This window comes from Sarcophilus harrisii, chromosome 5, assembly GCF_902635505.1.
Source record: "Sarcophilus harrisii chromosome 5, mSarHar1.11, whole genome shotgun sequence".
In the NCBI taxonomy this organism is placed as follows: domain Eukaryota; kingdom Metazoa; phylum Chordata; class Mammalia; order Dasyuromorphia; family Dasyuridae; genus Sarcophilus; species Sarcophilus harrisii.
The window spans coordinates 178,621,221-178,865,013 of record NC_045430.1 but is presented as its reverse complement, the minus strand read 5'-3'; the positions used below and the strand labels follow the sequence as shown (position 1 = coordinate 178,865,013).

At 39.4% G+C, this 243,793-nt stretch overlaps 6 protein-coding genes and 1 pseudogene across 15 annotated transcripts; 3 read left to right on the top strand and 4 right to left on the bottom strand.

Annotated features, from left to right (window-relative positions):
• Positions 1-236: 236 nt before the first annotated feature.
• Positions 237-1,129, bottom strand: LOC100917876 (annotated as a pseudogene).
• A 7,838-nt stretch (positions 1,130-8,967) lies between these two features.
• TSGA13 (testis specific 13) lies at positions 8,968-23,911 on the top strand. 2 transcript variants are annotated; one of them, XM_031939063.1, is made up of 6 exons: positions 8,968-10,028; positions 14,084-14,148; positions 16,877-17,083; positions 19,980-20,113; positions 20,813-20,925; positions 23,441-23,911. In XM_031939063.1, exons 1-6 carry the CDS (start codon positions 9,236-9,238, stop codon positions 23,620-23,622), a joined length of 1,494 nt encoding a protein of 497 aa, XP_031794923.1. In that variant the 5' UTR covers positions 8,968-9,235; the 3' UTR covers positions 23,623-23,911. The 2 variants fall into 2 exon arrangements, with proteins under 2 accessions (XP_031794923.1, XP_031794924.1); XM_031939064.1 differs by lacking the exon at positions 8,968-10,028 and adding an exon at positions 11,800-11,895.
• An 89-nt stretch (positions 23,912-24,000) lies between these two features.
• COPG2 (COPI coat complex subunit gamma 2) lies at positions 24,001-62,034 on the top strand. 2 transcript variants are annotated; one of them, XM_031939062.1, is made up of 24 exons: positions 24,001-24,128; positions 26,050-26,102; positions 26,662-26,742; positions 29,182-29,253; positions 32,162-32,241; positions 36,714-36,789; positions 39,928-40,020; positions 41,481-41,567; positions 43,592-43,749; positions 45,063-45,196; positions 46,533-46,600; positions 49,150-49,338; positions 50,090-50,185; positions 50,481-50,724; positions 51,499-51,574; positions 53,165-53,268; positions 53,915-54,040; positions 54,985-55,047; positions 56,225-56,364; positions 57,020-57,191; positions 59,028-59,125; positions 60,364-60,502; positions 60,799-60,897; positions 61,558-62,034. In XM_031939062.1, the coding sequence occupies exons 1-24, from the start codon at positions 24,092-24,094 to the stop codon at positions 61,686-61,688; spliced, it is 2,616 nt and encodes an 871-aa protein (XP_031794922.1). In that variant the 5' UTR covers positions 24,001-24,091; the 3' UTR covers positions 61,689-62,034. The 2 variants fall into 2 exon arrangements, with proteins under 2 accessions (XP_031794922.1, XP_012406499.2); XM_012551045.3 differs by lacking the exon at positions 24,001-24,128 and adding an exon at positions 24,476-24,584.
• On the bottom strand, positions 61,752-87,901 carry MEST. Of its 2 annotated transcripts, none has more exons than XM_031939071.1 (12): positions 87,834-87,901; positions 81,192-81,346; positions 73,916-73,995; positions 72,449-72,526; positions 72,227-72,363; positions 71,494-71,552; positions 69,669-69,709; positions 66,785-66,855; positions 66,269-66,370; positions 64,843-64,989; positions 63,818-63,881; positions 61,752-63,131 (listed from the first exon to the last, which is right to left on the bottom strand). In XM_031939071.1, exons 2-12 carry the CDS (start codon positions 81,343-81,345, stop codon positions 63,093-63,095), a joined length of 972 nt encoding a protein of 323 aa, XP_031794931.1. In that variant the 5' UTR covers position 81,346; positions 87,834-87,901; the 3' UTR covers positions 61,752-63,092. The 2 variants fall into 2 exon arrangements, with proteins under 2 accessions (XP_031794931.1, XP_031794930.1); XM_031939070.1 differs by having other exon boundaries at positions 64,843-64,919.
• Positions 87,902-88,170: 269 nt separating this feature from the next.
• On the top strand, positions 88,171-154,928 carry CEP41 (centrosomal protein 41). Of its 7 annotated transcripts, XR_004229677.1 has the most exons (14): positions 91,117-91,354; positions 94,108-94,171; positions 95,833-95,949; positions 102,216-102,263; positions 107,037-107,098; positions 108,747-108,816; positions 110,378-110,516; positions 113,332-113,483; positions 113,887-113,954; positions 115,002-115,116; positions 115,631-115,846; positions 116,423-117,649; positions 117,798-117,827; positions 153,827-154,928. XR_004229677.1 is itself a non-coding variant. In XM_003771607.3 (12 exons), the coding sequence occupies exons 1-12, from the start codon at positions 91,322-91,324 to the stop codon at positions 116,605-116,607; spliced, it is 1,269 nt and encodes a 422-aa protein (XP_003771655.1). In that variant the 5' UTR covers positions 91,117-91,321; the 3' UTR covers positions 116,608-119,216. The 7 variants fall into 7 exon arrangements, 5 of the variants coding, with proteins under 5 accessions (XP_031794926.1, XP_003771655.1, XP_012406498.1 ...); XR_004229676.1 differs by lacking the exon at positions 153,827-154,928 and having other exon boundaries at positions 117,798-119,216; XM_003771607.3 differs by lacking the exon at positions 153,827-154,928 and having other exon boundaries at positions 116,423-119,216.
• Positions 127,434-141,060, bottom strand: LOC100917098 (carboxypeptidase A1). The gene is made up of 11 exons (XM_031939069.1): positions 140,940-141,060; positions 139,746-139,827; positions 137,729-137,863; positions 136,956-137,054; positions 135,896-135,997; positions 135,237-135,338; positions 134,761-134,871; positions 134,083-134,173; positions 131,092-131,291; positions 130,385-130,469; positions 127,434-127,683 (listed from the first exon to the last, which is right to left on the bottom strand). Exons 1-11 carry the CDS (start codon positions 141,002-141,004, stop codon positions 127,496-127,498), a joined length of 1,260 nt encoding a protein of 419 aa, XP_031794929.1. The 5' UTR covers positions 141,005-141,060; the 3' UTR covers positions 127,434-127,495.
• A 2,042-nt stretch (positions 154,929-156,970) lies between the features above and the next one.
• LOC100916834 (carboxypeptidase A5) lies at positions 156,971-184,384 on the bottom strand. Its single transcript, XM_031939061.1, has 12 exons — positions 184,109-184,384; positions 176,486-176,646; positions 175,858-175,939; positions 173,262-173,396; positions 170,438-170,536; positions 169,312-169,413; positions 166,734-166,835; positions 165,616-165,726; positions 164,533-164,623; positions 161,657-161,856; positions 158,429-158,513; positions 156,971-157,344 (listed from the first exon to the last, which is right to left on the bottom strand). The coding sequence occupies exons 2-12, from the start codon at positions 176,590-176,592 to the stop codon at positions 157,157-157,159; spliced, it is 1,302 nt and encodes a 433-aa protein (XP_031794921.1). The 5' UTR covers positions 176,593-176,646; positions 184,109-184,384; the 3' UTR covers positions 156,971-157,156.
• Positions 184,385-243,793: the final 59,409 nt, after the last annotated feature.

Below are 243,793 nucleotides of genomic sequence, written 5' to 3'. Positions count from 1 at the left end.
TATTAATTAAGTTAGTTAATAACTAATAATCAATAAATTGATGGTCAGTGGTTTCAATAACCAAAGACAAAGGTATGAGGATCACTGAATGGTTAAATACCTTTGAAAAAGGGTTGCTCCTGACAAGATCAAAATCAACCATAATTGGTTAACATTTAATTAGTGGGTGGAATGTGTAAATTTTAGAATAAGGTAGACAAAAGCTAGAAGTCTGGTTAATTGTCAACTCCTTCTCCTTAGGTTCCATCTCCTTGGGTTGTTCAAAATCCACAAAGTCAAGTTCTCTCTTAGGAACTGCATTTTAATGTGATTCTTCACCTAATATATTAAGTTCAGCAATGGCCTCATCAAAAATGGGCTTTACAACAGAACAAGTTTTCTCTAAAGAGTTCAGTATTTCATTAAAAAAAAACCTCAAAGAAATTTAGAGTCAGAGCCAGTCTTAGAGGATACAATGACTGCATCTTCTCTCTGCTGCTTTTAAAATGCTTCTTGATATGGTTGTTGTCATGTCATCATCACCAGCAGCAAACTCAACTAAATAATGATAGAAGTTTCCTTTCATTTTCAAATAGAAAACTTTGCTTTCTGTTTTGAAGCATTAGGAATCAAAAACTTCTCCAAGAGAGACAATACATCATTGCAGATATCTCTTAATTCTGTCTCAGTTTTCTCTCTGTATTCTTAGGCCATCTGTTGTTTTTTCTTAGCATTTCCTGCCTTTTGCTCAAATTTGAAACAACCTTCCAAAATGATTTCTGAGTTCTTGTGATATTTTTGAACAGAGAAAAAATTCTTGTCCTCATTGAACAACTCAACTCCTTGCTCTGTTATAGACTTTATTCAAGCTGCCCTGTCATCATATCTCTCAGCATGCTCAACTAATTTGGCCTTCTGCACTACCCCATTTTTAACTATGACAGAGTATTTTGAGCCTGCAATGCTAGGAGCAGACAAATGGAGTTTCAGTGATCTCTGGGCATCAGCAATGACTTACTATGCTGTTAGCTAATTTAAATAAAATTTGCCCAACTATGATTTTGTCTGGGAATGACTAAGAAAAAAACATCTTATAAAGGAAAAACCACGGCCAGTAAGAATGGGGAGAAGAGGAGCAGCTATACGACATAACATATCATTCTAATATAACTATAGCATACCTAAATAAGAGCCTAGGACATGGTTGTAAAGATAGAGTAACGATGTGGATCCCTGAATAATTGACAGCTATGCAGAAGGGTTAAATATGGGAAATAGTTAGATATGGGAAATAAATATGGGAAAGACAAAGCAGATTTCAAACTAGGAATCACAAATAAGTCCAAGAGGGCAGGAAAACATAGGTGAAAATCAGGGTTCCAGCTACAAGATTCAGTGCTAGGCAAAACAACAAATGGTCTAAAATTTTCATGATATCTGGTCTTAAAAGTCCATTCAAATTTTAAATCCAGCCATTGTTTCATGAACCCTACCTTTCAGCCTCACTAAAATTCTCATTAACTGGAGAGTTACCATCACAGCCACCACATATACTAGCTTTCAGGAATCTCTGAAGTAAATAAACTATTCTTACCCTTGAAATCAGGGGGAATAACTCTAGACTTGATGGATTATATTAATGAAAGGCTTCCACCAACCTCCAGATAGTTCTTAAGCTTTCTTGTGTCATGGATCCTTTTGGCAATCTGGTAAAACCTATGGATGTTTCAGAAAAAAAGTCTTTAAATGAAAAAATTAAAATATGTAAGATTACAAAGGAGATCAATTTCACTAAAATATAGCTATCAAAAAAATTTAAATTAATAAACTTATCAATGAAGAACCCCTGTTCTGGAACATAAAGGTTATAGACTGACAATAGACTGATATTCTTATTCCCTTGTCACCAAGTACTTATATCAGGGAGACTTCAGAATTTTCTTTAGTAATAATTCATCCCGTCCTTCTGCCATTACTGGACATAGGTACACAACACACATACAAAACTATATTCTCAAGAACTACAAATAATGTTTTCCCACATAAAAAATAATTTGACTTTGTTAAATCCCTTATAATTGGTTTTAAATGTTTATCTCCTATTTCTCCTGAATCTTTTAAATTAAACTTTCTGTTTAGTTCTGGTATCTTCATCATAAATACCTAAACTTAATTCATTAAATATCCAATTTTTTTCAATACAGTATTATATTCAGCCTTTCTGGGTAAGTTATTCTTGCTTACAAACCCAGCTCCTTTGTTCTTTGGAACATAATGTTCTATGTCCCTTTTAAGGTAAAAGTTGCTAAATCTCGTGTTATCCTGACTGTAGCTCCACAGTATTTAAATTGTGGGTTTTTTAGTTGCTTGTAGGACTTTCTCCTTTTCAGAGAGCTCTGAAACTTGGCTATAATGTTCTCGTGAATATTCAGCTTGCAATCTCTTTCAGATGGTTATTGTGGATTTTCTTCTATTTTACTCTCTTGTTCTAAAGCCTCAAGTCAATTTTCCTTAAAAATTTCTTGAAGAATAGTGTCTATATTCTTTTTTAAAAAAATTCATAACTTTCAAGTACAATTTTACATTTGACCTGTACTCAAGGTCAATTATTTTTCTAATAAGATGTTTCACATTCTCTTCTATTTGTTTATTAAAACTTTTTTTTGTTTATTATTTCTTTGTGTCTTGTGATATCATTAACTTTCCCTCACCAATTCTAATTTTTAAAGAATGATTTTCTTCCATAAGTTTTTGGATCGCTTTTTCCAGATGTTCCACAGAAATCAAATCATTTGCCAAATTTTTTTCTTATCTTCATAATGTCTTTTACATGAGTATTCTCTCTACTCACACTACTATCACTCACTGTTTCTCATTTAGACTACTGCAGTAGTTTTTTAATTGATATCCTAGGCACCAAACTATACTTCAAAAAGTTGCCAAATTGATATGTCTAAAAAACAGATTTGGCAATCTTGTTTAAAAATCTCCAGGTACCAATTAGTATGAATAATGAATCCCTTGAAGTGATCAACCAACCACTCAGTCAGGAAACATTTATTAAGTGCCTATTACATACCAGGTACTGTGCTAAGTGTTGGAGATATAAAAAGAGATAAAATATGGTAACTGCCCTCAGAAAGCTTACAATCTAATGGAGGAGATAATATGTAAGCAAATATGTACAAAGCAAACTATATTTTACAGGATAAATAAAAAAAATAACTAACAAAAGGAAAGGCACTAGAATTGAGAAGGATTGAGGAAACATCCTGAAGAAGATTTAAAGGAAACCAGGCAAGTCAGTAGTCAGAGGGAAGGAGGAAGGGTGGGAAACAACCAGAGCAAATGCCTAAAACCAAAGCAGAGAGATGAAGTGCCTTGTTTATGGAACAACAAGGAGGTTCATGTTACTGAATCAAAGAATACTTGTGAGGAACTAAGATATAAGGTATGAGAAATTTTGTTATAAAGTTATGAAGGGCTTTGAATGCCAAATAGAACATTTAGTATTTTAAGTTAGAAACAATAGGGAACCAGTAGATTTTATTGAATGAGTGTGATGGGTAGTGACATACTCAGACATGCACTTTAGGAATATCACGTTAGTGACTGAAAGAAAGATAGATTGGAATAGGGAGCAACTTGAGGCAGGCAGACCCACCAGCAGGTTATTGCAATAATCCAGGTGTGTAGTGATGAGGACCTGTAGAGTGGTGCAGTGGCAGAAGAGAGAAGGGGACTCACAACAGAGTGGGTTTGGTAGGGAGTAAGAGAAAATGAGCAATCCAAGATGTCTCCTACATTACAAATCTGAAGGATTAGGAATATGGTGCTATCCTCTATAATAAAAGAGAACATGGTGGGAGAGTGAAATTAAATGGGTCATTCGTTTTGAGCTGCCTGATAGGCAGTTGGAGATGTGAGATTGGAGGCCTGCAAAGTCTAGAGCACAATAGGCAAATCCCAAGAATCAGCAGCATTGAGATGGCAATTACAATTTTGGGAGCTGATGAAATCACCAAGTAAAGCATTTAGAGCAAAAGAGAAGAGGTTCTACAACACAATCTCTGGGACACCTCTGATTGGAGGATGAAATCTGGAAGAGGGTCCAGGAAAAGACATAAAGAATGGTTAGATGATTAGAAGAACCAGAATAAAGTAACTTTCAAAGGCTGCAGAGAGATCCAAGCAGAATAAAAATTGAGAAAAGTTCATTGGATCTGGCAACTAAGAGATCATTAGTAACTTTGGAAAGAGCACCTTTAGTGTAAGGATAAGGTTGGGAACCAGATTGTAAAGGGTTAAGAAGAGAGTGAGAAGAGAGAAAGAGGAAACATTTATTACAGACAGCTTTTTCAAGATGTTTATCTATAACGTGCAGAGACATAAGATATAGTTACATATCTGTTTTAAAAAATATAGCATATGTCACATGTATTTGAATGTATACTATTTGAAATTATAATATGACAATTGGTTCTAACCCAGTGAAAATATATAGTGTGAATTTTAATAATGTATCTAATTCAGAAGGGGATTCATTATTTGTGCTAATTGGACTTAGCCATTCAAATTTATATTGATTTCTAAAAGCTCTGAAAATCTGGTTCCAGTATACATTTCCATGTTATTGCGCATAACCCCACCCATTCCATTCTAGTTTAACTGAACTATTTTCTGGCTAACTTACATGATGCCATTTGCCTAAGCCTGATTCAGACTAGTCTCTGGATAATTTCAATCCAAAATTGGAAGGAAATGAGATGTTCATAATTCATCTCACAGTTAACCAAAGATTTACTTAGCTAGAGCAGAGGGAAGATATTCAGTGCAGAGAAAGAATGTCTATCCAGGATATAATCTGGGTTCAACTAAGTGTACTTTCCAGTGTAGGTGTTGGTTATTCCACTATTATGTGATAAGAGGCCTGAGAAAGACCTCCATCTCTTTATGTGTTCGCAGTTTTGTACCCAAGTAACCAGAAAAATATATATATATATAATAACCCCAGCCTTAGTGATCAATTAAATAGTGAGGATAGTGACAATAATTTTTAAGGAAAAATCAATCTGACTTAGGGGGAAAGGAGCTTAGGTGCCATATTGCTTGGTGGGAGTCTTCATGTCCTTGGGATAGACATCCCCTTAATTCACTGACAGGTTTAAGGCTCACTACCCTCAATCCAGTTTGATCAGCCAAGACAGTTTACCAGAGTGTGGCCACTGTGCATGCTCTTAGAGCTACAATTGGATGAGAGGGGTGAATACCAAAGGCAAATGAGCAGCACTGAAAAGGTCTCAGTAAGCCCTCACAACATAGGTGCTAGTCCTCTCTAAACACTTTGGGGTATTAGTCCTATTGTAAATCTTGCTGGGTTCAAGGGTACATGTAATTTAATAGCTTTTGGTGTATAGTTGCATATTGCTTTCTAGAATGGGTGGACCAGCTCCTTGATTTAGCTTTTTTGTAAAACCATAAAAATTTTAAATTGGAAAGGATATTAATTATCTATGATCCACAAAAGAAAAGAATCTCTATTATGCCATTCCAAACATAGCCCTGCAACCTATGCTTGAAGATCTCCTAGGAGTCTTTTCTCTTGAGGCATCCCCAGCACTGGAGGCCACCCATTCTGCTTTAAAATACGTCCAATTGTTAGGAAACATTTTCGTGATATGAAAATTTTCCAAAGCAGAATGGGCGAATGAAAACAATTTGTTCCAGGAGCCAAGGTGACTGAAGCAAATGTGCTTAGAACTTGGCCATACATGGTAAATGCCAAGGTCAACCACTGCTTCCTGGGCCATTACCAGTGATTTTGACTTTTGTTGTGCCATTGGATTTTGGTGACTCAGAAAGAGAGAAAGAGACTGGTAACTTTGTGCAACTCTGCCTCACTTAAAAATCCAATTCATGCTCAAGTCAAAATCCATAATGTCATTGGTCTCCCAAAAATGAAAAATGAACAGCAGAGAGCTAGGGATTTGAAGTTTCAAAAATGAGATCTGAGAGCATTCCAGGCATGGAGATTTGCAAAAATATGAAGGTAGCAGATGGAATATTGCATACAGGGAATAATAGCAAGCTGGACAGTTTGGCCAGAATATTGATTATGTGAGGAGTAATAAAATCAGTCTAGAAAATATATTCTGTATTGGAGCCAAATGCCAAACTGAAAAATTTGTAAAGTTTCTTGTGCAGAGGAGTGATTTGGTCAAGTGTACCAATTTGACAATTGTGTGGAAGATGAGTTACAGAGAGGAAAGACTGAAGATAGGGAAATCAGTGAGGAGGCTATTGAAGCTTTACAGGTAAGAAGCGAAAAGGTCCTCATCAAAGTTTTGCCTTAATGAATGGGAAGAAGTAAATGTATTTAAGAGCTATTATAGAGATAAAATCAATAAAACTTGGAAGCTGATTGGGTTAAAAAAATATGAAGGATGATATTATCGTTGAGAATGACACTGAAGCTATAAATTTATATGACTGGAAGTTTACCTATTCCCTCAAAAGAACAGGAAGTTAAAAAGAGAGATGATTTTTAAGAGAAAATATGAGCTCCAACTCAGACATGTTGAGTTTTAAGCTGCCTTTTGGACTTGAAAGTGTCTTTTGGGAAGTTGGGAATTCAAGATTTGAATTCAGAAAAGAGAAGAAGGCTGAATATGTAATTTTGGAATCACTGAACCTGTGACAGCTGATGAGCTCAACAAGAGAGAAGGTGCAGAGAGAAAGGGAAGAGAAAGCCTAGCACAGAGCCCCGAGATATACCCACATGGGCCATGGTTGAAGATTCAGTAAAGGAGACTGAGGAACAATCAAGCAATTAGGAAGAAAACTAAGAGCATAATATCATAAAATCCCACATAGGAAAGAATATGCAAGAGGAACAGAAAATCAACAGCATCAAAAGTAACAAAGAGAATAAAAAAAAAAACAATCATCAGATTTAGCAATTAAGAAATTATCCATAATCTTGAAAAGAGCAGCTTTAGTCCAGTGGTGTGATTGGAAATCAAACTATAAGAGAATAAGAAGGTGAAGAAGTGGAGACAATGGGTGTAGATGCCTTTTTGCTAGGAGTTTGGCTATGGAAAACAGATGCGAGATAAGAGTATGATAGAATAAAGTGATGTGAGATTATCAGGATATGTTTGTAGACAAAAGGGAAATCAGTGTATAAAAAAAAATTAGAGAAAAAAAGGATCAAAAGGAGGCAGAAGTTCCTGACAAGAAGATTCCACTTGGGATAAGATCTATCTTTGTGGCAAAGAATTTTGGGAAGTATGGTAATATCACAGAGGCTCTGTTAAATCACACAGTGATGAGTTAAGTACTTATTTTGTGTCAGGCATTTTACTAAGCAATGAGGAAACTGAGAAATTAAAGAGATAATTCCTGCCTTCAAGGAGTTCACAATGTAATGGGGAAGGCAACATGCAAACAAACACATACAAACAAGCTGGATACAGTTCAACAGGAATAATCATCAGAGGGAAGCACTAGAATTAAGAAAGATTGGGAAAGTCAGAGGTAAAGATGAGGAGGGACAGTATTTCATGCATGAGAAACAGCTGATAAAAATGTCCGGAGCAGAAAGATAAAGTCTTGTTCAAAGAATACTGAAATACCCAGCATCATTTGATCAGAAAGTACATGAAAATGGGAGGAAAAAACATATGGTATAGGAGAACTAGAAAGATGGGGGGGGGGGAGAGATGGGGGATTCTAATATAATGGACTTTAAAAAATAAAATAAAAACGAAAGATTATAATGGACTTTGTACTTAAACAAAGTGTTTTATATTTGATCTTGGAGGTGATAAGGGGCCATAAGAATTTACCGAGTTCATGGTGGTGTTATTAGACCTATCCTTTAGAAAAAAAATTTTAACTCCCTCAAAGCATTTTCAGCATCAGTGGTCCATGTGGAACCATAATGGATTTGGGACTAAAATCACAATCATCCAGTAATTTACTGTATGACTTTAAACAAATAATTTATCATCTGTGGGCCTCAGCTTCCTCATTTATGAAATGGAAAGTTTGGATTATGGAGTCATTACAATTCTTCCTTGTTCTGATTTTCTATGACATTTCTTTAAGTCTTTGGATACCAAAGAAGATTGAACATTTATTAAGCACCTACTACACACTAGGCACTGTGCTACACTCTGGAGACTGAAACAAAATCTAATGGAGGAAAACACATGAAACCAACCATATACCCTTCCCCACAAAAAATAGGATGAATTAAAGATATTTAACAAAAGGAAGATACTAATAGTAAGGGGGACAAGAAAAGACAAGGAAGAAACATGTAGAACAAAATGATGGTAATAGCCCAGATATCTCAGAAACTGATGGATATTCCTTATTCATAATTTCTCTTCATTATACCTCCACCTTTCAGAGGTTTATTCATCTTATATCCCACCCTCTCCAATATACGGACCACAATCTATTAATCACATATTCCCAAAACTATAGTTTCTCTTGCCAAAATTTACATTTCTCTAACTTTGTGAATAGTTTGTCCTGGTGTAGATACCTAAGGGCAGTAATGGTTTTAAAGTTTTTTCTGTTTTGAAGTATTATTTGGAATATTTCCCAAAATGAACACCTACCCCCCCCAAAGCAGAACCACAAGTAGGATTATATGTAAAATTATAAATCTCTTTTAGGTACTGCCTGTCTTAAGCATGTGACAAATTTAACATATTACTTTCAAAGCTGTCCTGCTTGTTGAAGAACAATACTGACCAAAACAGGAATTCCAGGAGTTCCAGGAATAAACCAGAATGTAATAAAACAGACTCCTTTAACTTGCTGAGGTGAAACTTAATGGCACTATGCTGTCATCAAAGAAGAATGTAGTGTGGTCTTTGCTTCTGGAATGGTTGCTTGGCTTACTGTTACCTCGTACAATTCTATTTACAGTCAGAATAGAACCTAATTGTCCTTGTGTTCTAAGACATTCCCTAGTTAAGTCAGATAAAGGATCTCAATTCTTAGGTCCACTGGAAATATCTTGGGTGAAATACTCCCTGCATTTCCTAAACTGGGCCCACAAGGATTTAGTTTCTTGGTTCTGTTTGCAAGGACTGTGGACTGGTCAATCCAGCCCTGCCCCTGGGTTGGGATTGGGGTTGGGATCTGACAAAGACCGTGGCTGGACAGGGTCCATGGTGCTGATTGAACTGTCCCCTGTTTGGGGAGCAAGGAAAAAAGTAGCAGAGAGGTCCGTACAAAGATGGAGGGTAAACATGGTTGGCAAAAAGCCAATATTAAGACGCGGGGCAGGTTCACAACCTGGAAAAAATCAGCGGCAGCAAAGAGTGTCCAAAAACCTGGAGCTCCTGCTGGTTTGGAAAGTAGAAAGGTGGATACTAGAAATGGTAGAAGAAAAGCCAATATTAAGATGCGGGTCCCCACAACCTGGAAAAAACCAAGGCCAAGAGAAGGTGGCAAAGAAATTGAAGCAAGTCCTGGTTTGGGGAATCTCAAAGAGGTCCCCAAGAAGACAGACACTAGAAGTGGTAGACGAAAAGCCAATATTAAGTCACGGGTCACCACAACCCGGAAAAAACCAAAGTCAAAAGCCATTACCCAAAAAAAGGAAATTCCTCTTATGTTGGAGAATGTTGCAGAAGTTCCCAAAAAGATGGAGGGCAAAGAAGAATGGCAGAAAGCCAATATTAAGATGCATCTCCTCAGGGCCGCATACTGGAAAAAAAAGTCAACGGACAGTGTCCAAGAAACTGAATCTGCTTCTGGTTTGGAGACTGGTGATGAGATCCCTGAAGGGGAGGGCAGAAAAGGGTGGCAAAGAGCCAGTCTTAAGCTACGTGCCATCAGGTCCAAAACCTGGAAAAAAGCAAAGCCACCAGACAGTGCCCACGAAACTGACTCTTCTTCTGATTTGGAGACTGGCAGTGAGCTCCCAGAAAAGAAGGAGCACAAAAAAGGATGGAGAGGAGCCGATGTCAAGATTCGGGCCATTAGGGCTGCAAAAACCGGAGCCACGCCATCTATTATAAAGGGAGGTAAGATACAGTTTTTTAGTCTCCCTGGAGTCCCTGAAGTGTAATGCTATAAGCAACAGGACCTGGAGCTAGGAAAAACCTGGGCCCAAAACCTCAATTCCTAACACAAGAACTTTTTGAAAATGATCAGCTCACTTAACCTCACTGAATCTCAGTTTGCTTATGTAAAATTAAGTTAATGATATCTACGTTTCCTAACTCATTATTATGATTATAAATCAGAAGCAACGGAGGGCAAAGTCAGTTTAGAGAAAACTTGATAAGAGATCAAACTAAGCAAAGTTCTCTAGAGGACATTTAAGGTTGAAAATAAAAGTAGAAGAAATGGTGAAGACCTTAAAAAAGTTTTTAGAACTCCCTGTTTTCATGATTAAGTACCATACCCCAGAAAGTTCCAGATGTGCTTTTAGAGGAGGTAGAAATGGTACAAAAGGGAACAAAGACAAGAAAATTAGTCACATTAGATTGATTAAATGTACATAGAGAAAATCCAAACTGGAGACAACACCATAGAGAAGGTGTCCAGGAATCAAATAACAAGGTATCTGGAGAAAAGGAAGACATGGGGCAAAGGTTGACCTTTATTAGAACTGAGAAAAAGATGACCAAGAGAACATCCACAACTACCGATCTGAATACCTACTTTTTTCTACTTTCTTCTTTATAATTTGTAAACATGAAATATTTGTGAGACTCATCTACACATACATTGAAAGCATCCTCAATGAAGGTATTACTAGGGAACAGGCAGACTTTCCCAGTGGTCTATAATGGGTTGTTAGCTTCTTTACCATCTTGCAATTGATTAAAAATGTAGAGAATATAACATTGTTTTCAGAATAAGAAAAAGTATTTGATTCAGTAGAGCAAAAACACTGCCTACAAAGTTTTCTTACAAAAATGTTTCTTCCACTCATACATAAAAATCATTCCTTGAGAGATGTAGCAATAGAATAACCTTGTTGAAAACCTTCTAATCAAAAAAAAAAAAAAAAGAAAGAAAGAAAGAAAGAAAACCTTCTAATCAGAAACATTAGGCAGATAATAGGAAATTGGGAAACTTACTGGGAAATAATTGGGATGTGCATTTTGATCAAATATGTCTGTTATGGTAATGGAGATGATCCAATGGAGCCATCATATGCAGGCCATTCAACTTACTACTTGCAAATGAGTAGGGATTTTATCACTTGACATGTCACCATCTTTGAAGATCTGTCAGTCTGAGTATAAAGTGTCTTATCACTTGACTGCTTCCCTTTCTCCTAGGCAATCCTTTATTCTACTCCCACTCCCAAATAAGAAGATACAAATCATAATTTGACCAAAAAAAAAAAGAAAGAAAGAAAGAGAAACGCCATGGAGGATTGATCAAGATGTTATACTGAATTTTATAACTGTTGTTCTGTTGGTAGGGGATGTGAGAATGGATGTATTCAATTGTCCTATTGATTCTTTCAATCTTTTCTATTATATTTGGAATAAGATACCTGGTAGCTATTGAATAAGATAGACCAAAAATTGTGACACAAATTGGGGAGGGGAGATTTATCTTAATTTGATGGTGAAATAGAATAGAAAACCACATTGATGGAGGTTTTCCTGAATAAATCATAGGTACTTTAGGAAAACCAGTAAAAGGAATTAGGGACACTATTTTTGTGAAAGTTGTCTACCACTACCACTGTGAAGGCTGACAGATAACTCTATAACAATAGTCCATTGTTACAGTTTTTTCAAGGTCACTGAAGTGATTTATCTATAGGATCATTTACTTTTACTCACACTCCACAAGTACACTGCCATCAGGTTGAGATAAGGCTTGGAAATCTGATATGGGTCTAGGAGAGAGAGATGAATCAATCAGGTGGGCCAAAGGGGTCTAACAGTCTGTCATGGTATTCTTCATACTATATACTGGATTTTTCAAAGCACAGTTATAACCTTGATCAAAGAAAAACCATCCTATTGGCTATGATTCCTCCCCATTTTAGGGGATAAGAATGTCTCTCCTGCTTAGATAGCAGACATCTAAATCTGAAAGCAGGAGTCCCATTGTCTAGTGTTGAATTAACTTGAGATTTAATTTGGTTTGCTTGATTATAAGAGTCTTCAGACATACTATTAGATGCACAGGTGGCGGAGGGATGGGGTAGAAACTATCCCTCTCTCCCAGATACTAATGGTATCTGCTTGGTAATTGAGGTGACTTGGAATGTAATAATACTACGGAGAAATTAAAATAGCTTGGGAAGTAGGGAAAACAGTTACCTATAATGAAGGCTAGACCCTCCATGATGTTAACCATGACTGATGTACAAATCATCTTATCTATTGCTACTTGAGTTTTCCAGCCTCTTAGAGATGCTCCCTATTTTTTTAATCTAGCTAAATTACTAGCAATGGAAATGATCCTTAGAGGTTCCTTTTCCCAAATATTTTTGCTGGTTATAAATTACTCACAATTAATAAATAGAAAAGAGAATTGAAGAATCTCAGAGAGGAGACCTGCTTGGGAGAAGAAAAAGTACAAAAATGTAAAGAATAAAGAGAGTAGTTACATAGAACCTCCTTTATAGGAGTGTTGTGATAATCAAATTAGCTCAAATGAATAGAGTGCTTTGCAAATGTTAAGATGTTCTGTAAGTATCATCTCTTGTTTTTACTGGTAGGTTGAAGGTATCTGTGGAACGATGGGCCTGGGTCTGGATATGTTAGCATCAGGTTACAGGGATAGAAAAGGGATGGATAAAATCATTTTGCAGATTTCCTTCTAGAATTTCCTGGAGGACTTTTTTTTTTGTTCTATTCAAGTAGTAGATAACAACTTGAGGGAATAGAGACAACAGGGTTCAAATGAACCAGTCATAGAGTCCCATGTTCGGTAAGGGAGTCACATCTCCGCCTCATTGGCATTTACCACTGAAGATGTACTAATTCTGAAGTGTTCGCATGGTCTCTAATTTTAAGAAGGTAACTTTGTATAAGAATTTTATTTCATCCAACTCACCTGCATTTCTATTAGCAGCAGGTAAAGTGAGTGCCTCTTTTTCCCAAGAAATACTTTGGTAATAGTAGGTTAAATACATAGTGACAAGGACTACAGTAAACATGGGGAATTGGATGATTATCTAGAGTGAAATTCCCATGCTTGTCCAATTTTAGACTAAAAAAATTTCATTTCTTGTTTCTACAATCCTCATCACAAAAGCCAGTCATCAATGGTCTCCAGTTATTACCAGTCTCCTTCAGTATCATAGCAATGCTTACTCCTTTCAGAGCAGTTGATAATTCTGGAATAAGCTCCTGAGTCATCAGATGTTTTACTCAAGAGTTCAAATTCTGTTTAGTTTTAAGTGATGGAGCAAGATTCAATGGGAAGGCTTTCAGGATGGATGGAGTGCAAATTGATTTGGTTCTTTCAAAAGCTCTTTTGCCACTGAACTCTGCTGTTTCCTATTTCAAACTCTGCAGTCCAATCTGGGGCATCTTTAAGAGGCTGGAAAACTCAACTAGCAACAGATAAGATGATTTGTACATTAGTCATGGTTAACACCATAGAGGGTCTAGCCCTCATTATAGATAACTCTTTTCCCTACTTCCCAAGCTAGTTTAATTTCTCCATAGTATTATTATATTCCAAGTCACCTCAATTACCAAGCAGATTGCTTGAGAGGGCCTGAGCAGATTGTATCATAAATATGTCCTCTCCACAATGCATTAAGTTCATTTCTTGGTTTTAGCTTGGTCCAGGAATCATCTTTGTGCAAGGTGACCACTCTGCCAAAAAGCATCACACTGTTGGATTATGGCCCAGGTCTCACTGTAGGGAAGTATTCTGAATTGGTAGTTCTGACAACTAGTGTTGGAATATGCTCACCCCAGACGCCAGTTCCTCTGGAGAATAGATGGGGCTGGGGTGACTTACCTGAGGTCCATCTTGTGTTTGGGAAGTAGGGAAAAGAATTACCTGTAATGATGGCTCATCCCTGCATGGTGTTAACCATGGTCAATATAAAAATCACTAACTCTTGTTTTTATTCCCTTTATTGCAGTTGATGACAAGAAGTCAAAGTTTGTTTTAGTAAACCTTGAACACTACACAGTCCATCCAAATTTGGTAGGTGGAAAGACCTCTTTCCCAAACTTCACCTCCTCTCCTCTCTTAGGAGCCAAGTTGATGTTGACCTGGACCTTTCCCAATACCTAGCTATTATATAGCTGACTTTTATCTTTTTTCATTATTTTGCATGAATGATTTATTTCTGTCTTTAAAAAAATAAACTAAGCATTTTCAAAGCCCAAGCTAATAATTAAGTACATACTAAGGCCTTTCATTCAAAAGGATTTTGCTTTATTTATATACAAACAAATATAGGTTTTTTTTAATATATCCTGTATTTTTTTATTGCATCAATGTTGATAAATCTTCTGATAGTTGATAGGATTCCAAAAACTGATCACTGAAAAGGAGAACAAAAATCTTTCCAACACGTCCTCCTCCCTCCCCTTTTTCTCTGAGAATGAGATTATTTCTAGTCTAAAAGCAAAGTCATAATGTATTGAAAAAAACATTGGAATCAGAGGCTCTGGTTTCATATCACAAATTAGCTATTCTCAGTGTGACCTTGGGCAGAGATTGAGCTAAATCAACCCTGAGATTCTTTGCTCCTTCAAATTTTGATTCTGAACATGCCTGTCTTACAATTCCTCCGTGCCACAATTTCTCTCTCTCTTTTTTTTTTAATGTTAAATGTAGTTTAAAGTATACTTTTCACTTATCCTCTCTAGTCCTCAATTATCTCATTTTGTATTCATGCTAGATATTCTTATAAACATTCAAGTCTAAATTCTAGACTGTCTTTCTGGTGTGGCCATCAGCTTCTGCCCTGTTGCAATTCAGTAATAATTAAGGAAGCAGAGCTTAATTTTTTTTAAAGTTGAGATTTATACTGAATTTATTTATCCAATATTTATTGAGCACCAACTATTTGCAGAACTTTGCATTATTTGGTTATCTCTACCTGTCAAGCAAGTAGCTCCTCTCTGTTTCTAGAAATATCATATTTATGGGCTTTTTGTTACCCTTTTATGACTTATTTCCAAACCCTAGTTGTCTTTTCAGATCATAGACTAGAACTGGAAGGGACCTTACAATTCAACTAATCTAATCCCCTCATTTTTACAGATGAGGAAACTGAGGCAAAGAAATTTGACTTGTCCAAAATCAAACAAATAGCATCAGAAATGGGATTTCAATCCATGCCCTTTGATTCCAGAGCCAAGGTTCTTTCTATTGTACTATGGTACTTCGAATATTTATTTTATCCTGATTTCACCAGGCCAAAAATAATTATGGGGAAGGGGAGGGCAGTGAGAAGAGTGTGCTTTACAGTGTGGCTCAGAGATACCTCTTTGGATGAATCTGTCAATTAATAGTTCTTGAGGATTTTATATATATATATATATATATATATATATATATATATATATATATCCCTTTTTCAGTCCTGCCATAAGTGAAAAGATTTGCCTTGAAGTTCTTACGGCAAGAAACCTGAAAGAACACCTCTGAACTACCAAATGAAAGATGCTTCAGAATGCATTGGAGACTCAAAATTGCTCTTTAAACAAGAGCCGTAATTCCACCTTTTTATTTAGGACTCATTTCTCTAAAAGGTTGGCACATAGACTCATTAATACCATATATGTTCTAGGTCCCCAGGGATTTTTGTTGTTTTAGTGGAGACCCTTTTCAGACTTTAAATGAGGAAACTATTTGGTAACAGGATGTGGCTAATGGGAGGAGATTTCCAAAAGCCAAGGCCAGTGGGCTGAAGTCTTTCAACTTCCCAATGATAAAAATCTGTTGTTGTTGTTTTTTTTCCTGTACTGAGAAATTGGCTTTTTTTTCTGTCATGCAGTGTGGTATTAATGGAAATGAAGTCTGCCTTTGTTGGAAATATTCTTTCAAAAAAGATTATATGTCTCATTTTTATTACTATTTCAGAGATAATTGTTCTGTATTTAATCTCACATTGGAAATGGAGCAGCAGTTAGCAAAAAGTTCCAGGGAAAACAGGAGATATGGGGAGTAAAGAAGGGAAAGACTAGGGAAATCTACTCTATAGCTTAGAATTAAGGCCTCTAGAATAAGTATTGCAGTCAGTCAGAGGACCAAGGTTTGAATCCTTAGTTTGCCACCTATTATCTGTGGATCCTGTGTGGGCACAAAACATTCATTTAATTTCTCAGAGATTGTTTCCTCATCCAGAAAATGAAGGGTTAGGCTTAAATCATCTCTGAGCTCCTCTCCTGCTTCAAATCTATGATTCTAAACATGTCTGCTTACAATACCTCTATGCTACAATTTCTCTTTTATATTTACTCGATGCTAAATGTAGCTTTAAAGTAGATTTTATTTTTTTGGCTATGGAAAAAAGGATATGAGAAAGAAACTTAAATTCTCCTCCCAAGCAGCCATATGCTTCATGGAAGTCAAGTTGTCTCGTTTCTTTTTTCTAGAACTTCTTAGCATTTTTGATATGCCTTACCATCATAAACTCAGGCTTAGAGAGTATCTCTTCCAACTTCTTTATTTTTTTTGTTGAGGAAATTAGATAAAGGTAAAATGTTTTGTCCAAGGTATTACATGTCCTAGGATCTGAAACCAAGCCTCTGATTTTAATCTAGCATTCTTCCCACTATATCTTATATTCCTTCATGCTTTTACTTGGTATATATCCTTTTCCCCAAAGATCCAGGGAATGTAGTTCCAATGATAGTCAATCTTGTTCTCCTCCTCTTCTAATACCTTCTTCCCTCTGGATACCTTTCCCTCTACTCAGATCCAGTATTATGAACCTCTCAAGGTCACAGAACAGCAAAAGTTACTTGCTAGTAGACAAAAAATTAAAAGATTCATGTTCCGAGTGACAAACTTTGATGAGAATAAGACCTTACTGATTATGACCAACAACCCACCTCCTGGCCCAGTCAATTGGCAAGAAAAGGACAGCCCACCAAGCTACTTTTCCCAGACGATGCTCGCCAAGGTAATTAATTGCAGTTGTGGAGGCTCCAGGTCTCCTTTATGATAAGTGCAACATGAAAGTACTAGGTAAAGAAATTAGCTTGTGTGAAAATTAAATTATTAGACGAAGTTTTTAAATATATATATACTTTAACATTCGTTTTTAACGTTTTGAATTCCAAATTTTCTCCCATCCTTCCTCCAGCTTCTCTTCTACCCATTGAAAAGATAAGCAATATTATTACTGAGATGTGTGAGGTTATGCAAAATATATTTCCATATTAGTCATGTTTTTTTTTTTTTTTAAAGGAAGCAACAGTAATAAAAAGTAACGGGGAAAAAAGCTTCAATTTGCACTCAAGAGTTTATCAGTTCTCTCTCTGTGGTGGATGGCATTTGTCACCATGAGTCCTTTGGAATTACTATATTGTAGTTTTCAATTATCATTCCCCAAAATTAAGATGGAAATGACTCCCCTGAGCCAGAACAATTACTAGCAGGGGTGTTGATACTGCTCACTCACTTACATGGGAATGGAGAGGCTCCAGAGAACATGCCCTAATCCTATCAGAAAACCTTAGTTTGTAATTCATGAAAGGCAAAAAATCAGTGTCTGTAGTGTTTAGCAGAATGAGGTAGAAAAGTATTCTGAAGGGGAAGAAGTAAAGGATGGAAGTTGTTTATCTTTGTTGTATCTTTGAACTGACAGTAAGAGTCCTTTTAATCATCTCTTGTCTTCCCAAATTTGGGGACTGACTTCATTCTCTAAAATTTCTAGTTTTATTCCAGTATACTCTAGACTCTTAGTATCTTGTTGCTAGGAATGAGAGATGACTAGCACTAGTATCCCATCAATTGCAGTTTCCTTAAAGAGTCCACCAAATGGAGGCAGTATCAGCATGCCAGCTGGACCAACTTGTGAGAGAGCAGTTAATATTTATTAAATACCTGCAATGTGCCAAACACTGTGCTAAGTGCTAGATATACCTCCTCCTTTTTCTACCAAATTTTTCTCTTTTTAAGGCAAATAACTGCCTGAGTACTACTGTTTTTTAAACAAATGACCTTGTCTATACTTACCTCAGAGAGTCAATGGGATGCTCAGTCAGTTACTGAATACCCACCCAGTAAGGCTTTCAGCATTGGGCAACAGAAACTAATAGATGGGTAACTTTGAAAAATCATATTAGTCCAACAGAGAAATGTCCTAATTTAAAAAAAAAAGGTAGGAATCTAAGAATTAGAGATCAGTGAGTTTTATTTGATTCTGATTCCAATAATAGAGTGTGTTATTAAAAGGATTTCACAAACATCTGGAAAAGGAAATGGTGCTGGCTAGCACAATTTCATCAAGAACATGCCACACTAGTACTATTTTTTTTTCTTGGACACAGTTGATTGATTGGTCAAATCAGAGGAACAAACTAAATGTAAACTAAATATAGTTTACCTAGATTTTCTAAAAACTTTAACAAAATTCCTCACATTGTTCATATGGAGAAAATAGAGGGGTGTGCTCAATAAATTAGGTAGTTTTACTGCTTAAACAACCTGACCTAAAAAGCTTTCATAAATGAGTCAAGGTTACCTGAAAAGGAGGTTTGTAGAGGATTGCCTTGGGGATCTGTACTTGATCCTGTACCACTAAAAACAATTTTATCCATAGCTTGGTTCAAGGCATGCTTATCAAATTTATAAAGCTTGGCAGGACAGTCAAGATGTTGCATGATAATCAGTTTCCAAAATATATTTTTGAAAGGTTAAAACATTAGGTTGGATCAAATATAATTAAATTTAATAAGGATAAATGTTACATCTTATCCTTGGATTAAAAAACTCAATATATTAAGTACAAGAGACTAGATATAGTTTACCTTAAAAACATTGAGGATTAAGGAATTCTTAAGTTGCCCTTAAGGAATGCAAATATATATATTTTAAAAAATATATATTTGGTTACCTATATTTCAATATAATTAGCCTTTTGGTAATGCTATATATTTTGTTTAAAAATTTAATTTTGAAAAGGGGTCCATAAACTTCACCAGACTACCAAAGGTATTCTTGACCCCCAAAAAGGTAAAGTTCCTCAATGTAAGGTATTTAGTGGATTGCAAGTTTTTTGTGAATCAAATATGTTACAAGAGCAAAAACACCCCCAAACTTTTAATATACCATTAGGCCATATGAATAGAGGAATAGTATCCAGAGCTAAGGAGATAAAGATCCTGTTGCAGTTTGTCTTAAATAAACAAATAAGGATTATTGTGTGGTCAATTCTGGCAACCACACTGTAGGATTTGCCTTGATAAAGCTACAAAGCATCTAGAAGAAAGAAAACAAAGATTATGAAAGATCTTTAAGTCATATGACCTAAAGGAACTAGAGATGTTTAGTTTGGAAAAAACTTGCTCTGGGCTTCCATGATTGTCAGCAAGTATTCAAAGGATTGTCACATAGAAGAGGTTAGATTTTTTTTTTTTTCACTTCAGAGGGCAAAATTAGGTGCGATGGAAGCTGTAGAAGCAGATTTGGGTTTGATTTAAGGAAAAATTTCTAGCAATTAGTCTAGAAATAAGTGATTGGTTCCTCCCTTACCAGAAGTCTTCAAGCAAAGGTTGGATAACTACTATTTGGATATGATTTAAGGGAGTTCTTATTCAAGTATGTGTTAAACTCGATGGAGTCTGATAGCTCTTCCAACTCTAAGGTTCTATGAGTCTGAGGTTTTGCCAGCCTTTTTGGGAACAGCCCTACTTTGTTTGGACGCTGAAGTTACACTTTTTCAAGTGCTACTTTCTGTCAACTTCTTTGTATGAAACTGGAATCCAAACCAGGTTCCAGTTCTACAACTTTAAAAGCCCAAGGGGCTCATCTTGCCTCTTTGTATACTATGATTTTCCCTTCTTTGGCCATAGGAGCAACAGAAAGCCATCAGTCGTACTGGTCTCCCCCTGATGAAGAAGAAGAAGAAATTAAAATACGAATCCAGGACTCCGTTTCCTGTAGTAGCGTTGGAGGATGCCAAGCCTAAGAGGGAGCAGTGGTACAGGTGAAGCCCAGGCCCTTTCCCTTGGCCAACTTCCCTCCTCTCTCTCTGAGCCCTCCCCTTGTTCATATATTTAAGCATCATGTTGGATTTGGAGCCTGATATAGAGGCCACCCAGAGGGAAAGATGATTCTGGAATAACTAACTCATCACACAGTAGAGTGCTGAACTTGGAATCAGGAAGATTCCCTAGGAAGTCTATCTTAGTCTTTTCAGCTGAAAAATAGGAATAAAAGTACCTACCTTCCAGGATTGTTGTAAGGATCTATTGAAATTTTTAAAGTACTTAGCACAGGCCTGGAACATAATAGGTGTTTAATAAATACTTGTTACCTTCTTTCAAACTCCTTCCCTACTTCCTTCTTTTTCTCCCTACTTCCTTCTTTTTCTCCTTCCTCCCTTCTTTCTTTCCTTCCTATATTCCCTCCTTCTTTCCTATGCTCCTTTATGTGTTAAAAGTTTCTGTAGGACCAATTCCCAGCATCATAGAACTTCTATTAACAGCTTTTATGCCACCCTTATCTTGTTCCTTTTATTCAGAACACTAAGATTGCATAATAAAATGCTCTCCTTCTCAACCCTTCTTAATCATGATCTCTTTTCCCCTCTAAAACACAGACAATGCAATTAACTCTTAACTGGCAAATCCCTTCTAGCATGAATCTGTCCTGAAGTTCCACTAAATGAATTTTCCCTGTTAAGGTTTTCCACCAAGGCTGATTTCAAGGGTGAAGCCAAATTTTCAAAGCTCCATGCCCTAAAGAAACAACAGGAAACATATCCTAACCTTACCTTTGTTCCAGACTGCAGGTCAGGTAAGAAGAAAGTAAATTCCCCTCTTTCTTTACTACATCATTGTTTCTTGGGCTGGGATGTGAGTAGACATGAGAACTCATTTGAAAAACTAGTTTAAAAAAAAAAGATAGAGATTTCATGAATGTCCAAAGTAAGCCTGTCTTTTCACTTTTTATACACCTTGGAAATCAAAGCAGCAAAGAATCTGGTTCAAATCCCAGGTCCAATTACTACCTGAATGACCTAGAACAGGCAAGTCAGTTAACCCCAGTTTCCTCATATGTAAAATTAAAGAGTTGGACTAGATGGCTTCTGAGGGCCCTTATAAAAAGTGTGAGGTTGATATAGCATTGGACTTGAAGTCAGAAAGTCCTTGGGTTCAAATCCCATGTCAGACATTTGGGGAAGCTTTTTAATCTTTCTATGCCTTAGTTTCTAGGTGTGTAAAATGAAATTAGATTTCTTGAATTGTAAAGTCCAAAGCTCTAAATCTATGATTTTATAATCTTTCTATTTCTAATTCTCCTTCAGTCTTTAGATAGCCAGATCCCAATGGAAAATTAAATAAAATCTGAGATTTTCTCCTCTGCTCACTGAAGAATTATGAATGACTTAGTCACACAGTATACTGGCTGTCATACAACTGGCAATTCATCTAGTTATGGTTGGTCTCAGGGAGCTGAACTTGGATTAAAGCTAGAGAAAACTGATTTAGGTGTGATGGAAGGAAAATTTTCCTTACAATTAAAATTGTTCAAAAGTGAAATAGGAGTTTTCCTCCTCACTAGAAGTCTTCAAACAAAGGCTGGATGACTACATTCTTAGGGCATGTTGTAAAGAAGATTCTTTTTCAGATAGGAGTGGGACTAGCTCATCACTGAAATATATCCTTTCTGACTCTTAAGATGCTGTGGTTATGAATAGAGAGGTATATAAGCAGAGAACAGCAAGAAAGTTGCTCCTCCACCCCCCAATTAGATTGTAAGCTCCTTGAGGGCAGGGACTGCCTTTTTTACTATGCTTTGGCTTCAAAGCTTGACTGTCCCCCATGTCTAAAACACTCTCATCTCTTCCTCCTACTAGCTTTTTTCAAGTCTCAGCTACATTCCCTTCTGCAAGAAGCCGTTTCCAAGTGCCTTTCTTCTGAGACTGCCACAAAATTTATTTTGTCTCTATCTTATATGTATTTATTTGCATGTTTTCTTCTACATTAGACAGGAAGCTTCTTGAAGTCAGGGACTGTTTTTTGCTTTTCTTTGTCTCCCCAGCACATGACTGGGCATACACAAGTGCAGAGTATCTTGACACAATAGGCTCCTAATCAGTGATTTATTTTTTTGACTAAGGTACAAAGAAACAGAGGGAGGATAATATGATCTTAAGAATGAAATTTGATATTGACTAGTCATGGAAAAGATGAGTATTAGGAATGGATTTGGGAATAAAGAGTACCTGCTTCTTCCCAGTACAATGCCCGACACGTTCTAAGAGATTAATTTTCTTTCTTTTTTTTTTATTTAATAGCCTTTTATTTACAGATTATATGCATGGGCAAGTTAACAATTGGCAAACCTCTTGTTCCAATTTTTCACCTCCTACCCCCCGCCCCCTCCCCTAGATGGCAGGATGACCAGTAGATGTTAAATACATTAAAATATAAATTAGATACACAATAAGTATACATGACCAAAACATTATTTCGCTGTATAAAAAGAATCAGACTCTGAAATATTGTACAATTAGCTTGTGAAGGAAATAAAAAATGCAGGTGGGCATGAATATAGGGATTGGGAATTCAATGTAATGGTTTTTAGTCATCTCCCAGAGTTTTTTCTCTGGGCGTAGCTGGTTCAGTTCATTACTGCTCCATTGGAAATGATTTGGTTGATCTCGTTGCTGAGGATGGCCTGGTCCATCAGAACTGGTCATCATCTAGTATTGTTGTTGAAGTATATAATGATCTCCTGGTCCTGCTCATTTCACTCAGCATCAGTTCGTGTAAGTCTCTCCAGGCCTTTCTGAAATCATCCTGTTGGTCATTTCTTACAGAACAGTAATATTCCATAATATTCATATACCACAATTTATTCAGCCATTCTCCAACTGATGGGCATCCATTCAGTTTCCAGTTTTTAGCCACTACAAAAAGGGGTGCCACAAACATTCGTGCACATACAGGTCCCTTTCCCTTCTTTATGATCTAAGAGATTAATTTTCAATTCGATCCAATAAACATTGTGTCTAATGGGCCAAGCATAGTAAAAGAGGCAGTCCCTGCCCTCAAGGAGCTCACAGTCTAATTGGGGGTGGAGGAGCAACATGCAAACAAATATATACACGGCAAACCGTACACGAGATAAATAGGAAATAACTAACAGAAGGCTCAGAACCTCAGAGGGCCGGGGAGGGCTTCTAGCAGCCTGGGATCTGAGTAGACTGCGGGAAGTCAGGGTTAACGCCTGCAGACGGGCTGAAGGTGCAGAGACCTTGCTAGGGACCGCCGCCAGGTCCCTTCTCACGCCTTTCTCCGCTTAGTTGCAGCTGCGAGGGCGCAGGCGGCCCGACGGAGGGTCTCCATCGCCACGTGGGAGCCGCTGACCCTCGCCACCCTCTTGGAGGAGAAGCCCACGCTGACCGTGCCCTTGCCCGCAGAGAGCCCTTTCCGATACGGCAGGGCCCCGCAGTGGTTCCCCGACGCGCCCACGGTTTCTAACTGAGCCCGCGCACAGCCGCCACGGAGCAGCCACTGCCAGAGAGCGGCCGGCGCCTCCCCGGCCTCCCGGCGCCCGGAAGAGCCGGCCCCCCGCCGGGGAAGGATGCAGCCCAAGGAACTGGGGTCTCTGTCACATAGCGATTCTGCCGGGCCCCGTCCCCGCTCCGTAATTAGGAGCCGTCAGTACAGACTTTTGCATTATCCAACTGCATGTGGTGTGTGTGTGTGTAAGCGCATGCGTGTGTAAGGCTGGGAACGGAATGTTAGCACAGAGGGGAAGGCGTGACTATGAGGCACAAAGGGGCGGGGATAACAGGGCGCAGCAGGGAAAGGGGCGGGGTTTCCACTAGAGTGACGGGTGAACTGCCCAGCCAGCTTGAGGGCTGGGGGCTGGGCTTCCGGTAGAGCCTGTTCCTCTCCGCTGTGTCGGCTCGGACGGTTCCGGTTGGCCTAGAGATCAGTTGTCGCGGGAGATGATTAAAAAATTCGACAAGAAGGACGAAGAGTCTGGTACACGCAGGGGCCTAGGGGACGCCTCCCAAACCCGCTCTCCCAACCCTTCCTCCTCTTAGTGCGGGGGTGGAAAGGAGGGGGCGGCGCGCCTTCCTCCCCCTGAGGGCTGGCCGGAGGGAAGGTGGGAGGACCGGGCGGGGCCGAGTGCGGCGGAGAGCTGGAGCCCCTCCTCCTCCACTAGCGCGAGCCCCGAGTGTGGCCCCTCCTCCAGCTCGAGACCCTCCCTTGCCGGGCACGAGTAGCGCTCTCCCCTCCCGCGCCCTGCTCCGGCCGCGCGCTCCCGCCGGGGCTGCCCCACACGCTCGCCCCGCCCCTCGCTCCCACGCGCGCGAGGTCTCCCCTGGTTGGCCCTCGAGCGCATGCTCCCGCTGCGCTGCCCCTCGCCGCCCTTCCCCTCTTGCCCCGGGGGTTGGTGGCGGAGAGGAGGCGGGGCCATGGCTGGAGGCGGTCGAAGTGAGCCGGGGAGGGGGCCGAAGGGGGAGGGTGTCCCACCGAGGGCCTTCGGAACGCGGCGTGGGGGGCGAGGAGGGCGGGGGTGAGAAATGAGAGGACCTTGTGGCCCTCTGATACTCGGAAGGGCTGTTGCTGCTTCGTTCAAACTCCCAGGGGGGAAGCGAGAACTCCCAACCTTCCCAGAGCCCGTATCTCCCTCGTGGGCCGTCCAGCCAGCGCGGGGTTGGGGGCCGGGGAGGCTGCGGGTAGCACGTTGAAGATTTGGGGAGGAGGGACAGGATTGCGGTTTTATTTAAGGGACCCTCTGGTAGAAGGCGGACTAAATTCGCCCCGCTGGGCCCCAGACCCAAAACACGCCGATTGTCCGGAGTGATTTAAGGCGGGGTCGGCCCTGGGTCCGCGGCTGAAGCCTCTTAAAGGAGGCCTTCAGGGCAAGTGAGGCGTGCAGGAAGGGGTCCGCGGGAAGCCGTCCTCTCCCCCTCCCCCAGCGCCGAAATGCCCCGACTCTGGCCCCGCGGAGGGGGGCTTGTCCCGGGGCCGGGCGCTACTCCCTCCTCTCCTCCACCTGTTGCAAGGGTCAAACGCCTTTGAACCAGGGTCGGATTGACCCGTTTGAGGCTCACCGAGGTTAGGAACCTAGGCCTTGCTTGCTTTTAGCTAAAGTGGGGGCGGTGCCTCAGGACCTACTGGTCTAAGTGGAGCTTGTTACAAAGTTACTGAAATAACTTCTCAAGAGCTCCAGAAACGGGAGCTCCCGTAGGCTGACTGCAGTGCCCAAGGCTGTATCTTAGAGCAAAGGAGCCTCACAGCCCAGGTCCTTCATTCTACTGAGGGAACGAGATAGAAATAGCATCTGTGTGACGGGAAACTCTCGGATCTCACATGTTATACTTTTGGAGACCTCCAAATGTCAGGAACTGTTTCCCATCAGTCTATACCTAACGCTTTCTGCTTATTTAATAATTCTTAGAATTTGTTCGGCCTGGGCTGAACCTGCCCCTGGGATTATAGAAGCATAGATTTTAAAATGGAAGGGATATTAGGCGCTATCAAGTTCAGCCCCCTCTTCCTCCCTACACCCTTTTTACAGAAGCAGAAACTGAAGCACAAAGACATCAAGTGACTCAGCAAGTAAGAATCAAGCTAGGTTTTGAAATTTTGTGTTCCTATTTCAAAGCCCAGCACTCTACAAAGTAATGCAATTCCTATTTCAGTCAGAGTATTGGTGAGTGTTCCAAAGTCACAAGGTGTGTCAGCAGAGATAGGAATAGAACCAAGGTCACTTCATTCTATCTACAAGCAACTTAGTAATGCCTGACATAGTGACATCCACATGCTCAGGCTCTTAAAAAGGTTTTCCCGACTTTGTTTTCCCATACTTTTATTTCCAATGTTGCTTAATTATTGGTAAATGAATTTGCCTGTGGCTAGTTATCAACGCTGTTTTATTTGTTTTCTTATTTAGGCAGTGGCTCTAACCCTTTTCAGCATTTAGAGAAGAGTGCTGTTTTGCAGGAGGTATGATTTAGAATTATATTGTCTTTTTTTGTTTCCCTCAGAGTAGGATCAGAACGACATTCACAGTTCATGTTTTAGCTCTCATGGCAGGGGAAAAAAGTTTTCTCAAAATTGAATTAAGGCATATGGTAAATGAGATAAAATCACATAGCCTAAAGGAAAAAGGAACTGTGGTGGTTTTTGTCATGGGATATTAGAAGATAAATATGCAATGATGCAGTGAAACTTCTGGTATAAAAGATGTCAGACCAGGTACTTTTATAAAACTGCTCACAAAATTTATGTCAGATTTCATACCAGCTTTCTGAGGTGTCTTAGTTTTACGATTCTTATTGTGATTCATTTTGACAAATGAAACCTTGAGATTACACCAAAAGGGAAGAGTAGAAAAGCATAATATAGAAACATATTTCCTAGTTTATTTTTCTAATATTATAATTGCTTCATCTAACTAATGTCATAGATTTTATGCTAGAAAAGTTTAACATTTTATTGAATTCAGTATATTGGGATTTGTGATTGAGAAAGAAAAGATACCATATTTATTGTGCGCCCACAGGCTCGTATCTTCAATGAAACTCCTATCAATCCAAGACGATGCCTACATATTCTGACCAAGATACTTTATTTATTGAACCAGGTAAATGAAGTATAGGGAAGCAGTTCTCCTCTGGGTTTCAGTTTTCCTAATCCATAAAATGAAGAGGTTTGATTAGATGAGCTCTACAGGTCTCTACTAAAATCCTATTTTTTTTTTTTTTTTATATTTCAAAAGTTGTTTTATTGTATAGAAATGTCTAGCATTCTTAATTACTTTCAGGGGGAAAATATTTTATATTCTTGAAAACTTGTTTTTAAAAATCAGCTTTCAAAAAAATTAATTTTAATGCATATTACTGGTCTTTTTAGTATTCCCACAAATCACTTTATCAAATATTTATTAAACATTACTCTGTATGAAACTTGATACTGTTTGCTGGGGACATAGAAATCAAAACAGTCTCTGACCTCAGTTCTCTTTAATATACTGCTAGCCATATATGATGGATACTTGAATATATTTTGGTTTGAAATGAATAAAAAGTAATGTATTGTGAAAATATTTTGACTGTATTTGTTCTGAGGTTTTCATGTTCTTTTCAAAATATTAAAAAAATAAAAAGGCCAAATTTCTGATAACATTTATCAGCCTTCCTGTAAGTTAGATAATGTATGATGCCTTCCAAAGTTTAATTTTTCAAATACTGGGAAATTTCTATCTCAGAAAGATCTACAAGGGGTCTAGAACTTTAGTAAATGTCACTTTGAATCATTATCAAAAGGTGACCATTGTAATGGTTAGATTCACTTGTTAGTAAGCCTGAGGTTACCAATTTAATTTTGTAGGAGTATTTTTTACATCATTCTATCCAGACCAAGCATTGTACTACTCATTCTAGTCAGCTATTTCACAAATTCATGTCATTGGTTGGAGGAAAGCATAAATAATTACCTATTACCAACATTGGAAAAAAAACAAAAACCCATACTCTATTTATGGTAGGTCAATAATATGATATATAGAAAGCATTTTTAAAAATTTAAATAGAAGGCAAAGTTACTTTAATTTGCCTTTTAAAAAATTCACAATTTGTGAATCTCTGCTCATAATGGAGATAGAATTTTGTGTAGGTCAGTTTTGATCAGAAGGTGTTTTTCTTTGCTGTCTGTATACTGCAATGCATATTGTACTCACATACATAGAGAATAATTAAAATGAGAAACAAGAATCATAAAGCAAATTTTTTATCTGTTTGCATAGTTTCAGATTTATGGAGAAATGTTTTACAACATTGTACCAAAATTTGCTTTTCCATATTTTCAAAGATTAGTAAGAAAATAAGGTTTATAAATTTTGTCTAAAATGCATAGTTTCTGAGGGTATTCAATAATTATTTGATAAAAAATTGAGCAAACTTACAATATTGGAAAGCAATTTATTATTACATTTCATTTAATGCCTTTCATCTTAGGCATTCAGGGCATTTTGTTTATTATTATACTAGTGAGATGCAATTTGAGTAGTAGTTAGATTTTTACAAGAAGCAAGAATTCTGAAAGGTCCTGTATTGTTTTGGGTCAATTAATTCAACACCGAGAATAATGATAGTTCCTTTTAACCCAAAATCTGTTGTGTTTTTAGTCTTAGTAAATATGTCTATTAAGTAAGATAATATATTCTGGAACAGAGGTCCTCTCAGTTTTGGGATCTCTTGATCCGTCTTCCAAGTTGGATTGTTCCCACTATGTTCTCTTCTTTTTGGTTTATAAGGATCCCTAGTAAGGAAGGGAATACAATCAGTTGAATGTCCTTCCTCTCTACTTTGCTAAGATGCTTTACATTCAGTTTTTTAAAAAAAAGATTTTATTTTCTAAACTCCAGCTTCTTAGACTGAGAGTCATGACTACATATGGCATCTTATACCTGAATGTGCGAGTTGCAAAATTTTGATTATTTGTTACCAGTATTTATTTTGTATACCTATTTTGTAAATATTTCTCAGGCAGGGACAGCTACATGGCACATTGGATAGGGTACTGGCTCTAAAATTAAGAGGACCTGAGTTCAAATGCAGCCTCAAACACATAAACTTCACATTTGTGTAACCCTGGGCAAGTCACTTAACCCCATTTTGCCTCCAAAAAAAGAGAAAAAAAAATTTTCTCTGAAAAAAAGGGGTCCCTAGTAGAAAAAGTTTAAGAAATCTTAATCTAAACCTCATTCATCCAGATAAATAAGTTCAAGGCTTTCGAAAAATGAAGAATAGATCTTTTGCACAATGGAGTTGGGACTGCTCTCCTAAAATTGAAGGCCATAGTAAACAATACTAATTTTTCAAATAAATGTGGGAAGTTGCTATGCTGTTAAATACTCCGAAAAGGAGAAAATTGACATTTTGGAAATTGGAGTGTAGAGGAAGAATTTACATAAATGTTGGCTTTCCAGAGTTCTGAAAGGCATATAAAATATTATAAGCTTCAGGGGAAAATTCCCAATTAATTTAACAGATTTTTAAAATTGACTCTTTATTTTGGTTAGGGTGAACACTTTGGAACTACTGAAGCTACCGAAGCCTTCTTTGCAATGACTCGCTTATTCCAGTCTAATGATGTAAGTCTTAACTTTGTAAGCCAAATTAGTTTTTTGTGTTTGCATTGATAAGAAATGAGTTTGTGATTTTCACAGATATAATTAGCCCTTGTCCAGGACTTGGGTGTTTCATGTGTAAGTGAGCTTTAAAATGCTTTTTAAATAACTAAAGATTGAGTTCAACTTGGAAAACATTTTCCATATAACCATATCATAGGTTTTAATAGTGTATATTATGTGATTGATATTTCAAGAGAAAAATCCACTCTTTGTTTGATAGCTTTTTTCATGACAGTTGAGTTTAGGAATCATTATAAAACATTTCTTAATTCTGAATATTTTGAGGACAATTTAGTCAATTATCCAGAAGTGTTCACTATAATTAGGAAAAAAGGAAACTTTTTAATAACGTTTAACATAGTAATAAAACAAGTGAAATTATTTTGTTCAACATAATTTTTCAACAGAATGTTTCCACATATATTAGTGGATGATTTTATTTACATTCCAGAGTGCCAGGATTAATTCAAATATATAATTCTGGTAAGGGAATAGGTTAGGTTGGACAATTTTATACTACCTTTTCTCCTACCCTTGCCTCCTCTTCTGACATTCTCTCACTTAGCCCTTGATTTGCCTTCTTGCCCATGTTGATTCTGCTTTCCTCACTGGTTACCATCAGCTTTACTTGCCATTCTGACTTGACAGTAATACAGTTAGATAAATTTAGAATTGGTTGAATGGCTAGACTTAAAGAATGGTTGCTAATTATTCAGTAGCAGGTAGTAAGAGTTCTCCAATGGAATTCCCCAGGAATCTATTCTTGGCAATGTATTCTTGAATGTTTTTAATCAGTTACTTGGATAAAGACATGGAGAACATGCTTATAAAAATTGCAAATGATCCTAAGCCAGTAGGGATAGCAACAGAGGTACGATCCAAAAAGTTCTTCAGCTAAATCTAATAAGACGAAATTCAATATGGTTGAAAGAAATGTTGGGTTAAGAAATCAGCTTTACAAGTACAGGATGGTGGAGGCATGGTTAGACAACATTTTGTCTGAAAGATATGTAGGGAACAGTGTATTACCTGTTCAATATAAATCATCATTGTGATATGGCAGCCCCTACAGCCAATAAGTTCATGTGATCTTGTACTGCATTAAGAGCTTTTAGGAATAAAGAGGTGATCATCTCTCTATAATCCTGTCCTTATTAGACTTCATGTGGTATATACTGTGGTGTTCTGGAGGCTACTGTTTAAGAAGGACATTGATAAACCTAGGGAGCAAGCTGAGTGGTGAAGGGTCCTGCATTCATGTCATCTGAGGTTCAGTTGAAGAAACTTGGTAGGTTGAGCCTGGAAAAGATTCAGGGTGAATCATTCCACTTGGGTCCAGCTCTAGTTGTTAGGAAGTATTCACTTACACATGAAAAACATCAAGCACACATTTGCCTCTTTGCAACATCTACCATATTGTTCTTGATTCTGCCATCTGGGAACAGAATAAATCTCTCTCTTTTATGCTACAATCTTTGAACACAGGGTGGACATGGGCTGCATTAGGAGGTGAAAAGTATCCCCTCCTTAGTATCAAATCCTGTCTAGTGGCAATGGGAGTGCTAAAACAGTCAAGAACGGTTGTGCTACCCAGTGAAAGAACTATGGGAAATGAATGTGGACCAAAACATAGCATTTCCACTCCTTCTGTTTTTGTCTACTTGTATTTTTGTTTTCCTTCTCAGGTTATTTTTACCTTATTTCTAAATCCAATTTTTCTTATGCAGCAAGATAACTGTACAAATATGTACACATGTATTGTATTTAACATGTACTTTAACATATTTAACAAAATTGGTCTACCTGCCATCTAGGAGAGGGGGTGAGGGAAAGGAAGGAAAAAGCTGGAACAGAAGATTTTGCAAGGGTCAATGATTAAAAATTACCCATGCATATATCTTGTAAATAAAAAGTTATAAAAATAAAAACAATGAGATGAAAAAAAAAAAAAAAAAGAATGGTTGTGCTAGAGCCAAAGAGAGTGAACAGGGTTAGGGCTTGAGATCCAAGTAGTAAAGATTAAGTACAGTTGACCAAAAAAGTGAAGCCTGCATGGTTCTTAAGAATGGCCAGGATATAGGAATTTAGGCTTTTGTGTTTTGCCCACAGCAGTAGACATAAAGTGAGGACTCAGTACTAGTTAAGAAAATTTTTCTTGTAGTTTTCTTATATTTACATTGTAAGATTAATTTGAATGTGTTGAGAAATTCTGATTAAAAAATTTTTTTTAAAGCATAGGTGTCTAAAAGTAATGCCATTGTTTCAGTGAAATGAAGAATAGAAGGGGAAAATTGGCTTTTGATTGGTTAGCTGTGACATGTCTAGTATATTGTTTATATTCTTTTAGTATAAATTTGAGTTAAATCTATGTCATCTTAATCTCAAAGGCTGGCCTCTGCACTTTAGGTTTCATTTACCTTTTTAATCACTCTGGGCCTCTGTGTTATGTGTAACAATTATTTTAATTCCTTTCTGTGGGAGGGAATGAATCTTTGCAATTCATTATGCTTATGAAACCATTGGAATGATTCTAAGTTGATTTTCTTTAAAGTCAAACATCCTGCTATTTGGAAATATCTAGAAAAATGTTTGAATTTTCAGCATTCTTCCAGATGATAAGTGCTATGTTGGCACAGAATTTGTTTGCTTTTCAGAGGTGACATCAGATATTTAGGATTGTTCTTATTTAGATGTTTTGTTTTCCTTCATACAAGCACCCAGAGGCTTTTGTCATGAGATCCAGACTAAAAATCACTTATACAAATTAAAGTTCTGTTGGGGATTTATTTAGCTTATATCCTTAGCATAAAGTTTGTACAGCTATATCCTTAGCAATTACATGTTTCCTTTTACAAATGATTTTTCCCAGCAAACATTGAGAAGAATGTGCTACCTCACTATCAAAGAAATGGCCAACATCTCAGAGGATGTGATTATTGTCACAAGCAGGTATGTGAAGGTGAAGAAATTTAAGTGGGAATTGTTGCATACTAATAGAAGTATAATTAGTCTTATATTTTGACTGGTAGAGAAATAATGCCTAAGGAGGGAAGCTGTTTAAATAAATAAATAAATAGATTTCATGTGGTCATAAGAAAAAACAAATAATTAGAGCTATCCAAAAATGGAATGTGCTGCCTCAAGAGATTAATAGTGGGGTTTCCCATGATTGAAAGTTTTCAAGCAAAAGCTGGATGACCACTTTTGAAATGGATCTTAGAAGAATTCTTATTCAAGTATGGGTTGGTCTAAGTAGCCTCTGAAATCCATTCCAATGCTAGATCCTTCTTTTACTGTTGGTAGCCTTTGCAGCTTATGCTTTTTTCTGACCTTCTACAAATAAATAGAATAAAGTGGCGTCATGGTGAAGAAGTAAGGAAAGGCAAGGACAACTCAGTAGAATAAAGTGGCGTCATGGTGAAGAAGTAAGGAAAGGCAAGGACAACTCAGTTCCCAAAAGCCAAAACTATGGTTTGGTGGAACTTATCAAGGCTAGTGGAGAACTGCTTTTCCAGGGATGGGGCATTCAATTTTGTGCCAAGGGGATGGTTCCTATTTTGTCCTGAAGAGTGACCTGGGACCGATAGATGGAGCCAAGATTATCCTGTAAATCTGCCCTTATCTAGGAAGGATTAGGAGAGTGTTTATGGCATCAGTTGGCATCAAGGAGAAGAAAAATTGATGGGGTAGCAGATTGCTAAGGTGTCTTTAAATACCTAATTTGTAGCCAAGGGGATCCAGGTAGTGGGACTTATCTAGTTCTTTGCCAGGAGATAGCTTGAGAATTTTGGAAATCCTGTTTCCTAGGTAATGAGGGTACTTTTTATAGGGAATTGGCTGGCAGTATGTATAATTCCCAAGGCTTAAGACACAGAGGGAAGAAGAGGAGCAAGCAATAGCTAGTTCCTTTTCTAATATTACTCTTTTTTTAAATTCTGAATTTAAATACCAAAAAAAAAAGAGAACATTTCCATATACATACAAAAGACCCCAAAAGAGTACTCTTTATGAAAACATGAATCTGTATTTCATACCACTAACTTTAAAAAAAAAAAAAAAAAAAGCTACGTTTTCAAAACTGCCCTGCTTACCTTCCTTTTATTCTTCCTTATGAATATCTTCTCTTGTGTCCATTTTTAAAAAATGTTTGGACAGCTCTCTTTCTTTTGCATCACTGTTGCTTATTCTCCTTTCCCCTTCCCACTATCAACAAAGAGTAAGAAAGGAGGAGGAAAAAAAAATCTTTGTAACAAATAAACAAGGTCACATAAAACAAATCCCCACAGTGGCTATATCCAAAAATGTCTATCTCTACACCCTGTGTCTATTTTGTCAACTCAAGATCATGTTTCATCATAGGCCTTTTGAAGACATGTTTGGTCATTGCTTTGATCAGAGTTGTTAAGTCTTTCAGAATTGTTTTTATTTACAATATTGTTGTGCTTTTACAAGTTGTTCTCTTGGCTTTGCTTCTGTTTTTCTGCATCACCTTATACTGTCAAGGATTCTCTGAGATTATCTTTAATCTTTTCCTGGAGAACAATATTCCATTATATTCATATGCCAAAATTTGTTCAGCTATTTCTCAATATAGCAGAAACATTTACAGTACTTCCCCCTTTTCCTTTCTCCTTTGGGACCAAGAAGTTTGTTTTGCTTAGGTCTAGTTTCTCCCTAGTATTATCTTCATCTTAACTATCCCCTTTCATCTCCTTTGCTGAGTCTGATGGAATTATACACAAAACACGATGTTTTCTTTATTTTTTTAAAAAATAGAATGTGTGTGTCTTAAATTAAAACAAATTTTGAAGAGGTGAGAGAGAATTGTGATTTTTGGACATGGAACACAGAAGGAAAGGAATACTTGACTAGATACTTATCGTTGGGAGATAAGATAGATCAACAAGGACTATAGAAGAATGAATATTGGCAGATAGAATAGGGGGCAGAAAAAGAAAGTGAGAAGAAGGCACTCACACACTTGACCAGCTTGAAATTTTGCTTAAGGTTGGTCATGTCCCCTCCCTTTCAAAATTCCTTTGTCTTAAAAGAACTTTCCAGGATTATACCAGGGCCATAGGCTTCCCTCTAGAAAATGGTGCCTGAATATGTGTTTAATATGATTGTATTTGTACAATCTTTATCAGATTGCTTGCCATCTTGAGGAAAGGAGGGAAGAGAGGGAAGGAGGAAAAAAAAAAAAGGAAATCCTTAAAAAAAAAAAACAACACCCCCCCCCAAAATAAAAAAAAAAAAAAATTGGGACCTGAAAGGAAGAGAAGCTCTTTGGTCCTACCCCTGCCCTCATAAATATTCTTGTTTGAACCATCACAGTAACAAAGGAGAGATGTAGGGTACTTTAGCTTCCATAGTCTTGAGATCTGAATTTGCTGGAGTTAAGAAAATAATCAATAAAAGTGAGAAAAAATTTCTTTATCTCCCTGGTGTCTACCTTGAGGCTTCTCTTCTTTTTTTTTTTTCTTCTTCCCCATTCTGCTATATTAAATTGGCTCTGTGGTGAAGGTAGATAGTTATATACAACAAGTAATAGATGTGCTTGAAAATATTTTAGTTGAAACAGCACACTACTTAAAAGAGAACCTTCTTTACAAACAGATTAGGAAATAAACTTGTGCCAACAAGAATGTTGAGCATCCTACATTCCTTTGTATTTGTGCCAGTTCTTTCTGTGTCATTGAAACATGGGATCTAGTATCAGGAATATAGCTGGTTCTTTATACTTTTTGACTGATTGCTAGTAGATAATTAACATTTGCTATGTAGCAGATACTTTTTTGGTGCCTAGGCCCTGAGGATGAAAGATGAAAGAAATTTTAAGAGTCCCTACCCTTAAATAAGAGTTTATGGTCTAATGAAAGGATATAGCATGTAGGAAGCAGCTAGATAACACAGTGAATAGAGCATCAGCCCTGAAGTCAGGAAGACTTCAGACACTTAATACTTACTAGCTGTGTGATCCTGGGCAAATCACTTAACCCCAATTGTCTCACCAAAAAAAAAAAAAAAAAATATGATGTGTACATGAAGAATATGATATACTCTTGAATGTGGCAGGGGCAAAGAAGAGATTCAGGCAGAGTTACAAGAAAATGGAACTGGTGGAAAGATGGTTAGGAAAGGTTTCACTGAGAGGAAGTAGCACCTAAGCTATATGTAGAGATGGTATATAAAAAAAGGTTAATCAATGTATAGTTGGCTAAACCACAATAATGTGAAATCAGGTTGTAAAGATAGATTAGTAGTTCTGAGAAGAGATTATTGAGGTCCTTTAAAAGACAGGCTAAAAAAAATGAATAAATTTGATGCTAAATGCAATAGGTAGTCATTGAAGGTTTTTGATCAGAGGTGTGACATGATCAGACTTGTGCTTTAAGAAGATTTTTTAGCAGTTGGATAAAGGATAAATAGAAAAGACAGGAAGCAAAGGAGATAGTCAGAAAGATGCTGTAAAAGTCCAGATTAGGTGTGATGAGAATCTGAACTAAAGTGGTTGCAGCAGGAGTATAGAGGGGGGAGCAGATGAGAAAGAAAGATCATGGAGGTAAAATTGCCAGGGCTCAGTAACTAATAGACAAAAAAAGAAAAGGGAAGATTCACGGTTAACATTAAATCTTTGGCCTTGGATGACTGAGAAGGAGAGGCAGGAAGGAAGATGATGATTCAGTTTTGGACATACTTCATTTGAGGTATCAACAGGATGTCTAGAAGATAATATCCAGCAGGTTGTTAAAGACTTAGGAGTAGTGTACTGGTGGAGATTAGGGATGAACATCTATAGAGCTAGCTGTTAGAGGCAGTAATTGAAGTCATGGAATTGATGAGATTAAGGACAAAATAGAAATGAGCGAAGTGGGCCAATGATAAAGTCCTAGAGCATTAACCATACCTGGAGAGCTGCAGGAGGAGAGGGAGGATGCCTCAGTGAAGAAAATCAGGAGGGAATAGGAGAATCAGGAGAGAGCAATAGCACAGAAATCCGGGAAGAAAAAATAACAGTATCCTGCTATAGAAAGCTCAAGAAGAGTAAGGATTGAGAAAAGGCACTGTCATTTGATCAGAGTAGTGGATAGAAGCCCCAGATTACAGGGTAGGATGCTAGAAAGACTGGAAGTTTTGTAATAGAAACTGTGGATGTTATCTTAAGGGAAATAGCAGAGTTGACAGAAGATTTTTATTAGCTTGGGAACCCTAAAGAAATGTTAGCTTTTTGTCCTCAGCTTTTATTAGGAATCCTGCTTTCCGTGGCCTAATTTTTTTAATGTTCTAACTTCTTTTTAATATTAGACTGAAAGGGGTGGGGGGGGGGGGGGGGGGGGTGTTACTGCAAGCTAGCCAAGCAAGAGTCTGGGAAATGCATATTAACATGATTAATGGCTTATTACTCATTTCAATTTCTTTAGTCTGACCAAAGACATGACTGGGAAGGAGGATGTGTACCGAGGCCCAGCTATCAGGGCCCTCTGCAGAATCACTGATGTAAGTTCTATTTGTGTGCTACCATAGGAAATGCTATGTCTCTAAATGTTTCCTTGAGGACAACAAGTTTAGTTTTTACATATCTCTACTGTGATGAGATATGTTTCCTTAAAGAAGAAATAGATTTGGTTTTAACAGTTGACAGGATATGCTTATAGATTTGTAATACATTTTATACATATACACATTTGTATACATAGCACAAATGCGTGTGATGTCACTTGTTTGTCTCTTTATCCTCTTTATTTACCTTGGCTTTTGTAGTTGCAGACAGGTATACATTGAAAATAACATTTGTCACTAACTGCACTCAATTCATACGTATCAAATTTGTAAAGACACATGGTGTGGAGGAGACTGAGGAAGAGCTGGGTCATCAAAGTTGGCTGGTATGGCCTGTATTTGAATCAGTATGGCATTTGCTTGTCATCTCAGAGTGTTCAAGTTGGAATGAAATAACATCACTGAATTGGTCTGAAGTACAGTTGGAATAAGAATCAGATAAATATAGATATAGGCAGCGAGGTGGCACAATGGATAGAGTGCCTGGCCTGGATTTAGGAAGACTCGTCTTCCTGAGTTCAAATCTGGCTTCAGAGACTTATCTGCGTGACCTTAGGCAAGCCATTGCCTGAGTTTACTCATCTGTAAAATGAGCCAGAGAAGGAAATGACAAGCCACTCTAGTGTCTCTGCCAAGAAAACTCCAAATGGGATCTGAGAGAGTCAGATATGATTGAAAAGATTGGACAATAATAACAACAAAAAAGTTAAGTCCTTTCTTCCCCTCTCCCTCCAAATTAAGTCCTGGAAAAATAAACTTATTTTTATTGCTGCTATTATTAAATAAAAATTTTAACTATTAGCTTTTCTTTTTATAGAAAGGATAGAACTAGAACTTTCACACTGAATATACTGATTAAAGAATACTTATCTTTAAGAAGTACTATTATCCAGAGCAAACTCCTATTTAGCTTTGGGGCTGTGTCTTTCCCATCTTTTCTAAAGTCCATCCTCCTACGAGATAACAAGGTTCCCTGACATGGAATGTGGCACTGATAACCAGATAGTTTCTCTTTGATAATATGTTTCTCCCTGTACTAAAATATTGTGCAATTTGTATTCAGCATATTTTTGTTCAGAATATACTGTACTTGACTTGCAGTATCTAGAAAAAAAATCCAGTCTATAAGTAGAAAATGTAATCCCTTGCAAGTCATTGGAGAACTTCATAAAGACCAGAAAAAAAGTTGTATATGAGGATTTTTTGTCAAGGCAACATTATGTTTGGATAATCTGTGGTAACTCATTTATCTACCAATTGAAAGAATGAGATATTTTATGTAAATTAATTTTCTACATAATTAAAACTTCAGGTATAAAACATTTTTAAAAAATCATTTTGGATTTAAATCTTTCCAAACTTTATTATAAATTCCATTGTCTTAAACAGGATACTGAGCATAATTTAGTCTTTTCAACTTGTGGGTTTTGTTATAAATACTACTCATTGTAAGGTCATAATCTGCAGCTGTACAGAAATTTGCTGTTTTGTTTTTTCTGACTTTTCCCATATGTCAGACTATCAAATATTATTTCTCCTGTCTTCGTGTCAACCCCTCAAATCCCACTGCCTCATTGTAGAAAACTGAGAAATACATATCGGAATATAAATAATTATAAATTATATGTGGTGCTGAGGGAGAGCCTGAGACATAAAATTAATGACTTGTGAAACACAAGACTTTGGAGATAGCTATTGTACTAATAGGTCCTCTTTTCCCCCCCTCTTTCACTTTCTACTTTGAGTCTATTTCAGATCCTCTGAGGTAAATAAAAATTATATAACTAAATTTGAACTTCTAAGAAATCTTTTAGAACTAGATAAAAATAGGAAGTTCTTAAAGAAGGAGCCTTAGAGCCCATCTTCTTATCCAATTCAGGCATCTTTTCTACATAATGTATTTGAACATTTGCAATGACAGAGCTTACTGCTCCAAGCTAACTCATTCCATTTTAGCTTCAATTTTTAGAATTATTCCTTACATTAAACTGAAGCATGACAACATTATTACTTGGGTGTTGTGTGTTTGTATGTGTAAGTAATCGCGAATAAGGAATTTTGCTTCCACAATTGCAGAAATTAAAAGATATGTAGTCACATGAAAAGGTGCTCCAAATCACTATTGATCAGAGAAATGCAAATTAAAAGATATCACTACACACCGGTCAGATTGACTAAGATGACAGGAAAAGATAATGATGAATGTTGGAGGGGATGTGGGAAAACTGGGACACTGATAGATTGTTAGTGGAGTTGTGAATAGATTCAAAATTCTGGAGAGCAATTTGGAGCTATGCTCAAGAAGTTATCAAACTGTGCGTTACTCTTTGACCCAGCAGTGTTTCTATTGGGATTATATCCCAAAAAGACCTTAAAGGAGGGAAAAGGGACCTGTATGTGCCAAAATGTTTGTGGCAGGCCTTTTTGTAGTGGCAAAAAACTAGAAACTGAGTGGATGCCCATCAATTGGAGAATGGCTGAATAAATTGTTGTATATGAGTATTATGGAATATTATTCTATAAGAAATGATCAGCAGGATGATTTCAGAGAGACATGTAGAGACTTACATAAACTTATGCTGAGTGAAATGAGCAGAACCAAAAGATCATTATACACGGCAACAACAAGACTAGATGATGATCAACTCTGAATGTGGCTCTCTTCAACAATGAGAGGATTCAAACCAGTTCCACTTGTTCAGTGATGAAAAGAGCCAGCCCTTCTACACCCAGAGAGAGAACCATGGGAACAGAATGTGGAATACAGCATAGGATTCTCACTCTTTCTGTTGTTATTTGCTTGCATTTTGTTTTCTTTCTCAGTTTTTCTTTTCCTTCCTTCTTGATCTGATTTTTCTTGTGCAGCAAGATAACTGTATAAATACGTATACATATATTGGATTTAACATGTATTGGACTACCTGCCAGCTAGAGGAGGAAATAGGAGGAAAGTGGGGAAAATTTGGAACAAAAGGTTTTGTAAGGATCAATGTTGAAAAGTTACCCATGCATATATATGCTTTGTAAAAGAAATAATTTAAAAAAAAACTGTTTACTTTTTTAAAATTGCATTAGGGAACAATGTTGCAAGCCATTGAAAGATACATGAAGCAAGCCATTGTGGATAAAGTCCCGAGTGTGTCCAGTTCAGCACTGGTGTCTTCATTAGTAAGTAGAGGAATAGCCACAAATTTACTATTTATAACACAGTGTGCAGTTACTGAAACAAAGTATACTTATGATCTTTTTTGCAATATTTACTTTTAATAAGTACCCAAAAAACCTGTATTATCTTTTATTATCACTTTTTGTTGTACCATAAAAGAATTGAACAATTAATATTCTGTTGCTTTAAGTCTCTATAAGCAGCAAATCTATACTAAAGATGGAAAGGGAAGAAGTGAGGGTCATTTGAGAGCTAAGAGTCTGACCTATTTTTACACTCTCCTTATCTCCTCATAAGGAGCACTTCATTTTCCCTCTCCCTCTCTGTATGTATATGGGTTATCTCCCACCTCCTTATGTCCCTCAAGTACCTGATACCCTCATGCTGTCCTTGTACCATCCAAAATCTTTTACCTATCTAGGCAGACGTGTACTCCATGAAAATAACTTGTGTTCCCAAATCACTCTATTCTTTCCCCACTTCAAACTCTTACTCACTGGGAATGTACAATTTAGTTTATCAAGACACTTGACACTGGGCTTAAAAGCTTAATGCTTTCGTGTCTGTTTTATTGAATGTACCTTCACCTGCTGGGATATATGGAGCAAATAATTTTGAGCAAAAGGATTTGTGTTTTTGCCCAAGTAGCTGTACTTGTCCCCCATATCACAGATTAATTTACCAGGAAGTAAAACATGAAATCATCCTATGGCCAAATGTCTTATCCCCAGACTTACTTTTGTAAACATCTCTGTTCTCTGGACCACTGTTAGAAAAGAGATTAAGTGGGGAGGAGGGAAAGAAAGGTCTGCATTTAGCTATCAGGGGTGATGTTGATAGTCAGAGAAGTCCTGAATCCTTCAGTGTAGAAAATCTGCAAGTTGGTTAAGGATTGGACACCTGAAGCTGATTCATAAATTGTTGAATTTTTTCTTTTTTAGAGTAAAATTTCCAAATAAATTTCCAAGACAAATAATGCTTCTCAAAACCAGTGATTATGATTTTTTTAATTATTGAGAACTTTTATTTATATATTAATTCCATTTCCCAATATATTCCTCCCTCCAAAAAACCTAGGAAATAAAAGCAATTCAGTGAAACCAACCAGTAGATCAATTCAGTCTGATCATTTATGTGATCTTTCATATCCATATTCCCCTTTGAGCTCTCTTCTCTGAGTCATCTTTGTCATTCTAACCACACCTGTTTTCAGGGGGGTGTATATTATTCTCCTGGTTCTGCTTACTTGGCCATAATGGTTCTTAAAAGTCTTCTCAAACTTCTCTGTATTTTTCATAGTCATAATTTAATATGGTGAAGTACATTAGGCTTTTATACTACAAGTTGCTTAGCCATTGCCAGATCATCTACTATATGCGTGCTTTTATATTACACAAAAAAGCCTTGCTTTGTCTATGATTTTTTTTTTAATTCCTCAGTAATTCTTAATTTTTGTATACAGCACATGATGAAGATAAGCTATGATGTGGTCAAACGATGGATTAATGAAGCTCAAGAGGCTGCTTCAAGTGATAATATCATGGTGCAGGTACTTGTCATTCAGTCTTTTCAGGGTATATCCTGGGAGTAATTGTACATTCACCATGTAATTTTTATGATTTTGTTTGTTCCCAGTAAGGCTAGACAACTAAGGACATAATTGCTTGGTGTAGAGAACTCTTTAAGTAAGCATTACCACAGTTTTTCATTTAGTGTTATGATTTATGCTATGCTACCCTGAACTCTTTATCCTTTAAGCAGAGACTGCATGATTTTCTTTCAGAGATGTCATACAAAGACTTTCTGTATTTGTTGGGAGATCAAATTAGATGCACTCATATCTTTTCCACTTCTAAGATTCTGTACCAACTATTTTTTTTTTCTGAAGAATTTAGCATTGGTGTTGTGAGGGAGCCATATTCGGACTTCTTAGACTCTGATCATGACCTTTATAGAGATTCTAAAGAAAACTACTTAATTCTCTACCATTTTGAAATTTTCTTGGAAGAATCAGAATAATTACAAGTTGCTGTTTCATCAAAATTCAGATATTTTTCTCTATAAAGTTGAGTTATAATTGGCTCACAATTATTTCTTTTGAAACTTATTATCTTTTACTAAAAGAAGCAATACTAAGCTACTGAAGGCTAAAGAACCCCACTTATTTGGAAAATCTCTTAATTCTCCTTAAATACTTGGGATTTTGGAATTGTAGGAAGATGATTGATGTTTTAAGGCCTAGAAGAACTCAGATCTCACACAGAACATTTCAGTAAATCTCTAAAAAATACACCAGAAGGAGTAATGGTAAAAGCAAAGAGAAGTGACTCTAAGTTCCTCCATCCAGTTCATGACTGGACAGAAAAGACCACTAGGGTCTTGCAGAGGCTTTGAGCTAAACTAAACCAGTAAAGTTGGGGTGGAGTGAAGGGGGGAGAGTAAAGGCAGAGTGCATAACTGAACTCACAGCAGAGGATATGGAGAGGCACGTGGCTTAGTACTCAGTACTCAGAAAGCCTGTACCCACGCCAGTGCCCAGATAGTACAGCACATTTGAGATGCAAAGCCTAGTAGTATTGTAAGAAATCTGTTCACAGCACAACTGACATCTTATTGGATATCCAGGTCAGGGTCATGGCAAGGATAGAACCAATTCCAAATTCAGATTGATGCACATGGAAGGAGACAGAGTAGGATCCAAAACCTATATCAATCCTCAAGGGATTAAGCCAAAATCCAGAAATTCTATAGCACGCGTCAACTAACCTTAACCAAGTCCTCCATCTTGACAAAATCAACAAAATCCCAAATCAGAAACTGAGGCTCCAAAGATAAGAGTAAACAGAAGGAATGCCAGCCCAGATAGAGCCTCAGAAAAAAAGGACTATAAAAGTACCTAGAAGAAATAAAGCAAGAGATATATAATGTTAAATATTTAGACCTTTTATATTTTGTTGGTTTAAGAAAGCTGTTTGAGAGAAATTAGTCATTTTTTTCAGGTACAATTTCCTTTGTTCCCTTTGTAGCTGTAAATGAAATAGAATATAGGCAACCAAATAATTCTATTTTTGCAAGCCTGTTCTAAGAAATCACCTTTCAGGGGAAGCCAGATTGTTTAAACTAGCCCTAGAGAAGACTTTTTCTTCCTTGATTTAGCCTTAACTTTCTAAGATACTTGCTTCTGGACCTATGCTAGGTCATGTGGAACCCAAAGGTCTTCTTCAATTTGGACAACACTTTAAAAACTGTCATTGTGGACTTGCAGGCCAAATTTGAAGTAGAAATAGATTGAACGGGGTGGGTAGGACAAGGGAAATGATTTTTCCCATTTAATTCTTTCTCATGTTGTTCCATGTAGTCATACTTCCATCTCAAGGATTTGAATGTGATTGAAAAAAAGGAAGTCTATCTTGAAAGTAACTATTACTTTTTTTGTCAGGAAATCATTAATCCAGATCCATGCGACCATATAAAAAGCATCAACATGTTTTTGGTATGATTTTGGCAGTGCTTTGTCCTGCTTTTTGGTTAGCTTTCTATATGTTATATTTTCTTCCTTGTTGTTCTTCCTAGTATCATGCCTTGGGCGTCCTGTACCATCTCAGGAAGAATGATCGCCTTGCTGTTTCTAAGATGTTGAATAAATTCACCAAATCTGGGCTGAAGTCCCAGTTTGCTTACTGCATGCTAATCCGAATCGCTAGTCGCCTCCTGAAAGAAACTGAGGAGAGGTAAATTGCTGCCTCTACTTAAACCAGAAGTGATTTCAACTCTTAAGTGCAATATACAATGACTTAGTTTTCTATCTTGAGTACCATGCAATATAAACATAATTTTGTCTGATCTGAAAAAACATAATAGGTTTCTTACTTGATAAATATTGGTAAGTGGAAGTTGATTATCCTCACAACATAGAGGTGATTGTGAGTTCTTAAAAGTTACATCAGTTGCGTTTCATTGCTAATAAATCCTATCCGGCTGTAATAATGTCAAGTATCAGTCCCACTATATTTTTGTTCTCTGAAGATACATAACTAAGATCAAAGAGGTTCAGCAACAAAGGGTTGGCTCTTGGGCAGTGAATTTTGACCCATGAAAATTGTGTATTTTCATTTGTGGAGAGTACTTCAATGTATATTGAACTCTGAGTCCCCATATTAATAGAATCACTTGTAATATTAAAGCTAGTAATAGTAAACAAACCTGTTACTAATAGAGATGTTTACAGATCACAAACTACATAAATCATAGGACTTGGAAGTTTTAAGAGAAATTAGATAGGATCTAGCCCATCTGTCTCATCTTTGCCCTAGACAAGAGAACTGAAGCACAGAAAGTTGAAGTGAGAAGCCCAGAGTTGCACTGCCATCTACTGGGAGAAGATAACTTGAAGATCCCAGACTTTCTGATTTATCAGTTCACCTACTTTGAGAAAGTTAGGGTTTTATTTTTCCAGGTCCTGTTTGAACTGCAGAACTGCAATTTTTTTTTTTTTTTTTTTTTTTTTGCTTTTTCCTTGTTAAAAAAAAAAAAAAAAACATACTTTTGTAGCAACAGTTTCCAGTTGAGTTTTAGAAAGTGTTGCAAAAGTATGCTGAAGTTGGAATGTTTTTATTATTGCTTTAAAGTCGTATTCTTTTCTCATTTATATTAGAACTTATAGTGTAGAGTTAGTGATGAATTATAAACTACACCACAAGAATGGAGAGATTTCACAATAAAACTATGGCAGAATTAGTAGCAAATTTTAATGATCAAAATGTTGGAAGTTGGCTTAGAAGACAAAGATTTTTTGACTCTGTTGTCGATAATCCTATTTACATACACCACCAGGATGAAATTATGTTTTCAAAGTAAATGATCCTCTGCAGTAGATAGGATAAGAATTTTTAAAAGTTGTTTATTTTAGTTATTAACTTTTTAGTAAATTAAAACTATAATTCCTCAAATGAGGGTCCACCCTTTATTTCATGGTGTAGATTGTGTGATTAAACATTTTGTTGCTAAATCCAACTTTTTAATTATTAGTCTGTTTTCCTTCTAGCCATGAAAGTCCACTGTTTGACTTCATTGAGAGTTGCTTACGAAACAAACATGAAATGGTTATCTATGAAGCTGCTTCAGCTATTATCCATCTCCCCAATTGTACTGCGAGGGAGCTGGCACCTGCTGTTTCAGGTTTGTTGAATATTTGGAAAGCAGTATAACATATAAGCTGTTGGATTTTTATGTCCATGGCTGTTATTAGTTGACCTAGATTGATAGCATCCTCATTCCTTAGATATATGCACAGCCTTCAGGTTGGAAGTTTATGTTCTATACTGAACCTATTGCATTTTATTCAAAAATAGTTCTTTCTCTATTTAGCATTGTGAAGATCGCGTATTTTATAATCAGCAGGAGTCCGGAGTTCAGGTTAGGGGAAAATCGTCAGTCTTTATTCTCAGTGAAGAAGGATTGGAGGTGGAAGAGAATTGGCGATAGCAATGTGTGCAGCTGAGTCAAGAAGCTAGCTAGATCACCAGCCACATGACCAGCAGCCAGGAGAGAATGGACCCAGGCCCAATCTCTCCCAGCTTCTCTTCCTGTTCCTCTCTCTGCCTCCACCCACCAAAATAGTCATTTCCTGTACAACACATCAGGACTTGTACAGAGAGTGGGCAGGGACCATTCTTTATCCAATCATGTATATTAATAGAGTATAGTCCAATTACTATTTAGCCTCATATACTTGGGACCTCAGTGCATCAACTCAATCCTCAGCCCATTACATCTCCCGCTTTCTTTTATTTTAGAACACAGGTGGTCATGCCATCCCTGACTCCTCAGGGAGGTCAGAGCCCCCAAGGTGAGGTGATCACAGCCTCCCTAACTTCTCAGGGAAGGAGGTGAAAGCACCGAAAAGGAGGTGATCACAGCCTCCCTGACTTCTCAGGAAAGGCGGTGAAAGCACTAAAAAAAGGAGATGATCATGCCCTCCCTGACATCTCAGGAAGGGAGATAAAAAGCACCAAAGGGAAGTGGGGGTTGCTAGCGGGTTTCTGGGCTGAAGGGTCTTATTATGCACAAACCCATCAGCATGGGAGGTATTACACAAGCACATAGCAATAACGCAGAGGCTATTAGGGATGACTCTCCCCACAGTCAGTGCAGGCTCGATGTGGTGTAACATAGCATTCCTCCTATTTTTAAAAGATTAGAGAGCAACCAAGAAACATTACTGTCATACCTTGGTATACCTTCTCAATTCAAAATTTTCTTATATTTTCAGTTTTTTTTTTAAAAACCATACAAATAAAACTATTAGAATAAATTGACTCACTTGTTGCTATGTAGGTTTCTTAATTTAGCAAGAATGCATTTGATAATTTTGTATCTATACTAAGATCTGGTTTGGAGTTGATAATTTCAGATTTTCCTCTAGATGTGTTCTGAGTAAAAAATATTTTTGTTGTTTTTTTGAGCTGCCACTATTAAGGTAAAGACCCTCATATTAACAATTTTTCGTTTTTAGTTCTTCAGCTTTTTTGCAGTTCTCCCAAGCCAGCCTTGAGATATGCAGCTGTGAGGACCTTAAACAAGGTAACTTATATTATCCAGTAGTCTATTCCATGTGTGTGGTATCTTTGATGAGTAAGACTTTTAGACTTAAGTATCATATCTGCTTGTAGTTTATTCTGTGACCTTGTATAAATCTTTTGGTCACCAGTTTACCCTCTGTTAAATAGGGATAATGACATTGTCTTACACTTAACCTAAGATAGTTATTCTATTGGAGGACATCCTTGTATTGATATTCTTGGGTATGCTTGCACAACACGAACACAATTATTATCCCTTCCAGTGGACTTTATAAAGCAAGATACAGGCGAATGAAGAAAGGATGTTGGTAGAAAGAGAAGAGAGTCTCATTTTAAAAGTGTTATAATATAGATGAGTAAGAATAACTGGTTTATCTTTATATTGCCTTAAATCAGTAATTCAGTTCAATAAACATTTAAGTGCCTACTTTATGCCTGGAACTATGAGAAGTGCTGGAGATAAAATAAGAAAGACTGTCTCTGCCCTCAAGGAGTTTAGCATCTAAAGTAGGGAAGACTACATACCACGGTACATACTTACTAGGTAGGCAGAGCAGGATGGTGTACTTCCCCCTCATGTTTGTTCTGTGGACTTGAAATCAAAACTGCTGAAGTAAAGTGGAATGGGCTGTAAAGCTCAGGTCCAGCTCACTATGAAGGAAGGTTTGGGGAGAGCGGGAGGGAGGGGAAGGAGGAAAAAAAGGGGAAGGGGGGGGGAAGTGTTGAGGATATGTAGGTTGAGTTAAACAGCCTGGGGAGGAGACTGATGTGAGAGGCACTTAAGACCAAGCAGACCAGGCTTCACAACCAAGCTTCTCCCTCTGGAGGTAGAATAAACTCAATCCTCTAGCCTAGTAACTCTGGCACATGACTAGAACCTGGAATGAAATGAAACATTCTTGATACATTTAGGAGTAAATAAAAGCCAGTCAGTTAACAAGTAACACTTGTGTTCCAGGCACTGGCTAAGTGCTAGAGATCCAAAGAAAAGCAAAACCAGTACCTGCTATCAAGGAATTCACATTCTAATGAGGAAGATAATTAGGTAAACAGCTAGCTTCATCTGAGATACAGATACATATTAGAGGAAAGGTGATCTCTGATAAGAAGGTACTAGGTTCTGGGGAACCAGGAAAAACTTTTGAGCATTTATTAAGAGTTTAGCTCTGAAAAAAAAGATAAAATTTTAGCTGTTTATAATAAAACCAGAAAATTAAGAGGTAAAGATGAGGAGAATGTCCTACACGTAGGAGAAGGCCAATGCAAAGGCATGGAGATGGGAAATTTTGTATTGTGTAATAGAAATAGCAAGTAGGCCATTGTAAACTAGGTCATTGTGGAGGGAGTGAAAAGGAAAAGAAAGGGAGTAAAATGTAAGAAAATGGAATGTGTAGTAAAGGGGCTAGGTTGAAAAGAGCTTTAAATGTAAAACAAAGGACTTTATTTTTTATTTTGAAGGTAAAAGCCACTGAAGTTTGAATATAAAGGAAATGACATGGTCACTATACTTTCAGAAAATTCCTTGGGAAACTATGGGAAGGATGGATTAGAATTGGGAGATACTTGAGGCAGACCATGTAGACGACCATTGTAGTAGTCAAGGGGGAGGCAAAGAGGGCCTGAACTTGAGTGCTGGCTATGTGAGCAGAGTGTGGAAGAAATGATGGCAGAATGGCAGGATTCTGCAGTGGATTGACTGTGTGCAGTGTGAGAATAAGTATTCTGGGATGACCCCAGCGTGGTGAACCTGTGGGCCTGGGAAGGAGGGTGATGCCTTAAGAAATTTGTCTTGGCAGAAAAAGAGGTTTCCTTAGCTTTCATAGGGAATGGAAATTCAGCAAGAATATATTCTTGTTCATAGCATTGCAGCTTTCCCCATCTGTGTTTCCCTGGAAGGTCCATTAGACAGAAGCCTGAGGAAGCAGCTGGAATTCTTTATGTCTTAGGCCTTGTGTGTACTCAAGTGAATCTTTAGACTCCTGAGACAATTGAATTTGAAGGATCATTTTAGGACCTTTTAAGGAGAAGAACAAGTTTCATCCACGTGGTAGGGGACCTTGGTGCAGATATTCCTTCTACCACAATTATAATATTCTAGGAACTCTGCTGATTACAGAGAAGTACAAAATGGGGCCTTCATCCATAAAGAGCTAACAATTTAGTTGACATGATAAACATATGAAAAGTTAAATATTGATAAAAGATCTGAATACTTCAAGACCTTGACAAAAGATGTTATAAATCTGTATTTTAACCAAATAAATTTTAAAATAATACCTGAACATCCTTTGTAAAGTTGCCGTGACTGTGGCTTCTCAATAAACTGAATACTTTACAACAAATCTTACCTTGCCTACCAGAGTTTTCCCCCATAACTCATTCAGAATAGCAAAAGGGGATGAGGTTACCCTTTAGAGAATGGTTGCCATGTGAACCAAGGTAGGGTGTATCCTGTTGTTCCATGCAGGTTTAAACATGAGTCTTACCTTTTCTTTAAAATAGGTTTTTTTTTTTCTTTTAGCTGATTTTTTTTTTCTTCTCTCCTTCCAGGTGGCCATGAAGCACCCTTCTGCAGTGACAGCCTGTAACCTGGACCTAGAAAACTTGATCACAGACTCAAACCGCAGCATTGCTACCCTGGCCATTACCACACTCCTAAAAACAGGAAGTGAGAGCAGTGTAGATAGGCTCATGAAGCAGATTTCATCTTTTGTGTCTGAGATCTCTGATGAGTTCAAGGTAATATGAGTTAGGTTTGGTGCTATTTTTAAAAGATATATATTTACAAAAATGATTCTTGTGTCTTCAAGGATTTTGTGTTATTTCAAACCAGGCTTTTTGGTGGACTTAACTGTTAGAAACATATTTCTTGCTTATTGAATCTTTTTTCTTCCCATATAAGATGTATTAGATTTAATTAATCTGCAGTTAGATTTAGGTTTTTAGAGCTAAAATATTCTCTAAGGGAATTCTTTTTGGTTTTGAAACTGGAATTTCAGCTATAACAAAAATTTGAATTTTTTTTATAACAAAGACTGGATTCAGAATTAAAATGGCGAGTTTATGCTTCTGATTATTTTGAAATTCATTAAATTCAGGTATGTCATATGTTTACTGTGTTTTTTTCTTTTACTAGCATTGATGCTTCCCTTAAAATTTTAGGAAAAAAATTTTTATTCCTCAGCATAAATTTTACAAAAATTTATCTTTTAAGATGTCATTAAATATCATTTTGATATTTATGTTAATAAGCAGATCAGTCTTTTTATGTCATTCAGACTTCAATGACCAACTTTGTAAATTCAATGATTGGCGTATAACTTTTTTATTAAGGCATTAAGCTAATATATCTGACATTATGAGACTTCACATTTACAAGGCTTTGTTAGCTTAGACAACCATAGCGTCATCCCAACTTGTATTCAGAAGGAAAAGTGTACATTGGTTCAAGTGATGGAAATGTCTTTTCATCGCTGTTTGTTTTTTCCAGGTTGTAGTGGTCCAGGCTATCAGTGCTCTGTGTCAGAAGTACCCTCGAAAGCACAGCGTAATGATGACTTTTCTCTCCAATATGCTACGAGATGATGTAAGTGTATTTTTTGTTAAGAAATTTAAAACAACTGACTTTTGTTAACTCCCTTTGGGCACTGTGATATTTTAGACAAAGAGAAGATTCTTCTACCTCTAGCCTTTTTGCTGAATTATTTTGCCTCGTTCTGAGGCTCGTCATTGTGATCATACTTGTCATTAGAGTGATGCATATTTAGTCCTTTTCTAAATGGAAAAGAAAGTGAGAATGGCATATTGTAAGCATGAACTTGGGGATACATGTAATTCCTCAGGGACTAACAGGCTAACCATTTCCTTTTCTCATTTGCCAGGGAGGCTTTAAATATAAGCGAGCCATCGTAGACTGCATAATCAACATTGTAGAAGAGAATCCTGAGAGTAAAGAGTCGGGTCTAGCTCACCTCTGTGAGTTCATTGAAGACTGTGAACACACTGTGCTGGCCACCAAGATCCTCCACTTGTTGGGGAAAGAGGGTCCCCGGACACCTGTTCCCTCAAAGTACATTCGTTTCATTTTCAACAGGGTAGTGCTGGAGAATGAGGCTGTCAGGGCTGGTGAGTCACATGAAAACTGACTTCAATTTGTTACTACTTTTATTCTTTTGATTGCTTTTTGTGGTGGGGTGGAGAAGGAGTTGTGAAATGGAGGGGGCTAGCATGTCCACACAAGGGGTTCTCAGAGCACAAGTTAGGCTCTGATTGCGCAGATCTTTACCTCTCCTGTTTCCATTCTAGTTTCTACCAACTTCCATAAATGAAGGATGTGAACTATCTTTAGTTCCCTGGGTTCTAAAGAATTGACTACCTCAAGTAACCAAATGAATAGCATGTGAGCCAGTGACAAATGAAAGGACTTTGCCATTGTTTTGAGAAATATGCACAGTTATAAAACATGGGTTCTAGACTTTTGTCCTATACCCAGGATTAGTATTTTAGAACAGGGTTTAAGTCTGACTAGTGTTTGTAAGAAAAGAGGAAGGAAAAGCAACCAAAAGATGATATTTGTAATTTTTATGTTCCTATTTACACACATTTCCCTTACCTCCGAGGATGATTGGGGGGAAAAATGGTTGGCAAACCTTAAAGTGCTATATAAATAGGACTTAATCTTTTTATATTATATGAGTTCATGGTAGCCTCTTGACCCTACTGTATTCTCTTAAAGCATTATAGTGTAACAAATAAGATGAATAATCCTTTAGCAAAACAAACAAGTCTCTATACTAGGATGAATCAGGAAATGTGAGCCACTGAACAGGAGAAGCAGCTATGATTATTTTTGCAGTACTTAACTCTGGAAACTAATGGCTGATTTTTGTATTGCTTCAGCTGCTGTCAGTGCTTTGGCCAAATTTGGAGCTCAGAATGAAAACCTTCTCCCAAGCATCCTTGTACTCCTACAGAGGTAAATAGGTAAATTGTGATCCTCCTGTAGGAGGAATCTCTGTTGCTGAATGGATGGGTTGTGGTATACAGACTCTGAGTAAGATTGATGTGTTGTCAGCAGCAGGGACATTCCGTTCTCTTTCAATTTATACATGTTCAAATATTAATGAATGGATGTTTAATTTCATCAGGATCCCTTCCCTAGACAGGATAGATAATCCATCATTAGGTCCATTCTTGAAACCATTTCAACTAGAGCTTAAGTTCTTTTGACATAACCTTTAGAATCCAAGTTCCCCTCTACACTATACCACTATTACTTGAATTCTACACAAAGTTTCTACAAATATTATTTATGAGAAGAGTTGAATTAAAATGTATATAGTAGTTGAACTTCTAAACACAGCCACACTGCTGTTCTCTTATGTAACTTTTTTTCCTCCTGAGGCAGTTGGGATTAAGTGACTTGCCCAGACTCACACAGCCAGGAAGTGTTAAGTATCTGAGGTCAGATTTTAACTCAGGTCCTCTTGACTTCAGGGCTGGTGTTCTATCTACTGCACCAACTAGTTCCCCTCTTTTATGTAACTTTTAAGAATGTGAGCAAAACTTATATTTTTTAGTCTTTATAATTGGGCCTACCATTTGAAAAAGGAGGAAGGCCTAAGACTGCCTGGCTAGTTCAGTTAGTAGAGCATAAAACTCTTAATCTCAGGATGTAGGTTTGCCTCCTCTCCTTGCATTGCGTGAATTGTTTGGTCATCTAGGTGGTTCAGTGATTAAAATGCCAGAACTGGAATCAGAAAGCTCTGAATTCAAATCTGCCCTCAGATACTTATTGGATGTGTGATCCTTAGCATGTCTCTTAACCCTGTTCTCAGTTTCCTCTTCTCTAAAAGGAGCTGAAGAAAGAAATGGAAAACCACTCCATGGTTTTGGTCTCCATGACCAATTGGAGTCATGAAGAGTCAGATATGACTGAACAACAACAAGGTCTGAGACAATACATTGATCAGAGTAGATTTTTGAAAACATATTTCTGGATACCATTAATTCACTATAGCCATAGATGAGAAAGAATAGAACTATTGCAACATAACCCTTTCTGAATTTGGTATTTACTCTACTGACTTATTCTTTCATTTGAAGAAAGTGAGTTTATCAGATTCAATTCAGCTGTGAAGGCTGGTTTGAAACAAAACAGATTTTTAAAAATCAAATTAATAATCACACCTTGTAGCTAACATTTCTTCAAGGATAGTCGAAAATTTTTCCGATTCATCCTCATAATTTGGCTAAATATTGTGGGAAACATCCATGATTTTTAACTGCAATGTACATGATCCCATTAGTGGCTCAATGGTAGAGGCAGCATTTCCTATACAAGTATTTAGTGCTCTCTTCTTTCATCCTTATACTTTGTGTGATGATTTTATTCCTCTGTATAATGAAACTGCCCTATAATTCAGAATAGCGTGTAAGTTTTATGGTGGCTTTGAAATTAATTTGCAATTATTAAACAAATGGTCTGAACATTCAAATTGTTTGAGTAAGAAAAAGTTTGGAGGCTCCTGAGACACTGTGACATAGCTACTCTTCCCCTGGGCAGGTGTATGATGGACACTGATGATGAGGTACGGGACCGAGCTACCTTCTATCTGAATGTGTTGCAGCAGAAGCAGATGGCACTGAATGCTGCATATATCTTCAATGGTCAGTAAGGGTCCAGAACATGGCCAGATACATATCTCTGTTTCCCAGATGCTATTTTGGAGAGGTATAAGGTCTCATGACAATCCAGCAAGAGCCTGAATTGTCATCTCAAAGTTACAGAAAACTGAATTTCTTGGGAGAAACACTTAATGTACTTCTTTTAATATGAGTTTCTGATGGTTATTATCTTAACTGCATTTTACAATATGGAGTCTTAATAGGCCTTTGAATCTCGTCTTTTGAATATGTCCATTTAGCCCTACTCCTTCCTTGAAATGAAGCAGTCTATGTGAAGTTCTTAAGAGAGGACACAAGACTCTCTCATTATCTTCTCACTGTTTTCCTTGAGTAGTGCCCTCAATCTCCCTAGTTTAAAATCCTCATACCTTCTTTCCCTTTGCTCATATTTGTCATGTTAAATGGACTTCCTTACCCTAGAGATTTCCCCTTCATAAAAATTCTGCATATTCTGCTCACATATTTGAGGTTGTTTTGTAGAACCGTTTTTATTTTTCTCGTTATCTGGGCTATATAAAGTCTCTGATACAGACATGCCTGACCCTGAAGGCTGCTTCAGGTGACAGTCATGGACCTGTGGCCAGCCTGGTTTGTAGGGCTTTCTTTGCTGAATTGTTATCTTTTGCAGGTCTGACAGTCTCAATACCAGGGATGGAAAAAGCCTTGCACCAATACACATTGTCGCCCTCGGAGAAGCCCTTTGACCTGAAGTCTGTTCCTCTTGCTACTGCCCCTGTCTTTGAACAGAAAGCAGGTAATGTGGCAGCTGCTTTGTTGCCTATTTGCTGGGCAGGACAGCGTCAGCTCTGTGGCAGTTGTGTAAAATAGCACATTGTTCCAAACACCAGATTCACTTGTTTCTTCCTGTCACTCCACATTCCTCATTCTTTTGAGATCTAGGTTGGTAGATAATGATTTTTTGTCTTGGATTAGTTACATCCCCCAGTCTCTGCTATAAAAGGCAAAACTGTGAAACAAACAGAACCCAGGAAAATAAGAGGTAGTAACCTACAGGAGGATCTCTAAAACCAAGTGGTGCGGCATCTGAAATAGACTGTTGCATTATCTCCTGGAACAGGAAGAAGTAGATCAAAGATCTCTGTCTTGTTATCCTATATTTTTCTGGTTTTAAGTTTTGCTTGCAAGAGGCTCATATTACAGGAAAAAGTGAGAGAATCAGAAAATAAACCCAGTGAATATGCAACTTGAAAATTCAGATTAAAAAAATATTTTGAGTAGAGAACCACCTGGGAACCCAAGGTCTTGGATTTAGTTTCTAGCCCTGTCACAGTTTACCTGGTGATGGGCACACCACTTTTCCCTCTATTCCCACTTCTAGTTCTCTGGCTTGGATAAGCAGTCTCTACCAGGATCTCCCAAATCTATCTTTTTTCCCTCTTTAGTCCATCTTTCTTGTTCCTATGAAACTAGCTTATATATGTATATATCCTTTGACTGTTTTTGCTTGTCACACTTCACCCTTGGTTGTTATGGTACCAGATCTTTTAATTGGTTTTGTCTGTCCCCACCCCTACGCCCCCACCCAAGTATAAGAACCATATCCTCTCCAAATTTTGTAGCCATCCACTGCCTAACAATATACTTTACACAGTAAGTACTCAGTAGATGTTGGTTTTTTAGTAAGGAAATTGTAAGACTTGTAATTGATACTGATAAGATTTCTTCTTATCTTTGTAGAAATCACACTTGTGGCCAATAAGCCAGAGAAGTTGGCTCCATCCAGACAGGATATATTTCAAGGTATGAGGCAAAGGGGTCTGATAGATGAAAGTGATAGAAAGAATGAGTTTTGGGTCCTAGGCATTCAAATACAGTGAATCTCTACTATCTATACTATAAATCAGGGGTCCTCAAACTTTTTAAATAGGGGGCCAGTTCACTGTCCCTCAGACTATTGGAGGGCCGGACTATAGTAAAAACAAAAATTTTGTTTTGTGGGCCTTTAAATAAACTTCATAGCCCTGAGTGAGGGGGATAATTGTCCTCAGCTGCCGCATCTGGCCTGCAGGCTGTAGTTTGAGGACCCCTGCTATAAATTGTATAACTCCTAAAGGAAATCTGCATGTGACTGAATGGGGGCTACAAGTTCCTGCCATGAAAATTAGTCAGTAAACATGTACCTGTTAGGTGCTGGGTTAAAATGAAAAAGTTGTGATTCTCCAGAGGAAGAATTATTCTTGTTGCTCAGTAGTTTTTCTAAACAATGTTACCAAGCTTGACTAGGACATGCTACTTTGATACTGGAGCTTACTTGCTGAAGGAAGAATTAAATTGTTTCATTTGATTTTTGTATTCTAAAAGGATATACTAAAACCTTAGTTCAGGAAATTCATATAGTTATAATTTATTGATATCAAACCACAGGATAAGAAGGATTAAAGGTCATTTCTGTCAGGAAGACCTGGGTAGACAGTCCACTGTCTCTCCCCGAGAGTGTATTTCTTTATTATCAAGATTAAACAGACTATTCAGGCATTTTTGTTTTTTTAACAGATGTTCCAATTTAGACTAAAAGAAGCCCTGACCCGTATTAATTCCTGTCAGAAGAAAGCCTGAAAGTAGGCATGTCTTAGCTGGCATAACTTCTTTAATAATATTTGCTGGTTGTACTGGCTCTATGTATACCCTTCTCCCTTGGTTTAGAAGGAGGATTGGGAATCCTTTAGAAAGGATAGACCCAGCTGCTTCTCTGATTGCTATGTACTATATGGTATATATAGTATATACTATAGTATAGAGAACTGAGCTCCTAAAAATAATGATTTGGGAAACACAGAGATAAGCTTTGGTTGGTCACCTCTGAGAAAGGCTGTAGTAACGAATTATAGTATTTTGGTTATCAAGAATGATCTCTTCTTCAGTTCTCTCCCTATATCTTATTACCCTTCCCCATTCTGTTTTCTTTGTTCCTGGACAGAACAATTGGCTGCCATTCCTGAATTTAAGAACCTAGGGCCTTTATTCAAATCATCTGAACCTGTGCAGCTCACAGAAGCAGAAACAGAATATTTTGTCCGCTGTGTCAAGCACATGTTCAACAATCACATTGTATTCCAGGTAAGAAAAGTTCCAGGCCAGACTGTTCTAGGGATTAAAATTAAATGGATAAATTTGGAAGCAGATAACAGTTCCCTATTTATGGAAAGGAATTGACCCATTGAAGGCCCTGTATGCCAATTTCTAGCTTTACAAATAGCCTCAATCACTTCTATTCCTTGTTTTAAGCCTTCTTTGCTGCAGTGACATTCCTGATTATATAAAAGAGGAATGTCCAGAAAGAGGTACAAAGAGGCTTGATTAAGAATAAACTTCTTGGTATGTGCTTCTCAAGATGAGACCAATGACTCTTGTAACTTCTGAAGTGGAAGGTCTTCAGCAGAAGCAAAATAGGTATAGCTTCCTACATAAAGGACTTTATATAGTGCAAATATTTATTATTTTTATTTTAATTATCTTGGAGAGAATTGCCTTAAGCTAAGATGTGACATAAACGATTTCTAGGGCAATAGTGAACCTTCTAGGGCAAGGGTACACCCAGAGGAGAAAGTTACAATGTGATTTAAAGAGGAAAGGTATTGGTGTCAAGTCAGGAAATGTGTAGGGGATTGTTTCTGGGAAGCAATGCCTTATCCAAGGGAGATTCTTATCTTGTTACTTTATAGTCAAAGAAAACTTTGACCTCTTTACACATGCTTGTTTATTGTTTTCTCAGTTTGACTGTACAAATACTCTCAATGACCAGTTCCTAGAGAAGGTGACAGTGCAGATGGAGCCTTCAGATGCCTATGACGTGCTCTGCTGCATCCCTGCCCCCAGCCTCACCTATAACCAGCCAGGAATATGTTACACTCTTGTTCGTCTACCTGATGATGACCCTACTGCAGGTACAACCCTCCTCTTTTGAGCTCTTAGGGGAGAACTAGGAAATGTTCAGGATTTAACCTGGCACTTGTTCAGGGTCACACTCTTAGATCCCAGTGGCATAGATCTTTCTAACTTGAAATGCTGGAACTCCGTGCTGGGCTATTACTGATAAGGTATTTTAGAGAAGCAAGACGGGCCTTCTTCAAGTCACAACTGGAGCCTTGTGGCCAAAGCTAGTTCATTTAAATAAGTTCTTTGGCATAACTTGCCACAGGGTATACATGGTACATCTTCTTAACCTTCTAATTGTAGTTAGAAAGTCCATTCTTCGCAAGACTGTGGCTAAAACTTTGTATGAGAAATTGGAAGTCTTAACTTTGAATTGCATTGCACAAGATGAAAGACAGAAATATCTCATTGTCCGTGTCTTCCTTAGCGCTCATCTTTTCCTCTCCTGAATTAGTTCTTTCCTCGCTATTTCTATCCTGCTCCTTTCACCCAGTTTGTCCCTCTTAGGACTCAGGCACATTTATGTCAATTATATCTTTAGTCACTTTTGTAATAAGTTTCTCTCAGTAAGCCAACTTCTGAATCTTTCTAAAGCAGTTCTTCTAATTTCTGTGAGCTTATTTTTATGTATTTTGCTACCTTTAAAATATCCTTACTGAGAAGGAAACTAATACAAAAAAGGTTAAGTTTCTCCTTCCAGGCAACTTCTGAAATCTCTTTTTTAAGGAATATTTCTGATTCACAGGAGAGGGTGAATTACCCCAAGTTCTAGGTTTCAAGACATGTTATTCTATTTTATTCCTTCCCTTAAAAAGAATACAAAATAGTTTGTATGTCATAAAACACCACTTAACTTTGGAAAGGAAATTGGGATTATACTTATTGTGCTTATAGAGGGAAGAATTACAGAGAGAATTGTAAGGGGAAGGTGCAAAGAGGCAAATTTAAGTTTACCATCAGGTTTGCAAGGGTGAATGTTGAAAACCATCTTTGCATATATTTTGAAAATAAAAAGCTATTACTAAAAAAAAAAAAAAAAAAAAAGTTTGCCATCAGGAAAAACGTCCCAACAGAGCTGTATAAAATGGTGCAGGAATGGTCTGCTTTAAGAGGTGATGAGATCCCCCTCATTGGAAATCTTCAAGCTGTGGCTGACTGACCATTTGTCTGATATATTATAATGGAAATCCTTCAGGCATGAGTTGGAATAAATGGCTGCTAGGGTCCCTTCCAACTCTCAAATTCTGTCATGTTTGGAGAGATCTGAGCTAAAATTGAAGGGAGGAGAGGAACTTACCAGAGGTGCCAAAAATAGGTTACTTGCTTTGGGATATAACATGTTCCCCACCATGAAAGTCTTTGAGCAGAGGCTGGATGACTATTTGTCAAGAATGTAGAGTGGATTGCTGCTCAAGTTTGAATGAAGTAGATGGCCTTTCCTAACCCTGAGTTTCTGTGATGTAAACTGTAACCTTTTTTTTTAATGAAGCTATTAAGAGTGGGATTTGGTATGTTTTAAATCCTACTGTAAGGATGCATTTTTCATGAAGTTTTTTGTTGTCTTGTGTACTTTAATCTGGATTACTTTTTTATACCATTATTGTGACCAATTTTGCCTGATTGTATACTTCTTAATATAGACTTAGATCTTTATTAACAAGTTAATATTTTTATTCTTTTGTGGTGTGATTTACATGTTTGACAAGCCTGCAGACCACTTCTTGAGAAACTCCATCCAAGTTAAGAGACTGCATCTAACCTGCTTTTTGGAACATAGCATACTGCACAATGTTAGTGTAGCAAGATCCTTGACACGGGTAAACTTGCTTTTTTTTCTTCGTCCCTAGTTGCTTGCACTTTTAGCTGCACGATGAAGTTTACAGTTCGGGATTGTGACCCTAATACTGGCATTCCAGATGAGGATGGATATGATGATGAGTATGTGGTAAGTTTCCCTTGAATATATGGTCTTTTGCCTTTCATGGTACCAAGTTGTTTTTGTTTTTGTTAGAAATACGTGATGATGACATTGTGTAGGGATGGCTTGCTTACACTGTAATTAAGGGAGATAGTCCAGATTTTAACATATTGCACAGTGAATGTAGTTTTGCTACATTGCTACCCAAAAATTCAGTATGACCCTATGCTTCATTGAGAAATGTGATGCCCAAAACAAAAAAAGTCTAGGACTTTGCCCTGAGCAGACTTCATCTGAAGTACTTCATTCATTTTATGGTATCATATGTTAGAAGAGGTATTGACAAACTGGAGACCATCAAAGAAGAGTAGTAACCAGCATGGATGATAAAGAAACTAACCCCTCCATCCTAGGATCAGTGAAGGAACTAGGGAAGTTTTATAGCATGGAAAAGGGGCGGGGAGATGTATCCAAATAGAAAGGCTGTTATATGGAAGTTAATTTATCAGAGGAAGAGAACAGAAATCATACAAGAGGACAGGACATGAATGAATTGCAGTTTTCATCAACAGAAAGAGTACAACACACAGATGAAATCGGTTTCATGCAAGGAAATCATATTGGGCTTCATTTGTTCTCTGCCCATGAGAAAGGAGGGAGCACTGAGGAGGTTGGAGGGTAAATTTCAGAAATGCAGATTTAGGTTTGGTGTAAGGATAAACTTCCTAACAATTAGAACCATCCAAAAGGGAAATGGGCTGCTATAAGAAGGTAGTGGCTCCACACACTGTCTCTGTGTGTGTGTCTGTCTGTCTCATATTCACACTCACACATTAGAGGACTTCAGTCCAGACTGAATGCTTTTTTAACTTTTGCAGACTTTCTCCCCTTGAATTATTAGTGGTCTTTTGCCAGTTTTCTTATTATGTGCTTGTGAACATGAGATAGAAACTGTTTTTACCTTATACACTACATGTTTATAAATGTTGAGTTTTGGAGGACAAATTTCCTGTTCAAGTATGAGTTGAAGTAGACAGTTTCTTAGGTTTCTTCCAAGATTCTGTGCTATTCTGCTGGGAGTTTTTTTTTTTTAATCATCATCCATAGAGGAGTGTTTTATTGTGCAGTAGAATTGCTGTCATTAAGTACTAAGGCCTAATAAATAGAATTTGGAATGGAATGGGTTATTTACTAACTAATAGGCTTAGTTTCCTTTTCTACTAGAGAAATTTTATGCACTGACACCAGTCTTATTTGACCATCAGCTGGAAGATCTTGAGGTCTCTATGTCTGATCACATCCAGAAGGTGCTCAAACCTAACTTTGCTGTAGCCTGGGAAGAGGTTGGAGATAACTTTGAAAAGGAGGAGACTTTTGCCCTCAGCACAACCAAAACCCTTGAAGGTGAGACTAGTGTCTGTCTGTCTCTGTCTCTCTGTCTCTCTCTCTTTCTCTCTAGTTAATGAGTTCAGCCCATATCAAATCCAGCTGACATAATCCCCATGGATTTGAAAAGTATTGTCAATCAATGTATAGCCTATTTAGTGGGCCATGTTACTTTTTTCTCCATACAGTTTATTTTTTACAGCACTAATTTTTCCACCTCTTATTTTCAGTATAGTTCCAGCAGTGCAGATTTCATGAAGTAGATGTCTAAATATAACATTTCTAATGCTCTGCCTTATGTCTTTCAAACACAGAAGCGGTCAACAACATCGTCACATTTCTGGGCATGCAACCATGTGAGAGGTCAGACAAAGTACCTGAAAACAAAAACTCTCATACACTCTATTTGTCAGGTAAGAACGCTCATTCCTTTTCACTTATGCTTACTTGCCTATAAAATTTAAAATCCAACTCAAATGCCATCTTCTGTGAAGTTTTACATATGCTTTTCCCTAGAAAGCAATAATTTCCCCCACTCAGACCTCAAATGGTATCTTTTGCACTCCTCGTGCATTTTTGTATTGTTTTATAGCTTTGCATCCCTCTGACTAGACTAAGTTCATTAAAAGTCATCTATCTCAGTTTTTTGTGTTAACTAGCACACAGTACATTCTTAAATGTTTGTTGAATTGAAAGAGACATATTCTGCTAATGGAAGGACTTTGGCTATGCCACTTCATTCCATGAATTAGAATTGAAGCTTCATTAACAGGACATTTTAACTGATCCTGTTCCTTTATTCTGAAATCAGTAAGTTCACCCAAATGTTTAGCTCAAGAAATTTGCATTGGTTTCACCCTGATAATCCTGACTAATTTTTCCCCGTTTTTGCTCCTAATTAAGCAGTAAGTGTTGATTGCCTGCCCATTTCTATAAGCTAGAAGGAGCCTTAAAAAGCATTTGAACCATGTAGATAACATTTAGTTTCCCTGCATAAAAAAATTTATACTTGTCTTTATAAAAGCAGTCAGTTTGTTCTGACTACCCCATCTGGTTTTCTTGATTTTTCTCAGGTGTATACAGAGGCGGCTACGACTTACTGGTGAGGTCTAGATTGGCCTTAGGAGATGGAGTGACCATGCAGGTGACTGTGAGAAGCAAAGAGGAAACACCTGTTGATGTTATCTTAGCTTCAGTTGGATAAATTTTTATCTAAGCTTTGTAATTAATGCACTCTCCAGTCAGTTGGCTTTTTTCATGATTTTGGAAAGTAAATGTCTAGGCAGATCTACTAAGCAAACGTCTGTCCTTGTGTCTGTTCTTATGCACGTTGTTTTTACTCCAACTGCTCAACTTCTTTACATTCCTTGCTCTAACTTATTGTGTCCAAAAGCGCCTGGTGGAGTTGAGAACTTGTGTAACCGAAGTGGTGGGGAGGAATCCAGAGTCCACTTTTGTCAAAATTCATTTTTATTAATAGAAAATAAACAATTATTCCAGTTTCAAAATTTGTTATACTTGAAGTTGCTAATAAAAAGACTTTAAAATAACGAATGTTCCTGCTTCACTGAGACATTGCAACTGTAGCTAACAACAAGATTCAGCACCATTTGCTTTGAAAGGCCTTTCAGAACTTTCTACAAATTCTTTCTGTTAAACAGGAAAAACCAGGCTAAGAGGGAAGGCCACTTGAGCATTCTTCATAAAAGGAATTCAACAGAGCAGATTGGCTTGGGTGAAAATCCCTTTGCAGGATAAGGACACATCTTTTGAAATATCCTTCTAAACACTGAGGTATAAACAGACAGCAATCAGCTGAGAATCTCGCCTACATATCAGCCGATAGAAGTAGTTCTTTTCACAGACATTATTGATCCTTCATGCCTCAAAATTTTAGGTAACTCTGAAAACAGGATTTAATTTGACATACAAAAATTAATCATATTTAATAATTCATTAGATTCACTACTCAGCCACAGAACATAACTTGCTGGTTTAGTATCTTTATAAAAAAAAAATACTTACAAATGAAATATAAGTCTGTAAGATGTACTTCAACTATAAATTACACTTTAACAAGATGGTAAAAGAAATCCAAAAGCATGACCAAAACAGAGAATCTGGCTTGCTGTGATGCTACATGTTGGTTATAGAACTTGCAAGCATATAGTTTAAGAGAAGTTGCATATTGCAGGATTATGTAATTGGGATTGAAAGTGGCATCTTCAAATTCTAAGAGTCCATAACTTTAAAACCTTTTGTATAAAAGAATGTTGCTGGCTTTTTGTTTGAAAGATTTGGGAGGGTCGATTAGAATCTCTAACATGAAGACATTACCAAGTCTTTTTGATCGACAGCCTGAACAGGAAGTGGATGGGACACGAGATAAAACCCGTTGAAGCTCATGGTGTTACTTCAGGGTATTGTTTAGTGATGGGATATAGTTATGATCCCTCTTTGAGGCATCAGTTCCTAATTTGAAACTAAGACTGAAAAGGAAATAAAGCAAGGAAAACAATTCTTCCTCCTTCAGAAAGAGTTGATGAAGTTCAAATATGCATTCAGAAAACCCATAGGATCCTCAAGCTGTGGATAGTGGCTAATGTGGTCATCCAGAATCGACACTGTGGACTGGGGTAACATTTTCCTATTGAAAAAGAATGTAGAGGTGAAATGTTCAAGCTGAGCTTGGATGTTCCAATAAGCAACAGCTTAAAAAAAATTAAACCTACAACAAATTTCCACACAGGAATAAAACCCATTTCTTCAACGTAGGATAGCTTTGAGCTGGGGATGAGGTAAGGAAGGCATCAGTTACTTTCCTGGGTTATATAGCAGGAGTAACAATTAAAAGAATTATTTGTTTTAAACTTTAAAACTTGATCTGATCACAAATACATTGTTTCTTATAACTGGACTAACCCGAGTCACAAAACAGTCCCACCCACTCCAAATAACTTGGAGAAGGAGTACATTAATCAGAGGAAAATTATCCTCCGTTTCCCCTTGCAGCCTGATAGGCTCAAGTTACTAGCATGTTGCACTTGACTACAAACAAACTTTACCTGCCAATATTCCACAGCTAACCCACAACAGTTTTCCTATTTAAGCAAGATGTGTTCATGGAGACATGCGATATCAGCCAAGGGAATTCTATTTTGTTTTTTCCAAGCACCGTTGGATTTAATGTGAGGAGTATCACTATTCAAGCCCTAACTTACTTCTCCTTCATGAACCAACCAGGGAATGTAAGACACATCTGATGGAACATCAGCTTTGTTCTCTCTGCACCCGAACCTGGCTGGCACACAGCTTTTCCCAAGAGCCGCTTACCTGTACAGATTCATAAATTCTGGATGAGGATTCACTGGATCTAATGGCCCATAGATGAAATGAACTGGAAAGGAACAGGTAAAGGGTTAGAAGCATTCTCTTGACCCCCCATTTCAAAAACCCAAACCAGAACAAAAACTGCCCTCAGTACAGTATGTCATTCTTGGCCTATTCTTCTTGCCCTCCAGAAAAGAAAGGTAACTCACTATCTTTTATTAAATAGATTGCAAAGAAGCTTCTAGCAATGAGGCAGCTAACCATGTGGCTCATTCATAATACTTCTCCCCTCCAGTAGTCTATTCTGTATCTGAATATCTCCTCTTTGTAGAGTTCTGATTCTTTTCAAAAATTCAACATTAATATTATTTAATATTTAATTTAATATTTAAACATTTTAACATATCACTAGAATAGTTGGACATGTAAATCATTGTTGAATGCTACTATGTATTTAATAAGGCAACCCTAGAGAGGCTGGGTTTGCTTGATTTAATTAATTTTTAAGTATGTATATATATATATAGCTGAAGAGACTAATCCTTGCCCCAGCTAAGTCTGTATCCCATGGCTGCCACTCAAAATAATTATCTATTTTAATAACCCTAATGAGTAAATAAATAAAAAAGCATTTATGAGCACATATTTGTGCCAAGCACTGTGCTAAATCCTGGGAATACAAATAGAAAATTGAGATTGTCCCTGCTTTAAAGAAGCTCATACTCAAATTAGAGGAGACACAATATATGATTCAGTGACAGGAGGATAGCAAAATCCAGACATATTCTAATAACCCTAATTATCAGTGATCAGCAGTGGAGAGACTCTTCCACTTTTTGGTTTCTTAATTCCCAACAGTACTTTGCTGTTGTATCTTCTTAGTTTCAGTTTACAAAAGAGTATATTTGTTTCCTGGTATTGGGTTACCATCTCATTTTGAACTCTTGAGGACCTGTCTGATTTCCCTGCAGGTGGGATGCTTCACTTTAAGACCTAAAATTTAACAGAGACAATGAGGGAACACTTACGAGGAACTGCCATGGAGGCGAGAGCCCCTACCCAGCGGTCTCGATGCTTCTTCCTCTGGTTGATGTACTCTAAGAGACTTCAGGGACAGATTAGTGAGAGTTGGTGTGTGAGCCAAGGAAACCCACACTCTAGTGAGACCACAAGGCCTAACATAGACAACAAGGCATTTTAGATTGTTAGATCTTAGGGAAAGTTGGCATTTGCCCCCATCTGCCACATTTATTCCTGTTAAACTTCAGAACCAAACAGTTACTTAATAATATCAAAATTCAGTGGTTCCAGAAAGATATCAAGGCACAGATCTGATTGAACTCAACGTGATAAATATGAAAAGTGACAACTATTACTCATCAGGGATGCAATGAAAAACATACTGTCTCATCCCATGCTCTTTGGAAAACAGATCCTTCCCATTTTTTTTCAGTTGGGTCAATACAGACACTCAGAAGATGATCATCTATGCCCATGACCATTTAGAGTCATAGGCTTTTAAGGAAAAAGATACTATTTGAAGGGAACTTAATAGTCTTAGACACCCCTAACCTCCTCCTTCCATTTTATTATGAGCACAATTCTGTATGACTCAACTCATATCTAGAAAACAGGGAAAAGAAACCTTTCCAGTATTAGCAAAAGAGACTAATTTCTAGTGTGGATCCCTTTTCTTCTCAGCTCCAAGATGGCATATAGGTGAACATGGATCATCAGTTCTTAGTATAAATACTTTCTCTTTCCCACTTAGAAAAAAATTATACTATCTCATGTTAAAAACAACCTTCACACTTATAGATCCCATGTGGAAAATAGCCTGTACCTTGTAATTTCCAACATAGACATCAGTTAGAACTTGGAGATAACAAGACAAGGTAGAAGCCACATTGAACTCACTAGCAGAAAACGAAGCCTAGTCTCTGGAATGTCCAGATTTTCAACATCCTCTCTGAACCCTGCCAAATTCTGATCTGTATCCAGACATAGGGTCTGGACAGACCCCCATAGGCTAGCTGTGGCAATATCCTCAGCCCCAGTGGTTGAAGAAATTACAATGTGATAACACTTGAGCAGGGACAGCAAGTTCTCAAGGATATAAAACCTTTTTAAGTGGTTAATATTAGCAATTATGTAGAGAGGAACAAGACTTTGCTAAAGGTTAGGTGCAAAGTTCCAGACCATACTGAAATTAGAATTGGCAACTGCTTAGTTAAATTGTCTTTGGCCACGAAGGCCTCCAGATCAAGAGTCCTTCTGTTCCCATTTTCTCTCTTTTCTAGCAGCTTCTCAAATGAATGTAAAATCAAACTAATAAGTGGTATTCCTCCTGTGACAAGATATAAGCCATCCAGGGAACAGAGTGGAGGTGGAAGAGGAGAAGCCATTTTCCCTTTAGTAAAACGTCTGATACTAAAGTGAAAGTGCATCTTTTACCTGTCAATGACCAGATTGCCATCATTGGTTCGAATCCCAGCCCACATGTCCCACATCTCAGCTTCTGAGGGTCGTGTGTATGGTCCAAAGACCACCGCAAGGCTGAAAGATCCCCCAAAATTGAGAGGGTGGGTAAGTAGGTATGAGTAAAACTTCCAATATTAGTTTCAAGACCATTGCACAGTGCACACACTATCTAGTTACCACTTTGGGTCACTCCCTGCATTGGGGGGGAGAGATTTGGGAGCATCTTTACTCTCCTGAAAATGCAAACCAGTCCAAAGCAGCCTCCCCACAAGTGTCTCAGCTCTCTGCTCCTCAAAGCAGTGGATGAGTCCTTGGAAGCAGCTGCTGAGCTGAGGGAAGAAGGAACTAGATCTGGCCATTTATACCCGACCCCTTACCTCCCAGATTATGAACTTTCCAGCCCTACCACTAAGGCCCAAGATTGAGATTGGCAGTATTTTTGACTCTAATGCTTCCCAAAAAGCAGTGTTCAGGCACCGAGCAACTCACCCCCTAGCAAAGAAGAAGAAATTCATCAGGCGAGTGAGAATGGGAGATATCAGGCCTCCATCTTTAAGCAGCTGTAGGTTTAAAAAAAAGAGAGAATAATATGAAATGAAACAAAACAGGACAAGGGGACTTTTTATCAGGGCATTGGGAACCTCAGCCTCTTTGCCAGGGACAAAAAGGATTTGAGCTAAGCCTCTCTATATCTGAAAAATGACATTTCTTTCCTTCTTCCCTTGGAGAAAGAACAGCCTATTTCAAACTCACTCTAAGAGGGTTCATGGCAGTCTGATGAAGCCCATGGACCCTTTCACAGAATCAGGTTTGTTAAATGCATAAAATATACAGGATTACAAAAGAAACCAATTACACTGAAATAAAGATATAATTTTTCTTTTCCATTTAAGTTCACACCTCTCTGAAATCTATCCATGGATCCCAGTTCCAGAATCCCTGCTCTCGGACTTGGCTCTTGGACACTCAAATTCCAAGTTGAACCTGAATTTGGATGAGGAGTCCATTGGGCTCAAGTATAGGGCTTTCTTACATAAGCCACAGACATTCATCTACACATTCATCCCCCCAAAAAAATCTCACTCTCAAACAAAGGATATTTTATCAGGGTAAAGACAAATGAACTCATCCACATGAAAAAATGTTCAAAAACTTGAGACATTAAGACCACTCTGAGGTTCCAGCTGGCACTCGTCAAATTGGCAAAGATAATAAGAAAACCAACTCACATTAGCATCACTGGTGAAAAAACCCTAAGCCACAAGCCCATTCACTTGATGCAGCAGTTGCAAATTGGTCCAACTTTTTTGGAGATAATATAAAATTATAAAGAAAATTACAAAAATGGGCATACTCTCTTCGACCAAGCAGTCCTACTTCTGTAGCCAACAGACATTATTAAAAAGATGATAAAGGTACACGTATGTACAAAAATATTCACAGCAACATTATTTGTAAGATCAAAAAAAACCCCAAAAAACTAGAAATGATCTAAAGTACCCAACAACTGAAAAAGGGCTGAACAAATGCAATGGAATAATACCCCCTTATAAGAGAGTTAGACTCTAAAGAGAGGTGAAAGTGGAACTTTGGCAAAGTTAACCTTAAAATCCCTCATAAAGTAGACTATCAGCTAAATGTCACAGTAGATAAAGAATCCTGAATTTGAGAGACCCGAGTTCAAAGTCTTTCTAGAACACATAGTAGCTATATGACTCACCCATGTGCCTCAATTTTTTCATCTGTAAAATAGGGATATTAATAGCACCTACTTCCCAGGGTTGTTAGGAGAATCAATGAGATCACATACATAAAAGTGCTTTGCAAATCTTCAGATGCTATGTAAATGATAATTATTACTACAGTATCTTTAAATAGGTGTACTGAATATAGGAGTTCTTTGAAGAAGGCAGTCTCAGGGAACAATTGGATCTGAGGTGGTTGTCATGGAAACAATGGAATATAAATTTCACTTTTCACTATACTCTGCCCCCTCCCAACTTAGCTACTGATCAGTAAAAGACTGGGGCCAGAACTTCTCAAATAGGGAATGAGGGGAAAACTGGTAAAGATTTAGTTGGCAGGAAAACTGATTGTTAGGGAAAATATATTCTCAAAGGAGCCTGACACCTAAGTATGATGATTTTAGAAGATGATCCCCTTAACCCCACATAACTGTTTCTTCTCATATGATTTATCAGGAAGCTAGAGTCCCTGGAGCAATTAGCAGGGGACCTCCAAGATGACCAGGAAGGATAGGAAGGACAATTAAGTCTCTCTCTTTCATCACTCTACCAGTCTAAGCAGAATGAATATGTCTTTGCTTTATTATATGTCACCCTAAGGAAAGTCTGGTGATGAAGTGGGAAACTGCAGGATCTCACTCGGCAGCTGGCTCCCATTCTGAAACACACCCAGGGTCTGAGACTGCTTGTGAGGGACCAGCTGATTCCTCTCTCATCTCGTGCTCTTTTGGGGCAAAAACTGAGTAGAATAATGCATCTATAAGCAAAATGGCAGACCATGGGGATTTTTAGAGTCTGTTTTTTTCCTACAGTGATTCTGTATAGGTTAATAGCATATGATCTGCAATGTTCCATCATAACAAGCAATTATGAAGAACTCAAACAAATATGAAAAGACTTCTATGAAGGAATAGAGACGAAAGCGAACTCCAATGAACAAAATACACATCATGTAGTTAAAACAGGAGTTCTTTTTTTGAAGTCATAGACTCCTTTGGCAATCTGATGAAGCCTATGGATTCACTTTCAGAATCATGTTTTTAAATGTACAGCAGGATTAACAAATAAAATCGATCATACTCATGTTTCTGAACCTCAAGTTAAGAACCTCTTAAAAACTAACAGCAAAAAATCCATGCTAGAGAGACAGAAAAGGCCAAGGAGAGATTACAAAAATTTGGGATGTGAACACTTTTGTCAATATTAGTTCCTTTTAACTAAAAGTTAGGAATTAATAGGAGAAACTTGATACATGCAACTATTTACAATCTCTTGTCTTCATTTTGCATTTCATTTGTCTTTTAAATTTTCCAATGCTCTTGCCCAAATATAGAAATATTAAAATAAAATGTTTATGATAAAAGCAAAATCTACGCAGGTCTTCATACAAGCCATTTCCAGAAGAAAAAGAAGAAAGGAAATGGAATACAGTGTTTGTCCAAAAGTGCCTGCCTAAGGTGAAAGATGAGCATCATGGAAGCTGCCCTTCCTTCTCAAGGGAAGGAAGTAATCTCACTAACATCTATCCATCATGAGAGAGACCACAGGCCTTTACAAAGGACCCCACAAGACTCAACTCTGTAAAAACAGAGTCTCAGATTAAAGATTCACCCAGTGGACTGGCCAACCTTCTGGAGTAAGGTGGGATGGTGAGTCTCAGGAAAGATACCTGCAAGAGAGGCAGAAAACTTTCTCTTAGTCACTCACCAACAACTTCAGCTCAAATGAAAGTCCACACTTCTCTTGGCACCACCCACCCATTTTCCCCTGATTCCTCCCCTTAGAGCATTTCACTGAGAAACAAAAATTTTAAAAATAAATAAAAACTAGGGTTACCTTCAGAGATCTCCTAAATATTTTACAATCAATTATGTCACTCTCATTAGAGATGACATTTTAACTTCCTCTGGTCTCTTTAGCAAGACAGAGAGAGCAGGTTACTTTCCTCTGTTTTGGATGAAGAGACTCCCAAGGAGCAAAAGGAGTTCACTGAAGACTCCTCAGCCTGCTTCGGAGACCAGCGCTGCGTTCTATGTTTCATTCTTTTCTAGGGACTGCTGTCCCTCCAAGTGGACGCCCATCTCCCACTGTGTCCGTAAGATTAACAGCACTAGGCCTTTAGTCGGGAAGACCCGAGCTCAAATGTGGCCTTGGACACTTACTGGTGAGTCATTTAATCCTTGTTGGCTTCAGTTTTCCCATCTGTGAAATGGGGATATTAGCAGTATCCCAGAGTTGTTGTGGGGGTAAAATAGTACTTTAGCACAGTGCCTAGTACATAATAGGCAGTCGTCATCATTTCTGTTGTAAAACATATGTTTTCTAGTATATACAAAACCTAGGAGGAAGAGGTGCTTTCTATTTCCCCGTTTCTCCTTGAGATGATGAAGAACCTGCTGTCCCCAGACACCAAACACTGGTGCAAAAGCCATCCCCCATCAGATTCCCCCCATGTACCCCAGTTCTGGCACCTGCCTCAGCTGTAAAACAAAGGCTTCAGACGGACCCTCCCAACTCTACCACAAACTACTTGTCAAAGGCCATGTAGCTTAAAGAAAAGACCCCAGGCATGGAAGGGAAACAACAGGCGTGAATCTCTGCTCCCACTCATCAGGTCGGTGGCCCTAGGCAAGTCACTTGGTGCTGTAGGTCTCAGCTTTCTCATCTATGAACTCAAAGGGTTGGGTTGGAGGAGCCCATCCCCCAAGATCTACCCTCAAGATCCAAATCAGGTGACCAAGGTGCTACCTTCTGAAGAAGTCCATACCTCCTCTGCAAATGGTTTTCCCTATTCCAACCACAAAGTAACCTGTATTGCGAAGATGGGCATCTTATCCATCCACCATACTGTGAGATCTGGGATGACAAGAACAATTCCCTTTTACATCTTTGCATTTCCACCACACTACACACGGTAGGTATTTGTGTTTGTTGAAACATATTGAAAATTGTTCTCTAACTGATAGATTGCTTGCCTCCTTGGTGAGTAAGGGGTGGGAAAGAATTTGGAACTCAAAAAAAAATGTTTAACATGAAAAATAAACAATAAATCTTAAAACAAATTGTAAGTAAGTAGCAAGTACTTTACTCCTAAAGAAGCAAAAATGAATTCTCAAGTCAATGGAACTCCTTTCCCTTTCAATTCCCAACAATCATCTCCTGGTCAAAAGAATGCATCAAACAGGGACGTTGTTATCCCTTCTACTGTTCCTTTTCTATGTCTTGTACATAGTAGGCTGTTTAATAAATGGTTATTAAATTGAACTGAACATGTCTGGCAGAGAGTATTCTGGGAACATTGAACTTTCAATCATGAAACTGATTTTGATTTCACCTAAGGAAGATCTAAGTTCTTGCATCTTCTGCATCTTGAGACATCCAGCTTTCTAGGCCACAACCTGGCCAAGCTAGGCCATCCCCCAGTTTTCATCCTTGCTAACTCCAGGCAGTTACCTCCATTTGACAGACAAAGGCTGTTGATGAGAACCCGACCAGTCCGATTATGCTTGTACCTAGGGATAAGGAAAGGGAAAACCATTCAATTCCATTCCTTCTGCAAGCACTTTGTGTCCTACTATGTGCACAACACTGTGCTAGGTATCCAGGGAGCAGCATACAAAACAAGGCACTGATCCCAGCCTTGAGTGTTTACTACAATGCAAGGAAAAGCACATGATCCAATAACCATGATTCAAAGTAGAAATGATTAGCTATAAAAGAGAAGAAATTATATGTTCCATGTGCTAGACTCTAGCAGCGGGGATTCTACCATCTCTCTCCCTGCCCTCCAAGCACAAGTGCATTGTACTTTGTTAAGTCCCTTCAGTCATGTTCAGTTCCATTTGGGGTTTTCTTGGCAGAGATACTGGAGTGGTTTGCCATTTCTTTCTCCAGCTCATTTACAGATGAGGAAATTGAGGCAAACAGAGTTAAGTGATTTGCCCAGGGTCACACAGAGTCTGTAGTCAGATTTGAACCTCAAAATGTGAGGCTTCCTCACTGCAGGTCTGACACCCTATCCACCGCACCCAGCATTGCTTACTGAATGAAAGAATGAGCAAAGCAGGAGCAGAAGGCTCAGGTCAGTAGAGCAGCCAAGGCAAACTGTCCAGTAGTGTGAAGGGTTCTACTTTTCTCTGAAAGCACACAGAAAGGAGAGGGTGAGGAGGCTGATCACTTCACTGACCTGTAAAGCAGCTCCTGAGCCACGGTATCCCCATAGTCATGAGAGAGAAGGTTAATTCTCTGGTTCTGAAGTCCCAGATGTCCCAGCAGCCCCTCCACAATGCTGGCCTGCTCAAAGATGGAGTAATTATGGGGTCTCTGCAAAGAGGGGGAAAAAAAGCATGAGTGTGAGTCTTCCACTGGGAACCATACTTGGTAAATGTCCTCCACAGATCCCACTTACTGGTTTGTCACTGAAGCCAAAACCTAGGAAATCAAGGGCAATCACCCGGTGAAACCTCTGGGTCAGGCCTTCCCAGATCTGTGAGAGAGACAGAGGCATGAGCAGCCCAAAAGCGATATCCCCATCTTACAGACCTACCAGGCCCTCCCATAATTCAGGTGACCAAGCAGAGCCCCTTCCTGGGAGCAGCTTAATTCCTAAGGTTTCCCTCTGTAGGAAATAGAGTCCACCATTTTCCCATTAAGTAATTCCCAACCCTCTTGGTCTGGGCAGTAGCTTTTGGGACCATCTGAATGACGGGACTATTAATACTTCTCTTATAACCATTCCATAGAAGGGAAGAACAATTTGCCCTGAGTTTTAAAAGGAGCTGATGACAGAGCTGGGCTTAAAACTCAAGACCTCTGAGTTTTCTAGTCTTCTGTTGAACAACAGAGCTAAAGGAAAGAATGAGTAAATGAAACTGGAATCTAGTCATGCAAATTCACTGTCTCCCTCTTCCCACTGAAGGCGGCTTCCCCAACTGCCCCTCTATGTTCATGGACTGATGGGTGAAGGGCACGCTACTTCTTAGCAATGGATAGAGGGTCAAGCCCATTTCAGGAAGAGCTCAATTCAAATACAGACTCAGACATTCAGTAGCTCTATGACCCAGTGCAAGTTATTTAGCCACTGCCTTAGTTTCCTCATCTGCAAAATGGGGATCATACCAGCACCCAACTCCAAGGGCTGTGGTGAAGATCAAATTAAGATCCTTATTAAGCTCTTAGCACAGTGCCTAACATGCAGTAAGCACTCTGTAAGTGCTAGCTATTTTATTATTACTATTTAGTAAGGGCTAAAATGGCACCCATACTTCTGAGACTTATCCAAGAACCAGAGTCAGTTCCTTTTTCCTCATGAGGAAAGGGCCTGAGAATAGGCTAAAGGTTTTGAACCCAGCAGTCCTTCCACTACCCCGACTGCTACCATCATCAGAATGAAAGCCGGTGGTAAGAACAACTCTCCATCTCCTCCTACCCTTCTAGACCCTGCCCCCGACCCCCAATGCTAAACTCAAGCACCATCCTCTACCCCACAAAATTATTTAGCATTTATTTCATATTTGGTAATTGGTATGCTTGTTTCCCAGGTAGAATGGAAGCTCTTTTTGAGCTTTCATTTTTTACTTTGTATTCCCAGCCGATGAGCGCACATAGCATCTGGCACACAGTACATGCTCAATTAATGCTTTTTGATTAACTGCTCAATATAGATTTCTATATGAGACAGATTTGTGATTAATGGTTGTTAATGAAAAGATCAGAGAACTATACTTTGAAAAAAGAATCTTTTTCATCCATTGTCTACAAAGTGTCCAAATAGACATGGGCATCCTCGGATTTGGTTTGGTTTTTGTTGTTTTGACCACCTTAGTGTGCAGGCTCAGGAGTCAGTTTCCTTGACCCTGGGTTTCTCTCATCTCACCTTGCACCAGTCGTAGCTAGAGGTTGGAAAGCCGTGTAAAAGCACCACTATTTCTGAGCTCCCAACTGCACCCCATGAGTCTGAGAAAAAAGAGATAAGGGAAGAAGGGGTCAGGTGGAAATCCCACAAAGCAACCATGAACCCAATGCAATTGCCACAATTTAAAACAAGGTGGGGATACAGGGATTATCTTTGAACCAACAAAGAGTCTAAATGTCAGAATATTTAGAAATAAATGCAGATTTGTTATTGGCAAGTTCAGGATAGCATTCAATATATGGCTTTCCTCTTCCTCCATTAATGAATAGAATTTGGAGTTGGCTTGCCATGTATGCAAATAATGACTGGAAATGTGTTATGAAATTGCTCTGACAAGAGTCTGCTTGTCTTCCTGAAATCCTGAGCCTTAGGAAACCAGAGGTACCAGATCAGCTGTAGACTCCAACACCAGGCACCAAACACATGAAAATCATGATGAGAACAACAATTAATATTTGTATAGGGCAGTTGAAAAGCATGGTGGATAGAGTGTTGGGCCTGAAACAAGGAATAGGGGCTCACACACCCACTAACTGCGTGACCCTGTCTGCCTCAGTTTCCTTATCTGTAGAATGAGGTGGGAAAAGAAATGGCAAACCGCTGCACTATCTCTGCCAAGAAAACCCCAAATGGGGTCCTGGAGAGCTGGACAGGACTGAAATGACAACCACATTTGAGAAGCTTTTCAGGGTTTGCAAAGCCCTTTACAGGTACTTCACTTGATGCCTCCCCCCACAACCCTGAAAGGTGGATACTACTATTATCTCCATTTTACAAATGAGAAAGCAGAGCCAGAAGTTAAGTGACTTATCCAGTGTAGGCTTACACAGCTAGTAAGGGTCTGAAGGCTTCTGAACTCGAGCCTCTGATTCCAAAACTACTACCAACATTCACCACCCTGAGAAGTCAGGCTTTCTTCTGGGTAAGCTTAAGAAGTGAGCTCAGGAAAGGCCGGGGAGCTGCTCATGCTGGTCAATCCCATCTAACCCCGGGGGGGGGCAATCCCTGGCATCTGCCCATGCAGGGTCTCAGAGTCCATAGAAATGCTGAGCTTCAGGGGCCAAAAGAACGGTTCAAGATGGAAAGCTGAGCCTTGGAGGAAGCCAGGGAGGCTGGAAGTCAGAGGGGGCAGGGACCACCTGGCAGGCTCGGGAGGGGGTCACGGTAAAGGCACACAGAAGAGGAGAGGGAGGTCTGGCCTGAGGAACAGCCAAAAGGACAGGGCCACAATGTCAGCCTCATGGGAGGGGAGTGGTGGGACAGACCAGAAAAGCAGGAAACCCAACAGATTTTCTATTTGATCCAGGAGGTGACAGGGAGCCACAAGAAATTAGCTATGGGTAGAGGGGCTTACATGGTCAGACACGTGCTTAACCTGACAGCTGAGAGAGAACAGGCTGTAATATTGACACTGGAGGTGAGGGTGCTAATTAGAAAGCCCCGGTGGGCCAGACAGAGGGGGTGGCAGGCTGTTCCAGTGGCCAGAGGCAGCAGACAGGAGAGGGAGCAGGGCACGGAGGCAGCCACGGACAGAGATGCAGTGAGGGCAAAGGAGGGATCCAGCACAGCCCTGAGGTCACAGGCTGGGGCGGGGAAGGGCCTGGGAAGTCCAGGAGAGGGTGGGGAGGGGAAAGATGATAGGACCATCCATGGGACAACTATCTGCATGGAAGTCACAGAGCCAATCCAGGGGAGAGATAAGGGATGGATGGGATGTGTTTGTGTGGAGAAAGGGAAGAAGGGAGGGAGAGACAGAGGCAAAGACATGGAGGAGTGAAGGGGGAAGGAGAGAGAGAATGGAGAGGATGGAAGGAGAGGAGAAGGAGAGAGACAGAGACATGGCGGAGTGAAGGGGGAAGGAGAGAGAGAATGTATAGAAGGGGGAGAGGGAGAGAGCCAGAGGGGAGAGGGGAGGAAAGGGGGAAAGAGAGGGAGAAAAAGATAGGAAGATAGAGGCAGAGACATGGAGGAGTGAGAGAATGGAAAAAGGAAGAAAGGGGGAGGAGGAGAGGGAGAGGAAAAGAAGGTAGGGAGGAAGAAAGAGGACGAGGAGAGAGGGAAGAAGAAAAAAAGGGAGGAGAAAGAGGGTATATGAAAAGGGGTAGAAGGAGAGGGAACAGAGGGAGAAAATGGAGAAAAAACAGAGAAAGGAGAGGGAGAAAAGGAGAGAAAGAGAAGGGGACAGAGGTTACAGGAGGAAGGGGGCATAAGAGAAAGAGAGAGGAGAAAAAACATGGAGGGAGGACAAGAGGGAGATTTCTGTCTGTGAATGATGAAGCCTTCAGAAGTTCACAAGAAAATAGAGAAGCCAGAGGGAGGGCCAAGATACAGGCTTAGATGAGCACAATAAGGAGGCAGCAGATGGATGATGATCTTCTAAATGAGATGGTGAAGAAAATAAAACAAACTGGGGCAGCAGAGAGAAAAGGAAAGGCAAAGGAGGGGCCCACATTCAAAAGGAAGGAGCTGAAGGTGTCTAGGGTTACAGAGAGAGTGGAAGGAGAAGACTTGGAAAAGGCCATCAGATTTAGCATTTGGGAGATCCCTGGAACCTCAGGAGGGAAAGCTCCAGTGGAGTGGGGAGGTCAGGAGGCAAGCCAGGGGTGAAAAAGGGCATAGGAATGGAGCTCTAGGCCCTTGAGACATTGAATGTGGGGCAAGGTGAAGGGAAGTGCTTTGTGGAAAAAGGAGCCCAATTTTAGGCATCAGGGAGGAAGCCTTACCTATGTAAGCTGAGATTACTGAGAGACAGAGATAGGTGGGAGGTGAGAGAGGTATTGATGGGAGGAGACAGGAATGGATCAGCTCAATAGTGCTTGTAATGGTATTAGCCGTGTGATGGAGAAGAGCTGGCCACCAAGGACAAACAGCAGAAGAAAGGATTGAAGATGTATATAAGGGACTTTTAACCTGAGGTCTGTGACCATTTAAAAAAAATTTGATAATTATATTTCAATATAACTAGCTTCATTTATAATTCTATGTATTTTATTTTGTACATTTAAAAATGCTATTCAGAGAAGAGGTATACAGGCTTTTCCAGACTTCAAGGGGTCCATAATTCCCCACAAAGGTTAAGAACCCTGATAGAGAAGGATTTGTAGGTTGGAGTAGGAAAGATGAGAGAGTTCAGGACAAACTGCTTCCATTTTTTTCAGTTTTACTATAAAGAACTTCTTTTAAAAATATCTTTCTTTCTTGATTCTGACCTCCTAAGCCTCAAAGATAATTATGTAACATAACCTCAGATGAACTGTAGAAGAAACTGACTGAACACACAATCAACTAGCTAATACACAGCCTTAGCACAAGAAAAGCCTGTCCTGGGGTCACCCCGGGCTTCTATAGAGACATTTGTTAGTAGGTTCCAGGTGAAAAAGGGAAAAAAAAAATACATTTATCAGCACAAGGCACACACAATGATGAGTATTCTGGGCCATGGGACAGGGATTTCACTGGGGACTTCACATTCAAAGAAAACACTGAGTTGCTAAGGCTTTTGTATTTCTATAATGAGAGATAAGAGGGGAAGAAGGGAGGGAGGGAAAAGAGAACATGAGTTAGATGGCAAATAGGGAGAAACAGAGAAGGTGATAAGTGAGGAATGGGAAAGGAACCAGATAGAAGGATGTGGGAAGAGAACAAGAGAGAAAGGTGAGGGGAGAGAAGGTGAAAGATGTGTACCTCACTATTGTCTATACAGAAAAGAATGCCAGGCTGAAGTCAGGAAGACTCGAATTCAAATATGAACTATCAGATACTTACTAGCCTCAGCTGCTTCAGTTTCTTCATCTGTAAAATGGAGAAAACAACAGCACCTACCTCCCATGATTGTTGTGAGGACAAAAGGAAATATCTCTAAAATGGTTTGCAAACCTTAAATGTTATGTAAATGCTAATGTATGTATATGTTTATATATGTACACATATGTATGTGTATATAGGATAGCTAGCATTTTAATATATACATTATATGTACATTGCTCTCTCTCCCTTCTCTTGCTCTCTCACTCTTCCTGCCCACTGCCTTTAACCATCATCCTGGAAATAAGCCACAACTACTGAAGACCCAGAAAATGAAGTTCTTGCCCCTAAATTCCTGGCCACTGTCAAATGGCTTAACATCAGAAACTGATGTGATTTTTATAAATGGAAATGCCGATAAAAAAGAGACATTAATATCTGCTTAGCTGCTCAACCCTAAGGACGATGTGGCTGCCTCTAAAAGCTTGATTTTAAAAATCCAAACAAACAAACCATAAACCTGCATCAGAACCACAGTTCCAGAGCTGGTCACCTAGTCCACCTCATTTTACAGACTGAGGAAACTGAGGCAAAGGAAACGGAGGCCAAATGACTTGTTCAAGGTCACAGAGACAGGAAAATTTAAACTCAGGCCATCTAACCCTAGAGTCTCTTTCTCCAATGTCAAGCTCCCAAACTTTGTTTGCCTCAGTTTCCTCATTTGTAAAATGAGCTGGAGGAAGAATTGGCAAACTACTTTGTTTACCACAAAAAACCCCAAATGGGATTATAAAGAATCGGACACAACTGAAAAACATGACTGAACAAAATGTATATATAATAGAGATTTTTTAATGTACATATATAAATACATACAGATTTAAACACATATTTATACACACTCACAAACATAACTGGGACTAATCTATGCTACAAAGTTTCTCTGTAACCTGTCTGGAGATCAATAGCTGACACAAAGGTAGACTTAAAGGTCTAATTTGAGTTGCACAGGCAACCTGGTGGGATAGGTACCACAGGCATTATTATCTCCATATTCCTGATGAGGAGAACAGCGGTAGAAAAGTTAAGTGATTGGACCACAGTCCCCCAGCTAGTGTCGGATGAAGGTCTTCCTGACTTCACTTCCAGAATTTAATGCATAATCACGTGGTGCCTATCTAAAAAAGTTTTTAGCAATATGGCCTTTGGTAAAAAGTCTTCTTTAAAGAGTCCTTCCAGCCTTGGGATATTTCATGGACATCACAGGATGAGAAATTCATTCATCTGACATCCTATAAATTTTTCATAATTTACGCAAGTACTGCTAGAGAATGAAATGATCTCTATACTCAAGGAAGCTACATTCTTGGGAGCCATTCTGATCCCAAGGTACTTGGGACTTCCCTACCTGCCAAGAAACCTCCAAGAAGCTGAGAACTTAAAAAAAAAAAAAAAAAAAAAAAAAAAAGGAAGACAAAGCAGATGAGAAAGGGGGGGAAATGTGTCCAAGTGGACAAGAACCTCCGGCCCTGGGAAAGCTCCATGGTACATCCAGACCATTATTATGGGGAGGGGAAGAAGGGAGGGAGGGAGAGAGAAAGACAGAGAGAGACAAAGACAAGACAGATGTACAGAAACAAAGAAAGACAGGCAGAAAGAGAAAAACAGACAGAGACAGAGACACACAGAGAGAGACAGAAACAAGACAAAATATAACCTGTATGAAGATAGTATAAAGAAATAGCAAAGACAAAATATACGAGAGAGAGAGTGTGTCAAAGAGGGAAAGGAAGAGAAAGGGAGAAACAGAGAAAAAGGTAAAAAGGAAGGAGAGAGAGGAAAGGGGAAGAGAAAAAAAAGGAGAGGGAGAGGAGAAGTCGGGGAGAGAGCAGAGAAGACAGAGGCAGGAAGAGGAAGCAGAAGAGAGAAAGAGAAGTGAGAAAAGGAAAGAAAAAGAGGTCAGGAAGTGAGGGGAGAAGAGATGGTTGGGGAGAAGAAACTGAGGGAGAGAGTGAACTAGTATTTACAAATACTAGTTCATTTTATTCTCAAAACAACCTGGGAGGTACTGTCCACATTTTACAGATGAGGAAACTGAGGCAGGCAGTGGGTAAGTGACTTGGCCAGGGTCACACAATTACTAAGTGTCTGAAGCTGGAATTGAACTCAAGTTTTCCTGACTACAGGTCTCACATTCCATCCACATTGCACTAGCAGGAGAGCTAGAAAGATATAGATATAGATACGTATATATAGTATTTGCTATATATATATACTATATACATACAGCATATATATAGTATTATAGTGTAGACAGATATATATTTTATATATAGTATTTCCTTGTACACATATTAATTCCTGCCCATAAAATGTAAGCTACTTGAGACCAGGAACTGTCTTATTTACTGCCTTTATCTCCCCAGGGCCTGGCATATGGCAGGTACTTAATGAATGTTTGATGGATGATAAATGAATGCTAGTCTTGAAGAATAATATTCACACACACACACACACACACACACACACACACACACACACACACACACACAGTGAGGAGGCAGAGGGGGATAATATCATGACCAAATAATTAAAGCCTAGAATTTTAAGTCTATAATAGCATGGCAGTCATGATTATGGAGAATATTGGATTTCTTTACTTAAACTGCAGCATATCTCATAAGGACTCCCTTTCAACTAAAAGGCTAAATTTAAAAAAATTAAAGTTAGGTATTCCTTCACACAGTAAATTTAAGGGACTTCTTATCCCCAAAGGAAGCATGACCTGAAAATATGAAGAGGTTCCAAGAGTATTGGGATAAATTAATGGATGACAGATCTGGAATGGATTATGAAAGGAAGCCAACAATGTTCCGAGTCACAATCACAGGACTATGAGCTGGAAGAAACCTTAGAGTCATCTACTGTAATTCCTTCCATTGGTATGTAAGGTGCTGAGATTCAAACCCCGTTCCTGTCATTCCAATGTCCCTGGATAAAGGGCATGCTTCAGAGTCAGCAAGTCTAGGGTACACACTGCTGTGTGACTCTGGGCAAGTTGAAATTAAAGATTATATCCTTTCAAAATTCTTCCATTGAAAAATAATATTAAAACCCATTATATATTCACTCAGACAACAAGCAGATGCTGCACTGGTAGAGAGAATGTCATTATATAAGTTCTTTATGTCAATTAAATATATGTCTTATTAAAAAACAACAACAACCTTGATAATTCACTTAAATAAATGCTTATTAAACACCTGTTGTTTCTTCTCATTGAGAGTTCTCTTCCTACACTAATGAAACCACAAGTCTCAATAAAAGCAAAAGAATGTAAACAAATTCACCCTTGAACAATGTTGACAGCAGAGGTACAGAGGGAAGCTGCGGGCCACCACAAGGAACTTCTTGGTGGCTCTGCTGGGAGCCCTGCAGCTGCATCCCTTTGTCATAAGCATCCCATCTGACCAGTTCCCATCCCAAGCCTCACCTTGGTAGAAGATGTTCCTGTCCTTGTATGTGAAGAACCTGCCAGAAGCTTTCCAGGAGTGAAGTTCTGGGGAGAGCTGGGGGGGAGGGATGTGCAGGTAGACAGCAAGAAGGGGGATGCCCAGGAGGCCCACCTGGATCCACCACTCCTTCATCCTGGGGGGAGACCAGAGACCCGGGATGAGCCCCGTACCGAGGTGACTACCCGCAGCACCCCTCCCTAGGAAGGCTGGGAGGAGGCTGACCACAGACCCAGGCAAGGAACAGCTCTGAAGCCTGTGGCAGGTAATGTATTTTTATTAATGTACATGTATTATATATGCATTAATGTACTTTTCTTTGCCTCCTCTATGCTGAGGTGAGACAGAGATCTGCCTTACTGGGCTATTTGTGGCTGCCTCTGAAAGCTTGATTTTAAAAATCCAAACAAACAAACTATAAACCTGCTTCAGAACCACAGTTCCAGAGCTAGTCACCTAGTCCACGTCATTTTACAGACTGAGGAAACTGAGGCAAAGGAAACAGAGGCTAAATGACTTGCTCAAGGTCAGAGAGACAGGAAAATTTAAACTCAGGCCATCTGATCCTAGAGTCTCTTTCTTCAATGTCAAGCTCTCAAGAGAGATGGACCTATTTGCTTAAAGTTAAAGGACTGAATAGAAATATTTTTTGAACCTCCTCAATTGCATTTTACCAAGTCTTCCAAAGAGGAAAAAGTATTCTTTCCCCTTCAATTTACTTTATGAATTCATAAATCTCTCCTTCCATTCCCTCACATGCTCCATTAACAGATAATATATTTGCTAAAAGGAAAAAGATAAAAATGGTTGAATGATTTTAAAATGAGAGCTCCATTCCATATATTCAGGCCTTATGTCAGCTATTCTCCAATCTTTCAATCTGGGAATCCTTTTATATTCTTGAAAATTTTTGAGGCTCCCCAAAGAGCTTCTATGTGCATATAACTGTCAATATTTACCATATTCAAAATTAAAACATACATTTTAGACTATTTATTAATTCATTTTAGGATATCAAACTCATTACAAGTAAACTTTAAAAATATTTTTATTAAAAACAATTGTATTTTCTCAAATTAAAAAAATGAGAAGAGTATCATTGTTTTACATATTTTTGCAAATTTCTTGAAAGTCTGGCTTAACAGAACACAGCTGGATGATAACTGTTTCTGACTTCAATCTATTGCAAAATGTGGTTTCAAATGAAGTACTTGAAGAAAATCTGGCTTCCTACAGATATGTAGTTGGCAAAGAAGTATTTTAATAGACAAATAATATTTTAATACTACTATGAAAACAATTATGATGACAACCCATGGAGGATTCTAAGCACCCCAGTGTCTGATGACAATACTTTGAAAACCACTGCCCTATCACATTCCAATCAATCAACAAGCATTTAGTAAACATCTACTATGTACCAGGCACTATGTTAGGGGCTTGGGATATAAAGGCAAAAAGTAATCTAGTCCTGATCTCAAGGAGTCTAGCCAGGGAAGAGGGAAGGGGGGAAGAAAGAGGAGGGAGAGAGGGAGGATAGGAAGGAAGGAAGGAAGGAAGGAAGGAAGGAAGGAAGGAAGGAAGGAAGGAAGGAAGGAAGGAAGGAAGAAAAGGAGAGAGGAAGGGAGGGAGGGAAGGAGAGAGGGAGGGAGAGAGGAAGAAAAGGAAGAAGAAGAAGAGAAAGAGGAAGGAAGGAAATTAAGAGAGAGAAGCACTATCATTTGAGGTTGAAAGAGATAAGGAAAAGTCTTATGTAAAGGTGGTGTTTGAACTGATTCCTGAAGGAAACCCGAAATTCTGAGATAGAAGTGAAGAGTTTGTGTTCTCCATCTAATTATTCATGCTATGATTTGAGAAAATATGACAAAAACAAGTTACTCACTTACAGAGTTGGCTGCTATTCAATTCCCCAGTGAATAACTAATCTCTAGGGGAGGTCTGGGCAGTGGATTACATAGTGGCTGTCCTTTCTCTGCTGAAGTTTATGCTATTCACAGTGTTTCTTAGGATTTCCCAAAGGCAGAGCTGATACTTGGAACAATCCAAGAGAAAATTCCTCTGACTGCTGAGTAGCACAATGGATAAAGCACTGCGCCACAAATCAATACAGGACAGGACACTTAACTAGCTCTGTGACCCTGGGCAAGTCACTTAACCCCATCTGTCTCAGTTTTTTTCATCTGTAAAATGAGCTGGAGAAGGAAATGGCAAACACTCCAGTATCTCTGCCAAGAAAACCCCCAGTGGAGTCCCAAAGAGTTAAACACCATGGCCATGTCAATGGAATTGGGGGTGGGAGTGGAAACTACAGAAACAAAAATAAAATCATCCCTGCTCCTTAAGTCAAAAGCCTCAGAGAATAGCTCTGGTGTAATCATGAAACTGTCTTAGTTTCCCCAATTTATAAGAAGGACAAAATCACGCCAATACAGACAAGAAGCCAATCTACCTTATCATGTGAACCCCAAGAAAATCACTAGAAGTGAAAGGGAGAGGAGGGGAGGGGAGGCCACGTTGTCATTATGATCCCCCTATGCTTTGACATGTATGTTTGTGACTTCCCTATCAAAACTGAAAATGTCAGTTCCCTGAAGACAACCTCACATTGCCCCATTCTTTAGTATTGCAACCCCCTAACTATTAACTGACTGGTGTCTGCAGCAATCCTCCAAAGGGGAGAGATCCAAAGAGATACAACAGTCAGAGAAGAAGGAGGTGACCCATATTCTGCCTCCATCATTGACCTGACTTCTGCAATGGACAAATATCTACCAGCCTCCAGGTCACTCCTCCTTCCATTCCAGGCTCTGCCAAATCAGCCCTTGATGGCTTCAATATTGACATTCCTGTGACCTCAAACACCCCGGTCCTCCAATTCATTAGCTTCTTGAATTCCCATGACCTATAGTTCCATTTACCCCTCAGAGTGCTCAACCTAAAAACCTAAGCACAACCTAAAACCATTCCTTCTCTATGCTCTTAAACTCTGAAATTCCTTCTCTATGGTCATAACTTCCTCCTTAGCCAGAACTCCCTAGACCCCCTCTCTTTTCAACTAGTCTTCATTCTCATCCCTTCACTACAAGCTCCAGTTTCTCCATCTCTCTCTGTTCTTCCCACTCTACCCAGCTCTTTCCTTTTTCTTTCTTTTCTTTCTTTTTTTTTTTTTTTTTTTTTTTTTTTTTACAGTTCAATTATACACTGTTTTCTACCCTGGAACTCCTTAACTCTCTTGCCCCCTTCTTCTTCCATTCATATTTGCTAATCCTCATCCCTGAGTTACTTCCAGAATCCAAACCCAAGGTGGTAAACATGACTGGTATCACACAAGGAATAGACCTATCTTCTTCTAAAAATTAATGTTATGTAATCCCAACTGCACTCCCTAACCCCTTTGGCAATTTTTAAAATTCATCTCTAGAGGACACTCCTCATATTGAATATTCCAAATCTTTTCCAGTTTTCTCTACCCCCCCAGAGGTTTACTGGGAAAAGCTACTAGATCTATTGCAAAATCTCTCCTCTCCCCTATATTTTACCAGTCTTCTGCATTGCTCCAGTCTCTGAGAAAGAACTGATCCTCTTACTTGGCTAATGGTTTCTAATTTTGCTTTTGATCCAATCTCCTCCTCAGCTTTGCCTGATGGATCATTCTTTCCCACCCCACTTCCCAAATTCAATCTCCTCCTTCCCAGCTACCAACCTACTCAGATCTCATCTAGCCTTTAAAAAGACTTCCCTAGCCTACCATCCCCTCAAGCTATAGTCTTGTGTCTCTTCCTTCACAAGCTCACTTTTAAAGATTACTGGTCGTGACTATTTCCTAAGGAACAATCAGTATACCTTCTCTTTGCTCTTTTCCTTAGCTTCCATAGGTTTAATTAACATTTCCTCAAGTTAATTCCACTTATTATTGGGAAACCATTTAATTGCTTTGATCCTCCACTTCTCTCATCCTTAATGCCAGGAGACATCTCTACCCAGATATCCCTTGGCTACTTCAAATTCCATGTGTTAAATGGAACTCATTGCCCCAGCCTGCCCCCAAACTTCTATTCCATTCCAGGCTCTGTCAAGTCAATCTTTGATGGCTTCAATATTGGCATTCCTATGATCTCAAACACCCTTGTGCTCCAATTCATCAACTTCTTTAACTCCCATGACCCAGAGTGCTCACTCCTAAGACTTCACCACCACCAAAACCATTCCTCCTCCATGATCTTAAACTCTGAAATTCCTTCTCTATGGTTGTAATTTCCTCCATAGCCACTGCGATTTTCTACTTCTGGGTGCCATCAGCTCCCCAAACCACCAGGTAGGTACCTTAGAATCTCAAGACTCTTCCCTGTCCCCCTATTCAGTCAAGTTACCAAGTCCCATCAATTCTACCACAACAGCTCCTGAATCTGTTTCTCCCCACATGGCCACTACCTGGGTTCAAGTCCTCATAGCCTTTGTTCTAGAATATTGTTTTTGAGGTTGTTGGTTTGATTTTTGCTATTTGTTTTTGCCAGATCTATGTAGGAAGGGCCCATCTTCCAAGGTAGATAGACAATTTCTCTGCAACTTTCGAGTAGCCAGGAGGTTGGTTTGATTTTTGCTATTTGTTTTGCCAGATCTATGTAGGAAGGGCCCATCTTCCAAGGTAGATAGACAATTCCTCTGCAACTTTCGAGTAGCCAGGAGCTGAGAGCCTGGTTCATTTGTCCAGGAATACACTGCCTTATTTTTGTACGAAGCCTCTCCAATTATTGAAACAGCCTCTTCTGTGGTTTTCTGAATTCCAGGACCTCACCTCACCCCTCCGACCCATCCTGTACAAATATTTTCCTAAAGTACAGGGAGGACCATGGCAGTCCTCTCCCCTTTGAAAAGTCTTCAGTGATTCCCTATTTTCTCAAAGATAACCCTAACTTGCCTTTCCACCTTTATTTCACATTATATGGATTCTAGGTCCGAGACAAACTTCATTCTAGTCATTCCTACAATCAGGGCTTTGTAACTATTACATTTTTCAATGCAAATATTTACAACTCAGAACTGCTACAAGTCAGTGCTGGGCTTAACTGTTTTGTTGATTGTCTAGACTTAAGAAAGTGATGGGAAAAATGTTAACAGTGCAGAATAAATTTCCAAAACCTTTTTTTTCCCCAGAGAGCCAGCAGCTGTAGAAATTTACCAGCACACCTAACTGACATTTCATTTTCTGCGTCCTCTCTCAACCAGGCAAACCTTCCAAACCTGAACGATTCCTCCCTTTCTCAGCGCAGCTCTCGAATTTTTCCCCCTTTCAGGGTCGTCAAAAGCCACCTCTTCCAATCAGTTTTCTCTGAGCTGCTGTCAGTGCTTCTTCCCCCCCTCAAATTACTTTGCGCCGTTTCTACCCTTCCCCACAGGAAGGCAGAGACGGCTTCCTTTGTCACCTTGTATCCCCCAGTCTCTTGCCCCTTGGAGGAACTTAGTTAAGTACTTGCTGATTCAACAAATGGACTGCAAGTATCTAGTCCGCGCAGGGCCCTGAATAACCGGCGTTACTGTAACCCTGCACAGTACCCCCAAAAGTTCGTAACGTTCGCCGCCCTCATTGGCGCCGTTCCGATCCCACGCCCCTTGCCCTGCCAGACAGTTTTGCCCGGGGACGGGACCCACCCAGGAAGAGTAGCTGTCCCAGACCAGGTGACAAGGAAAGGAGAGAGCCGGAAAGAAAGAAGGAAGAGGAAGGGGGGGTAAAGGGAAAGAGGTAGAGGGCGAGGGAGAAGAGGACGGGGAGGAAAGAAGAGAAGGGGGCACAGAGAAAAGGGAGCAAGGCGAGGTCGGGAGTGCAAGAAGAAGGAGGGAGCAGAGGGGAACGGGAGCAGGCAGGGGGGGTGCTGCCAACCGATAGGGGAGCTCGGGAGAACAGGGACAGACGGGGAGAGGAGCAGGGGGAGAGGAGCGGGGGCAGGGGGCGGGAGGAGAGGAGAGGGGGGCGGGGGGCGGGAGGAGAGGAGAGGGGGCGGGGGAGGGGAGCAAAGGGAGCAGGGGAGAGGAGGGGGCGGGGGAGGGGAGCAGGGGAGGAGAGGGGGGCGGGGAGGGAGCAAGGGGAGCAGGGGAGAGGAGAGGGGGCGGGGGAGGGAGCAAAGGGAGCAGGGGAGAGGAGAGGGCGGGGGAGGGAGCAGGGGAGAGAGAGGGGCGGGGGAGGGAGCAAAGGGAGCAGGGGAGAGGAGAGGGGCGGGGAGGGGAGCAGGGGAGAGGAGAGGGGCGGGGAGGGAGCAAAGGGAGCAGGGGAGAGGAGAGGGGCGGGGAGGGGAGCAAAGGGAGAGGACCGGGGCAGCGCGGCAGGCGGCGGGCTGTCTCAGCCCCCGGGGCCCGCGGGGCCATCTGGCTCCCGCAGGTGGCGGCGCACGGAGGTCCGAGGGCGCTCCGGCCGGCCGGCCCCGCGTGACGCCACACCAGCTCGGCGCCGCCTCCCCGCAGAAGCCCCGGTCTGCCGCCCGCGGACCTCGGGCACTGACGCTCGGGCCAGAGGGCGCCGGGACTCCCGCTTTCCCAGGGCGCGGCCCCGTCCCTCCCGCCGCGGGGCCAGCAGTATTCCGGGAGCGCTCCCGGCGGCCGCCCCTCTCACAGCCCCGGGCGCCGCTCACCTGAGCTCAGGTCCGGCCCCGGAGCCGAGCGCCGTCCATGCCCGGCCCGGCGCCGCTGCGCACGCGCCGCCCGCCGCCCCCGGAGCCCGCAAGCTTGTCCTCGGACTTTGGGCACAGTCCCGGGGCAGGAGCCCGGCGGAGCCACCGAGCTCGGGCCGCGGGGATAGAGCGTCGCCCCGGCGGGCCCCGCTCCCCGCCGCTCCCCCACCTGACGTTTTCTTCCTCCTTGGCGTCTCCCAGCGGCGGCGCCACCTAGGGGAAACGCGAGGCGTGACGTGCCTTCGCAGCACCCACTGATCGCTGAAAGCCCGTCAAGGCTACCTCGGAGCCCAGCGCCGGAAAGAACGGCGCTTTAAGGTTTGCACGGCGCTTACAGACATCGTTTTGTCCCCACGACAACCCCAGGGGGCAGGTGCCGTGATTCCCCCGCGTCACTGATGAATACCAGGGTTTCAAGGAGGCAGCTTCAGAATTGGGGTGTTTCTGATCCCGGCCCGCCACTCTTAGCTTCCCTGGCCACCGTGGGCGGTCACCGAGCCCAGACCCCTCCTTTTACAGAAAAGGAGACCGAGGAAGCCCAAGAGGCTACAGGGATTCACCCTGTCACACACACTCGCGAAAAGATCAGGCAAAAAGCAGAGCTGCAGTTCCAGCCCGAGTCTTGTGGTCTCAAAGGCTGGGCTCTCTTCCCGCTTTCTAGGTTTAAAACCAAGTGTTGCCCTCGCTTTGAAAGGACAAAAGGTCCTACAAAAATCTTGTAAACTTTATAGAGAAAATTTGGGAAAACTACAGCTACAAAATCAAAGTAGGCTAGAGGTAATAGGGACGGACCTTAGACTCCGTGTCCAGTGCGCTACACTGTGCCCTTCTTTTATGAACCAAAAATTGGGGCCCTGAAAAGTTCAGAGCTTGCTCAAGATCTGTATATTCAGGTAAAGTCCAGTTCAGGAGTTCAAAACTCATCCTGACTCCAAATCTGCTGTCATTTCTGTTGTATGGAGTTTTCTTCCCGCTTATCCCAGCCTCCTGCAAAACCCTAGCTCTCTTCAAGGCTCTGTTCAATTGCTACCTCCTGTAACGTCTTTCCTGAGTCATCCCACTTGGTTCTACCTCCCCTTTTATTTTTACATTTGTTGCTATAGGTTTTGTACCTCTTCTCACATCCCAGTGGTGTATGTAAGTTCCTTCCCTGAGGGCAGCTATCATTTCCTTTTTGGCTTTGTATTCCCAGCACTTGCACATGGTGGATACTTAATAAATATGTAATGCATTTGGGGTTTGCTTGGTCACACATCTAACAAATGAAAAAGCAAGAAACTCAAACCCAATACTATGTGCCCAAATTATACCACGATATGCAATCTATACATATACACACAAAATATACCATTTTGGCATGGAGAGAAAGAAGAAAAAAAAGGGAAGGGAGGGAGGGGAGAGACAGAGACAGAGAGGAAGAAAAGAAGAAGAAGAAGAGGAAGAAGAAGAGGAAGAAGAAGAAGAAGAAGAAGAAGAAGAAGAAGAAGAAGAAGAAGAAGAAGAAGAAGAAGAAGAAGAAGAAGAAGAAGAAGAAGAAGAAGAAGAAGAAGAAGAAGAAGAAGAAGAGGAGGAGGAAGAGGAGGAGAAGGAAGAAAAGGAAGAAGAAGAGGAAGAAGAAGAAGAGAAGGAAGGAAGGAAAGAAAGGGAGGGAGGAAGGAAAGAAAGAAAGGAAGGAAGGAAGAAAGAAAAACAGAAAGAAAGAAAGAAAGAAAAGGCCTCCCAAGGGAGGGAGGAAAGAAAGAAAGAAAAACAGAAAGAAAGAAAGAAAGAAAGAAAGAAAGAAAGAAAGAAAGAAAGAAAGAAAGGAGGAAGGAAGGAAAGGAAGGAAGGAAGGAAGGAAGGAAGAAAAAGGAAGAGAGAAAGAAAGGAAAGAAGGAAGAAAAGAAGAGAGGGAGGAAGAAAAAAGAAAAAGGAAGAAAGGAAGGAGGGAGGGAGAGAGAAAAGAAAGAAGGAAAGAGAAAGAAAAGGAAGGAAGGAGGGAAGGAGAGAGAAAAGAAAGAGGGAGAAAAAGAAAGAAAAGAAGGAAGGAAAGAAAGAAAGAAAAGAGAAAAGAAAAGATACTTCTTCGCGATGTGGAGAGTAAGCTCTTCCAGGGCAGTCAGATTCGTTTTTTCTGTCTCCTAACTAATGCTTGCTAAAAGGTTCGAGTATTTTAGCAAGTAGAGACGTTGAATTATGTGGTTTGTAGTAGCTTACTATATTATACTAGGAAGTGGGGGGATGACTATACACACACACATACGGTCTGGCTCCCCCATTCCTACCCCAGATAACACTACTTTGGATCCTATTTTCCACAATGTAGGGTCATCGATTTCCACAATCAATTTGTAGGTATAGATAGCAAAGAGGCATTGTAATATCCGCAGTTTAAATTAAGATCTAACTAAATGCCATAATTATTGTGTGCATTAAATTTAAAGCTAAAGTGGTTTGGCGTAGAAGAAATAAATCAAGTCAACAAGCATTATGTACCAGTGCTGCAAAGAGAAAAAATTAAAAGTCCCTGCTTTCAAAGAGAAGACGTTCGATCCAGACGTGTATGAATGTATATGTATGGATATATGTACATATGTGTATGTATACAATGAATAAACAAATGCAAGGTGGATAGAATACAATATATTCTATCTATAGCATCGGGTAGTTTGCAAAGAACAAACTTGGAATCAGACTTGGAATTAGGAGCTGAGTTTGACTCCCTGCAGGTGCCGATCTTTGGCCAATCCCCTCACCTTTCCGAGCCGAGTTCCTCTTCGGAAAATCAATAACATGAATATTTGCACTACCCACTTCCCAGAGTTGCAGTGAGAAGAGCGCTAGACCTCTAACCTGAGAAAGGGTATAATTTTTGGATTTGAGATAGAAAATGGTTGCTGGCAGCAATGACGGTGCTGCAATTCTAAGCATTCCCAAACGCTTAGAGCTGTTAAGTTGCACATCCACTTAATATATTAACCCTTTAATCGGAAAAAAAAAAAAGCTGATTTTTAAAAAGAGAAAAAAATTTCTCTGCGGCTGGTATGTTCTAGGCTCCTTGTTTAAGGAAGGAGGATCAGTTGTTCTGAGCGTATCCTTCTCAGCCCAAAACTTAACCCACCCCCCTTTTCTCTCTCCATCCCTCTTCCCACGGCTGAGAGCGAGCAGCTGCTGCGTGGCAGCTACGCGGGCCCTAGCACACAAAGCCGAAGTCAGCACTGCACTCTCCGGGGCGGCGTCTCGCGTTGCCCCTGGCAACCATTGAGCGGCGTCTGGGGCAGAGCTGACCGCAAGGTTGAGCGGGAGTAAGAGGCGCCGCTGTTGGTCCGCGGGAGGATCCGGACCAATCAGAAGAAAGGTCATTGGAAGGCCGATAGGGGAGGTTGGAGGTAGGAAGAGGAAAGTAGAGGCGGCAAAGGGGGAGGAGTTGGTAGCCGCTGGAACACGGGGAGCCAGTCCGTTGGAGGAAGATGTCTTCCCGAGGACACATTGGGGATCCTGAGGTAAGGGGGAAGTCCGGACGGTGAGAGGCCTGGGGCCCGCGGGCCGGGAGCAGGTTCCACGTGGGCTCCCCGGGACTTCCGCCGCTGGGTAGGTTGGGGGCTCCCAGAGAACCGGGACGATGCGGCGGAACCCCGAACCCTGGGGCGGAGGTGGGGAGTGGGGGGGGGGGGGGAAGAAGAGACCGAGAGGAGGGAGACAATTTAATTCAGCTCCGAGAGCACTGGCTAGGAGACAAAGAAAAATGAACCAGACCCTGCCCTCGAGGAGCTTGCGCTCTACTGGGTGGGGGCGGGGGGCGGAGTGAGACTCTGACAGCGAGAAAGCGATGGGGGGGGGGGAAAAAGAAAAAATCGGATTGCTGGACGCCCTTGCCTGCTGGAGGCGTCGTTTGAGCTGCAGATGGATGGGTTGGGTACCAGAAGCGTCGGAGAAACCCAGCTCGTAGCCGCGGGTTTGAAAGAAGCGGGTGCCTGAGCACAGCCCGGATCTTAGGGGAGGTGATGAGGAACCATGGAATTGACCGGAGAGAGGAGCAGCGTGGGCCCACCTGTGCTTGAAGGGCATCCTTTTGGGAATTTCGTGGGGAAATAGATTACTGAGGGGACTGGCGGCGTTGAGACCAGCGGGGAGGGTTTCTGGCTGAAAAGGCGTCCCCCAGGGGGCCAGTGATGAGGGCGGAGTTGAACATAGGGACTTTTTCTGTTTAGGGGTCTTCCGGGTGGAGTAGGGGAAACATCTCCAAAGAACAACACCCCAGCCGTTGGAAATGATGACAGTTCTGGCCAGAAAACAAAGGACTCGAGCTCTTTCTTGAGGATAGTATGCTAATGACTTAAAATTTGGAGCAGGCTGTTTTAAAATTCATATTTTAAGATGGTCTGCCTGAAATTCTTTTTAAGGTATGGTAGCTTTAAATGGATCCAATTTTAAATTGGTTCAAATCATTTTTCTTAGTGGATTTCCTCAGGAAAAGGCTAGAAGGCTAGGTGAGAAATATTGGACAAGAAGGAAGATGTGGTTAAATTTTGTGGAAATGAAAATCTGTTTCACTGGATACCTACTATTTTAAAGTGAGCAAATCCTTTTGGTCCTGTTCTGAAAGTTATGCAAATGATTACCAAATCTTCTTTTTATATTTGACTCGTTTTTCGTATTCCTACTTTTAGCCTATTGTTACCACAGGCCCTGAACTATTGAAGTGGCTTTATTGATTTTCTCTTTATTGAAATAATCCCTCTACTAGTCCATTCTTTAAGGCAAATCCAGTTAAGTCTTCTTAAGTCACTAACTCTGATTGTTCTACTCCCTGATTCAGAAACTTCCAACTAATTCCAACAATAAAACCCAAATCCCTTAGCCTGACATTTAGGATCTTCCACAGTTTAATCCATTTTCTAGTCACTTATTTCCTCCCATACCAATTTTTCATTTCAGCCAAACTTAAGCCTCCAGATATGAATTGTGAAATTCTCCTTTCTCTAACTGACCTCTTGTAGTCAATGGCTACCAATGGGTACTATGTATGGTGCATCTCCTTCTCCTTTCTTCCAAATGAAATTCCATCCTATAAAATGAGCATGGATGCCATCCATCTTTATCTATGAAGGTTCTTTGATCATCCTAGGTATAAGTGAATTCCATTGCCTCTGAATCTTGTGATTAAGTATATTAAAGAGAGGAGGCACAAAGCAAATTACTATTTGATGTCCCAAGAGTAATGGATTGTTAAAAACCATGGAGAGGAGGTAGTAATTGAGTTAGGTTTTAAAGGATAGGTTGATAGGTAGGAATTCAGTAGATGAAATCTGGGGTGGGAAGGAGTATTCCAGGAAGAGAAATAACAATAATAATAGTAATAAATAAATTCAGAGGATAGCAGCACACTTAGGGGTCAGAGAAAGTGGAGTCACAGCTATAGTATAGAGTGTGTAGAGGAGAATAATATGAAGAAAGATGAGTATCTTAGGGTAGTTTCAGGTTGTTTTGTTGTACTTCTTCAATTCAAACAAAGCAAAGGAATTTTAATTTTATTTAGTTTGCAATCAGGGTCACTAAAGATTTTTCAGCAGAGAAATAACATGACCAGATCTGTGCATACAAAAATTAATTTTGGCAGTATTATTAATTTCAAACAAGGAGCTTTGATTAGGTATAATCTAGAGAAAACTTCATAGAAGTAGTGTTTGTACCAAGCAATTGGAAGATACATAAAGAAATGTGAAGAGATATGCAAAGATGACTATTTCCTGTTAAAGACACAAGTAGTCTTTAAATTATGGTTGATCAAGATTAAGAGAGATAATGTGATTTTTAAAAATAGCGCTGACTCCTAGAGTCTGGATAGAATTTAATTTTCAAGTTCTGCCTTTGACACTTATTTACTGTGTGGCCCTAGGCAAATCATTTAGTCTCTTAGTATGTTAGACAACTTCTCTAAGATAGGTGGGTGTTGTTAACCTTTTTTTTCATTTTGAGTTCCTTAAGCATTCTGGGGAACCTTTTGGACCCAGTTTCAGAATGCTGTTTTTAAATTAGTAATACGTGGGATTACAAAAGAAAATCAGTTATATTCACTTATCACTTAGTTGTCCTGTAAAACTGTCCCATAACCTTTCTCTTCAGCATCTTCTGCCAAATGTGACTTGCCTACTCAAAATCTTAGCTGTTATTTTCTCAACATTTTCATCCCCCTCTTTCCTGCCACAATCATTTTTCCATGAGCCTAATTAATGTGGCTTTTCTTTTCTTCCAGTTTCTGACCAAAAGGATTCCACAGAACCCAAAGTATCAGCATGTCAAGACTAGACTTGACACTGGTGAGTAAGGATTAGAACTTTGGAAAAGTCACAGTCAAATTAGTAAATCTGTTTAATGGCAGATAGTTATCTGAGCAGCTAATTATTGGCAGGAGCTATTGGACTATAACTGGTATGAGTCACAATTAGAACTTTCTGATCCAGGATATATGGTTTGTGGGGTAAGGATTTCTTTGTTTTCAAAAGTTATAACCACTTTATTCTTCCCATAAAGTGGACATGGGGTAGTACTTATATTGCTGTTTTAAGGAATGGAGAAACTGAGGCACCAAGAAGTTTCATAGTGTGCTCATTTAGTTGAAGAACTGAAAACAAAATCCAAGGATCTCATCAACTTTTCTGCTGTATTTAACATTTATTCCCATAAATTGGAAACACTGTGATATATATGTATGTATGTATTTACTTTTCAGTCATTGAGTGTCTGCTGCTTGAAAGCATTCCATGTTATTAATATACTAATCATCCCATTGAGATGGTTTTTCTGATGGGTTACCTAGGATTCTCTCCTAGCAGCCAGCCATCTTTTTCTGTGACTAAGGAAGAACAGTCTCATGGAACACAGATGTTCATTTAAATCTTTTTGTCTGGTTTTCCTCAGTGTTTAATTATTTACACAGTTCATTGTCTAATTGGACATGTTTTAAATGAGATATACCATTGCAACACACAGAGCTTCTAACTAAGGAATTCAATGCTTTGTAAATATTCACCCTTACAAAATCCCTGTTTGATGAAGAAATGAACAATATCCCTACTTGTAAATTAACTGGAAAATTCAGGCCCAGAGAATTGATGTCCCATTAGGAATCTTAGGAAAAGGAATTAAGACAAGAATTTCAAAGATAGAGGAATCCTAGCACCCTGGAATCCTGACTTCAAGTCCAGTATACTAGCTTCTAGGCTTGGCTCCCTTTGCTGTTTTCTCCTTGCCCAAACTTCTGTCACCCAATACTGTCAGCTCCTCTGTCTCCATCTATCTCCCTATGAACTATGACTAAGCTGCACCTCTGGGATTAACTTTTTTGTAAAGTATGCACCCAAATTAAAACACTTCATTTATTCTGAGATACGACAATATAATGGAGTTTTGTGCATCCAAAATTTTAAAGGTTGAAATTAAGTTTAGATGGATATATTTTATATATATATTTCAAGGTCATATATTTTCAGAGTTTTTCTTTTTCCTGGAAAAGTCTTAGAGTTATGATTTTTAGAAGAGGAAATTTTCTTCTCTTTCCTCAGCTCAAAGCAAAAGTTTAACTCCTTGACAATGTTTGTGAAATTCTTCATTTTTTTGTAAAAGAGATACTCAGTACACATTAAACTCCTACATCCTTCCACGTGCTGGTTTTTCTAGTAAGCTATCTTTTCACCAGCTTAATTATGGGTTGGGGAAGTAGATGTAATTATTTGCTTAAAACTCAAGTTTGCTTTTGTTGTTTTTTCTCTAAAGTCAAATAAATTGGAATGTCTTTAGAGTTTTTATATTACTTTGAATGTTGTGCCACACTACCAGAATGAGCTGGCACCCCATGTGTAAATAGATTTAATCTAGAGTTTTAGAAGACTCTGCAGTCAGAGCAGTAGAAATAAGCACAAAGCTTAATGGGCATTTCAAAATCCCACGTTAAATAGATGGGTCTTCAATTTTTTCTTAGAAACAGTGGGCGATTCAGAGTTAAACTCAAGAGGTTATGAATTCCGTGATGTTACCTCCTGTCTTCAACAAAATTATCTACTCCCGAAATCTTCAAAGACCTCAGTCTTCCTCCTGGGTAAAGGTTTCTTTTTTCTCCCTCTATATTTTTGAATCTACAGTTCATTGAAACTTAAATACTGATTCATAAATAAGGCCAGAAATCTTAGATTTATTTTGAGCTTCCAATTTTTTTTTTCTTATGTACTTCATAAACCTAAGAGTGCATATCATTGACTTTACAAGTATTGTCAGAGCATCATTAATTGGACTCAATTAGTCCCCAGTGAAGTTTTTTTTTATGTGTGTTATCCAATTATCCTTCCAGTGTTCTCATGTTTTCTCTTAATTATTTTTCATGAGTTCCTACTCTGACCAGAACTGCAGCCTCATTATTCACTCACTCATATAGTCTTTACTACTATCTTTATCATTTCCTAATTTAGAATTTTTCTGACTTTCATATTTCTTGAGTCTTCTGTTTTCTATTGTCTTTCTTATTCAGCACTATATATTTTTTTATCTGCACACGACTTCTTTATCTAAATATCTGCTAACTGGATTTGATAAAGGATAACTGCTTTCTTTTTCTTGATTTCTATCCCTCCAAAACAGTGAACTTCTTTTCAGAGACGGGAATAGAGTAATGTAGATATGTCTCAGTAACTGGCATTGTACTAGTTATACCTTGCCTAGTATACTTCCTTATTAGCAAAATGCAAATGAAAGATGTATTATAGTAATTTTTTTTAGTAAAAAAAAATCTAATAAGTTTTGTTAACTAAGTACATCTAATAAATGAGAAACACCCTTGGCTGAGTCAATGGAGAAATGACAATTTTTCTATTGATTTTAATTTAAAAATTTTGTCATTTGCCCTTTTCTCTTACATTGTAAATTTCTTAAATGATGGACACCAGACAGACTACAGGATACCTGTTAGTCTTAACACTGGCAGTAAGTTACTCTTTGTGAGCAAGGTCTGAGTTTCCTCTTCTGCAAACTGAAGGAGTTAGGCCACTTGATCTGTAAGGTCCCTTTCAGCTCTAAAATACATTGATAATCTGATTGTGTGTTTTATATTCCTAGGTATTTTAGAGCTATGTACAGAATTTAGCATATTAAAATGCTATAAATGTATATTCCACTTAAAAAAAAAGATATTAAAAAAAGATTACCTTATTTTTTGTTTGTTTTCTTACATTATAAAAGAAATTGTTGGCTTTAACAATAGTAATTTACATTTATAAAGTGCTGTAATGATTAAAGTCCTATGAGATATAGGTAGTGAAAGTATTCTCATTTCACAGATGAGGACACTGACTCATAGAGGTTGACTTTGCCCACAACCACACAGTGAGTTTGAGACCCAGAATTTGAATCTAATTCTCCTGATTCCATGTTCTCTTTGAATTATAACATATTGTCTCTGTAGTAAATTTCATTAATTGAACAGATAGTCTATCATCAGGTATTCAGTTACATACTTATACAATGAATACTGTATAAGAATTAGATAAGACATATTGTCATGGACCTTAAACGTCTAGTAGAGAAGATATGACTGATATATTAAACTATGAGAAAGTCCATAAGAAAGTACAGAGGAACACATACTAAGTTAACTTCTTTTTTCTATTTTTTTTGATCTCTCCCATGAATTTCCCCTTTTGCTTAGATTTTTTTTCCTCCCAACATGATTCATAAAAGCATTGTGTGTTAAAAAATAAATTAAAAATTAAATTTAATGTAAAAAAAAAGAAAGTACAGAGTATCATGTAAGGTTTGAATAGGGAAAGTTCCAGGAAGAATTGGGAAAGTCTTCAAAGAGAAGAAGGCATTTTGACTAGATGCTGAAAGATAGATTAAATTTCAGAACATGGAATGAAAATCAGGGAGGCCATTTTATTCATAGGAAAATGTCAAAGTATACAAACCGGGATAAGAGTTTGCTTGGAAGGTAGTGCCTTTGGAAGAGAGCATTAGTGTGAGATAAGATTGGAAATATGGAGGGAAATCATATTATGGAGATTTTTGTGTGCCAGGCCTAGGAGCTTCTCAAATAGGAATAGGGAATCTTCAGAAAGTTTTGAGGAAGGGTGGTCCTTAACAGAAGGGAATACTGTGACTCATCTGTGCAAAAGGAAGATTAATCAGGCATTGATGGTTGTGTGTGTATGTGTGTGTGTGTGTGTGTGTGTGTGTTTGTTTTTAAGGAGGGAAAGTGAGGGACAACATAGCAGAAGCAGGAAGACCAATCAGAAAGCTATTTATTGCAAAAGTCCAAGTGTGGGTGGCAGTACTATACTGGAGTGATAGTGATGGGAATAATGGGAAGGTGGTATGTATTTGAAATCAGAAAAGTCAGAGTATACAAGATTTAATTGTAGGAGGCAAGGAATAGGAGACAGGATAAACACCTTTAAAAGTTTTGAATGAGGGAAACTTTGTAACTAACTCTGGCCCTGACAAATAGTAATGACAAAAGAAACTTTAGTTTGAGACTTAGACTTACATCCAGGTTAGATATTCTTTAGGCATTTGGAAATGAAAACCTAGAACTTTGAAGAGGAAGTCCAGCTTAGAGACTGAGATTTGGAAGTGACCTGTGTAAAAAAGTAAATAGCTTTGAGAGGGAATGGGATTGCTAGAAGAGAAACTGTTGTTGAAAAAGGCGCAATACGACAGAACCTTAAGGAACACCTGTATTAAAGGGTAAGGAAACATATTATGAGCAAAGTGCTATTGTAGGCACTGGAAAGAATTCAAAGATGAAACATGTTTCTTCTCTCCAGCACTTACTGTTGTAAGGGAGATAGATGATTTACCTGTTATATATATAGACAGAAATTGCTGTAGATGTTCTGGAAAAGAAATGATCATTTCCTTCTGAGGAGATTCAGAAAGTGCGCTGTGTTTAGGGGTGGTAAAGAAAGGTCTAATTAAAGGGAAGCATTTGTATAGAGGAGCAGCAATAGGAGATTAATTGGAAAGATATGGAGGGGCTAAATCATGGAAGCCTTGAATGTCAGGCTGGACAGGTTTGGGCTTTTTCCAGTAGGCAGTAGTTTGGAGTAGGAGTAGGACCAAAATGTTATTTCAGGAAGATTAATGACAGTGTAAAGAATAGCTAAGTGCAAGGGGAGCCCAAGAAACCAGTTAGGAGGAGACAACATACTGGTTTTGTATTGTGGGTCAGAAGGGCAGAAGTACTAAAATGTGAGTCATTTGACAAAAACTTAGTTTAGAGACAATCTTTTAGGAATGCCTCTCATAAAACAAGGCATATAACTATTAATATAAAACGTATCCTTCTGCCAGTTTCATTAATAGAATGTACTAACCACAAAGCTTTTAAGTGAACTGTGAGCCGGTATGATCAGCTGGACCCAAATCGATCAGCAGAGACAGAGAACAGCAGACTGGGACCAGTCATTCTTTGAGATCATGTTAGCTTAAGTACTTAACTGCTTAACCTCACTGAGCTTCAGTTTTCCTTATTTGTAAAATAAGAATATAATACTTAACTCACAGAGATCAAATGAGATAGAGCATTTTATAAACATTTCACTAATGTAAACTTCAGTTATTACTGTCATTACTCTTATGAAAGAAGATAAAACCAGATTCCTTCTTTAGTCCTACAATTAAAACATCACACACATGTATTACCTTCCCGTTTTGTCCCTCACTTCAGTACTGTTTCTGACATTCTGTATCCTTGATAGAATACCTGTTTTTGGCCATTTGTCCTTGATTTTGGTTTTGTGTGTATGTAGTTTTTTTTTTTTTTTTTTTAAATGGGTCTTGACAGACTCCACTTCTGGTTTCCCCCTTGTGTCAAATAACAGAACAACACTAATCCAACTCACAGGGTTGTTGTGAGGCTGCTACAAAGGATTGTAAAGATATTTTGTGAAATTTGAAGTATTGTGTAAATTCTCTGTGAAACTGTTTAACAATGATATAATAAAATTAATAAACATGAGACAATACAGCAATGGGTGTAAAACACTATGTAATTGGAAAATGCTTTATTAGTCATGTTATGGAAAGCTTTATTTTCAATAATAAAAACTATATGTGATCATATTCACTGTTGTTTTCTTTCTGTTTTGTGTCCTGGGAGCTTAGAGCACAAAGTGGTCGTTAGCTACTGTTCGTGAGGTATTGATATTTGCCTGCAGCTACCTCACAACCAGACTGGGCACATTTTCTTATTTGTTTATGTAAGACACTAAACTCTTTTACAAAGGTGATGTTCAATTAGGGAGAGAATTTAGTGAGCCAGATTAGAAACTCAGAAACTCTGAGTTCTGATCTTGGTCCTGCTGCTTTTCATCATGTGAACCTCATCAGTCACTTAATCCCTCTCCCTCCTGGTGTCTCAGTTTCCCCATTAATGATTTCCTCAGTAAAAGAAGCATGAAACTAATGTTTCTCCTCATGGCAGAATAGTATGGGTTACATAATTACAAATGACTAAAAATCCCAATGTGCAGTGCTGTTCAAACAACCCTAGATAGGGAGTCAGAAGATTTGACTTCAAAACCTGGTCTTGCCTCTTAAACTGCCAACCTTGTGACTTTGGGGAAGTCCAGTAATATTTCGGGGCTTCAGTTCATTTGTGAAGTGAGAGTTAGAAAATTGGATCTCTGAGATCCTAAATTTATGATCCTCTTAAGGCATATTGTTTCTTCCCCTCAGTATAGCTGTCAATCTCATTTATCCTTGCCTTCAGTGGGATGGGGATTGGGAAGAAGTTTGTCTGGGAACAACTTTGAATTCCTTTGGAGTATTTTTGAGTATGTTCTTAGTGTGAAAGACCCAGAGAAGACCAAATTTCCTAGGACTGTATTGGGGGAGGTTTAGACCTATTCCAGGGTGGACTCCTAAATATATTGGAAACTCCAGGGAACCACTAGAACCAACACTCTCTAAGGACCTTTGAAGTAGAAATGACTTGGATTGAAATCAGATTTTCCAGGGTTGCTCTCAACTAAAACTAATTCCTCCCTTATAATCTCCTTGGCATAAACACCCTTCCCTGAGCACCAGGACTAGTAGGGCTTAGTGTAACACACCTAATAAAACCTGATTTTAGGTTGGATTTTGTGAAATACCAATATGAAATATTATTGGTAACTGAAATAGAAGACTATGTACATGTCTGATCTCCTGAATTTCAGAACAAAGATTGTCTCTGTGCCTTTGGCCCAAACCTAAAGACTAATGACTAAAGGGATTCTTCAACTGTCTAGTTACTACCATCTCAGAGACATTTATTTTTTTCTGAATTTGGTCTGGTTAGTCTTCCAAAGTATGAGTATAATAAACTGTCTTCAGGTAGACTTTATAAAAAGGAAAAAATGAAAAACTTTTTTCCCTTTCTATATAGCCCAATGTGGCAGAATTGACTTGAAGCAGATCCAATAAAAAATTGACATCTGATTAAGAGTCCATCCATTTACCAGCACAATCCTGGCTGAACTACTTTTAATATTTGAAAACTTTCCAAACCACCTTGGCTAGAATTCCCTTCATACTGTAGACCCAAGACTCTTTACAGGGAATTGGATGTGATCCACTGCAGTGGAAAACTTTGTTATTTCCAAGAAAATCCAGCCTTCCATGACTTGACAAGACTGTGTGTGGCTCAGACCACATCATCAGCCTGACTTCTAGAGAAAAGAAGAGAAAATAGGCAAAATATCCAAAGCTGATTGGATAGCCATGCAGATAATAATACCCTAGGCCTTCAAAGGCTGATAATGTCTTGTTCTTGGTACATATTTCCCCAGAGAATGATTATAGTAGAATAGGCAACTTGGACTTTGCTGTTATGGAGTACTCCCAGGTGAGGAGTATGGAGTTAGGAGTACTACTGCTTAAGCATTGGGCACCTTCCTTTCAATGTAGTCTTTGTTGACTCAAGCACTGAGAAGCTTTTGAATGACTGCCTCAGGGAGGAGTATCCCAAGGTCTGCACTTTATCCACTATAACATGGTAAGAAAAAAACTAATTGGGGGAGAGGGGGAGAAAAATAAAATTTGTCTTTAATATCGTGTAGGGAGGTAATTCTAGAGGCTCTAAAATATTCACTGATTGTATACCTGTGGCCTAAACTATATTTTCCCAAAATATTTCCCTGCTTTTTAATGAACAAGATATTCACAAGGAAAAAAAAAAGTTTACCTAGCTGAGCAAATTTGTCTATTGTCTATAGTCCAAAAGTCCAATGATAGTTGAAAAACTTAGAATAATTTTGTTTCTCCTTCTCTTATTCCATTGTATCATTTTCTTCCATAAAAAATTTATCCAAAATGTTTCTTCTCTTTTTATAGGTAGCAGTATGACCAAATACACCGAGAAACTAGAAGAGATTAAAAAAAGTAAGTAACAAGGAAGATTTGAGGAAATTGAAGTTTTATAGTTGCCATTTTACTTTTTCATCCTTACCATCATGAATATTCACTTATCAAGGCTTATTGTCAGTTTTGGGATCTCGAGATGAAAGACGGAAGGGGGTGAGGGTGGGGGAGGTAGATGTGGGTGTGTGGGTATGGGTGAGAGACAGATGAGTCTAAGATATAGAGAAGGGATAGAGACTGAAAGATATAGAAATAGACAAACTAAATTTACAGAAAGAGAGAAAATCTTAAGAGTTATATAGGGATATAGAGACTAAAAGAGAAAAAGAGGTAGACGAACTAAATTTACAGAAATACAGAGACAGTCAAAGAGAAAAGGAAGGGGTGGCAAGATCAGGAGGAAAAAGAAAGAGAAAGAAAAGTAGGGAGAAAGATGAAATGAGGAAGGAGAGAGAGAAATGAGAAACAGACTGGGAATCTTGGCATGTGCTTGGGGGTGCTTGGCAAGGGCCCCAGCAGTAGAAGGGTCTAAAGGGAGCTTGGAGACTGTCTTCTGCCTGTGTCACAGTCACTGCTCAATGACCAAGCCACACCTCTCTGATTATCTTGAATAAAATGTCAGCCTATAAAATTGGGGCCTTCCAGCTCAAGGCCTGCTGGTCTTTTAAAAAATTCTTTAGGGGGAAGTTCAGTCAAGAAGTAGGTTATGCACTAATGGAATGAGTTTTAGCATGGGGAGTGAGACTGATAGCAGAACTGCCTAAGACTGCCTTAGCAACTTGGAGGAAATTAACTCTTTTCTATCTGTTTCTCCTTATTTCAAAGAAGGATGATAATCCTTCATGTAATTTTTTTTAAAATATGGCAGGCTATGAAATACAACTGAAGTACTTTGAAATCCCTTAAGATATTAGTATTTGCTTTTAATTCTGGGTTTAGTTTTAAACTCTGAGAACATGTCCAGCTCCTGTTTTTATTATTGTGCAAAAAGCAAGATACTGCCTAGTACATTAAACAGGATTATAATTTTCCATATTGGGAGTAACACTCTTAAACAATCTGATACGCCAAGATTACAGTTAACACAGAAGTTGAGAGGCAGGTGGCAGATTTTTGCTTCCCAAATTAGATAAAGCCAGGTAGAAACACTGAAGTGTTTATAATGTAGAATAATAGTCAGCTAAACTAAGCAGAGAAAAGCCTTGAAAGAAAAGTCCCACTCTCTCATTAATGGTCTGGCTAGATCCATCTTCATCATTGATAGAAAAATAGAATTGGATCTCAAAAAATGTGTTAGGGTGTATTTTTTTCTTGACAAAAACCTTTAGATTTGAATATTCTATTCTGTTTCTTCACTTTGTGAACTACCAGTGACTTGGCTAAACTGGGCACTGGATGAAGCCTTGAGAGAAGCTTGACTTGCCCTTCAGCTTTGCATTTTGAAGTGGGAAGCACCTGGGATCATGGGACCTGAGTTTGAATCCCAACTCTGCCACTCAGTACTCACAAGTAAACTGACAAACTTCTCTGAACCTGTTTCCTCCTCTGTAGAAAGAAAGGCTTGAGCCTCTAAAGTTTCCTCTAGCTCTCTGGTCTCTCTCTTTTTTTTTTGTTCTCTCTTTACATACATAATACACACACACACACACACACATATATTTTATTTATTTATGTATGTGTGTTTGTGTCTATGTGTGTGTGTGTGTATGTGTATATATATATAAAACTATAATTTTAAAATACAATTCCTAGAAACAACAGGAAGAAAAGCACTGCATACTTTATAAAAAGAATGATTCATTCACAAAGAGCAAATTTTTCTGTCTTAAGAGCTTTTCCTGAAAAATAAAAAAGCCATTTCATATAAAAGCCTTAAATTATACACACACATACACACTCTCTCTCTCTCTCTCTCTTTCTCTCTCTCTCTCTCTCTCTCTCTCTGTCTTTATTTTACCAGCACCTTCACTAAAATGTATTGGGTATGGTACAAAATTTTTTGTTATCACTGAATCTCTCCCCTCTCCCACTTAAAATTTTTTTATTCTTAATATTAATTGCTTTTATTTTTACCTTGCACAGATATACACCTAGAGTGCAGTCATTTTTATAGTTTTGTACACAGTCAGTTTTTTCTTTAGGGGCTATGGTTAAGACCAGAATTTAAAAGAATGCTCTAAGAACATCTCAAATGATTCAACTTTTCCAAATCTCTTTTACTTACCCTTGTTTTCTTTTGCTCGTGCCTGGTTCAGCTGGTAGGATTTAAAACAGATCAAACAATATCTCTGTGGCTTCTAGACCCTGATCTTCTGGTCCATTAAAAATACTTCACTGTAGACTTTGTTGAGAAGATACTCAATTCCATATCGAAATCTTATCTTCACAGGAATTTTTACTTCCATCTAGATTGCTTAAATCTCCCTATGAAAATAACGTTTCATTTGAAAGTGTTGTGACAGCATTGTGTCTTTTGTAACAAAATTTTAAATGGAAATCATATCCCCAAAGAAATACCTTTGGAAACGAGTACTTGAAGATACTTCCTTCGCTTTTCCTCTTTAGAGTTATGGGGTTTCCTTTTAGCAAGACAGGAGGTAAATATCACCTTGTTCCACATCGCTTAGTGCCAATTACCTGACTAGAATTACCTTAAAATCTGTTCTTGGAACTAAGTCTAGGAAGATGTTTCCTTCACTTTCCCCTGTTAGAGTTGGAGGTTTTCTTTTGAATAGAAAGGGAGGAAAATATTACCCGGTTTCACAACATTGTGAACTAATCATTTGACTCAGATTATTTGAAATGCCATGTCTTTCTGTTACTATCTTGACCATAAACCTTGTTCTGTTGCTTCCTTTGATTTCAGCCTTCCACTGTGAGTCTTAATTTCCCTTTCCTAATAGCCAACTCAAATTGAACACTCCAAGCACAGAAAACACTTTGTCATCTGAATACTTTCAACTGTACCTGGGAAAAATGAAGACTTTGTGTCTATTGGCTATATATAAAGCCTAACCTTGATTTCTCATGGATAGATGACACTGGTTGGATACTGCATGAAACACCCCAGACAATCAATCCCCTGTGCTGCCAGTAACTTGAGAGTGCCAGACTTAGAATGTGAACTTACTGGAAAATCAAAACTTGATATGTTATCTAAAAGTGGGATTATCTGTCTTCAACACAGAGTTTTGAGAGAAGGCACATTAGTAGCAGGTCCATTTTTAAAGCTGTGTACGCTCTTGGAAGGACGGACTGTTGGGGCTTTCCAAGTTATAATTGTTTTTTAATTTTAAATCTGCTGTAAATATTTAAGCTTGATCTTATAGCTGAGTAATAATGTCAGAAAGTCCAAATGGCGGGTGTCCTTCTAAACCAGAACCAGGTATGTGATCAGGATGCAATAAGTGGCTTTTTTAAAAATTCTCTCTTTTTCTGAGGCTTATGCCAAACATTGAGGAATGGATCACAGAATCTGTTTTCTTGTTGACAGCAGTCACTATTTTACTTAAAGACAATTTCAGGATTTTGTCCTTTGGATTTAGGATATGAAGGAGAGTAGAGGAAGCATTTCAAAACTATTACCATTCCAGAAGAGCATCACTAGTGCCACAGTGCAACCTAATTTAAAGCTCTGGTGACTTTGACTTTCTCTGTATATTGATTTCAATACTAAGACTTACGTCAGTGATTTTCAGAGTCTGTGGGGATGGATTAGTAGAATGTTGTGTGTTTGTTAAATTGGATTTTTTTTAAAAGGCCCAGACTTTTGGATCTATGTTCTAGCAAGAAGTCAGAGTTTTTTTAAGTCAGGTTGCTGCATCAAAAAGAGGCTACGCTTTAATTTTTTAGTCTATTATTTGGGAAACTTAAATTGAAGAGGCAATTGCTTCGTTAGGGTGTTTGAGTGCCAGGGAACTCTAGTTTCTAATAAGAAATAACCTTGAGATTTTAGTAGAAATCTGAATAATAATAATGTCAGTTTTTGGCTGTTGGCCTTAAAACTTTCTATCCAAGGTAAGTATTCTGTTTTGCATATTGTTAGAACTAAGCTAACTTCCAACAAAAGAGTAGTACCATCTGTGCTAAGTTTTTAAACCTCTCCCAGGGAAGCATTAGTAATTCCAGTATATAATCTTAAATAGGTTTAATCCTCCTTTACCACTAGATACTTTGAATTGGTGCACCATTTGTGAGCCAGTCAAAAATAGCAATTGTTCAATTGACTTTGAGTAATCCTCCAATCTTGTCTAACGGGTCATTATAGCCAGTAAAAAATTCAAGAATGGGGAAGAATTTAACATTAACTTGCAGGGATGGCCATGGTCATCAGAGAAGAAGTTTGCTCTGAGTCCTGCCAACCTAAACTTAAGTGAAGCATGCTAGATTTCCTGTGATGAAGTCTGGGATCTTGAAATTCTGCTATTAAAGATGCAATTGATTTGGTTTGAAGAAACTACAAACACATAAGCCTTTGAGTTATGACTTGCTGAGCTCAAATTGTCAAAAGACCTCTGAATTAGTATTGGTGCCTCATTTCTGGTTCTTAAGTGGAATTAGAGAGAGGAGAAACCAATATTAGCACAGCATCAATTGCTGCTTTATAAATAATGCCTGCTTATCAGTAATATTCTGTCTCATGGGTAGAGTTTGCCTTCTTAAGAGCTTGGCTATTTAATTTAAATTATCCCTTCAGAAGCTCTTCTTTGTTTAGTAAAGGTGGATACAAAAAATTGACTTAGCCAGGCAAAATAATATTGAAAAAATAACACTTGTCCATTCTTGTTTTTCCAGATTATAGGTACAAAAAAGACGAGCTTTTCAAAAGGCTGAAAGTTACAACTTTTGCCCAGTTGGTGAGTTTAGTTGTCTCTTGTTGGATTTTAAAACTACTTACTTGTGTACAATGTCATGAAATGAACTTTCACATTTGGAATCTAATGCTTGATACCTGGTTTCTTCCATTAATTCTTTATTCCATTGCTAAGATTGCATTATTTTTTCATAATGTGTGTAATTTTATCTTTCTGTTTAGTACCTTGTAAGGTCATGCTTTTTTTACCTAGAAAATGGCCTTATTCCAGAATTTGAGTTTTTCATTTTTTTGTACATTAGAGTTAATACTTAGAATCCAGGTCTCCAAATCAGCCAGACTTAAAACAGTGGTGTCAAATTCATAGGAACAGGGACCGCTGATCTATACACATAGATCCTTGAGGGCTACATATTAAATTAGTTTCAAAAATGTGTTGTTATCTATGTTTTAGTATATCTTCATTTATTTTGTCAAATAATTCCAAATTACATTCTAATTAAGTTTGGGACATGCTGATTTGAGATATTTGTCTTGCTGAAGTAAAAGGGACCAGATGATCTCTAAAGGCCCTTTTCTTTGTTGCCCTTGATTTTGTGACCATTTTTTTTGTTCTTAATGCTACATTAATAAGATTTGCCACATTGAATAAGTCACTCTTTATGCTCCAATGCTTCAGCCTGCAAAATGAGGATTAATCAGTCTCCTGAATCAGGAAATAGGAGTCATATTGTCCTAAGGCTCCCAAAATGTTGTGAGAATGAAAGCTAATAGAAGAATAAGTAATTTTGTAATAATTATATTTACTAAGTGCAATCCTGTCATGCCATTGCAAATATTATGTTAGAATCAAAATGCACAGGTTGACATGGTTTCAAAGTTGCTTATGTGCTGCTTCCACAGAATTCCTTCCCTTGGTGTCTCTCAAGTTTATTGTGGAATGTTTGAGTTATACCAACAAGTCATTCATGAAGTGCCAGGCATTGTGCTGGGTCCTAAAGATAAAAAGATAATGATAAAGCAGTTCCTACTTTTAAGAAGCTTATACTATAATGGGAAAACAGCATGTAAATATATGAGTATATAAAAATATAGGTAAATACAAGGAAATCAGGAAAGATGAGTAGGAGGTGATGCTTGAACTAAGTCTTGAAATAGGGTCAAGATATAACTTAAGAGGTAAAGGTGGGGAAGAAAGTGCATTTAGGCATGGGGTATGGATGGTGGAGAAACCTGGGAAAAGGTTTAGAGCTAAGGGAAGGTTGGGTGAGAAAAATCTAATTTATCTAGATCATAAAATATGTAAAGGGAAGTAATATTGTGTGTATATCAAATCTAGAAAAAAGTAGTTTGGAGCAAAGTTGCAAAGTGCTTTAAATTCAAAACTGAGAAGTTTGTATTTGAATCTTTAGGCAATAAGAAACCATGAGAGCTTATTGATCAGGATAAAGGCATGGTCAGACCTATGCCTTTAGGGCTCGTTCCAAGATAACCATTTGACTATAAAAACCATCCAAAACCATCTCAAGCAACAAACACTGAGTTAGGGACTTAGGGTTTGGTTTCAGCCAGAGGATATTGAAAAAAAAATTTTTTAACAAGGATACTTTAATGTCAAGAGTCTTTTTCCATCCCCTCCAAAAACTAAATACACGATGGACTTAAAAGTTTCATTCTTCTTTTTCTACTAGGTCATCCAAGTTGCTTCCTTGTCTGATCAAACATTAGAAGTGACAGCAGAAGAGATTCAAAGGCTAGAAGGTAAAAACAAACAAACAAACAGTGGTACTGGCTTATTAGGGCAACATTTTTGGCTGAAAAGCACCTATCCAGTGACCCCTGTTGTAATGAAACTATTAGGGATTCTGAGCCAGGACATGCTTGTTTATAACAGGAGCTCCTCTTGCCCTTAAAAAAAAGTGCCGAATGGTTACTTAACAGTTCTTTTTAAATGCCTTTTAAAAATCAAAATCTCTGTAACTTTGCACTTTTTTGAGATTTTAATCTTAGAATATTTAGATGTTATTTTGCCGTTTTCTTCCTATTTAAGAAGATAGATATTTTTATCTTAGAATATTTAGATGTATTCTAGATTTTTCTCTCCAGTTAAGAACTAGATGTATTCTAGATGCTTTCTCTCCAACTAAGAATACACAATTTTTTTTGCCTTAGAATATTTAGATATATTCTAGGATATCTTTTCTCCAATTTTTACCTTAGAATATTAAGATGTGTTATAGATCTTTTCTCTCCAATTAAGAATATAAAATTTTAACACAAGAAATCTTGTGCAAAACAAGATACTGAGCCATTGAACTGATAAAAAGATATAACTAAGAAGTGGGTAAAAGGCAATTGCATGCACTGAGTGCACATACTTAATGAGTTATTTTTATTAACTCCTTCTTTCCAAAGAAAGGGTTTCTGCCATTTTTGGATATGGATTCAAAATGACAAGGGAGGGGGAAACATGTCAAGAAGGAACATAAAATGGGCACACCAGGAAGTGTGTTAACTTTGTCATCCCCAGCCAATGAGATTACTTGGGGGAGGGGGAGAAGTGGGGGCAGTCCTTGTGTTTCAGGATAGGAAATAAAAGGCTCATTCTTATATCTATAAGGGAAGATTCCATGGATTTCAGACTTCTTGCAAGAACCTTAAATAAACAAACTTACTTCATAAAAAAAAAAAAAAAGTAGATTTTTACCTTAGAATATTTAGATGTATTCTAGATGTTTTCTCTCAATGAAGAGTAAAGAATAAAATTCATCATTTGTACCCTTATAAAAGTGACCTCAGAGAATTAAAAGCTCTGCTTTGTGTCCTAGAGCAGCTATCTTTCAAACTACAGCTTTTTTATTGGTTGAGAGTGTTTAGTTGTTAAAAGACTGGTACAGTCCAGGAACTTGACTATAGATTATAAAACAAGTTTCCCAGGGAGCTATGAGAGCACCAGATTTGTACAACTGTAATTTCCCTGGGAAAAGCTAATGAGAATCTGAAGAAGGCAGGGTCTCCCTCAATCCAAAGCAATAAGGACTGCTCTCTAACTGAAGTCGGTGCTAAAGGAGTTTCCTCTTGTGGGTAACTGCCAATTTTACCTTTGGTTATGTCAGCAAGCCCAACTTTGGTTCTAAATTCATTGTTAAATTATAGTATAAGAGCATACATTTCCTTTTAGGAAATAAAGGTATTTTGTGAAAAACTTTTTCAGGATACTGTGATATGTGAGTAGTGTTTGGTGTTTCTCAAATACTAACTCTGGGAGGTGACCTGCAGGTCGCACCCGGCTGTGCTGACTCACCTTCATTCTTCTCCATAGATCATAATTCTGCCCTTGCCATTTCCAATGCTGAAGACAAGACCAATGGGAAAGGCAGTCCCACTGAGAAGCCATCCACCCCCATCGAGTTGGTCGGCAATGTCGGGGCCGGGGAATCAAACCGCTCAACGCTGCAGAGGTACCCGCCCCTCCCCCAGCCACTGCTCTGCTGCCTTTGGCCAAAGCTTTTAGCCCCCTGCGGCTCCTGGGCCCCAGCAGACCCCCATCATAACGGGAGTCGGGGGCAACCAGCGGCTCTCGGCCCATAAACTCCTCAGAGCTGGCGTCTTGTGTGCCATATTCACTTCACACAGAGGAAGGCTCAGGTCCAAGACTTGTGTGTGCCTTTCATGCTAGCGGCTTCTTGGCTTGAGGCTTGCTAGGAAGAGCTGTGGAGGGCTCCAAAGTCAGGAAGACCCGAGTCCCAGCTCTGCCTCAGGACCACCTCTGTGAGCCTGAGCAAGTCACTTTCCCCTGTCAGCCTGGGTTTTCTCAGCTACAAAATGGATAGAGTAGAAACAGCATTTGTTTCACAAGATCAAACGAGATGATACTTTTAAAGCACTTTGTACAGTGCCTGGCACAGTAAGTACTTAATACATGCATTTTTCCTCCTTCCTTTCCTTCCTGTTTGATATTGGTAACAAACGCCCCTATCAGTGGAACGGTGCGAATTCTCCCATTTTTAAATAAACGACAAGAATGCAGATTCCCACAACTGCATTTGTTGTGTCACTTATGATCTTGTTAGTGTAAATCCCCATTTTCATTTGAGATGCTCTGGTATAGTAGGAAGGAACCCTGGACTGAGGACCCAAGGACCTCAGGTCTAATTCTGGCACCATCACTTCCTGTGTGACCTTGAACTTTTCTAAATTTGAAGTTTTTTCATCTGAACCGTTTGAATCTGAACTTCCTGCCCTGTCTGCCAGTCTGCCACGGTCATTGCAAAAATCACATAAGATAATGTGTGAAAAGACCATGAAGACTGAGCAGGTGTTATTGTTCCTGGTGTTGCTGCCGCCACCATGACAAATAACGATAATGACTTGAAGAAACTATTTGCCCTCAATTTTCTAGTGGCAATATGGATTTTTGTTCTCTTCTGGCTCAATAAAAGATGTACCATATATTTTATCTGAAAGCATATCTACATTCAGTTCACTGAATTTTAGTAGGAATTTTGGTTCAATAGAACAAGAAGGGAAATAGAGATAACAGTGACATTTTTATGATTTGGCACATTGATCTTATTAGTTTGCATAAGATCATAGAAAAATAGATTTAGAATTTGAAAAGGGCTTCCACTGTAAACCAAAGCTCTTTATGGATAAAAAAAAACTGAGGACATAAAGGTGAATAACTTCCCCAGCTAATTCCTGAACAGCTAGTTAGTGTCTGGATCAAGATTAGAATCTAGTTCTTCTTAATTCTGAGTCCAGCTCCCTAACCACAATACCCCTCTGTCTTCATCAAGGAAATTAAAATCCTTATCTTTGGTTCCAAAAGAAGTGAATCAGAAATTAGTCCTTGGTTGTAGCATCTAGTCATTAGATGCCACCAGAGAATGTAGTGCTGCTATGAGCATTGATCCATGCTATCTGCAGGATAGCAAGACCAATTCAGGGACATTTTCTTCCCATGACATAGTGACTTTGTGACTTAGACCAAATGGAGACATCTTGAATTCTCATCCCGGTTCTTCTGGGATTCATAAGGACCTTTCATTCTAGGGTTTCAGTATAAAATGTGATATTTGTAAAACTTTGTAATTCTTAACCCACTTTGTGAATGCTAGCTATTATTTCTTTACTCACATGATGAAAAAGAAGTAGGTGGAAAGAAAGCAAGTGTTTATTAAGCATGTACTATGTGCTAGGAACTGTGCTAAGAGCTTTTTGCAAATATTACCTCATTTGATCCTCACAACTACTTCCAGGTAAGTTCAGTTTATGATCCTTATTTTATATTTGAGGAAATTTGAAGCAGACAGAGGTTAAGTGGCTTGCCCAGCATCACACAGCTAATGTCCAAGCCAAAATTGGCACTCGATCTCTCTGACTTAGGTCTTGTGCTCTACCCACTGAGCCATCTTGCTGCCTTTTAAAAAAAGACAGATATCGAATACATAAGTAAGATTTGGCTAAACCCCCATATAAAGATATAGGTACCACCACTTAAAAATTTAAGTAAGCTGTGGTTGTTGTTTTTAATATTCACAGTACTTTAAAATGGTGGTTTCATGTGGTTTGTGAAGGTAAGTATTCCTAATGTTCCTGCAGATTTTAATCCCTTGTGCCTTTTTAAGTGAGTCTTCAGCAGTTGCTCTGGTGACCAACCTTTCATGATATGAAAGACTGAGGCTGCTCTTCCCATAAGAATGATAAACACGGAGCATACTCTCCATTACATTCAGCCCCATTCCAGCTTAGCAAGAACCACTAGAACTCTTGGGCTTCCCTGGCTAAGCCTTCCAGAACTGATGGTCACCTTTATACCTTGAGAGGCTTCATGGCAAGAGCTTAGTAAAAGATGATGTCAAACAATTTTAAAACTCTCCTATATTTTTATTTTTAAAAATATCTTTTCCTTCCCTTCCAACTTCCCTCATTCATTCCCCGTTTGCTCCTTTTTCCTGACCCTCTTCAGAGTTCCATTGGATTAACTGTTCCCCTTTCTTTCTCTGAATGCTGCCCTTGTTGCTGGTGGTAGCATGTGCCCTTCAGGGTCTGTTCCCTCCCATGCTGGTCGCAGACCATACATTCTTTGAAGGTAAGTGCTGCCACATAGATGCCCATTCTTTGTGGTAGTGAGAGAATGGGAATCCAGATCTTCTGCTGCCGTGTCCTTTTCCCTCACCTGAGGCATTTGGGTCTCTCTCTGCTAAAGGAGCGCCTTTGAGACTTTAGCTGACAACTCCCTGATAGTCACCGGCCTGTTTTTTCTCTTCTCAGCGTCATCAGTGGTGTTGGAGAACTGGACCTAGACAAAGAGTCGCTGAAGAAAACAGAGCCCAGCTCTAAAGATAAACCTTATCCCGATTGTCCCTTCCTGCTGCTAGATGTCCGAGATAGAGATTCTTATAATCAGTGCCATATTGTTGGAGGTAGGAAAGAGAGTCTCACAGTGACTTGGTCCAAGGGACGGATCTGCTTATTAATGTTAGTCAGTTGTTAAGCCTTGAAATGTCCCTAACATCTAAGAAAATCACATTGTGGGAAATTGCACATAAGGAAATTTATGATTCATTTTTCCATGTAGTCCAAAAAGGAGCTCATGGGCAGAGACCACCTTTTATTTTTTTAAGATTAGGGCACAGTTGGGGAAGTTTCAAAATTTGCTTATCATATCCCTTTTCCTAAAGTGTTTTGAGTCCATTACTTACCAATTTTGAGTAACATTTTTTTCTATTTCTCATTTTAATTTTAAATTGACTAGTAAGACAACTGGGTCCAATCTATGGTCATATAAATGCTAACTTCCTAAACCTTTTCTCCTTTTTATTACAGCTTACAGTTATCCAATTGCCACCTTGTCTAGAACCATGAACCCTTATTCAAATGATATTCTTGAGTATGTATCCTTCAAAGCCTCTTTAAAGATTCAGGTGGTGCATCAAGTATTATAAGAAGTAATTGTTAACATCCAGCACTTGCTACGGGAGCTTGGTGGGGTTGCTGTTGTATTGATCTAAGAGTTTCAGGGCTTATCTTCTGCTTTTGACATTACAAGATCTTTACAAGATACTTTCAGATTTTACTATACCAAACAGAATTATTTTTTCCCCTCTTTAGATTGTATTCAGGGCAAAAGCAGGTGGAATTATCTGCTTTATTGGCAGCCAACCCAGAATGCTTTTCTCAACAATTTCCCTCAATAAGGCAGAAACAAATGTTTTGAAGGATGAAACCAACTGCTGTGCTAACAGAGACTAACCTTAAAACCTGTTCTTTTCTTCAAAAACATTTTTTTTCCTACTCCATAGACACTACCCTATTAAAATGTCATCTTGTTATGAGGAAGGATTGTTTTATTCTTCATGCTTACATTGTCAAGGCACAGCATATAGTACCTAGCACTTAGCAAATGTTCAATAATAATTGTTGATTGATAAGTTGATAAGAATTATAAAACTGAGATAAGGTCTGCCCAGAGCCAGAAGTAAGTCCTAGACATTAAGTGAAGATTGAACTGGATGCTAAGGTGCTAAACTTAATTCATTTGATAAATAGCTAGGCAGCATTTCAGGAAAGGGTTGAATCCTTAGTTCCTGGGCCAGCACTTGCTCAGGATGCATCTTTTCCAGTGGACTGTGAATGACAGAAATAGAGCATCAACCATGTCCTTAATTGTCTCCTTCCCCTGAATGATTGCCAGGACTCAGTAAATCAAATAACTGTAGTAAATGTGTCTTCAAAAGAAACAGGTTTTTCTAAATAGGTCCTTGAATAGGTTTTCTAGAGAAATTTTTATCTATCTTGTTTACAATGTCCAAATGTTAAACATTCCTTCAGTTGGTGAGTCATCCTGTCTGGTTTGGGGGGAGTGAGCTTAGTTAATATCCACTTAAAATTAAAGAGTACTTATTAAAGGCTGTAAGAATCTTAACTAACCTGACTCTTAGAAAAATGCCCACGGCAAGATTATCATCCTCTATGACGATGATGAGAGGCTGGCCAGCCAAGCAGCTACCACCATGTGCGAACGAGGATTTGAGAACCTTTTCATGCTTTCTGGAGGTGAATAGAATGCTATTTTACTTTTTGTTTTTTCAATATCCTGCAATTTTGCTAAAGTTGTTCTTTGTTTCTAGTAGTTTGTGAATTGATTTTCTAGGATTGTCTATACATGTACCATCATATCATCTACAAAGAGTAATAGCTTTGTTTCCTTGTTGTATTTTGTACTTATTGGGCCTGAAAACACTATCTGTACGCACGTCCATGAAAGCCTCTGTATTTCCTTTTCCTCTAGCCCTGAGAATTACATTTTCTTACAAGTCTTATTGCTTTGGCTTTAAAACCCAATAAACAAAAAAAGTGGGGCCTTGGGAAGGGGAGATTAGAATTCCTCAGACTGACAAAAAGAACTTCATTGCCTAGTGATATTTGATTTGATACTAAAACAGTTGAGAAAGACAACAGATTTTAATACCTTAGCCTCTACTCTGTAGTACACATAAAGAATCTTCTAGGGATTGACATGATGCCCTGTTATGATATCAATTGTTTTTTTTAAATGATCTATACCCAGGTCTAAAAGTCTTAGCTCAGAAATTCCCCGAGGGACTGATTACTGGGTCATTGCCACTGAACTGCCAGCAAACACCAAATCCTGGGTCTGTCCGAAAGCGATCCAGCACCAAAATGCAAACTCTGTGTGCTGAGAATAAGTGGAGATTTACCTCAGAAGATTTAAAAAAAATAGAATATTATCTGGAAGAAGAGCAAGTTCCTCTGGAAACCCCTGGTAAGAAATATATGTGCCTATGATCCCACATACACATGTAGTCAGGCTAACAATGATTTTAAGAAAAATCCAAATCTTAGTTATTCCCTTAATTTTCAACTTGGTCTTCAGATGGTTATTTTCTAGAGTTACTGGGGTTCTTTGCATTTTGCTCTGTGTGGTATCTCAGGATTGAATATGACTTCATCGTGAAAAAGCCTGGTTTCTCACAGAGCGTGTAGATTCTTGTGATATTTGGGTGAGACGGGGCTCAGGAAGGTGCCATAGCCCCCGCCTGTCTGCCCAGAGACTCGGGTGCCTCTGGAAGTGGAGCAGGGGCCTCCTAAGTCCTGGCACCTGCTGGGAGGGGCCCTGGAGCAGTCTCCAGGCAGGCCTGAGTTGGATGGCCTCTTGATGTCTCCCTGTGGGGCTTTGCTTTCATTTCAGTCCCTCCCCAGACCCCTTTGCACAAATCTCCTGCCTTGTGCTCTCTCTGTCACGGAGCTCTGATCTGTGGGTGGGCCCTCACTAGCCTGAGTCTAAGACCATGGTACACAGGAACGAGCTTTCAACTGGTGCTCTCCTTCTCCTTTCCAGGCCGACTGAGCCGGGGCAACTCCTCTGTCCGGGATCTCAAGGTCCCAGGTGGCAGTTCCTCTGGAAGGGACGTCAAGGCCACAGCTGTCCGCAGCAGTCAGAGCCTGCCTACCGGCAACCCCACCAGCAGCCTGAACCCTCGCTCGTTTAGCAGCGGCAACCTTCAGAGCAAACCCTGGAAGTAAAGAACTTGTCAAATAAATTCTCTCCCATTTGTGGGAGCCCCTAAGCACTTCCCAAGTTGGTAACTTCTTCAGAAGGCAGACATGGGTAATGGAGACCTCCTCGGGGAGGACCAGTGACCGAGGTAGAGATGCGTGACAGGCTTTAGTTCTTCCCTGCTGTTTACAGAGTGTTGGAGTCATCGGCTCAAATAGGAAAAAGAACTGTCTGAGGTGTCTCTTGTCTGCAGTGTGCCTCCAGCCTGTTTACCTGTATCCCCATTTCCCCCTTGTAAATACTCCATTCACGTCCGCTAGTTGGGGTCTCCCAATATATCTTCTCTTTCCATTTATGAAGGAATCCAAACCTTCGAGATGACTTCTTGAGAAGTTGTCCTGGGAATTCCCAGTGACTCTTAGAACCCGTCCTGCTGGCTGTTTCCACATCAGGTGTTGAGCCACGCCCTTGCAAGCCGTCTTCCCCAGCACAGGTGCAGGTCGTGTCATGAACCTGTGGGCTGGTGGTTGGGTGTCCAGATGTCCAAACATTTGAGGACGTAGTGGAACAACTCCCTAGGACTTGGGAATTGTGTCTTCCCTTTGGTGACGGTGTTTACTCATCCGTAGCATAGAGGGATTGTTACTGTACAAGAACCCAAAGGGTTTATCAGGTTTAAATTGCAGTCTCCTCCTAGACTCCTTGATGGTAGTGCAGTAGAAAATATGGTGACTGGAAGTCATCACTTTCCCACACTGGAGCTTTTGATTGGGGGGGACGGGGGAGTTCTATTTCTTTGTCCAAGTCTTCAGCTCCTATGAGTCTTTGCTTGTGTTCTGTGTACCCTTGCACATCCTGCTTCCGGCCCCAGATATACAGTATTAGCTGAATTGTGTAATCTGTCCAATTCCTTCCTTATTTCTCATTCCTGTGACTGAGCTCTGACTATGGAGTTATGAGAGTATTGGTTCTGGCTTAAGCTAGAATTTTAATTCAATATTAACCAAATTGCTAGTTGGCTGACTAATTGATTCTGTTTGGCTTGTCAAGAAGAAGATTTGGGTAAAGGTAAGGGATTCTGAAATATTTATGGCCTGCAATCTATAGTTTTGAAATGGAAATAATTGTCATGGCAATGTGATTTTTCAAAATCCAAATGAAAAATTCTTCTCCTTGTTTTGCTTTGCCTTGACTTTCTTTTTTTTTCTCTTCACAGTCAAGTTCCCCAGGGACACAGCCCTCGAGGGTAAGAGAATCAAATGAACACAGTTAGACAGTATTTCAGAGAGTCCTGTGAGAAAACAGCTTATCTGAATTAGGGTCTGCTAAAATGTAGCTCTTTGTTTTCATTTCTTAAATGTAGTATTTTCCTGGATGTAGGAATCAGACTTTTCCAAGACATTGTGAAGAAGCAGGGGCCAAGCCATGCTTGAAAAAAATGTTCAAGAATTGTCTTATTAAAATTCAGCAGATGTTTCTGCAAAATACTTGTTGCCTAAGACCCTCAGTTAGCCTTTCAGCTGATGCCAAAATGCTCCAGTGTTTATTTCTTCTTTAAGGCACAGATAGAAAAAGGCTTTTTTTTCCCTCCCAGCCCTATGTACTCCTGAAAAAATCAGTATATCCCAAGCTTAACAAGATTTTTCAGTCATTGGATGTAATTTTTAAGGAAAAAAATCTGTTCTGCTCCAGAACAAAACACTCACTGCTCTGCCATTTGAGAATGGCCAGTCAGGAGTATATTCACCTTCCTGCCCCCATTTTGAAAGTCAATCAATGTCTGCTAACAGTTTTGCTCTTTGTTCCCCTTGCTCCTATGACCACATGACACTAGATTATTAGAGACTTTATTATCTGTACATATTTTTGTCGTAGGTTAATTGAACCTTTTAGGATTGCTGCATGTTTTAAGTTTCAGATGTATTTAACAAAGTTGAATGTATTTTATAAATACTTTTGCATAGATGTAATCGACCTCTGGTCCCGTTGGTAGGGTTTTTAAATTAACTGGGCCTCAAAAGATCTGTGCTGATTTTGCACCTTAAATCAGACATCCTGGATAATTTTTCATTTTATGTTTCAACTGTTTTTTAATGTTTTCCCTTTAATAGTTTCCTCATTAGCTTATTGGTATGTTTGTATTGTTGTTCAATTGATCAGTGATACTCTGTGTGATTAAGATTGTTTGCAGATTAAAGTACAATGCACAGCAATTTTGTTGTTTGATACTGATATCCTGTAACATACCAATCTCACTCGTCCAATCTGATGAGACAGCATTTTTTGGTCCTTATTAGACAAATGCAATCTGAGAGAGGGAGTACTGTTTAATTTGAAAAGAGAGATGAGCCCAGATTCAATTCTAAGCCAATGTGTTAAGGCCCTAGCCACTTAGGGCTCTTGAATATGCTCTTTCACTTGCTCACTACTGAGAACAACCTTAAGCTAATTATTACTTGTTTTGGTTAGTGTGCCATGAGGTTAATAGCTGTCAGTACAGGGGGCTTGAAACTCCATGGACGGGAGGTGTTTTATCAGTATAAACTTAGTGTGACTATGACTTCATTTGAGCAAAAGTGATAGCCAGAATTTCAACCATCTGGTTAAATAATTTTAAAGTGGAGTTGGTAAAAAAAAAAAAAAAAAAAGAAGAAGAAGAAAAGAAAAGAAAAGAAAGAAAGAAAAAAGGTACTTTATCTCAAGTTTTTTTTTCCTTCTTTTCAATTTTGTTCATTAACAAAAGTCATACCTGGAGTTATTTATTATTTTTTTTTTTTAGCTAAAAATGTCAAACCTAACCAGCCATATTTCAAGTAGGAGTAAAACAAAATTAAAAGAGAAGAAATCTATCCATTCATTAGGTGTTCAGGGTTTGTTTCCATGGTGCTATTTTAGACCAAACTAAAATTTTCAAGTTTTTTTAGGCTACCAGAAGAAAAATCCAAATGCCTCCTAGCCCTTTCTTTTCTCTGGGAGGGTCATCCCACTGTGGGCTGAGAATGTACTCAAACCTTGATATGGTGGGTTTTCTCTTTCTGATTCCTAATAATTTGCACATAGAAGGGGGAGGGAGGAAGGTATGGATTTTTATTATGGTCTATTTGACTTCTTTAGAAGAGCTCATTTCTAATCATCCAGATTAAAATCCATTGCAAACTCTGCCCTATTTTGAGGGCTCACGTTGTTATTTACTTTTCAACTAATGAAATGTTCCCAAAAGTTTTAATATGTGTTTATCTTCTTCTAAATATCAAGGATGTAACTGCTGCAGTTGCTTTTGAAGAAACATCAAAAACATGTCAATTATAACTTATTGATTTAAGTATGTGGATATTTTGAGTACTTGTTTGGAATTCAATTAATATTTAAATTAGTGGATGTATTTTTAATATAAAAGCAATAGAATGGGACACCATGCTTCAGAAATATCAGCTAAAATAAATTTGAATGCCATTGTCCTGGCATTATAGTAAACATCAAGAAAAATATTGCAGTGCCCTTAAAACAGTATGCTAGTCAATTTTACCATACAATGTGTGATTCCAAAAACTTATGTGCCTCTGATTTAACTTGTAATGTCAAATGTGAGTTGCACAGTACCAACAAGATTATGACTATAGCAATCTAACATCAAAATACCCACCAAAATATCCTGAATTAAGAGTGTAGTATGGATAGCACACTAGCCTTGAAGTCAGGAGGACCTGAGTTCAAATCTGGCCTCAGACATTTAACACTTCCTGGCTATGTGACCCTGGGTAAATCACTTAACCCCAATTGTCTCAGGGAGAAAAAAAGGGTAGTAAACAATATGAACAGAGCCATATCTTTTGTACTTCTCATTAGCTGCCCTCCTCTTCCCTCCTTACACTGAATGTTTATTGCTTAAAACAGAAGCACTAATCTAGGCAGCCAAGTGGCTTAATGGAAGGAGCCCTGGGCTTGGAGTCAGAAGGACCAAAATTCAAATCCAGCCTCAGATACTTATGAGATGTGTGACTCTGGGCATGTCACTTAACCTTGTTTGCCTTAATTCACTGGAGGAGGAAATCACAAACCACTCAGGTCTCTTTGACCAGAAAACCTCAAGGAAAATAACAGCATATCATGATATGATCCGCAGGCTCACAAAGAGCCACATACAACTGAACAACAAGAAAAGGCTATTAATGGACCAACCAATTAAGTGGTCACAAGTGAACGCTAATAGGACCATGTTTTTGCCATGTCCAATAGTTCTGTGCTGCCATATTGAGCAACTGGGTAGCATTTTTGAGCATGTATATCATGCTGTGACAACCACTGTATGATGGGTGACCGTAGGTGAAGGGCCTTGGTCACCCCTCACATTTTGGGAGGAAATGCATTAGTGATCCCTGGGATTTTCATTTACCAGGAGGAGACAATCCCTGTGAGCCTGGTGGTTGCCTTCAGAGTCCCCTTGGATGTTGTTATGCTCTTTGTAGTTTGTTTTTCCTTAAGACTCCTGAGCCTAGTAGACTGTAAATATCCCAGATAGGAAAAAAAAAAATTATTTTATCTAAGATTCCCAAGTAAGGGAGATCATACCTTCCCTCAATGGAACTGGTACCTTCCTTCAAACTCTTGCTCCTTGCTCATGTTTGTCCAGTCTCCATTCTCTCCAGCAGCCTCCGACCTGCCCATCTGTTGTACCAGTACCCAGACATCATCTCAAAATGTTTATACGGTAGAACAATCTTTTTTCCCTGTATATGGTGACCAGAGTCTCACAGGATAAGGTGCCCCCGGTACTTTTGAGAAATAAAAAGCATTTATTGGTCACTTAATAAAAGCATGATTTAAAAATGAAAATTGCTGTCTTTTAACTAGATAACAAGAAAAAATTAAGTTCTTTTTAGTAGCCAAACTGTTACTTCAATAAACCATCACAATTCTGTCTGTGTTTGCTCTTTTATAAGATTGGTGTAGTAACCTTGGCAGCAAGGTACTGAGTGGCGGCATGAGATAGAGGGACAAACACATTTCTATGAGCCATGTCCATGTGAACACAGTAATAGTCCACAAAAGCATGATTTGATTAACTTTATGAAGCAGTAGCGTAGGTGGTGAGCGGAAGACTGAGTCTCCTAGGTTTACTTGCTGTTGGCAGGCTCTGGGCACAAGCTGCCAAACGGATAATCCCTTAGAAAGCTTTGAAGGCCCCATTGCCTGCCTTGTGACAGCTGTTGTGCAAGAGGCCCTTGGTCCCCTGAGAGCTCTGGGAGAGCAATGGACAAGGGGCTGGACTTGGAGTCAGGAAGACCTAAGTGACCTTGGGCGAGACAACCTTTCCTTGGCTTAGATGGGGCTACAGTCTTGTGAAGGTACTACCTGAAGCACTTGGTAAAACTTTAAGGGTCGTACAAATTCCAGCTAATATTCTTCGTCATGACGGGGACAGTGGTTTGCTAGAGTTTAGCCATTTACAAAATGTTGGTTCTTGCTTCTTTAAACCATGGAGCTTGTAAGTCCCAGCAGATATGCATCCCCTCATGCTCTCCACTTAATACCACACACAGATATCCCCAGAAGTTAGAAGAAACACTCCGGCTGACTGACCAACACTGTGTTATCTGCTTTAAGTTTTTTGTCATTCAGTCATTTCAATCATTTTCAACTCATAATCCCTTTTGGGGTTTCCTTGGCAGAGAAATTGGAACGTTTGCCATTTCCTCTTTTAGGTTTATGTTATAGATCCCCATGATTCATGCCGGAGACAAAAGTATCAGTAAAATATTTCTATTTAAAAAGACTGGTCCACAGACCATATGGAGGATTTCATGGCCCACAAACTACACTTTGAGAACCGTCAAACTACATACGACACTATGTATATGCATGTGTGTGTTCACATGTATATGTGTGTATTATATATATATACATGCTGTAAACAATTGAACTTTGGAACCAGACAAATTGACTTTGAAGAACACAAACTTAACATCATTCTGCCCTTCAAGTAGCCCCCGTGGGAAAGGCGAGGAGAGATTTTTCTGGCCAATTGTTTATACCAGGCCCTCTTTCAGACCGTCACAAGAAGCTAAGAAATGATGGGAGGACAGTAGAAAATGAACATAAACATACAAAATAGCTGATGAACTTGGTAATCAAATCCATAAAAAAGGTTTCATGAGAAACCCAACTGCGCCTGAAGAAGACAGGGATGATATTAGGAGCCATCATCAACAAATTGGAAACATTCCCACATCCACAATGACTGAATTACTCCCAGTTCTCCATCGCCACAGATTTTACAACTAGAAGAGATCAAGTCATATAGTCAATCCTATTAAATTACTATAAATCGCCTTGTAGCCAGGAGTGTGGGAACACGCCCCAGCTGGAACAAAGTGCAAAAGGAGAAGGCAGCTGGTGATACTCCCTCAGCATCGCCAGCCAAAGTGATGGACCTCTGGGGCGAAGGTGATACAGAATACACATCCTTGCCTGTGGGTCTTTAGAGGTGAGAGGGGAATTTGGAGAGATACAATTTCAATCAAGGATGAATCTCTCCTCTGCTGCTCTTGGCATTAAATGTATGACAGGTGGGAAGCAGTTCCTGGGAACACTTGATCTGTACGTTGTTCCAGAAAACAGCAAATTGAAAATAAGATACTGACCTCCTTTCCAGGTTAACTCTTGGCATCAGTTTAGGAGAAATGGAGCCAAAGGGGGCTTATTCCTTTGGAAGGGGCCGAGTCTGGGGACCAAATGGAATGTCCAATCTTGGGTTACTTGAGAACAAGCTTTTACTTTTACTACCCTCTTATTTAATCCAGTTAAATTGCTTACTAAGATAATGACCTTTGCTTGGAGGCTTTTGATTGACAGCACACCATGAAGGACACAGTAGTAGGATGGAACATGAGCCAAGAGCCTGATTGACATACATTCCTCCAGATTAGGTAAGAGCCTGGAGAATGTAACATAGGAAGTAGAGACATGAGTGAGTGACATTCTGCTTCCAAGTCTGTTTTGTAGAGCCAGTAGGCACTCCCACAGTGCCACCTAGTGAGGCTATGACAATAAATTCTTCCCAATACAAAATAAGAGAAAAATAAAAAGGAAAGCTACCCCGTCCCAAACTCCTGCCTTCAGATTAACACGACATGACCAAAGACAAAGGCATTTAATTAAAATTAAATAAGAAATGGGATTTTAAAAATGTTCACTAATGTATTTAAGAAGTGAGCCTTTATATTAAACACTTACCCTGTGCTAGTCACTGTTCCAAATGCTGGGAATACAAGCAAAAAGGCAGTCCCTGCCTTCAAGGAACTCAACAGACCGACAGGGAAAACACGAAACACAAATAAATTTGTTAAGAAGGCAAAGAAAATGGTGGTCTACTTAGTCTGCTCATACACAAGACTCATTCAACTCTTAAGTCATGTCTGACTCATGACCCTTTTGGGGGATTTCTTGGCAAAGATACTGGAGCAGTTTGCCATTTCCTTTTTCAGTTCATTTTGAAGATGAAGAAACTGAGGCAGAGGGTTGTGACTTAGCCAGGGGTCACAAAGCTAGTAAATATCCAAGGCCACATGAAATTAAGTCTTCCTGACACCAAGCCAGGTTCTATTCACTTCATCAACTGCCATACAAAAAAAAGAAGAAAGAAAGAAAAAAAGAAAGAAAAGGGGAAGAAGGAAGGAAGGAAAGAGAAAGAAAAAGAGAAAAGAAAGGAAGAAAGAAAGGAAAGGAAAAGCAAGAAAAAGAAAAAGGGCTCCTGGAACTATGACATATGAACTCTCCATGGCTATGGGCTCTGGATGCTGTGCTCTGTACTAACCATGAAGGTGTTACCTATGTCCCTTGCAGTTCTGTATCTCAAGGTTCTTAATACCCGTCAGCAGAATTTCTCAAATGTCACAGGCTCTATTAGAAGGAAATTAATTCCTATTTCTCAAGACATTGCTAGCCAAACTCAGACATTATTAAGCAAATAAGAATTTTCCCTTAGCCTGCAGCTCCTTTGATTATAGAATATAATAGTCACAAAGAGAAGGAATAAATTTTGGCACTATGTATTTTTATATATGGCTTTTTAAAATATCAACCTCAAAGAATTCTTTCCTAGCTCTTCTTACACTTTCAAAAGTTCAAAAGACAGTAGTTCTTCTAGCACCAAGCCTTCATATCTCAGGATGCTTATGTCTTATTTTGTGCCAGGCAATAGTCTTTGAGGTCCCTTCCAGCTCTTGGGTCTATAATCTTATGACTCAAAAAGCAGAGCAGTTCAAAAGGATTGTTATCAGCCATCTGGAGGCCTGAGCAATACTAGGATGTCCCACTACAAAGGCCAAGCGAACAGCTTGGTGTGGGTATGTAACTTTTAAAAACCATAATCCTTCAGAAATATCCCAGTTTCCCAGAATTCTACAGAGCTGACTTCATATTTCTAATTTCATCATCACCATTTTTTTTTCTTGATTGTGTGTTTATATCTTAACTCCTGATGATAATGCCTTTTCACTTTATAATAGAGTGAGGAAAAATGAAATTCAATTTAAGTAAATTTGTCTTAAAATCAGCTTGGATGGAATGCATCTCTTCTGCAAAGTATTAATCTCTCATATTTTCATCCGGTCTCAAGAGAGTCACAGAGATTCTATCATTTACTGATGCTCATACAGCTAGTCTGGAGATTTGAATTCTTGACTCACAACCAGGTGGTGAGTCAGAAAGACTCATCTTATTGGGTTCAAATCCAGCCTCAATCACTTACTGGCTGTGTAACCCTGTGAAGGCAATCATTGGAAACCATTCCAGTATCTTTCTAGAAAACCCCAAATAGGATCATAAAGAGTTGGACACAACTGAAACAACTGAACAATTTCCTGATTCCACAGTGGGCACATCAGCACTATGCCATGTGCCTTCTTAGAAACCATAAGGGAGAGACTGAAAGATATCCAGAGAGGATATGATTGTGGGTATAGTCACAGGCTTCTAAGGTCTTTTTTTTTTTTTTTTTTTTTTTTTTTTTTTTTTGCACATGTGGATCCCTTTCCCTCCTTTAAGATCTCTTTGGAATATAAACCCAGTAGAAACACTGATGAGTCAAAGTTTGATATGCCCTTTGGAGATAGTTCCAAAATTGCTCTCCAGAATGGTTGGATTGGTTCACAACTCTGCCAGTTTTCCCACATTCCCTGCAACTTTTACCATTATGTTTTCCTGCCATTTTAGCCAATCTTAGAAGTGTGTGGTAAGGTAGTACCTCAGAGTTGTCTTAAATTGCATTTCTCTGATCAATAGTGATTTAAAGCATCTTTTCATGTGACTAGAAATGGTTTCAATTTCTTCATCTGAAAATTGTCTGTTCTTACCTTTTGACCATTTATCAATTGGAGAATGGCTTGAATTTTTATAAATTTGAGTCAATTCTCTATATATTTTGGAAATGAGGCCTTTATCAGAATCCTTGACTGTAAAAATGTTTTTCCTAGTTTATTACTTCCCTTCTAATTTTATCTGTATTAATTTTATTTGTACAAAACCTTTTTGACTTAATATAATCAAAATTATCTATTATGTGTTCAACAATGAACTCCAGTTCTTTGATTATAGATTCCTTTCTTCTTCACAGATCTGAGAGGTAAACTATCCTTTGTTCTTTTAATTTGCTTATAGTATCACTCTTTATGTCAAAATCATGAAGACATTTCGATCTTATCTTGGTATATGGTGTTAGCTGTGGGTCAATGCCTAGTTTCTATCATACTAGTTTCCAATTTTCCCAGCAGTTTTTGTCAAATAGTGAGTTCTTGTCCCAAAACTGAGGTCTTTGGGTTTGTCAAACACTACTATAGTCATTGACTATTTTGTCCTGTGAATCTAAGCTATTCCAACTGAATGACTACTTTATTTCTTAGCCAGTATCAAATGGTTTTGATGATTACTGCGTTATAATATAGTTTTAAGTCTGGCACAGCTAGACTTTCATTTGCATTTTTTACATTAATTCCTTTGAAATTCTTGACCTTTTGTTCTTCCATAAGAACTTTGTTATTAATTTTTCTAGATCTGTAAAATAATTTCTTGGTATGGCACTGAATTGGTATGGCACTGAATAAATAGATTAATTCAGGTAGTATTGTCATTTTATTATGTTAGCTCCACCTACTCATAAGCACTTGATATTTTTCCAATTGGTTAGATCTGACTTTGTGTGAAAAGTGTTTTGTCGTTATATTCATATAGTTCCTGACTTTGCCTTGGCAGAGAGACTCCCAAATATTTTATATTATCAGCAATTATTTTAAGTAGAATTTCTCTTTGTATCTCTTGCTGTTGGACTTCTTTGGTAACATATAAAAATGCTGAGGATTTATGTGGATTTATTTTGTATTCTGCTAAAGTTGTGAATTATTTCTAGTAGTTTTTTAGTTGATTCTTTAGAGTTCTCTAAGTATACCACCATATCATTTGCAAAGAATCATAATTTGATTTCCTCATCACCTACTCTAATTTCTTTAATCTCTTTTTCTTCCCTTATTGCCAAAGCTAACATTTCTAATACCATATTGAATAGTAATGGTGATAGTGGGTATTGTTTCACCCCTGATCTTATTGGGAATGGTTCTAGTTTGTCCCCATTATATATGATGCTTGCTGATGGTTTTAAATAGATTCTACTGATCATTTTAAGGAAAACTCAATTTATTCCTATAGTTTTTAGTGTTTTTAGTAGGAATGGGATAGCTCCTTAGCTTCAGAAGACTTAGAATTCTGTCAATGAGTTCACAAATTCCCCATGAAACCCGTGAGGAATAAATCAGATTTTCCTCTATTCTAAAAATAGCAGCAGAACAAAACACTACAGATGTACACATACATCCTGTTACTTTATTTGGCTCTCTTGGATACAGAGCAGGAGTCAAGAATAACTTAATAGGGATGTTTCAGGGCATAATCCATAATGGTCATAAGAGCCAGCCAGGTTTCCTGGGCAGTCGGGATTATCTCTTTGGCAGGTAGCAGGAAACCATAACGTCCAGTGTCCCGGAGCTCAAAGGTGTAAGAGTATCTGATGCCTGAATCATAGGTCCAGTCAATAGTGCTACCACTGGCTTGGTCTGGAATAGGAACACAAAGTCAATCCAAGAGTCAACCACACTGGTTGAAAGTTTGTTTGTTTGTTTTAAATTCAAATTTAGACAGGTGGAAATAAATCATAAACAACAATAGCTAGCATTTATGTGGTACTGTGAGGTTTACAAAATGCTTAATATATGCCATCTTGTTTTTTGTTATTATCCCCATTTTATAGAAAAAGAAATTGAGACATGTAAAGGTTGAGGGACTTACCCAGGATCACATAGCTGGTAAATATCTGTGGTAGGATTTGAACTCAGGTTTTCTCAATTCTAGAATCTAGTGACCTATTTGCTTACACCACCTAATACATAAGTATTTAGGAAAGGACTAATATATATGTGTGTGTATGTGTGTGTGTGTGTGTGTGTACGTGTGTGTGTATATATAGTTGCTTCTGCTACATATATATATATGAAAGGGGATGGGAGGGGCTTCAAAAAGTATTTAACTTATTGGCTGAGACAAAGATAGTAACTGCCAAAACAACCCATTCAAAATGTGGGAACTTCAAGAAACTGACAAATATTGGTTCTGTTAATACTGAGAGACCATTTCAGATACCATTAAAGCTTCCTTAAATACTATATTTGTATTTCATATGTATTTCAGCTAGAACTACTAACCTGAGAGTAATTTCCTCTTTGCTGAACATGAGACTTCCCATGAGGTTCTGTTCAGCATGGGGCAAAACCAGAAGGCAACTAAAACCAAGCTAGACAGACTAGCTGCAGCAACCCACCACCACTCCTTTTTCTGTATCTCTCTCTCTGTCTGTTTCTCTATTTCCCTGTCTTTCTCTCTCTGAGTCTCTTCTTTCTCTCAAAGCTGACCAAGTAATCCTTATAAGAATCTATTGACTTTGCAATAAACAAGGCATACCCCAATGCTCTTTTTAGAATTTTAGAAGGTGAGAGAGGAGGAGCCCCCCAGAACTTCACCTTAACTCCGAAAGGGTATGGAAACTACAGAAGAGGTTTGGGCTAGAAACACAGGCCAGCAGAGATCAGCACAGAGATTCTTCATTTTACAGGTATGGAGACTTGAGATTGAGGGGATGATGGCTTCTGGTACTTTGGCAGTTTCCCCTCCTGAATGTAAGCGTGCTGAGGGCAGGGACCCTTTCGCTTTTGCCAGCGTCTCCCTCAGTGATTGGCCCTGAGCCGGAATACGGACCCGTGGCAGATCTAGTGCTTTACGTGTGCAATATCACTGGATCCTCACGTTAATCCCTGTGACATACGAGCTATTATTATCCTTGTTTTAAAGATGAGGAAACTTGAGGGCAAGAGAGGTTAAATGACTTGGCTGGGGTCTAAAGCAGGACTTAAACTCGGGTTTTCATGTGACCCCCAAGTTCCTTCCTCTTCCCCTGGGGCCCCTTTCACTAAAGGCTTGTTGATTAATTGATTGAACAAGGCTTGATGGCTGCATTCTGAAGGAGGTGAGGTTTTTGTCACTTTCTCCCCTCCCTTTCTCCCCTCTTTTGTCCTCCCTTCCTGGCCTCCCATCCCCCTCAAAGGTTCTTCTGTAGAGACGTTTGCATTATGCTAATCTTATACTGCTCTTCCTGGAACTGGAGAACTTTATCTCAGTGAAAGGATCTCTTATCCGAAATGTCAGTATCTTATAAACTAGGCAGAAGAGATATTTCAGGGACACTTCCTGATGTCTCTCAAGTCATACCTACTTAGGTATATTAGGTAGGTATTTACAAGAATCTGCTTATATACAAGAATTCTTGTTGTTCAGTCACTTCTGATTCTATGAGCCCCATTTGGGTTTGGGTTTGTTTTACAAGATACTGGAAGTGGTTTACTATTTCCCTCTTCATAGATGGGGAAACTGAGGGCAACAGGATTCAGGGACTTGCCCCGCTAGTGAGTGTACAAGGCCAGACTTGTATGCATAAAAAACAGTCTTTCTGACTCTAGGACTGACACTCTATCCACTTGTCACTTAGTCATCCCCTGCACAAGACTGGGCACACCCACAGGTAAAGACATCCCACCCTCCTAAGAGAGAAGCCTTGAGATAGATGCAAAGAGCACTATGTCCTGATCCAAAGGACCCAGTCTTGGACAAGTTACAATCTCTCTGAGCCTCAGTTTCTTTCATCTGTAAATGAGAGGATTGGACTATGATCTTTAAGCCCCTCCAATTCTAAATCTTGGCCAGGGTCTTCACAATGGGAGAAGTCTAAGATAGAGGTGATCTCTGGGGTCAGAGATGGAAAGAAGAAGAAGGATTGTGAAAAGATCATTCCACAATCTTGTGACTGAAGGGATGATTCAATGACTTTGTGCTTCTAAAACGGGGTGTTCATTTTTTTGGTGTCATGGCTCCCTTGGGTACTCTGGCAAAACTTATGGATTGCCTCTGAATAAACTTTTTAAATGCATAAAATAAAATGGGATTATTATAAAGACAATAATATTAAAATGTAGTTATGGAAATTTCTTTAGGGTGCACAGACCCTAGGATAAGGATTTCTGATCTAAATGATCAGCCTATGAGTTGAGGGACCAGGAATAACCACTGGTCTTCCCATTATAATATCACCAGTCTGGTCAGAACTCTTCTCACCTTGCCAGTGCCCAGTGCCCAGGCCTGATTCATTCCCTGGGCTATTCTCTTCCCCTGGCCTCCCCTCTCTAGGTGGGAGCCTCCTGGGGCACTTACAGATTGTGGTGATGATGCTGCCATACTTGTACTTGGTCCCGTACAGAGAAGCCAGGTTGGTCACTGCAGCCTTGGCCAGCTCATCCTGGAGGATAAAACAGAATGAGACTCCCACATACTCACACTGGTCCTAACAGGAAGAAGCCTGAAGGTCCCCTGAGCCTGTGGGGTCTATGGTAAGAGAATGAGGGAGAACCCCCTGCTCAGTATTTCGTGAGGGAAGGACCTTGCTGGAGGTACCCCCTCTTAAGCTGAGCATGTGATTGAACTTGAAGTCCAGACGTCCACCTGGAGGCAGAACTCGCTGCTGTCTGTCCGTCTGCTCTAGTTCTCTGTAGGCAGACCGTAAGTCTGGTGGGCAGACCCCAAATGCAACATTAAGAAGACACTCAGTATTCTGTTAGGTGGGCTCCCTCCTCTCCACCAACAAGGCAGTCTGAAGCATTCTCACCTGGATTTTGAGGGTCCCCTCCACCTTGTTTTACCAACTTGTTTCATTCCCTAATTCATTCATTACCCACCTTCTTTCGTTCCCCAATTAGAAAATGAGATACTGCCCTAGGCTGGTGAGGAAGCATGGGTGGGACAGCAGGGGAAAGCACCACATGCATGTGCCTTATTTTCAGCACATAAAGTCAAGGTTATAAGGAAGGCAATTAGGGATTCCTGGGAACAGGAGTGGGGACTGGGCAGTGGGTTAAACGCACCAGCTCTTGCTGGTTGGCAGCCCGGGTCGTGGTGTATCCGTAAGGATAGAGGAGAAGTTGAGAGTAACTATGGATGGAAATGAAAGCCTTGATATTCCCATGACTCTTCACAAAGTCTACGATGGACTTGACCTCCACCTCTGAGTTGGGAAACTTGCCATGGTACGTCTCTGAACAGGGGTTGCTGCTGGCTCCAGCCGCTGTCGGAAACAGGACAGGGGTTAGCATTTGAAAACCAGACTCTGTAGCTTCTCTTGGTCCGTCTTTTCACTGTATGTGTGTGTGTGTGTGTGTTTGGGGCTCAAGGCAGAGTAGAGAGAAGTTAAGATGGGAACCGTCCCCATAGAAATAGGGAGGATTCACAGTGGCAGGTGTGAGTCGATGAGAGAGTAGGGACTGTAATGTTAGATTCCAGGTCTAACACAGCCTGGGTTGGAAAGGGAACATGGAGATTACTGATGAATCCCTCCCTGAAATAATAATGCTAAGTTGAGAGGTTAAGGAGGTGGGTTAGAGAAAAGTCAAACATATGGGAAAAGAAGCATCGAAAAAAATCTATTTTAAAATTCACAAAAGAAAAGAAAAAGAAAGGTAGAAAGGAAGACAAACAGCAAAAGGAGACAAGAGACTGAAAGAGCAGACAGAGAAAGAGACAGGCAGAGGCAGGGAAAGACGGAAACAGAGAGACAGAAACAGAGACAGAGATAGATAGAGGCAGAAACAGAAACAGAGACAGAGACAGAGAGACAGAGCAAAAACAAAGAGACAGAGGCAGACAGAAACACACACACACACACACAAAGGAATCAGGAAGATGAGCTCAAATCTGGCTGCAGATTTTTACTAATTTGGGCAAATCTTTTTAACTTCTATTTGCCCAGTTTCCTCCTCTGTAAGATGAGAATAATAATAGCATTCACCTTCCAGGATGATCTTTATAAAGTGCTTAGCACAGCGCCCGGCACGTGGTGGGTGCCATACAAATGTATAGATGGATAGAGGATTTGTTGAGGATTAAGCTAGAATATCCCTAAATACATCCTGTATTTCTTGGGATTTACTGAAGGAGCAGCTAAAGTAGATTGCAGCTTTTAGCATCATTCCTTGAGAAGCGCTCTCAGGCTTTAGGAGGTTCAGGTGACATCCCTTTACTCCTCCCCCCTCAGGGGCAGTTCTGATCCCACAGCCCAAGGCTTGTTCTGTCCCATAATACTGAGCAGTGGATTTGGAGTTAAGAGTTTCTAATCCTTCCTCTGCCACTCTCTATGACCTTGGGCAAATTAATTAGCTGAGTCTCAGTTTCCTCTTTTGTAAAATGAAGGGTTGGACAAGAACAGAGCTTCTTAACTTGGGGTTGATGAACATTTTTTAGGCCATTGTAGTTAAGTGACTTGCCCAGTCACTTGCTAAGTGACTGAAGTCACAATTGAACTCAAGTCCTCCTCACTCCAGGGCCAGTAAGACCTTTATCACTTTACCACTTAGTTGCTCTCCAAAAACTTTTTAAAAATTCAGTAACTTTATTTCAATATAATTTTTTTAATTATCCTATACGTTTTATTTTATGTACATAAAACCTTTTTTTTTTTTTCTGAGGAGGGTTTGGCTTTAACTAATAGCCAAAAGGGATTCATGTTACAAAAAAAGAGCTAAAAACATGATCTACAACAGTGGTTCTCAAAGTAGATCATAATCTAGAGAATCCTGGGGATCTCTGAAACCTCTGGTCTATAAATTCAAAAATAGTTTTTATTTTCAATATGGTAAATGTCTATAAATATAACCCTGATAAACAAAAACGCTTTGGAGAGATCGTCAATAAATTTTAATAGGATAAAGATACTGAAAACAAAAGTTTGAGAACCACTGATCTAGAGCACAGGCCTCTGCCCCTGGGATATTGGACTCTGATAGGTGAGCCGTTGCCTTACCTCGTCCAGAACCTGACTCCCATGTCACTTCTCAGTCATCTCTACACCATTCTACTGGATAACCCCTTCTCATTCTCCTTTATGTATTGTCCTCCTCCGTTAGGATATAAACTCCTTGAACGCAGGGACTATACATGTTTCCCATATTTGGAGTCCCAGCTTTAGTGCATAGAAAGAACTTAACCAAGAAAGTGACTTTTAAGGCCCCTTCTAGAATTGCATTTGTTTAACTTTTATTGGATTACTTGCGGTCTAGGGGAAGGGAGTAGGGGGAAGGAGGGAGAAAAATTGGGAATTCAAGGTTTTACAAGGGTGAATGTGGAAAACTTTCTTTGCATGTGTTTGGAAAAATAAAAAGCTATTATTATATTTTTTAAAAGGTGGCTTCTAGCTCTAAACCTGTGCAAATTGAGCTAATTGAGATCCTCTTTTCCTTTAAGATATAACTCAGAGGCAGCGATATGGCACAGTGGATTGAGCACCAGGCTCTAAAGTCAGGAGGACCTGAATTCAAATACATCTCAAGTCCTGTCTGCTGTGCAAAGCTTTTCCTGATTGCCCCCACATTCAGCCCCCTCCTTCCTAAATTACCTTGTATTTAACTACTTTGTAGGTGTTTGTATGGGGCAACTAGGTGATGTAGTGGATAGAACACTAGATCTGGAGTCAAGAAACCCTGACTTCAAATCCAGGCTCACTTACTTGTTAGTTGTGTGACCCGGGCAAGTCAATTAATCTTATTTTCTCAACTATAAAATGAGCTGAAGAAGGAAATGATAGAGCAGTCTTTGCTAAGAGAATTCCCAAAAGGGATCACAAAGAGTCGGACCTGGCTGCATGCAACAAATGTATTTATTAACTTTATACTTATGCTGCATATATTTTATTTGCACTTGTTGCCCCCATTAGAATGTAAATTCCTTCTGAGTAGGGATTATCTCATGATCTTTACTGGTATCTCTAGTACCTGGTGCCATACCTAGCCCATAGTCAGCACTTAATAAATTTTTATTGATTCATCAATCATCCTACAGAGAACCTGAACCTAATCTTAACTTACCTCCAAAGGCAGCATCCCAGTTCCTGTTGGGATCCACACCAACACATGTGGATCCAGGTATAATGGACCTAGTCTTACGCCACAAGCGGTTCTGATACAAGGAAGGAAAAAATCAATCAAGCAATCAACAAAGATATAAGTAAGGTGCCTGGGTAATACATAAGAAGAAATGATCCCTGATCTTGATGCATTTTTAACCCAATTAGGGAGGTTGAATTAACATAGGTCAAACCATTAGAGAACAATTCATATGGGACTGACTTTTAATTAGTTCATTAGCTCCCTCCAGAAAAGAGGGAGATCAGATTGGGCTAAAGTAGTTAGGAAAGGCTTTGTGGAGTAGGTAGTATTTGAAATGAGCACAAAGAGTCCTTTAATTTGGGCTTTCTCTAGGAAATGAGAGTAGTGAATCAGGGTTATGTGATAGGGGTTAATCCAATATATTAACTATTTAAGAGAGATGGGATTGTAGAAGGAAGCAAGCTGATTTCTAATGGGCAGAAAGTGAAGAAAGCATAGGGTTACCCTCTGATAATTGGACAAGCAATTGTAAAAGGTGTCCAAATAAGGCAAGGACCCGCCAGTCCATGGATGATGGACCCTACTCCTTTCCCCGGGGACCTTGGAACCGAAACCTAGAGAGGAGAGAAACATACGGACAAAGCAAGGGTTCTATACCGTGGAGTGGGTATAGGCAAAACCATCAGGATTGGTGACAATCTCTAGGAAGATGTCCATAGAATTCAAGATGGCAGTAAGTGTCTCATCGTGGCCATAGTCTTCAGTGATCTAGGTGAGAGGGACAAAATAAATTTCATGACTGGAATAGCACAAAAAGGGTGATGTCCTAGGAAGAAAAGTTAGCTTCTCTCAGCTTTCCTCTCCAAAGGAAGGAGTGGGAGACAGAAAGGAGTCAGCTTCGCTCTTTGGCCTGTGATTCAGACTAATAAGGGTATCCAATTTTGCTCGGCCCTTCCAAAGGCAGGGGAAGCAATGGCCCCAACAAGAATGGAATCTTGGATGAGCAAATAAGGATCTGAAGGCACTCTCTTGAAGCATAAAATCTGCAGGATACCCCAGAGCCATATTGCTTCTTTCCAGTTCAGATAATGAATGGATTTCCCTTCCCACTTAATGCAATCCCCAGATTTTACCTTCTTAGCAAACCAAACTCCACTGGCCTGGGTGACCCATTCCCGGGAATGGATACCAGTGTCGATCCAGATGGCAGGGCGATTGTTTCCCCCAGTGCTGAACTGTAGAAGAAAGAGGGGGATAAAGTTCAGTATAGTCTCCCAATGGATTGCCTTCCTCAGCAGAACTGCTCTCTAAGTGCCAAGTTCCATTTTTTTCAGGGAAAAGTCTGATGCTTTTTCCTACACTCAGCTCTCCCTCCCTTGTCCCGTTCTTTTAGATGTGCAGCAGAATAAGGTGCCCGCAGAGCCCATGCCAGTCACCCAGGGCTCTCCTCCATCATATTTCCTGGCATTCTGAAGAAAAGACTAGGACCAGATAGATGTCGGATTATAGGAGGGATCCCAGAATCTCAGTCAGAAATGCACTCAGGAATCAATCCAGGCTAGCCCAGGCCAGCCCTCGAGAGTATTAGCAATAAGGGTTTATTATTCACTTTCCACCTGAAGAACTTCAAGCAGGGGGATCCTCTCCAGGTACCCCATTTTTACTTTGATCATTTAAATTATTAGGAAGTCTTTCCATACCTCAAGCCTAAATCTATGTATCTGCCATTTCTGTGGGTCCCTAGTTCTGCAGGAAGGCGGTAATGGCACATGAATATCTAGACTTCTGGTACCTTCAGAACATTGAGGGGACGGCCCTCGAAACTCTTGCCAATTTGAATCTTACTGACGAGGTTTGGGTTCTCAGCCACCAGCAGATCCATAAAGTCATAGATCTGTAAACAAGAGCATAGAAAAGAGAGTGAGCGTACTCTGAGATTTATAGGACACTTTAGCTACGGTATTTCACAAGGTCCTCCCAGTGCTTCCATGAAGTAAGGAGAACCAGTTTTATTATGATCCTCATTTCACAGAAAAGGGAGCCAAGACTCAGAAAGATGGTCAAGATCCCTTAGGTAGCAAGGCAGAGCTGGGCTCTGAATTCCAATCTTCTGACACTAAATCTAGTATTCTTTCCACTAGGCCCCAAGAGAGTCATTTTGGCTTCCAAGGACCCATTTCCTTCATGCTTTTATTAATCTCACTAGCTCTTTCCCCAAGCATCTTGATGTCTCCCTTTGCTCTAGGTATTGGGGATATGGGTCCCAAAAAGTTGAGAGATGTATCATCCCCCAAACCTCTGGGAGCTACAGAACCCAGGGAAATTCAGCATTCAGAGATCCACTAGCTCCCAGCTATTATTCATCTTTCCAGCTCTTTCCCTAAGCACATTGATATCTCCCTTTGCTCTAGGTATTAAGGATATGGGTCCAAAAAAGGATGAGAGATATATCATCCCCCAAACCTCTGGGAACCACAGAACCCAGGTAAATTCAGCATTCAGAGATCCATTAGCTCCCAGCTTCTTAAAACGGTGGGTCACAATCCCATATAGGGTCTTGTAACTGAATGTGGGGATTGTGAAATTATGATTTGTTATCAGTAAGTGTTTGATTCATATACTTGTTTTATGTGCCTATATACTCAGGGTCTTATAAAAATTTCTCTGAAAAAAAATGGGTTATGAGTGGAAAAAGTTTAAGAAGCCCTGCTTTAGATCTCACACACACACACACACACACACACACACACCTTCATAGAACATCTCTGGGGGCCTTGTGTAGCAGGGGGAGGGTACTATATTGTGTTCAGGGGATCAGTGGCAGGGATTGAGACTCTCTCAGAAGCCCTTACCTCCGTCAGGGTGTGGTAAGTGTCATAACGGAAGATGTCTGTGGAGCGCACCTTGGACTGGTCGGCAAGCATCTGTTGTTGCTCATTGTTCAGCAGCAGCTGAAGAGTTGGGAGAGGGAGCAATTGTTAAGAAAGTCTACTCTCCATTCTCCCCACCATTTCTCTCATCTCCTCGGAAACAGATGCTAAAAACAGGACCAGGTAATTCTGGCTCCACAAAAAAGCCTGACTGATCCAACACATAGAGGAAGCAGCTTATCACCCATGTGGTAGAATCTGAAGCCCACCGACCATCCAAATACCTTACCATGCCCCTGACCTGTCCTGGTACCACCTTCCCATCCTATTGTTAGATATTCCTAGAACTGGAGGCATATGTAGGTGGAGAAAGTCAAGTATTTCAGCCTTTGCTGAATGGTACATATCTGATTTTGGAGAGAAGGAAAAGGTCCCTTTACTTGGAAAGGATTAGTTGATCCCATTAGCTTGTTAGAAAATTGGGCTTGAGAATAGGAACAAGTCAATGGATAATGGAAGGGCATGCACAGGAATAGGGCAATAGAGTATTTGTGAGTAGGTGACTAAGGATAATTGAAGGACAAAAGGAATTCCAAAGATAAAATGTTCTTCCTTTCCCACTTGCTTGGGGTTCAGGGATTGGAAATTGGAAATTGAGATCTCCCCTAATAAAGAGACCAGAGTCCTAGGTCTGCAATGCCATACTGATTCCTCCTGTGCCCTCCACAACCCACGGGCACCCATTCTTCAGTTACCTGCACATCGTCAATCATGATTTTATAGTTGATTTTATTAAACTCCAGGAATGATTTGACAGACTGGACACTGTGGAAAGGCACACGGACATCGATGGGATTGGAGGGAGAGGCAGGACCTTGCCAGAAGTCCAGCTGTAGAGCACAAAAACTATAATTGTCCAAGGGGTCTGAGGTATGCTAGCTAGAATACTAGGATAAAGAGAGGGGTACATGGCTGTGGGAGGAAAAAGAAAGTGTGAGTTAAAATTTCCTTTGTTGGAATTTAAAAGACAGACTAGGAGACCAAAAGAACAACTGTGATTTGTGTGGTGACATGGGACTAGGAGATTCTATAGAACAAGAAAGTGGCTAACAAGCCAAACCTTCCAACCCCTGGCTATGTTAGCTCCCGGATGTGGCCCTTGTGGAAGACCCCAGAAAGATCATGGAAGACGGGTCTGGGTTGCCTAAAGCTCATCCTGGTCCCAGCTGAGAGCCAAAGGGTTGAAACTCAGCCTATCTCTCCAGCTGGCCCATTCTCAGTGCCTTATCAGGAAGGGCAGAAAGGCATCAGAGTTTAAGGGAATAGGGTTGGGGGTGACATGAAGTAAATAGAATAGGAGGAATTTTCTGACATACACCCTTCCCTCAATGTTGTGTCTTCCAAGAATATCCCTAATTTATCCTTATTTGTATGTAATTGTTGATGTATTGTGTCTCCCACGGTCTGCGAGCTCTTGGCAATTTTTTGTATCCCAAGCACTTAGTGCAGTGTCTGAGGATTCATAGTAGGCAACATGTCTGTTGACTTGATTTGATATACTGGAACCTACTGGTCCTAGACTGCCTTCTGGGGCCAAGAGGAAAAATCTTATTCATGGTCAATGACAGTTTTCAAATACTTGAAGAGAGCTTTTAGGGCTCCCTTCTGACTTCTTTTCTCCAGGTGAAACATCCCCACTTCCTCAGCTGATCTTTCCATGGCACTTAACTATTCTGCTTACCCTTCTTCAGAGAGCCAGAGCTAATATTCTTCCTAAAATGTGACTCTCAGCACTGAACACAAACACACCAGCTCTGTTCTTACTAGGGAACTATCGCTTCCCTAGACCTGGAAAGTATGTCTTTCTTAATGCACTCTTTAAGATTGCCTTGACTTTTGGGACTGCTATATCATGATCAACCCATACTAAACTTGTCATCTACAAAGATGCTCAGGTCTATTGTCTTCTGTTCCAAGGCTTGTCATGGCAATGGTTATACTGTAATCTTCCTTCCCTCTTCTTTTCTACATAGGATTTGTGTATAAAATCTCCACTTTTCCTGCAACAGGTAGAGGTGTTCTGCCCAGGAGAACTTCCAGTGTGTAAATTGTATCCCTCATTCTAAAAGTGATTAATTACCCGATCTTTAAAAACCTATCTCTAGGCCTGCTTTGTGCGGCTCCAGCCATTCACAGTCCAGAGACCAATAAAGTAAAATTATGTTAACAAAGAACATTTTAGTGTTTTGTGAAAAGGAAGGCTGACAATTTAAGTAGATGACAAAAGGCAGAGAAGGTATTGGGAGGGAATATTTATGTTACAGCATGCTAGCACAGAAAGGGATCTTATATATTATAGATCGATCATCTCCTTCTTGAAGAAACTGGACCAGAGTGGTCCAAGTCACACAGCTAACAAGTGGTGGATCCAGACCCATGACCCCTGCTGGGAGCTTTTTTCACTGTCCCCACCCCGTACTGTCTCTGAAGTTCATTTTTCTGAGAGGGGTCAATCCACCCTTTTCTGTCCCAGGGAGGTAGCAACAATAGCTCCATGGGCACCATTGAGCCCCAAAGGCCCAGTATCCTCAAAGGGGCAGGGAGTTCCTTAGAGAAGCCTGAATGCTTAGAAACAAGATGGCACTGGGAATGGGCATCTGGCTGGGGCAGAGGGTTCGGAGGCAACAAAGAAGGGATCAAGTCCTGGATCTCAGCCTCACAGGAAGAGTTTTTCTCCCACAAAGGAGAGTTCCAGGACCCCAGTCTTCTTACCTGAAGATGATCCAGATCTTCTAGCTTCTTCACCTCCTCTACCTGAGCCTTGTCAGCTGCTGAGATTCGGAGCACTTGGTGCCTGTGCAGGAGCAGAGTGAGGAATAAGAGTCATGGCCTGGAGGAGCCAGATCTTTCTCCTACCTCCTAAGTTTCTTGCTGACCACCAGCCTCATATCACCCGGCAAGATGAACTTCCCCTCTATCCTAGGTTGGTGAGCAGCGGACACTGAGGTTGTGTTCCTGGCGCTAAGTAAGACCTCTCACCAGAGTCCTAAATTTTCTTTTAGGGAAAGAAAGGGAAGGGTAGCTAGGTAGCTCAGTCATCAGAGAGCTGGGCCTGGAGTCAGGAAGATTCATCTCAGACCTCAGACACTACTATCTGGGTGTTTGTCACTGGACACCCTTTGCCTCAGTTTACTCATCTGTAAAATGATCTGGAGAAAGAAATGGCAAACCAGTCCAGTATCTTTGTCAAGAAAACTCCACTGAAGAGTCAGATGTGCTGAAACAACTGAACAAAAAAAGAAGCGGAGATGAGGTAGTTCATGGTTCAGAAGTGGAAGGGGATATTGTATGTCTGTGTGTGTGTGTGTGTGTGTAAAGAATCAGGGGCCAGAGAAGGTAAAAGGAAAGGCATCACAGAATAAGAATTGTCTCAGCACCTAAGGATCATAGCATTAGACTATTAGAGCTGAAAGATTTCAAGAGACCATCAACTCTCATCTCCTTTTTTACAGAGGAGGCGACTGAGGCACAGAAAGGTTAAAAAACATTAATGTTTGGGGCTGAATTAGAACCCAAGGTTTCCTAACTCCATGTCCAGTGATCTATCTACTATTCCACATAGCTTTCAAAGATCCTTAGCAGTGTGGATCCCATCCCAAGCCTTTACTCTTCCAATTCCTTTGGAGTCCTGAGAACCTTTTTACATTTGGGTCTCTAACCTCCCTCAGTGGGGCTCAGTCCTCTCCTATGGATCCCTCCTCAAACTGTATGTTTTCTCTAGGCCCCAAGAGTCAGTCTTTAAGAAAGTGGCTCTCACTGGCTAGCAGCCCCTTTGGTGTTTGTCTCCCCAAGGCACATCAGCCTTCTCCCCTACTTTTTCCCTTCTTGTCTCCATCTGTCTCTCCCAGGCTTTCCTTTCCTTCCTTTCCTGAGACCTGAAGGGTACCCCCCTATGCAGCCACCTACCCAGAAAAGTCCTCCTTGGCAAAGACAGCCAGCAACACGGCACTCAGAATCAGCAGCCCCTTCATGGTGAAGCTGCTCAGGAAACAGTCTGAGGACAAAGAGAAAGCAGTCCAAGATTTTTAAACCTGTGTCAGGGAGCTGTGTGGGCTCCACCCCTTCCACCTGCTCTCAGTCCCACAGAAATCACCCCCAACCCTATTCCCTTAAACTCTGATGCCTTTCTGCCCTTCCTGATAAGGCACTGAGAATGGGCCAGCTGGAGAGATAGGCTGAGTTTCAACCCTTTGGCTCTCAGCTGGGACCAGGACGAGCTTTAGGCAATCCAGACCCGTTTTCCATGATCTTTCTGGGGTCTTCCACAAGGGCCACATCCGGGAGCTAATATAGCCGGGGGTTGGAAGGTTTGGCTTGTTAGTGACACTCAAAAATTCCAAATGCTGAAACGCCCCTTCTCCAAAGCTCCTCAAACCAAGCATTGGGCAAGGGGATGGGGAGGCAGCTAAAAAGCAAGTCAATGGCTTTGTGGAGCTTACAATCCTTGGGGGTGGAGGAGATCCAGTCACTAGGAAGAATGACAAGGAAAAAGAATGTGAGAAGTTTGGGGGAAGGAGATACAGGGTCACTGAGTAAACGGAGATCTCAGGACATTTTGAGTCCTTTGCCCCCATGGGAGAGGGACCTGTAATTCTCCATACTTCTCTCTCTTTACTGAGCTGCCTCCTCACCACGAGTTGAGACTATTCCTCCACTCTCACAAACAGAGCTATCCCTAGGACATGCTAAGATGAGCGCCTATTCCCAGGTGCTACACTTTTGGGAGGCCCATCAGCTCTGGGAGAAAGTAGGGGAGTCCACCCATTGATAGATGGCCTTCCCCAGGGCACTTAGGGTATAGGCCATTCGACTGCCATTGGAAGGGATTTTAGTCAAACCACCTAGTATTTCAGGCCTAGAAAGGGTAGGGAAGCAACTTGTGCCAGGTCAACACGGACGGTAATTAAGCAGCAGAACCAGCATTTGAAAACAGATCATCTGATGCTAAATTCCAGTGATCTAACCCTGTTGTTTTTTTTTTCCATTTTCAATTTCCTCATCTATAAAAATGAGGACAATAGTACTTATGTTATAAACTTCAATCAGCAAGCATTTACAAAGCACCTACTATGTGCCAGGTGTTATATTTGGAATACAAAATCAGAACTGAAACAATCCCTGCCCTCGAGGAGCTTACATTCTATTACTAGAGAAGTGTATGTATATGTATGTAATATATACAATTAATATGTACATATATGTTGTATATGTGAAATATGTCAGTGTATGATTTTTGTGAAATAAATACAAGGTAATATTGGGGGAGACATTTAGTAACTTGAGAGAAGGAGATAAATACAAAGGAGAAGTCCCAGTATTGTGTTATGGGAAAGTTGAAGAGGGACAGATTCCTTTCATCAGAAAGGATCAGGGAAGGCTTCATGGAGGAAGCAGCATCTTCATTGGTCCTTGAGGAACGGATGCATTTCAATAGACAAGAAGAGAGGCTGGGAGTGAAGAAAGGGGAGTAGGGGAAGAATCCATTCTAGAAAGAGAGACAGTGTGAACAAGGGCACAGAGATAGATTGAAGGATGAAAATGGGAGACAGAAGGTAGTCTAGTCTGGCTGGAGTGTAGAGCAGGCAGAGGAGAAGAGTATGGGATAAATCTGGAAACGTAAATTGGAGTCAGAATGTAAAAAATCTGACAGGATCAGAAATTGGTGCTTCCTTGGTCAGCCCAAAGCCCTGGTAATCAAAGTTAAGATCTGGAAACAAAGAAAGGTAAAGAAGAGGGAGAAGTAAACAGCAAGGAGGGAAGAACATTTTCTTTTTCATAAACCACACAGCAGGAAGAAAGAGATCCAAGGTGAATAAGGAATGGGATCGGAAAGGGCTAAAAAAGTTGAACAAATTTTTAGAAAATAGGGCTCAGGAAGAGAAAACACATGAGTAAGGGGCCCTAGGACCAACATGAAGACACTGAGTGTCTAAATAGCAGGTTATGGGATCTACTTGGAGAATCTGTTGAAAGTTAGGGGAAAAGGGGATGCAGAAAATAAACTTTGACTCTATACCCAACCTTTAACCACTGTGAGGAACTGTTGTGTTGGGAGAAGATACCCTTATTATATTGTATTTAGCCTGAGAGTCTTAGCCCCTTAGCCCTGGGAGCCACCAGATCTGGGAAGCAAGACCAAGAGTCTTCTCCCTGTTGGTGATCCCTCCATGGGAACTGTCACCAACATATAAGATGCTGGATTGGACATCATACCCATCCCAGGATGGATGCAGCCTCAACTGAGACCTGTTGAAGACCTTAGCTTAAAAAGCCACGTTCTCCCATTGCATCCAGGGCCATCTCCACTTGTCCTGGTCTATATATTGCCACTGGACCTAGATGGCTCTGGAGGGGAAGATAAGGGAGGTGACCTTGCCCAAACTCCCTCACTCAAATCTAATTCACTTGCCTGCTATGGCTTCCCTTCCCTGATGTCATGATCCTCTTCGAGAAGGAAGGACAAAAACAACAACCAAGCCAATGGTTGCCTAGCCAGTCAATGGAGAAACCCAGTGTCCAAAAGCAGAGAAGTGGTATCCAGGAGGCACTACATGAGTGTCTACTTACAGAACATAGCCTATACTGGATAACTAACACCAAAAACCACTCTCGAGCTTCTTCTGGATTAGAAGGTCACTTTGTTCAGTATTTAGATTATAATAATAATAATAAAAAAATTTGTTAACCAAAATTGCTACACCAGATCTCCAAGTTCAGTTCTAAATAATAAATATTGACTATAATCTTACATTGGTAACAACAAGGGATTCATCATAAGAGATTCAGAACTTATTTTAATATTTAAGTAGATGATCTTAAGTTCAACTTAACACAAATGATTCTATTTTAAGATGCTCAACAGCAAACAGCCAAAGATTTGAGATGTAGAAATAAAAAAATTCAAAAGTGTATCATTAAAAACAAATGTTCTGTTATTAACTGTGTTAACAAAGCAATTTTAAGGTGAAGATTTCAGTTGTAAACAGACTTATAGATTCTCACTAAACTCATTTCTTGTGTGGGAATTTCATCACCCATAACAAGTTCTTTTCCTAGGGCTGATGCATCTTATGGTTTAAAGAAACCTGGCTAATTTACAAATTAAGGAATTCAACAGAGGGCACAGAGAGGGGCTAAGCCCAAGTTCCTGCCTGTGGAGCTACTGGAAATTTTATTTTCTTTCACCGTCCCCCAACCTGTGAAGAGAGAAAGATGCTGCATACCCTCAGAATTGATAGCCAGGTCAAACTGATCTAAAAAACAAAACCAATCTGGGTAAGGTTTTCATTTTATCTCTTTCTACACATAGTAATTATCTATTTTAGATTTTAAAATCACCAGTTTTAAATTTTAACATCTAGAAAATAACTTCCAATAACAATGAACCATTTTAGAATTTTCATGTGATAGTCAATTTTTCTTAACTGTGACTTCCTCTTAAAGCATACAGTTCCCTAAACGATAGAACTGGTTTTAAACAAATTTTCCACCTTCTTTTAATTGTTTAGTTTATACTCTAATTCAGATTGCTGAATGGCAAGCCAAATGTCAGGAAGAACCCATTACTTAACAATTAGTATTTACTGAGGTTCAGAGACACAATTGATAGGATTTTCCTTTTCCAAACTATCAGTTCGCAGGAGGGCTTGGGCTTTCTCTCTAGTTCCCTTAAATAAGTTTCTTTGTTTTAGGGAGAAAACAAGACAATTCTTATAATTCAGATAGAACATAATCTATCACAAAATAGTTAATCTCATAATTTTCATAAGTAATACTAAATAATTTTGGATGAAATTTTACAAAACTTTCTAAATTCTTAATTATAGTATTTCAGATATAGTACCTGGTTATCAGAACTGATAGAATGAGTTTAACAACTTCCTAAAGCATTCATTTTGAAACATAGGTCATATGATCTTTACAAATTGCACAATATGTAATTTAGAAAGAAATATAACACCTGAAATAAATGATATCTAATTAAAAGAGATGAAACAGTTTGCCTTTGGTCAAACATTTTACAATCATGTGATTCTAATAACACTGAGAGGTGGATTCTATTTTTATCTTGTTATAGAAAAGTAAATTGAAGTAAATAGAACTTTCTTGGGACCATATAGCTAATAAATTTCTTATTGCCAAATAACAAATAGCTAATTTATTAATGCCAAAAACCAATCATCTTTCCTGTTAGCCTATGTAATTTACCATAATACTAATCAGCAGAGAATTTTTCTTCAGACCCAGATTTGGCTTTTAATTAGATATCATTTATTTCAGGTGTTATATTTCTTTCTAAATTACATATTGTGCAATTTGTAAAGATCATATGACCTAAATTAATCTATACGTATTTTAAAGTCATATAGTGACAGTTACTACTATATAATTTTTTCCTAAAAGAGCTAGGATCCTCTGCCTTTGAGTCTTATACCTAGATATAAACAGTCAAGTTCCCAATTTTAACACATACCAATTAAAAGTTATTTTAAAATCAATTAGTATTTAACTTTAGTTTCTGAGATTTCTTAAATTCTAACTAGATATTCAATCCCTGTTATGATTATGATTATTATTTGAGGCATTTCCTGATACGCATAAGCCTTTTCTCTTTTTGTGAGTCAGGGAATGGGTTAAGTGCCAGTTTTACTTCAAACTTCAGACCTTCATCCTGAAATTTTCACTGATGCCCCTTTTAACCTTTCTCCCAAATCCCAAAAGTTTTTAAAGTGGCAGCAAATTGCTTTTATAATGTCCCATTAATTTCCAATCAGATGACATAAATTTAGTTGAACGCACTTCCAAATCAGAAAAGCATTTACCTCAACAATTGAAATATATATTGGTCACATCTAAAAAGCTTAAATATAGTTATCAAGTAAGAAGCTGGTATTTGCCTTTTGCCAAAGCACTCTAACAGTCCTATGATTAATTTTGGTTTCAATCATCCTCTTACAGAAAGCCAGTGGCTTAAATACAAGAGTATGGTTCTAGCCATTCCCCAAAACCGGTTAACAGATTGTGAAAGGCTTGCCTTCCTACTTCATAACATTTTCAACCAAAACATAGAAAAGGGGCTTACCCAAGACTGGTTGGCTGGCTCTTCCATCTCATGCTGCCATGAGAGTCAGTGCCAGGGACTGGCAGTGGTGGGGCAGAACCAGCTGGTACTGCTGTTACCTGGATCTTCCTTAAGTCTCACTGGACTCCACACATGGAGGAAACACAAGGTTCTCAAATGGAGAGCCCCCCATCTAAATTTATTGGTTGTGATCCTGGGGCCTCAAACCAAAATGGCCCTAGGATTGCTGTTGCTTGGATCTCCCCTGAGCTACTCCCATCTCCACACAGGAGAGAAGAGAGTCTCTATCTAAAGAGAATTTGCCCCTTCATAAGAGGCAAAATGGGGTGGAGGTAGGGGTGGACACTGGGGGTCTAGAATCAGGGCAGATACTATAAAGGCCCCAAATTAGTGGGGGTCATTTAAAGTAGGGGTTCACCCAGGAGCCCTAAACTTCTCCTCAGTAAGGGAATTAGCTTGACTTGGAGAGGGGCCAGAAAAGATGAGTATATACCAAAAATATTGAGGCACCAATATGGGTTGCATGTAGTCTCTGAAAGAATTCAGCCTCCAAACCATCAAACAAGGGTGTTGACTTGGTTAGGATGTAGCCTGCAAGCCTCCTTAAGGGGGAGAGATTATACAGAGGAACATGGACTGTACCCCAAAACTTACCCAGGTGTTTCAGGAGGAGTGCTTTTTCCTGTAAGCTTAAAATGATTAATCTCAAAACTTCCAGAATCTGCTAAGATGTTTTAAATGTTTTTTTCCATTTTTAGCAGTTTTATCTCAACTTTATCTCTGCAATCAAAGTTGTGACTATAGAAGGCTTCCCTTTTCTTTAGCAAACTAATAGATCTGATAAGCACAACCCCCAAAAGTTTTTTCTTACTGACTTCACCTAGATGTTTTCAAGACGGTTTGAGCCTAGCTCACAACATGAACAGAACAGAAATTTTGCAAACACAGAACAATAATCAACAATCAACAAAAGCGCACATTGTAAATCCTTAATTGAGAGACCCACGGATGAGCCATTTTTCTGATCTTTTAAAGGGTGCTAAAATCAGCTTTTGTTCCCCTCTGTAATTTTGGGGAATGTAAAGTCCCAAATCCCAAGACAGCCACTATCCAGGATTCTGAGATAGTGGGGCCCAAATCAATCTCTATTGAAGCATCCCTCTAGAAGATCCTATTGATTAAGTACCTAGTAAGTAATTGATTCTTATTAGCACCTTGCAGGAATATTTAGGCTTTATGGAGAAGCAGGACTTAATAAATTTGGGGTAACCTTACATTACCTTTGTATCTGTGATAAGAGACAGGTTTGGGAACCTGATGAAGAAGTTTCAGATAAATGAAGTACCCAGGTGCAATGCTGTTGAAGAGCAGTTCACAATGTGAAGAACTCACACAGACATTTGCCACTAAGGATAATATTTATAATCATGAAACAGCTCATATGCTAAATCATATATGATTCAAGCTAAAATAATATATGATTAAGCAGATGCCTGCAGAGGCAGGACCTTTAAAGTCAGAGGGAAGAGGGCGAGGGAAGTAAGGGTAAGATCTTGGGACTTAGGGAGGGACCAGGAATGGTCCTAATAGAGAACAAACTTCGTATTGTATCTGCAATAGTTGCACAATGTATAATGACCTGGTTAAGTTTGTCTTAGATATAATAACAAGATAATCTAAGGGGTTGGCTTACCTTTGTGTGTGACAATGGGAACAGGATGGGTGGATTTAAAGTTCTGTCAATGGACTAATTAAAGTTCCAGTTTCATATCATCAATTTCCTCCATAAGCAAATAGATAAATGAAATTCTAAACTTCTTTTCAGCTGTAAATCTATAATCTTATGAAAAAGACCACAGGAGATCTTAATGGATGTGCTTTATATTTTACCAAGTGTTTTCCACCTACATTACATACATTTATTTCTTCCTCATAACCCCGTGAGTTAGGATCACAGATGTAGAGATGAAAAGGCTCTTAGAGGCCATTTTGTCCAATTTCCTCCTTCTAAAGATAAGGATAAGACAGCTGAGGCCTACAGAAGAGGTAATTTGCTCCAGGTTTGAAGGTAACAAGGCAGGCCTTTTTTTTTTCTTTTTTTGTAATTTAAAAAAATTTTATATTTAAATACAAATAAGAAATGAAAAAAAAATATTGCCATGTACTCAGCAGACTATAAGAGAGGAGTCAGTTAAAAAAATAAATTTCCATTTCAAGAAAACCTATATAATATATAATTGTTTTCAAAGCTAAGGCAGATCTTCCTAACCTCATTATGTTGATGAAGAAATGAAAGGGGCCAGAGAGAAGGAGGGTAAGACAAACAGAAATAAATACAAAGATAGGCACAGAGAAATGGAGAGAGAGACACAAAGAAAGAGATGGTGGAGGAGGAGGGCAGTGAGAAGAGAGAAGTAGAGAGACAGAGAAAGAGATGGTCAGAGAGAAGGGAAAGAGTAGAAGAGAGAAATAGAAACAGAGATAGACACAGAAAGGGAGAGGAGAGCATAAGAAAAAAGACAGAAAGACAGAGGGAAATGTAGGTGACATTCAAGATTACACAATTAATAGCTGAGTGAAGAAAGCAATCCCTTGGCCCCTCTTCCTTTCCAGGATGCTGAAACAGAATATACTTAGGACTCTATAGCAATTTCAGTAACTTGGAAGGATGCTACAGAACTTTAAGTCGTTTCTGTGGGTTTTGTGGCTATTAACCAAATAGATTAAAGTGCTGTGTCAACAGAACCAAGGCTATGAGTTCCATTCCCCATGGGTCAAAGATTTCATTCCAATCTCAGCATCTTTCAGGTAGAACTAGATGTGATACCTCATTGAAAACCCAACTGCCCTTCGACTTAATGCTTCAGTAAAATTGTAAAGAATCTGAAAAGTCAACTATGGCCAGCTCTTTCTCTTTATAAATGAAGAAATCGGGATTCAAAGTGTTTAGTTTGCTCAAGGTCATGTAACTAATGAGTGACGAATGAAGGAATTTACTTTGACTTGTCTAGCTTTCAACTTTGGTTGTTTCTTTTTTAGGCTATTGATATTTCTCCTTAGCTGCTCCATTTGAAGAAGTCGAACCAAGAAATATGGTGATCATATCTGACGGTGGAAACCATGCTCCAAATCTGTATTCCCCATGTCTTTACTAAGAGTGGAAAGTATTTTTTCAATCAGTTCTTTAGGACCAACTTTGTTCATTGGAACATCACTGATTTTTATTGTTTGTGTTACTGTAGCCCATATATGTAAATATAAATACTCATATATATATATATATATATATACATACATGTAAACATACACAAATATATATTTTTTCTCTTATACCAATAAATAGATTACAAATTCATTAAAGGAAGGCATTCACGTTTCATCAGAGTTTTGTGTCTCCCCCAGCTTTCCTCCAGTCCAATAAATTCAATTCAACAAATATTTATGATGTGGAACAGGAACATTAATCAGTTCCATTCTGTTCCCATTGTCACACACAGAGTTTGGAGTATCTTATTTGCATATCTAAAAAGCCTTTCTCATAATGTGCCCGGTCACTGAATTACTCAACTAGGGTTCTCTCTGGTCCTTCCCCAACTCCTCCCTAATCCTTCCCTTGCTCCCTAAGCACTGCCCTTACTTCCCTCTCCCTCTTCCCTCGGATCATAAGAAGCTTGCATTTTACTCAAATTATTGGATGTTCTATGTAGTTTTGATGAGTGGGGCTCCTAGGGAGCATGTAGCACTTTCTGAGGCTACCCAGTCTTGGGAGTTCCACAAAAATGCTGGCTGTCAGAGAACAACTTTTGGTCAGTAAGCCGTGAAATTCAATGGTGGGAGCTGCTCCACCTCTGTATTCAATATTCTTAAGCCATAGAATTCAATGATGGATGCAACCCCACCCCTGGTACTCCTCAATTGTGCCTCTAAGTCATAAATTAGGACATGAGTGACTTGAACCTGATCTTTATTTCTCCTTCCAATTATCTTCTTGCTTCTGATTTTTTGCTAAATTCCCTTAGAACTTAGCCAACTTCAATTGGTGTTAAAATCATAATAAACTTCATTCCTTGACTTGGAGATAGATTCAAGCCTGAAATTTTTTTTTGCAATACCTCATGACACCAGTCTGGAACCCCAACTTTTTGGGGGTCTCCTTTGAACCCCAACATTTGGTGGCCCTTAATGGGAGAATCTGGTCTCCTCTGGCTTCATTCCCTCCTTGTCAAAGCAATCCCCTCATCCTATAGCCAGAACATCCCAAGCACCTAGGAAGGCTTGTCTGGGTTCTCAGGAGTTCCATGCTCTGCAGATTTTCCTTGACCAGAGACTCCTGGACTTGGAATTTCTCACCATTTCTCAGCAAAGTTCCTTCTTGACTAAGGAACCTTTTCACTCCCTGGGACACTGGAGGAGGTGAGGTGCTAAAGGAATAGAATTTTTATGGCTTTTGGCAAAGATGGGACAGTCCAAGACCATGTCATTTTTATCTGTGTTTCTGTGCAGAATGTCTGTATCATGTTTGTTCTGTGAGTTAGATTTTGTTACCTGGAAATATTTAAAATGCAGCCACCAAGAATGTAGTTAGAACCATGGGAAAGATTTCCTAACATCCTTGACTCCCACTTTAAAAAGGGAAAAACCTGATTTTTTTCTGTGAACTCCAGTTCTGGCTAAGGTGGGGGTCTACAGAAATAAAATTAGCTAATTAAAATTATAGAACCACTAAAATAACATTTTAGCAGATTCTCAAGGTTTTTGAGAACCCTTCCTTGACTCCTATCTTGTCTGGAGTCCCCTTCTGCTCCATTGGGAAAGGAAAATATGGTTCACTTTGCATAAAGGCTAAGCTAGCATCCCAGAAGGTATTAAGGGATCCTCTCTACAACCCTGATCATTCAGGATGCTTCAGGAGTCCTGAATTTAACTCAAATGTGGGGATTGCTGAATTCATATAGCTCATGTCCCTCTGTTAACCTTTCTCAGATCAGATTAAGAAAAGAGAATGCTGAATAACTGGAAGGGAACTCAAATTCTACCCTACCTGTAGAAATGGGAAAAGCAGCAAAAGTAGTGGAAACCCCACACATCTTGCCTAAACACCTCCCCAACCCAGTTTGAGGGGATGGTGGTACAGTGGGGGTCAAGCCCCATGGGCAGCCTTCCCTAAACCTGAACTACTTGAACTACCATCAAAGGAGATGCTGGCACTAACCACCCCAGCCTTCAGCAGGTTCTGTCCTGGGAAGAATCTGTGTGTCCCTGGCAGCCCATAGAAAGGCAATGTGAGGTGAGAAAGCCAGTCAGCCTCACATTGGTAAGCCCCCTATTCTCTGTTTCAGTTGCAGAAATCTATTATATAATTTATGGCAAATTATTTTATATGTTGTGAAGATCACATGATTATAAAAGTGCTTGGCATAAATGCTATCTGTTTTTTTGGATGTAATTGTTTCATATTTGATAACTTTGTATGGGTTTTTACATGGGACTAGCATATGACAATGTTGAGAAACATGATTTTTAACTTGGAAGTAAATTCAACTAAATTAAGGTTAGCACACCTGGACTCCCCAGGACTACAAGGACAGTGCATAGTGGAGAGAGTCTTTTTCTCTTCCTTCCCCTTTCTTTCCTTCCTTGACTACAGCAAGGATACATAGATGTAATAGTGAGAGAGAGAGAAAGAAAATATACTCATTTCAATGAAATTTGTTATTTCAGGTATGATAGTAAAAACAGTTTTAAAGGAGTTTTAATCAAAGGTCACTAAAGGGATATGTAAGTTATAATCTATTTGCACTGACTGTATTAACAGAAGATTTAAGAATTTGAGAATTTTAGGAAAACAGAAAAGCAGTTCACTGCTACTTTAGCAGTGATTCAGTTTGAGTGGAACATTTATTAGAATTCAGGGAATCTTATAAACTAAAGTTAAGTCATTTTTCAAAATTACTTTTAAAAGTGATGTGTATGTTAAAATTGGAAACTTGACTATAAATTATGAGACTCCTAGTTCATTTTTATGATAGATTCTGCTCTAGCTCAATTTTAAGAATTCTCTTGTTTTCTCCCTAAAACAAAAGGGAAACTTATTTAAGGGAAAAGGAAGGGAAGCTGGAACCTTCTCTGAGAATTCCCAAAATTGCAACAGGTTGGGGACAGAATAAAATGAACTAAAAGAAGGTGGAAAGTTTATTACAACATAAATATAATAATAAAATTTATATAATAAACACAAGTATATTTATAAATGTAATTTAGGGAATTTAGGTATTTCTTACTTCATTAGAAAATTAAGAGGAAATTATAGTTGAAACTGTTTGGCTATTTTCAAAATCTAAGATTGTTAACTAAGCTATTTCTAGTTATTGTCATCATGTTAAACCTAAAATTGGTAATTACTGTGTGTGGAACAAGAGGGATGAGGTGAAAGTCTTAACAGTTTGCTTTCAAGTATGAGTGTATGTGGCATCTTTTCCCCTTCATAGATGGGGGGAGATATTAATCAAGACAGCCCATGGAAGTGGCTAGTTGGGGTAGGAGACAGCAAGTTCAGCCCCTTCTCTGGGGTGTCTTTCAACTCCCCTTAATTTGAAAGCTTGACAATTTTCTTTAAACCATCAATATAGGCAAGTCATCAGCCTTGAAAAATGAACTTGTTTGGGATATATGGTTCCCAAATAAGGAATGTGTCTACTAAGAATCTAAAAGCTTGTTTATTGCAACTTCATGAGAGTAAAAATAATATCTAGCCCTAAGCTATGATTAGTAAAATTTGCTATTAGAGATAAAAATCTCCTGGGACTGTAACTGATATTCTTTTGAGTTTTGAATTTGAGTATGATTGTCTGATGGATCATTAAGTAACCCACCATTTGAGAGAAATGAGGGGATGGTGGTACAGTAGGGGTCAAGCCCCATGGTCATCCTTCCCTAAACCTGAACCACCTGAATTACCATCAAAGGAGATCCTGATTACTTAGAGATCCTGATGCCATCTTGAACTATCACAGGTGATTGTCTATCTGGACAAGAGCTGGGAGGACAACTTTGGTGTCTGCTCAAGGTTGGATTCTTCTGACTCTGTTTCCCAGTTTTCTTTGTTCCCCACTTGATTATTCCTGAGTCTGGCTATGAGGTGGAATTGTTACTGCATAACTGGTTGTCAAACAGAGCTAAGGATGCTTTATTCTGTCATGTAGGCACTCTCAGGCTGAAGCCTAAAGGACCTGTTTTGATGCTATTATAATCATGTCCCTGCTTTTTCCTCTTAAAGAAAATTTCTATAATCAGAGCAAGTAGTCAGTAGAAGCCATGAATACTATACAAGTAAGATCTTGCCATTTTCAATCTGAAAATATATAGTCTTTATAGCCTAAATAATTGGCATTAAATAAGTATTTAAGTCATCTGTTGCTAAATGTATACTTATGAAATTAGGACCCTAAACTGATACACTGTCTATGGGACTTAAACTGTTATTCCATGGATTATTGAAACAGAATCTGAAACATCTTCATTATGGTTTAGAGAAGATAATTTTAGTGAAATCAATTTCTTAGAGGGATGTAACTTAATAGGATAAGTAACATCTGTTTGTACTATTTTATAAATGACTCTCCCAAGTCTTTTACCCTAGGAGTAGAGAACTTCTACTTGCAAGGATGTTGTTACTCATGTTTGTATGTCAACTGTTATTCAACCTTTTCAGGTTTGTCTCTTCTAGGTTCCAGGACATGAACTTCCAACTACTTGTTCAACCTGAATACCATTGAGTACCTAATTCTAAGACTCAGTCTCCCATGGATGCCACTGTCACATCTTCAAGTCTCCCTTCTTCAGTCTGGACCCCAGTAGGCAGGGCCGGGTCTATACCCTTTGTCAGCCTGAAGCAGCTTCAGAAGATGAGATCTTCATCCCTTTGTCCCAAATGAATTTGTGTTTCAATTGCTTGAGGGGACAATGATGAGGTGGGGCTCCTAGGGAGAATGTAGCAATTTCTGAGAAACCCCAAAGCTACCTGATTTTGGGAGTACCACAAACAATGCTGTCAGAGAACAGTCTGTTGGTCAGTAAGCTACAGAATACAATGATGGGAGCTGCTCCTCCTCTGTTCAGTACTCTTAAGACATAGAATTCAATAATGGGTACAACCCTACCTCTCAGTTGTACTGCTAAGCTATTAAATGATTATATCAGTAATTTTGAACCTGATCTTTGTTTCTCTTTCCAATAAATATTATCTTCTTGCTTCTGATTCTTTGCTCAATTTCCTTGGAACTTAGCCCACTTCAATTGGCATTACAATCATAATAAACTTTGCCCATTGACTTGGAGATGGGTCTGAGCCTGTAAATGCTTTTGAGACACCACAAACCTTTTAGGGTCTCCTTTGAACCCCAACACTTTTACACATTTAGAAATTTTAGGATGAGTATTTTCCCATTGGTTATATGAATCTGCATCTGTGTGCCATTTAAGATTTTCCAGGGCTGCAAATTTTTAAAATCATTGAACAATGTAAGGAGAGTAATGATTTTTGTTGCTGGAAAGCATGAAGGACAAAAAAGTCACCAGGTTTTTCCCAATCCTTTAAGACTTGCTAAATGAAATTCTGGAGTATTTTTTACGTGGGCACCTCAACATAATATAAATAGGGGACTGAACTCACAAAGTGGAAGTTTAGACATAATCAAGGGAGTTCAAAAGACAGATTTAACTTAAGACAGGATTGCTTCTAAAGATTCAACTAACTGATTCAGGCCAATTCCAATAGACTTGTGATGAAAAGAGCCATTTGCTCCAGAGAGAGGACTGTAGAAACTGAATGTGAATCACAACATAGTATTTTCACCGTTTTTGTTGTTTGCTTGTTTGTTTTTCTTCTCATTCTGATCTGATTTTCTTGTGCAGCATGATAACTGTGGAAATATGTTTAGAAGAACTGCACATTTAACCTATATTGGATTACTTGCTATCTAGGGGAAGGAAGAGGTTTGGAAGGAGGGAGGAAAATTTGGAACACAAGGTTTTGCAAGGATGAATGCTAAACTATCTTTGCATGTATTTTGAAAAATAAAAAGCTATGCATTTTATTTTCTTTCTTATTTTCTTCCTGTTTGATTTGGTTTTCTTGTGCAGCAAGATAATTGTATAAATATGTATGTATATATTGGATTTAATATATATTTCTACCATGTTTAACATATATTGAATTACTTGCCATTTAGAGGAAGGGGTGGGGGTGGGGGGAATTGGAACCCAAGGTTTTGCAAGGGTTAATGTTGAAAAATTATCCACGCATATGTTTTGAAAATAAAAAGCTTTAATAAAAAAAAAAAGAAAAAGAAAAAGCTATTATAAAAAATAATAAAGATTCAACTAACCATGGTTTTAAGGTTCAAATCACAGAAGATAATTACTCCCGAGGCTATGTGTTAAAAGGCCTGGGAGGATGGGGTGTGGAAAAACAAAACAAAAATACTTCTTACTTAGGGGTGAATAGAAAAAAGTTCCATGTAGGTAGCAATCCTACAGAAGAACATCAGGTGGAGCCAAAGAGCTGTCTAGCAGCAATGATTTAGTGCTCAGAAAGCCCAGCACAGTAGCACCAGGGTAGGCCGGAGACAGTGCTAAAGCAAGTTGTCCTTGGAAGGACCAGCCAATGGCATTGTAGGAGGCAGAGAAGGATTTTTAGCCACCTTCTCTGGGTGGTTCCCCATCCTTAGAAATGCAAGTTACCTTTATCAATGTTCCTTACACATCACCATGCCCTTGCAGCCTGCTCATACTGGTCACACATGTTCCCATATCTGAGCCTGCACTATTACTAATAATGGCTCGCATTTGTATAATGCTGTAAGTCACTTGGCAAAGGAAATTTCATTTAATTGTCATAGCAACCCCATTTTACAGATGATCCTCAGAGAAGTTTAACAGCTTTCCCAAAGTTTTATAGCTTAGTAAATGTCTAGACAGGTTTCGAAATTTGGGTGTTTTATGACCGCGGATCTAACCACTCAATTTTACAAATACAAGATGGAGAAAGAATGACGAAACAATAATAAAAATTATTTATTTATATAGTACTTTAAGGTTTACAAAGTACTTTATAAATAATAAGAGCTAACATTGACATGAGCAGCTAGGTGGCCCAGGGTATAGGGGGCTGGACCCAAAGTCAGGGAGACTCATCTCACTGAATTCAAATCTGGCTCCAGATATTTACTACTGATTAACCCTGGGCAAGTCACTTAATCCTGTTTGCTTCAGTTTCCTCATCTGTAAAATGAACTAGAGGAAGAAATGGCAAACCACTTCAGTATCTCTGAAAAGACCCCCAAAAAGTGAAAATTTTACAATTATTATCTCATTTAGACTTACCCAGGATCATGCAGATAATAAGTCTCTGAGGCTCTGAGGTTAAATTGGAATTCAAGTGTCCTGACTCCAACCAGGATTCTATCTGTACTACCATTCTACTTCCCATTCTCTATTAATGTTCTCTCCCAATGAACTATGATATGAAGGAGTATATGCAGATACTTTTCATTATTTATTTCAATATATTGTCTAATAATAGAAGTTTTCTGCTTTTCACTAATTTGTCCTCTGGTTAATATGGTAAAAGAAATATTGGTGGGACTTATTATGCTTTGTATGCTAATCGAAAATGTGCTTTAAAACTACAATAGCTTTCAGGGGGCCTAAATGGACCTGTACTCTTTTTTTTAACTACATCTTGGAAGTTATTTGATATTTTAGTTTTGAGATAAAGTATCTTTCTCACCTCTCACTCTCCTCTGCCAATGATTCTGATCTTGAAGAGTGATGGCTGTACCCAAGTACAGACAAGAGAATCCCAACTTCTGAGGCAAAAAATGAGGCTAAAACTTGTTTTTTTTTATTTGAAGGAGAAAGAATATGGGGAGGTTGGATAGATATAGGGACAAAGGAAAGGAACAATTCTGGTTCCAAGGATAGACCCGGGTTGGACTGAGAAAAAAGCTTCTTCCTCAGACTGTGGCTGCACATAGAGTTGCTAGTAGGGGTTCTTATAGGCATGCTTCATAATGGTCAGGATGGCTGGCCACGTCTCTTCAGCTGTAGGGATGATCTGACTGGCAGGCAGTAAGAAGCCATAAATCCCAGTGTCTCGCAGCTCAAAGGAAAAGGAATATTTGATGTCATGTTCATAGGCCCAGTCTATAGTAATCCCATTGGCCACATCTACAAAAAAAAAAAAATAGTCCAAGTTGGAGACGGGAGACATAGAATCCCACTGTTAAATGTGCTTACCATGCTGGCTGATTTAGTTTCTTCAACTGGAGTGGTTAAGGAAAAAATGTCTATAATAAAGGCAACAATCAAAAGCTGACACAGTTATGGATGGGGCTACTAAGTAGAGGAGAAGCTGAAGAAGGAAGGGACAAAAGACTGGTAGAAACATTGAAAGCAACCAGGAATTATTTTCATTCCTCTTATGCTAAAGAGTTGGTAGTGAAAAACTAGGGTACTATAAAACATAAGTAAAATAGAATATCCTAGAATATTCACAATTTCTCAGAAACACATGTGTGAGTATATATTCATACATATATGTATGGTCATACATATCTACATTGTATGCATGTGTATGTATACATATGTACCTTGTATGGTTATATGTTATAGACATGCATGTCTATACATTTGTATGTGTGGGTGGAATTTCTATTACATGTATAGTATATCTAGAATATATAGAAATGGAGAGAAAGGAGAAAAGAGATGGACAGGAGAGAAATAGGGAGATTCAGACAGAGGAGGAAAGAGATGAGATGAGATAGAGAGGAGGGAGAGAGACAGAAACAGAAACAGAGAGTAAAGAGAAACAGAGAAAGGGAGAGACACAAAGAGAGAAACAAAGGCAAAGAGAGACAGAGACAGAGAGGAGAAAGGGAGGGAGGGAGGGAGGGAGGGAGGAAGGGGAGAGAGAGAGAAAATAGAATTTCCTAGAGAGCAAAGACTATTTAGTGTTTGTCTTTATAACCTCAGTTCACATCACAGGGGCCTAAAAATTGTTAATTGAAATGAATTAGAGTTAAACTAGAGGAGATACCTGGTTCTAGCCGGTTAATTGGGAGGTGGGGAGGGCATAAAGTATACACAATTAAGTGACTCGGCCAGGGGCTAAGGCAGCCCTGCAATCTCCAACTCCAAAGCACCTGTTCCCTTGCCTGATAGCCAACCCATGATGGGAAAGGAACACCTGGCAAAGGGAGGCTGCCTTCAGAAGCACAAACAGGTGTTGCTGCTGCCCTTGCTCACTCACAGATGGTGCTGATGGCCCTTCCATAGATGTAATCAGTTCCATGAACTTGGGAGAGAGCTTCCACTGCCTTGCAGGCAAGATTATGCTGCCGAGAAAACATCAAAAATGTAAGAGACAGGAGATAGAAACGGAATCATTCCCCTATGGACAGCTAGAAGTCTGGAGGGGCCAGGGCCCTACCGAACATCTTGTGTAGTTGTTTCAGTCACATACGATTCTTTGTGACTTCTGGGGGGAGTTTTCTTGGCAAAGATAATGGAGGGGTTCACCATTTCCTTCTCTATCTCATCTTACAGATGAGGAAACTGAGGCAAACAGTGACTTTCCAAAGTCACACAGCTAGTGTCTGAGGTTGTATTTGATCTCAGGTGTTCCTGGCTCTAGGGCCTAGCTGCCCATGTAGCATATCACTTGAGTACATCACAATGCTCAGAAGGCAGAAGACTTTAGTCACCAACCTGGTTTCCTTACCTGTAAAATGGGCCAGGACTTAATGATCTCTGGGATCACCTCATGAAGGAGGAGAGCTCATCCTTCTGTCTCTTACACCCCAGAGTCCACTTTCTGAATGGGGAGAATGAATCCTTGCTTTAACCTTGGCTCTCTCCCACTGTGGCCAGAAGGCTCACGGGTACCTGACCAATATTCACCAAGGGAATGGTGACGCTGACGCCAGGCGTCTCATCCAGGAGATAAGAATCAGAACTCATGGATGCCCCAAAGCTCAAGAAAATGGCTCTGTGGGCTCCGGCGTTGGCTTCAGCTCCCAGCCCAGCTCCTTCTGAATCCTAGTTCCTCTGAGTCTATGGAGAGGTCAATGGCTCCTAGCTCTTACAACAGACTGGCTGAAGAAAGTCCCGTAAGAGACAGTGGGCGGCTGTCTAGCACCTGCAGGGAGCTCTGGAGCTTCTAGGAAGTGAAAACTATTCCTTTCCTGCACTTCACATTTTAAAAAAGGAAGAACAGGGTTCTCTACCTACCTGGACCCTCCAGACCACACTGGACTCCCCAATCAGAGTCACAATGAGTAGCCTTGGCTCCTCAACACTACTGGTAAGACCACTCAGGATGTGTCCTGGGAGCTGTCCGGCCTCTGCTGCCCCTACCCAGGCTAGCTCAGAAGGGTAGGTAATCTTCAGTGAAATCATCAGCACAAGAGCAGATTCTCCCCCAATGGTTCCCCTGACTGTGACAAAGAAGTCATACTGTTTGAACTTTGATCCGCAAATGTCTCTGCCAATGGCCACAGTGGTCAGCTGTTGGCCAAAGTGTGCTGGATCTGGCCCAAATAGCATGTGCCTAAGGAGTTCCTTATCAAACAAATTATTTTTCCAATCCTTCCCCACCATGTATTTGCTGCTGTGCTGTGTGTGGATCAGTGAGATTAGATTATCGCCTTTTCTCCACTTGTTGGTTCTGTTCATGGGTGGTGAAGTGGGACATGGAGTTCTCCTAAGGTCATAGACCTGGAATTGGAAGGGACCTTAGAGTCCAAAATCCTTATTTTTATATATGTGGAAACTGAGGGTTAGAGAGATTTGATGATATGCCCAAGGTGTCACAGCTAGAAAGTGCCAGAGGGTGGATTTGAACTCAGGCTATCCTTTCCATTATGACACTATTCTTGGCAGAGCCGAAATCCAACCATATGGATGATGGTGGACAATGCCTCTGATCTCACAATGCACACCGTTTTATAATTCTCCAGCCCACTTATCTTGCAATGCTTTTGTATTTAATACATTTAGATGTCTTTCCTCTCCTTCACTACCTCCCCAAATTAACATGTGACTCCATAAAGAAACGTATCTTCTTGGTACTCTTCCTGGCACCTGACACGGTGCTCCAAACACTCCAATAACCCGGGGAAATTGTGATTGCTTCAATGAGGGTGTTCCAGTCAACAATGCACCTTGCAACTATACATGCCTTATCATCCTGTCAATCAGTTAATAAGATTTTTAAAGTACCTACGGGGTGCCAGGTCCTGTGCTAAGTATTGACCTGTGTCTACAGTTCTGCAAATGAAAAACTTCATCTGTTAGATCTGGGCACTCCATCCACCTCTTCTGCTCTGACTCCCAATCCTCTTTGCTTACTTTAGGTCCCAACTAAAATTCTACCTTCTACAAAAAAGCCTTCTCTAATCCCTCCAGTGCCTTCCCTCTGTTCATTTTCCCTTATTTATCCTGTACATAACTTGCTGTGTATATATTTGTTTCCATGTAGTCTCCCCCATTGGATTATAAATTGTTTGAAGGTAGAAACTATCTTTGGCCTCTTTGTAATCCCAGCACTTAGCATAGTGCCCGACACACAACAGATGCAACAAATGTTGATTGATCTTGTTGACTTCTCCTATAGCTTTGTCACAGGAGGTACACCCATTGTGCCAGGGAACTTCCTGAAACTCTCTTCACATGGTTATTTTTGCTGTTTGTCCTTCCTTTTCAAAAAGCACCATGATATCAGAGACAGGATGCTATGACATGCAAGTGAGTTGGATTTAAGTGAGGGAGGCTGTCCCTCCTTTCTCCTCCCTGCCTCCCTTTCTCCTCCAGCACCATCTAGATCAGGAGGAATGGAGACATTCCTGGATGCAATGGGAGACCGTGGCCTTTTTACATCAAGGCCCTTATAAGTCTCACTTGATCGAGGCAGCATCCATTCAGGGATGAAACCTGCGGAAGGATGCTAGTGGATGTTAGTGGAGGCTGTCTACCTCTTTCCCTCTACCTGCCTTGTCCACCACTGTTTCTGCTCACACAGAGGACCACCTCCCATAAATCGGCCCTGTTATTTTCCTGTGATTCCAACAATATCTTCCCTCCCACAACCATTTTTCCTTCCATGCATGGTGCAGCAAGTTCAGTGTGGACCAATACTTATTTTCTGGGGGAAGTTGGACATGTTTCTTTATCTCCCTCGGCATCAACTCCCTCACCCGTAAGATAAAGAAGACTGAACTAGATGGCCTCTAAGATTATATCCATTTCTACATCTATGGTCCTTGGAACTGTATAAGAAGTCAGGACGGCTGGCAGGACAATTTCCATGTAGGACATTTGGGCCTTGGTCCTACGGGTTGTGGAGGGTACTTAGGTTTATTTCCCCCTTTTGACAGAGGGTCTAACACAGATCCCTGTCAAATAAGAGCCTTCCCCTTCTGCTCTGGGAGGATGGTGCTCCCCCCACCACTCATATTCAGATGATGGGGAAGAATATTACCAGCTCCTCATTATCAAGAGTAGGCTCCTTCCTGTAGCCATAGGGATACAAGAGCATCTGGGAATAGCTATGGATGGACATCAGGGCCTTGAAATGCTTGTGCTTCTGGATGAAGTTCGCAATAGAGGCCACCTCTGGCTCAGAGTGAGGGAAGGGGCCATGGTAAGTCTCCGAGCAGGGATTGTTGCTAGAACCAACGCCTAAAATTAACCCCCCCCCAAAAAAAATACAAATTATAAAGTTGTAGTCCAAAGAAGGATAGAGTAGAAAGAACCAGGACATTATAATGCTATATGGAACAATCAGAAAGCCTGAGAAGACTTAAATGAACTGACACAGAGAGCAGAACCAGAAGAATACTGTACACAGTAACAGCAATGCTGTAATAATGAAATGTGAAAGGCTTGGCTACTCTTATCAATCCAAGACAATTATAAAAGACTTAACACTGAAAAATGTTGTTTACATCCAGAGATAGAACTGTTGAACTCTGGATGCAAAGTGAAGTATCCTTTTTTTCACTTACTTTGTTTTTCTTTTTTTTTTTCTTTTTGGCAATGTGAGCAATACAGAAATATGTTTTACATGACTTCACACATATAACTGATATCATATTACTTAGTCCTCTGGAATGCTCTTTGGTCATTGAGTTGATTAGGCCATTCAAGGCTCTCAAATTTTTTCTTAACAGCATTAAGTATTTTCTGGTTGTGCTTATTTCCTTCTGCATCCGTTCTTAACCTCTCTGTTTGCCTCAATTTGCCCAGCTATAAAATGATCTGGAGAAGGAAATGGCAAACCAAGAAACACCCAAAGGGAGTCATGAAGAGGTGGACCGAAATGACTGAATAACAACAATAGGAGACCCCAGAGGGAAATGAAAAGCCAGTCCCTTTGTCAAACTACTGGCAACAGCTATTGCCATCCTGTCCCTCAGGCAGCCATCCTAGCCCGCCCTCCCTCCAGCCCAGCCTCTGCCTCAGAAAACAGGCCTTCCATAGGTCGGCTCCCCACAAGGCCATCACCACCTCCAGCCTGGGAGCCAGGGGAGCCTGGCCAGCCAGTGATCTCCAGCTCCTCATCCCACAGGAATCCCAGCTTGAGATGAAGGTGGGGTTATACAGAGTGGATTCTGCCTTACTCACTAGAACAATTAAACCAAATTATGTTGAAACCACCAACAGAGTCCTGCTGCCTGAGTCACCAGAGCAGATTCCAAGGGCTTCTGGCCACAGGTGGGCCCTGAGGGAGCCTCCCACTTCCTCTCCTGCTTTGCCGCACCCACACCTGGGGTAACAAGTCTCCAGAAAGAAGTGGATCTGCCTCGGAGAATTGTGAATGAGGATGAGGGAAGGGAGGATCACAAACTCAAGCTGGAGAACCTGTTGGACACGTCTACCTGGAGGCTGTGCACCTGCTTCATGGAGCAGTGGGGAAGACAAACATCCCTTCCCTTGGCTTTCCATTCCTTTCTCACAATATGTCCATTTTCCAGCCCAGATAACCTTTCATCCCTTCTTCCCAATACGGCAGCAGAGGTGGAGCAGGGGGTGGAACACTGGGCTTAGAACCAGGGAGACTCATCTCTCCAGTCTCAGACCAGGGCAAGTCACTTAACCCTGTATACACTGGTGAAGGTTAGAGAAGTAAGTAATAGACAAAGATGGGGCCAGGTAGGACATAAAGGGACACCACAGAGATTCGGACAAAAGGTTATGAAAAATCCAATGGGGACTGATTTCTTTGGGCTGAGAGTAGGGAAGTTATACCCAAATCTGCCCAGTTTCACAGAGAGCCTTCACCACCTGCAAATGTCCTGGACTCTGCTCAGACTCAGAGAATTCTCTGTAGACATTCAAAACTGTCTGAGTTAAACTAGATTGGACTAGACGGTCACTAAGGCTCCTTCTGACACTCAGTTTCTGTGAATCAGAGACAAAACAGCCAGATCCTAACAAGTGGCAGCCGTCGTATTCTAAGCATCTCCCTGACTTGCTGTTCTAGCATCACGTCCAAATGCAATTTTACAATTAGGAAATGGAGATCCAGGAGTGAAGGGCCTTGTGAGGGTGCAGGACTCCTGACTCCCAGTTCATGGCTTTTCTGATTTTATCAGGACAGAGTTCTTCCTGAGTGAGATTTGTATTAGAAATCAGAACCAGAACCGAGGAATGGCCTGGTCAGATGCCACAACCCATGTTCTCTAGCTGGAACTGGACTATACCTGTGGACCCGCACCTGGACCCAGGAGTGGCCCAATCGATGAAGAATAGAACTTTTTGGTCATTGGCCAAACACCTGGGATTTCTCAAAACTCTAGGTACAAAATCTTCACAAATTCAAAAAATTTGGAGCTAGTAAGAATATTCAATGGGAATACTGGAAATAAACAAACATAAATAAAATGATAAATAAAGAAAAGGAGAATAATGGGACTACTTCGTGGGATTCATTCTTCACATTAATCCAGACTTGGCTGTTTGATCTAGAAAACATATTAATAACCTTTGGATAGTCTAATGAACTTGGGGCATCTAGAATATTCTAGATTCGAAAATTTCAGAGTCACATGAATTTTTGGAGGGGAACACAGGTAACCCCATTATTTATAAAGGAAGATATATATATATATATAGATAGATATAGATATATATTTCACGGAGGTGAAAGTGCTCACAAGTGGTACATCAATGGCTTCCAGGAACCTGTTGGAGCTAGCTCCGGCTTACCCCATTACACCTTTAAGTTCCTGCTTTCGGACTCACACCTTCAGAGCCTCTAGCGGTTCTCCTGGTGTTTATTTTACTACGGGGCCACACACGTTCTCTGTAGGAATCCCCAGGAGACCCCCGGCCCCCCAGGGGAAAATGTCCTACCTCCAAAGCCAGCATCCCAGTTCCTGTTGGGATCTACGCCCTTGCAAGTGGAGTTGGAATTGACGGCTCTGTTCTTGCGCCACAGACGGTTCTAGGAGGAAAATACAGGTCATTGGGTCCCAAGGAGACTCACACCTGCTGAGTGTTGGGAAAGGGCCCGCTCTTGGCTTCTGAACCCGGTCTCTCATGGGCCGTGTCGTTTGGGACAAACTCTCTGGGTCTCAGAATCAGAGCCTTTTAGGGCCAGAAGAGACCCAGCTGTTGATTGTAAACATTTATTAAGCTCCTCCTGTAAGCTGGTCATTTAAAAAATGAGGAAGCTGAGGTCCAAAGAGGCGATCAGGGTCACAGAGGTCGTGAGAGGAAGAGCTAAAACAGGATCCGGTCTTCTGGCCCCAAATCCCAAGGATCCTTATGAAACAAGGACCATGATCCTCCTTATGCTCCCTCCACAAGCTGAGCCAGGGTCCCTCCCGTGTCGCTTGTCATGCAGTAAAGGCCATTGCTGAGCTCCGGGTCACTCACCCGGGCGCCATTGCCACCTGTGCCCCACGGGGGAGGCGGGGAGGGACCGGTCAGAGCCAGGGCAAACCGGACTGATGGATGAGGTGTGAGCCCCCTGCCCAAAGGGTCCTGGGCTAAAGTCCTGCTGGGAGCACTGGATTTGGGTCAGAGACGGGTCACACTGCGGACTAATGCCTCACCATGGGCTGGAGGTACCCACGGCGTCTAACCAAGGGGCTTAACCCAGCCCTGCACCACAGCGGCCTCCACTGACTGGGCTGAGAGTTCTAGGGGAAGGGTCGCCAGCGGCCCCCGATGTCCCTCCTCACAGCCCGAGACCACACACACACACACACACACACACACACACACACAGTGAGGTTTATGATGGAAGGCAAATGAATTAATTTTAAAGTTATTAAAACCAAAATATACATACATGTAAAAGAAAAGGAGACAACGCAGAAAAACGGAAGGAAAGCTTCCCTCATTCCACGGGGAGATTAGACCTTTCTTCCCCTCCCTTCCTCCAGGTGCTCCCGTCTCCCCCTCCCCTTCTCTCCTCCCCAAGAGCCTCACCGTGCTGTGGGTGTAGGCAAATCCATCGGGGTTGGTGACAACTTCAAGGAAAATGTCCATGTGGTTCAAGATATTGGTCAGCACGGGTTCTTCCCCACAATCCGTGACAATCTGAAAGGAGGAGGGGACAGACAGAGACGTTGGAGGGTTAGCGTGGGACCCCCCCCCAAAAGGAGGCAGGGAGGATTATGGAGAGGAAGGGGGGTGGGGAGAACTGGCGGCACAGCTCCACTAGCAAGCAACGAGGCGCTAAGAACGCCGGATGTTGTTTGTGCCTCTGTGCGGATTAACTACAAGCCGCTCATAAACAACTAGAAGTGGATTCTTAGATGGCTTTTTTAGCAGCCGTACTCTTGTGGTGGTTGTTGGCTTGCATCGTATTCACTTTCTCACTTTTTCCTGTCCGATTTGGTTTTTCTTGTGCAGGGAGGCAAGTGCGTCAGTGTGTGTGCACGCATCGCGCTCAGCACATATCCCTACCACATCTAACTTGTGCGGCGCTGCTTGCCGCTGGGGGCGGGGGCGGGGGAAGGGAGGACTGGAACACGAGGGCGTGCAAGGTTAATGCTGAAAGACTGTCCATGCACGAAGCCGGGTCTGAACTCAAGAAAATCAAATGAAGGAACAAGGGCAGGGGCGCTTCGCTCCGACTGGGTCCTTAGTCAGCCCGCGCCTAACGCGCGCCAGACGCAGAGCGGAGGCTCGCCCACAGAGCCCCCCCAATAACGCCGGGGGCGGGGGCGGGGCCGTCTGCGCCGGAAGGCCGGGGGGCGGCGGCCAGATCAGAGCTCAGGGGGGTGAGCCTTCGGGACTCCGGCCTCGCGCCCCGGCTCCGCCACAAGGCCTCCGCGCTTTATTCTGTGCGGTCCCAACGCCCAAGCGCCCCGGGACAGAGCCGAGTCCTGGCTCTGCCGGCGGAGCGCCGCCGCGGCGGCCTAACGAGGGCCCGGCGTGTGCGCCTGTGGCTGATTGGGCCCCGAAGCTGTCGGCCGGCCCCCGACACGCGCAGGCGCGCCGCGCAGGCGCGCGAAGGCTCCGGGCCGTCCCGCTCTGCCCCACGCGGGCCGTTTCCCGCTCTGCCTGCCGGCGCCGCCCCGCGGGCGCTCAGGCCCTCTCACCTTCATGGCCGTCCACACGCCGGTTGCCTGGGTGATCCACTCCCGAGCGTGAATGCCGCTGTCGATCCAGATGGCCGGCCGGCTCTTGTTCCCGGTGCTGAACTGGGAGACAAGGAGCGCGCCCGCTGCGTGAAACAGCGCACGGCGGGGGGAGGGGGAGGAGGGGTGCCCCTCCCGCTGGGTGACACAGCGCACGGTGGGGGAGGGGGACTCCTCGGCTGCTGCGTGAAACAGCGCACGGTGGGGGAGGGGGAGGAGGGGTGCCTCGCCCGCTGTGTGAAACAGCGCACGGTGGGGGGAGTGGGGGGAGGGGCGCGCCCCACATGGGGGGGGGGCTCCCCAGACTCCCCGCAGGAGCTCAGCGTGGTTGGGGGCTCCTAGGTGGAGGGAGCATCGCCGTGGGTGTGAGTGTGCGCGTGAGTGTGTAAGTGGGTGTGTGAACAAGTGAGCGTGTGTGCGCGTCCCCGCGTTAGTTTCCCTGAGTTGGAGCATCCGTTTGCCCGAGCTAGCGCGCTGTGTCCCCCCTTCCTGGCCATTAGGCCACCAGGGCTGCGGCTGCTCCGGCCTCCCAAAGAGTCACCCAGCTCCGGGCGGCTCATCTCAAGTGCCCGCGCGGCGCCCTCTGCCCTCCCGCTGCAGGCCGGCTGCCTCCCGCTGCCTCCCGCTGCAGGCCCTTCTTCACACCTACTCCCAGAATTCGCGTCCTCTCTGAACTGAGGGCTTAACCAGACGCTTCTCCCGCCTGCCTTTGTTCCCCGATAGCTGGAGTCCTGCAAGTCTCTAGTGACCTACTAGAGCTGAATGCTTTGAGACAAGACTGGTCCGAGCCCTTCAGCAATAAGATAGTAAAAAGCCCTACTCTCTGTCTTGCCTCGGTTTCTCCAGCGCTACATTTTGTGTGAATGCGAGTGTGAGTTGTGTGTGCAAGTGTGTGTGTGAGTGTGCATGTGAGCGTATGAGCGACTGCAAGCGGGTGTTGTCAGTGAACGTGTGTGAATGCATGAGTTGTGTATGCAGGTGTGAGTGTGAGCACAAGTGCTTGAATGTGTTGTCTGAGTGTGAGTGTATGTGCGAGGGTTGGAGCATGTGCGTGTGCACAAGGGAGTGTGCGTGAGTGTGCCTACCATTAGAAGGAAGCAATACAGAGCGGCTCTTGAGCGGAGGCGGGGTGGAGATGGGCGCTGAGGAAGGGCCTCCCTCGGCCGGTAAACAGAGGCTTAGGCTGCTAAGCTTTCGGGGTGACATCCCCTGGGCCTTCAGGACTTCCGCTTCTGGGCATCCGCAGTGCGGATCCCTTCAAGTGGCCCTTGATCAGCACACAGCACCTTCACTCACGTGAAGGTCACCAAGACAAAGCCCCCCCTTTTTTTTTTACAGATGAAGAAACTGAGGCTAAACGCTGTTAAGGGCCTTGCCCAGAATCACACAGCTATAAAACGTCTCTGGCAAAATAGGAATTTGGGACCTCCGACTCCCAAGCTCTCTATCCCCACCAGCACAGAACTCCAAACATAATTTTTACTCCAGATTTTAATTTCTGTGGCACCAGTGTGTGGTGGGGATGCCTCCCTGTTGTCTCAAGGCCATTTATAGAGACTTTCAGTTAGTAAGCTGAAGATGGTCCCGTGAAAGCCAAAATTTCAAAACCTCCCAATTGTTTGGGAAAAGGCAACAGAGGGAGGAGGACCCAGCATCCCTATTCCTGGTTAACCAATAGAGCAACTGAGGCAACCCATCCATACTCAACCAGTTCAAATATAGGGTGAATAATTCTAATTTCTTAATGACCTTCCCACTGAGGACTCACCCTTTGAGGCCTCTGTGTGACAGAGCTTGTTCACAACCTTGCTTTGTGAGATGGGATGATGGCTAGCCACGTCCTTGAACCCTAAAATTCTGAGTTCAGAACTCACACCATTCAGGATGGAATCTAAACCAACCAAAGTGATGGGAGAGAATTCTCTACCTAACTCAACAGGGAAAAATCCCCCAAAAGTCATTTGTCTCAACAGTCACCCAACTCCTTACTCCATGGGGCCCTATTGATGGAAGGGGAAGGGCTGAGTGAGAGCAGGACATTGAGGCTCATCATTTGGGAAATGGCTGAATAAGTTGTGAGATATGAAAGTAATGGAATATTACTCTTCTACAAAAAATGATGAACAAGCTGATTTTAGAAAAGCCTGGCAAGATTTGTACAAACTGATGCTGAGAGAAAAAAGCAGAACCAAGAATACAATGTACACAGTACCAGCAAGAATGTGCAGTGATCAACTATGAAAGACTTAGTCCTCAGTGGTTCACTGATCCAAAGTAATCCCAATAAACTTTGGCTAGAAAACATCAACTGCATCCAGAGAGAGAACCATAGAGATTGAATGTAAATCAACACATTGTCCACTTTTCTTTCTTTTGTTTTTTTTTTCCTCTCATGGTTTTCCCTTTTGTTCTGATTTTTCTCTCCCAACATGACATAAAGAAATGCATATTTAAAAAATTAATGTACATGTGTAACTAGGGAAAAAAAAAGAGAGAATAGGGTTTTGAGGAAAGTATGTGAATGGGATCAAGGCATTACCTTCAGCACAAAAATGGGACGTTTTTCAAAGGTTTGACCAATCATAATTTTTGAGACCAGGTCTGAATGTTCAGCCACTAAATTGTCCATCCAGGTGTAGATCTGAAAGAAAGACACTTTAGATAACTGGCAATGGCCATGGAGAGAGGGAAGGGGACTTGAAGAGAAGAAACACACAAGGAAAATGATAAGGATTATAGGCCAGTAAGATTTTGGGGGGGGAGTACAACCTTTTAGGATATATGGTAATAATGCAGATGACAACTACATAGAATTCCCAACCCCTCTACCTTTGTCCACCTGCATTTTTGATTTCCTTCACAGGTTAATTGTATACTATTTCAAAGTCCAATTCTTCTTGAACAGCAAAATAACTGTGGACATGTGTACATATATTGTATTTAACTTATACTTTAACATATTCAACCTCCCATCTGGGGGAGAGGATGGGGAGAAAGGAGGGGAAAAATTGGAACAAAAGGTTTGGCAATTGTCAATGCTGTAAAATTACCCATGCATATAACTTGTAAATAAAAAGCTATAATAAATTAAAAAAAAAAACATCCATCAGAAAAAAAAAATGATGCAGGTGACAATCACCCTGAGGGTCATAATAGCATTAATAATCATGGTAATAAGAATTAAGCAAAGTTCTTTGAGGGGGAAACAGGATGTGTCCTTTGAGTGGGTTTTTTCCAGTAGCAGAACTAGGCCAGGTTGTCCTGACTCATTTACGCTCATTTGCATGCTAGGCTTTTAACCCAAAAAAAGTTATGTGGCAGGCAGCCTGAGATGGGGAGTCAGAGATCTGAGAGGGAATTAATCTCTTCATTAGGCTGATTATTTCTGGGGACCATATCCACTGCCAGGCAGGCTGGCCCAGAGGGAACAGCTCAGGGATATTGGTATATTTCTGTGGGGAGCCTTTCCTGATCTTTTCAGTTGGTTATAATCTATCATCTTCAAATTATCTTATATTTATTAACTATCTAAGTGTTATTCCCCCAGCTACTCTAAATACTATTCCACACCCCCAGAAAGTAAACTCCCTAGGGATAAGAATGGTTTTTCATTTGTATACAGCAGATGCTTAATAAGTGTTCATTTAATTAGATTGTATACCTACCTCCTCTAGAGTGTGGTAAGCGTTGTACCTGAAGCTACTAGTACTCCTCTCCAGTCTCCGAGAGGACGACATGCCTTTTTTTTCCTCATCTAACAGCACCTGGAATACAAATCCCCCAATGCTAGGAGGTCAAGGTCACGGCTTCTTTGTCTAAAATAGTGCCACCAGTCAGCTGGGGCAGAGAAGCGGTGACTGGCGGGAATACAAGGCTTGTGCTGGCAGCCACTCCGGCAAGGGTAGGAGTCTGGGGTGACAGCCCAGCTCTGCCCCTTCAGTTATAGCTAGTGTAAGAGGTACAGGAATTGAATAGTGGCAATTGAAAGACTCGGGTTCAAATCTCAGTTCTACAATGTAGCTATGTGACTTGGGGAAAATCATTTAATTTTCTGAAGCCTCTTCTTGGTTTTTTTTTATTAAAGCTTTTTTTTTTCCCCCGAGGCATTGGGGATAAGTGACTTGCCCAGGGTCACACAGCCAGGAAGCATTAAGTGTCTGAGGTCAGATTTGAACTCGGCTCCTCCTGACTTCAGGGCTGGTATTCCCACTGCACCACCTAGCTGCCCCCTTTTAAAGCATTTTATTTTCAAAACATATGGATGGATAATTTTTCAACAATGACCCTTGCATAGCCTTGTGTTTCAGATTTTCCTGTCCCCCCCCCACCTCCTCCCCTAGATGGCAAGCAATCCAAAATAGATTATACATGTATGTTAAAATCCAATGTATGTAAACATATTTATACAATTCTCTTTGAAGCCTCTTCTTTCGTAAAGTTGAGATGATAATCACTGACCTGCCTATCTGGAACATGTAGGTTTAACATGATTGTACATGTATAGCCTATATCAGATTGCTTGCTATCTTGGGGGAGGGGGAGAGGAATGGTATAAAATATGGAACTCAAAATTTTATAAAAACAAATTTTGAAAACTATAATTGGGAAAAATACTACCAAGTGCAAAAATTAAAATTTTTAATTAATTTAAATTAAAATTCAAAAATTTTTTACAAGTCTAAAAATTTAAATTAAAAAAAATTTTAAACCCTTTTTATTAGCTGACAATCCTTTTGATAGGTTCCATTAGTCTAGTAACATTTAGAGGTTTGATTTAGCAGCATTATCAAGGGAAACTGGGGAGCGCTCAGGCAACTTCCTAGCTTCTCTCCACCATCTTGGTTCTGCCCCCAAGTTAATGTGATTCCTACAATAACCATGGGAGGCAGGTGCTATTATTATTCTTAGGGTACAAAGGAAACTGAGGGAGACAAAGGTTGATAATTTGACCAAACACACAACTAGTAAGTATCTGGGTTAAGGTTTGAATTCAGGTCTTCCTGATTCCAAGTGTGGCATTTTATTTACTGTTTCCATCTCATAGTTTTGCAATAGTTTATGAGAAGAAAAAAACAACTGGGGGTTTTAGTGGACTGCAAGCTCAATGTGTATAAGTCAGTTTAGCAACCAAAATATTTAATTCGATCTGCTAATACATTGCTTAATAAAAACATATCAAAGCTGGAATATTGGTTCTGGACGACTCATCTGACCATTGAGTTGAGCCCAGGTGAATAGACGGGAGCCATGGGAAAATGGACGTACTAAGGTTTGAAGATTGCATTGTTTTTCTCATTTGAAAGGGGTAAATATGTCAATGTGTGGTTGAGCACAAGACTGACTATTGTGCCCATCAGACCACAAAGGCATGTTGTATGATCTAGAACTGAACTTTACCCAGATTTAAAATAACATCAAAAGGAATTAGATCTAGGAAGTTGATACAAGTTTTCTAATTTCCAGATCAAATCTTGGTAGAGCTCCATCTAGAGAAGGTCTCCCTAAGTGTTCCTCCTAATAGCACCTCCAAAATAAATGAGCCCTGTCCTCAAAAAAAAGGTACCAAACTACTTTATCATGTTTTTTGTGGTTCTACTATCTAAAAAAGTGAATGTTTGCAAGTTCATACTGAAAGTTCTTCTTGTTCAGCCATGTCTGACTCTTTGTGGCCCCATTTGGGATTGTCTTGGAATGTTTCCTGGAATGGTTTCCCATTTTTTCTCCAATTCATTCTACAAATGAGGAATCTAATCAAACAGGACTTGTTCAGGTAACCCAGCTAATAAGTGTCTAGGGCAGGATTTGAACTCAGACTTCCTGATTCTAGGCCCCAGCATTCTACCCACTGAGTCAATTAGCTGCCCCAGGCTGAAATAGAGAAATAATAAAAATCTTTTGTGGAAGAAAAAAAGGGAAATTTTCTCATTTCAAGTCTTTCAGCTCTGAAATTTAGTGATTTGAGTAGGATACTCATTAAATTAGAAATTGTTTGAGATGGATGGATTTTTTTTCACTTGACCAATCCTCTAAATTTCTTCCAAGTCATCTCTCAGCCTCTCCTGCCCCTTCCCACAAAGTTCAAAAGGCATAATAGAGGGCAGAAACATAGATCAAAAGGAACTAAAGGCTTTTTAATTGTAAAATTCCTTCCCTGTTTAGAGTTACATTCAAGCACAGTTCTTCTTCTTTTTCTTTTCTGAGGCAATTTGGATTAAGTGACTTGCCCAGGAACACACAGCTAGAAACGTGTCTGGGGTGAGATTTGAACTCAATCCTCTTCACTTCAAGGCTGGTGCTCTATCTACTGCACCACTTAGCTGCCCCCTCAAGCACAGTTCTAAGGATTCTAAGGTGAAAGACTGAGATCTTAGAAGTTGTTCAGTTCTCTCATTTCACAAATGAAGAGCTGTGCTCTCTTGCTTACTAACTTAGATGGAAGCCCACATTAAAGTCTTAATTAATTAATTAATAAGAGATTCTTGGTCCTACCTGGATGTCCTTTATCATGATGGTATAGGAGATGCCGCTGGAATTCAGATAGTTTTTGACGGCGTTCAGGTTAGAGAAAGGAACTCTCATATCCACGGGGAGGCTGGGCCTGGCTGGAGCGTGCCAGAAATCAACCTTTGCAGGGAATGGAGCAGAGGAAAGAAAATAGATTGTTTCATCATGTAACCCCGAACATTTACACTCAGGTGGGATGTGAGGGCTTGGTCTACTGTTATCCGGCACAGTCGCTCCCCTCCTGTATTTCACCCTCCCCTAATGGCCGAGTTATGGGGAGAGAGAAGCTCTTGTTCCTTCCTCAGCCCCACGCTGCCCAAACACTACTGCATCTTCCAGCATTGCTTCTTGGTCAAACTCCACCTTGTACTGGAGCATCTTTGGGTCCCAAAGGCCCTCAAGCACCTCTCACTAGAGACTTTATCTAAAGTGGGGATGAGTGGTCACCAATCATTGTAATTATAATGGAAAGGGCCCTTGAGAACAACAAAGAACAATAAAGACCAGGTGTTGAATGGAATTATACAGCAGAAGATATCCCTTTCCTTCTGCCATGGAATGGACAGGAAAACTTCAAGTTCATGGTATAACAAAAGCTTATAAACATTTGGATTCCCTCGTTAAAATTGGCCACCTGTGTTACTTATCCTTGCCCTGCCTTGATTTTTTTATTCTGCAAAATGAGGATAATAATAGTATCTACCTCCCAAGATATACGTTATAAGGATAAAATGAGAATATGTATATTATATATATATGCACACATATACATGTATGCATTGCATGACAAACATTAAAATGCCTTATAAATGCTTATCATGATCATAAAAAAGAACATTTGGATTCTACTCTTGGACATCTTTGTGTGTCCCAAAGTCACTTCATGGCTCTCTGTAAAAAAGGGAAAGTTATTCATAACATCCTTTGATAACTGATCAATAGAAAAACTCATAGAAGTGAGGATTGTGAGCAGAGGTAACCACCTGCCTCACCTGTAGGACCATGTTTAGGAATACCTGGTTGTCTCAATTACCCTCTCCCCAATAAAATATATTTTATTATAACTAAAAGAAATTCTGCTAAACTCAGAGGAATCTTGACTATCACTTTGAGCAAAATCCTTTAATATCTCTTAATCCCATTTCATCTATAAATGGAGATAATAAAGTCTGTCTTGCCTTAAAACATAGGCTTGTAAGGGTCAATGTGATTATGTAAGTGAGGACACTTTGGAACTACAGAGCCTCACACAAGCATCAGGAATCATGGTTATTTTTTTCTATCATTATTAGAGAAAGGTTTCCAACCTAAATAAAATATTGATATTATTAAAGATATAAATATAGGAAAATATGAATATATAATGTAAATCTATAAATATAATGTACAAGAATATAAATATAAGAAATAAAAGATTAATAATACCTCTTTAAGACTGATTATCTCATTTGCTCCTCACAACAAGCCTAGAAGGCAGGTGCTACTCTTACAGATAATAAAATCAGATAGTGCCTCATATATTCTAGTTACCGTGCTAAGCACATATTACAAATATTATTTCATTTAATCCTCATGAGACTCCCGAGAAGTGGGTGCTATAATTATCCCCATTTTATAGTTCAGGGAACTGAGGCAGGCAGAGGCCCGAGCAGACAGGAAGCCCTCAAGTTTGAATTTGAACTTGGCACTCTAACCACCGTTTCATCCAGGTGGTAGAATGGACTCTTACGATGGACCCAGACCACACACATTTGCTTCCCTGAGCCTTTTCATCATAAGACATCCACGAGTTATCTGGTGCTCAGTTCCTAATACTGGACACTGAGGAAAACAATTTTGCAACCAAGAAAATAGCCCCTTTCCCCTGCCTGTGACAAACTCCCAGTTTCACAGGATTTCCCCAGCTCCACCATCCTGCTCAGCTGCATAAATGCCCACAAGTATGGGAGGGAGCAAGTGGGCCTTGATCTTTCCCAGCAAGGGTCCTTGGGACTTTCCTGGAGTTTTGTGATCATGGAGGGATGGGGGAGAAAGTGGTGCTCCGGGCCAGATGCCCACACCCCTAGAGGGCTGGGGGAGGGCCAGATTCCTTCCTTCCCCCTAACGTTGCTGGGGCCTCCCAGGAATGGCACTCTAGCACAGGAGGGCCAGCTAATGGCCGAGGAGACCTCCTCTTGGGAGGGGCCTCCTGCTATTACATTAATTCCACGGACCTCACCCGCCCAGCCTTGGTAAATGTCGCATGACAGAGCCACTTTCACAAATAAAAGTGAATTAAAATTAATTTGAGCATTTCATAACAGCTCCAGGTTTGATCCACCCGAGGGAGTCCAGGGATGGGCGCTGGGAAACAGCCTCCTGTCAGACGTAGCAGTCTCCAGGTCTAACCCCAGGAGCGCTGGGTTCGGAGCTAGAGGGCCGACTGAGGATCTTCCAGACACAAGTCCTTGATCGAGCAGAGGAGAAACCAGCCAAGTGAGAGGATCTGTCCAAAGTCCCAAGGGAGGTTTGTAGTGGAGATTGGGATTTGAACCCGTGGCTTCTCCATTACACCATGGGAACTCCCGGGAGCCAGGCTCACCTTCAGGTCTTCGGAGTCCTCTAGATTCCTGAGTAATTGGAGCTGCTTCTGGTCCTTGGCCCTGATGCGGAGAACCTGGTCTCTGGGAAGACAAGAAAAAAAAAAAAGCCCAGGGGCAGGAGGGTGGCAGGGAGTCCGTGGCAGGTGGGAGCCACGGGAGGTGTTAGTCCCTCGGGTTCTTTTGAAGAAGAGGAATTGGGGGGGGCCGGAAGGAGGGGTGCCAAGGGGACTGGGTACCAGCAGCAGAACTTCAGGGGCAGGTGGGCCAGCTCGCACCCTATCCCTATGGGGATGGAGATCAACTTCAGAGAAAAGAGGGAGCAGCAAAGGGAAGAGAAAATGTGGGGAATTAGAAAAGGAAGAAAGGGAGAGTGAGAAACAGGAAAGAAAATTGTTTAATGGAGAAAAGGGGGCACAGATAGTGATTGCAGGACCAATTCAGCGGCTCCAGATCCTCCCAGGAGCACCTAGCAGGATGCTGATAGGAAGAAAGAATGAGGGGAGGAAGGGGGAACGAAGTGACTGCAAATGTCCCCATTTCACAGGCACTGAAACTGAGGCAGCTCGAAAGCTCTGGCTCTCTCTGTGAGATTCCCCCCAGACTCCAAGGCAGAGAGCCCCTACTTACCCACTGAACATCTTCTGGCTGAAGGCCACTGTCAGGAGGAAGCTCAAGATGGGGAGACCCCTCATGATGAGCCGGAGCAGAGCAGGACCACCGGCTGCCATGGGCATGTGGAGCGTTCAAGGGCTTTTACTCATGATCTCAGCAGCTAAGCGTCTGCTTATCTTGGGAGGAACAGAAATAAGGGATGGAGAAGCCACAGGATGCTCTGGGTAGGGCACCTGCCCCGCCCACCCCACCTGAAGCAGAGCCCCTGGGGCAGATGGGGAGTCAGAGAGGAACCCGAGAAAAGACTCTCAGCCCTGGCAAAGGGGGAAATAAAACTGCATTCTACTCTGCATTTGGGCATTATCTTCCAGAACACTGAAAGTTCAGATTAATTCCAAATCATGTCTGATTTAGGGAGCTACCCAAAAGGAGTTTCCCCCAATGCCTTTCACATGACTGTTCCAAGACAATTTTATGTAATATTTATGAGAATCCAAGAAGGAAAATGCAAGGCATTGTAAAATATAATTTTAGGTGAATGTCATTGGGAAATGACAATGTTTTAAAAAACAATCAGCACTTACCTAACACTTAAAAAAAAAAACAACAACTTTCTTGTTCTCTAGGTCCACCCTTACACACACTCTCCCACTTTCTCTTCAGTCTGCCTTTCTTCTAGGAGAGCCAGCTTGGGATTTAATCCCCAAAGCACAGGGAACCACCCAAAATGAGTTTCCCCCATTCCCTTCGACATGACTTTTCCAAGACAATTTTATGTGATATTTATGAGAATCCAAGAAGGAAAATCCAAGGCGTGTAAAATATAATTTTAGGTGAGCGTTCCTAATAGGTGACTGTCATTGGGAAATAATGTTTTAAAAACAAATGGCGCTTATCTAACACTTAAAAAAAACAACTTTCTTGTTCTCTGGGTCCACCCTTATACACACTCTCCCACTTTCTTTTGTTCTGCCCTTCTCCCAGGAGAGCCAGCTTGGGGTTTAACCCTCAAAGCAGCAATAACCCCATTGCATGACTGGTGCAAGTGCAGGATAGAACACCACTCCCGGGAAAAGGAAGACCTGAGTTCAAATGCAGCTTTAGACACTTACTAGTTGTGTGACCATAGACAAGTCACTTATCTCTATCTATCTCAGTTTTCCCATCTGCAAAATGCAGCTAATAATAGCACTTTTCCAGGGATGTTGTGGAAAGAAAAAACCAAGTATTGACAAAGTGCTTAACACAATGCCCAGCACATAGTAGGTGTGCATCGCAGGGGAGGAGGGAGAGAGGGCAGTTAAGAGAAGCTCACTGAATGATTTCACAAATGTAAACTTGACTCCTGACTCTTCAGTGGGGGCAATCCCATTGTATCCACCTTCCAGTTTGGGGAGGAGCACTGATGGACCTGTGTGTTGGAAGCAATTCCCCCCATTCCTGGTGTTCTCCCATGTGCTCTTCCTTAAAGCAGAATCTCTTCCCGGGACCCCCAAAACCAAGATCTCCCCAAGGGGGGCATGACTGGAGACCCCAGGGGGGGGCTGCCAAAGTCAGCGGCCACAGCGGGAGCAGAAAACATCTTCAGGGCCGCTGTGCCAGGACCCACAGCAGAGAAAGCTGGTGCCCTGGTACCAGCAGTTAAGCAAAGGGTCACTCTCAGAGGCACTTCTCAGAAGTCCGCTCCCAGCCCCGGCGCTTCCCAGAACAACAGATTAACGAATGTGGCCGGGAGGACCGGGAACATCAGGAGTCCTCACACAGGCTCTGCTCCCTGCCTGTCCCAGAGCCCTGGGTCCCCAGGAGACTCACATTTAAAAAAAATTAAAAACAAACCCTGAACTGCAAAGGAACACAGGTGGTTCCCTTTCCCCCTTGCTTTCCTCCTCCTTCCCTCCTGAAAGAGTGATGTCCAGCCCCAGGTGTCTGGGAATAAGGAAGCCCTGAGCTCCTGTTTCTGGCTCAGACACTAGCTGGGTGAAGTGAAGGCAGAGACAGACATACACATGTGCACATATAGAGAAGGAGAAGGATACATACAGGAGTAGCAGATATAAAAATACCATATTGGAATTATATATAAGAATGACATTCTAGGATAATAGATAGGGATGTGTATCGGAATTATACCTGTTAGAATAACAGATAGGGATGTATACTGGAATAATAGATAGGGACCTATATTGGAATAATATCTGTTAGAATAATAGGAATGTATGTTGGAATAACATCTATTAGAATAATAAAGATGTATATTGGAATAATACCTATTAGAATAATAGATATGGATGTGTATTGGAATAATACCTGTTAGAATAATAGATAGAGATGTATATTGGAATAATACCTATGAGAATAGATAGGAATGTCTATTAGAATAATAGATAGGGATGTATATTGGAATAACACCTATTAGAATAAAAGATAGCATATTCAAATAATAGATAGGGATATATATTGGAATAATACCTATTAGAATAATAGATGGGAATATATATTGAAATAATACTTATTAGCATAATAGGGATATATGTTGGAATAATACCTATTAGAATAATATACGGCAAGTATATTAGATAATACTTATTAGAATAATATATTGAAATAATGTACATAAGTATATATTAGGAATATTATTCTAATTTGGATATTATTATAATAAATTATTCTAACATATAAATGATATATCTATTCATATGCTTTATTTATTGTAATACAATATTAGAATAATGCAAATATTAGATAATATATAGAGAAAATATTTCTTTATATTTATACACACATGTGTTTGTATGAATGAGGGTTTTTGTTCTATTTGACTATGTATATTTTTAGTAAAGATTTCCGCCCCTTTTTATGGAAAGGAAGTGGGGAAGACAAAAGAAATATTTTCTTTGAAAAAAAATGAAATGGGATTAAAAAAATAGATACCAGATTTAATATGATTGAACATATACAACCTATATCAGATTATTTGCCCATTTAGGGAGGAGGAAGGGAAGGGAAGGAAAGAGGGAGGAAAAAATGGAAACTAAAACCTTAGAAAAATAACTATTAAAAATTAAAAAAAGAATATTAACAAATAGATATTAGCTGGTACCCTGGGAAAATGACAACTTATTTCAGCTTCACTTTTCTGTAAAATGAGGGTACCAATAATAGCATATACCTCACAGGATTTCTGTGAGAATTAAATGAAATAATATAAATAAAGCACTTTGCAAGCCTTAGAATTCTGTATAAATGTTTCTGCTATTATACATAAATGTAAGTTATTATTATGTCAGCCAGGTGGTACAATGGTGAGAGCACTAGATCTGGAGTCAGGAAAACCTGAGTTCAAATCCAGCCTCAGACACTTACTGTGTGACTCTAGGTCACCTCTGCTTAACTCAAGTTTCTTCATCTGCAAAATGCTGACTATTATAGTACCTCCCTCCCAGGGATGTTCTGAGAAAAAAATGATAAAATTTGTAAAGTGCTTAGCAAAGTATCTGGTACATAATTAGCTGCTTTATGAATGCTAGCCATTTATTATTATTATTATTAGATATATTAGAATTATAGAATAGAATGTAGAAATGTAGAATAGAATTACACTTAAAAGGCTAGAAGATATGGGGGCTGGGAGAAAAGGTATTATCAAAGGGGTCCCTGAATAGAACAGGATGCCAGCCTCAAGGGGGATGGGGACGTGCAAGGGGGAGGATTTGGGGGTTCTCTGAGACTTACACACAGCCAAAAGACCTGGGGTTGGTGACTTGGAGTCAGAAAGTCTCTGGGGATGGAATCTGGCTGAACATTTAATAGCTGCCCATCCCAGAAGCAAACCCCTTGATCTCTCTCGAGTTTGTTTCCTAATTTTGTAAATTAGGGATAATAATAGTACCCATTTCCCAAGCTTGTTGTGAGGATCCAGTGAGATAAAGTTTGCACCATTCAGTGTGTTCTCTGTCTAAATGCAAGTCCTTATTATTACTTGTGTGACCAAAGGCAAATTATTGAATCTCTTTCCGAGTTTCATTAGTTAATAATACTCTATATTTCCTTCCTACAGCGGGACCTGGAATGGAGAATATACAAGTTCAAATGTAACCTCAAACACTCTGGGTGATTCTAGGTCACTTAATCACCTCAGTTTCCTCATCTATAAAATGGGGATAATAATAGTATTATTTTTGGGAGGGACATTTTCTAAAAATACAGTAACTACATTGTTTTGCTCTTTTTCTTTTCTTTTCTTTCTTTCTTTCTTTCTTTCTTTCTTTTTTTGAAATAATAGCCTTTTATTTTCAATATATGTTAAGAGTTTTCAACATTCATCCTTGCAAAACCTTGAGTTCCAAATTTTTTCCCTCTCTTCCCCCCAACCTCTTCCCTAAATGGCGAGTAAGCCAATATATGTTAAACATGTACAATTCTTATATACATATTTCCACAATTATCACGCTGCCCAAGAAAAAGGAGAAAAAAAGTGAAAAAGAAAACAAAATCAAGCAAACAACAAAAAAGGTGAAAATACTATGTTGTGGTCCACATTCAGTTCCCACAGGCCCTTCTCCGGGTACAGAAGGCTCTCTCCATCACGAATCTATTAGAACCGGCCTGAATCACCTCTTTATTGAAAGGAGCCAAGTCCCTGAAAATAGCACTTATTTTCCAGGCTTGTTGTGAGGGTCAAATGAGATTAAGAATTAAGTAAGTCAGTCCCTGGCACATAGTAGGTGCTTTCTAAATGACACGATCATCATTCTCATGATTATAACTGTCCCTACTATTTCACAGGGTTTTAAGAAAAGCATTTTGTAATGGTTTAGTCATGTATACTTATTGTGTATCTAATTTATATTTTAATGTATTTAACATCTACTGGTCATCCTGCCATCTGGGGGAGGGGGTGGGGGGTAAGAGGTGAAAAATTGGAACAAGAGGTTTGGCAATGGTTAATGCTGGAAAGTTACCCATGTATATATCCTGTAAATAAAAGGCTATTAAAAAATAAAAATAAAAATAAAAGAAAAGCATTTTGCAAAACACTCTATAAATGTGAAATAATGAGATAAAACGCTGAAGACAGATTGCTGGGCTATATTTCTCAGGACATTCCAAATGACATTTTCTTAGGTATTTTCTCTGGCTCAAATACCGGTATCACCAAAACACTCTAGACCTGTGTCCATTACCTAAACGTTTCTTGGGCTCCTTATTTGTATGTTTAAACAATCTCCTTGCACCCAAGACAATTCCAAAGGAGCTATGGTGAAACTATGCTCTCCACATGGTTCCAATATATATAATTCCTATTCTGGGGAGTTTTCTAGGGAGCTAGATGGCTCAGACTTGGAGTCGGGAAAACGCATCTTCCTGAGTGCAAATTCTACCTTGTCTACTCATTAGTCCTGTGGGCAGTCATTTCACCCTGTTTACCTCAGTTTGCTCATCTGTGAAATGAGCTGGAGAAAGAAATGGCAATATCTTTGCTGAGAAAACCCCAAATGGGGCTGTGAAGAGAATTGTTTTGAGGATAAACTGAGATACTTGCACACAGTAGGTGCTTAATAAATGCTTCTCCCATTCCCTTGCCCAAGGTCACACAGAGGCGACCCAGAGAGCTGGCTGGATTTGTCCAAACTCCCACAGGCAGTAAGGAAGGGAATCAAATTAAGGATCAGCCTAGCCAAGGCTGTTGTGAGAATAAAGTGAGGTCCTATTTGCAAAGTGCATACAGCAGGCAGGTAATAAGTGCTTCTTCCCTTCCACAGTGCCGCCCGAGGTCCCAGGGCCGGATGATGCTCCCCGGGGTTCTGCCGCTGCCCAGCCCTCCATGCAGCTACTCACCGCTCGGACCCCAGGGGGCGCTGGGTGCGGGTGTGGGCGGGGCTTTTCCTGCCGCTTCCTGCCTGGAGGTCGGTGCCTACAGACTGAGAGGCGCTGCTGCAGCCGGGGCGGGGCCGGCGAGCCGCTGCCTCCGGGAACCTCCGCGGTCCGTTAGCCAATCAACAGCGCGCTTCCGGCGGGGCGCTGCGGGGCAATGGCTGGCGCGGCCATTTAGAGCCGGGGTTTGGGTGATGCCGGGACCGGACCGGAAGCCTCCTCAGCGGTCCCTCCCTGGGCGCGGACTAGGGGCCCGCTGCGGGTCGGGCGCCGGGCGCCAGGGGGACCCACGAGGCTGGTGGCGGTCCCCGCTCTCAATTTATGGACCTCGGGGTTTTATGATATTATCTATTTATGATCCCGAGTCTGTGGTCCGATGGGGTTAAAAAACAGGCGAGCTTCATCTAATGAATATAACGTCTCTTGCCTGAGAGGAGGGACCCGAGGAAGGGAGAGAATTTGGAGCTCGGATTTAAAATAAATAAATAACATAATAAATAATTAAAAATAAAAAATGATTTTTAAAAAAGGAGAAAACAAACACGGACACAAAAAGCAGCTGAAGAAACAGCTCAAAAAAAAAAAGAATAGATAATCAATATTAAAAAAATAGATAATCAATATTAAAAAAAAGAATAGATAATCAATATTAAAAAAAAGAATAGATAATCAATATTAAAAAAAAAGAATAGATAATCAATATTAAAAAAAAGAATAGATAATCAATATTAAAAAAAAAGAATAGATAATCAATATTAAAAAAAAAGAAAGAAAGAAACAGCTCAGCTTTATTCATTAAATAAAACTGGAATTATTCACTCCCTTCTGAAATTTTCCTAGAGCCGTAGTCTGAATTAATCCTTTAATTTAATCATATTTTTCTCTGTGGGATCATGGAATAGTAGAATTAATGAATAAATGAATGAATTTAAGTACTTTTATTAAGTACTGTTCAATTAGCACTCCATTGTGCTAAACACTAAGGAGAGAAAAAGAAAAGTTCGTTCCTGCCTTCCAGAAGTCTGTATTCTAATATTCTAATCTAATTTAATTCTAATTTTAATCTAAAAATAACACTCAGATGGATGTCTGGCACACAGTTAATGTTTAAATAAGTTTTCAGCTACAAATCAGATGGAAAAGTCCCGTGGTCCTTAAGATGCAGCAGCAAAACAGATGTTAATGCCTCTTTTTTTTTCATGTCATTTCCACGGATAATTAGAGAATAAAAGGGGTGCCTTTCACAGCTATAATAAAGGGATCAGTTTTTGGAAGGTCAGCTGAGAGACCATTCTGGCCCAGTCCCTTCATTTTACAGGTGAGGAAACTGAGGCACACAATTTCCATTTGGAATCGGGTCTTCCTGATTCTATGTCCTGAGCTACCTCGATGCTCAGCACATAATAAAAGGAGCTAATCAGTGTTTATGGAATTGAAATGGATTCCTACAGAAGCATGATGATGAAAGACACAAGGATTGTAAATGACTTATGTGCAATCACTAACACGCAACATGAGAAAATGCTGTTATCAGCTAAATCAGGTCACTCACTGCATAGAGTTGCCCCTGAATGAAATATTCCTGATTCTGACGTGTGTGTGTTCTGTCCTCAATCCTATTAGAGATATATTCAGTCAAAATGGTACAAATAAATAAATAGATAGATAAATAAACCATAAGCATTATTATAAACCATAAGCATTTAAATATCAGAGTATTCATCATATCTACCCCAAACTTCCCCTCTCATTCCCCTCTTGTACCTATTTGAATCTCCAAACATGGAAAATCCTGTTTAGGATAAAGTCTGTTTCCACACTCCTGTCCAAAGTCTGGAATCAAGCGATGGGAAGATCTAGTCTCTGATCACAAACTTCATGGGTCCCAATCCGGTTAGAGTTGGATCCATGCAGGTAACTCAGCACTAATTTAAAAAAACACTCTATGAGCTCCGGGTGTTTCTCCTTGTTACAGACAGAGGTACTGCAGGGTTTCAGGAGCAATGTTTTCCATGATCCGAAATCTCACCGGACTTCTGTCTGTCCCAAAACTCCACTTCTAAGACATGAAGCGTAAAAAAATGCTGCCGAGGCCATGGCCAGGTGGCAGAGTCCAACTGTCATAAATCTAGTGTCCAAAAAGGGGGTGGGGCAGGGGCCACCGAATCCATTTCCTGCTACCTATAAAAAGTGACCTGCATCCAGTGTCATCAACTGTCCCCAGGCTCTCCAGGACCTACAAATCTTAGGAGGCAAATCAGGCAAATGAAGCTATGACAGGTCAGCAATTAGGAGCCGGAATGCAATATTATATTACATTATATTATATTTTATATTATATTATGTTATATTACTTTGCATTACATTATATAATATTGTTATGTCATATTATATTACATTACACTATTATATTATATCATGTTATGTTATATTATTATATTACATTATACATTATACTGCTAATAGACTCTTCCCTCATGCAGTTAACTATTCTCTCTCTCCTCAAATTATCATATATTTCCTAATCTACATACATATCCTATTCCCTCAGCATCATTCAACAACCAGCTAGCATTTATTAAGCACCTACTAGGTGCCAGGCCCTGAGTTAAGCAGTGGGAATACAAAAAGAGACCACAGACATTTCCTGCTCTCAGAAAGCTTACAGTTTAATGGAACAAATAACAAACAAAAAAGGCACAAACTGAGACCAAGATAAATAGGACATAATTAACAGAGGGAAGGCACTAGAATTAAGAGAATTAGGAAAAACTTTCTGCACAATGTCCACATTTGAAGAGAGACAAGAGAGGTGAGTAGGTGGAGTAGAGAAAGGGGTGAGTTTCAGGCATGGGCCAGAGAAGAAGCCCAAAGCCAAGAAATTATTGTCTAGTTTGAGGAATAGCTGGGATATTACTACAACAAAAGTCCTAATCTAGATTTAATTATGATATTCTACTTTTTTCTGCCTGCTGCCCTCCTTTCATTTTCATCCTCAAATGCCTTTGGAATGACTTTGTTTATTTGGATGTCTTGCCAAGATATGATAGGCTAGTTTTATCCTTCACTGCTTCTCTTTGTTTTATGGGAAGATACTGCTCATAATCATCCATCATCCTTCCTCATAAGGTTTTCCTTTTTTTAGTTTGCTTTTTAAAAATTTTTATTTTTATTTTCAGTTCTAAATTTTCTCCCTCCCTCTTCTATCTCCACTGATGGGGAAGGCAAGAAACACAACAATCATCATATACGCTTCATAATGATGAGACAGGCTCCTGAACAAAGAGCTTGAATTTTGCCCCAGAAATGTTTTCCCATCCATTACTATTGTGATCCAAAGGATTGTTTTATGAAGAAAAGAGAATCTCTCTCTTTCTCCATATGCCTTCTTTACCTAACTGCAGTAAGAATGGACAGACTAGAGGTGGGGGGAGAAAGAGAGGAGGGAGAGAGAGAGGAAAGCGACAGAGACAGAGAGAGACAGACAGAAAAAGAAAGAGAGAGATGAAGATAAGGAAAGATAGAGAGATAGAGAGACAAAGAGACAGAGGCAGAGAAAGAGAGAGACAGAGATGGAAAGAGAGACAGAGAAAGAATATGCTCAGTACAGTAAAGATTGTTTAAGACATGATGGTAAAAGCAAGTAGAAGAAAGTAGAAATGTCAAATCAGAATAAGAAAAAAACAAGATGTGCAGTTTTAATCAAATTCCTCTAAAAGAAGATGTACATAGAAAGGAAAGCAAGAAAAAGTATGTAGGAATGAAGAGAATGGAAAGGAAGAAAGGAAGTGGTAATTTGCTGGCAATTTCAGTTACAGATTATTTGACAGTTTGGGAACTTTTGGAAATAGAAAAACAATTTGCTGCAATTTTTAAAACTTCAGCAGTAAACCACCCTGTATTTGCATAACTCAGGAGACAGATCTTATGGCTATGTCAGGAAAAATTTCAAGATGAAGGCTTGTACTTTGAAATAAAACTGACACTTAACCCTTTCCTAGATCACAAAAGAGAAAGGGTTTGTATGAATTAGGAAACAATCAAAGAGTAATAAGGATTGATTGGAATATCTAGTTAGAATTTAAGGAATCTTGCAAACTAAAATTAAGTTTTGGTCAATTTTAAAATAACTTTAAATTGGAATGTGTGTGTGTGTGTGTGTGTGTGTGTGTGTGTGTGTGTTACAATTGGAAACTTTACTATAAACTATATGAGACTTCTATCCATTTTTGTGATACATGATAGTCTCTCTGAGTTTTAAGAAATGCCTTGTTTTCTTCCAAAAGGGAACTCTTTAAGGGAATAGGGGAGGAAGTATTAGTCCTTCTGAGAACTCCCAGAGCTTCAATAGATTGGGAAAAGAAAATCCTACCAGTTGAGTCCACTAATGAGTGATAAATGCTAATCAATAAGTAATGGGTTCTTTTAGAGACTGGAGGACCCAGAGGGGTCTCCTATAGAGGGGTCTATTGGCTGGGTTAAGGGAGACTGGAGAGAAGCAGTCTCTCACATAAATTGTGTGGTGAAAAAGACTATGAACGACCCCAGGGGAAAGGACTCTCTGAGAACACTATCAGGTGACTGGAGACAGAAGGGCAACCTCTGTTAGAATAATTCGAAATACAGAGGAGTCTAAGGGCGGTCCTTGCTAAATTTTGGGGAAAGCACCGTCTAAAATCCAAAATCAGGAGCAAAAAGTGCACTTGGAGTATTTCTGTTGTATTTGGGAAAGTGTAATTTCCATGTTATTTTTGTCTCTGCAGAATGTTTTTGTCATGTGTATTCTGTGAGCTAGAAAGAGAGAGTGAAGAGAAAGAAACTAAGTTTAATCACTTTAGTGAAATTCATTATTTGTGATAAGCAGTTTTATACTATTGGGATTTTAAAGCTATACTTGTTAGGATTTCAAGTTAAAATATAGGTTATTAACACAAAGTGCCAGTAGCTTACCTTAGAGGAGGTCATGTTTGTATCTCCCTACTTAGATGGTTTGTTGCTTTCTGGAAGTATTGGGTAATTTGTAAATTATGAGTTATACCTTAAATTTTGTCAGCTTTGTTGGATATATGTATAAGTTTTATGAAATTACGTCCAAAGTTATTTAATTGTGAATCTTAAAGTTTAAAGTTTTAAAAAAAGAGTGATTTAAAGACAAGGGACAAGAAAGATCGATTTGCAAAAGCAATTAATAGTTTAAATGGAGCATCTAGTTAGAAGGGTTATTGGTTTGGGAGTGTGTTTAAAGTATGTCAGAGAAGGGCTGAGAATATAGGCATTGGGAGGAAATAGAGATGGGACAGGGGAAGAGATAGCAAGAGAGAATGAGGAAGAAAGAGAGAGGAAAATGGCTTGCTGGAAATAGGGGACAAAAAGGCTAAAACCCCTCCTGAATTTTCCATTTTCCATGGGAAAGGAGATACCCCATAAGGTTGGGGCCTATCTTTAGGTGGTAGATTGGATCCTGGGGGAAATGGCACCTCAAAAAGGTTAGCTGTGAGATGTGGGGGGTTGGGAAGCATGGTGAAGTTGGGGGAAATGTCATGTAGAGTAGGGGAAGGGCAGCCATATAGAAAGGGCGCTGTTAGGTGACAATCTAATGATCGCCTCCTCCATTAAGCAAAGTATAGCCACTTTTTTTTTTTTTTTTTTTTTTTTTTACAAACTGCAGCTTCTTGCTGATTGAAACATTAATTGCTTATACTGTTTAAAGGAACAGCCTACATTTACATGGTGCTAATAACTGAATGTTTTAGTTTTATTTTTCAAGTCTATAGCTGCTCTGGGGTTTGTTGGAACTGTAAGTTTTCTGAAAGCGATTTATTTCTACTAAGATATCCCATCTGTTTTCAGTAAATTATTTAATGTTTACCTAAATGCATAATGGTGTCTTTGTTCAAGGAATATGATAACAAAAAACCTATAGCAGAATTTTAATCTGCTCTGATAATTTGATAGGGTTATTTCCAAAACTTTAACATTTTTTTTAAGAATGAAGGGATTATTAATGTTTAATCTGAAAGGTTCTTTTAGGGAGAAATAGATTATTCTGTGAGTTTTAATTGATTGTATTGAATCATCTTAAAGTTGTACCATTATTTAAAGAGACTCCTCAAAGTCTAATAATACTAAATAATAGTTTTTGCCTTTGTCCCTTTGAAAATGTTTCTGTTAAGGACAATATGTAACTTAGAATTTTTCTATGTACTGGGGATTTTAAAAGCAAAATGATCTGTGTAATGTTGAACTTAGAACCATCTATTTAGATATGCAAGATAAACTGTGAACTTTTTAGGATGAGTCTTTTACTGTGATCCTTGAGAGCTAGATTCATCTGAAGCTTTGATTAACGATAATTGCTGTAGGAAATAAAAACTCTTGGGACTGCAGCTGATATTATTTGGAGTTTTAAATTCTGGTATGACTGTCTGATAAATCATCATGCCAGTGCTCCACCCAATGAAAGGAATATGCCATAAGCTACTCAGAAGAAGTTGTTACAGGTGGAAGTTAGTATCTGGGAACAAATAAGGACGATCTTTGCCTCTGCTGAAAGTAGGATTCTTCTGACTCAATTTCCCAGTGGTGTTCTTTTGAATGAGAACCCACCTGATTATTCCTGAGTCTGGCTTAAGGTGGAATTGTTAAAAATTAGGATAGTTACCTGAGATGAAAGTAGTTTAAGGAAATCATGTCCCTCACTACCTAAAGCTATTGCTATTGTACATCAGGTTGAGGCCTGAGGCAACCTTTTTGCTGATGAAGAGGCAAGGAATGAAGGAGATGTTCTGAAGGAATGACTGTATTAATCCCCACTCTGCCACCCAATCCACCTTCCCCATCCTTTACCAGGAAGGAAAAATTAAGAGCCCATGATTTGGGAACCCAAGAAGATGACATGGGACAATGGTTTCTTCCAGACAGCAAGGAGGTACTGACCAAAGCAGGTATGAGGCAGATTCTATGTTATCTGCACCAAAGCAGCCATTGGGATGTACACAACTAGTGTGGTGCTGTGCTGACTACGTTTGTGACTCCTGGACTATACACATTTGCCCAGCAATTGGTGGAAGGATGCCTGATCTGGCAAAGGACAGATTAAGACTGCCTCATGCCATGTGCAGGCCGGAGGGAGACCCCCAGGATCGAGATGGTTCCAGAGTATACTGGTGGACTCTACTGAGCTGCCCACAGGGAGCTGCCTCAAATATCATTGGTCATAGTGGACCACCTGACTTCATGGACTGAGGCTTTTCCCTTGTCCCAGGCAACTGTCTGCTAAAGTAAGAGAAGCCTTAGGCCTCAGTTTCAATTTCCTAGAAATCATGTGACTTGAAGAAAGGAAACTTTTTATGTTGTTACCTCATCAGTAGTCAGTCCATTATCACCCCACCACCATATAAGGGAAAAGTGACCCCAAGAGCCAACCTAGACTAAAAGCTTTGCATAAGGGGATGTTGGGAAAGGGTTGGGCAGTGCTCTCTTATTTAAATGAGTTCTCCTTCGGTGAAATTGGTCTCCTTTTTCTGGACTTCTCAGAGTTAAGGGCTGCCGCTTCTCACAAGATTCTAATAAAACGTTTCTACCTTCACTTGGAAAGGTTTCTGAGTAGTCAATTTGGGTTAGGGTTTCTGTACCCGCCCCCACACACCCCATCTACTTCCAACAACCAAATCACTTCACTCCCTACATTTATTTAAATGGAAATAAAACTCTTGTGACTGTTTTATGGTATTATTAAGAGGAAAAGTGCTTTGTGATCATTAAATCAGCATACAAATCAAAGTTATAATTTCAATGTTCTCCATAGAGATGAGTTACACATAATGGGACCTCATTAAACACATTTTGATTGGATTCATAATAGGACAGGAAGTTAAGAACTATGTAAATAACCCTGCATAACAAGTTAGAACAGCAAAAGAAGGAAAAAAAATAGATTTCTGACAGAAACTGTGGGTGGAGTTCAGGGAGACACGTGCACGTTGGAACATACCAGAATTCTCAGGGAGACAGAACAGAGAATTTATTGTCCCAATTAGAGACAGGAAAAACTTGGTTTTTAATTAAATATTTAGCCATCTTCTCCACTAACAATCTTCTTGGATGCCTTATTATGGTGGGGGGTGGTAACCCTGAGTCGTTATAGGCTGGTAGTTTCAGCCCTGGAACATCCACCTGAGGTAAGCAGCTTTAAGACAGGTCAAGCAATAACTAAGTCTCTGTCATCCATGGACCGGCTTAACTAAATTTATATGGGAGCTGGTTGGTACTGTGAATAAGGGTCCTGGCCTTTGAGTTGGGAAAACCTATGTTCAACAACTACCTCAGTACCGATTAGTCCTGTGACTCTGGGCAAGACTAATGACTTCTAAGTCCTAGGGGACCACCTAATGTTCCAGATCCTAGTGGGAATGCTACTGACCAGTAAGTCATTTGATAATGTCACCTGAGCCTCAGTTTCAAAATTGGTAAAATGGGTATAGTAAAAGCACTCATCTCACAGTGTTATGAGAAAAAAAATGAAATGATGTGAAGGACTTTGCTGTTGTTAGTTTGTGTATGTTAACTCAAGGAATTCACTACATTTGCAAATACCCTTGTTCCACTCTGCATTCACTCCTGCCAGTCTCTCCTAATTCCCAGGTCCTCAGAGAAATCTCCTATCACTGTTTTTTGCAGTGCTTAAACCAGTTTTACCAAGCTTATCTCTGTCTGAGGTCTTCAGGGATCTCTGGCCGCCCTTTCCTAGGAATGATGATTTAGATACACGGTAGAGAGCTCGAGAACAACCATGTGCAAATTCAAGATCTTTTATTTATGTGTTCACATCCTGCCCCCGAACTCCTGCTGACTCCTAAATGTACACTGCATCAAAGAGGATCTACTTCCTTGTCCCACAGCTTAAATAGGGTCTATGAGGTCACACACACAGCCAATCAGAGAAGGAGACGCCTCCTGTTAACGATGTGATCTCAATGTGGCCAGAGTTCCCGCCCACAAGGCAGGCTCTGTTTACTCTCAGGCAAAGACTGTTCACTTCCTGTTTGCACCAATCCTCACATTACTTATCATCCTCATCCTCATCACAATGAGTTATTAGGTGATTTTTTTTTGTTGTTGTTCATAGAAACTCATGAAGAGCATCCATTAAATAAAGAAATAAGGTGTAGACACTGGAAAGCATACTGGACTTGAAGTCATGAGAGGGTGGTGGTCAAATTTCACCTGATACTTTTTAAAATGCAATATTATCTATTTTTTTTATTGTATTTGGTTAAATATTTCCCCATTATAGGGTTAAGTGATTTCCCCAAGATCACACAGCTAGTAAGTATTTGGAGCTGAATTTGAACTCAGATCCTCTTGACTCCAGAGCTGGTGCTCTATCTTCTGCAGCACTTAGTTGCCCGCTCTGATATTTTCTATTTGTGTGACTATAAGCAAATTGCTTAACTATTCTGAGACCTGGTTTTCTTACCTGAATAATGGAGCCCCATTCTACCTCTCTAGTATTATCTCACATTATTCCCCTTTCATACCCTCCAAAGTAACACCTGTCTCACATAATTATCAAGAAGATCTATTAATAACAACTAGCATTTAAATAGTGCTTTAGGGCATCTAGGTGGCACAGTGGATTGTGTCCAGCTTGAAGTCATCAAGACTCATCCATCTTTCTGAGATTAAATCTGGTCTCAGATACTTACTAGTTGTGTGACTCGTCAAGTCATTAATTGTGTTGCCTCAGTTTCCTTATCTGTAAAATGAGCTGGAAAAAATCACAAACAACTCTAGTATCTTTGCCAAGAAAAAGAGGTGCTTAAGGTTTTCAAAGACATTATAGCTATTATTTCATTTGATCCCCACAACGACACAGGTACTGTTCTGATTCCCATTTTAAAATTGAGAACAGTGAGACATAGAGAGGTTAAGAAACTTACTAAATCTAAAAAGTGTCTGAGGCCAGATTTTACCTCAGATCTTCCTGACTTCAGTATCTAGCTAACTTCTCTAAGATAAGATATGTAAAAAAAAAAAACAAAAACAAAAACAAAGCAAAATAAAACAAAAACCCCTGAAAATTCCAAGTACTGTAAAAATGCCAGCTATTATTATTATTATTATTACTACCAAGACATGAAGGGCTTGTGATTTGCTTAAATAAGAGATGTAACCATGTTGGTTTAATCCTGGACCCAGAAATTGAAGTTAAACTTTCTGAAACATAGGAAGAGCCCAAGGTTACATTATCTGCCATTTTGGACAACCAACTGAAACTGATTCCCTTAGCTGCCATATTCTCTGTAACTGGGAAAGTAGTACTTCAACTAGGAGCTGGAGAGTGAAGTGGTCACCAAAATATTCTCTGCTCAGAAGCCATTAGTGTCTCCCATTACCAGGTGAACCAAACTCATGAATCCATTAATTCTTTAGACTGCTGTATTCCATGTTTCACTCTCTCACAAATACATCTGTTGAAGGTTGGTATTTTAAAAAATGGGTTTTGGCTTTCATAGGAAACTTGGGACTTTTCTTGTGAAGAACTTTGAAGGCTAAATTGAGCTGAAAGTTTAGATTTGATGGGGTAGCAGATGGCTTTGAGCACTGAATGCCATTCTTAGTTTAAATGACCCTTTATTTCTAACTGTAGACATAAAACCTTGCTGTTCCAGCATGAATGTAAACAGTTTTGAGGAACTAAGAACAGTCTAATCCCTTTGATGTTTCTTTTATTTTCAAGTTCTTTGGGAAGTATCCTGTACCTGGCTTCACAGTAATCTGTAAATTGTTTAGTTGGTAATTCTTTCTCTGCTTCTGTGAACATATACAAGATGTGAATGAAACTTGCTAGATTGGAAGAAAATTTCAGATCTCAGACTCTCTTTTTTGCAATTGCTCTTCAGACTTGTATAAGTATAACTTCTTTATTCAAGGCATGTTGTTGTTCATTTGTTTCAGTCATGAAGTTTTTTTGGTCAAGACACTAGAAGAGTTTTCTATTTCTTTCACCACCTCATTTTACAGATAAAGAAAGTGAGGCAAAGAGGATCACACAGTTAGTGTCTGAGGATGGATTTGAACTTAGGATTCTTGACTCCTGGCATGACATGCTATGAATGATTTTGATGTATGGAGGAAGCCTTTATCAATCCATATATATATATATATATATATATATATATATATATATATATATATGGAGAGAGAGAGAGAGAGAGAGAGAGAGAGAGAGAGAGAATGACTTTGGGTTAAAATATAAACTGGCTTGTAAAAGCTTATTGATGTGGTTTGAGGTTTTATATATCTATATCTATATATCTATATCTTTTATATCTTATAATATCTTTCCTCAAACTTCTGTATCAATTTTGTTTTTATCCTATACACATGCTCATGTTGTCTTTATGTTGGAATGTAAGCTCTTTAAGGACACAGACAGTTGTATTTTTTTTATTCCCAACACTTTACACAGTCCCTGGCACACAGTAAGCACTTACTGAATGTTTGGGGATTGATGACTGATTGTTTGATGAGGAAGAAATATACCTTGTAGAAAAAAGCCTATAAGATGGCACTTTGCTCTACTAATTCAAAAAAAATTTAAACATAATAAACTAAACAATAAGCACAGTATTCTCTATTTTAGTCAATTATGGAAGGATAAAGATGGGATCCACAGTTAAACATCAGCATTTATTAAGAATGTATGTGTCAGACACTGTACTAGATGCTGGGAATATTGAGAAAGGCAAAAGCCAGTATTTCCCTTCAAGGAACCCACAATTTTTTTTTAATAGCCTTTTATTTACAGGATATATACATGGGTAACTTTACAGCATTAACAATTGCCAAACCTCTTGTTCCAATTTTTCACCTCTTACCCCCCCCCCCACCCCTTCCCCTAGATGGCAGGATGACCATTAGATGTTAAATATATTAAAATATAAATTAGATACACAATAAGTATACCTGACCAAAATGTTATTTTGCTGTAGAAAAAGAATCAGACTCTGAAATATTGTACAATTAGCTTGTGAAGGAAATCAAAAATGCAGGTGTGCATAAATATAGGGATTGGGAATTCAGTGTAATGGTTTTAGTCATCTCCCAGAGTTCTTTTCTGGGCATAGCTAGTTCAGTTCATTACTGCTCCATTAGAAATGATTTGGTTGATCTCGTTGCTGAGGATGGCCTGATCCATCAGAACTGGTCATCATCTAGTATTTTGTTGAAGTATATAATGATCTCCTGGTCCTGCTCATTTCACTCAGCATCAGTTCATGTAAGTCTCTCAGGCCTTTCTGAAATTATCCTGTTGGTCATTTCTTACAGAACAGTAATATTCCATAATTTTCATATACCACAATTTATTCAATCATTCTCCAACTGATGGACATCCATTCAGTTTCCAGTTTTAGCCACTACAAAAGGGCTGCCACAAACATTCGTGCACATACAGGTCCCTTTCCTTCTTTATAATCTCTTTGGGATATAATCCCAGTAGTAACACTGCTGGATCAAAGGGTATGCACAGTTTGATAACTTTTTGAGCATAGTTCAAACTACTCTCAAAATGGTTGGATTCGATCACAACTCTACCAACAATGCATCAATGTCCCAGTTTTCCGCATCCCCTCAACAATCATCATTATTTTTCCTGTCATCTTAGCCAATCTGACAGGTGTGTAGTGAGTATCTTAGAGTTGTCTTAATTTGCATTTCTCTGATTAATAATGACTTGGAGCATCTTTTCATATGACTAGAAATAGTTTCAATTTCTTCATCTGAAAATTATCTGTTCATATCCTTGGACCTTTTATCAATTGGAGAATGGCTTGATTTCTTATAAATTTGATTTAATTCTCTCTATATATTGGAAATGTGGCCTTTATAAGAACATTTGACTGTAAAAATATGTCCCCAGGTTTTTGCATTCCTTCTAATCTTGTCTGCATTAGTTTTGTTTGTACAAAACTTTTCAGTTTGGTATAATCGAAATTTTCTGTTTTGTGATCAGTAATGATCTCTAGTTCTGCTTTGGTCATAAAGACCTTCCCTTCCACAGGTCTGAGAGGTAAACTATCCTATGTTCCTCTAATTTATTAATAATTTCATTCTTTATGCCTAGGTCATGAACCCATTTTGACCTTATCTTGGTGTACGGCGTTAAGTATGGATCAATGCCTATTTTCTGCCATATTAGTTTCCAATTTTCCAGCAATTTTTATCAAACAGTAAGTTCTTATCCCAAAAGCTGGGATCTTTGGGTTTGTCAAAGACTAGGTTGCTATATTTGTTGACTGTTTTATCCTTGAACCTAATCTATTCCACTGATCAACTAATCTATTCCTTAGCCAATACCAAATAGTTTTGGTAACTGCTGCTCTATAATATAATTTTAGATCTGGTACAGCTAAGCCACCATCATTTGATTTTTTCATTAATTCCTTGAAATTCTTGACCTTTTGTTTTCCATATGAACTTTGTTGTTATTTTTCTAGGTCATTAAAATAGTTTTTGGGAGTCTGATTGGTATAGCGCTAAATAAATAGATTAGTTTAGGTAATATTGTCATCTTTATTATATTTGCTCGCCCTATCCAAGAGCATTTAATATTTTTCCAATTGGTTAGATCAGACTTAATTTGTGTGAAATGTGGTCTGTAATTTTGCTCATAAAGTTTCTGATTTTCCCTTGGCAGATAGATTCCTAAATATTTTATATTATCAGTAGTTACTTTAAATGGAATTTCTCTTTGTAACTCTGACTGTTGGATTTTGTTAGTGATATATAAGAATGCTGATGACTTATGTGGGTTTATTTTATAACCAGCAACTTTGCTAAAGTTGTGGATTCTTTCTAATAACTTTTTAGCAGAATCTCTGGGGTTCTCTAAGTATACCATCATGTCATCGCAAAGGTGATAATTTGGCTTCCTCATTGCCTATTCTTATTCCTTTAATCTCTTTCTCAGCTCTTATTGCTATAGCTAGCGTTTCTAATACAATATTAAATAGTAACGGTGATATTGGGCAATCTTGTTTCCTCAGATCTTATTGGGAATGGTTGCAGTTTGTCTCCATTACATATGATGCTTACTGATGGTTTTAAATAGATGCTGCTGATTATTTTAAGGAAAAGTCCATTTATTCCTATACTCTCAAGTGTTTTTAATAGGAATGGATGTTGGATTTTATCAAATGCTTTTCTGCATCTATTGAGATGATCATATGGTTTTGTTAATTTGGTTATTAACATGGCCAATTATATTGATAGTTTTCCTAATATTGAACCAGCCCTGCATTCCTGGTATAAATCCTACTTGATCATAGTGTATTATCTTGGAGATATTTTTCTGTAGTCTTTTTGCTAATATCTTATCTAAGATTTTAGCATCAATATTCATTAGGGAGATTGGTCTATAATTTTCTTTCTCTGTTTTCAGCCTACCTGGTTTAGGTATCAGTACCATGTCTGTGTCATAGAAGGAATTTGGTAGGACTCCTTCATTCCCTATTTTATCAAATAATTTATATAGCATTGGGGCCAATTGTTCTTTAAATGTTTGGTAAAATTCACATGTAAATCCATCTGGTCCTGGGATTTTTCTTAGGGAGTTGTTTAATTGCCTGTTCTATTTCTTTTTCTGAAATGGGACTATTCAAGCAATTTACTTCCTCCTCTGTTAGTCTGGGAAGTCTGTATTTTTGGAGGTAGTCATCCATTTCACTTAGGTTATCAAATTTATTGGCATAAAGTTGAGCAAAATAACTCCTTATTATTTCTCTAATTTCCTCTTCATTGGTGGAAAGTTCTCCTTTTCATTTTAAGACTACTAATTTCATTTTCCTCCCTCCTTTTTCTAATCAGATTTACCAAAGGCTTATCTATTTTATTGGCTTTTTCATAGAACCAACTCTTAGTTTTATTAATTAGTTCAATAGTTGTTTTACTTTCAATATTTTTAATTTCTCCTTTTAATTTTAGAATTTCCAATTTAGTATTTGATTGGGGTTTTAATTTGGTCTTTTTAGTTTTTTAGTTGCAAGCCCAATTCATTAATCTTTTCTTTCTCTGTTTTATTCAAGTAAGCCTCTAAGGATATAAAATTCCCTCTTATTACCGCTTTGGCTGCATCCCACAAATTTTGGTATGATGTCTCATCATTGTCATTATCTTGAGTGAAATTATTAATTGTATCTATAATTTGCTGCTTCACCCAATCATTCTTTAAGATGAGGTTGTTTAGTTTCCAATTACTTTTTGGTCTATTTCCCCCTAACTTTTTGTTGAATGTAGTTTTTATTGCATCATGATCTGAAAGAAAGCATTTACTATTTCTGCTTTCTTGCATTTAATTTTGAGGTCTTTATGTCCTAATATATGGTCAATTTTGAATAGGTTCCATGAACTGCTGAGAGAAAGTATATTCCTTTTATCTCCATTCAATTTTCTCCAAAGATCCAACATACCTAATTTTTCTAATATTCTATTTACTTCTTTAATTTCTTTCTTATTTGTTTTGTGGTTTGATTTGTCTAATTCTGAGAGTGCAAGGTTGAGATCTCCTACTATTACAGTTTTGTTGTCTATTTCTTCTTGCAACTCTCTTAACTTCTCCTTTAGGAAGTTGAGTGCCATACCACTTGGTGCATATATGTTTAATATTGATATTGCTTCGTTGTTTATGCTACCCTTTAGCAGGATGTAGTTTCCTTCCTTATCTCTTTTAATTAGATCAATTTTTACTTTTGCTTGATCTGAGATAAGGATGGCTACCCTCTTTTTGACTTCACCTGAAGCATAATAGATTTTGCTCCAGCCTTTTACCTTTACTCTATATGTATCCCCTGCTTTAAATGTGTTTCTTGTAAACAACATATTGTAGGGTTCTGACTTTTGATCCAGTCTGCTATCTGCCTCCTCTTTATGGGGAGTTCTTCCCATTCACATTTACGGTTAGAATTACTAAATCTGTATTTCCTGCCATCCTAATAACCCCAGATTGTGCTTTACTTATTCTTGCCTCTCCCAACCCTCTTTCCCCTTTTAGACTTATGTACCCCTCTTGTATCACAATCTTATCCTCTTTATAATCCTCCCTCCCCCTTTGAGTCTTTCCCCTTCCTTCCCTTATTACTCTTTTTCTTTTCCTTTTCCTCTCCCCGTTTTTAATGAGGCGAGAGAATTTTCTCTAAAACAAATGTCAATTATTTTTTCTTTGAGCCAACTCTGATGAGGTAAGATTCACACAATGTTCCTCCCCTCTCTAAATTCCCTCAGATATGATAAGTTTCCTTAGCCTCTTTGTGGGATGTGGTTTCCCTCTTTTATCCCTCCTTCCCACCTTATTCTGCCATCATTCCTTTTCCATATCTACTTCCCTTTTTTATGTTATATCAGTACAATCAAATTATACATGTATTCTTTTTGTATATCCACAACAGAAATACAATTCTCAAGAGTTATTTTACCTTTTCTGCATCTCTTGAGTTCTATGCTTGGAGATCAAATTTTTGTTTAGTTCTGGTTTTCTTCAGAAACAAATGGAATTCATTTGTTTCATTAAATGTCCATCTTCTTCCCTGGAAGAAAATGCTCAGCTTAGCTGGGTAGTTTATTCTTGGCTGCATCTCAAGTTCTTGTGCCTTTCGGAATATCATATTCCAGGCCCTTCTTTCCTTTAATGTAGAGGCAGCTAGATCTTGGGTGATCCTTATTGCGGCACCTCGGTATTTAAATAGTTTTTTTTGGCTGCTTGTAAAATTTTTTCCTTAATCTGATAGTTCTGAAATTTTGCCACAATATTCCTTGGGGTTTTTATTTTAGGGTTTCTTTCAGAAGGTGTTCAATGAATTCTTTCAATGCCTATTTTACCTTCTGATTCTATTACATCTGGGCAGTTCTCTTTGATGATTTCTTGTAAAATAGTATCTAGGCTCTTTTTTCATCATAGTTTTCAGAAGTCAATAATCCTCAGATTATCTCTCCTAGATCTATTTTCCAAGTCTGTCGTTTTTGCAAGTAGATAATTCATGGTTTTCCAGTTTGTCATTTTTTGTTTTGCTTGACTGATTCTTGCTGTCTCAATGAATCATTAGTTTCTATTTGTTCAGTTCTAATTTTTAAAGAATTATTTTCTTCATTAGCTTTTTACTTCTTTCTGTATATGTCCAATTGAGTTTTTGAATGTATTGTTTTGGTCTGTGGAATTTTTTTCCATTTCACTAATTTTTTTTTTTTAGTGAATTATTTTCTTTTTCCAATTCACAAATCCTACTTTCTTGCATGTTTTTTGTCTTTTCCAATTCACGGATCCTACTTTCTTGTGAGTTCTTTGTCTTTTCCAATTCACAAATCCTACTTTCTAGTGAATTCTTTATTTTTTCCAATTCACAATTCACAATTTAATGCCTCCTTGTTCCCTAATAATATTTTCATCAAGGATGCCTTTGATTTCTGTAGAGATGATTCTCATGAAGATTGCAGATAAACTGGAGAGAAAACATGTAAATTGTTGGTCAGTGATGTTTCCTTGGGCGTCTTTTTGGAATCACTAGAGTCTGTCTGAGATTTTTTTCATGCCTTCATTAGTGATCTCTAACTCCTTCACATTGTGTGCTACAGCCATCATGAATCTCCTTTATATAGGTTTAATTCTATTTGGTTGCCTTCTACATCTTTGTACTTTTTAGTGGGGAGCCACCTCCAGTCATCCTGACTTTTTCTTGCTACTGGACTCTGATGACCCTGGAAGAGAAAATAAGAACAAAGGCTTTGCACAGCTCTCCCTCACTTAATTAACTCCAGTCCATACCACCATCCAATGTCACTGGCCCTCTTCAAGAACAAAGAGCAAATGACAACAAACTTTTTAGTGACTCATAATTTCCTTACAAGCACATTTGGGTCTGTCAGGTTAAGGTCTAAATCTGATGGTTCCTCTGACATTTATAGAGAAGTCAATTTGTCATGATTTTAAAAAATCTTTTCTAAAACTCCTTGAATTATTTAAACAGATAATTAAGTATGTGAAAATGATAACAGGAATGATACTAACAACAATTATAATAATGTTATAAATAAATTTTACCACTATAAATTAATTAACAGAATAAAAATAATAAAGGAACTTTGAAAAGCTCTAAGTCAGCAAACATCTGACTTTACGTGCCAAATAGAGAGAGAATGACTTTGGGTTAAAATATAAACTGGCTTGTAAAAGCTTATTGATGTGGTTTGAGGTTAATATAGAAAGAATTATGAGAGATCTTCTCTTAGCCATCAGGAGCTTTATTCAGGTAAAAGCATATAGACTAGTCATGGGAGAATAATAGGGTGAGAGAATCTAGCAAATGGGAGAGTTTAGTGGGGTCAAAGAAGTAGATATTATAGTTATAATTTTGGCATTTTCCCAAGGCTTCTGACATAGCAGAGCCCACATATAGGAACAGAGGGATAAATGGTACAGGGATCAGGGAAAAGATGTGGGTCTCTGAGACCTCCACCATGACTTCCATGAAGAGGAGGAGGAAGGAGAAAATGTCTACCATCCAAGAGGCAGCTTCAAGCAACCTTTGGGCATGTAATTCCACTTTACAGAATTTGTTAGTGTGTATGCAACAGGAAGTATTAGTCAGAACACCAACATCTCCAGAGGATGCTAAGAGATAATTTAGAGCTACATGGTTTTTACAGACAACATGGGTTGGAGGATTAAGAGACTCTTGCAGTTTGGTGAGGTGATGGGATGTTTCATTGACAGTGCAACTGACAGTTGCAGCAAAATCAAAAAAGTATGGATTCATGGATCCAAAGCCCATACCATATAACAAGATATTCAGCTCACTTTGAAAAATGCCAAATAGCATTCCCCCCAAATCTTTGCTTAACATGGGAATAATGTTGAGGATGAATTCTATGATCACTACTATTGTAAATACAATTCTGGGTGTAATACGGCATGCATTGTACAAGAGGCTTATACGGCTAGGGACAGTAAGTGGCTAGGACAATATTGAGGGAATGAGTCTCATTGGGGACAGGGGAGGACAGCCCCCAGAGGAAAATAGTTCCCAGGGAGCACAATGGGAACTCTTGAGTTTGGTTTAGCCAATGCTGTAATACCGTGGGGAGGAAGTATTATAGAAACTAAGGAGATGCTATTGATGATATTATATGAACACAAGGTAGTGTTGATCACTAGGTGATCCGTACAGGGAGTCTGGAGAAGGAGGTAAGAAAAATACTGCACGGATGATTTCAGAAAGTCCTGGAGAGACTTACATGAACTGATGCTAAGTGAAGTGAGCAGGACCAGTAGATCATTATATACTTCAACAACAACACTATATAATGATCAATTCTGATGCACATGGCTCTCTTCAACAATGAGATGAACCAAATTAGTTCCATTTGTTCAATAATAGAGAACCAGCTACACCCAGTGAAAGAACTATGGGAAATGAGTGTGAACTACAACATAGCATTTCCACTCCTCTTTTTGTCCACTTGCATTTTTGATTTCCTTCTTAGGTTATTTTAATCTTATTTCTAAGTGTGATTTTTCTTGTGTAGCAAAATAACTATGGATATATATACATATGTTATGTTTAACATATGCTTTAACATATTTAACATATATTGGACTACCTGCCATCTGGGGGAGAGGGTGGGGGGAAGAAGGGAAAAAGTTGGAACAGAAGGTTTTGCAAGGGTCAATGCTGAAAAATTACCCATGCATATATCTTGTAAATAAAAAGTTATAATAAAGAGAGAGAGAGAGAGAGCTCCTCCTTCCTAAACTTGTTCCAATAGTTTGGGAAGGGAGATATCCTGTCCCACATTATCTTACAGCAGCCCCTACCCTCAGCATCCCAAAGCAGAGGAGAGAAAGAGAGAAAGTGGCTAGATAGAAGGAAGGCAGATGGTACAGATACAGAGCAAGGATGGGGAAAGGATGTGGCTCTCTGTGACCTCCAAGATAGTCATGATATGGGCTTTATCTGGGAAAGAAATGTTCTTTTGGATCACAATAATAATGAATGAGAAAATATTTCTGGGGCAAAATTCAAGGTCTTTGTTCAGGAGCCTGAACAAAGCATCATTATGAAGCATATATGATGACTGTTGTGTTTCTTACCTTCCCCATGAGTGGAGGTAGAAGAGGGAGGGAGGGAGAAAATTTGGTGAAAATAAAAATAATTTTTTTAAAAAAGTAAACTAAAAAAAGGAAAGCCCTATGAGGAAAGATGATGGATGATTATGAGCAGTATCTTCCCATAAAACAGAGAGAAACAGTGAAGGATAAAATTAGCCTAATAATACCTTGGCAAGACATCTAAATAAACAAAGTCATTCCAAAGGCATTTAAGGATGAAAATGAAAGGAGGGCAGCAGGCAGAATAAAAGTAAGATATCATAATTATATCTGGATTAGGACTTTTGTTGCAGTAATATCCCAGCTATTCCATAAATAAGACACTAATTTCTTGGCTTCGGGCATTGTCTCTGGCCCATGCCTGAAACTCTCCCCTTTCTCTACTCCACCTACTCACCTCTCTGTCTCTCTTTAAATGTGGACATTTTGCAGAAAGCCTTTCCTAACTCTCTAAATTCTAGCGCCTTCCCTCTGTTAATTATGTCCTATTTATCTTGGTCTCATTTTGTGCCTATTTTTTTCTTGTTTGTCCCATTAAACTGTAAGCTTTCTGAGGGCAGGAAAGGTCTCTTTTTGTATTCCCACTGCTTAACCCAGTGCCTGGCACCTAGTAGGTGCTTAATAAATGTTAGCTGGTTGTTGAATGATGCTGAGGGAATAGGATATGTATGTAGATTAGGAAATATATGATAATTTGAGGAGAGAGAGAGTAGTTAACTGCATGAGAGAAGAGTCTATTAGCAGTATAATATATAATGTAATTAAATATAATATAATTATATAACATAACATAACATGATATAATATAATTTAATGTAACAATATATAATATAATATAGGATTCTGGCTCCTATCTGATGTCTTATCATAGCTTCATTTACCTGATTTGCCTCCTAAGACCTGTAGGTCCTGGAGAGACTGGGGAGAGTTGATAACACTGGATGCAGGCCACTTTTATAAATAGCAGAGAAAGGAAGGACTCAGTGGCCCCTGCCCCACCCCCATTTTGGACACTAGATTTATGACAGTTTGGGACAGACAGAAGTCCGGTAAGATTTCAGATCATGGAGAACATTGCTCCTGAAATCCTGCAATCCTTCTGGCTGTAACAAGGAGAGACACCAGAGTTCACAGGGTGTTTTCTAAATTAGTGCTGAGTTACTTGCATGGATCCAACTCTAGCTGAGTTGGGAGTCATGAAGTTTATGATCAGAAACTAGATCTTCCCATTGCTTGATTACAGACTTTTGAACAGGAGTGTGGAAACAGACTTTATCCTAAATAGGATTTTCCATGTTTGGAGATTGAAGTAGGTACAACAAAATGAAAGGGGAAGTTTGGGGTAGATATGATGAATACCCTTATTTTTTTTTCTCCTTTTTTTATTATAGCTTTTTATTTACAAAACACATGCACGGCTAAGTTTTCAACATTGACCTTTGCAAAAACTTCTGTTCCAACTTTTCTTCTCCTTCCCCCCACTCCCTCCCCTAGATGGCAGGTAGTCCCATATATGTTAAATATGTTAAAGTATATGTTAAATACATTATATGTATAAGGAATACTCTGATATTTAAATGCTTATAGTTTATAAAATGGCTTATGGTTTATTTATTTATTTATTTATTTATTTTTACCATTTTGACTGAAAGTATCTCTGATAGGATTAGGGACTTAGAGATGGAAAAAGACAGATGCACGCACACACACACACACACACACACACACACACACGTCAGAATCAGGAATATTCCATTCAGGGGCAAGGCTAAGCAGTGACTGTTCTGATTTAGCTGATAACAGCATTTTCTGGTGTTGTGTGTTAGTAATTGCATCTAAATCATTTACAATCCTTGGGTCTTTCATCATCATGCTTCTATATGAATTCATTTCAATTCCATAAACACTGATTAGCTCCCTTTATTATGTGCTGGGCAGCAAGGTAGCTCAGGACATAGAATCAAGAAGACCTGATTTCCAAATGGAAATTGTGTGCCTTAGTTTCCTCACCTGTAAAATGAAGGGATTGGGCCAGAATGGTCTTTCAGCTGACCTTCCAAAAATTGAGCCCTTTATTATAGTTGTGAAAGGTACCCCTTTTTATTCTCTAATTATCAGTGGAAATAACATGAAAAAAAGAGGCATTAACATCTGATTTACTGTGGCATCTTAAGGACCAGGGAATTTTTCTATCTGGTTTGTAGGTGAAAACTTATTTAAACATTAATTGTGTCTACTGTGTGCCAGGCATCCAGCTAAGTGTTATCTTCAGATTAGAATTAAAATTAAATTAAATTAGATTAGAACACAAGCATTATGAAGGCAGAAACTAACTTTTCTTTTTGTATCCTTAGTGTTTAGCACAATGGTGTACTAATTTAAGAGTACTTAATAAAAGTAAAGGTACTTAAATTCATTCATTTATTCATTAATTCTACTATTCCATGATCCCACAGAGGAAAATGTGATTAAGTTAAAGGATTAATTCAGACTACTGGCTCTAGGAAAATTTCATAAGGGAGTGAATAATTCCAGTTTTATTTAATGAATAAAGCTGAGTTGCTTCTTCAGCTGCTTTTTGTGTTAGTGTTTGTTTTTTCCTTTTTTAAAAATTATTTTTTATTTTTAATTATTTATTATGTTTTTTTTTTTTTAATTTGAGTTCCAAATTCTCTCCCTTCCTCTGGTCCCTCCTCTCATCATAGATAAGGCAAGAGATGTTATATCAATTATATGTAGATTGATTTAAAAAAAAACCAAAACTCTATCGGATCATAAATTTAGGCCTGGAATTGAGAGTGAGCTTTTTGAGAGTGGGGACCATCATTTGCCTTTCTTGGTTCCCCTGGCACTTGGCACAGTGCCTGATAAATAGTAGGCACCTAATACATGCTTAGTAACTGATGAGAAAGCTTCTAGTCCAGTCCCTTTATTTTGGAGACATGCCTACTGTGTGCACTTTGCAAATAGGACTTCATTTTATTCTCACAACAGCTTTGGCTATGATGATCCTTAATATGATTCCCTTCCTTATTGCCTGTGGGAGTTTGGACAAATCAAGCCAACTCTCTAGATCACTTCTGTGTGACCTTGGGCAAGGGAATGGAAGAAGCATTTTTTAAGCACTTACTGTGTGCAAGTATCTCAGTTTATCCTCAAAACAATTCTGGGAGGTAGCTGCTCTTCACGACCCCATTTGGGGATTTTCTCAGCAAAGATGTTGGAGTGATCTGCCATTTCTTTTTCCAGCTCATTTTACCAATGAGCAAACTGAGGCAATAGAGGTGAAATGACTGCCCACACTACTAATGAGTAGACAAAGGTCAAATTTGAACTCAGAAAGGTGAGTTTTCCTGACTCTAAGTCTGAGCCATCTAGCTCCCTAGAAAACTCCCCAGAATAGGATTATATATGTTGGAATCATGTAGGTAGCATTTTTTCACCATGACTCTGTGTGGAATGGACAGATAAGGTGAAGAAATTAAAGGAATGTGTGAATTCTTTTTCTGTATTTTATTTTCATTATTTCTGTGTTTCCCCTATGAAATGTATAATATGTGCAGGCCCATATTTACTAGAGCCTTGGCCAGCTATTAACATATTTACTTAACCTGAGCTGATGACATTTATCAGTATTTGACATTTATCGATATTTAGTCTATTAGCTTGACTACTATCTGCTTGATTATCAGAAACCTGAAGGCCTGATTTTCTGTTTCCCAGAAATCAGGTGATTTCAGGGAAACAGAAGCCTTCCATTCCAATCTCTCCCGATAGCAACAACCAATTAGATGCCTCCCACGCCCCTTCTCAATGCTCTCTTACTTGTGATGTAATCTCTTGTATAAAAGCTGTGTATCTTTACTACTTTTTTAGCCCTCCTACCACAAACTTTTTCTTTCCCTTATCTTGTGATGGGACGGTTCATCCCCTGGAGGTTTAATTAACAACCTTTCTTATTTCTACTTTGAGTGGTCTCTGAGTAGTCATTTTGGGTAAGGGTTTTCTAAATCCCACACAACTCCTTTGGAATTGTCTTGGGTGTAAGGAAATATTTAAACATACAACTAAAGAGCCCAAAAAATGTTTAGGTAATAGACACAGATCTAGAGTGTTTTGATGATATTGGTATTTGAGCCAGAGAAAATACTTAAGAAAATGTAATTTGGACTTTCCTGGGAAATATACATTATAATTCCAATTATTCCATTATTATTATTATTCCAATATACCTCCCTATGATTTTAATAGATATTATTCCAAATATACATCCCTATCTGTTATTCTAACAGGTATTATTCCAATACACATCCCTATCTATTATCCTAGAATGTCATTCTTATATATAATTCCAATATGTTATTTTTATATCTGCTACTTCTGTATGGATCCTTCTCCTTCTCTATATGTGCACATATGTGTGTCTGTCTCTGCCTTCACTTCAACCATCTAGTGTCTGAGCCAGAAACAGGAGCTCAGGGCTTTCTTATTCCCAGACCCCTGAGGCTGGACATCACTCTTTCAGGAGGAGAGTGAGGGGGAGAGGGGGACCACCTGTGTTCCTTTGCAGTTCAGGGTTTGTTTTTAATTTTTTTTTTAAACTGTGAGTCTCCTGGGGACCCAGAGCTCTGGGACAGGCAGGGAGCAGAGCCTATGTGAGGACTCCTGATGTCCCCAGTCTTCCTGGCTGCCTCCATTAATCTGTTGTTCTGGGAAGCGCCGGGGCTGGGAGCGGCCTTCTGAGAAGTGCCTCTGAGAGTGACCCTTTGCTTAACTGCTGGTACCAGGGCACCAGCTTTCTCTGCTGTGGGTCCTGGCGCAGTGACCCTGAAGATCTGTTTTCTGCTCCCACTGTGGCCGCTGATTTTGGCAACCCCCCCCGGGGTCTCCAGTCATACACCCCCCCTTGGGGACGTCTTGGTTTTATGGGTCCCGGGAAGAGATTCTGCTTTAAGGAAGAGCATGTGGGAGAACACCAGGAATGGCGGGAATTGCTTCCAACACACAGGGCCATCAGTGCTCCTCCCCAAACTGGAAGGTGGATACAATGGGTCTGAGCCCACTGAAGAGTCAGGAATCAAATTTACATTTTCTTAAATGATTCAGCTAGCTTCTTTTAACTGCCCTTCCCCCTCCTCCCCTGCAATGCACACCTACTATGTGCTGGGCATTGTGATAAGCACTTTACTAATACATGGTTGAAGATAATGTCCAACTGCAGAGTAGAATGCAGTTTTATTTCCCCCTTTGCCAGGGCTGAGAGTCTTTTCTAGGGTTTCTCTCTGACTCCCCACCTGCCCCAGGGGCTCTGCTTCAGGTGGGGAGAGCGGGGCAGGTGCCCTACCCAGAGCATCCTATGGCTTCTCCATCCCTCATTTCTGTTCCTCCCAAGATAAGCAGACACTTAGTTGTGGAGGTCATGAGTAAAATCCCTTGAACAAGCCACAGGCCCATGGTAGCTGGTGGTCCTGCTCTGCTCCGGCTCATCATGAGGGGTCTCCCCATCTTGAGTTTCCTCCTGGCAGTAGCCTTCAGCCAGAAGATGTTCAGTGGGTAAGTAGGGGCTCTCTGCCTTGGAGTCTGGGGGGAATCTCACAGAGAGAGCCAGAGCTTTCGAGCTACCTTGGTTTCAGTGCCTGTGAAATGGGTCCATCTACAGTCACTCCCTTCCCCTTTCCTCCCCTCATTCTTTCTTCCTATCAGCATCCTGCTAGGTGCTCCTGGGAGGATCTGGAGCTGCTGAATTGGTGCTGCAATCACCATCTGTTCCTCCTTTTCTCTATTAAACAATTTTCTTTCCTCTTTCTCACTCTCCCTTCCTTCCTTCCTTTTCTAATTCCCCACACTTTCTCTTCCCTTTGCTCCTCCCTCTTTTCTCTGCAGTTGATCTCCATCCCCAGAAGGGTAGGGTGCGAGCTGGCCCACTTGCCCCTGAAGTTCTGCCACTGGTAGCCAGTCCCCTTGGCACCTCTCCTTCTAACTCCTCCCCCTAATTCTTCTCTATCAAAAGAACCCGAGGGATTGACACCTCCCGGGGCTCCCACCTGCTTTTTTTGACTTCCCAGAGATCAGGTTCCTCTGCATCAGGGCCAAGGATCAGAAGCAGCTCCAATTATTCAGGAATCTAGAGGACTCTGGAGACCTGAAAGTGAGCCTGGACTGTGGGAGTTCCCATGGTGCAATGGAGAAGCCACAGGTTCGAATCCCATCTCAGCTTCAAACAGCCCTTGGGTCCTCCTTAACAAGATTATTCTATGTTTTGGTCTTCCTTGATTCTTGAAAAGCAAAATGGGCCTAGGGTTACATTCCAAATGATTCAAGGCATAGCTAAGACTCTTCCTATCTCCTGGCCCTCCCAATCATCTGCAAAAATGGAAAAAGTGAATCACACTTGGAAAATCACCTTAACCAGACTTTCTCTGGGGGTTAATAAAGGAAGATTGGGTCAGGCTGTTACAAGGTCATTCTGATGATCCTGTGACTGTCAAACTTGAAGGCCTCCCCAGCTGGACACATGTACAGATAGTCTGTTCCTGCTTCTCATGTTTCAGGCAGACCCTCACTGGGTGCCCCAGTGACCATTTGAGGCCTTGAAGTTTCCCTTAGCAGAAGCAGAGGACCTTCATGACCAATTTATAACTGAGCAGTTGTTTGTCCCTGTTTTGCTTCTCCATGTAGCTTTCTCTTTCTCTGCACCTGACAACGCAGAACTCTTGTTTCTGGGCAGGGGACACTGCAGAGACCACCATCATCAGTATCTCAACAAACATGAACTTGGGGCATAAGAGTGAGCACCGTGCAGTATTTTTCTTTTTCTTTTTTTTTTTAATTATAGCTTTTTATTTACAAGTTATATGCATGGATAATTTTTCAGCATTGACCCTTACAAAATCTTTTGTTCCAACTTTTCCCTTCCTTGCCCCCACCCCCTCCCCTAGATGGCAGGTAGACCAATACATGTTAAATATGTTAAATACAATATATGTATACATATGTATACAGTTATTATGTTGCACAAGAAAAATCGGACTTAGAAATAAGGTAAAAATAACCTGAGAAGGAAATAAAAAATGCAGGCAGTCATGTCCAAAATATATAGAGATTTGACTCTAATTTGTAATAAATCAAGCCATTCTCCAATTGATAAATGGTCAAAGGATGTGAACAGACAATTCTCAGATGAAGAAATTGAAACTATTTCTAGCCATATGAAAAGATGCTCCAAGTCATTATTAATCAGAGAAATGCAAATTAAGACAACTCTGAGATACCACTACACACCTGTCAGATTGGCTAGAATGACAGGGAAAGATAATGCAGAATGTTGGAGGGGATGTGGGAAAACAGGGACACTAATACATTGTTGGTGGAATTGTGAATGCTCTCCATTCTGGAGAGCAATTTGGAACTATGCTCAAAAAGTTATCAAACTGTGCATACCCTTTGATCCAGCAGTGTTTCTACTGGGCTTATAATCCAAAGAGATACTCAAGAAGGGAAAGGGACCTCTATGTGCGCAAATGTTTGTGGCAGCCCTCTTTGTAGTGGCCAGAAACTGGAAACTCAGTAGATGCCCATCAATTGGAGAAGGGCTGAATAAACTGTGGTATATGAATGTTATGGAATCTTATTGTTCTGTAAGAAATGATCAGCAGGATGATTTCAGAAAGGCCTGGAGGTACTTACATGAATTGATGCTGAGTGAAATGAGCAGGACCAGGAATCATTATATCTTCAACAACAATACTTTATGATGATCAATTCTGATGGATGTGGCCATCTCCAGCAATGAGATGAACCAAATCAGTTCCAGTGGAGCAGTAATGAATTGAACCAGCTACACCCAGCGAAAGAACTCTGAGAGATGACTATGAACCATTACATAGAATTCCAAATTTCCATATTTTTGTCTGCCTGCATTTTTGATTTCTTTCACAGGCTAATTGTACACTATTTCAAAGTCCGAATGTTTTTGTATAGCAAAATAATTGTTAGGATATGTATAGTTATATTGTATTTAATTTATACTTTAACATATTTAACATATATTGGTCAACCTGCCATCGTGGGGGAGGGGATGGGGGAAGGAGGGAAAAAGTTGGAACAAAAGGTTTGGCAATTATCAATGCTGTAAAATTATCCATGCATATAACTTGTAAATAAAAAGCTATAATAATAAATTTTTTTTTAATTCAGTCAGACAAAAATAGAGGGAGTGGAAATGCTATGTTGTGGTTCACACTAATTTCCCATAGTTCTTTCACTAGGTGTAGCTGGTTCTCTTCATTATTGAACAAATGTAACAAGTAGAACTAGTTTGAATCATCTTATTGTTGATGAGAATCATTTCCATCAGAATTATCATATAGTATTGTTGTTGAAGTGTGTAATGATCTCCTGCTTCTGCTCATTTCACTTAGCATCAGTTCATGTAAATTTCTTCAGGCCTTTCTGAAATCATCCTGCTGGTCATTTCTTACAGAACAATATTCCACAACAGTCATATATCACAATTTATTCAGCCATTCTCCAATTAATGGGCATCCATTCAATTTCCAGTTTCTAGACACTACAAAAAGGGCTGCCACAAACATTTTTGCACATACAGGTTCCTTTCCCTTCTTTAATATCTCTTTGGGATAACTTTTTGAGCATAGTTCCAAATCGCTCTTCAGAGTGATTAGATGCATTCACAATTCCACCAATAATGTATCATTGTCCTAGTTTTCCCACATCTCCTCCAACATTCAGCATTATCTTTTCCTGTCATCCTAACCAATCTGAGAGGTGGGTAGTGATATCTTTACTTGCATTTCTCTGATTAATTTTCATTTCTCCCATTAATAATGATTTGGAACATTTTTTCATATGGCTAGAAATAATTTCCACTTCTTCATCTGAAAATTGTCTGTTCATATCCTTTAACCATTTATCAATTGGAGAATGGCTTATTTCTTATAAATTAGAGTAAATTCTCTATATATTTTGGAAATAACCTATTTAATATGTATTAAACTGCTTACCATCTGGGGGAGGGGGTGGAGGGAGAGAGGGGAAAAATCGGAACAGAAGTGAGTGCAAGGGATAATGTTGTAAAAAATTACCCTGGCATGGGTACTGTCAATAAAAAAGTTATTTAATAAAAAAAATTTAAAAAATAATTTTTTTGCTCATTTTGGCAGAGAAGAATCAAAGAAGACAAACTAGCAAAAAAACCAAAATGCGGCCTTCTTTTTTTGGGGGGGTGGGATGGGGCTGGATAGTATTGCTTAACTTCCTCTACAGGCTTCAGAGGGCAGCAGCGAGGCGCTAGCAGGATAGCAATAGCTGTGCTGCATCTACACTCTGAGACTCTGCGAGTATGTGGAGACACTCTGGGTGTATGTGGCCACGTCCTGAGAGACCCTAGCTTTTCCAGGTTATAGTCTTTACCTCCTGTGTTTACAACTTCTCTGCTGGTCTACTGGCTTGCTGCCAAGGCAAAACAGCCACACTGGGGTAATGGCTGAGATCATACCCCACCCCCTCCAGTCTGCTCAGTTTGAGCTGCCTGCTGTGCTCTTACTGCCACTGCTTGCCTTCAGCCTATGCCCAGTCTAACCGTCCCCACCCTCAAGCAAAAACAGACCTTTCCTGGTAAATTTCAAGAATGTCTTCTGTTGATAAATATTTGGGTTTTTTTTTCAGTCTAGCACTAATTCTGAGGCTTGTCATGAAATGAATTCTGAGAGCAAAGATGGAGATTAAGTAGATGTGTGTGTCCTCTCTGTCATCTTGGCCGGAAGTCTTCCAATTGAGTTTTTAAATGCGTTGTTTTGCTCTATGGAATTTTTTTCCATTTCACAAAATTTTTTAATGAGTTATTCTTTTTCCAATTCACAAATCCTACTTTCCTGGGAGTTTTTTAAAAAATCTTTTCCAATTCACAAATCCTGTTTGCCTGGGAGTTTTTTACTTTTTCCATTTCACATTTCAGGGAGATGTTTTCTTTTTCAAATCTTTCTTTTGATGAGTTATATGTCTTTTCCATACTCTCTTGCAGAACTTCTCTTTTCTTTCCCCATTTTTTTCCTAGCTCTCTTTTAAAATCTTTTATAAGATTTTAGGACAGCCTTGTGTGATGGGAACTAGGTTATAGCCCCCTTTGGGGTTTTGTCTGGAGACTGTCTGCTATTAGTCTCCTCAGAGTTGGAAATCTGCTCTCTTTCTGTATAGAAACTATCCATAGTTAGAGCTTGCTTTGTTTTTTTGCTCATTTTTTAAAAGCCCTTGGGATCTGCCTTCAGAACAAGGAAGTTCTCAGCTTCCTCTACAGAACAGGGACAGACGGACAGAGCCCATCTGTGTAGAAGTGTGACTGCCCTGGGCAGAGCCCAGCTGTGTAGAAGTGTGACTGCCCTGGGGAGAGCCCTGCTGTGCAGAAGTGTGACTGCCCTGGGACTAGAGGCCGAGCTGTAGAATGCAGCTGCGCAGCTGCACTGTGGTCTGTGCTGAGTCACTCCCGGTGCTGGGTGGGTGTGGCCAGGTCCTCTGAAACTCTGGCATTTTGGGGTACACTGTACCTTTGGCGTTTGTGTAACTTGTCTGCTGATCTCCTTCTTTGCAACCAAAGCAGAGCAGCCAACCTGTGGTAGAATCCTCCCTGCAAATTCTCCACCTGTGGAGACTGCACCCACCCCCAGTCCACTCAGTGTGCTAGCCTCCGTATTCTTCCTCCCTGCCTGCGCTGGCCTCCTCCCACCTGATGAAGACAGACCTTTTCTGGCAATCTTCTAGATTATCTTTGACTGGTAATTTGTTGTACTCTCAATATTCATGGATTCTACTAGTCAAGCACTATTTCAGAGGTTGAATTTAGTAATCGGTAGTGAGGGTAGAAGGGAGTTCAGAATGAAGGGTGTGCCCTCTCTGCCATCTTGACTCTGCCCTCTCTCCCAAAATGGTCTCTTAATGATTTCAACTACAAGTCTATTCTCTAACTGGACTTGTTCTGGAGAAGGAAAGGCAATTGGATCAAGGTTCCATAGGTTCATGTCTAAATGCACTTCTTGCAAGATCCAGGTCTCCTCAATGTTTGCAAAATGCTTTTTTTTGCCAGCCTGTCATTTAGACCATCCTTCCAGGGGTCAGGACAAAAGCCTTTAAAGATAACCCAGACAATGAGTTCTTCTTAGTTTCATGAAAGAAGAAAGTCACTATTAGCCCCCATTACCAAACTTCCCACTTATCACATGAACAATCCCATGATGTCATTTATCCTTCTCTATTTTTATGCTGTGTTTCCCAAATCCCTATAAATTTACTTTATAGTGTGCTCCCTGCTATCTTATTTTAATTTCATGCTTTCTTGTTTGTAATTCTCTTGTCATTTTGTCTGTGTCTGTGCCTTTGTGTTTGTAGAATATCTGCATTGTTTGTACTGTAAGCAAGATTCTGTTATCTTGTGAGATTTTTGATGTAGCCAGAAAGAAAAACTTCTAAGGGCTGCATTTGGAACACTGGGAAACATCTCCAACTCCCACCTGAAAAAGAAAATCCTAACTTTTTTTTCCCAAATGGTCCAAGCACTGTCCAAGTTGGGGTCACAAAGTTAGAAAGTTAAAGTTGTGAAACCACTAAAAAACATCTTAGCATATTCTGGAGATCTGAGATTAATCAGTAAAGTGTTTGGCAATTAATCATTTTAAGATGGCAGGAAAAAGCTCCCAAGACTTTGGGGGTAATTACAGGAATTTATCCTTTTCTGAAACATCTTAGTAAGTTTTGAAATACCATTCTGTAAGATTTATTTTAAGGAAAAATAAGATTAAATCTTATAGAAGTTTAACAAGGTTTGAAAAGCAATTGACCAAATTAATCATTTCATGAAGAAAAGAGAGTCTCTCTTTCTCCATACCTGCTCCTTCCCTAATTGCAGTAGGTAGGGACAGACAAGAGGGGAGGAGGAAGAGAGGAGGGAGAGAGAGAGGGAGAAAGAGAGACAGACAGACATACAGAGACAGACAGAAAGAGAGGCAGAGAGTGATAGAGATGAAAGAGAGACAAAGAATAGGCTCAGTACAGTGAAGATTGTTTAAGATATGATGGTAAAAGCAAGTAGAAGAAAGTAGAAATGTCAGATCAGAATAAGAAAAAAAACAAGATGTGCAGTTTTAATCAAATTCCTCTCAAAGAAGATGTACATAGAAAGAAAAGCAAAATAAAAGTATGTAGGAATGAGGGGAGTGGAAAGGGAGAAAGGAAGTGGTAATTTGCTGGCAATTTCAGTTACAGATATTTGAGAATTTGGGAACTTTTGGAAACAGAAGAACAATTTGCTGCCATTTTGAAAACTTCAGCAGTAAATCACTCTGTATTTGCATAATTCAGGAGACAGGTCTTATGGCTAGGTCAGTAAAAATTTCAAGATGAAGGCTTGTACTTTGAAATAAAACTGGCACTTAACCTTTTCCTAGATCACAAAAAGAGAAAAGGTTTGTGTGAATTAGGAAATAATCAAAGAGTAATAAGGATTGATTGGAATATCTAGTTTGAATTTAGGGTATCTTGTAAACTAAACTTAAGTTTTGGTCAATTTTAAAATAACTCTTTAAATTGGAATGTGTGTGTGTGTGTTTGTGTGTGTGTTACAATTGGAAACTTGACTATAAATTATATGAGACTTCTATTCATTTTTGTGATACATGATATTCTATCTGAGTTTTAAGAAATGCCTTGTTTCCTCCCCAAAGGGAACTCTTTAAGGGAACAGGAGGGGAAGTATAAGTCCTTCTGAGAACTCCCAGAGCCTCAATAACTTGGGAAAAGAAAATCCTAATCAATAAGTAATGGGTTTTTTTTTTTTTTTGAGATTGAAGGACTCAGATTTAGCTTGTCATCCAGTAACCTGAATATTTAAGAGTATTTCTAGGGAATCTAGCAACAAGAATTCTAGGGAACAGAATAACAAGAGTCTGCATTAATCTTGAGACCCTTCATTGTATACCTTGCACACAATGCCCCATTTACCTAAGCAACAAGTCTGTGTCTTTCCACAGACTTGTGCTATCTGATCCTTGTGGTCTTTGGCTGGTTGGATCTCAGTCAGCACACTCTAGGGAATGGATGTTGAGGCCTCTGGTGTGAGTTCTGCCTCATGGGCTAAAGGTCCAGGGCACACCCTGTAGACATACCAGGACAGGCAGTGAGCATATACCAAATCGAGGTAGCCTCCACCATCTCAGGAATTGGGCTCCTGGATACCCAAGTTAAATACATACTTGTTGCGGGGCATGTTGGCAGGGAAGATGAGAGAGGTATAAGAACAGGACAGCAGAAAGAGAGAGAGGAAGGAAGGAAGCAAGGAAGCAAGGAAGCAGGAGGAGAGACAAGATGATGTTACCAAGCAATAAAGCTTCTTTAACTTCATAAGGGGTGTCTGACTATTCTGTCATATCTGGAGACGTCTGAAGGGCATAGAGGCAATGATAATTGTGCTCAGACTCCAGCTGGTGTCAGCAGGTCTGCATCAGCTGAGGACCTCAGCAGAATATGAAGTGAACAACTAAAAGAAAATAGAAAGTTTGTTTAAAACCAGTTGTTATTTTATATGCCCTGCTAACTTTGTTTTATGTTTTGTAAATGCAATTTAGGTAACTGATCATTTCAATTTTGTTTGAAGTTAAGGCAATTTAGCAATCATTTATAACTTGTAAGATTGTTAAGTTATTTGGAGTTATTGTCATAATATTAGAACTTGAATAAAACAGAGAAAGAAAAGATTAATGAATTGGGCTTGCAACTAAAAAAACTAAAAAAAGACCAAATTAAAAACCCCCAATCAAATACTAAATTGGAAATTCTAAAATTAAAAGGAGAAATTAAAAATATTGAAAGTAAAAAACTATTGAACTAATTAATAAAACTAAGAGTTGGTTCTATGAAAAAGCCAATAAAATAGATAAGCCTTTGGTAAATCTGATTAGAAAAGGAGGGAGGAAAATGAAATTAGTAGTCTTAAAATGAAAAGGAGAACTTTCCACCAATGAAGAGGAAATTAGAGAAATAATAAGGAATTATTTTGCTCAACTTTATGCCAATAAATTTGATAACCTAAGTGAAATGGATGACTACCTCCAAAAATATAGACTTCCCAGACTAACAGAGGAGGAAGTAAATTGCTTGAATAGTCCCATTTCAGAAAAAGAAATAGAACAGGCAATTAAACAACTCCCTAAGAAAAAATCCCCAGGACCAGATGGATTTACATGTGAATTTTACCAAACATTTAAAGAACAATTGGCCCCAATGCTATATAAATTATTTGATAAAATAGGGAATGAAGGAGTCCTACCAAATTCCTTCTATGACACAGACATGGTACTGATACCTAAACCAGGTAGGCTGAAAACAGAGAAAGAAAATTATAGACCAATCTCCTAATGAACATTGATGCTAAAATCTTAAATAAGATATTAGCAAAAAGACTACAGAAAAACATCTCCAAGATAATACACTATGATCAAGTAGGATTTATACCAGGAATGCAGGGCTGGTTCAATATTAGGAAAACTATCAATATAATTGGCCATGTTAATAACCAAATTAACAAAAACCATATGATCATCTCAATAGATGCAGAAAAGCATTTGATAAAATCCAACATCCATTCCTATTAAAAACACTTGAGAGTATAGGAATAAATGGACTTTTCCTTAAAATAATCAGCAGCATCTATTTAAAACCATCAGTAAGCATCATATGTAATGGAGACAAACTGCAACCATTCCCAATAAGATCTGGAGTGAAACAAGGTTGCCACTATCACCGTTACTATTTAATATTGTATTAGAAACTGCTATAGTAAATAAGAGCTGAGAAAGAGATTAAAGGAATAAGAATAGGCAATGAGAAGCCAAATTATCACTCTTTGCCGATGACATGATGGTATACTTAGAGAACCCCAGAGATTCTGCTAAAAGTTATTAGAAATAATCCACAACTTTAGCAAAGTTGCTGGTTATAAAATAAACCCACATAAGTCATCAGCATTCTTATATATCACTAACAAAATCCAACAGTCAGAGTTACAAAGAGAAATTCCATTTAAAGTAACTACTGATAATATAAAATATTTAGGAATCTATCTGCCAAGGGAAATTCAGAAACTTTATGAGCAAAATTACAGACCACTTTTCACACAAATTAAGTCTGATCTAACCAACTGAAAAATATTAAATGCTCTTGGATAGGCGAGCAAATATAATAAAGATGACAATATTACCTAAACTAATCTATTTATTTAGCGCTATACCAATCAGACTCCCAAAAACGATTTTAATGACCTAGAAAAATAACAACAAAGTTCATATGGAAAACACAAAGGTCAAGAATTTCAAGGAATTAATGAAAAAAAATCAAATGATGGTGGCTTAGCTGTACCAGATCTAAAATTATATTATAGAGCAGCAGTTACCAAAACTATTTGGTATTGGCTAAGGAATAGATTAGTTGATCAGTGGAATAGAGTAGGTTCAAGGGATAAAACAGTCAACAAATATAGCAACCTAGTCTTTGACAAACCCAAAGATCCCAGCTTTTGGGATAAGAACTACTGTTTGATAAAAATTGCTGGGAAAATTGGAAACTAATATGGCAGAAACTAGGCATTGATCCATACTTAACACCGTACACCAAGATAAGGTCAAAATGGGTTCATGACCTAGGCATAAAGAAATGAAATTATTAATAAATTAGAGGAACATAGGATAGTTTACCTCTCAGACCTGTGGAAGGGAAGGTCTTTATGACCAAAGCAGAATTAGAGATCATTACTGATCACAAAATAGAAAATTTCGATTATACTAAACTGAAAAGTTTTGTACAAACAAAACTAATGCAGACAAGATTAGAAGGAAGCAATAAACTGGGAAAATATTTTTACAGTCAAAGGTTCTGATAAAGGCCTCATTTCCAAAATATATAGAGAATTAACTCTAATTTATAAAAATCAAGCCATTCTCCAATTGAAAAATGGTCAAAGGATATGAACAGACAATTCTCAGATGAAGAAATTGAAACTATTTCTAGTCATATGAAAAAGATGCTCCAAGTCATTATTAATCAGAGAAATGCAAATTAAGACAACTCTAAGATACCATACACACCTGTCAGATTGGCTAAGATGACAGGAAAAATAATGATGATTGTTGGAGGGATGTGGGAAAACTGGGACATTGATTCATTGTTGGTGGAGTTGTGAACGAATCCAACCATTTTGAAGAGTAGTTTGGATCTATGCTCAAAAAGTTATCAAACTGTGCATACCCTTTGATCCAGCAGTGTTACTACTGGGATTATATCCCAAAGAGATTATAAAGAAGGAAAGGACCTTATGTGCACGAATGTTTGTGGCAGCCCTTTTGTAGTGGCTAGAAACTGGAAACTGAATGGATGTCCATCAGTTGGAGAATGGCTGAATAAATTGTGGTATATGAAAATTATGGAATATTACTGTTCTGTAAGAAATGACCAACAGGATGATTTCAGAAAGGCCTGAGAGACTTACACGAACTGATGCTGAGTGAAATGAGCAGGACCAGGAGATCATTACAACTTCTACAACAATACTAGATGATGACCAGTTCTGATGGATCAGGCCATCCTCAGCAACGAGATCAACCAAATCATTTCTAACGGAGCAGTAATGAACTGAACTAGCTATACCCAGAAAAGAACTCTGGGAGATGACTAAAACCATTACATTGAATTCCCAATCCCTATAGTTATGCACACCTGCATTTTTGATTTCTTCACAAGCTAATTGTACAATAATTCAGAGTCTGATTCTTTTGTACAGCAAAATAATGTTTTGGTCATGTATACTTATTGTGTATCTAAGTTATATTTTAATATATTTTAACATCTACTGGTCATCCTGACATTTAGGGAGGGTGGGGGGTAAGAGGTGAAAATTGGAACAAGAGGTTTGGCAATTGTTAATGCTGTAAAGTTACCTATGTATATATCCTGTAAATAAAAGGCTATTAAATAAAAAAAAAAAAAAAAAAAGAACTTAAAACTAGTCATTACTGTGTTTGGAAAGGAGGGGATGAGCTGGAAACTTTATCTGGCTTGGTTTTGCTTATTTAGAGCAGTTCACAATAAAGTTTCCCCCCCTCCCTTCACAAAGTGGGGGGAGATGTCAAGGAACACAGCCCACAGAAGCTCTAAGAATAGTTGGGTTGGACAGGCAGGAACAGTCTCAGTCCTTTCTCTGAGGTCCCTATTGACTCCCTTTAATTTGTAAACTTGCCAGGTTTTTTGAAATCAACTTGTGAGTCAGTCTGACCTGAGAAAAGAACTTGTTTGTGTTATATAATTCCCCCCAAAAGGAATGGTTTTACTGAGAATCTACAAGTTTCTTCTATAGAAATGATTTCTAATGATTCGTTTTTACATCAGGAGGAGTTTAAATTCAGAAGAATCAGTGAAGAAAAACAAGTGAAAAATATTAAGTGAAATGTCTTATATGTTAAATTTTTATTGCTTTTATATGTTGTGATTAGTGAAACTTGCTATTTGAGAAAAATCTCTTGAGATTGTAACTGATATCCTTTTGTGTTTTGAATCAAATATGATTGTCTGATGGATCATCAAGTCAGTAATCCACCATTTGAGAGAAATGCCACAGATTACTCAGAGGATGCATGCTGAACTATATTAGTGCAGCTCTGTATCTGGACAAAAGCTAGGAAAGTCTGTTTACCCAAAACTAAGTGGGCTTAAACAAAAGCCAAATGAGAGCCTCTCTGACTTTGTAGCTCGAGTTAAAAGTGTGTGTGATAAATTACCAGGCACTGATCCCAGTACACACTTGTTGCTCCTGAGATTAATAAGGGAGGGGATGAATAAGGATTGCTGAGCTGCCTCTGCCTCCTTTCCTCCTGAGGCTCCTTTAGAGGACCTGTTCAATGCAGGTAGACTACAACAAAAGTGAAAGGGAGGCATTGGCCACAGCCATTGTGTCAGGGGTCAACCAACAACAAGGTTTTATCTGCTGCTTTAGGGGAGGGCATAGTGAAAGGGAAGGCCGGACAGGTGTCTCCTGCTGGCTGGTGTTTCATTTATAAACAACAAGGACATTTTCAGAAAAACTGCCCTAAAAGAGCTAAGGCATGTTTCCATTTTGGGAAACCTGGGCACTTTGTCAATGTCGTGTAAAACCTCATACACCATGGGGAAATGGGGCAGGGGGCCCCTCATAGGCCCCAACCTGGAATACCTATCCTGTATGGGCAGTGGGAAGCCAGACAACCCCCGAGTCTTCAGGGACCACGTTGGAGGAACAATACCAACAAACCCACAACCGGGTAAATTTTTGGTAATAACCAAGGCAGGTTTGCATATTGATCCCTGGAGTATTGTCCCTGTGGATGTACATCCGGTCCCTACTCCTTGCCTAATACTGGGACACTCCACCTATGCCCCAGGTATTGTACATACAATAGTGCTAACTCAACCGGAGGACAGATTTTGGTTACTAATGCCCATGTCCTCTCTATTGATATCCCTCCAGAACAGCCAATTGGGCATTATATTCCCTTGGCAGGAGATAAAGTAGAAGTGAATTTGTGCCAACACATTGACTGTGCCAAAAAAATGTACATGCTAGTTATGTAGAATGTTCCCTTTGAAGGTATGCTAGATGTTGGAGCCGACAGCTCCATTATCAGAGCATTAGATTGGCCCACTGTAGCCCCTGGAATCACAGTGATGGGTGTTGGAGGCACCCAGATGGCAAGGCAGGCTGCTGCTCCACTTACCTGGAATGCAGATGGAAAACAAGGGACATTCCAACCCTTTATTGTCCATGAACTAAGAAATTCATTGTGGAGGAGAGATATATTGAAGGCCTTAAGGGCTTCTTTAGTCACATTGAACCCAAATGGGTAGGGGCCACTGCCTGTATATTTCAATTACCAGCTTTGAAATGGAAAACCATAGAGCCTGTCTGGATAGAGCAGTGGCCCATGAATAGAGAGAAGCTACATGACATTGTGCAACATCAGTTATGGCATGGACACATAGAGGAAACATTTAGTCCATATAATAGTCCTGTTTTTGTAATCAATAAGAAATCTGGTAAGTTTAGGATGCTGATTGATTTAAGAGTAGTTAATGCTATTATGGAACCAATCAGGGCCTTGCAACCAGGGCTCCCTTCTCCCGCCATGATTCCAAAGAATATGAATATAGTTGTGTTAAATATGAAAGATTGCTTTTATTCCATTCCATTGCACCCTAATGATTATAAAAAATTTGCCTTTACTATACCTGCCCTCAATTGTAACGCACCTTCTTTGTGGTTTCATTGGAAAGTACTGCCACAAGACATGCAAAACAGTCCAACCTTGTGTCAATGGTATGGTAATAAAGTAATGCAACCGGTTAGACAGGAATTTCCCAATGCTTTGATTGTTCACTATATGGACAATCTACTGCTGGCATCTAGTGATGAAACTCAGTTACAACATGTGCATCAAGCAATCCTCACGGCACTGCAGCTCAAAGGCTGCATCTGATATACCCAGCATCTGATAAAACTCAAACTCAACCCCCTTATTCTTACCTGGGTTATGTGGTGGACAGAGTGTATGTTTTTTTTTTTTTTTTATGTCCTCCCCAATTGGGTATGACCAAAGTGAAGACTCTGAATGATTTTCAAAAGGTAATCGGGCTGATATAATGGATGAGGTCAATAGTTCCTATTCCACCTTCATTAATGAAGCCTCCACAAGATATTTTACCCAGTGATCTTTCACTATTGTCCCCCCATCAGTGGACTCCAGCAGCCAGAGATAGTCTTCACTCCATTCAATAATTATGGTTTAAATGGCTCACACATATAGATCCCATCCTTCCAATTGAGTTAACCATACAAAAAGATGCCACCATGTATGTCATGCTCCATCAAGGAGAGGACCCTATCGAGTGGTTGTACCCTCGAAGAGCCATGAAGGTCATAATATCTTGGACAGACTTGCTGGCTGAATTTCTTTGGTCCTGCATACAAAGGACACTATGGCTTAATGGGACCTACCCAATTGTGTATGCTCCCATACCAGAACAACACATTTTAGCTATTGCACAGGACAATTTGTTGTGGGCCTCCATATTGTCCATTTTAAGCTTTAAACTTACCTGTGATAGTTTGTGTCATATGACCAGCCCTTATGCGTCCCTCCTAAGATAATATCTATAGAACCAGTTGTGGGCCCAACAGTGTTAAACTGATGCCACCAAATCAGGGAAAGCTGTGATAATATACCCTAATACCAATCAACAATGGGTTCTCCACACCCTCTATGAGTCTACTCAACAGAATGAACTGTTTGCTATAATTAAAGCCTTAGAATTCTTCCCTCAGGCATGTAACATTGTTTCAGATAGTGTCTATGATATAAAAGCTCTTCTTTGTTTGCCTTCTGCCTTCACTGAAGATAGAAATACTAATATATATTTCTTGCTTCAAACAGCTCAATCAACACTCGCCCTAACCTCTCCTGTGTTTATCAAGCATGTTCGATCTTATACTGATGGTCTTGGTCCCATTTTTTCAGGTAACTGAGCAGTGGATGCTCTGCTATACTCTTCTTCAGTAGAAAACATCTCTCCTTCTTCTTCAGCTTGGGCCACTCATGAGAAGTACCATTTATCCACTAGATCACTGCAAATACTGTGTGGTCTTAGCAGAGAGGAGGCAGCCACATTAATTTGCTGGTGTGTTATATGTGCTCCCTTCCACTCCCCTCCTTTAGTTCCCCCTCCACAGAATCACCATAGTGACCGTCCTAATGCCCTTTAGCAAATGGACGTTAACCATTGGGGCAAGCAGCTTATTCATGTTATAGTAGATATCTTTTCCATGTTCTTATGGGCAACTATTCAACCAGGTGAGGCGACCAGGCATGCCATCTCACATTTGTATCACTGTTTCTCTCTTGCAGGCCTTCTGTCATACCTTAAACCAACAATACATATTCCTCTAAAGGCTTTGCTCTATTTTTACAGGAATTTGGGATTTTCCACCTCAAAGGCCTTCCATATAACCCTACAGGCCAGGCAGTGGTTGAATGTGCCAACTGCATGTTGAAGACCGTGCTGTAAAAACAAAAAGGGGGAGGTGGAAGTGGAGGGATGTGACATTTAACCCAGTCCCAATTGGATGCCACTCTCTACACACTTAATTTTCTTCAATTTTCAGTTATTGATACCCTTACACCAGCTTTACAGTTCTTTGCTATGCCACAGGTCAAGGATTCACAGGTTTTGTCCCATACCAGGATGGCTCCAACACAATGGCAAGCATTGTGGGACATGGAAGAGACTGGAGGTAGTATACAAATCCCCCATTTGTGGATAGGGTATGCTTATATCATTCCAGGTCCCAATGAAGCCAGACAGTGGGTGCCAACGTGCTCCATGTGACTCCTGGGACCTTTAGAACAAGAAGAAGAGTAAAAGGAGGCAGAAAAGGAGGACCAGGACATGCCCGTCGACAGAAAAGAGAGAGCAGAAGAGAAGACTGAAATGGCTGTGTCATGGACTTGCTCTTTTCATTGAACTATACTTGGGAACAAGTCAGAGAGCACCTTAGGGGTTCTCTGTTATCTGCCAACATGTTTAATCAAATCCAAGATTTAGCAAAGCTTGTTGCTGACATTAATGTATTAGCAAAAAATTTTAGCCTCCCCAGTGATGCTTCTCATGACCTTATTGATTGGATATGCCAAGATACAATGCCAATACCCTCATGGTTGTCTCATATTGTATTGTTAATCGCCTTTTTTATGCATTGCTTTTGCTTTTACCTTGTATTTTCCAATGCTTTCTCTCTCTCTCTTACAACAGTCCCTTGCAGGATTGGTGGCCAAGTGGCACCTTCATAGAAAACAAAAAGGGGGAGATGCTAAGGAACTTAGCAACAAGAGTGCTAGAGAACAAAATAACTAGAGTCTGCATTAATCTTGTGACCCTTCATCGTGTACCTTGCACACAATGTCCCATTTGTGTAAGCAACAAGTCTATGCAAAAACAAGTCTTGTGCAAACCTGACCCTTGTGGTCTGTGGGATCTCGGTCAGCTCATTCTTGGGAATGGATGTTGAGGCTCTTGAGTGTATGTTCTGCCTAGCTGACTACAGGTCCAGGGCACACCCTGTAGACATGTCAGTACAGGCATCGAGCATGCACCAGATAGAGATAGCCTCCACCGTCTCAGGAGTTGGGCTCCTGGATACACAAGCTATACACATACTTGTTGCTGGGGCACATTGGCAGAAGAGATGAGAGGAGTATAAGAATAGGACAGCAGAGGGAGAGAAAGGAAGGAGAGACAAGATGATGTAACCAAGCAATAAAGCTTCTCTAACGGTATAAGTTGTGTCAGCAGGCCTGCACCAGCTGAGGACTCCAACACTAATCTGTATGCTTTTAAATGAATAAAGCTCCTGATGGCTAAGAGAAAATCTCCCACAATTCTTTCTGTATTAACCTCAAACCACATCAATAAGCTTTTACAAGCCAGTTTATATTTTAAGCCAAAGTCATTCTCTATTTGGCACATAAAGTCAGATGTTTGGTAACTTAGAGGTTTTCAAATTTCCTTTAGTCTTTTTATTGTGTTAATTAATTTATAGTGGTTAAATTTCTTTATAACATTATTATAATTGTTGTTAGTATCATTCCTGTTATCAATTTCACATAATTATCTATTTGTTTAAATAATTCAAGGATTTTTAGAAAAGTTTTCTAAAAATTATGTCAAATTGACTTCTCTATAAATGTCAGTAGAACTATCACACTTAGACCTTAACCTCACAGACCCAAATGTGCTTGTAAGGAAATTATGAGTCACTAAAAAGTTTGTTGTCATTTGTTCTTTGTTCTTGAAGAGGGCCAATGACATTGGATGGTGGTGAAGAATGGAGTTAATTAAGTGAGAGAGAGCTGTGCAAAGCCATCGTTCTTATTTTCTCTTCCAGGGTCATCAGAGTCTGGTAGCAAGACAAAAGCCAGGATGACTAGAGGTGACTCCCCACTAAGAAGTACAAAGATGCAGAAGGCAACCAAATAGAACTAAACCTATATAAAGGAGATCCATGATGGCTGCAGCACACATGTGAGGTAGTTAGAGATCATCAATGAAGTCATGAAAAAAATCTCAGACAGACCTTCTAATGATTCCAAAAAGACACCCAAGGAAACATCAGTGACCAACAAACTGCATGTCTTCTCTCCAGTTTATGTGCAATCTTCATGAGGATCATCTCTACACAAATCAAGGGCATCCTTGATGAGAATACTATTAGGGAACAAGGAGACATTAAATTATGGGTTCCTTGAAGGAAAAGACTGGCTTTTGCCTTTCTCAGTATTTGCAGCACCTAGTACAGTGCCTAACACATAAATATTTAATAAATGCTGATGTTTAACTGTGGATCCCATTTTTATCCTGCCATGTTTGACTAAAAGAGATGATACTGTGCTTATTGTTAAGTTTATTGACTAAATGAAACAAAATACTGTGCTTGTTCTTTAGTTTATTATGTTTAAAATTTTTTGAATTAGTAGAGCAAAATGCCATCTTATAAACTTTTTTATACAAAGAAAAATATACTTAAATATAATATACCTACCTTAAATATACCTAAATATACCTTAAATATACCTAGCTGTCCCTAAATATACTTCCCCATTAAATAATCAGTCATCAATCCACAAACATTCAGTAATTATTTACTATGTGACAGGGATTGTGTAAAGTTCTGGGAATAAAAAAAAAAGCAAAAATACAACTGTCTATGTCCTCAAAGAGCTTACATTCCAACAGGAAGAAAATATGTTCATGTGTATAGAATAAAAACAAAATTAAGACAGAAGTTTGAGGAAAGATATTATAAACAAGTAGTGGGACTGAGAAAGACTTTATCCATACATCAAAATAATTTAAAATTTCCTTTTTTAAAGTAATCAATCAAAGACATTCATTTTCCTTATATATACATATATATGATAACAAATTTATTAGCTTATACAACAAATCTATAAGATAAGAATTTTGTATCATCCATGATAATCAGTGATCTTATGATTCTTTCTTTAAAAACTACCTCACAAATTTCTTCACTCGGGAGCTATTATTAACATTAATTTTTTTATATTATTTTTTTATTATAGCTTCTTATTTATAAGATATATGCATGGGTAATTTTTCAGCATTGATAATTGCAAAACCTTTTGTTACAACATTTCTTCTCCTTCCCTCCACTCCTTCCCCCAGATGGGAGGTTGACCAATACATGTATTATCATTAATGTTAACTGCGAAGAGGTTATCTAGGCTAGGGACTGGAATGATAAAGAAAATGTTGCGGTTTTGACCTGTATTTTTCTCGTTTTTTTTTTCCCTCAATAGTATTTTATAAATTCACATAAAGATAATTTCAACATTCACTTTTGAAAGATTTTGTGCTCCAAAAAATTTCTTGAAAAATATAATAATGACAGGAATTATCCCATTTGGTGGTCTAAATATCAGAAGATGCCTAATATAGGGAGATCTATGCCCATCCTTCATTGTCTTGAGCTTTCCTGTGTGTATAGTCAAGCCAAACTCTTGAATGACTTCCAAGCTTTTCAAAGCTCTGCAATTAGTGTGACATTACTTACAAACATTAACATCTGGAGGACCTTATTATTGACTAGGAATCCTTCTTTAATTTGGACTTTATCCCCTCCATTCCAGTGGGGAACACTCTTATTTTTATTATTTTTATTTTTTTGCTGAGGCAATTGGGGCTAAGTGACTTGCCTAGGGTCACACAGCCAGGAAGTGTTAAGTGTCTGGGACCAGGTCCTTCTGACTGTAGGGCTCCTGAGTAAGTCATTCAAGGATGTTCATTGCCCAGATTGGAAGGACAATTGGAGTCAGACAGACAATAAAAATGGGCAATAAGTAGGGCCCAGCATTAAATAAGAGGACGAGATAAAGCCGGTTTGTCTTTGTGAAATTACAAAACTCTTTTACTTTGTCAAGAAAACAATACAGGACTACACCTCCAAATAGGCAGCTAGGTGGCACAGGGGATAGCATATTAGGCCTAGAGTCAAGAATCCTGAGTTCAAATCCATTCTCAGACACTAACTCCATGACCCTGTTTGCCTCAGTTTCCTTATCTGTACAGTGAGCTGGAGAAGGAAATAGAAATCCTTTTAGTATCTTGACCAAAAAAACTTCAAATAGAGTCATAAACCTTTATGACTGAAACAACCAAACAAAAACATGCCTTGAATAAAGAAGTCATACTTATACAAGTCTTAACAGCAATTGCAAAAAAGAGAGACTGAGATCTCTAATTTTCTTTCCATCTAGCAAGTTTCATTCACATCTTGTATATGTTCACAGAAGCAGAGAAAGAATTACCAACTAAACAATTTACAGATTACTGAGAAGCCAGGTACAGACACTACGCAAAGAACTTGAAAATAAAAGAAACATCAAAGGGATTACACTGCTCTTAGTTCCTCAAAACTGTTTACATTCTTGCTGGGACAGCAAGATTTTATGTCTACAATTAGAAACAAGGGATCGTTTAAACCAAGTATGGAATTCAATGCTCAAGGCCATCTGCTACTGTGTCAAATCTAAACTTTCAGCTCAATTTAGCCTTCAAAGTTCTTCACAAGAAAAGTCCTAAGTCTCCTATGAAAGCCAAAGCCCGTTTTTTTTTTAACAACTTTCAACAGATGTATTTGTGTGAGAGTGAAACATGGAATACAACAGTCTTAAGAATTAATGGATACGTGGGTTTGGTTCACCTGGTGAGGGGAGACACTAATGGCTTCTGAGCAGAGAGCATTTGGGTGACCACTTCACTCTCCAGCTCCTAGTTGAAGTGCTACTTTCCCAGTTACAGAGAATATGGCAGAGAAGGAATCAATTTCAGTTGCTTGTCCAAAATGGCAGATAATGTAACTTTAGGCTCTTCCTACCTTTCAGAGAGTCTAACTTCAATTTCTAGGTCCAGGATTAAACCAACATGGTGACATCTCTTATTTAGGCAAATCACAAGCCCTTCATGTCTTGGCAGTAATAATAATAATAGCTGGCATTTTTACAGTACTTTGAATTTTCAGTGTTTTGTTTGTTTGTTTGTTTTGTTTTTTACATACCTTATGTTAGAGAAGTTAGCTAAACACTGAAGTCAGCAAGATCTGAGGTAAAATCTGGCCTCAGACACTTTTTAGATTTAGTAAGTGTCTTAACCTCTCTATGTCTCACTGTTCTCAATTGTAAAATGGGAATCAGAATAGTACTTGTGTTGTTGTGGGGATCAAATGATATAATATCTATAAAGTCTTTGAAAACCTCAATGCACCTCTTTTTCTTGGTAAAGATACTAGAGTTGTTTGTCAATTTTTTCCAATTCATTTTATAGATAAGGAAACTGAGGCAGACATGATTAATGACTTGACTAGAGTCACACAACTAGTAAGTATCTGAAACCAGATTTAATCTCAGAAAGATGGATGAGTCTTCCCGACTTCAAGCTGGGCACACAATCCACTGTGCCACCTAGATGCCCTAAAGCACTATTTAAAGCTAATTGTTATTAATAGATCTTCTTGATAATTATATGAGATAGGTATTACTTTGGAGAGTATGAAAGGGGGATAATTTGAGATAATACTGGAGAGGTAGAATGGGGCTTCATTATTCCAGTAAGAAAATCAGGTCTCAGAATAGTTAAGCAATTTGCCTACAATCACACAAATAGAAAATATCAGAGTGGGCAGCTAAGTGTTGCAGAAGATTAAGCACCAGCTCTGGAGTCAGGAGGATCTGAGTTCAAATTCAGCTTTAGACACTTACTAGCTGTGTGATCTTGGGGAAATCACTTAACCCTATAATTGGGAAATGTTTAACCAAATACAATAAAAATAGATATTATATTTTTAAAAAGTATCTGATGGAATTTGAACACCACTTTCTCATGACTTCAAGTCCAGTATGCTTTCTAGTGTTTTATACCCTATTTCTTTATTTAATGATTGCTCTTCATGAGTTTCTGTGAACAAAAAAAAAAATCACCTAATATAATAACTCATTGTGATGAGGAGGAGGATGATAACTAACAATAGCAAAGTCCTTTACACATCATTTTATTTTTTTTTCTCGTGACACTGTGAGATGAGTGCTTTTACTATCCCCATTTTACTAATTTTGAAACTGAGGCTCAGATGACATTAACAAATGACTTACTGGGTAAGTAGCATTTCCACTAGGATCTGGAACATTAGGTGGTCTCCTGGGACTTAGAAATCATCATCTTTGCCCAGAGTCATAGGCCTAATAAATACGGAGGTAGTTGTTGAACATAGGTTTTCCCAACTCAAAGGCCAGGACCCTTATTCATAGTACCAACCAGCTCCCATATAAATTTAGTTAAGCTGGTCCATGGATGACAGAGACTTAGTGTTCTGTGATTTTAGGGAAAAGTTCACATTTGCTCCTATAAATGACGCTCTCGGACTCAAACAAAGTGAAAGTAAAATTTAATTATATAATACACAGAATAGAATGCTTACAATAACAACTAATACAGCAAATAATACATAAAAGACAAAGAATAATGAGGATTATGAGTAGGATGGCTGACAGAGAGAGAGAATACATCACCTATCGGGGGAGCTCCGACTCTACTCTGTTCACAATGGCTGGGAAACCCCGATAATTCAGCCTTTGAGTCCTGAACGGGAAAGTCCTAGGCAGATCGTCATCTCTGTAGATGAGGTTTCAAATAGAGGATGCTTTTCCTGCCTTTAATAGGAGTCAGGACAAAGAAGGCTTTGAGCCAAATAAAGACATTATATAAGACAGGGAAGTACCAACAAGGGTTCTAGGTGGTTGTAGTCAAGTATTGCATCGACAAGGGGGCCAGTCCTTATCGACAGCAACTGTTCCAAGGAGTGACGAGTTCCTGGAATCATGTAGTTGGCAGCTAAAACACATGTGGTACGTTCCCAGCTTATAGGTTAAAAAATGGTCAAGTTCTCATGGGAGAAGGAGCTAAAACACCTCTTCTGGGTTAGGGAATGGTCAAGTTCTCACAGGAGAAAGAGCTAAAACCTACGCTCTTATGGGTGAGAGAATGTTCAAGTTCTCACAGAAGTTACATCATACCTTGATTAGGTTCACATGGTTCACATGGGGATTAGGTTCACATGGGGAAAGTCAGTCACATGGAAATTGGGTTCATATGGTTTGGACGGAGATTAGGTTCACATGAAGAAAGTCACGTTTGTACAATGATTTGAAATGAACTTACTAATAATATGGAGATTTCCTATTCACTTAGTTATTGCTTGACCTGTCTTAAAGCTGCCTACCTCAGATGAATGTGCCAGGGCTGAAACTTTACTGGCCCAGCCTAAAATGATGCAGGGTTACTACCCCCCCCCAATAAGGCATGCAAGAGGATTGTTAGTGGAGAAGATGGCTAAACATTTAATTAAAAACCAGGTTTTTCCTGCCTCTAATTGGGACAGTAAATTCTCTGTTCTGTCTCCCTGAGAATTCTGGTATGCTCCAACATGCACGTATCTCCCTGAACTCCACCCATAGTTTCTGTTGGAAATCATTTTTTCTCCTTCTTTTGCTGTTCTGACTTATTGTGCAGGGCTATTTATATGGTTCTTAACTTCCTGTCCTGTTATGAATCAAGTCAAAATGTGTTTAATGGGCTCCCATTATGTGTAACTCATCTCTGTGGAAGACACTGAAATCATAACTTCGATTTGTATGCTGATTTAATGATCACAAAGTACTTTTCCTCATAATAATACCATAAGGCAGTCACAAGAGTTTTATTTCCATTTAAATAAATGTAGGGAGTGGAGTGATTTGATTGTTGGAAGTAGATGGGGTGTGTGTAGGGTATAGAGACCCTAACCCAAACTGACTACTCAGAGACCTCTCCAAGTGAAGGTAGAAAGGTTTTGTCAGAATCTCATGACAAGAGGGCAGTCCTTACCTCTGGGAAGTCCAGAAAAAGGAGGAGGCTGATTTCACAAAAGGAGAGCTCAGTTAAATAAGAGAGCACTGTCCAACCCTTTCCCAACATCCCCTCAAGCAAAGCTTTTAGTCTAGGTTGGCTCTTGGGGTCACTTTTCCCTTATATGTCGAGTGGGTGATAATGGGCTGACTAGAGATGAGGTAACAAAATAAAAAGTTTCCTTTCTTCAAGTCACATGATTTCTAGGAAATTGAAACTGAAGCCTAAGGCTTCTTTTACTTTAGTGGACAGTTTCTCAGAAACCACATTGCTTGCCCCACACAATCCCTCCTCTTCTATACCTCACCCTAGTTTCTCATTGAAATTTCCCAACATTCTTTCACATTCCTTATCTTCAAATAATCAGAGCATACTTTCACAACTCTCTGTCATTGATTTTTTCTGCTTCATCCCTTGTGGCAGCAGGTACTGATTCCCAAAATGATCCCCCAAATCAAGAAGCCTGATAGAAATCTGCTCACACACAGTCCATCAGTCTCCTCCCAAAGTTAGTGAGTCCTTGTTTTCAAGGTATCTGGAGCAGGAGCAGACATAGTCAACCTTGAGAAAATCATGCAGATATCTGCATGAAGGCTGGGCCTAGTAACGGGCTGCCCACCTGACGTCTGAGGAGACCTTCCTGTGCAGATTGACTGTCGGGAGACCAACAGGGCTCACCCGCCACCTTTGAATATGAAATCATCATCCTGGAAGGTTCCCCTGGGCCTGGGTAGGTTACCTAAGTTGGCCAAGGTACCCCAAGATGCCTTCCCTGTCTACACTGCCCTCCCAGGCCACAGGGAAGATAAATGCCATCCCTGACCTGGTAATTAGACAGCCAACTGTGCCAGCTGCCAGTTACAATGCTAATACATGATACCTATCACACCGAAAAAGAAAAGTACAGTCCTTCTATCCCTGATGAATTCTTCACTTTCTGCCCTCTTGAATGAAGCATTTTTGTGGAGATGGACTTTACACAACATGCCCATGTCTTTGCAGCTAGACTGACCAAAGAACAAAGTATAACTTCTTAGTACTTGAGTGTTAGAGTGTTTTTACAATGAGTCAGCACAGTGCAAATAGGAAGTAAGAAGTCGGAAGTGCTTAAGCAGCCCCAAAGTAATTTCTGTGGCCCCCAGAATTGAGAGCACAGTAGATTGTCAAAATCTCGAAGATTAATAGTCGAAAATTAATATTAATATTCGGAATTAATATTTGGAAAGAACCTGTAGATCCTTGCCTAGGAGGGAAGGCAGAGAGGCAATATGGATCTAGGTACCCCTATGATCAAGCTCAAGGACACAGCTATGTATGCTGCTCATAATAAATAGGATAAAGAGCCAGGTGGAAATATTTTAACAAAGATCACCTTTAAGAAAAGCAGGAAGCTTGTAACCAAGTCCATGCCCCCATGCCCATTAAGTATAGCTCAGCAAGGGAAAAATCTAGAGCTAATAGAGATGACTGAGCGTAGAAAGCATAAAATACAACAATTAAAAGTTGAGTTAGAGGTAGAATGACAAACAGTTAAAAAAGAGTTAATAGAATTACAAGTTGAATTACAGGGTGAGATAGAGAAAGGAGAGAAAGTTAGGTTACAACAGTTAGAACAGAAAGAGTTCAGTCCAGTAACTGATTCCTGTCCTTTAAATGAACAAACCATGTGGACATCAGTTGGAGAAATTCTCCTTAGTGTTCTGTTGATTTATCTCATGTATTATTGTCTTAAGGAATTTATTGACTACCCTGCTATTGAGAAGAGGTTTAATTTCTTTTCATGTGCAAAATTCGATTTGGACTTTAATTTGGCCTAATGCTGAACCAAAGCTGTCATAGCTGAGTGTCCTTTGATCATTATCTGTTTGAATGGCAGACCATTGAAAAGGTTGGTAGACACAGATGTAGATAGTACAGCTATTAGAGGTGCCAGCTGGTCTAGTAATTGGTTAAAGATCACAGCAAACACCTATGTGTCTGGCATAAAGGGATCTATAATAGTTAAAATTAGTGCTACCTCTTTGAAATGGGAATTTAAATATAAGACAGAAAACTATTTATGTTACAGTTGAAAGGTCCCCAATTGATCAGTGGGGGACTTCTTACAAAATGGAAAAATTCAGATTTCATTAGACATAGGACAGAAAAAACTTAACCAAGAACATTTACAAGCTTCTCTAAGTCCTTGTAATTCCCCTGAATTTGTTATAAGGAAATTTGGGGAATGAAGAATGTTTATTGATCCAAGAAAAGTAAATGGACACGTGGAGACAGTGGAAGCTCTTCAGCCTGGGCTTCCATCTCCTCAATTGCCTAAGGAATGGTCTTTTTAGATTAAGAATTCTACCCGTCTAGGTAAGGAGGATATGAAGGAATTCATTTTTTCAGTGCCCAGCATTAATTCAGTTGAGCCTTATAAAGGATTTGAATGGACAGCCTTGCCACAGGACATAAAGAACAGCCCTACTTTGTGTCAAAGGCAAGTGGTTGCTGACCTTGCTCCCATGAGAAAAGTATCTTCAAGAGTTAAGGTGGTATTACCTTTAAGAGAAAACAGTGCTTTAGACTCACCACACTAGTTTACAAAGAAACTCTAGAGCAGTGGTTCTCAAACTTTTATTTTCAGTATCTTTATGTTATTAAAAATTATCGAGGAGCTCTTCAAAGCATTTTTGTTTATCTGGATTATATTTATAGACATTTACCATATTGGAAATAAAAACTATTTTTGAATTTGTAGACTTTCTAAAAGGGTTTCAGAGATCCCCAGAATTCTCTAGACCATACTTTGAGAACCACTCACTGCTCTAGAGGCTCTAAAAGAGATTGAATTGGCTTTATCTAATATGGCTGAAAAAATAACTCAAAAAGTATTGGAAATATCAAATTTTGTTACAAAAAAGGCACCCATAGCAATCCTTCATCAAGGAGACAGTATGATGAAGTGGGTGAACCTGCCAGTACAATCAGATTAAAAATTTAATTTTTACCCAGTCATTGTGGTTAGAATTTCAATAGAAGCCATTGAGAAAGTAGTAAAATTATCTGGGACAAGACCTGGCAAAATATACACCTCTCATACCAATGCACAAATTGATGTGTGTTGTGAAACATCCCAGAGTGGGAAAATTTACTGGCTACAAGTCTAAGCCTTGCACATGGGTATGTAAAAATAATTTTTGATTCGGCTTATTCAGTAGATGTGGTACAAAGAATTGCCAAATTTGTAGTTTTTAATATATACTATCAGCCCTTTATAGAACTTTGAGAGTAAGTGAGAAAGCTAAACTACTCAGGTAGTTATTATATCCTGCATATCCATTTTCATAGTGAACTTTCAAATCATATTTTTTATCATCAGGCTTCTAGGGCCTTATATTTACAAATTGTGATAACTAAAGAGGAAGCTAGGAGCATAGCAAAAGGCTGCACAACTTGCTTTTCCTTTTACTCTCCTATGCTCCCTCTAGGACAAAACCCTTATGGTTTGAAATGTAATGCTTTAAAGCAAATGGACATTACTCACTTTAAGAGGCAGAGCATCCATGTAACTATGGATATACATTCTCAATTCTTTATGGCTTCATTCCAATTTGGAGAAGCAATTAGGTGTATGATCAGCCATCTTTCCATTGTAGGAATCTCACACACACTTAAGACAGGTAATGGACCAGCTTATACATCTTCTGCCTTTGGGTCCTTTTGCATTGAATTTGACTTTGCCCATTTCACTGGCATTTCTTATAACCCTACTAGCCAAGTCACTACCTGGACAGACTATTTATACCCCCAAGATGTTCTTGTTCATACAAGAGAAGGGAATTTTGGGATATGCACAAGATGTGGCAATACATACATGTGACTATGCAATTTTTAATTTCTTTGGATTTTACATTTTTAAATTCTTTGGATTTTACCTTAGCAATGCTCTTCTGGAACACACAGAAAGTACAGCTAACTGACAGACTGATTGACAAAGATAAGAACTTTTTTTCCATAGTGATGTGGAAAGGCTTAGATGGCACCTGGCAAAGCTCAAATTGGGTCAGGGTTTGGGGCCCTGGGTACATTCTTTTCATTCTAGATGCAGACCCAACGGCAGAGGAGTGGATCCCAACCAGAAAGATCTGTGACCTGGGGATTCAAGAAGAGAAGGACCAGACGAAAGACCAGAGGGATTGGCCAGATGCCAGCAGATCTCCAGACACTGATGGCAACCATGTCCCTCCTAACCGTGACATCAGAGATAGCAGATACAGCTCCAGTGTTGCTGCTGAAGTGGACTGTCTTGGGTGCTGTGCAATATAAACATACTGTTAAATGGACAATGGGCCTATGTGCTTCTCCCATGGTTACTCGTCATATGATGGCCTGGGGAGAGACTTTGCCCTGTGTTTTCTATTTAAGGACTATGCCTCTAAATTAGTGGGTGAAAAACCAACACATGCATCTACCAAGGCTATTGAGGCAATGTTACAGGACATGACTTCGCTTGTGTACACCTTTCTGTGTTTTCTTTCAAAAGATGTATACAAGTGTAGAATTGTGACAAGTGTAACTAGAATTGTAACAAGTGTAACTAGAATTGTGACAAATGTAACTAGAATTTTGACAAGTGTAACTAGAATTGTGACAAATGTAACGACTTGTGACAAGTGCAACTAGAATTGGGGCAAGTGTAACTAGAATTGTGACACGTGTAACTAACCAGAATTGTGATAAGTATAACTAAAATTGTGACAAGTGTAACTAGAATTGTGACAAGTGTAATTAACTAGAATTGTAACAAGTGCAACTAGAATTGTGACAGTGTAACTAGAATTGTGACAAGTGTAATTAAAATTGTGACAAGTGTAACTAGAATTGTGACAGTGTAACTAGAATTGTGACAAGTGCAACTAGAATTGTGATAAGTGCAACTAGAATTGTGACAAGTGCAACTAGAATTGTGACAAGTGTAACTAGAATTTTGACAAGTGTAACTAACTAGAATTGTGACAAGTGTAACTAGAATTGTGACAAGTGTAACTAGAATTTTGACAAGTGCAACTAGAATTGTGACAAGTGCAACTAGAATTGTGATAAGTGCAACTAGAATTTTGACAAGTGGAACTAGAATTGTGACAAGTGGAACTAGAATTGTGACAAGTGTAACTAACTAGAATTGTGACAAATGTAACTAGAATTGTGACAAGTGTAGTTAGAATTGTGACAAGTGTAACTAGAATTGTGACACCCTACCTCATTGATATTTTACCTTTCTGACATTCTACCTCATTGATATCCTACTTCAGTGGCATCCCCCTCTTTGGCATATTACCTCCTTGAGTATGACTTCATTGAATGGGTTGAACACTTGGCCACTGTTGAGCCTAGTTCTCATTGTTATACTTTTGTTTATTGTTCTGCTGCCTCTTACCTCTTTGGGCATAATACTCTGTGATTTCATAGATCAAGCAAACTATAGCTGATGCTAAAAGTTAGCTTGATGAAATGAGTGGTACCCACATTACAAGAAAAGGGAATTGTTAGGGTCTTTTTACAATGTGTCAGCACAGTGCAAACAGGAAGTAAGAAGCCGGAAGTGCTTCAGTGGCCCAGAAGTAATTTCTGTGGACAGAAGACTGCTCGACAGGCAGTTCTCTGGTCATATTGAGATAGCTTTGTAACGGGAGACACCTCCTTCTCTGATTGGCTGTGTGTGTAATCTCACAGACCCTTTTTAAGCCCACTGCAGCTGGAGATCGCTCTCTTTATCATGGGGTAGCTGAACCAAATGGAGAGATAGCCAAGAGAGGGAAGGAGCTTGATAGTGAATACATGGGTCTCTCGCAGACCTGGTGTTCACTTGGGAGTTAACTGATCAGGGCATTATGTGAGCAAGTATAATAAAAACAGTGCAACAGGAGGTTTGAGTGACCTGGAAGTACTTTAATCCATCATTTTTCCTTTTAACCTTATCTGTTCCTAGCCTATCTAAGGGGTTTTCTTCAGCAGTCTGGAAAGGCCTTGAATGGGAAAGTTATTATTCTTATTATTTTAACAGAAACAAAAAAGGAGATTTTTATTATGAGTCTGCAGTTCAGTAGGACATGAGGGGAAACAATGTGTACTCATAGAATTATATGTAAAAAAATTCTAAATAAGTAAAAAATAATTTTAAGAATTTGATGGCAAAAAAAAAATGCTAACAAGTTGAGGAATCAGAAAAGGTCATCTCCCTTCTAAGCACTGACCTCCTTTGAGAAATTACTTATTGAAGGAATGAATAGGCCCCCCAAAAAGATCATAATTCTGGTAAATCCAGTATTTAGGTAGGACCCTAGAATACTGACTGGATCATCTTGTCCCTTATGAAATTTCTTGCACCAACAGGATTATCTTATATCTATCTTGAACTCAAGAGTTCAAGCTACAAACATCACTCCCCAAGGTTATTTTGTATAAATATTTCTTAATCACTAGCTGCCTTTCTGAGGCAAGCAACTAGCATAGTTAGCATACCTTGTTTTGAATACTTTCTTATAAAAGGTCCCACCTTTCCCTTTGTAAGTAATAAAGTTCTGTCCCTTGACTTGAAAACAATTTAAGTACACTTTGAGTCTATGAATTCATTTCAGATTGTGTTGCATTTTCATGACTTGTTATACCTCATCATTTTTATCTGCTTTATATCTATTTTATATGTACTTTTACTTATATTTTATATGTAATTTTATTTATATTTTATATTACCTTTTATTATTTTTATTGACGTGTAAGTCTGACTACTTCTTTCTCTACCTATTCAAGAAAGTCCAGTGACTCCTTATTACCCCTAGGATCAAATATAAATTCTTTAGTTTGTCATTTAAATCTCTTCTCAACTCTCCTTTTGCCAACATAATGATTAACCATGACCTCAGCCAATTCATCATGAAATATGTTATCTCAACTGATTGGTGATGGGTATGTGTGTGTATGTGTATATACCTATTAATAGTATATATACTCTACATATAGAGATATGGCACATATGTGTCTGTGTATAAGTAGACAGACAGACAGAGATATAGACAGGTAGACAGATATTATGTGAGGGAAGTTATTTCATTTAACTGGTATACTAAGCATATCTGTTATAAGGACTTTGTTTTTCTTTCTTTTGCAATGAGGTGTTGTTCCATAGTTCCCTTTTATTGTCCTGGCTCAGTTTCCCCAATTGTCCTGCCTCAGTTTCCCTAATTGTTCCGCCTGAGTTCCTTGAATTGTTCTTCCTCAATCCCCCTGGTTGCAGCATCCCCCCTACTCCTGACCATTATGATTGATATAACTTAGGGCTGGCTACTCTAAGGTTATAAATTGTAAATGTGTAATCTCCAGATAAGGGGGAGTTCAGACATCCTGGCTCCTAAATGCTCCTAAGTTATGAAGAATTTATGGTCCTCACCCCCAACCCTGTCAGAACTGTTTTGATGATCTGTCCTTGGAAATTCCCGCCCTTTACCAGTGTTTGGACTCCACCCCTTTCTCTATCTATGGAAACATATGTATTTCATTGGAAACTCACATTCCTTACTGATGCTAAGGCTGCTGCTGAAGCTGCTGCTGCTGAATGCTTTGAGACATCAATCCTGGCATCAAAATGATCCCCAAAATCCTTTGGTCCCAGAAAAATCTCTCCCTCTCAGAAATCCAAATAAAATATTTAAAACTCTCTCGTTTCTATCTTGCCTCAATTTCTCCATCATCACAGTGGAAAGAAGAGGGAGAGAAGATAGATTTGGTTAATTGAAAAAATTAAAATAAACTGTCTTGAGTAACACCCCCCAATATTTTTTACAACTTCTCTGCTTTCTAATCTTCTTATATATTGCTCCCTTCAGATCACTGTACTATCCTGCTCTCCTTTTCCTGAAACATAAAACCCTTTTCCTGACAGTCCCTCCCACCTGGACTTCATTTCCCACTTTATACTTCCTCCCTTCTCTTGGAATCCCTGGTTTCCTGCAAAATGAAACTCAAACACGACTCTCTTTTTACATGCACCCTTTTCTGATTTCCCCAACTAGTAGGAAGCTCTTTCCCAAAGCCACATTGTGTTTATTTTACATTTAAGTTGCATATGTGATTCATAAACATATATATGCACATCTTCTCCCATTAGAGTACAAACTTGTTGAGGAAGGGGTCTGTTTCTGCACACACAGTGCTTAGCTCTACTTCTGGCACATAATAATCACCCTTTGCCAATATGCGGTTTTCCCCCAATCAAAAAGGCAAGTTAAAGGAAGGGACTGTTTTTCTTTGTTTGTTTTTATCTCTATATCCCCAGTGCCTGATACAGAGCAACATTTAATAAATTCTTGTTGAATGAATGAATAACAAAATGAATTCTGGCATCATACCACAGAACAAGGAAGTAAATCTTCACATAAAATATTAGGCTTTGAAGAGGAAATAATGGCACCAAAATCTGGCTTTAAAAAGAGGCTTTAATCGTGGAGACTTGTTTCCTCATCTTAGCATTTCAGAGAGCTAGTAGGGATGGTCTCGGATGTATTCCATGATCATCTTCAGACCCAACCACGTCTCCTCCTCAGTGGGAAGAATCTGACTGGCTGGCAAGAGGAAGCCATAGCGACCGGTGTCTCTCAGTTCAAAAGTAAAGGAATATTTGATGACAATACTGAAGTATTTTTTTCACTTTGTTTTTCTTGCTTTTTTCTTTTGGCAACATGAGCAATACGGAAATATGTTTTATATGAATTCACACATAATTGATATCATATTGCTTGCGTTATCAATAGGTGAAAGGGTGACTGAAAGACAAGAGAGAATTTGGAGCTCAAAATTTTAAAAAAGTGATTTTTTTTAAGAATTTAATTTATTTTTAAAATACACATTGCTTTATGATTTATGTTGGGAGAGAAAACTCAGAACAAAAGGGAAAACTATGAGAGAAAAAAAAACAGAAAAAAGAAGTGAATATAACATACATTGATTTACATTCAATCTTCATAGTTCTTTTTATGAATGTAGATGGAATTTTCTATCCAAAATTTATTGGGATTGCCTTGGATTACTGAACCACTGAGAAGAACCAAGTCTTTCACAGGTGATCATTGTACATTCTTGCTGTTACTGTGTACAATGTATTCCTGGTTCTGCTTGTTTCACTCAGCATCATTTTATGTAAATCTTTGCAGCCTTTCTAAAATTAGCTTGCTAGTCATTTTTTGTTAGGATTCTTACAAGGTGCCAAGTCAGTGGAATTGATGATATAATGATTCTCTAATTTACATGTACTTAGTACTTACTATAATTCCACAAGATTCACACCTTTAAGAGGAAATATATAAGGAGGAGCTGTCAGGGCCAAAGAACACAAGCCCACTAGAAGCTCTCAGTTTCAGCCAGGATTCAGTCAAGGAGATTCACAAGCCAGAGAAGGCAGCTCAAGCTCTCGGAACCAAGACTACAGAAGGCCTTTAAGAAAGCTAACTGGGCCACAGGAAAGGAGACAAGACTTGGAAACAGACAATAAGGGATATGGACTTTAACTTCTGGCTGAATTTGAGGTGATTATTGAACTGAACTGAAATGAAGGCTGCCTTCAGAAGCCCCCCAAGAAACCTGCTCCCAGAGAACAACATATTTTAAAGAAGAATATTACATTTTTGGCTTCTGAACATGGGACCAAGAACCTTCATCTGTGACTCAGAAATTAGGGTGAGTACAACAAGGAAACTTTGTTAAAGGGCTACAATAGTATTTCAGCTAAAATGGGACAGATGTTTAGAAAACAGTCTTCTTTTCCTCTTAAAGGAAAATGTGTAGAGAGCATTGTCAGACTTATGAAAAGCCAAGGTTTAATTATAATTTGGGAGCAGATCACTGAATTTTTAGAAATTGTACAATACACATCTCCTTTGTTCTCTATGGAAAAAGAATTGGATCTGGAGGAGTGGAAATTAGTAGGAGAGCAACTATGTCAATTCTACAATGAAAATGGACCCGACTCAATTTCCAAAGACACACTTAATACATATAATTTAATACAACTGGCTTTAAGAAATTATATAAGTACTAGAATAAGGAAAAAGGCAAAAGAGCAGGAGGGGGGGAATCTAAATAAACTAGGTGAAAAGGATGAAGAATCAAATAAGAATGGAGTTAAGTACAATTTTAAGTGTAATGCTTCACAGCAGGAGAAATTAGGTCATTCCCGATCCCCTGACCTACTTCCCTCAATTAACCCTTCATGGGTAGAGGGAGAAAGAGGAGAGGGAGAGGCAGTGACACAATCAGCACCACCTATGAAGTAGCCTATGACAAGATTACAAAAGGCATTGGTTAAGGCTAAGTGAGAAGGACAGGATATATCTGATTTTATAAATGACTTTTCAGGTCAAAAAAGGAGAAGGTACATTCTTTTTGATTTGGAAAAAATTAAGGATTTGAAAAAAGGTTGCACTCTTTATGGGGCTACATCATCTTCTGTTAAGATGTTACTAGATAGTTTGGCTTATGAAATCTTAACCCCAAGTGATTGGAAATCCATATCTAGGACATGTTTAGAGCCTGGAAAAAACTTGTGGCTTTCAGAGTATCATAAATTATGTAGGATACAAGCCCAACAAAATAGGTAAACAGGAATTAACATATAAATCACTTTTGATCAACTAGCAGGTGAAGATCAGTATGGAGAGAATTCAGAACAGATTAATTATCCCATAACAGTATAAGGCTGCAATAAAAGCTTGGGGTTCCTTCCTCAGACAGAAAGATAGAAGTAAAGCCTTCACAAAAATAGAGCAAGGTCCCAATGAAGCCTTTGCAGATTTTGTGGGAAGTCTGCAAACAGCTGTCACAAGGACCATTGGAGAAAATGCAGCTACAGAAATAATGACCAGACATCTGGCTAAGGAAAATGCCAGTGAGGTTTGCAAAGGAATTATATGGGGACTACACAAAGATGCTCCTTTAGAAGAGATCAAAGGATGCTGTGCCACAGTGGGCCCAAGTGCTTATTATACCCAGACTATGATGAACATGGGAAGACAGCGTCCCTCTTGGCAAGGGACTTCTAGAGAAACTCATTGATGCTTTCAGTGTGGAAAAATAGGACATCTTAGAGCTCAGTGTAGATATAGAGATAGAGTGAGAGGACAGGGTGAGAGAATAAAACCCCAAACCCCATGTCCAAACTGCCACAAGGGCTTCCACTGGGCCTCAGACTGTAGATTGACCCAGGAAAATGAGAGGCAGGGCCCAGTTCCAAGATATCATACAAAAAAACAGATGGGGCATGATGGCAGCCAAGGTTACACCTTTAGAAGTTCAGGATTCTGATGTGATCAATCAGCTGAAAAGCAATCAATATATGATTAATCAGCCAAAAAGCAATCAGATAGCAGAAAGGGATTACAATTGGAGAAAATACAGGCTTTTTTAATTCAAGAGAAGGGCAGTATCCAGTGCAAACAGTTCCAATGTAATTGCCAGATGATGTGGAGAGATCCAGAAAGTGGTAAATAGAAAGGACCAGATAGGTTAACTGCCTGGGAGAGAGGATTTGCCTGTATTTCTACAGATGGAGAAGGAACCAGATGGGTGCCAACAAGCCATATTTGCCATGTCCATCAGAGAGAGACAGAAAAAGAGAATACAATATATGTGTACATATTTATACAGTTCTCTTGTTGCACACACAAAAAAATCAGATTTAGAAAATTAAAAATAACCTAGGAAGAAAAACAAAAATGTAAGCAGTCTACACTAATTTCCCAGTATTCTTTTGCTGGGTGTAGTTCTGTATATTTTAAGAGTATGAACTGAACAACTAAAAGAAGATAGAAAGTTTTTTTTTAAAAAATCAGTTATGTCATTTTATATGCCCTGCTAACTCTGTTTTATGTTTTGTAAATGCAAGATAAGTAAATGATAATTTCAATTTTGCTTGAAGTTAAGTTACCTACAAGTAACACAATTTAGCGATCATTTATAAAACTTATAAGATTGATAAGTTATTTGGAGTTATTTTCATAATATTAGAATTTAAAACTAGTCATTATTGTGTTTGGAAAGGAGGGAATGAGCTGAAAACCATATCTGGCTTGGTTTTCTTATTTACAGGCTTTTTTAACACACAACAAAATTTTTTTCCCTCTCCCTTCACAAAATGGGGGGAGATGTTAAAGAACACAACCCAC

What these genes read in the sequence shown, in the direction of transcription:
- TSGA13 (XM_031939063.1), top strand. Translation starts at nt 9,236, where the DNA reads ATGGAGGGTAAACATGGTTGGCAAAAAGCCAATATTAAGACGCGGGGC. An exon ending in ACACAGTCCATCCAAATTTG is followed by an intron (nt 14,149 to 16,876) that starts GTAGGTGGAAAG and finishes CCCTCTACTCAG; the next exon opens with ATCCAGTATTATGAACCTCT. An exon ending in TGTTCCAGACTGCAGGTCAG is followed by an intron (nt 20,926 to 23,440) that starts GTAAGAAGAAAG and finishes TTCTCCGCTTAG; the next exon opens with TTGCAGCTGCGAGGGCGCAG.
- COPG2 (XM_012551045.3), top strand. Translation starts at nt 24,491, where the DNA reads ATGCTCCCGCTGCGCTGCCCCTCGCCGCCCTTCCCCTCTTGCCCCGGG. An exon ending in TGATGATGACCCTACTGCAG is followed by an intron (nt 57,192 to 59,027) that starts GTACAACCCTCC and finishes CTTCGTCCCTAG; the next exon opens with TTGCTTGCACTTTTAGCTGC. An exon ending in TCATACACTCTATTTGTCAG is followed by an intron (nt 60,898 to 61,557) that starts GTAAGAACGCTC and finishes GATTTTTCTCAG; the next exon opens with GTGTATACAGAGGCGGCTAC.
- MEST (XM_031939070.1), bottom strand. Translation starts at nt 81,345, where the DNA reads ATGAAGGAGTGGTGGATCCAGGTGGGCCTCCTGGGCATCCCCCTTCTT. An exon ending in CTAGCTACGACTGGTGCAAG is followed by an intron (nt 72,527 to 73,915) that starts GTGAGATGAGAG and finishes TCTCTCTCACAG; the next exon opens with ATCTGGGAAGGCCTGACCCA. An exon ending in CCTTTGTCTGTCAAATGGAG is followed by an intron (nt 69,710 to 71,493) that starts GTAACTGCCTGG and finishes CCTCTCTTGCAG; the next exon opens with GTATCTTTCCTGAGACTCAC.
- CEP41 (XM_003771607.3), top strand. Translation starts at nt 91,322, where the DNA reads ATGTCTTCCCGAGGACACATTGGGGATCCTGAG. An exon ending in CAAGACTAGACTTGACACTG is followed by an intron (nt 94,172 to 95,832) that starts GTGAGTAAGGAT and finishes ATTTTTTCTTAG; the next exon opens with AAACAGTGGGCGATTCAGAG. An exon ending in AACCGCTCAACGCTGCAGAG is followed by an intron (nt 110,517 to 113,331) that starts GTACCCGCCCCT and finishes TTCTCTTCTCAG; the next exon opens with CGTCATCAGTGGTGTTGGAG.
- LOC100917098 (XM_031939069.1), bottom strand. Translation starts at nt 141,004, where the DNA reads ATGAAGGGGCTGCTGATTCTGAGTGCCGTGTTGCTGGCTGTCTTTGCC. An exon ending in GAGTTTGGTTTGCTAAGAAG is followed by an intron (nt 134,872 to 135,236) that starts GTAAAATCTGGG and finishes CCTCTCACCTAG; the next exon opens with ATCACTGAAGACTATGGCCA. An exon ending in CTGGGATGCTGCCTTTGGAG is followed by an intron (nt 131,292 to 134,082) that starts GTAAGTTAAGAT and finishes TGTTTCCGACAG; the next exon opens with CGGCTGGAGCCAGCAGCAAC.
- LOC100916834 (XM_031939061.1), bottom strand. Translation starts at nt 176,592, where the DNA reads ATGCCCATGGCAGCCGGTGGTCCTGCTCTGCTCCGGCTCATCATGAGG. An exon ending in AGGACTCCGAAGACCTGAAG is followed by an intron (nt 173,397 to 175,857) that starts GTGAGCCTGGCT and finishes TTCCCTGCAAAG; the next exon opens with GTTGATTTCTGGCACGCTCC. An exon ending in CTCTTGATAATGAGGAGCTG is followed by an intron (nt 158,514 to 161,656) that starts GTAATATTCTTC and finishes TTTTCTCGGCAG; the next exon opens with CATAATCTTGCCTGCAAGGC.